The sequence below is a fragment of the Pan paniscus genome, chromosome 5 (assembly GCF_029289425.2).
Source record: "Pan paniscus chromosome 5, NHGRI_mPanPan1-v2.0_pri, whole genome shotgun sequence".
In the NCBI taxonomy this organism is placed as follows: Eukaryota; Metazoa; Chordata; class Mammalia; order Primates; family Hominidae; genus Pan; species Pan paniscus.
Window position 1 is genome coordinate 137,258,916 of NC_073254.2, and position 235,967 is coordinate 137,494,882.

Here is a 235,967-nt window from a genome sequence, read left to right on the forward strand (position 1 = left end):
TGGGTGCGCACACCGTGCGCCAGCCGAAGCAGGGCGAGGCATTGCCTCACTTGGGAAGCGCAAGGGGTCAGGGAGTTCCCTTTCCGAGTCAAAGAAAGGGGTGACAGACGGCACCTGGAAAATCGGGGCACTCCCACCCGAATACTGCGCTTTTCTGACGGGCTTAAAAAACGGCGCACCACGAGAGTATATCCCGCACCTGGCTCAGAGGGTCCTACGCCCACGGAGTCTCGCTGATTGCTAGCACAGCAGTCTGAGATCAATCTGCAAGGCGGCAGCGAGGCTGGGGGAGGGGCGCCTGCCATTGCCCAGGCTTGATTAGGTAAACAAAGCAGCCGGGAAGCTCCAACTGGGTGGAGCCCACCACAGCTCAAGGAGGCCTGCCTGCCTCTGTAGGCTCCACCTCTGGGGGCAGGGCACAGACAAACAAAAAGACAGCAGTAACCTCTGCAGACTTAAATGTCCCTGTCTGACAGCTTTGAAGAGAGCAGTGGTTCTCCCAGCACGCAGCTGGAGATCTGAGAACCGGCACACTGCCTCCTCAAGTGGCTCCCTGACCCCTGACCCCTGAGCAGTCTAACTGGGAGGCACCCCCCAGCAGGGGCACACTGACACCTCACACGGCAGGGTATTCCAACAGACCTGCAGCTGAGGGTCCTTTCTGTTAGAAGGAAAACTAACAAACAGAAAGGACATCCACACCAAAAACCCATCTGTACATCACCATCATCAAAGACCAAAAGTAGATAAAACCACAAAGATGGGGAAAAAACAGAACAGAAAAACTGGAAACTCTAAAAAGCAGAGTGCCTCTCCTCCTCCAAAGGAACACAGTTCCTCAACAGCAACGGAACAAAGCTGGATGGAGAATGACTTTGACGAGCTGAGAGAAGAAGGCTTCAGACGATCAAATTACTCTGAGCTACAGGAGGACATTCGAACCAAAGGCAAAGAAGTTGAAAACTTTGAAAAAAAATTAGAAGAATGTATAACTAGAGTAACCAATACAGAGAAGTGCTTAAAGGAGCTGATGGAGCTGAAAACCAAGGCTCGAGAACTACGTGAAGAATGCAGAAGCCTCAGGAGCCGATGCGATCAACTGGAAGAAAGGGTAGCAGCAATGGAAGATGAAAGGAATGAAATGAAGCGAGAAGGGAAGTTTAGAGAAAAAAGAATAAAAAGAAATGAGCAAAGCCTCCAAGAAATATGGGACTATGTGAAAAGACCAAATCTACGTCTGATTGGTGTACCTGAAAGTGATGGGGAGAATGGAACCAAGTTGGAAAACACTCTGCAGGATATTATCCAGGAGAACTTCTCCAATCTAGCAAGGCAGGCCAACGCTCAGATTCAGGAAATACAGAGAATGCCACAAAGATACTCCTCAAGAAGAGCAACTCCAAGACACATAATTGTCAGATTCTCCAAAGTTGAAATGAAGGAAAAAATGTTAAGGGCAGCCAGAGAGAAAGGTCAGGTTACCCTCAAAGGGAAGCCCATCAGACTAACAGCGGATCTCTCGGCAGAAACCCTACAAGCCAGAAGAGAGTGGGGGCCAATATTCAACATTCTTAAAGAAAAGAATTTTCAACCCAGAATTGCATATCCAGCCAAACTAAGCTTCATAAGCGAAGGAGAAATAAAATACTTTACAGACAAGCAAATGCTGAGAGATTTTGTCACCACCAGGCCTGCCCTAAAAGAGCTCCTGAAGGAAGCGCTAAACATGGAAAGGAACAACCGGTACCAGCCACTGCAAAATCATGCCAAAATGTAAAGACCATCGAGACTAGGAAGAAACTGCATCAACTAACGAGCAAAATAACCAGCTAACATCATAATGACAGGATCAAATTCACACATAACAATATTAACTTTAAATGTAAATGGACTAAATGCTCCAACTAAAAGACACAGACTGGCAAATTGGATAAAGAGTCAAGACCCATCAGTGTGCTGTATTCAGGAAACCCATCTCATGTGCAGAGACGCACATAGGCTCAAAATAAAAGGATGGAGGAAGATCTGCCAAGCCAATGGAAAACAAAAAAAGGCAGGGGTTGCAATCCTAGTCTCGGATAAAACAGACTTTAAACCAACAAAGATCAAAAGAGACAAAGAAGGCCATTACATAATGGTAAAGGGATCAATTCAACAAGAAGAGCTAACTATCCTAAATATATATGCACCCAATACAGGAGCACCCAGATTCATAAAGCAAGTCCTGAGTGACCTACAAAGAGACTTAGACTCCCACACATTAATAATAGGAGACTTTAACAGCCCACTGTCAACATTAGACAGATCAACGAGACAGAAAGTCAACAAGGATACCCAGGAATTGAACTCAGCTCTGCAGCAAGCGGACCTAATAGACATCTACAGAACTCTCCACCCCAAATTAACAGAATATACATTTTTTTCAGCACCACACCACACCCATTCCAAAATTGACCACATACTTGGAAGTAAAGCTTTCCTCAGCAAATGTAAAAGAACAGAAATTATAACAAACTATCTCTCAGACCACAGTGCAATCAAACTAGAACTCAGGATTAAGAATCTCACTCAAAACCGCTCAACTACATGGAAACTGAACAATCTGCTCCTGAATGACTACTGGGTACATAATGAAATGAAGGCAGAAATAAAGATGTTCTTTGAAACCAGTGAGAACAAAGACACAACCTACCAGAATCTCTGGGACACATTTAAAGCAGTGTGTAGAGGGAAATTTATAGCACTAAATGCCCACAAGAGAAAGCAGGAAAGATCCAGAATTGACACCCTAACATCACAATTAAAAGAACTAGAAAAGCAAGAGCAAACACATTCAAAAGCTAGCAGAAGGCAAGCAATAACTAAGATCAGAGCAGAACTGAAGGAAATAGAGACACAAAAAACCCTTCAAAAAATTAATCCAGGAGCTGGTTTTTTGAAAGGATCAACAAAATTGATAGACCGCTAGCAAGACTAATAAAGAAAAAAAGAGAGAAGAATCTAATAGATGCAATAAAAAATGATAAAGGGGATATCACCACTGATCCCACAGAAATACAAACTACCATCAGAGAATACTACAAACACCTCTACGCAAATAAACTAGAAAATCTAGAAGCAATGGATAAATTCCTTGACACATACACTCTCCCAAGACTAAACCAGGAAGAAGTTGAATCTCTGAATAGACCAATAACAGGTTCTGAAATTGTGGCAATAATCAATAGCTTACCAACCAAAAAGAGTCCAGGACCAGATGGATTCATAGCTGAATTCTACCAGAGGTACAAGGAGGAACTGGTACCATTCCTTCTGAAACTATTCCAATCAATAAAAAAAGAGGGAATCCTCCCTAACTCATTTTATGAGGCCAGCATCATTCTGATACCAAAGCCAGGCAGAGACACAACCAAAAAAGAGAATTTTAGACCAATATCCTTGATGAATATTGATGCAAAAATCCTCAATAAAATACTGGCAAAACAAATCCAGCAGCACATCAAAAAGCTTATCCACCATGATCAAGTGGGCTTCATCCCTGGGATGCAAGGCTGGTTCAATATACACAAATCAATAAATGTAATCCAGCATATAAACAGAGCCAAAGACAAAAACCACATGATTATCTCAATAGATGCAGAAAAAGCCTTTGACAAAATTCAACAACCCTTCATGCTAAAAACTCTCAATAAATTAGGTATTGATGGGACGTATTTCAAAATAATAAGAGCTATCTATGACAAACCCACAGCCAATATCATACTGAATGGGCAAAAACTGGAAGCATTCCCTTTGAAAACTGGCACAAAACAGGGATGCCCTCTCTCACCACTCCTATTCAACATAGTGTTGGAAGTTCTGGCCAGGGCAATTAGGCAGGAGAAGGAAATAAAGGGTATTCAATTAGGAAAAGAGGAAGTCAAATTGTCCCTGTTTGCAGACGACATGATTGTATATCTAGAAAACCCCATTGTCTCAGCCCAAAATCTCCTTAAGCTCATAAGCAACTTCAGCAAAGTCTCAGGATACAAAATCAATGTACAAAAATCACAAGCATTCTTATACACCAACAACAGACATACAGAGAGCCAAATCATGAGTGAACTCCCATTCACAATTGCTTCAAAGAGAATAAAATACCTAGGAATCCAACTTACAAGGGATGTGAAGGACCTCTTCAAGGAGAACTACAAACCACTGCTCAAGGAAATAAAAGAGGATACAAACAAATGGAAGAGCATTCCATGCTCATGGGTAGGAAGAATCAATATCGTGAAAATGGCCATACTGCCCAAGGTAATTTACAGATTCAATGCCATCCCCATCAAGCAACCAATGCCTTTCTTCACAGAATTGGAAAAAACTACTTTAAAGTTCATATGGAACCAAAAAAGAGCCTGCATCGCCAAGTCAATCCTAAGCCAAAAGAACAAAGCTGGAGGCATCACACTACCTGACTTCAAACTATACTACAAGGCTACAGTAACCAAAACAGCATGGTACTGGTACCAAAACAGAGATATAGATCAATGGAACAGAACAGAGCCCTCAGAAATAACGCCGCATATCTACAACTATCTGATCTTTGACAAACCTGAGAAAAACAAGCAATGGGGAAAGGATTCCCTATTTAATAAATGGTGCTGGGAAAACTGGCTAGCCATATGTAGAAAGCTGAAACTGGATCCCTTCCTTACACCTTATACAAAAATCAATTCAAGATAGATTAAAGACTTAAACGTTAGACCTAAAACCATAAAAACCCTAGAAGAAAACCTAGGCATTACCATTCAGCACATAGGCATGGGCAAGGACTTCATGTCTAAAACACCAAAAGCAATGGCAACAAAAGACAAAATTGACAAATGGGATCTAATTAAACTAAAGAGCTTCTGCACAGCAAAAGAAACGACCATCAGAGTGAACAGGCAACCTACAACATGGGAGAAAATTTTCGCAACCTACTCATCTGACAAAGGGCTAATATCCAGAATCTACAATGAACTCAAACAAATTTACAAGAAAAAAACAAACAACCCCATCAAAAAGTGGGCAAAGGACATGAGCAGACACTTCTCAAAAGAAGACATTTATGCAGCCAAAAAACACATGAAAAAATGCTCATCATCACTGGCCATCAGAGAAATGCAAATCAAAACCACAATGAGATACCATCTCACACCACTTAGAATGGCAATCATTAAAAAGTCAGGAAACAACAGGTGCTGGAGAGGATGTGGAGAAATAGGAACACTTTTACACTGTTGGTGGGACTGTAAACTAGTTCAACCATTGTGGAAGTCAGTGTGGCGATTCCTCAGGGATCTAGAACTAGAAATACCATTTGACCCAGCCATCCCATTACTGGGTATATACCCAAAGGACTATAAATCATGCTGCTATAAAGACACATGCACACGTATGTTTATTGCGGCACTATTCACAGTAGCAAAGACTTGGAACCAACCCAAATGTCCAACAATGATAGACCGGATTAAGAAAATGTGGCACATATACACCATGGAATACTATGCAGCCATAAAAAATGATGAGTTCCTGTCCTTTGTAGGGACATGGATGAAATCGGAAAACATCATTCTCAGTAAACTATCGCAAGAACAAAAAACCAAACACCGCATATTCTCACTCATAGGTAGGAATTGAACAATGAGATCACATGGACACAGGAAGGAGAACATCACACTCTGGGGACTGTTATGGGGTGGGGGGAGGGGGGAGGGATAGCATTGGGAGATATACCTAATGCTAGATGACGAGTTAGTGGGTGCAGTGCACCAGCATGGCACATGTATACATATGTAACTAACCTGCACAATGAGAACATGTACCCTAAAACTTAAAATATAATAAAAAAAAAGAGACCAGAAAAAAAAAAAAAGAATGTTACCTATTACCATTTCTATTCAACATTGTATTAGAGTTACCAGACAGTAGAGTAAAGACAAGAAAAAGAAACAAAAGGTTTAAGTATAGGAAGAAAGGAAGTTACAAAGAGATTGAAAGAAAGAAAATTGTCACCATTTACAGATATTATTGTTCACATGGAATATATAAAAAACTATATGTAAATTATTGGCCTTTAAAAGCAAGTTTAACAAAATGGCAGGTACAAAAAATAATGATATGCAATTTTGTCTTTCTTTACCAGCAACAGTAAATTAAAACACATAATTTCAAAAAGATAGTATTAACAAGAACAACAAAATATATAAAGTGCCTAGGAATACATTTTGAAAAACAATTTAAAAGACCTAAATGAATCAAGGGCTATTTCACATTCTTGCATTGAAAGACTCAACAGCAAAAATATGTCAGTTATTCCTAAAATGATATAGAGGATTTTTCGTAGAATGTAGCAAGATAATTAAAAATGTTTTATGATAATTCAATAATCCAAAAATAGCCAAGATATTCTAAGTATGAAGAACAAGGTTTGAAAACATATCCTACCACATATAAAGATCTATTATAAAGCTATACTAATTAAGACAGTATGGCATTGGTAAAGGAAGAAATAATCAATGTAATCAATAGAAGACAGAGTCAGGAAACAAAGCCATGCATATATAAAAACTTGGTTTTTCTCAGACAGTAAATCGCTGGGAAAAGAGTAAGCTAGTCAATAAATGCTGGGGTGATAGATTATATAGAAAAATATGAATCTCTACCTCACACTCTAATAAAAACCACTAGAAATTAATTTCTGGTAAGTTAGAGAAATAAATGTAAAAGGGAAAATTTTAAATGTTTAAAAGACAACATGTAACAATATTTTGTTATGATTTCAGGAAAGTGAAGAATTTAATAAGCAAAGCATGACAACAAAACAACAAAGGAATAAATGGTAATTTTTCAACATTAAAATTAAGAGCTTCTGTTCATCAAAAGAAACCATGAAAGAGTGGAAAGGTGAGTCAAAAATAAGAGGAGATATTTACAACACATATAACAAAAGATTAGTAACCAACATGTATGTAAAACTCCTATAAATCTATAAGAAAAAGATAAGCAACCAATTAGAAAAAAATGCGCAAAATAAATAACAGACATTTCACAGAAGCAGAAACATTAATGGCTTATTGTCATCAGGAATCAGGGAAATGAAAATAAGATTTCAATATACATATCACATATTGGCCAATTTAAAAATTGACAAGGCAGTGTGCTCGAAAAAAATACTTGGAAATAGGAATTTCGTCATCCTTTATCAGTAGAAATATAAATGAGTACAATCAGAAAAACACTGTGGTATTACTTAGTAAAGTTAAACCTGCATAAACCCTGTGACTAGCAGTTTCACTATCAGGTATATACTTTAGAGAACTTCTTGTACACATATGTACCAGGAGACATGTTCAAAGCTGCATTTTTTAATATCAAAAAGTTAAACAGCTCGAATGACCTTAACTATAGAATGAATAAACTATAATAATGCTATTGATATGGTTTGGCTCTGTGTCCCCACCCAAATCTCATCTTGTAGCTCCCATAATTCCCATGTGTTGTGGGAGGCCTGGTGGGAAATGACTGAATCAAGGGGGTGGGTCTTTCCCATGCTGTTCTCGTGACAATGAATAAGTCTCATGAGATCTGATGGTTTTAAAAACGGGAGTTTCCCAACATAAGCTTTCTCTTTGCCTGTGGCCATCCACATAAGATGTGACTTGCTCCTCCTTGCCTTCCACCATGATTGTGAGGCTTCCCAAGCCACATGGAACTCTGAGTTCTCCATTAAACCTCTTTCTTTTGTAAATTGCCCAGTCTCAGAGAAGTCTTTATCAGCAACATGAAAATGAACCAGTATTAGTATACAGTAAATTTTTGCAATAGATTATTAAACAGTAGTGAATAAATTGAGTACAATTTATATATCAACATAGATAAATGTCAAAAACCCAAATTTGAGTATAAGAAGCAGGTCACAGAACACCATATGCAGTATGAATCAATTTACATGTAATTAATAAAGACAAAACTACACAATATATTATTTAAGAATATTTATCACAAATGATAAAACTAGGAAAAATATGTAAGGAGATATTTATTTAAAAATTCAGCTAGGCACAGTGGCTCACACCTGTAATCTCAGCTGCTAAGGAGGCTGAAAAGGAGAGATTCCTTTAGCCCAGGGGTTTGAGACCAGCCTGGGCAACATAACAAGACCCTGCCCTCTAGATAGTGAGTAAGTTCTGTCCTCACGATAGTGAGTGAGTTCTCAGGAGATCTAGCCATTTAAAAGTGTGTGGCACCTCCCCCATCTCTCTCTCTTATTCTTGCTTTCGCCATGAGATGTTCCTGCTGCCTCTTCACCTTCTGCCATGATTGTAACATTCCTGAAGCCTCCCTAGAAGCTGAGCAGGGGTCAGCGCCACGCTTCCTATGAAGCCTGCAGAACCGTGAGTCAATTAAACCTCTTTCCTTATAAATTACCCAGTCTCGGGTATTTCTTTCTAGCAATACAAGAGCAGAGTAATACAAGGGGTACATATGATATTTTGATACAAGCATAAATATGTAATCATCAAATCAGGGTAATTGAGATATCCACCACCTCAAATATTTATCATTTCTTTGTATTAGGAGCATTCCAGTTCCACTCTCTTAATTATGTGGAAATATGCAATAAGCTATTCTTAACTATAGTCACCCTATTGTGTTACCAAACACTAGACCTTATTCCTTCTACACAACTGTATTTTTGTGCCTCTTAAGCATCTCCTCTTTATCCTCCCCCTCCACCACCCTTCCCAGCCTCTGGTAACTATCATTCTACTCTCTATCTCCATGAATTTCAATTTTTTTAAGCTTTCACGTGACAGTAAGAACATGGAATATATTTGGTTTTTGCTATTACAAATAATGCTTCAAATGAATTTCTTGTACTTATTTTCCTATACACATATGTGTGAAATTCTCTGGAGTATATACTACCTAGAAATGAAATTGCTGACTTGAAGAATATGTGAATCTTTATAGTAATACTACACATTGTCAAAGTTCTTTCAAATTTGGCTATAACAATTCACATTTCTATCAAGTGTTTGAAATTTTCCTTTGCTCCATATCTTTGCCAAGATTTGGTATTGTTCAACTTCATGTCATTTTTTTCCAATCCAGGGGTTGTAAAAGTTATCTTATTGGTTTCACTTTCATTACTCTGGTTACCACTATTAGTAAGATTAATCAGTGTTTTTGTATTTAATAATTATCTAGTTTTCTCTTCTGCAAATTAATGGTTCATATTCTTTACTATTTTTTCTAGTAGATTGTCTTTTTAATTTATTTGTAGGAATTCTTAGAAAGTCTGGATTGTAATTATTTGTTGGCAATATGCTTCACAAATATCTTCTCACAACATGACTTGTATTTTCATTTTTGTTGTGTATTTTATTAAACTGAAGTTTTAATTTTAACAAAGTCAAATTTACTAATTTTTTCCATTAATGCTCACCCTTTCTCTGATGTATTTTTTAAAGTATGTTCCTTACTTTGGGAGGCTGAGGCAGGCAGATCATGAGGTCAGGAGTTTGAGACCAGCCTGACCAACATAGTGAAACCCCCGTCTCTACTAAAAATACAAAAAAAGTTGGCCTGGTGTGGTGGCGGATGCCTGTAATCCCAGCTACTCAGGAGGCTTAGGCAGGAGAATTGCTTGAACTCAGGAGGCAGAGGTTGCAGTGAGCCAAGATCACTACACTGCACTCCACCCTGGGCGACAGAGCAAGACTGTCTCGGAAAAAAAAAAAGAAAAAAAAAGTATGTTCCTACAGCATGTTGATAAGGATATATCCTTTATTTTCTTCAACGTTTTAAGATTTGTATTAAAATTTGCATTAAAATAAATCTAATGAATATATTTTTTGCACATGTTGTAAGCATCAAATTTTATTTTTAAATATGGAAAAAGAATCATCCTAACACCATGTATTTGATAGCCTATCCTATTTCTGCTACTTTTAATATTACCTCTGCCTTTTCTTGTTTCTATATTTATATACACCTGTTTCTAGGCTGTATATTCTTATTTCATTGGTCTATAATATGAATGTCATTTTGTATAAATTACTATGACTTTATAAATGTCTCAATCTCTTTGACTCTATAAATATCTCAACCTCTAAGGCAATTAAGAAGAAGCACAAAGAAGATATTTCATGCTTCTTAATTGTCTTAATTATTCTTAAGCCTTTGCTCTACTAAAGAAATTTTAGAATCAGCTTGTCAAGTCTGATGAAAAACCTCTTGTTGGGATGTTGATTGAATGAAATTGGATTTTTAAATTATTGATGGAAAATTGCTATTTTTACAATATTAACTGTTTCCATCCATAATGTGATATCTGTTTACACTTATTCAGGTCATTTATGTGGCCCTATATAATATTTCATAATTTGCTTTCATAATCTTGAACATATTTTATTATATTTATTTCTACATACATTGTAGTATTTGATTAGGATCTTTTCCTATTACATTTTCTAATTTATTATTACTTAGGTATATTAAGGTTACTAATTTTTTAAGTTGATCTCTTGAGTCTAGCAATCTTGCTGATCTCTGTTGGTAGTTTTATTACTATATCTACAAATTCTTTTAAGGTTTCTAAGTATATAATCATACTGCTAACAAATAAGTATATTTGGCCTCTTCCTTTCAAATGCTCGTGCCCTTTTCTCCCCTTTTGTCTTGTTAGATTGGCTAGGACCAACAAAATAATGTTTGTGAGAAGTAACTATAGTAGACATCTTTATCTTGTTTTAGTCTTCAGTGGGAAAGCTTCTAAAATTTATCCATTATGTATGTTTATGCAGAGTTTTGATGACTACACTTAATCAAATTAAGGAAGTTTCCATCTATTTGGATTTTCTTTTTTTTAAATTATTTTACTTTAAGTTCCAGATATAAGTGCAGAATGTGTAGGTTTGTTACATAGGTATATGTAAACCTGTATAGGTATATGTGTATACCCATATACATATACCTATACAAACCTGTATAGGTATATGTGTGCATTAGTTATTTTAATTTTCACAGTGAATTAGGTGAAATTTTATTGAATGCTTTTTCTACATTCATTGAGATCATCATGTATTTTTTTCTCCCTTTATCTGCTAACGTGGTATGTTTCAATTGACAGAATTTCTGAACTTCAATTCTAGGATAAATCCCTCCTACCTGTATCTTTTTCTAAATTATACTGTGATATGGTTTGGCTCTGTGTCCCCACCCAAATCTCATCTCAAATTGTAATCCCCAAGTGTCGACACACCTGGCGGGAGCTGACTGGAATATGGGGACAGTTTCTCCTTTGCTGTTCCCATGATAGTGAGTGAATTCTTATGAGAGCTGATGTTTTAAAAGTGTGTGGCAGTTCTGCCCCCAACTCCTGCCGCCATGTTAAGACGTGCCTGGCTTCCTCTTCACCTTCTGCCATGATTGTATGTTTCCTGAGGCCTCCCCAGCCATGCAGAATTGTGAGTCAATTAAACCTTTTTTCTTTATAAATTACCCAGTCTCAGTAGTTCCTTATAGCAGTGTGGAAATGGACTAATATAGACTGAAATCTATTTAAGATTTTTTTCATCAATGTTTCCAACTGATCTGGTCAATAACCTCATTTTCTTATCATATCTTTGTCCAGTTTTGTTAGTAAGGCCATCTATTCTCTCAGACATTTTATTTAAAAAAGGATTTGGTAACATTTCTCTGTGGAACAATATGTATATGTTGTAGTTTGAATGAAATAATATGATTTTTAAATGCCTCATTATTTTGTATAAGATACTTCTAGTTGTCTACCCAATATCATTCTCCCTTCTCTCTTGTTGAGAGAACCCTGATTTGACATATATTTGTTTTGGGAGGTATCCTTACTTCCATTATTATTACTAAATAATAATAATGTCTTTTAGTATATAAGCAATTACTCCCTTATCTTCCCTGCTAACACTTTTCCATTTGCACCTGCCCCTCCCATCGCCACATGCACATGTCTCAATCCACTACCTGTTCTTATGTGTGTATTTCAGAGCTCCTGCTCTGCTATGGTAGCAGAGATAATGCAAATCCCAGTACAAAGTCAGAGGACCATCTAGCCCAGTTCTTGGTCATGAGTCTATGGCTTTTTCCTCCTGCTTGTTCAGGGCAAAAGCTTTAATAAAGATATAGTCAGGGAAGCAAGTCAACAGCAATCATTTCACTCTCCTTGTAGGCATGAGAGCCCCAGAAAAGCCTTTCAGTAAGTGAGCCCAGCTCAGGACTTTTAGTCTTATTCCCCTGTAGGAGCCCAAAGCCTTATGGCCATCTTCCAACCCAGAGCCCAGCAAGCCCATGGTACCAACTCTGCTTATCACTTTGTGTCTTTTTGTTATGGTTTGAATGTGTTCACGTATGTTGGAAACTTAATCCCCAAAGCAACAGTGTTGAGAGATGGGAACTCTCAAAGGTGATTAGGTCATGAGGGCTCTGCACCCCTCCCGCCATGTCGTACCTCCCACATGACATGGTGGGAGGCATCTCATGGTGAGAAAACATGTGAGAGCTGAGCTCATCCTTCATAAGGACATTTCTTCCATAACAGATTAATGACATTAATCTATTCATGAGTGCAGAGCCTCCGTGAATAGATTAATGCCATTATCAAAGGAGTAATGTCCTTATGAAGGAGGAGTTCAGCTCTCACAAGTTTTCTCACCATGTGATGCCTCTTGCTATGTCATGACAAAACAGGAAGGCCCTCACCAGATGTGTCCCCTCAACCTTGGACTTCCCAGCCTCCAGAACCATGAGCAAAATAAATTTCTGTTCATTGTAATTACTCGGTCTGTGTTACTCTGTTGTAACAGCCTAAAATTGGCTTTTGAATTTTTTGCCTCAAAATGTTTACCTAGTTTGGGGGTCTAGTCATGTTTTCTGGTTGTTTCTTTCTACATTTTATTTATTATTTCCATTTTATTTATTATTTCCATTTGCTTGAAACAAAATGGGTGAGTCTAATGGTAAATTTACTGTCAGCTCTGCAGGAAGTGATTTTCAAATATTCTTTAGAATAAACAAAGTAACAAAATTTCTAACTAAGCTAAGAACCCTAACAAAATATGTATTATTGCTCATTTTCTTCCAGAAATCTATTGTTGAAGCATTCACCTATCCTAGGCAGGAGGATTTGGGGGTCCTAATCACCAAAAAGGATATTGTAATTAATAATGCTAGTAATTTCCTCTATTAAATAGGCTATATATTACTGCACATTGAAATATACATTAACTATATAATAGGATGAACATGAGAAAGTTCTAGTTTTGAAGCCCCAACTTTACTAAATACAAGAATGGGTATCTTTTGTTCTTAGTCTCATGAAAGTTAGAAAGGTTGAACTTTTATTTCTCAAGGAGCAGATACTAGATATACATACCATGTTGACTCAAGCCCACAGGAAACACATGGACACTTTGGCTTCTGAAAATGGATACAAGAGATCTCAACTTCATTCTCTGAAGCTTGGAAGACATGGCTCATTTTTGAGTTACACTTCCCTGGAATTCTAAAGAATATCTGGCTATTACTGCCAGGTCTTTAATCATATGCCCCACAGAATTACTGGTTTTCCAGTAAAGTTTATAATATGCTATTCTTCAAGAAAGATCTCAGGTTGAAAATATCCCTCATGTCAGAAATGTTTGCAAACATTATATACTACTTTCAAATTTCAAGTTTCAGAGTCTGGTGCCATAAACATCTGTAGAGATCATCTAGTCCAGTTTCTTTATTGCACAGATGAATAAACAGAGGGCTAAAAGGGTGACTCCATTTCTCACCATGGGTCCAAACCCAGTGTCTTGATATCCAGTTCATCAGACTTTCCATGGTATTCTTCAGGCTCCTACATTCTTAAGAAAGTAGCTAAGATAATTTCATCGGGTTGAAGCTGTAGGGCTTTCCCAGAGAAGGTAGGGCAATGTCCCATGAAATGAGACCAGTAGGCCGAGTTCCCAAAACATGTGACCTTTAGAGCTCGGCATCCAGGGATCAGGTCTGCCACTTTGTGTGCCTCAAAGGTGGCAATCAGCACCAGGTTTCCCTCTTTTCATTCCGCTTTTAAAACCTGGGGGTTCTCTCCGGTTCTCCAGTTACTCGCCTACATAACTATTTGACAACATGTGCTTTGACATGTCTTCTTTTTAACACCTACTATTGGGAACTTCCTTTCTGCTGAGGTAATTCTCCGTAGCTTTGAGGTCTGCTACCCAAGGTAAAAAAGAGTATTTGTTTCTTTCTAACTTGTTGGTATGGTTGCCTCAATTTAGCACTTCGTTTTATTGCTTTTTAATTGTCAAATAAAAATTGTATATATTTATGTGTGTATACACAGTGGAATAACTAAGTCTAGCTAATTAACATATATATCAATCACCTCACATGCTTATGATTTTTTTAGAGGGTGAAAAAACTTAACATCCACTTCCTTAGCAATTTTTAAGTACAATTTATGAACTATAGTCACCATGATATACAATAGATTTCTTGAACTTATAACTCCTGTTTGTGGAATTTTGTGTCCTTCAACCAACATCTCTCAATCTCCCCACCCCCCATAGCACTTCACTTTAAATGCGCAAATACGGCCTCTTTTTCTAAAAGCAATAGTTGTTTCATAATGGAGCTATTATGTTATATTACTGGAAGGATGTTTTACCACATTCATTACCAAAAATAATAAAAGGCATTAATTGCCTGGTAATAGCCACTCCCTCATAGGCACAGGGGCAAAGTTATATAAATTGATACAGATTACAACTTTAATTTATTTTGCCACTGAATATCCCCAGAGAAAAAGAAAGCTCGGGGTAAAAATATGTAGTCATTTTGAAGCACTTCAGAATCACTGTGTTCTTAAAATATTTCCAAATACCAATAAACATGACTAAGGTCATGGCTATATTCTGAGAACATGTATGTTTGAAGAAAGAATTAGCTATGTTTAGGAGTATAGGCATTAATTTAATAAATGGGAAGAACTTTTCTTAGTGAAAGCCTACTCTGAGACCTGAATTGTTCAGTATTATTTCTTATATGGTCATATTTAGCTGTTTTGTTTTTTGAATTACCTGGACAACTGACAAATTTCCACTCTGATTCACTGTGACAATACACTGCATAGGTCATATAAAATGACTTTTTTTAAAATTTACATTGCAATGTTTTAAATTTGTTGGATAATGCTGTGAGTTTAATTATTTTAAAAATTAGTTGTCTCATGCTTCTCCTAAAGAAAGATGAAACAATAATACCACCTGGGGAGGTTTAATTTCATAGTCCACAACTGGACTTTCATCTTCAAATATGATGTGAAACATTTATAGTATAAAGTTAGGAACAAAAATTAAAAGTACTTCAATTTAACGACTACTATTCACACTTCCTTTCTGCTGAGGTAACTCTCCATAGCTTTGAGGTCTGCTTTCCAATGTAAAAAGGACCTTTGTTTCTTTCTAATGTGTTGGTATGGTTGCCTCCATTCAGCACTTCGTTTTATTATTTTTAAGTGCCAAATAAATAAAACAAACAATGACAGTGTAGCATTCCATGCTAAAAATTATTCCATGCATGCAAAGAAAAACTTCCTATGAGAATTTTTTAAAAGCTGTTTTAAGAGCTCTTGATACAAGTGACAGGACACCACACTCCACACTCAGATGGATATCTTCACCTTCAGTCTGTTATTGCTGTGGTCTCCTTTTAATCCCTTCAGCATCCTGCTGAAATCAAGTTTATAAACAGAAGTTTGAGAATGGATCAACACCAACACTGTCAAATATCTAAGTCAACAGTTTAAATCCTTTAAGTCTACTTCCACTTTCTGAATCTGTAAATTCCTCTATATCCCTATATCTTACAAAAGTAGTTTCACAAATATGTTAGTTGTGAGGCTTTCTCCAAACTGTGTGTCTTTAAAGAAAAGCAAATGATAGCATCAGAAATTATAAGCAATTAGAGCTACTTTTCCAGGCAAAGCAGAGATGAAAGGCAATTTCTTCCTATTAAGAAATAATTGATATGTGCTCTCAGACTTAGCTATGCATGTCCAAGTATATCTTATACAATGTAAATTTCCTTCTAATTTTTTCTCTTGTGAAAATATGACAAGGCAAAACATTTGACACACATCTATTTTAAGTGTCCCTTTTTTGCTATTTGTATGTTACCATTATTAAAGGATTGGGTCACATGAATTGAATTTGTATAATCTTATCTTTATATAACCATTTCATAGAGACTCATTAAAAAGAACTCATTTCTAAAAAGATGAATATGGTTTTAGTTATATTCCCCAGTCTTAGAAATGGGCACAAATGTTAACATGAATACAAGATAAACTAAATTCAAAAGATTGCAATTATTTCACCAAAGCTAAAGTTGACATGTACATAACATAAAAATAGGGTTTTAAATATGTAAAGAAGGAAAAGTTCAACATTCTTTTAATAATCATCTATATGTCAATAAAAGTAACTTTATCTATTCATTTGAACTGACTATAGAAGATTTTTACCTGGAAGCACTGTTAAGAGCTACTCAAAGTTTGTATAAAAATAACTGAACCATCTTTTTTTTTTTTCACTTATTTTTTTCACTAAGTCAAACTGTAATTCCTCCCCACTTAGCTTTTTAGTGAGGTTTCAGGATGCATGGATTTCTCTATTTCCCCCTTTTTTTCTTTAAAATTAAATCACCATTCAGTCCATTACTACAGTATTATTCCTAACTAACAGATCATGCCTGAAAACTCCAGCTTTTACAGAAATGTTTTAAACTAATATTGTTAACAGCTTGAATCCACAAAATCTTCTCAGCTACTCTCCCAAATCCAAACACAACTCCTGTCAGTAAAACATGAAAAAAATGAGTTTGTGGGGGAAAATCTATGAGGTTACCATTGTGTTTATCCCCTTTGGTTGGCAACATGAAATGCCAACTCATGATTTAAATAAACCACTGGCAACGAAGGGCCTGGCTGGCTGCAAGTCAGTTCTCCAAATCAGTTCTATTCATGTATCCTTGCTAAGCAGTGTCTTTGCGGTTTTCAGAATAAGACGACACAAGTGACAGATTCAGAGATAATGAAATCAGCTAGTTTATGAAAGTGAGAGGTAAACCTTTCTGAAGAGAAAACAGGTATTTCATTGAGTTGCTATCTTGAAACATTTACTTGTGCTAAAGTAATTTAATTTCACTTATTAACTTCAAGACTAAAGGTGTCTTTATTTTCACAGTATAGATACTGTTAGAATTGCAGAATAGAACTAGGATATTAAAAAGAAATTTTGGTGCAATTTACTTTCATATAGCTCTTTCCTAGCCGTTCAATAAATGGCCATTAATCGATCATAAAGTGAAATTCTTTTCAAAGAGAAGTTTTGATACTCCCTCTGCCCAGTTAAGGAGTTAAAAGCCAATTCCACGCAACTGGGAACAGTTTATCTCACTGGGGGCTTGGGGCCCAAATTCAGGGACATCTGTTCGTTTTTCAGTCTCTTCTTGAGGAAGAGGACTCCAGAGGGAAGGAAAGAGAATTTTCTCAACCTGTAGCCCATTCCCAAGGCTCTGAATCTAAATCTAACTTCTTCAACCTTGATAATGTGCTGGTGGTTTGAATGGCTGGGAGAGTAAAGGGGATCAAATTTAGCTGTGTTTTACTTTCCGCTTCAGCGTAGAAACAAGAGGCAATCTCATGCGATTGAGAAGTACCACCCTCCTGTAAATGACAACTTTTCAGACATAGAGAAAAGACGAAACATTCTCCAATCTTTGGGACGTGTTTTAAAACTCTGGGATGTTTGCTTTTCTTCCTTCACTGTGGATTTAGGGGGAATAAAATGGTTTCCTTCCTAAATTCTAGATTGATGCTCACTGACCCAATTCCTTGTGTTCCTTCGAACTCCTGTGCAGTCCATACCCTCGCTTAGCTTCAGTGAGATTTTTAAAATTGTTTCAAGTAAGAGGAGATTGAGCAATGTGAATGTAAAGCAGCCTTAGGCAACTAGAATAATGTTCTCTTCAATTTCTTCGTCTGAGATACGCAAAATCGTTCTTCCTGTAATCCTTTCCGAAAATAACTTTCTGTTGGGCCTTGTTGGACTTGGAGAGGTTGTCATGATTTTCTCTGGAAATTGCAAATAAATAAATAAAAAGGTCTTCTAGTACTATAGCCATAGTAAAATTTAAAAATGTCAAAGTGACCGGGTACTGGCAATAGGAGGTGGCCACTGGAAGGTGAGCAAGGACAAAAGCATGGTTTCCATGCATTGGTTGGACATGCTAGTGGAGCTTGCCTTCCGCCGCTTCCCACCCACCAACCCCCATTCTCCCTGCACAACACTGCCAAGCCCAGGCTGCTCGAAAAGGAGCCGGCTTCAGCCACCGATGTTCACGCCCAGAGATGCCCAAAGCGGAACCTCCGTGTCCAAGGAGGGACTGCGGGACTTGCGCGAAAGTGGGGGACCGGACCCTCCGGGGCCACACCCACCCGCCGCGTGGAGTCCCTGGTGCGATGGTTGCGTTGACACCTGTACTCCTGCGGGCCTGGGTGAAGCCGACCCAGCAGAAAGGGTGAGCAGCAGCGGCCAGCGAGACTGGGACCTGAACTCCCCATCTCCCGCACACAGAAGAGCGCACTGTGGCTCTTCGGATGAGGGTTTCCTCTCTTGCCCCAAAGAAAATGATGATAGGTGGTTGTACCTATCTTCAGAAACGCCTAGGGAGGGCACATTGGGGTGGAGGTGGGATGGATGTTCTGCTTCACCCTTGCGCCTGGATAATCAGAAGCTCCAGAAGCTGGCGGATTTCATCCAACAGGCAGCTTGGCCCCTGAAAAGAGGCTTGCATGGAAATGTACTAGAAGAGTGTCTTTATTTTAACTTTTTATTGATTACAAAACTTTACATAGATTACATTGTTGTTAATTAAGGAAATTGTCGAATCGCTCAAGATGGCTCACCAGTTACAAGCATTTGGAGACACGGAGCCATTTCCCATCTATAAATTGGGCAAAACCAAAAACTGCAACCCTAAAACAATTTGGCTTAAAATACTCACTTTTAAAACACAAATAGATCTTCAAGGGTTCATTTATTCAGTCTTACAGCCTGAGACTCTATAAAGACTTTCTGTTGTATTTAAGCTGGGGAATAACTAGGGTTTGAAATCCATGCTGCCTCTTTCTTGAGTCTAGACTCTTAATGCTCCCAACCTGTTCCCTTGGTCCCCCCAAGTCTGGCCCGCCTCTATTCCCGTAATGCCCCTTCCGCCACCTGACCCAGCCATGGACATAGCCTTGTCTCAATGCATTCCTAAACTTATAGAACTGAAGACTCCACTGTTACACCCCCTTTCCAGAGGGCTTGGTGGGGGGTAGGCTTGAGAAGGATGGGTAGGGTCGCAGGAAGGAGGGCGAAGCCAGCAGACCTCTCAGGGAGGGCCGGAGAGAGAAAGGGGTGAAGGTTTTATAGTTGGAGTGCATATACTTCCAGCTCTCCAAAATGAAACATACCATTGCAGCTGGTATTACCGGCTGAATAGGCAGCAAAAGACCTCTCTGCGTAGGGGTCCTAGTACGCTTCTTCTTAGCGCCAACGAGTCCTTGTCCCCAAAGTTGCCAAAACTTTAAAGGACCCCGGCCAAGGAGACCCCAGCATGAAAAGCCAGACATCCGAGGCCGGGTAAAGCCTCCTGGACTCCTCGAAAGCAGCTCACACCGGGAGCAGCCGGAAGCGGGCGCGATCTATGCGAAGCTAACGGGTTCCGGTGGAGAACATCAAAGAGAAAGGAGCAGGATCGAACTTTAGAGGGGCAGAAGGGCACGGCCCAAGAGAGCAGAATTGGGGTGTGGGACAGGCGGCGGGAGGACCAGGTTAGAGGGAGCGAAAGGAAGTGGATTAGAGGACAGCGGTTACAGGTTTCAGCCACTGCCATTTCCCCGCAGAGGTAGCTCTTCTGCGCCCTGGAGGGGTACCCGGACTCCCACATCCTGTCTGCCACGACCCGGACTCCCTAGGGGATTCCAAGGGACAGCACCGTCCTCCCCACACATCATCAGGAACCGAAAGCAGAGAATTTGCCCCACCTCGGCACTTCTGGAAGCACCCACTCAACTACAGTATGAGACAAGGGCTTTCCTAAGAGACCTTTCTCCAACTTTCTTTCTCTGCGTGTATGAGCCCGGATCCCTTCGTCCCCGCCTCCTTCTCTCTCTCTCTTTCTCTCTCTCTCCTATTTTGTCCTGGGAGATTCCTACTCGCGGTGCGAAGCCTTGGATCCGCTGGGAACCGCATAGTCTCCGGCACCCTTGGCCGCATGCTTGTCAGAGGGGGGCCCCGGGAAACACACTCGCTGCCCCTCCAACAAGCGTCCCTCGCTCCCCATTGGCCCCCCGGTCCCCGCCCCCCACCGCCCCCTCCCGCTCCGCAGCCCCCGAGTGGCGTCAGCACGCCCGCCGGGCGTGGGCTTTAAATGCCCACTAGCGGGAGCTCAGGCGCTTCTGCCCTGGAGCGCGGTCGGGAGTAAAATCGCAGGAGTGGGAGGGTAGCGAGCCAGCTGGATTCCGAGCCGCGGAGCGCGCTGGCTTCGCTCCGCCTGATGACTCCGGAGCGCGGGTCCAAGCGCCGCCCATGCAGCACCCCTGAGCTCCGGGGAAGGAGAGTTAATGAAAAAACACTTAACCGTCTCCGCTGCGGAGAGTCATGAGCTGTCTGGATGTTATGTACCAAGTCTATGGTCCTCCGCAGCCCTACTTCGCAGCTGCCTACACCCCCTACCACCAGGTACGTGTCTCCTCTGGGGACTTTGGGAAGGAGTGCGCGCCCCCCGCTTGCGGCGGCACGGCCTGTACGCCAAGGTCTGCTGCGCCTCCGCGCGTCTCGGGCGTCCGACCAGGACCGGCGCAGCCGGGATGCGGGGATTGCCGGAGCCGCCCCCAGTTGGTAGTGCAATTAGCTAACCCCTTTAGCTCGCCTGTTTGCTCTCGGGAAGCAGCTAAGCCCTGCTAATGTGAGCCTAGGTCTTCCCTGGAATAATCAGAGGAAGATGGCACGGGCTGGATTTTCTTCTTAGGGTCTGTCGGACTCCAGATTCTTCCAAGCCAGGTGCAGGTACCAGGAAATGCAGGCAAAGCTGACGCAGGAAAAACCAAACTTTGGTCCCAATGGTGAGAGTAACAACAAAACCAAAAGCAAAGGCCAGCCAGCCTCTTTCTGAGATGCAAGGGCCGGTGTTCTCATCCCTGCAAGTTTATCTCAGGAATAATTTCTTCCGTTTCAATTCTCTGGCGACCAGGGCAATTAATTCCAGATCCAGCGAATTCATTTCAAAGAGCACCGCGCAGTTTTATACTTTTTTCCTTTGCGAAGTTCTGGGAGCATTATCCGGAGTGCGACTGACCCGGCAGAGGCGAGCTTGATAGACAATTCTTTGCCTTTCTCCAGCCTGAGTAGGTGAATGAGGAAGCCCTGCTTCCAACAAACACTTTAAGAAGACCACTCAACCCGGGTTCTGCAAACTCTTCAAGTTCCATTTAATTCTGCCAGTTTCTCTTGTCTTCAGGCTGCGTCTGTTTGAACCATTTTCCTTCCATTTCCTCAGCTGAGGTAGCAGAAACTGAGGACAGTAGTGCAGGAAAAGAATGAAATCATACACCTGGGAGGCCGTAGGGGTCCCCTCCAGGTTGGAAAGTGAGAGCTTGGTCACCTGCTTTGGGGAAATTGAAATACACCCCAATGCCCCAGTGGATGATTTTGCTAATTTTGCCTGCAAATTTAAAATGTCTATTCGAAAATTTCCCGATGAATTAATGATGGACCGGATAGGGTTCACTTTTTGTTTTCTTACCTCCTCTTCTCTTTTAAACTTCACAACTTGCAGTTTGTTTTGCCTCAGTGTTAATTTTAAGAATCACCAGAGTTCCTCTTGTAGGGAAGGTGGCATTTAGGAAGTGGTGATATTGCTAAATCTTACATCGTTTTGTCCCCAATTATTTCAAACCTTTTGGCTCCAGCTTCTGAAATGTACTTCTTCCCAGGGTGGGACTATGGCAAGCAAAGAGGAGAGAGGTGGATTGGTTTTCTGACTGGCCCTTTCTTCTCCCAGACCCCGAACCAATCTATTGCATGAAGATCTCTGTTCATTTTTGTATGACTCGGGCCGCCTCTTCAAGGCCATCTCTGCCTGCAGAATGCTTTAACACTTCATTCAGTCCATTGCTCATTTCTAAGAAAATGTTCACAGAAGCTGCGCCTGCTTTTTAAAATCACTATGAGACATGCCGATTTACCCCACCTCACAGCCAGGATCTTAACTTTCTTCTGTCTGCTCCCTTTTATCATTTCCTCAATGTGTGTGGAGATGATGGGGGTGGACATACTCGTAATCCACTGGTCTTTCGTTATTAAAGAGAAGATCTGTTTAAAAACTGATGTAGGGGTAATAAAAAAAATCAACTTGCATTTATTAAAATGATCCGTATTTCCCCAGTCATGTTACCCCAGATTTTTACCCCACACAATTCATTACTAAATGTAATTATTTCAAACTTTCTGTGGCATTTCTTCCTTTACATTCCTGGTTGCTTTCCTTCACACATTCCTAGTTGCAGGGAGTGGATTTTGTAGGGGTAGGGGGTCCCCCCCCCCCATTTCATCAGGAGGATGTTTATCCTGTATCCTGTGCTTCTGCCCTGGATTCTCAGGCAAGGAACAGTCAGGCTCTATCTGGACTTGGGTGCCCTTTACCCTTGGAGTCTGATTTTAAAAATATATCTGCCCTGAGCCCAGCTATGAGGTCAAACTCAGCTCTAAACCTAGCTGCTTAGGTGTCTCCTGAAACCTTCACCCAGACATTTTAGGAGAAATTTTCTAGGAGTCAGAGGGACCAAGGACAGCAATCTTCCTTTAAGGAAGCCCGTCCTTGCTTGGGTGCAGGTTGGGAGGCGTGCTAACTATGTTGCCCCGCTATTGCTAGTTTTATGTTAACAGCACAAGGCTTAAGCCCATATGCCAGTTTCCCCATAAATACCTAGAGATTAGCATGAGGGAATCAGTCTGAACCGAATTTGCCATCGCTTTTGAAATTGATATCTCTGTTCTTTCTCTCTCTGAACAGAAACTAGCCTATTACTCCAAAATGCAGGAAGCGCAGGAGTGCAATGCCAGCCCCAGCAGCAGTGGCAGCGGCAGCTCCTCATTTTCCAGCCAAACCCCAGCCAGTATAAAAGAGGAAGAAGGCAGCCCAGAGAAAGAGCGCCCACCAGAGGCAGAGTACATCAACTCCCGCTGCGTCCTCTTCACTTATTTCCAGGGGGACATCAGCTCCGTGGTGGATGAACATTTCAGCAGGGCCCTGAGCCAACCCAGCAGCTACTCTCCTAGCTGTACCAGCAGCAAAGCACCAAGGAGCTCTGGGCCCTGGCGAGGTGAGTATAGGGCCCTGCTGGGAAGGACCCATAGGGGATCCTCTCAGCCTGGGGTTCACCTACAGGAGCCTAAAAACATGCAGCTGAAAAGAATATTAGGTGTCAGAGAAGGTGTGCAGAGGAGCATTTGGAAAGGGTAAGGAAAACTCAGGGGTAAAGGGCATGGATATAAGAAAAAACTCCTTGGAAAAAACACTATCCTTGGAATTGGAAGACCTAGGTTTGTGTGTTGGTTCCACCACTTCCTAGCAATATAACCTTGGGCAAGTCTCAACCTCTTTGAGGTCACTCTATTTACTGCTCTCTTAAAGTAGAATAACACTTACCCTCCTAACCCCAGAGAAGGCTGTAAGACTCCAACAAGAAAATGGATGCAAATATGCCGTCAAAAACGTGAGGTTTCCAGCACCCTCCCAAACCAGTGAGTGAAGGAGCTTCATCGCCAAGGACTTAAAGAGCACTTTCCCAATCTGCCAACATTTTCCCAGAGGAAACCGTTCTAGAGCTCCATGCAAGCAAAACCTGTTTGAGAATGTCTCCTAAAACCTACCTTTGCCTTTCACCAGGCTCCGATTACTTGAGAAATCTTGAAGCAGAAGCGTCTCAATAGCAAGTAAAATAACAAAGAAACAAAAATTTAGATACAGCCAGAACACCTCTAAGAGTTTTCCCAAAACACATCCCCTTTTTATTTTTCTACCTTCCCCCACAAAGCACTGCTTTTTTCTACCCTAGGACAATTATTTGTTGGACAACTCAACTAAATCTCCCTTCTATTCTGAAATCTCAACTTCCCTTTATTACCAACAAAACAAAGGTGGGGGAACCATTAAGTAAACTTGGCTCACTAAGCTGTATTTGATGTGTACTGAGAAAGGGGGACTTTGTTGTAAAAACAAAAACAAATTTTCATTTGTCTTTGGGAGGGAAATTACAACCTTCACCCCCTTTTTTCCCCCTTAAGAGACGCTGGCAGTTTGCATAAGGCTTGCCCTTAGACAAGATCCAAAAAACATTCATTTTAAATACAGAACATTCTTTTTATTCTCTGCCTAAATATGTTTAACAGGAAGACTCTTCACCACTTAGAATGCATTTTCAAATCATTTAAAATTCTCTAGTTTATCGTGCAGATGCCTTCCACAGAGGAGGTGTTCCATAAAGGTTCCATGAATTAAATATCTGTCTTTCTCTCCCTTCTTACTAATGGCAACAAATTTGATCTAAACGCTGTTCTCTTAAAATGCTGTCACGGGCTAGGAACCAACAGTGACACTGACAATAGTAATAATAATTATTATTATCCCTGGCGTCCTCGCTTTGATACAAAAGTTAATGAAAACTTAGGATAAAAGACCTGTCTATTCGTGTCCTTCTGTGCAAATAATAGAGCTGCCCTTTAATGCGACTAGTTTACTCTTTTGCTTGAGTTTTTGGAGAAAAATATTTGAAAGAAAGTTTCTAGAAAGAAAACTAACAATAGCAAGACTTCAAAATATGTCGATGGACTTTCAGTCTGTCAGAGACGTTAGGTGGTGGGGGGCACATTTTCTGGAGCAAGAAGGCTGAAACGCGAGAGGGGGTAGTGAGATCACTAGGCGGCCGACCAAGAGTGGGAAGAGGTATCGTTAGCTTGAGGAGAGGTTAAGGCTAGGAAAGGGAGACCGTGCTGCGCTGAGTCGCGGGAAGCTCCTTGAGCTTCAAGGACTTGAGTCGGGGAGGGAGTCTCTCCGCTCTTACTACTCTACCCGCCACTTGGTTTCCGCACTGAGGACTCGGCTGCGAAATGGGAGGAAGCAGGCCTCCTTCTCGTGGGTTCCCAGAAGCCCCCATTTTGCAGTTCCCCCACCTCGCTTTCACAGGTTGCAGCCCCCTTAGAAAAACGCCGCTGCAGAGGCGGGGGCTGCCCATCAGCCCCGGCCATGGCTAGCCAGCCCTGTGCCCGCCCGGCGCCTTCGTCTCTCGGGCGGGACGTGCAGGTCGGCGCTGAGTCCAGCCGCAGTGACACGCACCTCTTTTCCTTTCCTCCACTCCGCCTCCCCGGCCGGCCTACAGACTGCTCCTTCCCGATGAGCCAGCGCAGCTTCCCCGCCTCCTTCTGGAACAGCGCGTACCAGGCGCCAGTGCCCCCGCCGCTGGGCAGCCCTCTGGCCACCGCGCACTCGGAGCTGCCCTTCGCCGCCGCCGACCCCTACTCGCCCGCCGCGCTGCATGGCCACCTGCACCAGGGCGCCACGGAGCCCTGGCACCACGCGCACCCGCACCACGCGCACCCGCATCACCCCTACGCCCTGGGCAGCGCCCTCGGCGCCCAGGCCGCCCCCTACCCGCGCCCCGCCGCCGTGCACGAAGTCTACGCGCCGCACTTCGACCCGCGCTATGGGCCGCTGCTGATGCCAGCCGCCTCGGGGCGCCCGGCCCGCCTCGCAACCGCCCCGGCGCCCGCGCCCGGCAGTCCTCCCTGCGAGCTCTCCGGCAAAGGCGAGCCGGCGGGCGCCGCGTGGGCCGGGCCCGGGGGACCCTTCGCGAGCCCCTCGGGGGACGTGGCCCAGGGTCTGGGCCTCAGCGTGGACTCAGGTAAGCAGAGGAAGAAGTTTGGTCTCCGCGGAGCCGCTCGGCCCCGTACCCGACCCTGGGCTGTGCCTAGACCCCTTAATCCTCCTTGGAGACCTTGAATTCTGTGGCCCAAGGATCTGCATGCCACGGTCGTGTTTCCACTGATAGATGGCCCTGTGCCATGCGTGTAGGCGGGATGAGAAAGTAGGACCCTACCCTAACCTGGCTGGTAAATGTTACAGAGGACTTTTAAAATAATAATAATAATGATAATGATAATAATAATAAAATTTAGTGGAAAAGTTCTAGCTCTGCGCTGTTCAATACTGTAGCCGCTAGCCACTTGGGGCTACTGAGCACTTGGCACGTGGTGAGGCTGAATTAAGATGTGCTGTCAGTGTATAATACACACTGGATTTCCAAACCTTTGTGCAGAAAAAGAATGTAAGCTTCATCTCGTTAATACTTTTATATTGATTACATGTTGAAATATTTTCAACACATTGCATATCGATTATTAAAAGTTTCATGTTTCTTTTTACTTTTTTTCCAATTGTGGCTACTAGAATATTTAGAATTATGCTTATGGCTCCCATTGTATTTCTATTGGACAGCGCTGATCTAGAGTAGCTGCTGAGAGTACAATTTAAAATCTTCTGTGGCTTAGGGGATCTTGTCACCTAGTGATAGTTGTAAGGAAAGAAAAATGTGATCCTGGTATCAAGTTAATTGCCAAATAAAATAGATCTCTTAAAAATGTAAATCTTAAAGAATATTTTAAAATGACAATCCTAAGTCTTTGGCTTAAAGTATTTGCAACGTACAGTCTAATAAGGGCTTGCTTTTTTGCCTTCTTTTCTTATTTTTAGGGCAAATGAAAGAAATAGTTACATAATAAGTGCAATCACTGGCTTTATAGTCTGCCCACTGCCCCTTTCCTCAAGTGATTTGACTTTTCGGTTTGCTTTGCTTTTACTTTCAGTCACCGCCCCCCTCCCCACCCCGCCCCCAACTTTAGGTGAAGTCTGTGACTTTCACAATAAAACAGTGGTGTTTTGTCCTTCTTTCCTTAAATATCTTGTGCCTTCCCTCCCCCATTCCTTCTTTCTCCCTCCCTTTCTCTTCCTTCTCCTCCTCTTCTTCTTTTTTCTCCTCCTCCTCCTTCTCCTTCTTCTTCTCTCTCTCCCTCTCCCTCTCTTTCCCTCCCTCTCCACCTCCTCTCTCTTTTATCTTCTCTCTATTTTCAGGTTTGCAGCCTCAGGACAAAAGCAAGGATGTGTACTGGTTTTAGACCGCCCACCTTCTTCCCTGTAGGTCTCTGCATAGTGCAATTGATGGCACTCAGAGCTGAAATGGAGTGGGTTTGTAACAGCTTCTGATCTTGGTTTGCAGCTCGTCGTTATTCCCTCTGTGGTGCATCCCTCCTGAGCTGATCTGCTGACCCAGGGTTTCCCCTTCCCCTTCCCTTCTGACCAGCCTTGGAGGCTCAGCATCTGTGCCTCTCACTCCGTGGATGAGGACATGGGAGAAGGCAGAGACTTCAGACTTCTCAGTGTGTTGGGAAAACCAAAAACCACAACTACAGAAATTCATCTAAAAATAAGTCCTGCTGCTGAAAGAGCAAATCCAAAGACTGAGTTATGTTTAATGACTTTTGGCCGAATCACTGGAAATATCTGTGGTGAGATTGCTGAGTCAGGTGATATGATATCATAAGCTTTCTTGGAACGGGGGAAAGAAAATGAAACTTTTTGGTGTGAATATTTTTTATGCTGATGTGAATTATTTTGTTAGGTAGTGTGATTATAGCACTACTACTGTCAGATTTTAAATTGTATGTGTACTTGCATCTAAGACTGTGGTAGAGAAGTAAAGAGAAGTCAATTCCTTCTTCCTCACCTCTCAGCCTCCAGATCCCTTCCTCCCCATCCCTTCCCTACAATGCCCACTCCAGACACAAAGATACACTTTTTTCCTTTGGACTGTGAACATGGAAGCCTCAGCCTGAATGTGAGTGGCAAGTGGCTTATCTGGAGCCACCTGCCCAAGTCTTACTAAAATGCAGCTGTTGTTAGACAACTGTTGAAAACTCCAGAAATACATCACCAAAGGTGGCAGTTCTCAGTATTTGGCAGAACAATTGCAATTGCACTGGGTATATTATATATATATATGTATGCATATATATCATATTTTTTACAAGGAACATTTTATGATGAAAGAAGAAACCCTTCTCTGCCTTCTCTCCCACGAATTCTGTCCCTGTATCCTCTGGATGTAAAAAGCAAGGAGAGACCCCAACTGTCTCCATGGAGAAGAACTAGGAATCACCACAAGGGGAAGAAATGTACATGAAGTCTCCATTACCTCGAATTTTTTTCTCAGTCTCACTGGTTGTGATTTGGTCACTTTAGTGTTGGGACAGGGGAAAGGGTCTGTGCGTGGGCAAAGCTGAAGCTGATAAGGAAGAAGAGACGAACATTAAAGATGTCTATTTACTATAAGCTCACTGTGTTGTTTCATAAAAAGAAAATAAATAACTTAGTTTTTTTCTAGTAGAATAAAATAACACAGTAGTATGATTTGATGTCAGTAATATTACATATATATAGATAGATAGATAGATCTTTCTGTGTTTCCACCGTGTTTGCTGTGCTATGAATCTGTTAGCTGTTTCCATCTCACATCAACCTTGGAGAATGAGAAGTTAGGTACCCCTGTCTGTTTTACAGATGAGAAAATTGTGGCCTACAGAGGCCAAGGGCTTGCCTGTTAACATTCAGAAGTTAGAAGCAAAGATGGTACAAAAAGCACTACCTGGTACAGATTTATTATTTTCCAGAAAAGATTTATTGTTACATGTTTAATTCTAGACTCAAGACAGTAGAGTCATCAGTTAAAAGTGTTTTTGAAATATTGGCTATTTTATATTTTAATAAGCTAGGCTAAGAAACCAAATCTCTCACTAGGCAAAAAAGATTTTTAAGAAAGAAACTGGTAGTTTTTCCCCTTGTTTCCTCTTGATACCAAAGTTATTTCTGTTCTTTCACAAAAGTGCCCAGTAGAGAGATTTTGTGTGCTGCTCAGATTACCCTTGTACCTTGTTAACACATAAAAATATTAGTTCAAATCTTGATCTTCGTTATAACATGAGAGGCAAATATAATTTATCTTGGATAAGTCTCAAGAATTGGAAGCAGTTAAGGGATCTAACTCACAGCATGAGCTTGGCAGAGTTCCCCATACCCTCTTTCTGTCATTTGGCTACCTGTGAAGTACATATGATCATTCCAGGAATATGGTTTGCACTCTGATGGAAGGTACTCTATGATTATGTGCATCACATGTGATAACAATAATCATAATCATAACTAATGTTAATTGTTTATCACGTACTGGGCACTGATCTCTATAGATTAACTCATTTAAACCTCACAACAATTCTGTATGCTATTTATTATGATGTTCTCCTTCTTACCTATTAGAAAACTCAGGCACACAGAGGAGAAATTATTTGCCCAGTCATGAAGCTTGTCAGTGGCAGAGTCAGGCTGCAAACCCAGGTAGCCCCCGTGCAGGGCTGCACTGTTATTCGCTGCGTGACTGCTTGTCCAGTTCTGATTTGTCTCTTTGCTCTTCAACGTTGGGCTTATTTTCTCCACAATAGATGCATAAAGAAAGGAAAAAAGTCAGAGAAGCACAGATTGATGATGCTTTGGTAGAATTTACAGAAGCCCAAGTCTTAAAGGAACTGTCGTAGGACATTGTTCAAACTCCATCAAATGACACTACTTAGACCATTCAGTCAGGTACAGCTCTCTATTCTTCTCCAGGAGGGAATTATTATTGCTTCTCTTATTCACTTCAGTATTTAACAGCCTTCACCACTCTGAAATTCTTCACACCCAACCTAATCAAGCTGTGTAAGAGTTAGCCTGAGGTTTGGACATTGAAGCAATAACTAAAATTAACTTTGGACTTCTCTGTGGATTGTTTTAATCCATGTTCCACTGGCATGAATCCCTAGTATATTCAAGTGTAAATAAAATGCATTAAGTCCCAGTGTGCTTTTCAGAATTTGCTACTAAATACATGGCAGTGCATTCTCTGCTGGACATCTCCACATATTCCCCGCCGGAAGAGGTTGTTTACCTGTACCCCACCTGCGTTAACACTCACAAGATCTGTGATCAGAACCCACAGGGAACATTTTCCCACCTACAAGGTTCTGATTACTGAAACTTCTCTCCTAAGCTACATCTGACCTGAATATCAGGTTGCTGGTGAGGAGACTCATTCACTGGAATTGGCCTTTGGGGCGGTCCTGAACAGACCGTCCAGACTGCTGAGCCAGTCCAGGCTCCAGCGACCTGGCACGTATGACACGCGAACCACAGCATTTCCCTCCATTCCACACCTTCCTAAGGTAGAAATGCAAGATGACCTAGATCCATAATGATTTGGTTCTGTGTAATAAGAGCATCAAAGAGAACTTTGGAGAAATGGTAGCCCCAACTGACGTTCTTCAGGCTTACTTCAAGTCACACAAAATATGAACTCTCATACCTGTCTTGCTAATAGTAGTCAAACCATGCAGATTTGAAAAGGTTCTAGTAGTTGTAAAAAGGACATTCAAGGAAATGTGGGATGGCATGAGGAAAGGCAAACATGACATTTTTACATATGTTACACCTGGTCAGGGGGCTCAGAGAAAGGTTACATTCTCCTCTAATCACCCCCGTTGGCACTAGTGTCCTCTTTGCCCACGGCTTTCCCTTTGCACTTGGCCTAGGTTGAAGGAGAGGTGATGAAAAGGAAAGAGACGGCTCTCCACCACCAAGTAATCCTTTTGCCGATTGCACTCTGGCTGAGAATTCGGTCACCCAGCTACAGGGAATTCTATCTGTTCTATTCCTTCAGTGTAAAAAGAGTTGCCATCCCGTCTCATTTCCCCTTTGAAGTTCTATTTAAATGCATGGCAAATTCTAGCAATATCTTAAGATTGATTTGGGTCTGGATGGGAGATGGTGGGTGTTGAGACTCAGAAACCCTGACTGAACACTTCTCTTTTCACTCTTTCTGGGTAAGTACTGTATTTTCTGTGCCCTTCTGCATCTGGAAAAAGCAACTCTTTAGGTAACTTTAATTTTCATTTTGCTTAGAATCAAAAAGCCTGCATTTTTGTGCAGGCGTGCACATATTCTGTCAAAGTAAAGAAGCTCTTTTTTTAAGTACTTAGTGATCAATTACTTTGGAGTTGGAGGGGATAAAAAATAAATAGAACTTAAACAAACTGCTTTCATGTAAATGCTATGTGCATACATTGAATTTATTAATGTAATTCATTAGGATGTCATCTAAGCATGGAAGAAAAATGGAAAGATATGTGAAAATACTTTAAAAATAAATGAAACTGAAAAACCTAAGATCACTTTGTAAAATTGCCTTAACAGTTTGTTGACAATTCACCTGCAAATAGTTCACATTTTTATTGTGCTTGCCAAGCTGTTTTCTCTGTATATTTCATTTTTTCTTACTAGACTTTTAAGATTTATTATATATTCCTAAAATCTGGAGTAAAGGAATAAATATTAGACAGTATCATTATTACCATTGCTGTCTCTATGTAACTGAAATTGTGACATTTATACAAGCAGCAGGGTTAAGCAAACATAAATTTCACATTTCCTAAATACCAATTCTTGCGTATTGCCTATAAATATAAAACTCTAATAATACAAATATGGTATCTGCAAAATAGAATCTATCCACAAATATAACACACATGCACGCACGCGCGCGCGCGCACACACACACACACACACAGATGCAGACCTAGAGAGAAATCAGAGACATTATGCCCTCAGACAGGCACAGGCACAAATGATTATTCTCACTTGACAGACCAACTGTACTTCTCTTTCCTTGTATTTCACTCCAGCCCCAGAGGGCTGGATCAAGAAAGAGACACTTGATAGCTGCTGTTTCCGTGGTTGAAATATTTGTGAAGTTAACGCATAATCTGAAAGCAGAAGCTAATAAATTATAGGGTGCTAATTGGAGCTAGAATGGAGCTGTCAATCATGTTATCCTAAACACAGAGAGACCCTCATAACCTAAAAAGGCAATGCAGCCTCCAAAAACAGCTCCCATTTGTTTCCAGCCATGACCTCCAAATATCACGTCCAGGCAAGGAGTGGCCACTGACAAGTGTCGGCAGAGGTGATTCTGCTAATCCAAGTTGACTTTAAGAGACAGGCAAATTTTCTTTTCTAGGGAAAAGAGTAAGATATTTTGCCGAGGAATTAATTTTTAATCTTTAGAGAAATACATACATTATGTATGTGTATGTGTGTGTGTGTGTATATATATATACACACCTTATTAGAATGTATGTATATATATACACACACCTTATTAGAATGTGTGTGTATATATATATATATATATATATATATATATATATATATATACCTTACTAGAATAATTATTACTTTGGTAAAGCATGTGACCCTTCATTTGGAATTTTTCACTTTAAAATTACTGAGTTAACTCAGTAGGAGAAAAATCTGAAGTTCTCCACAACACAGTGTCAGATCTACCTCAAATTATAGTATTTCTGTGAGTTTCCGGTGTATTCTTGTGAAACTAAGTTCCTCTAAAACAAAAATGGAGACATCCAAATTTGCTCTGCCTTGCTGGAATTCAGTTATTTCACCTAGAAAAGCAGCAGCAGCATATTTCCTATTCCTTTGTTTTGTCCTTAGACTCAGTAAGCGCTACTTCTGCTTATCTCCAAGTGTTTCAAAATGGCTACAATGGCTTTGCTCAAACTATCCTCTCATAATTGTTTCCACTTTCTATCAAAAATGTATAAATGAATAAACATATTATGATTACATGTAAGAAATTTAGGTTAAAGGTAAACTAAACTTTCAACAATGAAATTAAAGAATTAAAACTTTTTTATTCCTAATCAATATTTGCATCACTCTAAACGATCTATAGGCAATTAAAAATTTTTACCAACGTGTATTTTTGGAGTACATACTTTAATCTCTACCGTATTTACAACTAGAAAAATATTCTGTTTATGTTATAATTTGGAAGCTTCTTTAGAATACTTCAAATAAAAATTCTTTTCACTCAGAAACAAAAATTAAGGATCTTAAAATTCTAAGCACACACTTGCTAGAAACAACAGTTATGATTGGGATCATTGATGGGAGTGTCCCAAACTCATTTCTTTTCCTGCTGGTTCTCAAACTATAGTGTTGCTCTTATTTTTGGCGACTACATTATTGGCCCTTTGGCAATGATGGTATTATCAAGAAATGGGATAAAAAAAATGAGTTATTGTTAAATTTATTTTTACCGGTACAACCCTATTTCATGTTTTCTTCTTCTAAGAGTATTTTACCCAATGTATAATCTGTTATGCCCAATGTATAAGTGATTGGATTTTTTCCCTCTAGTATCAAATGACTTTTTTCCCATTGTACCAGCTTTTTTATGGAATTTCCTGCTATCTTTAGAAGCACTGCCTAAAGGTGCTGTATTAGTAGTATTCCACCTTGCTTTGTGGAGTGTGAAATCCAGTTTTTACCTCAGGCAGTTTCTTCTCTACACTCAGAAACTGACAATAGGTCGCTGACAGACAGATATTGGTAAGAAACATAGAGAACAGGGCTTATGATGTTTGTTCTTCCTTGTTCAAATACTTCTTTTAAAAACATTATTCACTTATATTTTTTAAAGGGCATAAGAAATGATCTAGGGAAAAGGCCTACCTCCAGAGGGAAAACAACTATGAAGTTATATTCAATTGGAATTGCTGAGACGAAAAATTATTCACAATTTTTTACTTAACAGTTCCAAACTATTTAGTTAATAAATTAAAACAGTAACATCAGACACCATCATCTCACATTGAAACTTGGGATGTCTGATCATTTGATGTTTAAGGAATGGTGTCATTATAGATAAGACTGGAAATTTTATAAATTTATCATGGAATACTGCCATCTCTTATTTTTGCTTGAGATATAAAGTATTGAAACTAAAAAAGAAAAATAAACAATGTTTCACAGTCATAATATATACTCATGCTGCCAATTAATATAAGCTTTGGGTCTTACAATGTTTCACAGTCATAATATATACTCATGCTGCCAATTAATATAAGCTTTGGGTCTTAAGAGAATGAGGCAGAAAGTACAGGTACCACTGAATCTTCCTATGTCACAGAACAGCAACAAGGGCAACACATTAAATATTAAAATAAAATAAATTATACAATTTAACAGTATATATTTTTCACATCATAGAAGCTTCTGGCTACATTTTCTACTGTTATTTTAGGGTGCATATTTAGTTTTTCTTCTTTATCAGAGGAGGTTCTAATTTGAACTCCATTACACACCCTTTGTTCTCATTGTCCTTATTGTAAACAGAAAAACTCTACAAGTGACACTAAAAACGTTTTGCATGATAGCTTTTAGTGTACTGATCTATTTATTGTGCTTACCTATCCTGTGTCTACATATCGATTATCAGATGAACTTAGAGCTATCTTGTCTAAGTTTTCAGGAGGATATCAAGCTCACCATTGGGTAAGACCTCAGCCCACTGGTACACAAGAAGTTAACCAGAGTACCTAAACACAATTGTTCTGGTTGACTGTTCCCCTGAGCAGTCTGCAACATTTTCTCTTATATTCCACAGAAGGTCCTTGTGAATTCCTACCTCCCAGCAGGTCAGAAAACCTTCACCCTCATTGCCATCTTATTCAAATGCAATCTGTTCTTCAAGTCTAGATTAGTTCTGTCTCTTCTACAAAACCTTGTCTCCCCACCACACCGCAGTATGTGGTCTCACCCTTAGGGAACTCTTTCACCTAATGTCTGTGCCACTTATTTGGCATTTACGTAGCAATAACATTTCATGATACAAATTTAGGAGTTCTGAGATTGCAGTAGTCCTACAGAACATTCTGTTGACACTTACAGTATTCTTTAACCTTAGCTAGATATTAAGTACATTGAGCAGCTACCACCAATTATTATGAAAAAACACAGTGTATTAAAATATTTTATTATATTTAAACAAATTTTAAAATATAGGTTGATTTGAAGTTTAGAGTACAAGTTAGAAAAAGAATAACTGGCTGGAAGCCTGTTTCATTAAAGAAAATCCTCTTATTAAAAGTAGTGGAGAGAAATTCTATCACATTTCATAGGAGCCAATTAGTATCATATATCCTTTTCCTGCCCCTATATCCTGAGCCTCAATCTCTGTCTTCTGCTCAAAGGTATCATTTCGACAGTTCTCTTCATCCTGCATCATTTCTTTTCCCTCTCTATTGAATCGCTCCCGTTAATAAACCCAGGCTGCAATATTTCCTGTCTTTAAAAATGCACACAAACCCAAGACAAAACCTCCCTTGACCCATCTTCTTCCAGTTGCTGCCTCACCTCCCTGTTCCCTTTAAGTGGAAAAATGCCTTAAATGAGTCATCTTTGTTCTCTCCATTTACTTTTTAATTTTCTCCTGCACCTATTTTAATTTAGCTTCCCCTACACACAAACTTGCCAAGGGCAACCGTTAGCTCCATATGTTTAAACTTTAAGAGCAGTTATCATAAGTAGTCTTTTAAATTGTCCCATCAATAGGATGATACATCAGTTTGGATCCTCCGAGAAGCAAATGCCAAGACACATACCACGCACTTGAAGCCTTATTAATATATTCTAGCAAATATACTACATCTGGTATAGCAACTGTAGCTGAGGCCATTATTGGAGTTAACTTGTGGTATTCTACACTCATTCTCCAAGATCTATCCAGTTTTGGCAGGAGCCCTAGTGAATTAAATGGAGATACGATAGAAGCCATGAACCCTGAAACCTTTAGATCTTTAATAGTGGTACTAATCACTGTCATCCCCCTGAGATTTGTGTTGTTTTTGATTTACAATTTGTGCTGAGGGAGGAGAAGGAAAAGGGGGCCAGTTTTAAAGGTTTCCACTTGGCCTTCCACACTATGGTATCTTTTGCCACGCAGGCCAAAGATTCAGTGAGGTGGTTACGCCAATCACAAAGTATGTTGATCCCAATTACACATTTAAAGAGTAGGAAAATGACCACTGGGTGGGGCTGTGGACCGAGTGGACACATTGTAGGTTAGGTTTTAGCCAGAATGCAATTTAATACCTGCTCCCATAAGCCCCATTTTAACAGAGGGACTATGATAACGCATCAGGTTTCTGGATGCCCATATCAACTCAGACCCTGTATCCAAGTGTCTGAAATGTCTGGGAATTCCCCCTTCCTTCAGTGTACAGTCACTGGAGTAAGTGGCCATAGTTCCCAATGCAATATATGCCTGTGATGATGTTGCAGGGTCCTTCCACTGTCAGTCAATGAGTTGCAAATCCAAAAATTGGCTCAGGTCCGGGAATTGAGCAAGGATCATGATTTTTATCAGAAAGACCACGTTAGCCCCCTGTTTCTTCAATTTTGTTTTTATGATCATTAACTTTGGGTGTCACATTTTTGCCTTTGTGATAGTTAATTTTAGGTGTCAACTTAGCTGGATTAAGAGATACCCAGATAGTTGGTACCATATTATTTCTGTATATGTCTGAAAGGGTGTTTCTGAAAGAGATTGATATTTGAATCAGTGGACTAAGTAACAAACATCTTTCTGTATTGAATGTGGATGGGCATCATCCAGTTTGCTGGGTGCCTGGATAGAACAAAAAGGCAGAGGAAAAGCTAATTTGCTCTTACTCTTTCTGCTGCTGCTGGGACACCCATATTCTCCTTCCCTTGGCCACTAGAACTCCAGGTTCTCTGGCCTTCAGACTCAGGAACTTGCACCAGTTGCTCCCCTCAGGTTCTCAGGCTTTTGGCCTCAGAAAGAGCATTACACCATTGGCTCCCCTGGTTCTCAGGCCTTCAGACTTGGACTGAGTCAGGCTACTAAATTCCCTGGATTTCCAACTTGCAGGTGGCAAATCATGGGACTTCTCTGTCTCCATAATCATGAGAACCAATCCCCTTAATAAGTCCCCTGTCTATCTATCTATCTATCTATCTATCTATCTATCTACCTACCTACCTATCATCTCTATCTGTCATATATCTATCTATCATCTATTTATATATCCTATCAGTTTTGTTTCTCTTAAGAACCCTGATTAATAAAGCCTTCTACTGATTTTGGATGTTAAGGACTGGCTGTCTATTTATTTTGCCCTAGGGATACATGCTTTGATATGGTTTGGCTGTATCCCCCACCCAGATCGCATCTTGAATTGTAGTTCCCATAATCCCCATGTGTCATGGGAGGGACTTGGTGGGAAGTAATTGAGTCATGGGGATGGTTACCCTAATGCTGTTCTCGTGATAGTAAGTGAGTTCTCACGAGATCTGATGGTTTTATAAGGGGCTTTTCCCCTTTGCTCAGCACTTCTCCTTCCTGCCATTGTGTGAAGAAGGACATGTTTGTTTCCACTTCTGCCATGATTGTTAAGTTTCCTGAGACCTCCCCAGCTCTGCAGAACTGTGAGTCAATTAAACCTCTTTCCTTTATAAATTACCCAGTCTCAGGTATTTCTTCACAGCAGTGTGAGAAGGAACTAATACATGCTTTATTAACTATCTCCACAATATCTATGGTCAAGCCCCTTTGGCTTCCTCTCTGTCATTAGTGATAATGGTCCCTGGCTTCTGGTGGTCAAGTGCAGCCATCTGGCCTCTATTACTTTAGGCCCGCATTGTGACCATGGATGTTAACAAGCTCAGCTCTGGATCTGCCTCTCCTGCCAAAAGCTCTGCCTGCAGAGGAGACCATCACTGAGCTTCTTCGTGATGCTTGTGAGGCTCCTTTCATCAGCACATTCCTGATGACCTTGATGAATGCTGCATCCTCTGGTGGGTCTTCTGGCTTCACATTATATGTCCACTTCAGCATTTTCACTCCTCAGCCTTTTAATTCCTTACTCTACCTTTTGACAGGGAATCTCAGAAAGGGCCTTTGTTGTCTCCTGGCTTCTGAAGCCATCCCAGCCACAAATTTGCCTCATCTCCATTGGTCTTTTCCAGAATGTTAAATCTCATGTCCCAGGAAAATCTCACCCAGTGAATGAATTCTTGCTTACCCAGTCTTACCTTCCCATCCCCTTGACCTTCAGAATGCAATCCCAGCATTATCCGCCCCCCCACCCCTGCCAGTGCATGTTAGCTAATTCTTGGAGCTCCTATGGGATGTAATCTCTTTCCTTCCTTATCAGATCCAGCATATCCCTAGTCAAGTTATACTGGGATTTATCCAGCATAGTTATCAACCTGGCTGTCAGGAAAGATGAATGTGGTTCCTGAGGGCACATCAGTTGCCTGGTTGAGAAGAGGCCTCTGTCACATTTTCCTCTACAGAGAAAGTGCTGGCTCTTACTTTGGAGGGGTGGGCCACCTCTACAAGCTCTGAGGGATCAGAAGGGTCTGTTGAGCCAAAATCTTTGAGGTATTTATCTAAATACCTTTATTCTGTGTTTCAGGGCACCAGGTTTTCTCAACAGACCCACCTTGAATGAGCTCTTAAACATCTGAAGCTCTGCAGCACTATAGAATGCTGAGTTTGCTCCTCACCTGTATGTATATTTTTTATTTATTATGTCTCCTCCTCCAACTACAATGCTGGAATGTAACCTCCATCAAGGCAGAGACTTTGCTTTGTTTAATGCTCTATTTTTAGCACCTATAACAATATTTTCTGCATTTTAGGCACTCTATTTATTAAATGAGTAAATGAATGAATGTGAAGATCTACAAAGGAGGGGTAAACTCTAATAGATCCACCCTAAGTGATTTTATGCAGCCATCAGGAACACTCCCAAAATATTTTTAATAATTAGAGGTAAAGTTTATGTAATAATGTTAAGTGAAAAAAACTAGGAGAGGTACAACTACAACTATTCCAGCCATGAAAATAAGCTCCTATTGGGGAGAAAAAACTGGAAGGAAACATCCTAAATTATTCACAGTAGTGTTTGGGGAGTATATTTCGGCCCCTTAATTCTTCTGGTTGTATGTGAAGAAGCCCGAAAGAATCAGGATAGGTCATCTGATTCAGGCTCCCTGTAACCCTGACCAGCTGCCAAAAGGAAAGTTGGACAGGCTTCCTTTTACCAAGGAGTATCAAAGAGAAGTCAAGGACACCCTAACATCCATCCTACATTCACAGAGGCTATTCTGAGGGTAAAAGGTGGGTTTGGGATAGGGCAGAAACTGAGAATGATAAAAATAAATGTTTTTTTCCTTTAGCATATGTTCACTATTACTTCAAGGGTTTCAAGAAGAAGTTTGGTCCTCACTTATATCTGATATGAACTTCAAGGCAGTTCCCCAACTTCTATAATCTTTCTAGGTCTCAACTGATAACTCATTATTGAAAGAATCCTCATGAGTCCCCAGTGGCATTAGATCAATTTTCTGGTATCCCTGGTATGAGCCATAAGCAAGGACTTGTCCTGTAATAGGCTGGAAGAAGATGATAAGAAAATCAATTTATCAATCCATTAAAAACAAATACCTACTTTGGCATGGAGACTATATAAAGGAATAAAAGACACCATCCTATCTTCATAAAGCTTGCAATTTATTTGAGTAGGTAAAATGCATAGAAATAGAATGGAAAAAACTTGCAGTTACTGCCAATGAGATTTAAAGACAGTAAGGGCAAAAGTAATTCTGGGAAGGAACAGGGTTAGGGGCAGGCCTTTCCAAAGAGTTGGAATATGAGCTGGTTATAAAGGTTGAGTGAGATTTAGTAAGCAGAAAAGAATAGGCCAAGAGAGTCCAATAGGAAAGTGAAAGCCAACATAGCTAAGAAATGTAGAGTGCATCTGGGCCCAGAAACAGACTTTTTCTCAAGAACATTTGGAGTAAACCATTTTAATCAGAATTATATCAACATATTTATTTTATCTAGATAAATATTTCCTCAATTGGCAGTGTTAAACCATAAACAACATAGCATTTGCTTCCAACCCTATATTGCATTTCAACTTATTTAAATATTTTTCTTATGGATTATTTCTTTTCCTTGAACAATTTTAAATGAAGGTTAGATTCATTGATCAGCTTTTTCATATAAACTCTTTCCAGTTGTGGCTTCTGTCTTTGTGAGTTATTACTTCTCTCAAGTCTTCCTAGGTCACATTTGCAGATTTAAAAAAAATATCAGCAGGGTGCAGTGGCTCACGCCTGTAATCCCAGCACTTTTGGGAGGCCACGGCAGGCAGATCACCAGAGGCTGGCATTCTGAGACCAGCCTGATCAACATGGAGAAACCCCATCTCTACTAAGAATACAAAATTGCCAGGCGTGGCAGTGGGCGCCTGTAATCCCAGCTACTTGGGAGGCTGAGACAGGAGAGAATCGCTTGAACCTGGGAGGCGGAGGTAGCGGTGAGCCAAGATCACGCCATTGCACTTCAGCCTGGGCAACAAGAAAAAAACTCCGTCTCAAAAAAAAAAAAAAAAATCAATAAGATTTTGTTCTTATGCTAATTTTTTGTGAATAACATATTTAAATAAGAGCCATTTTTAGCCACTGTCAATTTTTTCCTTTTGATTATAAGATCTATTTTTTCTAGAATTAACTTCCAATTGTAGTACTACAATTTCAGAATTAACCAACTAACTATACTTTATCAAATTATTTTTATCTATAATCCATTTTACACATGACATTTTTAGCCACTATTTTATTTTGAATTAAATATTTCTACCACTATTATTCATCTTGAATTATAAAAAATACTGCTAATTTGCACTTATTTCTTAGCTGAAACATGAAAGTTTTGTAGGCTGTTCCCCTCAGATATCCTATACATTCTCTATTGCCCAAATTGTAATGCAAATGTACTATACTGCAAATCTAATTCTTCTATACACTTCTGATGTCTTTTTGTGTCTTCCAGAGTTAAAGGTCCATGCCACTGTCAAAGCAAAAACCTGACTGCAAGCAACAGAAACTGACTCTGGCTGGTTTAAAAGATAAGTGTTTATTAAAGGGATATGGGGATAACTCTCAGAACCTTGGAGAAGACTTGAGAGCAGACAGCAGAACGGGTCTAGCCTGGCTGCCCAAACTATCAGAGGCACCAGGCTCCAGACTAGCTCTGCTGACTCTCCTGGCCTTGGACTCTAGATGCCACCTCTAGCACCAGTGTCCCCTTTGTGCCAGGAGCCAGATTGATATGGGTTGGCTGTGTCCCCACCCAAATCTTATCTTGAATTGTAGCTGTCATAATCCCAATGTATGTGGGAGGGACCCAGTGGGAAGTAATTGAATCATGGTGGATTTTCTCGTGCTGTTCTTGTGATAGTGAGTAAGTCTCAGGAGATCTGCTGGTTTTATAAAGGGCAGTTCCCTTGCACATGCTCTCTTGCCTGCTGCCATGTAAGACATGCCTTTACTCCTCCTTCATCTTCCACCATGATTGTGAGGCCTCACCAGCCATGTGGAACTGTGATTCCATTAAATCTCTTTTTCTTTATAAATTACCCAGTCTCAGGTATTTCTTCATAGCAGTATGAAAATGGACTAACACACAGACTATTGCAGTTGGCACCATCACCAGAGAAGACTTCCCGTGGTCTCTGATTCTTTGCATCCCTAGGTCTCAATGAGAAGCCTGGCGCAGGTGGGTGGGTGGGTCTTAGTGGTGAGGGCTGGGTCACATGCCTGCCTTCTTGCTGCAAGAGACGCTGGGGGAGCGAATGGAACACAGTTCCCACCCAGATTATAAAGGCAGAGGAATTACCCAGCACAGGAAGGGGCTTCATATCATGGCATAACAAAAAGAATGGCAAATACCCGTTAGACGATGAGAAGGTCAGAGACAAAATATCGTGCCTTATTCAGCAGAATATCAGATATGGCAGAGTGACCACAAATCCTGGACCTTAACTTGGGAGCTGTTCACCATAGAACTAACACATTCACTTCTCTGTGTTCCTTGCCAATCATCTGTGCAGGCTCTCAGGTAGTAGGCAAATTAAAAGATTAACTAAACTATCCAAGGTGGAAGTGGATACATGATCTTCTTCCACAGCAGATTTTAGCAAATGCTATAATCAAAATGTTCTTCTCTATATCTAGCAAATTTCCTGAATATTGCAACTGAATAACACACAGAATGGCTTCACTGGTGTTGCTGTTAGAGCAATTGTGGCTTTAAGATTTAAATGGACAACTGCAAAATATATATATTGGTTTTAAGTTAAGGTGTTTCTCTGAAGAGCTTTTTTATATAATAGTTCTCATTTAGGTATTTATTTTTTCACATGGTTGTTAAAAACCACACAGCTTGAATTAACATTGTATAATCATTTATATTTAATTTTAAGCATAATTTGATACAAAATGTAATCTTAAGTATTTTATACATAAAATAGATATGGCAAATAGCAATCTTTATACTAGTTAATTTCCATAATAGCACACAAGTCAGAGTGATTTTATACAACTGAAGATTACAGAATGCAAAACTTCAGGACTTAAAAGATCTTCAGTCTTATTTTCAACATGACTGAATCTACTGTTGTAAGCCTCAAAACTACAAAATATTTTACAGTAGTGATTAAAGACAATATATATCGGCTAGGCATGGTGGCTCACACCTGTAATCCAGCACTTTGGGAGGCCAAGGCGGGTGGATCCCGAGGTCAGGAGTTCTAGACCAGCCTGGCCAATATGGTGAAACCTCATCTCTACTAAAAATACAAAAATTAGCCAGGCGTGGTGGCACATGCCTGTAATCCCAGCTACTTAGGAGGCTGAGGCACAAGAATTGCTTGAACCCAGGAGGTGGAGTTTGCAGTGCCGAGATCGTGCCATTGAACTCCAGCCTGGGCAACAGAGCAAGACTTCGTCTCAAAAAAAAAAAAAAAATTAAAAAAAGATAATATATATATCATTGCAGTAACAGCTTTCCAAGTGATTTCTCAAGTCACAGGTGCTGGTTTCTTCTGTATGTGTCAAATTATTTCTCATTTCCTTGGCCCCATTTGAGATTATCTGTAGTTCAGTTGACCCCCTGAGCCGATAGCCTCTTCTTCAGATCGCTGAACACACCTATTCTGTCTCTAAACATGTGGCCAAGATATTTTTATTACAGCCCAAACCGAAAGGTGGGTAAGAGCCTAAAGCACCTCAAGGGAGAAGGGAGAGCAGTGTTTCCCTTCCAGACTTCTGAGTCTTCCTAAGCTTTCCACATGCTTAGTGTTCATCTCATAATTCTACTGAAAGTCAGGCAGCTGGTATGGGGATTGCTACAACTGAAACCAAATGGCTCTCAGAACCAAGATTAGAAATCAGGAATGTTGCATTGTTTATTTGGAGTTATAGACCACCATGACATTTATCATTCTAGCAGAGTTTTCTTTCAGTAACTACTGAATGAGAGTGTTTATCTCAACTCTGTATTTCCCAAACAACGCTATTAATCAGACCCATCTCCATATCCACTGTGAGTGAGACAGGCATAGTTCAGGCCTTCAGTCTTGCCAGAAGGGCAGTAAGCCACTTGTTTTTCTTGGCAGAAATCTTTGTCTGCATGTGGTTCCTTCTCTTCTTTCCTCAGACCACAAGATTCAGATTCCTGGGAGCCTAGAGGACCCTCAGACTTTTCTTCACCTTGGCCACATTCTGTAGCAAGTACCATGTAGTTTAACCCTTCTCGGTTCTTCGTTTCCATTAAAGCAACTGGCATAAGGTCATCTGAATTCAAACAAATCACATCGCCATCTTCACCTGTGAAAAAAATATGAATGTTATTCTAGCATGTATTTAATTATTTATTTGTAATAATATACAAGCTATATCAGAATTATAGCAACACCAACTTTATACATTTGTTCAGCAAACATTTATGAGGACTACTAAGTGTTGGGAATACAAAGACAAATAAAACATGCTTCTTGTCCTTGAGGCTGCTGCAGTCTAGTAGGGAAGCAGATCATACAGATCTGCTATATATATGACATATATATATATATATATTCACCTATAGAAGGTGACATGCACTTTAATAAAGGAATATTTTTAAATGTAGTAGGAGCACAGGGGTGATTAACTCTGCCTTAACAAGCGGAGCAAGTCGTGGTCTTTGTGATAGGACTTAATTGGCCCTTAGAGGGCCCTTTTTGTCTAAAGTATGTACTTTTTTATACTTCCACAGCAACTGAAATATCTACTTTTAAAGATTGATTTTTCTAGATTTAGTAATTTTGCTAAATTAATTGCTTAATGTAATATTTACTGATGACTACTACATTCCAAGCCTGTGTTCTAGTTATTGATGGATATAGCAATGAATGAAAAACATTTCTACATTCAGCCCTGACACACACCCGGGTTTGATTTATTTGTAATGAACTTCAATTGAAATATGAGGAAAATACCATAATTTCAAAAGACTAAGGGAGGTACCAGTGTACCTATTTTTCCCAATAAAAATTTAATGGATATACCTATTTATTAAGTTTAACACCTGAACTACAAAGCTTATTTTATAAGACATATGAACTACATCCCTTCTCCCCATATCATTAGTATGCATCTCCTTTTTGCAGACCCTCCAAACTGCTGCAGAACAAGATAGCCAAGCTACAGGTTCACAGGCTCTTTGGTATCATCTAATTTTCCTCTTCATTGTTCAAACATCGTTATAGCATATTTCAAAACACATGAATAGTTAGATGTGTTGTAAAATTATCTCCCTAATAGAAAGAACTTTATCAGATGCCAAGTTTGGTTAGTACCTGGGTGTTGAACACCTGTGGAAGGTATTCAACACCTGTGGAAGGTATTCAACTGTTATGATTATTGCCAATATGCACTAATAGCCATTAAGATGCCCATAAGAATAACTTGGTATATGTAATAATAGCAATGGAAAATATTTTTAAATGTTAGGAAAAAATAAGATATTTAACTTTAAGTAGTACAGTAATCCAATAATTGGGGAAATTAGGATGCTCTTAATAGGCTTAAAGAAATCAGGCTAAAGGAAAGTTTAGAATTTCAACAAAAACTTAAATCTACAATATAGTCTACCCACTCATATCAGCTATTTCATTGTCATACATTTAATCCATGAATGAGCATATTGGAAAACTTCCTACTAAAACATGATTTTAATTTTTTAAACTTTTTTGCTTATTGAATTTTCTGAAAAATAATATTTTATATGAGGCAAATAAATTCTTTTTGCAAATTCTGTTGTTATGTGTCAAAGAAAAATCATTAGCTAACTACTTTATTGGTTTATAGTACTTGTAGCAATATTTAGTAACTTGACCCTGGCAAGCTTTCAGCAATTAGTACATCTTCTTGTTGCAAAAAGAGCTTACAAGAGACTGCGATAGTAGAGATAGGTTGTCTTATTTGTTTGCTTTTGTTTAAAAATTATTTAATAAGTAGTCTATGGGTCAGATCTTAAGGCAGATATCCTCAACAAAGATAGCATGCACTGGGCAACCTCTTTAAGAGAGAAATATTAAAATAAAGACTTCCAAGTAAGACGGGGTATTTACAGACTAGACATATGCCGGCTGACTGGCTATGTTTAGAACAGCAGAGGAGCATTTAGATTTGTTTCCTGTAGAACTCTCTGGGACTGATGAGGTGATGTTTACACAAATGTTTGGATGAAGTCACTGGGATATTTTTACTAGATGCCCAGATATGTTACTAATCTTCTCTCTCTATCCCCTTTCTACCCCATTAGGTCAGTAGGACCACAGGATAGGCATGGTATTATTGCTCCCTGTTTTTCTAAGCACCCCCACTTCTTTGCTTTAAAAAGTCCTTTCAATAGCTTTTCTTATCTACGTACATATCTCCAACAACAACAATGAAGACAGTCATTTTATTGCTTTGCTAAATATGCCCACCAGTCTGCAAAGCAGTAAGCTATTATTAAACACATTATTTTTTATTGAAAAAATAATTAAGTTTAGGTTTGCCTTGAAGGGTCTGTTGCACTATTTCTATCCTTTGCAGATATGCAAACTCCGCCTTTAATTCAGTTTTTTCTCTCTTCCCTGCCTCTCTTGCTCAGTCACAAACTCAATTATCAATTTAGTGATTTCCACATCTCTTTTCATTCCTTATCTTCAGGATTTACATTCATTGTAAATAACAGAACAGCAATTTCTCTTTTCCTAAAATTTTATTTCTGTCATGGCCCAGAAATGCTTGTTTCTTTCTAAATTGTAATAGTTTGATGATATTCCCTGTTAAATTCTTCCTGCATCATTACTTTGAATATTTGTCTGCTTCTCTATTGTTGGGAATATTATTTAGAATTTTAATTCTTTCTGCCAACAACTTGGTACCTAAATAGATTTGGTATAACCAGAAAAAAATGGTGTATATTTTCTAGCAGGTCATAAGTAATCATTGCTTTCATTATACCTAGCTGTGCAGTACACTATTGGTAACATAACTGGGGATATTGTGTGGGCCATTTCCCTACTACGGCCAGGGATTTGTGAAGGCTGAGAGGAAAGGCTCAACAATGGAGACAAACTCTAGCCCTATTTCAGCAGTATGATTATGAGCAAGTCACTAAACCTCAGTTTTCTCATCTGTAAAATGGTGATATAGTAATATCCGCTTCATAAGGCTGTTATAAAGATTTAATGAGTTAACCTACATAGCACAGTGAGTGGCACATGGAAAAGTACTAAAATAAAATTAGCTACTATTCTAATTAAAAGCCTTTCACAGAGGTATTTTACTCTTTATATTGAGTGTGAGCCTTGTTTCTTACCTATCTCTGCCTCATAGATGAACTATGCAATGCAAAATGGTGAAAAGATTTTCTCAAGGGTCCGTGGAGACTTCAAGTAGAACCTAAGGTGAAGCTAAGCTCTCAGGCCTGCTAACACCCATTATGGCAACCTCTGTGACATTTTTTTCTTTTCATTTCTTTTTTTTTTGAGATGGAGTCTCGCTCTGTCGCCCAGGCTGGAGTGCAGTGGCGCGATCTCGGCTTACTGCAAGCTCTGCCTCCCAGGTTCACGCCATTCTCCTACCTCAGCCTCTCTAGTAGTTGGGAATACAGGCGCCCACCACCATGCCCATCTAATTTTTTCTATTTTTTAGTAGAGACGCGGTTTCACCATGTTAGCCAGGATGGTCTCGATCTTCTGACCTCATGATCTGCCCGCCTTGGCCTCCCAAAGTGCTGGGATTACAGGTATGAGCCACAGCGCCCGGCCCTCTGTGACTTTTATAATGTATCTTTGCACATTAGAAGGAAAGGATTCCATGAGCAAAGAGTTGAATTTTAGAATACAAGTCAACTGCAAAATCTGTGCAACCCTCTGGATTGCTTTACCTCTCTGCAGCATTTGTTCACTCTTTCCTTTCTAAGCCTCTCTCCTCTGGATTTCCATAACAACACTCCCTATGGCTTTCCTCTTCCCTTTCTGGCTGCTCCTCCCCATGTCCACCATCTTTGTAAGCCCCTCCTATACCGGCTGCTCTCTGGGTTCCACCCACTTGTCACTCTCTTCTTATTTCATACACTCTACTTTAATGACCTAGTCTGCACCCTGGACTTCAACCATCTATATTTACAGGACAGACCTTTCAACTGAGTATGAACCCATATCTTGACTGTGTCCTGGACTTCTCCGCTTAGATATGCCAAGCCAACTCAAACCAAACATATGCAAAACTGTTCCTCTTCCTATGTTCCTCATCTCCAGGAATAGCGTTGATTTTTACCAACTTTCTCCTTTCTCTTTTTTACCCACTTAGTTGCCAAGTCCGATAGCATCTACCTCTATGGTAACTCCGGACTCTTTTTTGTTCTCTCTACACCTGTTACCATTCATTAATTCAGCTTTCGTTACTTTTCATTCCTTACTTTTGATTAGTGTGACCAATAACCCTCCAATTTTATCACTTGCCACATTCTCATGTATAATAAACAAAGTGCAGTTCTATGAATACCTCATTCTCTATTATTCCCTGCCTTTCTACATGCTGCTTCTTCTATCCTGAAATACATAGGATACCTCAGCTTCTTTTTTTCATACCTAAGCTTCTAAGTAGGTCTCAGCTTAGATGTAACCTCCTCCCGATGGTTTTTCTTGACTCTCCCTCTGCCATAGTGTAGACTTGGCATCCTTCCTCTGGACTCCCACAGAACATGGATTTCTTCTCAATAACAACATAGAATACTCATTTCCTGGATTCTGGCAGAAGATGTAATACAAAATCATCTTCTCACCAAATCCTTAAAAATAAGCTTATTTGTAAGAAAAAAATGCTGGAGAACCTACTACAGAATCTACAGCCCATGAATTCCTTTAGATTACCTAAATTTAGTATCTGAATCCAGATAGTATATATACAAACATACATAAATGAGCGTTTCTGTAAATGGCTATATATGCACATACAATATCTGCAAATATACAACCAAATTGTTAGCTCTGGCTAGTACTGGGGAGTGAGATAAGGATTAATTAGGAAACTTTTACTTTTTAGACTGCTTAAGTAATTTTATATTTTTTATAATAAACATAAATTACTTTTACAATAAAGATCTTTAAAATGTAGATACAATTATAAAATAATACAGCAAGAACAGTTACTGAGATTACTGGAAAAGTTACAAGAAAAATAGAAAGGAATCAGAAGTCATTTTTATGGTTGTAAAATAACATAAAAATTATTTTTAAACTTTTAAGAAGGTCATGATTGTGTTAATTAATAAAGTCTATAAAATTATAGTCACAAAGAATTTGAGCCTTATCTGTCAAAAAATTTGAGCCTTATTTGTTGCTTTCAATGATAAGAGCACGCTAATATCCCTGATGAACACAGATGCAAAAATTCTCAACAAAATACTGGCAAGCCAAACCCAAGAGCACATAAAAAAGATAGCACACTATGATCAAGTAAGATTTATCCCAGGTATGCAAGGATAGTTCAACAAATGTGTATATGTTGAAGACACATGATACATTACATCAACAGACTGAAAGACAAAAACCATATGATCATATCAGCAGAGGCAGAAAAGGCATTTGATAAGATTTAGCATTCTTTCATAATAAAAGCTCTCAAAAAATTAGGCATGGAAGGAACATATCTCAAAATAATAGAGGTTATATATGACAAATCCATAGCCAACATTGTACTAAATGGAGGAAAGTTGAAAACATTTTCTCTAATAACTAGAACAAGACAAGGATGGCCACTTTCACCACTCTTATTCAACACAGTACTGTAAGTCCTAGCCAGAGCAACCAGGCAGGGGAAAGAAAATAAAAAGGCATCTCATAAAAGGCATTCACAGATGATATTATCTTATATCTAGAAAAACCTAAAGATTCCACAAAATGTGTCTTCAACATATACACATATGTTGAACTATCCTTGCATCCCAGGGATAAATCTTACTTGATCATAGTATACTATCTTTTTCATGTGTTCTTGGATTTGGCTTGCCAGTATTTTGTTGAGAACTTTTGCATCTGTGTTCATCAGGGATATTAGCATGCTCTTATCATTGAAACTCTGAAATTTGATAAATAAATTCAGTAAAGTTTCAGGATACAAAATTAATGTACAAAAATTCAGTGCATTTCTATATACCAAAAATAATCTAGCTGATAATTAAATCAAGAAGGCAATGCCATTTACAAGAGCCACATAAAGAATGAAACACCTAGGAATATATTAACCAAGGAGATGAAAATTCTCTACAAGGGAAACTACAAAACACTGATGAAAGAAATTGTAGGAGGCACAAACAAATGGAAAAATATTCCATGCTCAAGGATTGGAAGAATCAATATTGTTAAAATGGCCATACTGCCCAAAGTTGTCTACAAATTCAATGCAATCCCTATCAAAATACCAATGACATTCTTCACAGAAATAGAAAAAAATCCGAAAATTTATATAGAACCACAAAAGACTTGGAATAGCCAAAGCTATCCTAAGCAAAAGGAACAAAACTCAAAGAATCACATTACTGGATTCAAATTATACTACAGACCTATAGTAACCAAAACAGCATAGTACTGGCATAAAAACTCACACATAGATCAAAGGTACATATACAGAATGGAATACATAAAAAAGAACAGAATAAAGAACACAGAAATAAATTCACACACCTACAGTGAATTCATGTTTTACAAAGATGCCAAGAACATCTACTGGGGAAAAGACAGTCTCTTCAATAAATGCTGCTGTGAAAACTGGATATCCATATGTAGAAGAATAAAACTAGACCCCTATCTCTCTACATATACAAAAATCAAATAAAAATGCATTGAAGATTTAAATCTAAGACTTCAAACCATGAAACTACTACAAGAAAATACTGGGGAAAATCTCCAGGACATTGGTTGGGGCAAAAATTTCTTGAGCAACACCCCACAAGCACAGGCAGTCAAAGCAAAAATGGACAAATGGGATCACATCAAATTTAAAAAGCTTCTTCACAGCAAAGGAAACAATCAACAAAGTGAAGGGACAATCCACAGAATGGAAGAAAATATTTGCAAACTACCCATCTGACAAGGGGTTAATAACCAGAATACATAGGGAGCTCAAATAACTCGATAGGAAAAAAGCTAATAGTCTGATCAAAAAATGGGCAAAAGATTTGAATAGACATTTCTAATAAAAAGAAATACAAATGGCAAACAGACATGTGGAAAAGTGCTCAACATATTGATCATCACAGAAATGCAAACCAAAACTACATTGAGATATCATCTCAGTCAAGTTAAAATGGCTTACATTGAAAAGACAGGCAAGACAAATGCTAGCAAGGATGTGGAGAAAGAGACTCCTCATACACTGTTGGTGGGAATGTAAATTAGTACAACCACTAAGAAGAACAGTTTGGAGGTTCCTCAAACAACTGAAAATAGATCTGCCATTTGATTCAGCAATCCCACTGCTGTACATATGCCCAAAAGAAAGGAAATCAGTACATCAAAGAGATATCTGCACTCCTATGTTTATTGCAGTACTGTTTACAATAGCTAAGATTTGGAAGCAACCTAAGTGTCCATCTGTAGATAAATGGATAGGCCAGGCTCAGTTGCTCACGCCTGTAATCCCAGCACTTTGGGAGGCAGAGGTAGGCAGATCACTTGAGGTCAGGAATTCTAGACCAGCCTGGCCAACATGGTGAAACCCAGTCTCTACTAAAAAAAATACAAAAATTAGCCAGGCGTGGTGGCACGTGCCTGTAGTCCCAGCTACTCGGAATGCCGAGGCATAAGAATCGCTTGAAACTGAAAGGGGGAGGTTGCAGTGAGCCGAGATCATGCCATTGCTTTCCGGTCTGAGGGACAGAGTGAGACTGTCTCAAAAAAAAAAAAAAATAGACAAATGGATAAAGAAAATGTGGTATATGCATATAGTACAGTGGAGTACTATTCAGCTATAAAAAGAATGAGATCCTGTCATTTCCAAGAATATGTATGGAACTGGAGATCATTATGTTAAGTGAAATAAGCCAGGCACAGAAAGATAAATATCTCATGTTCTCATTTATTTGTGAAATATAAAAATCAAAACGATTGAACCCATGGAGACAGAGAGTAGAAGGATGGTTACCAGAAACTGGGAAGGGTAGTAAGGGACAGGGTGGGGGAGTTGGGGATGGTTATTGGGTACAAAAAAGAGAAAGAATGAATAAGACTAAATATTTGATAGCACAATAGGGTAACTATAGTCAATAATAATTTAATTGTACATTTTAAAATAACTATAAGTAAAAAATTGGTTTGTAACACAAAGGATAAATGCTTGAGGGGTGGATACTCCATTCTCCATGATGTGATTATTACACATTACATGCCTGTATCAAAACATCTCATGTACCCTGTAAATATAGACATCTACTATGTGCCCACAAAAATTAAAAATAAATTTAAAAAATAATACTACAAGGCTATAGTAATCAAACAGTATGGTACTGGTATAAAAATAAACATACAGTTTAATGGAACAGAATCCAGAATCCAGAAATAAAGCCACATATTTATAGCCAACTGATCTTTTGCAAAGTCAACAAGAACACATACTGGGGAGAAAAACACCCCTTTCAATAAATGGTGCTGGGGAAATTGGATATATGCAGAAGAATGAAACTGGACCCTTACCCTCACCATATACAAAAATTAACTCAAAGATGGATTAAAGACTTACATGTAATAAATGAAACTGTGAAAATACTAGAAGAAAGCCTAAGGAAAACTCTTCTGGATATTGGTCTAGGCAAATAATTCACGACTTAGACACTGAAAGCACAGGCAACATGAACAAAAATAGACAAATGTGACTTAATTAAGCTAAAAAGCTTGTGCAGAAAAAGAAATAATCAGTGGAATAAACAGACAATCTGCAGAATGGGAGAAAATATTTGCAAAGTATTCACTCAACAGGGGTCTAATATCCAGAATATACAAGGAATTCAAACACTCAACAACAACAAACAAGCAAATAATCCCATTAAAAAGTGAGCAAAGGATGTGAATAGATGTTTTATCAAAAGAAGACATACAACTGACCAACAGGTATATGGAAAAATGCCCAAAATCCCTAATCATCGGCAAAATGCAAATTAAAATAATAATAAGATATCATCCTCCCCGAGTCAGAATGGCCATTACTAAAAAGTCAAAAATAATAGATGTTGGCGAGGATGCAGACAAAGAGGAACAGTTACATGCTGTTGGTGGGAATGTAAATTAATACAACTTTTACGGAAAACAGTATGGAGATTTCTCAAAAGGCTAAAAACATGATCTAGCAATCAATCCAGCAATTCCATTACTAGGTATCTATCCAAAGGAAAAGAAATCATTATATCAAAAACATACTTACACTCATATGTTTATCACAGTACTACTCATAATAGCAAAGGTATGGGATCAACCTAGTGTCTATCTATGGATGACTGGATAATGAAAATGTGTTATAGACAATGAAATACTATTCAGCCACTAAAAAGGAATGAAATCATGTATTTTGTAGCAACGTGGATGAAACTGGAGGCAATTATCTTAAATGAAACAAGACAAACACAGAAAGAAATATCACATGTTCTCACTCATCAGTAGGATTGAAACAATGTGTACACATAGACGTAGAGTATGAAATGATAGACAATGAAAACTTGAAAGGGTAAGGGTGTGGGAGAGTGAATAAGAAATTACTTAATGGGTACAAGGTACAATATTCAGGTGATAGATACCCTAAAAGCCCTGACTTCATTACCAAACAATCTTGTACTCCATAAATTTATTTTAAAAAAAAGAGGAGTGATATAGTTAAGAAAATGTGCTTTCAGTGCCAAGCAAGCAAAACCATGTTTTGCCTGTCTTTCAGATATGTCTATATTCAATTCAACCCAGTTACTGATGTTTTTCTATCTTAGGAACAAAAGATTTAATTTTACATATTGGCAAACCGCTCTGCATGATTGTTCCTCTAAAGTTTCCATATGTGAAGTTATGACAAATAAGAACCAGGCCATGCTGGAGCAGATTAAAATGGCTTGAGCAAAACATTATTATTAAATAGTGAACTGGTGACACCAATATTTCCTATGGATATAGATGTAGTCTTATGACAAGGACAACTTTCAATATCACCAGTTAAAGCTAGTTTACTACTAAACTTGGCAAACAAAATTAAAGAAACTGATTCTAGCTTCCAAGAGAAAGAAATACTCTCACCTCTTGTTTTCCTTTAAAGCAGACAAATGGAAGACATTAAATACAGGTGCTTACACTATGCCTTGCCCCCAGATCAGTAAGTGTTGAAATAATTTTTTTAATTATCAAAATTTTATTCAGAGAAATGTCTCATTAAGTAAATGCTTAGAAAATGACAAGGCCTTAATAGTACCTAGAATGGCTTAAGGGTATGTTTGCCTAATCCTATGTGATCTTCACATAGGCAAGTATATATGTAGAGCCCCCCAAAAGGATGGAGTTGCTGTGCCAGTTATAATTCCCAAGTGTTCTGCCATTGGCATTCTTAGAATCAGCTCTGTCCAGGATGATAGTGAGTAGAAACAATGTGAGACTATTAACAAGGTTTACTCTAATGAGGGTTATGACGCATGGCCAAGGTATGTGCAGCCCTTTCCAATCTGTCGCTTAGCAGTTTGTGTTGAAGAAGTTACATGATCAGAGTTTTATGCTCATATAATGGATCCAAAGTCACCCAAAATATGTAGTAAGATGCATAGACAAGTAGATGTCTGTCCATGGGCTTCTTGTTTTTATCTGCTATTAGTCAAGTGCATCACTCAAGGTGAAGGTCTCATGTGAGGGTGATCTCACTTCAACATCTGCCACCCACTGATCACCAGGGTTGATTCAGCTGATGTCTGGCTACGCGGGTGTCCCCTTTCTCCACTGTTCCACGTGTAGCCCTCCTCAAGTTGAAAACTTGGTTGAAGAGGATGACCTTCCCTGATAGGAAAGGACCATTCTTTAATAAAGGTGTGCAAGTAGCTCTGTAAGCTCTCAAGGTAAAGGTGTCTCCTGCACTGCCAGTCTTATAGTCAATCACTGCAAATAGCAAGAAGCCTAATTTCTGCGAGATTCTAAGTTGCGATCCATCTTGCCAGTTTCGTTTGTAAGCAAGGACGTCTGCATTTAAATAAACAAAGGGCCTTGCAAACTTTTAATAACAAGAAGTTCTAGATAAGCTGAAGGAGAAATATTTTAAATTCATTTTTCTGCAGCCAATTAGGCATACATAACAGTAAATGTGACTTTAGAAATGAATTAAGTGACTACTGTATTTTAAGTCTCTTTACATTTAAGTAAAAGGCTTAGTCTGTCCATTATAGTAGAATGGTTCCAGAATATTATTATCTTTTTTTTTTTTTTTTTTTTTTTTTGAGACGGAGTCTCACCCTGTCGCCCAGGCTGGAGTGCAGTGGCACGATCTCGGCCCACTGCAAGCTCCACCTCCCGGGTTCATGCCATTCTCCTGCCTCAGCCTCCCGAGTAGCTGGAACTACAGGCGCCCACCACCAGGACAGGCTTTTTTTTTTTTTTTTGTATTTTTTTTGTATTTTTAGTAGAGATGGGGCTTCACTGTGTTAGCCAGGATGCTCTCGATCTCCTGACCTCATGATCCGCCCGCCTCGGCCTCCCAAACTGCTGGGATTACAGGCGTGAGCCACTGCGCCTGGCACAGAATATTATTAACTTAATCACCAAATACTAAAGTCATAGAATCAGACTAGATCTTAGCAAGACCTGATCCACTACAATAATCATAGCAAAATTACTCATCAGAAGCAAAGGATTAGATATATACATAGCAACATGGACAGACCTTAAAAATACAGTGCTTAATGAAAACAGAAAGAAAAAATGCATTCATTCATTAAAAAAATACACATTTTGCAGGAAAACATACAAATGAAAAGATACACACTAAAGACGTTAGAATAGTTGCCTGACAGGGAGGGAGGAAGTTGAAGAGGAGAGGAATATGGGGATAAAATGGCTAAACAAACAAACAAGACAGGAGCCCTGCATAGGCCAATGATGATAATGTACCGTAAGCAAAGAGTCTATAATTAACTCTGTACTTGAGGTCCAAACTGGTGTGTGGGGGGAGAAGAGAAGGAGAACAGACCTTATGAAAATGTAGTCTAACATGTTAATTCTCCTCCTTACTGTCATAGATTATAAATCCAGGGGCCATAGCACTATCCTTTATTTTTTCAATTTAGTGCATAATACAAATAATTTTCAAAGAGGAATGCAATAAACACTTAATTATGATGACAAAGGTGCCAGTATATTATTCTTTTTGCCTACCCCAAAATGCTTTCTGTGTACATTCCATTTTAACTTTGTTCAGTTCACAGTGCAGAGAAAACTAGAAAATTCTGAAGAATCAAACTTACCTTCAAAGCTTTCATTTATGACTCCACTGTTGTTTGCTTCATCTCTGCACTGATAAATGCTATTTAAGAAAAAATTTCTGAATAACTGAAGTTGGTCCTGAATTCTATGAAAAGTAGGTCTTTGGTCAGGTTCTTGAGCCCAGCACTGGGTCATTAAATTCCACCTAAATATATGGGGAAAGATGGGAAAGTAAATAGCAATTGGATATAATTACTGATAACCCAGGTAGGGTCATTTTAGAAAGGAAAGAATCTGAGTTATTGCCAGTTTTCCTTAATTAATATAAGTGAATCAAAACAAAGGCTTTGATTTCTTATTTAAGAGTGGCTTTTAACATTACTACGTTTATTAGATAACACCTTTCTTTTGAAAAGCTGACATTATTTTAACAGTTATTATTCCAAATAAATAGATGGATAAGTAGATGGTGGGAAAATATCTACTCAACACTCAACTACTCAAGGTGAAGGTCTCCTGTGAGGGTGATCTGGCTTCAACATCTACCACCCATTGATCACCAGGGTTGATTCAGCTGATGTCTGGCTATACAGGTGTCCCTTTCCTCCAGTGTTCCATGTGTAACCCTCCTGAAGTTGAAAACTTGGTTGGAGAGGATGACCTTCCCTGATAGAAGAAGACCATTCTTTAATCAAGGGTGTTCAAGTAGCTCTCTAAGCTCTCAAGGTAAAGGTCTCACCTGCACTGTCAGTCTTATAGTCAATCATAATGTATCAACACATAAAGAAACTAATAGCTATAAAAATTGTTGAAGAGGCTGACATTTAAAAGATTTACTCCATTCCACACAGATATTTAGTGACAGAACTAGAAGCAGCAATCAGATTTGATGCCAGTGTTTTACTGTTCATTATAGTCAGGTTGAGTTCCCTAGACATTCGCAGCTGGTTGATTAAACATTATCTTTTCCTTAATGGTTGTCCAAGAAATATCTGTGCAGCACTCTTAAGTAGTATTCATTCATTCACTCAGCAAAGATGTTGGACACTTGTTTTATACCAGCAGTATATCAGGAGCTAGGGACATGGCCATGTGACTCTTGTCCTCATAGATGATATGTATAGCAATTATAAGAGAAAGGCAAAATTCATCACACCTCAACTCATATAAGCAGAAAAATTGTAAGTATTTTATATTGTTTATAATTAACTAGGTCTTTTTCAGAGTCCCTACCTAGCATAAGAAAAGAAACTTCATTTAGTACAATGTTGTTTATAACTTAGTCCCACTATTTTAAACAATCTTTTTAAGTAATATTCAGTCTTTTCTGGATAATAACCCAACCTCTCTTATTTTCAGGCCATCCCTCTGCCTTCCTTTCTAAGGTAGTGTCAGGATATATGTTGAGTACGAGGCTTATGTGACTTCTAGAGGCATGGTGAAGAATCCTTTGAACCCCACTGTGCCCTCCATATCTTTGATAGTCTCAGTGGCTAATCCAGAATTCAATAAGGAGTGACTTATCTGATCCAGCCTAGGCATCAGCCCCTATTGGCAATCTGTGAATTCTTTACCTATTTTTTGACGCTTCCCCACTACAGTGGTCCAACCTTGTCTATCTCTAGCTGTGGGATTCTTAGATGCTATCAAGCCCTGTAGATGCTCTCAAGGCCCAGGGAATCCATTCCTGTTTCTGCTGTAGGCCCACAGGGTGCTACTTGGCAGGATCTCTAGCTCTCAACAAAATGTTCACCCAATATAGGAAACAAAGGAAGTTTGGAAGCATAAGCTAGACCTTTCTGTCTGGACAAGTCATTCTACCTTCTTGACAATGCTGGGTCTCCCATGTCAAAGTGAGGGTCCTCCACTCAATGATCTCTTTGTAATTCTCCCAAACTAGGGGTGACTGAGCAGTTGGCTTTGGTGGTACCCATCTCTTCTAATTGAAGCCTACAGAGGAGGTTTCCAAACCCAGATATCCAGTATCTTCACCCTCCCGCCTCTATCAAGTTCTCTTCTTTCTTCACTTCCCCAGGGCTTGGAAGGAATGAGGGCTCTATTCACTGCCTTTTTTAATTTGACTATCCTTATATAAAATTGTATGTTTTTACACAGACAATTAAAATCTAGTACTTAAAACATTAACAGGGAGCTAAAGGACTTTAGATGCTCTCTATATTCCAAGCCTGGTTTTCAAGCCTACTGACTTATTATAAACAAGCACTTGCTCTCATTTTTTACTTTCTGGAGCTATATGGCAGATCAGGATCAGGGAGAGAGAACGGATAAAGAAACAGATTGGGAGGTACTTAAAATATTAGTACTACTATATGAACAAATATACAATCACAAATTATAAGTTCTTTGCAAAGTTATAAAGAAAACAAACACGAGTTCTAATAGACATGAAACAGTTTTGGAAAGTTGCTTACAGAAGGCCCCTCTGCAGAGGTGACATTTAAGCCAAAGAACTTTGTAAGAAAATAAGATACTAGTCATGGGAATAGGGTGTGGATGGGAGTCAGGGAACTACAAGTGGGGAAAGCATGTGTAAAGTCCTAAATTTGGAAAGAGCTTGGCACATTTTAGAACCTGAAAGAAAGCCAGTGTCACTGAAGTGTGGTCATTGAGGGGAAAGGATGAGATGAGATCAGAGGAGGGAAGCGAGATCATGCAGGTCTCACAGGGCAGGCAAGGAGTTGGATTTTACAACACTACAAGGGGAAGCTTTTCAAGATTTTTAAGCAGACATAATCTTTACATTTTTTAAGGATTACTCTAGCAGATATGTGGACTATAAATTATAAGGGGGCAGGTTGGAAACTATTAAAGAAGACTAGATGAGAGATAATGATGGTGTGGACTGAGGTAATGCCTGTGGAGCTAGAACAAGATTATAATCACTAGGTAACGATGGCCCAGAAATCATTAAAGGTATTGTATTTAAAATAGCTAGTATCCATTTGGGGAATTATAATGCAATCTCCATTCCATTATAATATGGCATACAAACTCCACTTCCATTTATTTCGTTTCCTAACAAGCACCTCAGGTCAGAGTTGGTACACCATATCAGAATAAATGGTATCAAGGAAAACCAATATTGGACTGTTTCAATGTATTGATCTGATGACTTCACATGTATTACAAGCAATTTACATAATGGGTATACAGTGCCAAGCGTGGCTCTATTTTTTAAAATTAGAATCATATCTGAGAAATAACCAAAAGACAACCTAATCTTTTACATAGTTCTCTATAACCTGTGCCATTTAGAAATGGGGATGATACAAAGATGTCAATGAAGGATCATTAGCCTTTGAAATGAGATATTATAATCGATGTCAGATCACAGAATTTAAAAAATAAAGTAGAGTTTTGATGATTAATCTAACAGTTGTCCTCAGAGTTGAGAGGAAAAAGTGAAGCATTTTATTTTTGAAAATAAAGCTGTGATTCAAAAATATTGCCAAGGCATAGATAGAATCTCTCAAGGTTGGTCATATTTCAGTTAGGAGGTTTTTACAGTTGTCCCTCCTTATCAGTTTTGCTTTCTATGGTTTCAGTTAGTTGAGGTTAACCATGGTCCAAAAATATTTAAAGGAAAATTCCAGAAATGAACAGTTCATAAGTTTTAAATTGTATGCCATTCTGAGTAGTGTAATGAAACATGAAACTATCCCTTTGTCCAGCATATCTATGCTGTATATGATACCTACCCATTAGCTGACTAGGTTGTCAGATCAAGAAAACATAGTGTATATAAGGTTGGGTATTGATATGATTTGGCCCTGTGTCCCCACCCAAATCTCATGTAGAATTGTATCACCAGTGTTGGAGGAGGGGCCTGGTGGGAGATGACTGAAACATGGGGGCAGATTTCCACCTTGCTGCTTTGGTGATAGAGTTCTTATGAGAACTGGTTGTTTAAAAGTGTAGCACCTCCTTGTTTCTTCCTCTTGCTCCCTCTCTTCCTCCTGTTCTGGCCATGGGAAAGACTGTGCCTGCTTCCCCTTCACCCTCTGCCATGATTGTAAGCTTCCTGAGGCCTCCTGAGCCGTGCTTCCTGTAGAGCCTGTGGAACCATGAGCCAATTAAACCTCTTTTCTTTATAAATTACCCAGGTTCTTTATAAATTACCCAGTTTCTTTATAAGTTACCAGTTCCTGATAGTAGTGTGAGAACGAACTAATACAGGTATTATTCTTGGCTTCAGGCATCCACTGGGGGCCTTGGAACATATCTTCCACAAAAAAGGGCTATTGCCATACTTACTTATAACCTGCTTTATTCTGCAAAAAAGTCAAGATACTTAGTGAGATTATTTAGAAGGAGAGAAAGAAAAAGAAGAAGGAAGAGGAGGCCCAGGAAGAGGAAGGTGGGGGAAAAAGAAACCATCCTTACAGCTGCCACTTAGCCACTTGCACATCACTCAGTCATTCTACCTCCAAAAGTTCAGCCTCTTGTTTAATCTATAAAATCCACTTAAGCAGAAATTAGAAATTCCTATTTTTTTCAATTATGGAGGCTTAAATTTACATTTAATCCAATCATTACTCTGTACTTAATTTTCTGATGACAAACACATTTGACCTGTTAATATATAAACCCTTTCTGTTCCACCATGTAGGGACAAATGAGGACTAAGAAAAGAGGAGCTATATAAGCAACAGTCATCTAAAAGTAAAGAATAAAACTTCGGTTCTCAAATAGCAATAAACTGGCAATGGAATGAAATGAAGAGGCTTTTAATAATCCTAAATGTATTTCTTATATCTTGTAAGTAAATTAACAATGAAAACTATAGTCTTGGCATAGAGGATCTTCCCTTACAAATATGTCCTTGTCACCATTCTATATCATGCAGTGTATACTCGCACCAAGTTATAGTTACAAATATTCAAACATATTACTCTAAACAAATTTGCAGGTCCTTCAAGTTTGTTAAAATTTACCTGGGCTGGTTGTTTTGGCTCCAGAAAAATACTCATTATACTTGAAGTATCTCATTTGGCTAAGTAGAGGTTCCAATTCCTCCACTCACCATACAAACTCTTTACAACTCTTCTCCTCGAGTTTTTTTTTTTTTTTTTTCAAAATAGCACAGGACTCATTAGCTATATCCAATGTTAGCCTCTATGCATATTAAAGACTTTGAATTCACAAAGCAATTGAACTTCAATACATGAAAACGTCATAGTATTTTTCAGTATTAAAGGGAAAAGTTTCTACAAGTATTTAAACAAAGTACATAAAATACAGACTTCAAGATTTTCCTTACTTATTATACCTAATCCTGGAGAGATCCAATTAGTATCTAGGTGTACATATTTTTTTAGGATGTAAAAATAACATGGTGAACCTCTGTGTTCTCCCATGGTTGCCTCCCACACCTGAGGGACTCTCCAGTAATTCCAGTTGCCACTGTGATATATCTGTTATAAAATCCCAGAAAGCTCTCACTTGAAGTAGATTGCCCTTTGATCCCATTTCTTCTCAGGAGTGGTGTGGTTGTTGTGCAAACTAAAAACTGAAGAGAATCCTGATGGCTGGGCTTTCTATCGTACATCTCAGGCTATGGAGAGAAGGGCAGGAATGCTCTGAACCTGGCATTCCATTAATAGCTGAGTACAGCATAGCTATCTATGGGCTCACCTGACCTGGAGTGCATCCAGGTGCTGAGTATTTATTTAAGCAGTAAATGGAAGGTGTAGCAGGGCTCAGTGCAGACTTTCAAACCCCTAAGCTGGGCCTGTGATCTCAGAAAACTGCTTCAAATAAATATCAGTTCCCTCTGTACTCTAAGGAGAGTAGTTAATCTTTATCATGACAACTTAAGGCCATGGCCAGATTGAATGGTATTGCTGAGATCTCCATTTCCTAGCCCAGCTTGTTTTCCTGGTTGGCAATGGATCTTTAACCCTTCCCAGGGCTTGTCAGAGTCCTGCAGCACTTGGAGGGCTTGATGCATGGCTTATTTTTATTAATGATGTTCAAATGAACTTCAAAACCACCAATGGAAAATTTTCATTTCAAATAAACTATATTTTTATTAAAACAATGGCAATCCAATCAATAAATTATTCAAGATAAAACTGTATAGAATATTATATTTTTCCACTCATAATCAGGAATACTTTTCTAGCACTGCTCCTTCCTCCTTCTAGTTGCATTTTTTATACCTTTAGATAGAGCAAAGTTCAACTTGTCTACATTTTTCTGCTCCACAATACAGCAATTTGTTATTAACCTCCCTGCCCCAAACAAAATAATCAAACACATCAGTCAAAACTGATAGTTTAGTGATCAATTTCAAAGCTGCCTATCCAAAAATATTGCATGATTGTGACGAGGCACGTTAACCCTTGGGGAGAGAGTGGCATAAGCCAGATAACATTCTAACAGCACAAGGAAAATTTTGTGCAACTGAAATTCTGGCAAAAATTTCTGAGTGTTTGACAGAGGTGTAAGAGATGCAAAACAGTGATTAGTTCGTAAATATTTAATTAAAATTTATTTTGTATTTAGGTATCCTGGGCTTTTTTCTTAAACCCTACATGAAAGGTTTTCAAATTTTGTATAATTTCTTATCCTTAATTTACATAATTTTTCCCCATTTCCCCCCAAAATGATTATGAATCATTTTTTATGCACTACTATCAAATTTGCTCAGATGTGTGTGTATCTGATCTCCCTGTAAACATCGCAGAGACTCCTAAGTTAAATCAGAAACAAGCGGTAATTCCAATCTTCTTCTAGCTGGAAGATTTAAATAATACAAAAACATTCACCAGTAGAACATCTAACCAAGGTGCCCAGCTCTTAATCATCTTTTGGCTCAAGTCTGAATAATCCTCTAAATAACACAGCATAGTCAAGGCAGTACAACCATGGTGTGCATCCGCATACTGCTAATTCCTTTTGCACTTGCCTGTACCACACAGTTTAGCACTTTATTACATGTTGGCTTGGCATCCAACTGCTCTCTGTGGATGTCTTTTCATTCAAAACACATTCTGAGATGCTGAAGAGCTGTGTCCCTGGTTTAAACACCTCTGTAATCCATACAATCCTTGGCATGCATGGTGCATATAGAGAGTTCATACTTATTTGCTCTTTTAGGAACTTCTTGGGTAAGACAATTCTTGGAAAAAGTTGTCAAGACTTAATATTTCTGCTGAGACTTTCCACAAGGAGGCAGATTAATACTCAGAATAAAAACCTTTTTCCTTATAATTTGACTAAAATTCACTCACTCTTCTGAGAAATCACTATTAGAATTCAATAATGGCCAGGATTCGCTAAAGTTACAATACTTAGTCATTTTTTTGTTATGTTCATAAACAGGTCACAACCTGTATAATTTTTAGTAATACTATTTCTTATTAGTCAATGTCAGCTATATCAACAAAGGGAATCCAACTTTTTAACAATATATTCCCATTTAGTATAATATTTTAATATGTAGATTAAGATACTAGTCAAATCATATCTCCCAAAATAAAAGGCATATGTGTGTGTATACTCTCTCTCTCCCACACACACACACACACACGGAGTGCTTTTATTAGAATTCACTTAACCAGAAGTATTTTACTTAACCAGAAGTATTTTACTCTCCAAAATTTTGTTTCTCAGTGAAATATCATGTGTATATACAATTAAAAAGAAGCCATAATATATTCACAAATTGACACAATGAATTGATATTTTATGTGGGGTATACAATATTTAAGTTCCAGTTCTTATTTTAACAATTTAACAAACTATATCAAGAGGCCTAAGATTGTATGTGCACATGTTTTTGTTTGGGGGATACATATGTTAACATAATTAACTTACAGATCATCAGGACAATTTCTTGGTGGCTCCAGTCTCCCTCCTGTTTGCACATAGTTTAAAACATCAAGGTTGGAATGAGCTGGATAAGGCTGATGACCAAGAGTTAAAATCTCCCAAATCAGAATTCCAAAAGACCTAAGAATAGTAGAGGGTTTGCTTTAATTATACTTATTACAAACACCAGGTTTACAGTAGTTTCTCCAACAACATTTTTCCTGGGGCTAGCAGGGTCTACTTTGTCAGTGTATTATTGGCCTCATAAAAGGCAAATGGCAGATATAAAAGCAGGCTGACAAGAAAAAGTACAACAAGACATTGCGTATGAGCAAATACTTCAAAGGTGATAGGAAGGCTTGGAGGAGGCACACATGTGCACACACAGAGACAGACTCATATGCATGCTCACATGCATGCACATATACACATATGCACACACAGAAACAGACACACATGCACATGCATGCACACACAGAAACACGTGCACACAGACACATACATGCATATATACATGTATACACACAACTCATACTCTGTTTCTCTCCCTGACTGAATCCCCACTGTAGGCCTCCATTATCTAAGAATTTCAGAGCATTGACATGCAGACACACCGAAGGGTGAGCACAAAAACATTTCAGCATTTTCCTCCCAAGTTTGCAGGGGATAAAGTGCCAGTAAACATTGAGAGGGAAGGCATGAATAAAAATTGGCAGCACTGAGAAATTTTATCTCATTCGTAATTTTGCCTAGGGCCAGCCCAACTTAAAAGTCATTGAACAAACTTTTACATTTTGAGCTGTTCTATTCAAAAGTTGGAGTCAACAAACAAAAATAAGGGGCATCATTCAAATAATAAAGGGATGTCCAAATCTCCCCAGTGTCCTAATCTTTTAGTGTCCTAATATTTTAGGATACTTTTAAATCCATGATTTAAAGTTTACTGATAAATTAATGACCAAACATTCCCAAATAGTAGGCATTTGGGCACACACTTGGACATTAATTCCTAAGTACCAATTCCTATTAGTCATAGGCTTTTACATCTTTGGAATGTAATAAAATATTTGAATGAAATGTATCTATTTCATAACAAAACTGATTCAGGGAGGAGCACAAACTGCTGAGACCCAGGAATCATCCCACCTTGACCACCAACTCTCACTTTAGCTTGAGGCAAATCACTTAATCTCTCTGGTCTTCTGTTTTCTCACATTAAAAAAGCAAGATTAGATGTCCTTTTAAAATCCCCTCTAATGTTTGATGATTCTGTCAGCATTGCTCTGTGTCCCATTAAACTTACCATACATCAGATTGAGTAGTGAAGATTCCATCCATCAAACTTTCTGGAGCCATCCACCGAACTGGGAGCAGGCCTTCCCCTCTCTTTCTATAGTAATCATTTTTATAGATGTCTCTGGCAAGTCCAAAGTCTCCAATCTTCACTATCCGTGGACTGGTATAGTCTTTCACGGAAACAAGGCAATTTCGAGCTGCCAGATCCCTGTGGCAGAAGTTATATTTAATAATAATAATAATAACAACAATAAAGTTCCAGAAATCAAAGTAGCCCTAGTAGGTCTGTAAAGAGAAACTTTTTTTTTTTTTTACTTTAAGTTCTGGATTACATGTGCTGAACATGAAGTTTGTTACATAGGTATACATGTGCCATGGTGGTTTGCTGCACCTATCAACCTGTCATCTAGATTTTAAACCCTGCCTGCATTAGGTATTTCTCCTAACACTCTCCCTTCCCTTGCCCCCAACCCCAGACAGGCCCTGGTGTATGATGTTCCCCTCCCTGTGTCCATGTGTTCTCACTGTTCAACTCCCACTTATGAGTGAGAACCTGCTTTGGTTTTCTGTTCCTGTGTTAGTTTGCTGAGGATAGTGGTTTCCAGCTTCATCCATGTTCCCGCAAAGGACATGAACTCATTCTTTTTTATGGCTGCATAGTATTCCATGGTGCATATGTGCCACATTTTCTTTACCCAGTCTATCATCGATGGGCATTTGCGTTGGTTCCAAGTCTTTGCTATTGAAAATAGTGATGCAATAAACATACGTGTGCATGTGTCTTTACAGTAGAATGATTTATAAGAGAGACTTTTAATAGAAATTATTGCTAGTTTGAAGGAATTAAAATGTTTAATTATCTTGTGTGCTTTACCTGCACTACAGGTGATTATTGTGCCAATATCCGTAATAACCCTGTATCCAGAAGAGAATTGTACCTGTGAATGAAATGCATCCGTTCCAAGTAGACACAGCCTTTTGAAATATCTACACACAGGTCTACAAGGTCAACCAAGGTGAGTAAAGGACCATAAAACTGTAAGAAATGAAAGAAAAATTACAGGTAGTTATCTAGTTTGCATGAAATATATACATATATGTGTGAATATAAGTGGATACATGTATATGCATATGCATGTATGTATCTGATGTTTTAAAGGGATTTTTAGTTATGATTATAAGAATTCAAACAAACAGGAAAACAAATTTATATGTTTCCTATGCAAATATACATAAAAAATGACAGCTATGTTTAGTAAGTAGACGCAATATAGAATCTTTATTGGAAAGACCTCCAGGTGTCAGGTCAGACAGATCGAGATGTGAAACCTAGTTCTGCTACTTACTAGTTGTGTGAACTTGCTTAAGTTACTTAACTCACTAAGCAAATTTCTCATGTGTAAAATGGGCAATAATACTGACCTTGCAAAATTCAAGTAAGTTACATATATGGCTGGTCGATAACAGGCACTTAATAAACAGTTGCTGCTCTCATAAGTAGTCAAAATGATCATTTAAGTGCTAGCTGGTTTAATTATTGACCCAATGGCACTCTGTCTTGCCAGTCATGATAATGGGCTTGTTTCTCATACGAGCCCCACGTAAATTGTTAGCAATACCCTATTTCAAAGTTTCAAATTACTCCTCTCATCTAAGAGAGAGAGTACAAACATACACTTGAGCATGTACTGGTTGCAATGATTTCTACATGAAAATAAGCCAGTTGAAGTTTTTATTAGTACCATATTGGGAAAATTCAAAGTTCCTGCCCTGAAGCTATATTACATTGTCTGTCCCTTTCCATTGTCCTGCAATTACCCTGGTTCAAGCTTTTGTCATCCCTAATTTGATGCATTCAAAAATTTCCCTTGTCTCCAGCCTCCTGTGCTTTTTCATTAGCTTGATTTGTTGTGACCCCCTTCCTGTAGAGTCCATTATGAATTCCTGAGCACAGCCTCCACAGCACCCCCAGGCTGCACCAGCCTTTCTACAAGTCTATTAATTTCCTACTGTTTCTCCTCTCTCAATCTGTGCTTCCGTTACGCTGGTCCGATTGCAGTTCCTTATACCTACTCTGCATTTCTCAGCCTCTCTTCTTTATTCCTGCTATCATTTTTTTCTCCTGGAATGTGCTCCTGTTTCTTGATTTCCATCGACAGCCTTAGCTGAGTATCTCAAATGATTCCAAACCTCCAAGTCCCTCAATTCCTTAAAAACAAATGCTCTTAAGTGGTGTTCTCCCTACCTCCCCTGAAACGTTTATCTCTTGCCCCCAAACTAGGAATAATCCTGATGTTCTGGGGCTCACTATTGCCATGGTTCTGCTCAGCCACACCTAGGGCTAATAACTAGGCTATGACCTTACTCCCAAATCAATATCCTCCAACCCTATTCGGGACCATTATCATGGCCCGTATCTGAGTCTCTGCTGGATGTCTTGAATGGTTCACTGATTCCTGTGTACATGGAACCCTGCTCTGCTCTTGACAAAACCTACTCTACCTGTGAAGACTTTCTCTAGGCCTAGGATCCTACTCCCTAATTTCAGTCTGGTGGCTAGTGCCCTGTTCCCTGCTGACAGATTTTCATAATGCTGCCTGCCTGCTTGGATCTCTGACTATTCTCTCCTTCTGATATCCCATGTATCAACCTGTTGGGATACCTCATCACTGCATGCTGGGTTTCCTTGATTCTAGATGCTACTCTGGACTACCACCTGTCATCTCTTGTTAAACCCTTCAGATATATTAAACTTTGATCTTAATCTATCCCTAGTCAAAGATTTTCATAACTCAGTGGGAAAGTATAGTTCAGCTACTGTTCTACCTCCTGCTTTGGTTGAGTCTGAATCAGAAGACCTCTTCCATGAAGCCCTCTCAGCTTTCCTCAGTTGGAAATCACTCCTTCCTCTGGGCTTCTGCAGTATATTCTCCACTGCACTCTAATGAGTCCACCTACTTCCTACTTTAAGTGGATTATTTAGGTATCTGTAGACTTGTGTCTGTAGACTTACAACCCTACCATGTAGCAAGTTCCTTGAGTGCAAGAACTACATCCTTCACTGTTGTATAGTAAACACCCAGGAAAAATTTGGTGAATTTTATGTTATCTGGAAGGCAGCACATTTACTACATATTTGTATTACTTTGACAGTTTTTTGTTTGTTTGTTTCACTTCTTTCTATCTTAATACAATCCTTTTAACAAAAGTTAAGGCCAGGTGTGGTATCTCATGCCTGTAATCCCAGGACTGTGGGAGGCCAAGGCAGGCAGATTACTTGAGGTCAGGAGTTCGAGACCAGCCTGGCCAACATGGTGAAACTTTGTCTCTACTACAAAAAATATACAAAAATTAGCTGGGCATGGTGGCATATGTCTGTAGTCCCAACTACTCAGGAGGCTGAGGCAAGAGAATTACTTGAACCTGGGAGGCAGAGGTTGCAGTGAGCCAAGATCACGCCACTGCACTTCAACCTGGGCCATAGAGAAAGACTCTGTCCAAAAAAAAAAAAAAAGTTAAAAGGAGACTTAGGAAGCTTTTGATTCAATATTCCATTTTGTAGATAAAGAAACTGAGTCCTCAAAGCAAAGGACTAGACTAAGCTTTCCGGGCCTAGCTGCAGTCAATTCTTAGGCATTCAACCCAATAAAATAGTCCTTGAATGCAGGGAGAGAGAGAAAAAGGCCTCTGCTGGTTCTTCTGAGATAGTGCCTCTGAGCACTCCATGTGGGGAGAGGCTGGCCTCAAAAGAACTCAGCAGGAGGGAGAGTAGCATTTGTGATGGCTCCCATAGGCCTCAGGCCTTCATTCTGCCTTCAGCACCTAACGATGTCTCTATGGTTGCAGCGAAGGAGACGAAGCCCTGGAAGCTGTTTTTGGCAGCCACCAGGAAAGGCTGCGGAACAGCTGAAGTGCATGTGAGAACCAATCTTTATAAGCATTAGGATCCTGGGTGACTCAAAACGATTTGGAAAAAGTAGATCCACTTTTTTTTTCAGTCCATCCTTTTTCATCCTCTCTTCACTTTTCATACCCCCAGCCCCACCACAAAACAAGACAAATCTACAAATAAAATTTATTGTTTAAGATGAGGGATTGAATGTGCGCATTTTTAGTTCCACTCTCTCCCCAAACCTTACTAACATGGCAGTATAGTGAAAATTTTCATAATTTCACAAGGGCAAATCAACTGTCATGAGAACTGACATGGCAGACAAAGCATTCTGGAAGAGGGAAAGCAGATGGAGGAGTGGTAATTTAGCAGAGCCAAGAGAGATGAAAGTTGACTGCCTACAGAAAGAAAAGGCAAGAATTGAGCTGTTTTTCACTATGGAAGCTCATAGTCTCCAGAATGGGAGGCAGCAGGTATCCCTGAATACAGGGACAAGAAGAAGGACTGAAAGCAAAAAGAACGTTTAGGTTATTTAAGGCCTAACTAAATCATACATTCTTCTACCACAGATGAAGGCTTTTGTCTATAGAAAACAAACAAATAAAAACAATAGAAACCTGAACCAGAACAACTCCAAGTTCAGAGATACTACCAGTCACACTGAGGCACTGTACTGAAATGGAGAGAATTAAAATTAAATGAGAGTCCACATACTGAGCCTTGAGACCTCCAGCCCCCTCTAAACGCTCTGAGTTGATGCATCAGGCATTTACTGTCCAGAGGAGAAACGAGCAATTTCCTCCCTGGTTAAACTGGCATATGTCAGGGAAAAGATTCAGTTACTGACACTGGAGGACCCCCAGTGGAAGAGCAGGGTCCCACCTAACACCAAAAAGAAGCTTCCTTGGACACATAGGTTCCCATCATTTTGTTAGGCCTCACGATTAAATATGAAACCAGCCAAGAATACTAAACATTTGAGAAAGATTCTCACATTGAATCAGATTCCAAAACAAAGAGGAACAAGGAAGCCAAGACAATGCAGGAAGCAAATTAACACTTTTTGAAAAGCATAATTAATACCCTAAAAGAAGATGAGTAAAATTTTGCATCTACGAACAAAACCAGAATATTATTTTAAAAAGCAGTCAAAATACAAGAACAAGTCTGTGAAAAATTAAAATATGTTAACAAAAATTTTTAATTCTACAAAAAGATTAGGGGACAAAGTTGAGGAAGTCTATCACAATAGAAGGCAAAATGACAAAAGCTAGAAAATAGGAGAGAGCAGCTAATAGAATGAGAAGATGAAACAAAGAAGTCCGTTATAACAGGATTTCTAGAACAAAGAAATATAGGGAATAAGGAATTCTATTCATTATCAAAGAGACAATGAAAAAAAATCCTGGAACTGAAGGGAATGATTAGTAAAGCAACTGTTACTTTACTATGAGTAAAGAGTACCACAGATAAAATTTTCCTCAAATTTTTGAAGGGGAGGAGGCAAAAAACAGACCACTGATAATAAGTTCCGGAAACAGAATGGCATAAGAATTCTTATTGGCAATTGTAGAAGCGAGGAAAGAAAGTTGTAGTGGCTTTATCTGTTAGATAAAGAGTTTTCAACCTAAAAGTCCAACCAAATTATCAACCAAGTGTGAGGGAAGAATAAAGGACGTTTACTCAAAAATTTAAAAAAAGCAGATTTTTGCTGCACATGCATACTTTCTCTTCTAAAACAAACAAAAAGTCATGAGATACATGGAAAAAGTCCCACATGGACAAGAGTTGAGGAAGATTCCCAGGTTGAATGTGAAGGAAACCCTAGAACAGCAGCTGTGTAGCTAGCCTAGAGCACAAGCATCCACACTGCTTCCAGGAAGGAAGTGTCCAAGAAAAAATTAAGTACTAGATTGTCTGATACTGTTAGCCATATTGAGAAAAGTGTTACAATTCAGTTGGGGAGTTTACGTATATAAAAACTAAAATGAAAACAAGAGATATTTATTAAACTAGCCTGAGGAAAAAAACTTACAATAATAACATTTGGATAATTCAGCTCCAAAAATAATAATAATAACTAAATAGTTCTAATAATGCAAACCTGGAAGGATGGTTTATCTGCAAAATTGTGATAATTGTCAGAGGATGAGGCAAGCAAAGTTTTCCTGTGTGTAGCGTGGTAAGGGATGGACAGGTATATTATGAGGAAGTCTAAGAGAGTTAAATCCTCATCTTCCATACTGGGCAATCAATTTACCCCAAATTGAAAAATCAACATGTGTCAGTATGAGCAGACTATTTAGGAACTTGGCGGTAAATACCACAAGATACATGCGGGCCTGAGAGGTAGGAATGAGGCAGTGCACAGGGCTCCTGTTTTTCACTATATGCTTTGTCACACATTTTAATTTTTTAGCCATATGATGTTTCTTTTGATATAAAAAATTTTTTAATCCACCAGATTTAAACTTTGCTGACTTGTCTTATCTTACGTGTTCTCATCTAAGGTATAAGGTAGATTCCTGCAGGTAGTCACCCCCAGTCCTGTCCGCCATTCCACAGTATTTCCAGGGTTCATAATGTGCTGTGCACTGCTCCAGGCACTGGGGATACAAGAGAAGAAGGACTGCGGCTGCGTTTCGCAGGCAGAGCTTGTTAGCATGGATGTAGGGAAAGAGAAAGCAAGGAACTAGATGGGTGGAGTAGGAGAGGACGTACGAAATCAAGAGCTCCGTTTGGGGCAAAATATGTTTGAGATACCTACTAAAATCCAAATAGATATGTCAACTAGAGAGGGACATACAAGTCTGGTACTCAGTAAAGACATCAAGACTGGAAATATAATTTGGGACAGACAGGCATATAGATTAAGTACAGAGATATGCCTTTCCAACTCCACGCTATCCCTGTGCTCCAGAAAAACATGATTCTGGCAATGAGGGTCATGTTCTCCCATTAAATACTAAAAACAGGCTCGGGCTCACATGACCGGAAAATGCCAGAATGTTAGCCCAGGGTTCTGATTGTCAAAATCTAATGTGAAGGAAACAGAATAATTCTTTCCATGTAAGTCTTCTAAGGTTTTACCACTGCAGCCTATTAAATTTAAAGAAAATTAATAGGGAATTATAGGGCATTTGCATTATGAAACCAATATTATGGATCCCAACTGCCTACCGTTGCCATCCGGGCTTTACGCAAATAAGTAAGAAGGTCTCCTCCCTCCATCAGTTCCAGGATAATGTATTGGGGTTCATTCAGCAGACAAACTCCAAGCTGCTTCAGAATGTTGGGATGATTAAATTTGCTGAAAGGTGGAAAGACACAGGCTGGATGATATGACAGAAGCAGGAGTCCTAGCCGAGGGTCTTTATGGAGTACAGCAATTCTTTATCAATAGTTTCCTTCAAAACCCCTGACTTAGTGTCTCTAACACTTCATTTTCCAACTCCTGGTCTTTGTGCTTACCTTAAAGAGGTAATATGGCAACCCCTAGTGGCCATGAGTATGGATAAAATAGGTTGGTTTTTAGAAGGAATAACATTTGTATTAAGCATATTTTGGAAAAGAAAGTAATTTTGACTAGTAGCGTCCTTGAAAAGATATTTGAAAACATTGGGTTTTGGGTCATTAGAGGTATGAAATATATCCTCTCCCTTTCAGGAAAACAACTCAGAAATGCGGGTTTGGCTACACAGTTTTCTCAAGACATCAAACCAAGTAAGTCCCAACCTAATAATTGGAACCCACAGCTTGAGACCCAATCAACCACTGCCTCAAGTCTTCCCATTAAGATGTGCTTGAGCAGTTTTTATGACCACAAACTCAAACTGATAGACAAGTTTACTAAGACAAAGGATATTTTCACTGACATTATAGCATTTGAGAGAACTCTCTCTTACTGGGTATACTTGACCATTATCACACATTTAGATGAATACAAGCATGTCAAAAGCCAAACAGCTTCAGAATTCACTTGCAAAACATGCTCCTTATTGAAGATAAAAGAAAGGAGAACCTTTTGCCTGAGGATTGCCTGTACCCAGGCTCAGAAGATTGGCCTCTATAGACTACTTACTCTGCAGACGTAGTTCCATTTAAACGTTTCAACCATGTTGTTTTAGTCATGATCCGTTATGTCATGTCATTTTGGGTGTTAAAAATAAGTCAAGCGGACTTAAAACTTCTTACCCATACCAGGAGAAAATTATTTCAGAGCTACCTCATCAGATGTGCCTCCTTCAGGAATTCAATCTTCTCCTGGTCTGTGGAACCCTTCTTCAAAGTCTATACAACATAAAAACAAGTCAGGAATCAGTATAGCAGACATTTCTGTGAGCTCAGTGGGTTAATGGAGATTGTTCTGTTTGTTCTGTAATATCTACCCTGAAAGCTGGAAACAGATCGTAGATAAAACATGTGCATGTATTCTACAAACCCTTCAAATGTTACCTCCTGTTATTGCTAGTAGAAGAATATGCAAAATAAAGGTCTAGTAATGTTTACACAATATTCCTCCAAAAGGTAGAAATTTTAAGAGACCAAGTTTTGTTGTTTAGGCCAATTTCTTAATTTTCAAAATTTTCTTTTCAATATGTTTTCTCCATCTCCTTGCTTTCGATTTATTTCTTGGAGGCCAGATTCCCAGTCCCAAGCAATTGATCAAAGCTAATCATGAAAATTGTATTCTGAAATTCTCCAGCCTCCCTTGGAAATTGGGGTGGTCATATAACTCGGTGATGGTCAATGGCATATAAGAGAAAAACTGCTGAGGCGGGAAGGGAGCTTTGAAGAAGACTTTGCCTTCCTGAACATGTACATCTCACACCATCTTTCCTCCTCTCCCTGGCCCAAATGAAGATGTGATGCTCGCTTCTTTGTCAGCCATCTTGGAACAATGAGGCAGCAAGCATGAACAACAGCCAAGAAAATTTCAGAGATACTGGCTCTGACCTGACACACTATCCTGAACCAAAGCCAGCAGTCATCTTGTTACATGAGAGAAATAAACATTTGTTTAAAACAGTCAAGGTGGGAGTAAATTAAAGAACTTTTAAATGACATCATTTAGAAGCAGAGAGAATTTTGCCAACTTTTCTAGTTGTATAGCTCACTCTCAAAGCAATAAATCTCTAATAAGCAGAGATCAGGATATTGCTCAATTACATAAAAGATTCATCCTCCCTTTATCAAAAGAAAGTTTTCGCAAAAATATGAGTATATCAAGTGCTTCCTTAAAAATACATTAAGTATACTATGATAAATAATCATGTAGTCAGAGACTGACAAACTACAGCCTGTGGGCCAAATCCAGCCTGTCACCTCTTTTTGTATAGCCTATGATCTGAAAATGGCTTTTCCATTTCTAAATGGTTGAAAAAGTCAAAAGAATACTACTATTTCATGACATATGAAAATAATATAAAATTCAAATTTCAGTGTTCATAAGTAAAGTTTATTGGTACACAGCCACACTCATTTATTTACATATTGTCTATGACAATACAATGGCAGAGTCTGTATGGCCAGCAAGCCTAAAATACTTACTATCTGCCCAGGTAAGAAAAAGTTTGCTGACCCTTGGTCTAGTACCTTAAGAATGTGTTTCACAACTCCAGTTCTCTCATGGCATGTTTGAAGAAAAATGATTGCCTGACAGGTCTTAGCTAATTAGTAGCCTTAGAGGTAATGCAAACCCTGGAGATTGTTGATTACAAACAATGTTCCTATGTAGGAAATGATTTTTTTAAATGTGATTTCTGTAGCTACGGATAGGCTTCGACATTCAACCAGTCCTCTTTTCAACAAAGAGCACTCAACTTTTATTATAATTATATCCAGGTCAGTCTTTGTAGATATGGTGATATAATGTGTCAAGGAGTTCGAAGATTGACATTACCTTCACTGCTACTTTGATTTCTCCACTTCCAGCTCCTAAGATGTCCACTGCTGTTCCTTCATACACTTCTCCAAAGGCTCCACTTCCCAGCAAGAGACGCAGAGTCAGTTTTTCCCGAGGGAAGGCAGGAAGATTTTCAATCTCCTCTTGGGTTGGAAGAGTACTGTAAAATAGCAACATTTTTGTCTCCCCACCCTCCACATATATAGGGTGTACAAGTTTGTGTTGGTATTGGTATTTGTGTTTGAGAGAGAAAGAAATATCTCATGGCTTTGCAGTATTGTGTGTTTTATGTGACATGGTGATGTGGAACTTTGGGTTCCTAATTACTTTACTTTACTATTCTACAACCTTTGACCCAGACAGAGCATGATGGTCCACTTCTAGGCACCTTAATTTTGATAAAAATATATATGTGTATGCATTGCCTCAACACTTTTATTGTAGCTTGTTGGGTCAAAGTTAGTAGGTATTAACTTCTTCAGATTGCCAATTTGTATAAAAAGCTACTGCAAATTAGTAATAAATGCATCTGGGTTTATAAGCTTTTCGTTAGCTATTTCACACATGTGACATCTTACGTAAAACAAAATTTACTATGATCAAAAAAATCAACCCCATCACCATAAGGTTAACTTTAAGAAGCCAAGTTTCTCACTTGGAATACTACAAGGGGGGAAAATGCTGCTATGTTAAAAATGCTTTCAATTTTTAATAGAGAATCTTGAGTAGCAGATATGCTGAGTATTTGCTCAAAGGAAAGTCACCTCTAAACAGCTGATTTAGATCACCTTTGTGTCTACTTCAAATCCTTTGTTTTTACACCTTGCATTATAAATTTCTGAAAGCAAGGCCTATGATCATTTAATTCCTTTTTGCATAGATCCTCATATAAGGAACCTTTGCATAAGACACTTGAATATTTTCCTTAATTATGATGACAACAAAAGTTCAAAACTCATCTATCTTAAGAAGGTTTTGTGGGCAATCATCATACAACTTCTGAAATGGAGTAAGATTGACTTAAGGCTGACCACGTACACAAGGCTCTCAAAACTCCTCTCCTCTCAAACACTGCCTCCAGGTCAACCAACCATGTTACCATCTATTCTCTTCAATGTAATATTTTTCTCCTTCTTTCATTTGTTTTTGAGCTACATGACAAAATACTGGAAACTAAGGGATTTTTCTGTATTTTTCTTAAAACCACATAATTTGCCATCCATCCCAGGTCACATTTGAGAGTGGAAGAGGAAGTTGTTAATAATTATGCCAGAAAAACTGGTATAAACCATGACTGTCCTGGGCAATGCGGAATTCATAGGCACTCTCGTTACTGTTGCCCACCCTTTGCCTAGGTGCTCCATAATGATGGCCAAAGCTACGTACTGTATTGCATAGCAGGCATTAGCCAGGCCTACTCCGGCTGCCAGACCTCGCAGCTCAGCCAACTCTTTGTCTTCGTTTATAAGCACTGTCACCCCTTCCTTGGCACTTTTTTGATTCTTTAATCTTCTATGCCAGACTATAAAGGAAAAAATGACATAATTTACAAAATAAAATATTGCTTCTTTTTTCCTTTAGGAAATGTTAACAGTGCATTTGAAGTGTTTTTGTGCAAGAACACTATCAGTAGAATAGTTATAGAAGTTTTCATAATTTGATTTTAAAATATCTTATAAAAAACTAATTAAATCCAGGTAAAAAGCCATATATAAGTACACAAATCATACTACACCATTTTTAATCTCACTTCTTAAAATTTAATGTATTTCTTACTGTTGTTATAAACAAATTAAAGTATCTTAATATTAAAACTTATTTGTCAAAATCACCCATAAACGAGTCAAAATAAACCAAAACAAACATAAATATTAGTGAAACAAATTCATTTTTGAGTTCAGTCACATCCAGGTTATACTCCTCAGTAGAAAAGAAAATGCTTTCAGTATAATGGCAATTTTTTTTTTTTTTTGCAGAATACAAGAGTGTTCATCATTGTTGTTCATATACACATACTCGAATATGTAGAAAAAGTATTGGAACGAAGCTTACCAAATGTTAGCAGTGGTCTGCCCTAGTTGTAGAATCATGAGTAATTTGTACTGTCTTCCTTATATAATAAGCAGTATTAGTTTTATAATAATAAAATTTTTTTAATATTAAAATACAATTATGTCAATAGGATTGTCATCTGTACTGGACTATTGGCTCAGAAGTTGAAAACAGCAAACATGCTTTGAGAGATGATCATTAAAATCTGAACTTAATTTCACAGTAGCTTCTATGTTCAAGAAGTTAGAGTTTTATTCACATGAAATTCAATTTGAAGGGCTACACAGTGAAAGGTCACAAGTACCTTTTGCTAAATTAATTTTTCCAACTTGAAATGTTCTCACCACCTCGCTTCACTTTTAAAGGCCCAATGTAAGCCCACATCCTCAATGATGCCTTCTGAAACCTCAGCAACCTCTACTAATCTTTCATATCTGAACTTGAAAGACTAATTGCGCCTCTCTGTGAGTGCTTATCCTATGCACTGTCTTACTTATTTCATCTATTTTTGTCTTTTGTTATTATTTAACACATATCTTGCTATTTGTCTTCTCACACAGGCATGTCTTACCTCCCTCATTAAATGGCAAGCTCCTGAGGTCAGCAGTTGTATTTTACAGGTTTACATTTTCCTCTACTCCCAGCAGAAGGCTAATGTTATGCATTAGATATGACTGCTCAGAAGCAAAGGCTGTCAACACTCATTTTAAAAATTGTCTAATTTTATGTTTATAACTGATGAGTGCCCTCAGCACAATACAAATTTTAAAATAATTGTGACTGTTTTGTTATTTTCATTACTCAATCTTTTCTCATGCACACACACGCTCTTACTAGTAAAACCACATGCACTGCTGCTAAAAGCAAAGAACCGAATTAGCTTAGCTAGACTCAAAAATTCGTGAATTTCAAACAGAATAAAGACCTTTAAGTCCTGAGAAAGTCAGATATCCATAGGATGTCTTGGAAGCACAATAGGTTGTCTGAAATTATCTCATGTTCATCCACTAGAGTTATGGGTTTAAACAATGGTGATGTACAAGAAAGCAAGCAAAGGTCAGCTGAAGGATTCTTCATGTAATTCTCCTTCCCAGTAGGAAAGCAGACAAGCAGTCAAGCCTATATGCCAACTGCCAAATATACTGCAGTCATATGCGTAAGTCTGAAGGGGCTGGCTTAGTGGCACAAACATCAGCTGTGCAATACTTAGACTCTCTGGAACCACAGGTTAAAATCCTGGCAGGGTCGGCTGAAATTTTTAGCTTTCCAAGTTTGCTGAAGGAGTTTCACATATTGTCTGGGTGGAATCTTTGAAAAAAAAACCTCAAATCGAGCTTCAAAGTGCTCTCATAAAGATTGTGACTCCAATCACTTTGCAGAAAGAATAAAGACTTAGAACACAGTAAAGTGTTGGCTTTCTTTATCCTGAGAGTTCAACTTTATGTTTGTGACTTTTCCATCAACTTTCCCTTGTAACTTACCCCTACTTGTGAACAAAACAAGCCACAACTTTCTTAATATGTGTTTGAGTGTTCTTTTCTGGTAAGAATCATGCCCTTCTTTTAATGATTCAGTGTGTTGGGGACTCTCAATATTAGCAACAGATAGGGGTCCATATATCTTATAAGCAAACTCGGACAGTTTGGGGAATGAAAGAAAGTGCTATTATTATTTGTGCTGAAACAGAAATAAACAAGAATGTATGATCACTGTGATAACTCTAAAAGTCCAATCAGTACTTGACCATTCCTTTTGAGGTTTTTACTGCATTTTATCATCCTTAAAGTAAATCTTCTTAGAAAAAAAATAGCTTTCTATCTACCTAACCTAATTTTTCTGCTTTCCTGGTCATTTATAAATGAGCAGGGATTTGAAATAAGCAGATCAGATGTCTGAAAGCAAGAGTCGATCCCACAAGCCAGAAATGGATCTTCTGCAAAAGAGGCCCTACTCATTCCAAACCAGCCTGTCTGCTTAGAAACCAAAACTATCCCAATCAAAGATTGTCACTGGCCTCCCATTAATTCTATACTTTTTTCTGTACCCAGGGTTATTTTTCTTTTATTTATTTTAAACCATAAGCCACAAAACATTTGTATGCAGCCAATCAGAAATAAATACTGTTTTAAAGAAACCTAAAAGTTGGTGCCCTTGCAAGTAGTTTTATCTAAAGTATAACATGAAATGTACATGTATATTTTCCATAAAATAGTTATGCCTAGATCAGAAAACAATTCACAGAAGTTAGTGGTTATAAATGTATAGCCAAAGGTAACAATGTAAACTTTATTAACTTAATCAGGCAATATTTCATGTGGGAGATTAGATCAACTAAGAGATAAATCAATCAGGTATGATTAAGTAAACAGTTTGTTGCCTATTTTTAAAATTCTATTATACTTACCAAAGGTCAGTGGGATTGTAACAACCAGAAATATTCCAACTATAATAGTAAGTATGAAACTTGTTTCTGGTATCCAAAAATCATCTAATAATATAAACCAGAAAAAGAAATTAATTCATAGATAAAAGCTAAGTTGCCCCAGCTCTACCTAAGCACACAGAGTAATATAGCAGAGCTAGCTACTACTGGATTTTTGCAAGCCAGTTGTTAGACCGTTGGTAGCTTGAAAGCATCCATACAGAAAGTGTTTATGCCATATGAAATCAAAATCAAGGTGTTTTTGCTTTTTTTTGCAGAAAGCAACAAACCACTGGAATATACCCACTCAATCTTCTATTTTAAAATGACTTAGGAAACCATATATATATCTTTTTAATAAATTTAGGACCAAGAAATCTCAGTCTTTGGATACTAAATAGTTGGCATTATTATTTTGTATAATATCTTCATACATATTTAATTTCATGGATATTAAACTGAGGAATAAACATGGTAATTTCTCTTAGGTAGTTTCAGTTGTGTAGAGGAAACAAACACGTAGGCCAGAGTCTGGCAAACTATGGCATGAGGACCAAATCTGGCTATAGCCTGATTTTGTACCCCCTATTAGCTATGAATAAGTTTTACATTTGTAAAGTGTTATTTTTAAAAAGAAGGAGAAGGAAAAAGAGAAGAAGAGAAAAAGAAGAAAAGAAGAACATGCTACAGAGATCACATGTAGCCTGCAAAGTCTAACATATTTACTATTTGGTTCTTTTCAGAAAAAGTTTGCTGAGCTGGGTAGCAAACTTTTGTACACAACTAACTAGATAACTAACTATAATATAAATAATAATGTAAGTTTTATATAGCATGTGAGTGTATAAAATGCAATAATTCATTTGACTAAGGAGCATCAGGTAAGCATTATGATGAGTTCATTTAAGTCTTGAAGGATGAGAAGAATTTCAATTGGCAGAAAATAAATAATAGGAAATCACAGCTAAGGGGCACAGGGTAGGTGGTGGGGACCTGTATTCTAGGCTGAGGCAAACACAGGGCCAAAGACCAAGTGACATAAAAACTTTTTACTGGTCTGATATGGCTACAGTACAGACATAAATATTGGAAAAGATAAACCACAATTGGAGGATAAATTACAGAAGACCTCACATGCCACAAAGAAGTTTGTAGCTGATTCTGAAAGCAGTAAATGGAGAGCCATTGTGGGTATTTCAGAGAGGGGTTAAGTAATCCAGCCTGTGCTTCAACTAAATTAACTGTCAGCAGTATGTGTAAGCCAAGGGCACAGGCAAGAAATGATACCTTAAATTAGGAAAGCCAAGGTGGAAAGAGGAAGATGAGAACTCATCAGAGAAAAATCAAGATGGTAAAATCAACAGGACCTGATTACTGAGTAGAGGGAAAAATCACATATGGCACTGAGATTTCCTGCCTATGTGATTAGAAAGACAATATATCATAAACTAAAATAAAATACACAGTGGAAGAGGTAGATATTGGGGAAGAAACAAAGGTCTTAGGCCTGTTATGTATAATGTAGGAGTGGTCATAAGGCTGGTATAATGTGAACAGAATTATAAGGCTGGATAGAACAGATTGTGAACAGCCTTGGAAGCCTAATTAGGAGCATGGAATTGATGTGGTAGGAATTAAGGGGGTGGCTGATTATTATTGGGGAGAAAAATGACATGATGATAATGATGTTTTAGAAAGATCACATCACATGAATGGAATAGTTCAATAGTTTGGATAATAAGATATATATATATAGTCACCATTATCTATTGCTAATGTTAAGAATGTACTGATATTTATTACTGAACCTTTAGGTAATAAGCTAGTGTGTAGACAGACATGGTAACTTACCTCCAACTAATATAATATTCTCACTGATTCCACTATATTCACCAAACCCTAGATTATTTGCAGCTACTACTCTGAACTGAAATATTCCTTTCAGGTTTTTGGACTTCCATGTGCAAACACTACTGCAGGATCCATTAAATGTCATCTTCCACCTTAAATTCTGGTTCTGTAAATTATTTGAAGTGCTCTTTCTGCAAAAAATAATAAATACAGAAAATATACATGACAATATACCTGTTATTTCTAGTTGTTCATAGATCTTCTTAGTGACTGAACGCCAGAGAGTGTCCTTTGGCACAATTTACCCTTGACCTCATTCCTCTCCCATAATCTGGCAATGCAGATGCTAACAGCATGGTTTTATAGTGATCCTAGTGAGGCATGGAGCCACTTAACTCAGCCCACCAAGAAAACTGTGAGTAATCAGTGGTGAAGAGACAGCTGAGTACCTTTTTCCTATACTAATAGCATGGGTAAACTTTCTCCAGAATTCCAAACCTATAAGACAATTATTCCATGATTTTTAACTGGGAAGTTTCCATTTTCTCAATTTTCAGTCTTTTACATTATTTGTAGTTTACTTACGCCATATTTCAATAAAATACAGAATACAAAATTGATAAGGAAAGTGTGACAGTTCAGCTACCAAAGTTATCATTATATCTGAGATTCTGAGGCTCGTTGCTTCCTTTTGTATTGACCTACATTCCACCTCAAAGTCAATCCAATTGTTCTTCATTTGAAACATGGAAAGAGCACAAGGGCCGGGCTCAAAAGACATAACTGGAATGACTTTTTACAGAATCATCAAAGGCAAGCTCAAGGTCTTCCATTTATGTCTTCTCTAACAATGAAGAATATTTCAGGTCTGAAACTTTTCAGACCGCAATAGTTTTAGGACTTGGTGCCAATCCACAGTAAGCTTAGGGATATGTGGGAGAATCTGGTTCTATTCCTGCTAATTGACTCATCCTTCTGAAGACCAACAGAGAGTGAAGGCTGGCCCTCATAAGAGGCAGGGAAAGGGTAAGAACATCGGGAGCAGCAGGGCAGCAGAGTTGGTCACAGCTGTTCCCGGGAGCTGAGGGTCCCTTTAAGGACCATCCTGAGCAAAGCATTAGGACAGAGTGTTTTTACACATTTTGTGAAGTCTCACCTTTAGCATTGGCCATTTCACTGTTTAACCAAACAACTGTGATCCAAAAGAAAGAGGCCCTTGAGAATTTGTGAAGTGGCTCTACACAATGGCCATTGAGAAAAGAAAGAAGAATTCTGATGTTGGTTGAGCACCTTCTATTTACAACATGCTGTACTGGGGCTTTACATAACGTTGTTTTAATTCACTGAGTCCACAACAGCTTAAAGAGATGAGATAGATATTATCATCTCCATTTTACAGATGAGGAAACTTAAGTTCAAAAAAGGAAAAGAACAAGCATTTAAACATGGTTTGTGTACTGGATTGAGTCATGTCCTCCCAAAATGCATACCCACTCAGAATATTTTAATGTGACCTTGTTTAGAAATAAGATCTTGACAAATGTAATCAAGTTAAGATGAGGTCATAGTAGTTTAGGGTGGACCCTAATCCAATGACTGGCACTTGCATAAGAAGAGGGAAATTTGGACACAGAGAACACCTTGTGATGCAGGAGGTGATGATGACAGTGATGCATCTACGAGCCAAGGAATACCAAGGACTGCCAGTAAACGCCACAAGCTAAGAGGCAAAGACGGATTCTGCCCTAGAACCATCAGAACAAGCAGTCCCGCTGATACGTTGGTTTCAGACTTCTAACCTCTAGAGCCGTAAGAATAAATGTCTACTGTTTCAAGCCACCCAGTTGGTGGTCCTTTATTGTGGCAACCCTCGGAAACTAATAAGGCTTGTTCAACTCCCAAGTTCATGCACTTTGCACTTCCACTACCCCATCAGTGAGTACACAGAGTCTAACTAGAGTGTCCTGACTGAAGGACTTATTTTGAGACACTGAAGTTACGACAATCATTCAGTCATCTTGTAGTCCATGTCCTGACAGTGGAGACCTGGAGCAAGGAGTATGCAAAGTATTTAGATGGAGTCATTTTAGTAGCACTTAAGGTGTTACTCAGGGTAACACACAAAAGAGGTCCTAGCAAAAACCTGATGTGTGACCTGATTGCTGAACATCATTACAGTCACAAACCACCAAGACAGTTCTGCAGGTTAGAATGTATTTCACTCTGCATGAAAAGCAGCAACAGAAACTTCAAGGAGGTTTCAATTAGAAATAAGGGCCAAGGGAATTCTCTAGTATGAACAGGAACATTTTTTAAGGTTATGGGAATGCCAGAGCCAGATGAAGCAAAAATAGATCTAAAGATCAAGTTGCCAGGACTATAATTATGGAAGTGACTTTTGTCCTTGGAACTTCTTAAAAGATGGTTTCATAGTCCTGTGAGAGGAGTGTCTTTGGAATTTGGAATTCTCCCCTCAAGTTGGCATGAAATCAGTCCTTCTAAGCCAGTTATGGTTCACGTGCTCCCCGTACTGGCCAGATCTGAGGCTGTTCATCAGTGGCTGGTTTTCATCGATGGTGTGTTTTCAGTCCCTGGGAACACACTGCAAACTGTAATCTTCCCAATGAATACAGAATCCTGTGTGACCTCTACACTTCAGACCATTTCAGAACCTGACCTAATTTTACAGTATGAGAAATATCTACTTCATCACCAATTCTCACTAGAGAGTATTCACCTTGCTAAAGCAAATTATCATCAGGAATTTACATGCCATCATCATTTAACATTAAACATCAGCTAAGCTTTTTAAACAAAACTGATATTAAGTTAATACTGGTTGCATGAGCCTATGATCAAACAATTTCCATAAAGTGTCAATGAGCAGTTAGAGATTTCTGAGAATGACGTGATCTGTTTATAATTAGCATGCCAAGACCAACGTCTAGGAATTGAGCAAAGAACGTAATGATGCATGTGAGTCCTTTAACTAAAGATCTTTGTTTATATATAAATACATTTGCATAAATAGTGTTACTTTTGATTACTTTATAATTATCTTCTTAGTTCTTTGTCATTTACAAGTACTTTGCAAACACACATACCTTATCTCAAGGATATAGTATGTAATTCTACATCCATTATCTTCAGCTTTCTCCCACTGTATTGAATTTTTACTCCCTTCTAGTAATTTGGGAATGCCTGGTTTATTTGGGACTCCAGCTTTGGGGAAAAAAAGAAAATATTGATTGATATGTTTGAAGTATTAATCTTCTGCACTGAAATCTTTCTACAGAATATACTAAGAGGAAAGACAAATAACATTAAAGAAATATTCAGAGGAGGGGCCAAGATGGCCGACTAGAAGCAACTGCGTTCAGAGGTTCCTATTGAAAAAAACCATAATAAGTGTGTGAATCCTTCATCGGCAAGGTATCTAGATTCGCTCATCAAAATTGGCTAGAAGGCTGGCGTGACCCACAGAGAGAAGCAAGAGCAGTGAGCCCACCTGAGAACCACACGGGGAAGGGGAACCCCCTCCCCTCCAGCCAAGGGGAGCGGCGAGCGAGCAGGCTACCCAGCCAGGGAAATTGCTTTTCCAAAGAACTGTGCAACTCATGGATTGGAAGATCCCACTCTCGATCCCATGCCACCAAGGCCTAGCATCCCAACCCTAGAATGTGCAGATTCTTATGGCCTCTCAGCTGGAATCTGCTTAAGCTTACTGAACTCCCTGGGGGAGGAGTGACCAGCACAGCCTTCTGCTGCCTGCTGTCTAAGCCCTTTGAGCTCCTTGAGGGAGGGGCAGCAGCCAGCACTGGGACTCCCAATTGCCTAACACGCTAATCTCCCTGGGCGGCGGGGGGAAATGCAGCATCCATTTCTATAGCTCCAGGCTGTACTTTTCCCCTGCGGGAGCCAGCAAGGCTGGACAGCTTGGTCCCAAGACTTGTCGCCACAACCCAACACACCAGCTGTGGTAGTCAGCGGCCAGAGTGCCTCTTCATGTCTAACCTTCACCCATCCTTCCTCAGTGGGTGGGGCTTCCCTGCAGAATCTCCAGTAACTGCAGCCAGAGGCTCAGGGACAGAATTCAGATCTCCCTGGGCCTGAGCCCCTAGGGGGAGTGGTGGCTGCAGTCTCTGCGGACCAACAGACTTAGCCTCTCCTCCTGGTAGTTCTGAGGAATCTGGGAAGCCCAGACAAGTGGGCTTTCCCACAGCAAAACACACCCTCTCCACCAGGGGACAAAGTGCTTCGTTAAATGGGTCCTCCTCCTGGTGCCACCCAACTGGGTGAGACCCTCCAACAGGGATTGTCAAGACACCCTATACAGGAGCGATCCTACTGGCATCAGGTTGGTGCCCCTTGAAGTCAGAGGTCCCAGAAGAAGGAGCAGACACCCATTTTTGCTGCTCTCCAGCCTCCTTGAGTTACATATCCAGGCGTGGGAGCAAATCAGATGAATAAGGCCTAAAGTGAACCCCAGCAAACTGCAGCAGCCCTACAGAAGAGGGAAGTGACTATTGAAAGAAAAACAAACAAGCAGAAAGTGACAACAACAGCATCATCATCAACAACAACAACAAGGGCCCCCACAAAAAACCCATACAAGGGTCAGCAGCCTCAAAGACCACAACTAGACAAACTCACGAAGGTGAGAAAGAACCAATGAAAAAAATGCTGAAAACCCAAAAGGCCAGAGTGCCTCTTCTCCTCTAAATGATCACAATGTCTCCATTAAGGGTGCAGAACTGGGCAGAGGATCAGATGGATGAACTGACAGAAGTAGGCTTCACAAGATGGGTAGAAAAAACTATGATGAGCTAAAGGAGTATGTTCTAACCCAATGCGAAGAAGCTAAGAACCTTGATAAAAAGTTGGAGGAATTGCTAACTAGAATAATCAGTTTAGAGAGGAACATAAACGGCCTGATGGGGCTGAAAAACACAGCACAAGAACTTCGTGAAGCATACACAAGTGTCAACAGCTGAATCGACCAAGTGGAAGAGAAGATATCAGAGTTTGAAGACTACCTTATTGAAATAAGACATGCTGACAAGAAGAGAGAAAAAAGAATGAAAAGGAATGAATAAAGCCTCCAAGAAATATGAGACTTCATAAAAAGACTGAACCTATGATAGCTTGGAGTACCAGGAGGAGATGGGGAAAATGGAAACACGTGGGAAAACACCCTTCGGGATATTATCCAGGAGAACTTCCCCAACCTAGCAAGACAGGCCAACATGCAAATTCAGCAAACACAGAGAACACCATTAAGATACTCCACGAGAAGATCAACCCCAAGACACATAATCATCAGATTCTCCAAGGTTGAAATCAAGTAAAAACTGTTAAGGGCAGCCAGAGAGAAAGGCCAGGTTACCTACAAAGGGACGCCCATCAGACTAACAGTGGACCTCTCAACATAAACCCTACAAACCAGAAGAGATTGGGGGCCAACATCAACATTCTTAAAGAAAAGAATTTTCAACCCAGAATTTCATATCCAGCCAAACTAAGCTTCATAAGTGAAGGAGAAATAAAATCCTTTCCAGACAAGCAAATGCTGAGGGATTTTGTTACCACCAGGCCTGCCCTGCAACAGCTCCTGAAATAAGCACTAAATATGGAAAGGAAAAACTGGTACCAGCCATTGCAAAAACACACCAAAGTATAAAGATCAATGACACTATGAAGAAACTGCATCAACTAGCATGCAAAATAACCAAATAGCATCATGGTGACAGGATCAAACTCACATAACAATACCTACCTTAAATGTAAAGGGGCTAAATGCCCCAATTAAAAGATACAGACTGGCAAATTGGATAAGGAGTCAAGACCCATTGGTGTGTTGTATTCAGGAGATCCATCTTACATGCAAAGACACACACAGGCTCAAAATAAAGGGATTGAGGAAAATTTACCAAGCATATGGAAAGCAAAAAAAAAAAAAAAAAAAAAAAAAAGGAGGGTTGCAATCCTAGTCTCTGACAAAACAGACTTTAAACCAACAAAGATCAAAATAGACAAAGAAGGGCATTATATAATGGTAAAGGGAACAATTCAACAAGAAGAGTTAACTATTCTGAATATATATGCACCCAATACAAGAGCACCCAGACTCACAAAGCAAGTTCTTAGAGACCTACAAAGAGACTTAGACTGCCATGCAATAGTAGTGGGAAACTTCAACACCCCACTGCCAGTATTAGACAGATCAACAAGACAGAAAATTAACAAGGATATTCAGGACTTGAACTTAGCTCTGGATCAAGTGGACCTAGTAGATGTCTACAGAACTTTCTAGCCCAAATCAACAGAATATACGTTCTTCTGAGTGCCACATGGTACTTATTCTAAAATCTACCACATAATTGGAAGTAAAACACTCCTCAGCAAATGCAAAAGAGCTGAAATCATAACAGTCTCTCAGACCACAGAGCAATCAAATTAGAACCCAGGATTAAGAAACTCACTCAAAACCACACAATTTCCTGGAAATTGAACAACTTGCTCCTGAATGGCTCCTGGGTAAATAATGAAATTAAGGCAGAAATAAATAAGTTCTTTGAAACAAATGAGAACAGAGACAATGTACCAGAATCTCTGGGACACAACTAAAGCAGTGTTAAGAGGAAAATTCATAGCACTAAATGCCCACATTAGAAAGCCAGAAAGATCTCAAATCGTCACCCTAACATCACAATTAAAAGAGCTAGAGAGGCAAGAGCAAACTAATCCAAAAGCTGGCAGAAGACAAGAAATAACTAAGATCAGAGAAGAACTGAAGGAGACAAAGACACAAAAAGCCCTCCAAAAAAAATCAACACATCCAGGAGCCGTTTTTTTAAAAAAATAAAATAAATAACAAAATAGACCGCTAGCTAGACAAATAAAGAAGGAGACAGAGAAGAATCAAATAGACACAAAAAAAATGATAAAGGGGATATCACCACTGACCCCACAGAAATACAAAATACCACCAGACAATACTATAAACTCTTCTATGCAAATAAACTACAAAATCTAGAAGAAATGGATACATTCCTGGATGCATACACCAAGACTAAACCAGGAAGAAGTTGAATCCCTGACTAGACCAGTAGCAAGCTCTGGAATGGAGGCAGTAATTAATAGCCTACCAACCAAAAAAAGCCCAGGACCAGATGGATTCACAGCTGAATTCTACCAGAAATACAAAGAGGAGCTGGTACCATTCCTTCTGAAACTGTTCCAAACAATGGAAAAGGAGGAATTCCTTCCTAACTCATTTTATGAAGCCAGCATCATCCTGATACCAAAACTGGGAAGAGACACAACAACAAACTTCGGGCCAATATACCTGATGAACATTGATGTAAAAATCCTCAATAAAATACTGGCAAACTGAATCCAGTGGCACATCAAAAAACATATCCACCACGAACAAGTCGGCTTCATCCCTGGGATGCAAGGCTGATTCAACATATGCAAATCAATAAATGTAATCCATCACATAAACAGAACCAAAGACAAAAATCACACGATTATCTGAATAGATGCAGAAAAGGCCTTTGATAAAATTCAACATCAACATCCCTTTATGTTAAAAACTCTCAATAAACTAGGTTTTGATGGAACATATCTCTAAATAATAAGAACTATTTATGACAAACCTACAGCCAATATCATATTGAATGAGCAAAACCTGGAAGAATTCCCTTTGAAAACCAGTACAAGACAAGGGTGTCCACTCTCACCACTCCTATTCAACATAGTATTGGAAGTTCTGGTCAGGGCAATCAGGCAAGAGGAAGAAATAAAGGGTATTCAAATAGGAAGAGAGGAAGTCAAGTTGTCTCTGTTTGCAGATGACATGATTTTGTATTTAGAAAACCCCATCATCTCAGCCCAAAAACTTCTTGAACTGATAAGCAACTTCAGCAAAGTCTCAAGATAAAAAATCAATGTGCAAAAATCACAAGCATTCCTTTACACCAACAATAGGCAAGCAGAGAGCCAAATCATGAATGAACTCCCATTCACAATAGCTACAAAGAGAATAAAATACCTACGAATACAGCTAACAAGGGATGTGAAGGACCTCTTCAAGGAAAACTACAAACCATTGCTCAAGGAAATAAGAAAGGACACAAATAAATGGAAAAACATTCCATCCCCATGGACAGGAATAATGAGTATCATGAAAATGGCCATTCTGCCCAGAGTAATTTATAGATTCAATGCTATTCTCATCTAACTACCGTTGACATTCTTCATAGAATTAGAAAAAGTTATTTTAAATTTCACATAGAATCAAAGAAGACCCCATGTAGCCAAGACAATCCTAAGCAAAAAGAACAAACTTGGAGGCATCATGCTACCTGACTTCAAACTATATTACAAAGCTACAGTAACACAGCATGGTACTGGTACCAAAACAAATATATAGACCAATGGAGCAGAACAGAGACCTCAGAAATTACACCACACATCTACAACCATCTGATCTTTGACAAACCTAACAAAAACAAGCAATGAGGAAAGGATCTCCTATTTAGTAAATGGTGCTGGGAAAACTGGCTAGCCATATGCAGAAAACTGAAACTGGGCCCATTCCTTAACCTTATACAAAATTTAACTCAAGATGGATTAAACACTTAAATGTAAAAACCAAAACCATAAAAACCCTAGAAGAAAACCTAGGCAATACCATTCAGGACATAGGCATGGGCAAAGACTTCATGACTAAAACACCAAAAGCAATGGCAACAAAAGCCAAAATGGACAAATGGGATCTAACTAAACTAAAGAGCTTCTGCACAGCAAAAGAAACTATCATCAGAGTGAACAGACAACCTACAGAATGGGAGAAAAACTTTGCAATCTATCCATCTGACAAAGGGCTAATATCCAGAATGTACAAGGAACTTAAACATATTTACAAGAAAAAGACAGACAACCCCATCAAAAAGTGGACAAAAGATATGAACAGACACTTCTCAAAAAGGACATTTATGCAGCCAATAAACGTATGAAAAAAGCTCAACATCACTGATCATCAGAGGAGTACAAATCAAAACTACAATGAGATACCATCTCACGCCAGTCAGAATGGCAACTATTAAAAAGTCAGGAAACAATAGATGCTGATGAGGATGTGGAGAAATAGGAATACTTTTACACTGTTGGTGGGAAAGTAAATTATTTCAACCATTGTGGAAGACAGTATGGCGATTCCTCAAGGATCTAGAACCAGAAATAACATTTGACCCAGTAATCTCATTATTGAGTACATACCCAAAGGAATATAAATCACTCTACTATAAAGACACATGCACACGTATGTTTACTGCAGCACTATTTACAATAACAAAGACATGGAACCAAGCCAATCCATCAATGACAAACCAGATAAAGAAAATGTGGTACATATACACCATGGAATACTATGCAGCCATAAGAAGGAATGAGATCATGTCCTTTGCAGGGACATGGATGAAGCTGGAAGTCATCCTCAGCAACCTAACACAGGAACAGAGAACAAAACAGCACATGTTCTCACTCATAAGTGGGAGTTGAACATTGAGAACACATGGATACAGAGAGGGGAACAGCACACACCAGGGCCTGTTGAGGGATAGGAGCTGAGGGGAGGGAACTTAGAGGACAGGTCAATAGGTGCAGCAAACCACCATGGCACATGTATACCTATGTAACAACCCTGCACGTTCTGCACATGTATCTTATTTTTTAAGAAGAAATTTTTAAAAAAGAAATATTCAGAAATATTCTGATATGATTACATATTTTTAAATGAGCATTTGAAGTTTTTATTAGTGATGGATTTGATGAATTGGTGATAAGATTAACAATATATCTCAACTTGAAACAAAATAAGTGATAAATGAAAATAAAGAAAACTATCATAAGTTTTGGAGCATTTTCCCTCCATTCTTTTTTTTAAATTTTTTTATTTTTAGTTCTGGGGTACATGTGCAGGACGTGAAGGTTTGTTACATGGGTAAACATGTCCCATGGTGGTTTACTACACCTAGCAAACCATCACCTAGGTATTAAGCCCAGCATGCATTAGCTATTTTTCCTAATACTCTCTCTCCCCCCACCCCTCCCCCTGACAGGCCCCAGTGTGTGTTGTTCCCCTCCTTGTGTCCATGCGTTCTCATTGTTCAGCTCCCACTTGTAAGTGAGAACACACAGTGTTTGGTTTTCTGTTCCTGAATTAGTTTGCTGAGGTTAATAGCTTCCAGCTTCATCCATATCCCTGCAAAAAAACATTATCTCATTCCTTTTTATGGCTGCATAGTATGCCATGGTGTATATGTACCACATTTGCTTCAACCAGTCTAATGTTGATGGGCATTTGGGTTGATTCCAAATGATTCATTATTGTGAATAGTGCTACAGTGAACATACGTGTGCATGTATCTTTGTAATAGAATGATTTATATTCCTTTGGATATGTAACTAGTAATGTAATTTCTAGGTCAAATGGTATTTTTGGTTCTAGATCTTTGTTCCTTCCATTCTTATAGAGCTCATCTCAGAGTTAAGGTATATCTTTCAGAACACTAGTTAATTTTTAATGAACTTCTTATATTTTTCATCCTAGTATCTCGAATATAGTAGCCAATAAATATTTTTTGAACATTCAGTAACACTATTTTCATATAGTTATCACCACAAAATTGTCATAGCTAGACATCAAATAAGGATACTGAAAGAAGAAGTAATTTTGCCCAGTTCAGGATCCAGCCAGACCCAGCCAGTATTATTTCATTACTGCCTGCAAGGTCTCCTATATTTTCTCAATTTCTTCATTCAAGTTCTAGAAATAATAATGTACTGCTTTTAAAGAACAATTTCATATATCTCTAGGATTAGTGAAATAAGTGATAAGAAAAGAACTGAAACACAGAGTTTTCTGAGTATTGAGTATGTTAGTACTCACCTTTTGTCTTAAAGCTTTCTGGAAGTGAGGTGCTATTTTCTCCCGTCTTATAAACCACCACTACTCTGACATTATATGAAGTATAAGGTTGTAGATTTGTGATATTACAGACATAAGCAGGACCTTGGCTGCATGAAGTTTTAACATGGTAAAACTCATTGTATTTCCACTAGAAAAAGAAGTCTCGATTAATATTTTTGTTTCTCTAAGAAAATATTCTTAAAACACAAAAATGTATAGGCTTATAGCAAGTGATTAAAATTTAAGCATTCTTTTCTATTAAAGAATAAGAACTTCTTTATGAATGATCCCAAACATTACCCCACTGCCTATAGTCGTTTTGCTTTTTATGACAAGATATAACTGATTTACATGACTGTTCATGGGAGAAGCTCAAAGTGGGACATACACCTCTGACTATATGTCAACGAGGAAGATTCAGAGCTATGACTTCTTGTTATCCCAAAGGGTAGATACCTACATTTAATCAGGATGGCTAAGAATGCAAATCCATAGCTGTGGGACAATGATGGATCAAAACAATGGTAATTTCAAATCCCAGGGATTTGTTAATTACATAGCAATAATATTTTTACATGTTTTGATTACATATTTTGATAAAGAAGTCCACAGTGACTTACAAACTAAGACTTTTTTTTCCTCCTAACACCCTCTTCAGACATGTAAACAGAATTCTTTATTTTTATATACTGGAAGCCTACATAGCCAAAAGAAGAAAAATTTTGCCCACTATTATGAAGCTACTAAGTAGCAAGGCTAGAAGCTAAATACAGAAAATCTTGTTTTCATTCCACTTTAGATATTGGGCCTCTAATTGCAGCTATCTGAAATTTCTTGCTCTGTGACATTGCTTTCTAAAAATCTGTATATTTGGATCCTTAGTATCATTATTTGAAAATGATAATTTCTTAACATACAAATAGGAAAAGACAAAAAGATATGGCAATTTGTCAGGGGTTCTTGGTGTATTTTCCCTGTAGAGTTTCATAAAAAGGTCAGTTTCCATAAATAAACTTAATTTATATCTTCTTTTTCACTTAACACTCATGAGGTCACATCATTTCATTAAATGGATACTTTATATTAGTTTTCTATTCAGTAAGGAATGATTGTCTTTAGCATTTTCAGTCAGTAGACCACTATGTACAATAAGAAAGGGGAATAAGGGAATGGAAGGAATGAAAACTTAAAAAAATAGAACTGCTGATGTCAGGGACATTGCCTGCACTAAACTCATAAATGTATCAATCCTGCTGAGACATTTAGCTTAATAGCTTAACGAAACGGGTGCATTGAATCCATAATATTTACTGTGAACCTCAGAGAGAGAGAAATTAACTCCTGGCCAAAAAAAAAAAAAAAAAAAGTCTTAACTCTTTTTGGTTCTGTCTCCTTCATTATCTGGTGGAGAAATTACCTATAGTGAATAGTCTAGGTAACCCAACATTCCAAACCATCAAGAAATTATCAGAGCTCCTTGAAATGTCAGGAGATGTTTGACCAAGGTTACCTACCGCTGGAAAACGGTAGAGTGTTGGCATCACCACAGCAATGAATGTCTGGGCAGACCACCAACTTGGAGAGGTGCCACAGGATATCCCAGTAAATCACAAGGGTGTCAGGACTTTCCATTTGTCAGAAGCCAACAAGTGCAGGGGTGAAGGCTACCATAGAGGGATTTTCAAATTATGTGGGTGGGAATGAGGGGGAGTGTGAGCTAAGATGTCTGAGAGTTTGGAACTTCAAAAACTTATGGTTCTGCTAGGGATTTGCCTGAACAGCTGAGAAAAACACAATTTTAATGGGCTTCCATGAAAAAAATTACCAAACAAAATTATTTGTTTCCTCCCCATTTTAAATATGTTCTTCTTCTATACACTGTTGTGAGTTTCTTATATTATATAGAATTTAAGATCTAGATCAAGCTTGTCCAACTTTCAGCTTGTGGGCCACATGTGGCCCAGGACGACTTTGAATGTAGCCCAACCCAAATTCGTAAACTTTCTTTAAACATTATGAATTTTTTTTAGGGAATTTTGTTTAGCTCATCAGCTATCGTTAATGTTAGTATATTTTACATGTGGCCCAAGACAGTTCTTTCAGTATGGCCCAGGGAAGACAAAAGATTGGACACCCCTGATCTAGATAGAAACTTCATCTTGTGCTCTAGTTCCCTCATTTTTCAGATAAGGAAATTTTGACAGAAATGACAGAGACAAAGTTTATCATTTTCTTCCTGTTTCCTTTCTAAAACATTACTAATTAAAGAGACAAATACTCTCTTTTATTGCCCACTCCTCAGAGTTTCAGTATGCAGTTACGGTATTATTCCCAGCTGTCCTGTCATTGTGAGATAGGCTCAAGTTGTTCAAAAGAGACAGCACTTTCTGACTATATAGCACTCATCAACCCTTGCAGAACCACAGACTTTTACTGTACTCATAGTTAGTATTTGTAGATGGCCACTCATGTACAAATGACTCTATCTTGTATTTGCAGCTTCATGATTTTCTAAATGGTCTGCCTGGAACCTGTGTTGAGCAAATGTGAAAACAGAGGAAGTTTAGAAACAAAAAGCACTGCATGAAAGTCATGAGGATTCAACCAGGAGATCTCTGTCTGCTGTCCTTCTCCCCAAACTTGAAAGAGTGGGATGGATGACTTAATGACTCCTATTCCTTCCACGGACAGCACCCTAATAGGACTGCTGTAGGGAGAAGTCAGCCCTGGGGTTTTTCTCTGCCTGGTGACATCTGGCATCTGTCTAGATCTCCATTTCTGGTCAATAAAATGAGAGGCTAGGGTGTCAATTATCTCTGAAGTCTTTTCCCATTTCATTTCTTTGATAATCTTGGAAATGAACTTTACATCCTTCCTCTTGGTTTTAGACTGAACTGCATTAAGTTTACTAAAATAGATGTCATTTTAAAAGGCACTCCTCCAATTTCTCCAATTTAACTGCATTTTTATAAGGTGGCAATTTTTTAAATAGACAACAAATCATCAGAAACATGCTCAACAGAAAAAGTCCAATGAAACTATGGTCTTTGAGTTTATCAACTCAATATTCAGTGTTGTTCCACAGTTTTCATAGTTTTTATCTATAAAGTATAAGATCACAAAAATACCTTACATAATAATTTTTAAACATCCTGGGGAATAACTGCATTTTAAGAAGTAGTGAGGCCATGATTATACTGATTTGCTTTTGAGTTACCACTGAACAAAACATTTCTAATTAATCTTTAAAAACGCATACACATACATAGGCCCAGAAATATACAAACATGCACATGCAAATATATAATAGTTAAAATAACAAATAGCAATTATAAAAAATTAATAATCGATTTTAAGTTTATCACCATAAAAGTCAATGTAGGCTTTCCCTATCAATGAATTAATCAGGTTAATTGATGCCTTAAAATTCAGTGGGTGCTTCCTTATTGGTTAAAGCGTGAAAAGTTTTGGATGAGGAATCATTTAAAGTTTGCAAGCCAACAACAAAACTACTTTAGAATAAGCTGGTTTTATGGTTTACTTCTCTCTTGTTACTGCACAGCCCTTAAAATGATGAAAGAACATTTCTAAACAAAGTTTTGGTTTGTTCTTTCTTCAGTTCTTTTTCATTTTTTTTTCATGGAAAACACCAAGTTACTAGGGACTTTAAACCAGAGAACCATGCTAACATCTAAACTAAGTAAAATGTTATAAAATTAGTACACTATAACTTATACCCTTTTACATAAAGCCTTTTAAAAGCAAATTAATCTCCCTGAGAAGTCTTCCCACCAGAAATTAGTCTGGATAACTCACTGCTTCTGCATGCCAAACATAAATCAATGAAAGTTGTCAAATATATTGTTTATTTATACATGAGCATGTTCTAGATGCACGAAAAAGCCCTTTCCAATTTATTCTATATCATAAAATAAAGACTTGCATTAAAAGTCTACCTTCTGTAGCTCAACCCAAAATCTGATGAGGTTAACATTCAATGGAGCCTTCCAATTAAATTGCAAACTAGTGTTCTCTGGAACCAAGGAATAAGGTTTCTCTGGTGTGTTAAACATTTCCACAGTGACAGGATGACTCTCTGTACACCACATTTCCTCAGAGTGGCAGGCAAGAACCTTTTGGTAAAAAAGAACAATTGCTTAACCTTTTGAGAGCCTTGCACTTGAGAATGACAATAAAGAGTGCCTAGTAAACTCACTGTACCTTTAACACATAAATATTTCCACCAGACAGTCTAGTAACAAGGAGAGTGAGCCTTCCATTTGGAAATTCACTTTGTCTTAGAGGAGTTTCAGGAATTAGGGCCAGGTGTGAGATTGCCAACTGATAGCGGACTGATTCTTTAGGTCCATTTGGCTTGTGAGATTCTCTCCAAGATATAATGAGGCTGGTGTCTGACCGCACAGTTGTATTAATGAGCTGCACTGCCTCTGGTACTGAAATAAATAGCAAGGAATGATAAAGGATGCTGCAATAGCACTGAAAGATGGAAAGAAGTAATGGAGTTTGGGTTGAAGAGTAATCATATGGTATGAGCAGAATAAATAACACATGTCCAGAAAGAAAGTCAGCCTCTTCTATAATCATAGGTTAACAGGCTGCCTAAAAGGCTCCCACTTATTTTTGCCCAGTGACCAAATCATTCTCTGACTCCAGCTCAAGGATATGGCCAACGGGGAATAACCCAATTTGGGTGAGTTTTGTGAATATCATCAGAGACATCTGAAATAAAGGTCATCACCTCATAATAATCATCACCTCATCAGCTCTTAGAAAACCTTTTCAGACCTATTTTCTTTAAGGCTATACTGTTGCATAACTTTACAGCTCAGGCCTCAGTAAAATTCACATAGAAAAAAGCTTGGTTTTTCTATAGCTCACCACATGTACAGAAACCTATGAGTATCTGGAAAAAGTGACACTGTGTGGTGAGACCAAATAATGTGTTTCTTGGTCAAACAATATTGATTTCAATGTTTTACCTCCTAGTTGCTTTCTATTTTGATAGAATATTATTAGTCAGCTTCAGCGGTTAGAGTAAGGGTCAGGTCAAAGTTTTCTACAAACACATTTTTCTTATTAAACTTAAAAAAGCTTACTAAAATTACTTCGCATTCAGATTTTAAAAAATAAACATCGACATACACAGCACATATATCACAATATTCTGCTTGAGAAACCCACAACAAGCCCATAACTTACCTCCATTTTTAGTTTTTCCCCAAATCTTTTTTCCTGGTGGTAAATGTTCCAAAGGATCTGAATAATAATTTTTTACAGCTATCTGTATCATGTATGTTGAAAATGGTTGTAAATCTTCAATAAGAGCTATACTGTCCTGAAATTCCTGTAATTGATTTTTTAAAAATCAACATCTTATTCTTAACATTTTATACAAATTGGTAGAAATTATTTAATCAGAGAACAAAGTTAAAGGCCCAAAAAAGTTAATTTATTTTAAATTCTGGATTATTAATGGTAATACCACTGTCCAATCTACCCAGACCTGAGTTGTTCAATGTTTCCAAGAATAAATACCAAATGATTGGTAGCCTTCAGTTGGTTTTGTGGCATAAATTGTTTCACATGGGAAGTTAAATTCCTAGAAGAGGACACTATTTCATTAACATTGTATTAGAAATTCAGCAAGATGGTAGAAAACATGTGACACATATGTGAATACAATAAAATATTTTTATAGTATCTAATCACTCTTAGAAATAAAGTTTAAGAGAGTAAAAAGAGTTTCCTTAGACCAATGGTTCTCAACTTTGTTTATACTTTGCTATCATCTGGGAAGTTTTAAGAAACTACTATGCCTGGATTCTATTGCCAGAGACTCTGATTGAGTTATCTGGGGTGAAGCCTAGATGCAGAGTGTTTTTTTTTTTTTTTTTAAAGCTTCGATGTGCCACCAATGTTGAGAACCACTGTCTTAGACCACTGTTAGTCAATGAGAAGACAATAAGATAGATTAAATTTAATAACAGACGTGACCAGTGCTGCCAAGTCCAATCTTGGCCAGCCAAATGATCTATCTGAAATTACTTATTTTAGAAATGTGTAAAAAGGGTTAATTAGACAAAATTAAGGAAGGAATGAAAAATCACATACACTTTATGGGAAAACATATAGTGTTTAACGTCCAACAGTTAGTCAATTTCACCTTTTGAACAGGCTAAATAAAGCCAAGCACAAAGCAAAATATTGGATATATGTGATTCCATCACTAAGACAACTGAAATACTAATGAATACATTTCATCATTTCAATGATTGAATGAATAGTGCCAATTCATTCAAGAAATAGTTAGTGAATGCCTACACAGTGCCACTAACTGTGCTAGGTGCTAGGCATACAATGATGACTAAAAACAGTATCTGCATAGCAGTATATTTCTCTGCACATAGGAAACAAAAGACAAAATATAATGTACAATTTTTATATTAGATAAATGCTGTGGAGAAGAGGTATAAGGCAATGTTCTTTCCGTCCAGTTCATTTCTTACTCCTCAATCTTCAGTCTGCTCCATAGGCGGCAAAAATAATTCTCTATCATTCTCTCTGAGGATAATTAGATAATCAGGGAGGGGAATAAACCCAATTCTTTCTGGACACTCAGAAAACTGTTACCATGGCAATCCATCAATGGGCAAGAGTTGATATACTTCCTTGAAGCTTAACTTACTCCCAGTCAAGAAAACTAGAACACAATATGTTTTGATGAATCATTAGCTGTAAAAAAGTTGCGTACTAGTCCATTTCAGAACATATAGGAAATACTTTACTATGGCTCATAATTTTATATCAAAAAAGAACATCTTGTGAAAAGACAAAGACCACTAGTTCCAATCTTACCAGAATTCTATATTTCAAGTCAGAGCTGTTTTTCCTGTCATTAACTTCTGCATAATAAACCAGGTATGTTGGAGTAGGGCTGGTGATGCCATACCATGTGAGGTTTGTCTTGGCCAGAGGTAATCTGATTGTGAGGCTAGTGTTAGTGGCATTAAGTATAGTTGGTTCCACAGTGTCTGAAGCTGGAGACAGAAACGCTTTATCTAAAATAAGAAGAAACCAAAAGATTAAATATCTATACATATATATATGAGAGGAAAAGCAGATTTTTAACAAGAATAATATCAAAGCTTAGAAAGAAATTTGTAGAGCATACATAACTTTTGCTTGAAAACATAAATATGAAAATGATTTGAAATAATATTCTCTTTGAAGAAACAAAAATGGCTGCAGCTTGATACCGTGTGTAGTATGTGTAGTATGTACTGCTACAGTCTACCCAATGTCCTCTCCTTTTCTTCAAGTTCATATATATCTGATATTGTTCAGGGCAGCATGCTGGGAGGAAAACCTGTTTCTGAAGTTTGATTGCAGCCCAGACAATCATGTGACACGGTCTGGTTAGTCAGATGTGCTTATCACTGTGGCGCACCTCTGTCCTTCACCCTCCCCCAACCCAGGAGGCGGACACTATGCAAGAGGGGCGGCAGCCATCTTGTGAGAATTGAATAAAGGACTCACTAAGGATGTTTGGGGAAAGATCAAGTCCAGGTGATTGATGGCATTGTGGAGCTCCCTGGCCACCGCTTACAACCAAACAACTTGCACGCTGCACAACTCCAGGGAGCCCCAGTCACAGAGACTACAATGGAAATGGTCTGTTCTAGACCAGTGCAGTAGCGCAACCATACCGCAGGCTTAAGCCTCGAAAAATCGCAGATCTGTCACTTGCAGCTGAACACAACTTCTTGACCTATTCACTCACAGTCTTTATGTAAAACATCACCTAAAAATGTAGCATAATTACATAATATGCAAATAACTCCAAATATGATTTTAATATGAAATCTAACAATCTTACACCAGTTAGCCAACTCTTTAACTCATTGTGCGTGACACTGTGCAATCTGGCTCCTGCCCGCATATCCAATCTCTGCTATGCAAAGCCATCCTTCACTCTAACCACAGTACACTATCTACACACTGCAGGACTTCTACCCCTCCAACCCTTCACATAGGTAGTCTCTTCAGGTTGGAATGATCTTCCCCATCTGCCTAACCTTACTTAAGCCTCAATTCATGCATCATTTTTCCTGGGAAGCCCTTTCTGCCTTCCTATTCCAGGTGAAGGACATCTCCTCTCTGTCCTCACTCCACTTCACGTGTTCTTCTACCAGTGCACTAGCCACATGTGATTTTGGTTTTGGTTTTCTTTTGCTGCTTTCTTTTCTTCATCTAGCACTAGAATGTAAGTATCTTTGGCTGAGACTGTGCTTGAATTATCTTTGTTCCACCAGAGCCCCAGGAGGGTGCCTGACATATATTAGGTATTTAGTATGTGTTGTCGATCCTTATGAATTCATATTAGCCACATATAAAATACAACCTTTGCATTCAGCAAGTAAGAAAATTAGGGGGTAAATGTCTAAGTGACAAATAACTTGATGAAGCCAGCTCCTTCACTCTTGCTAACTTTTTTGTCTTGGGAAGGTTACTCCAGCTCTTCTGTAAACAGAGACAATGGCCTGCTTTACAGATATTTATATATCACTCTATCCCTAGCACATGGTAAGAACATTAAATAAATGTTAGCTATTACTATCATCATTACTGAGACTAAAATGAAAAGTTAGAGAAAATAATGCTGGTCTGGTCTGGGAATTCCAAATATGAATTCCAAAATGCAGGAAAAAATGTTTAAAATTAGAAGTACATCGAAAATCTCCAACAACAGTGTCAAGGGCACTGTGAACCTAAGTTTGAAGACATTTGGAAAGTATGGGGGTTTAGAGATGGATAACCTTACTAAAGTTACAAGATGAACCACTCTCCAGTTCAACCAATATTTATCCAATATATTCAGTTTGTACTGATTTCTGATCTGAACAGAGAATGGGATACACATGTGAGCAATCAGAGCAATTATCTAATTCAAAAGTCACTGGTAATTTTGTCATTCTTTTATTTAATTGATATAATATGACATGTTGAAGTGTCAGAAACATTATTCAGGACAGAAAGACAGGTTTTTCCCTTACATTTTTTTTTTATCCCATACATTTTGAAGATAATTGAATGCCTTCAGAAAAAAAGGACCAAGATAACTTGTAATTGCTTAAAATTTCCAGCAGATGGAGGTAAAGTATTCTTAATAATGTACCTAGAAACTAGCAATATAAAATAGACTCCATTTTTTAAAGAAAATAATGAGTATTAATCATACTCTTAATGAGTTCCAGTTTAAAAAAAAAACTCATGCCACTCTTAGGACTTCATTTTGGAGCGTGTTTGTGTATGTGGCTGGGAGGAGGATATGTGTGTGTGTCGTTCAACTTCAGATACTGCATGGAGTTCTTTTTTTTTTTTGGTAAGACTTTATTTTTTAGTGCAGTTTTAGATTCACAGCAAAATTGAGAGGAATGTACCAAGATTTCCCAGATACTCCTTTTCTCCACACATGCATAACTTTCCCCCATTATCAATACCCCTACCAAAGTAGTACATTTGTTACAATCAATGAGCCTACAATGACATCATTATTACCCAAAGTCTATAGTTTACATTAGAGTTCAGCTTTGTATTGTACATTTTACGGGTTTGGACAAATGTGTAATGAGCTGTATCCACCATTATAGTATCACATAGAATAGTTCCACTGCCTTCAAAGTCCTCTCTGCTCTGTCTATTCGCCACTTCTTCCCCCAGCCTTCTCGCAACTAGTGATCTTATTACTGTCTACATAGTTTTTTACTTTCCCAGAATGTCATATAGTTGATATCAGCCTTCCCCAACTTTGTTCTTCTCCTTCAATACTGTGATACCTACCTATTCTAGGTCTTTTGCCTCTCCATATAAACTTTAGAATCAGTTTGTTAATATCTACAAAATAACTTTAGCTGGGATTTTCATTAGGATTTTATTGAATCTATAGATAAGTTGAGAAGAAATGACATCTTGACAATATTGAGTCTTCCTATCTATGAACATGGAATATCTTTATACTTATTTAGCACTTTGATTTCTTTCATCAGGGTTTTATAGTTTTTCTCATATAGATTTTTGTGCATATGCTGTTAGATTTATACCTAAGTATTTCATTTTCTGTGGGTGTTAATGTAAATGATACTGTGTGTTTAATTTCTAATTCCACTTGTCCATTGCTGGTATACATGAAAGTGATTGACTTTTGTATATTAACCTCGTGTCCTGCAAACTTGCTATAATCACTTATGAGTTCCAGGAGTCTTTTTGTCAATTCTTTCAGATTTTCTACATAGATGATCATGTCATCTGTGAACAAAGACAGCGTTATTTCTTCATTCCCAATCAGTATACCTTTTCTTGTATTGTATACCTTTTCTTGTATTGTTGCATGCTGTGACTTCCACTGCAATGTTGAAAAGAAATTGGGAGAGGGAACATCCTTACCTTGTTTCTGATTTAGTGAGAAAGCCTCTAATTTCTCACTATTAAGTAATGATGTTAACAACAAGTTTTTTTATACATGTTCTTTCTCAAGGAAGTTACCCCTATTCTTAGTTTGCTAAGGATTTTTCATCCTGAATCGGTGTTGAATTTTGTCAAAAGCATTTTCTGCATCTATCAATGTGACCACCTGATTTTTCCTCTTTAGTCTGTTGATATAGTGGACTACATTAATTGATTTTCAAATGTTGACTCAAACTTGCATAGCTGGGATAAATCCCACTTGACTGTGATACAAAACTATTTTAATATATTGCTCGATTTGATTTGCTAATATTTTGTTCAGGACTTTTGCAATTCTTGCAATATTCAAGAGAGACACTGGTCTAAAATTTTCTTTTCTTGTAATATGTTTGTCTAGTTTTGGTTTTAGGGTAATTCTGGCCTAGAATAAACTCATTCATTGGCCTAATTGGAAGTAGTCCCTCTGGTTCAATTTTCTGAAAGACATTGTAGAGATGGTATAATTTTCCCATAAATGTTTGATAGAATGCATCATTGAATCCATCTGGCCCAGGTGCTTTCTATTTCAGAAGGCTATTAATTATTGATTCCACTTATTTAATAGATGTGGACATATTCAGATTGTCTATTTCTTCTTCTGTGAGTTTTGGCATATTGTGTCTTTAAAAGAATTGGTCCATTTCATCTAGGTTATTAAATTTGTGAGCATAGAGTTGTTAATAGTATTCCTTGATTATCCTTTTAATCTCCATGGGTTCTACAGAGATGTCCCCGCCTTCATTTCTACTATTAGCAATTTGCATCCACTCTCTTTTTTTCTTAGCCTGGCTAGAGGCTTATCAATTTTATTTATCTTTTCAAAGAACCAGTTTTTGGCTTCATTGATTTTTCTCTATTGATTTCCTGTTTCAATTTCATTGATTTCTACTATACTTCCTTTTTATTTTTTCTTTTGTTTTAGTTTTGTTTCTTATTATTATTTGGGACTTAATTTACTCTTCTTTTTCTAGTTTCCTAAAGTAAAAGCTTAAATAATTTTAGATCTATTTTTTAATACATGCAGTCAGTGCTGTAAACTTCCCTCTAAGCACTGATTTTACTGATTCCTGTAAGTTTTGATGTTTTGTTTTCATTTTTAGTTCAAAATATTTTTAATTTGAGATTTCTTCTTTTACCCATTTGTTATTTAGAAATACGTTGTTTAATCTCCAAGTGTTCTGAGATTTTCCAGCTATCTTTCAGTTATTGAGTTCTAGTTAAATGGCATTGTAGTCTGAGGACAGATATTGTATGATTTCTATTCTTTTAAGTTTGTTGAAGTGTATTTTATGGTCTGTCTTGGTGAATGTTCCATGTGAGCTTGAGAAGAATGTTTATTCTGCTGTTGTTGGAAAAATTATTAATAGTAGATAGATGTCCATTACAGTCAATTAATTGATGGTGTTATTGAGTTCATCAGTATATCCTTAGTGATTTTTTTTTCTGCTGGATTTGCCCATTTCTGATAGATGTTGTGAAGTCTTCAATGGTGATAGTGGCTTCATCTGTTTCTTGCAGTTCTATTAGTTGTTGCCTCATGTATTTTGATGCTCTGTTGTTAGAGATATATGCATTAAGGATTATTACATCTTCTTGGAGAACTGATCCCTTTATCATTATGTAATGTCCCTCTTTATCCCTTATAACTTTCCTTGCTCTGAGGTCTGCTCTGTCTGAAATTGTTTCTTCTTTCATTTGATTAGCGATAGCATGATATACTATCTCCATCCCTTTACTTTTGATCTATATGACGTGTCTTTATATTTAAAGTGGGTTTCTTATAGACAATGTATAGTTGAGTCTGTTTGTTGATCCACTCAAACAACCTCTGTCTTTTAGTTGGTGTATTTAGACCACTGATGTTCAAAGTGACTACTAATATAGTTAAATTAAGATCTACCATATTTGTTATTATTTTTCATTTGTTGCCCTTGTTCTTTGTTCCTACTTTTGTCTTCCACTTTTTTTCTGACTTCTGTGGTTTTATTTGAGCATTCTAAATGATTCTATTTTCTCTCCTTTCTTGGAATCAGTTATACTTTTCTAAAAACATTTTTCAGTGATTTGCCCTTGAGTTTGCAATGTATATTTACAACTAATCCAAGTCCACCTTCAAACAACACTATACCACTTCACAGGTTTGCAGTACCTTATAATAACAAAATACTCCCAAGTCCTCTTTTCTATCCCTTGTGTCACTGCTGTGATTCATTTTGCTTAATATAAATATAAATATACACATATATATATGCACACATACGTACATAAGTGGATATAATTGAATATGTTATTGCTATTACTATTTTGAACAAACTATTATCCATTAGGTCAATTAAGAAAAAGAAAAACTTTTACTTTACTTTCATTTATTTATTCTCTAATGCTCTTCCTTTCTTTATGTAGATCTGCATTTCTGACCTATATCATTTTTCTTCTTTCTAAAGAACTTCTTTTAACATTTCTTCCAAAGCAGGTCTACTGGTAACAAATTCTCTCAGTTTTTGTCTGAGAATGTCTTTATTGCTCCTTCTCTTTTGAAGGATAATTTCACAGCGTATGGAATTCTAGGTTAGTGTTTTTTTCTCTCAACATTTTAAATATTTTACTTTTCTCTCTTCTTGCTTATATAGTTTCTGAGGAGAAGTTGGATATAATTCTTATCTTTGTTCCTCTATAGGTTAAGTATTTTTTCCTCTGGCTTCTTACAGAATTTTTTTTCTTTATCTTTGGTTTTCTGCAGTTTGAATATGATAGGCCTAGTGTAGATTTTGGCATTTATCCTTCTTGGTATTCTTTGAGCTTCCCATACCTGTAGTTTGGTATCTGACATTAATCTGGGGAAATTATCAGTCATTATTTTTCAAATATTTCTTCCAAATATTTCTTCTGTTCCTTTCTCTCTTCTTTTTCTAGTATTCATATTATAACTATCTTACACCTTGTGTAGTTTCCCCACAGTTCTTGAATATTCTGTTTCGTTTTTTTTCCTTTTTTTTTTTACCTTTATAGTTTTGCAGGTTTCTATTGAGATATTTTCAAGCTCAGAGATTCCTTCCTCAGCCACATCCAGTCTACTATTAAGCCCATCAAACATTCCTCATATGTTACAGTGTTTTTATCTCTAACATCTCTTTTTTTTTCCTCAAATATCCATATCTTTGCTCACATTGACCATCTGTTCTTGTATACTGACTACTTTATCCATTAGAGCCTCTAGCATATTAATCATAGTTGTTTTAAATTCTCAGTCTGATAATTCTAACATCCCTGCCATATTTAAATCTGATTGTGATAGTTCCTCTATCTCTTCAATCTGTGTTTTATGCCTTTTAGTATGCCTTGTAATTTTTTCTTGATAGCTGAATATGCTGTACTGGGTGAAAGCAACCGCTGTAAATGGGCCTTTAGTAATGTGGTGATAAGGTGTAGGGGAAGGGGAGGCATTTTATAGTCTTAGATTAGATCTCAGTTAACTTCAAGTGGGTTTTTGCTTTGCTTTTCGACTGTGAACTTCACAGGTTCTTTTCAGTCCCCCCACCCCACTTAGGTGGGACACGACGGCTGGAGTGGGCTGGGGTTGGGCACTTCTCTTTGCCCAGGTCAATTAAGCTCTGATAAAACCCGAGCAGGTCCAGCTGTGATTAGTGTATCTTGAATGCAGACCTTGTTAAGAAGAACAGAATGCTCTGGTGCCTTTCAAAATTTTTCCTTTTCCCTTCTCTCTGTGGGAAGCACAAGGAGATTTTCTAAGAAAAAAACCAGTTAAAGCTCCTGGAGGTAAAACTTATAAAATGAAGCCCCCCTATGACAGGATGCCCCTCGAGTTTCTAACTCTCAGAGTTACCCACACTGAGCCTCAAGCAATTCATCAATTACAGTTTGGATTTTTCTACCACTAACACTGCTTTCTAAAAAGATTTCAGCTCATGGGTTTTTGCTCTGGTAAATTGTAATTCTCTGTATTTACCAATCTGTCTTTCCAACTGGGGACAGCAGTTTGCTCTGTGACCTCACTTCTCTTGTGGATCCAAGAAGAGCTGTTAAGTTTTCAGTTTGCTCAGACTTTTACTTGTTTTTGGGTGGAGTGGCAATTTCTAAGCTTCTGGGCCAGAAACCAGAAGCCACATGAACTTTTAAAATCTCTTAAATTTCTCAAAGTGAAAAATAAATTATTTTACAAAAATACAAAGTAGGCTTTATTTATAAATTTTAACATTTTTCAATTTACATATTTTATAACTGAAAACATTTAAACAAAGAGAGTTTATGTCATTCATATCTGTCCCTCTCCAGAGGAGAGTTATAGTTAATTTAGAATGATATTTGCACCTTAGTGGCAAAGACAGCTTTGACAAAATACCAATGAGGCCATGCAATTCTGTTTTTGTTTTTGTTTTCAGACGAGTCTCGTTCAGTCGCCCAGGCTGGAGTGCAGTGGCGCAATCTGGGCTCACTGCAAGCTCTGCCTCCCAGGTTCAATCCATTCTCCTGCCTCAGCCTCCCGAGTAGCTGGGACTACAGGCACCTGCCACTACGCCGGGCTAATTTTTTTGGCAATACTGTTTTTGTTTTTGTTTGTATGGTTTTTAGATTTCAACAATGTTTTATTATGACTGTCAGTAGAAAATATATAGTCAGTTCTGCTATAACATGATACATGCCTTTCTAGGAATCACTGCACTGTACAAATCACACAATAAAATTCACAGTTTATGGGAAAAGTAGGATGAGGGGCATAACACTAAAAACTTCATCAGTGACATTTTTTTAAAAAAGATAAAAACTTAATAAAAATGGTAGCACAGGCTTACTCATGTTAAATGGTACTACATATTATAATAGTATATATTAATACTTAATGATTTGATATCTAATACTGCATACTGCATAGTAACAGAAGTATGACCTGTTACCTTGAAAACAAGGTTGTATGCAATGCTTTTTGACACCACTGGGAGGCCTAAAATATCAGCAAAGGAGAAATAAGAGAAAGAAGAGAAATTATGGGACTGAGAAGAGAAAGAGGCCAGGCAGAGAGAACAACAGGACGCAGGTTTCCCATGTCTAAAGTTGCCCACCACACCCTGAGCTGTGTTTACACATAGAAGTAATTTGTGATCCAGGGCAAACAGCAATCACAGTGCACACAGAAGACTGGCAGAGTTTGGAGCAAGGATGAGAGCACAACAAAGGGGCTAAAGGGACAGCCTTGGAGAAGGAGATATTATGAGATTTTTCTGACCCTAAATTGGGAGAACAAGCTGATTACGAATGTGACTTTATTACCTGGAAAAGGCTGCATAACTGAACTGTAAGCCAAGATATGCCTACTCCTTAGGGCCTTCACCTGGGAAACGATGGCCCCATTTCCTTTCTTTGCTTGATAAATCTGTGTGCTGTCCTTTGCTGTGATGATCCAGTATATAAAATCTTCATCCACAGTTAAGCTAACAAGGGTTTTTCCTGCTGTTAAAAACATAAGGAATATAAAGAACAAAATTAATATCTTACATTTTTTACTCTAAACAATGTATGAAATCTTTTCTATATTATAATTGCTAAATTTTGAATCTATTATTTCAACATTAAAAAATACCTTTGTTTTATGTCATTTGACTAAGGGTTTTAGAGATGTTCTCTCATTTTAGCACCATATCAAGCCTATCAGGTAACTACTATTATTACTAATCTCATTTTGTGGAAAGGCAAACTGAAGTTTAAAGGAGTTAAATAATCTGCTCAAGGCCACCAAAGGGCAGACCCAGGATTTAAAACCCACCTATGTGACTCAAAATCAAATAATGCCAACCTGAGGGAAGTATTAAATGATAGGCATAGGGCTCAGTGCGTTTCTCAATATTTTTATCAGTGGTTTGGAATGAATGCATAGTAAACATATTTATCAACTTTGCAGATAATAAATGATTATCACCGTCACTAGAAGGTTCAGTTACAGCCTTGAAATTCAAAAATATCATAACAGAATCAGGAAATTGATTCAAATTTGATAGGAACAAATGTAAAATCCTAAATTTAAGTTTCATATCAATTCTGTAAATGAACAAATGAAAGGGATCTGGCTTAATAATAATGAATGTGGAAAAGACTATGGTCTTTCAATGGCAGGCATCCTAAAGATCTGATTCCACTTTTGGCTACAACAAAAAGAAGACCTTCATAGTTAGAGTCTCCCTTCACTGACAAGAACACATTGAGAGTGCAGTGTCTTTATGGGGGCAATATTTAAGAGAATATTAACTAGCTGGAATGAAATCACGGGAGGGCGACTAGGACAAAGATTTAGATGCCACATTTCCTGGGGAGCAATTGAAGATACTTGAATTTTTCCTCCAAAGAAAATGCTTGATTCCAGCATGGTGGCTCACGCCTGTAATCCCAGCACTTTGGGAGGTCAAGGCAGGCAGATTGCTTGAGCCCAGGAGTTCAAGACTAGACTGGGCAGCATAGCACTACCCTGTCTCTACAAAAAATATACTAAAATTAGTGAGGCATGGTAGTGTGCACCTGTAGTCCCAGCTACTTGGGAGACTGAGGCAAGATGATCACCTGAGCCTGGAAGATGGAGGCTGCAGTGAACCATGATTGCACCACTGCACTCCAGCCTGGGCAACAGAGTGAGAACCTGTCTCAAAAAAAAAAAAAAAAAAAGTGCTTACAATGAGCTACAACAGTTATCTCTACATAGTTGAATGGCTATCGTGTGGAAAGTGATTAAATTATTCTTTGTAAATTTAGAGGTAAGAACTAAGACTAATGAACAGGAGAAATGAAGAGAAGACTGGCTAAATATAGGAAAAAAACTAATATTCATAATTGTCCAAAAGCTTAAACAGACTTCCTTATAAAGTAGCAGGGTTTTTTAAAGAAATAGTTGTTTAAGCATGACTATTTTTAAAGAAAAAATTTCTTGCAACATCATAACATCTAAATGATCCCTAAAATCTTTCTAATTTTCTAATTTTAGGATTTTAATTACAGGTTTATGAAAAACTGACCAGTTTTATACATATGTAATGGTCTACTAGGTAATTCTTGTGTCTTGTGTATCAAATATTAAAGAAAAAAATTATTCTGACACTTGTTAAAATGGTAAGAAAGACTTTAGTCAAGATAAGTGCAATAGCGCACTAGGAAAGACAAATATTGCAACATAGCAAAGACAGTTGGGGTTTTTATAGCCAAGAAACTGAGTGAGGAAGTCATTGGGTGGAAAAATACAGGGACAGCATCCAGGATAGAGCAATCCTTATTAAATTAGCCTAATGGGATTCTTGCTAAAGGCAGGCCAAGAGCCTAAACAGGATTCTTACTTAAATCAGACCAATGTCCATCAAGGGTGGGAGATGAAGAACTTGATCAGGTATCAGTGGTAGGGGGTTCTCCTAAACTGACTTTGTAGGATTCTTGCTAAAACTGAACTCAGCAAGGATGGACACATGAAGACCAAGGTTGAGGCCTAGTCAAGAAGAGGACTCAGAGGAGCATAACCACATTTTGATCAAAGTAAAGGTCTTTGTCACAGGTTTAACAGAAACAATTAATATAACTAAGGAGGAATCATTCAAAACATTACCTCTATCATTAAATCTATTTAATGATAGGAATTGTTTCTAAAAGGCCTTGTTTCTAAAAGGCCTCTAAACATAGGAATTGCTTCTAAAAGGCCTTGGTTGACATGTCAACAAAACCTATATACAATTATAACACATACACACATATTTGCAATTTCAAAACTTTACTGTATAATCCAGCAGTGACCAATAGATTTCAGTGATGATGGAAACGTTTTATACCTACATTGTCCAATACAGTGGCCATTAGCTATTTGTGGCTTTTGAGCACTTGAAGTTTAGCTAGTGTGACTGCGAGATTAAAATGTTTAATTTTATTTAATTTTAGTTGGTTTTTTTTTTTGAGACAGTCTTACTCTGTCACCCAGGCTGGAGTACAGTGGCACCACCTTGGCTCACTGCAACCTCCACCTCCTGGGTTCAAGTGAGTCTTCCTGCCTCAGCCTCCTGAGTAGCTGGGATTACAGGCATGCACCACTGTGCCCAGCTAATTTTTGTATTTTTAGTAGAAACAGGGCTTCACCATGTTGGCCAGGCTGGTCTTGAACTCCTGACCTCAAGTGATCTACCCACCTCGGCCTTCCAAAGTGCTGGGATTACAGCCATGAGCCACTGCACCTGGCCTTAATTTCAATTAATTTAAACTTAAATAACCACATGTGGCTAGTGATTACCACACTGGGCAATGAAGAGTAATTTTAAGAGTATATGGGATATTTAGAGTATATATTTTTTTCTGTTGAATTACTCCTAATTAGGAGACTTCCAAATTGTACTCGACTTTTGAATATTTATTCTACAAGCATTTGAATTTCAACAAATAGACTCAGGTATTGACCAATTCATGTTGAAAGTGGAATCTATGGGATCATCAAAGTGGAAATAATTTAGGATAGCGGGAAGATCATGCATGTTGTAGTTAGACCCAGTTTCAACTCCTTCTAACTAACTGTGGCCCTTGGGAAAAGTTACCTTACTTTTCTCAGCCTCAGTTTCCTCATCTGTAAAATGAGGATATTAGTACCTACTGCATTGAGGTATTATGAAGATTAAATAAAATAATGCATTTAGTACACGCTAAGAATATACAGTTAAGCTCATTAAATTGTAGCTCTATTGTTAATTACAATTTTTTAAAACACAGATTTAGAAAATTATGTGAATGCCTACATACAATTTTCCTGGAAACAACTTGATTTGAATTCTGCAAGAACACTTGGCATGGTACAGAGCAAATATCGTGTGTATATTTGAGTATATGCAGAATGCAAGCCCTCTGTAAATGCAGTTGAAGGGGCTGCTCTTATGAACAAATATCTGTGCACATACATCAGCATCTTACCGAGCATAGCAGGTACTGTGATAACTCTCCAACACTGACAGCCTTCCAGATCCATTGCCCAGATCTCTTGTGCTTTGGCAAAGTATATCAATGGTTTCTCTAGGTTAGAGGTATCAATAGCCATTGCTCCACTTAACTCAAATTCAGTCACATTACAAGAACATTGATTCCTTTTGTTTTGTTGGTTTGTAGCTGTGGGTTGCAGAATTCGGTGCAAGGTGTGATTGATAATACTGTAGTAGAACATCTGGTAGCCAAAATTGGAAACTTCTGTCCAATACAAGCGACTATAGAGGAAAAAAAGTCCCCCCAACTTAATGAGTAAAATACATCATTTCAAATATTGGTTTCTAATGCAGAGCAACTATTCCTAATGACTGTGAGGGACAAATGGAGCCTTTGGAGAGAACATGGTCAAGTTTTCAATAACCTTTTTCTGAGATGGAAGAAGTCACAAGAAGTCTAACTTGTAGCATTTCCAATGATTTCTCAATAGATGTGTTTACAACTAAAGTCTTGGAATATAATGACCTTAGGTGCTATATTAAAAGGCCCACTTAATAACTGAAATATAAAATATATTTGCTAATTTTCATCAATGTCCATCTCTATTCCCCTCCTCTCATGTTTGTTTCTGCTTCTTAATACTAGTTAATGATCTAGTTTCCAAATAGCCTATCCCCATGCTTATGGCCCAAACAGAAATCCATCTTTCCAGCCTGCGAAATTGCTACTTAGGTGCTAAAAGGAAACTTTAAAGCTCACCTTATGAGGATATTAGTTAAACTAAGATGGATGAGCACAGAATAACTTTTACTGTGCAAGGCATGCTGCCCATCTGTTCCTGCTCACCTCTTGCCACTGTCTCAATCCACTTCTTGTCCTTGCCAACTGATGATGTTATTGCATTCACTAGTATAAAAATCTGCTATTGTTTCCTTTTAGGTAATTAGCCTAACTTTGTTAGTCAAATTGTCAGTATGCATTAAGTTTACATATTTGTAGTTGTGCCTCCTAATTTACGTGAAGAACTACTTACTATAATATAGTGGGCCAAGAGCCCTAAGCATCTTATTTTTCCATAATTGTCTTCTACTATTAAACCAAAGACATTACATTAAATATGTCTGTATCTATTTCATCACAATATAAAAAAATACTTGCATTTACATACCTTAAAAGAGGATATACAGAAAAAGAAATTATTGTTGAATTCCTATTGTGAATCTTCACCTCTCTGGGATATTTCACCTTGTGTTCAAGATCAACATCAAATATTTGCATTCCATTTTGTGATTCTTTCAGTGCAAAGTAGAGGTGCCTTGAAATCCAGTCAATTGTAATAACTGTGATATCAAAAACCAGTGAATCTTGGAAAAGCTTAACAACAGGTAGAGAACACAGACAAGAAGAGAGTGGTTATTTTTTTATTTGAAGACTTTTCTATATTCACCCATATCATTTGTTTACTGCACTTCTCATTTGTAATCCCAAACCTCAGCAATCTGGACGGTATACCATTGTAACATGGGCACTGTTCTCACATTTTTCCTAAATGATTTTAACTATCATGGCTTTAACTGCAATCTACAAACCAGTGCTACAAATTTATATCTGCAGACAAGATCTTTAATGAGTCACTGATTCAAATATCAAACTGCCTACTGAACATTTCCATATGAATTATCCCAGAAAACAGACTTCATCACCCACCCCAAAACCTCTTTTTTTCCTGCATTTTATATTTTTATGGATTTCCAACACCACCCAAGGAGCTAATCCTGACAAATATGGTCCTCCTTGACTTCTTCTCATTACTACCCATAGTAAACTAGTCCCTTTTTTTTTTTTGGAGATGGAGTCTGGCGGTAACCCAGGCTGGAGTGCAGTGGCATGATCTCGGTTCACTGAAACCTTCGCCTCCTGGGTTCAAACGATTCTCCTGCCTCAGCCTCCCAAGTGGCTGAGACTACAGGTGCACACCACCACGTCCAGCTAATTTTTATATTTTTAGTAGAGACAGGGTTTCAAAATGTTGGCCAGGCTGGTATCGAATTCCCGACATCCAGTGATCCACCTGCCCTGGCCTCCTACAGTGTTGGGATTACAGGTGTGAATCACTGTGCCCAGCTTGAACTAGTCCCATTTTAAATGTCCAGTTTGTCATCTCCTTTCTCACCTCATGCTCATCCCCTCACTCAGGCCCATAACATTTTCTACCTGGATTTCTGTGACAGCCTCCTAATTGTCTCAGACTTAACCCTCTCTAAGTCACTATTCACACTGCTAACAGACAGGCCTTTCTAAAACACAACTTGACCATGTTAATGACCCACTAAATATCTTTACTGGCTTGCTGTTGGCTTCTAGAATGACACCTGTCTCCTTAGCACAGGAAAAGAGGCCCATTATGCTCAGGCTCCCACCTCTCCAGATTTCCCACCTTCCTTTCACTTCACTCTCATCCAAACACTCTATGGCTCTTTGTTTTCCTGTCTTTGTACCCCCTCAGCCTTCACCTGTCTCATCTTTGTTTCCAAGATGTTTTTCCATTCTACCACCACCAAGCCAACCTAGACTACGTGTTCATTCTCTGTGATTCCACCACATCCTGCTCTCAGCGCAACAGTTATCCTAGTCTGTCTTCACTATCAGTTAACATTTAGTGAATGCCTACCACATGCCAGGCATTGTGCTAAGTGCATTACATGGATTATCTCATTTAATCTTCATGAGAACCCTATGATGAGGTATTACTTAACCACAGAGGTTAAATAACTTGCCAGTGGTCACAAATCTAGTAAGTAGTAGAGCCCAAATTGTATTCTAGGTAGTCAAATTCCAAAACTCACCTTCTTAATCACTAGGCAATACTGCCTTCCTAGTGTTGGACTAATACTAGACTGGGTTTATTAAGAGCAAAGCCTATAAACTTTCACCCATAATATCCCAGGCTCTAACACAGCATCCTAAACCCAATAACTATTTGCTAACTGAGTGTTGAATAACATTTGCCCAAAATGTAGTCTGTATTCATTTGTGGCTAAATAATTATACAATATCTGTCCTTTTCATTCTAATCTTAATGACTAAACCGTTTTCCAGTCATTTTAACTACAGAGTAGTGTCATATGCAAATACTTCACTTCCTTTATTTCAGAAGAATTACATAGTGAAATACCTCAGAGCTAGAACGATTGTGCAAGTGCAGAAGAAAGAGTGAGTCCCCTTCAGCATAATATCCCATCTCATTATCAGCTGTGTAGCAAACGGCACTGATAACTCTTTCTGCTGAAAACGTCCACACAACTTGATTTTGATCCATATCTAAAAAAACTATCTTGTTACCAAGAAGAGTTATGAGGTGAGGAAATGGGTTGATTTCTGAAAGCAAAAAAACATGTAGATAATATGCATGAGAAAACTGACTTTAGCTTAGCAAAGTCTCTTGATTTAATATCCGGCAGTTTTGAAGTCCATGGGCTCCCTTTGGTTCCTCTAATAGATCTGTCTCAGTGATAACCTTGTAGGCTCTCTACCCCTAGGTTTATTTAAACATATTTTGGTGATGCGTTGGGGTCAAAAACATGTTTTTGACCTAAACTTTAGCTCAGAGACAGTGTTCATATCCCTAAAGATACCAATGGGAAACACACACACACACACACACACACACACACACACACGCCTCTAAATTATTATTTGCACAGATTTTAGAAAACAAATACCTGATGTTGTAGACTTTACAACGTCAGCAAATGGTCCTGGCCCCTTAGATGTAAAGGCCCTAACCTAAAGAAAAGGAAACAAAAATTGCATTCAATAGTGTTCTCCGTGGCAACAATTAAGTTCTGAGACTGAGAGATTACTAAATGTTTCATTTCACACTCCTGATACACAATATTAATAGTTTCAAATAGTTATTGACATTAATATACAGCAATATAAATCACCAAGAGAAAAAATATTGCTCTATATTTATGTTGATAGATTTTTTTATCTAGAAAAGTGCAAGAATTGGAACAAATCTCTCTTGCTAAAAAATGAATTTCTAAAAATGTCTGGGGATTTAATGTACAGCATGGATGGTGATGAATGTCTAATTAATTCAATTGTGATAATTACACAATGTATACATTTATTAAGTCATGTTGTACAGCTTGAATATATATATGTCAATTGAATATTTTTAAATAAAGTAAGGTCATTATTTTCAAAATTAAGTTACATAGAACATTTAACAGAAATAAAACTGTACAAATTATGATAAACTTCCATTTTTCTTGAATTCAACAACTAGAAGCTTCAAAAAACTAAACTTCCAGACTTTTTAGAAAGAGTAACTTTTAAAAATAATTAAATCTTACATTTGAAAATGATTGTGCATTTCAAACCAGTTTCACATACATTGTCTCTTTTGATCTTCACAACTACTAAGAGTAGAAACTGGACCAGGATACTAATAAAGGTAAGTAACTCATGCACAATGACGTATGTAGAAACTGGCATCAGAACCAAGCCTTCTGAGGTCTGCATACATTTTTTCCCATTGGGCCATGCCACATTCTAACAGTAAAGTTTATTTTTATTTTTTGGATATTTTCTATTATGTAATAAATTATTTCCATTTCCAAACCTTACATATGTACAGTAGCCTGCAAAGAAAATTGACATCTATAATGGTGGACTCAAAATATAAAGCCCCAAGTACCTTGTCAACAAAACATTGTATTATTTTTATTATACTTTTAGTATTAAACATATTTTACTATATTTTATATATTACTATCTGTATGATTTATAATGGTGCATATATATATAGTAATGTTTACTTTTGTATAAAACTGTGTTAAATGAAACTCATACATATCCATGCATATCACTTTGCATGGTTCCATGGTGACCAAAATTTGAAACTATATATCTGTATACATATTTATATTATATATTCTACATAAATACTATATATTCTATATATAGACACACTTAACCAGAATATTATTTTACCAAAACACTCCTAATTTTTACCAAATAGGAACGTGTACTATCTTTAACTTCATGTATAACTTATTTGATTAGTATACGTAGACAACAAATTATCAAAATAATTATTAAATTAGAATTTTATGAAAAGAAAAACAAATCCCTACACAACTCAAATCTCCAAAACACTCCCCAAGATGTTATTTTCCCCAAAAAGAAATGGTGGAAAGCATTACAGCACAGTGCTTTCCAGCCACGCAGCTTTGGTAATTGACTGATACTCTCAACGACTTAACTTTTTCTTTATAGTATGAGGATCAAATGAGATAATGAATACAAAAGTACCTACAGTGGTGCAAGGCCTATAGTGATTTTATTGAAAAATAATGGTTTATCAAAATAACACATGTACCCCAAATGTATGTACAACTATAATATATATCAATAAAAAATGTAAAACAAATCAGTAATGTGTAACATACAAAAATTAAAATCATGATACAGCTTCAAAAGAAAAGCAAAAAGAAAAAGAATGACTTACTCTGAATTTGCAAAGTTCCCTGAATGTGAGAAAGTTGTGAAAGTGTCCTTTACCCAAGCAATCCCTTCTTGCCTCTCTACTTTTGCTGCCCACTTGACCTCTTTGATCACAGTATACCTAAATTATTGACAGGGTGGCAGAATTCTTAACCTAGTCCTTTAATTATTCTTCTGTTTGAACTTTTTTTTTTTTTTACTGCAGTCGTCTTTAATGGAATAAAAACGAATTCCTGCATATTAATCCTCAAAAGGTCCACTTTCCATTTCTTTAACAGTTTAGTTTAGTCACTCTTATCTGAATTATCTCCATTAATTTTCTCACATAATTTTAAAAAACTATAGCGGCCAATCAAAATCTAGGTATGTGTGCCATTTACACTGTAACATATCCCAGAAACATAGTCTTTCCCTCTCCCCACAATGCCGCTATTAAGACTCTCATATCTTCTGTTTTCTCTCTCATACCTGGAAGGCAATAAAGCATCTGGGACTCATGCCTTCAACTTGAAAAGACATCACTGAGGGAGTGACATTGACAGCAATCCAGTCTTCACATGTTTTGTTTGTAATACTTTGATTGGATATATTGTAGAAAATTTCAAATTTTGTTAACACCCCATTTTCATGCTTAGGTTTGTTCCACCTAAATTCCACCACAACTTCATTCTTGTTGCAGCATTTTCCACTTGGTAATATAAATATTCTGGGGTTCTCTGGTGCTGATGGAACTGAAAAGTAGAGGCACAGGTAGAGCAGAAAAGAATATAAGAATATAAAGAATATAAGACTTTTACCACTTATAATGAGATTGTAAACAACTTAACAATATTTCTCATTCCAGGCAGTTGCAGTATATTTATTACATTCTTAAAGATCTTCAGGAGAGAATATTCCATAGATTTCTTCAGGAACCCATCCTGATAATTTCAGCACATCTGACTGACAGACAAGACTTCCTTATGTTCAACTCAAATCCTTCCTACTACCACTCAAGCACACCTTTCTTGTCTGTGCCTTGTGTAGATGGAAGGTGTCTGGTTCTCCCCGTAAAATGCAACATTCACTTTTATCCTGACAGAGTGATTTCAGTGAAGGTGAAAATGTCATCATCAGGATGGATGGCAGTAAGTCCCACCAGCCTTCAGCCAGTTCAGGTTGTAAAACACAGCATAAATCAGAGACCTAGGCCCTGTCACTCTGAAGTTCCTAGAAAGCAGAAAGTTTAGGGGAGGCTGATCGTACCCCAAGAGTAAGGTTTGGGAGTATTCATTTATTCTAGAGCCAAACCAAGCAATTCAGTATCTCTCAGTCCTTTAATCAAGAGAAATGTCTCTGCCTGATTTCTAAGTCATTCTTTCTGGATGGCCCTCTCCTGTCTTAGGACTCCTCCACAAGGTCTTCATTCCCTCCCTCATTCCAATCACATTGCTATTTAATGTTTAACACTCATACTATTATTCAATCTCCAGGCCTTCTTACATTAGGCTTCTCTTCTCACATGGGATACCTCTTCTTGCTCCATCTTTCAGAGTGCACTAAAGTTTCCATTTCCCAAAGGCACCTTCTCTCTTAAAAATGCCTGAGGCAGCTTGATATACGTGAAGGTTTCATAGGCTTGTCTACTCACTCTATGCCACTGCTGCTCAGGTATAACTCTCTAGTATCTATTATCATTTGCTGTGCATGTTTTTATCTCCCTCCTGTTTTATGAACTCCATCAGAGAAAGCATCTCTTCTTATCCTTGTTAAATCCTCCCATATCCTCCCATATCTAGTATAGAACTGGCACACAGTAAGTGGTTAATAAATATTGGTCAATTTGGATAATTTCCTGGCTATATTGTAAATTTCCTGAAGGCAACGGCCAAATCTTGTCATCCTTTCTTATTCTCCAATATCCAACAGAGTGCTGTTGACTCTTGCTCCCACTGGATCCCCTGATGGATGCAGTCAAGTCCATTTCCACAGGACAATTCAACCAAGCTGATATCCCAAGGAAATCTCAAGCAGAACATTCCTGGATCCAATGCTAACTGCTCCGGAACCTGCCCAGGCCCCACTATGTTCCTGTTGTGTGATTCGTAGATGGATATTGTTGAAATAATCTTAATAGTAAAAAATGCAATGGAGAATGGATATCTATATTTATTAAGCTCTTACCACCTGCCAAATCCTGTATTAGCTTTACATAAATTACTATCATTTACCAACATTTGTAAAAGTGACTGAATGGAGATTTGATGAAACTGTAGTGAAAAGTCCAGATTAAGTCCCAGCCCAGCCACTTAGTAACTATTTTATTTGGGCAACTACTAGGCTTTCATTTTCTTTCTTGCATAATCAAGATAATAAGACTTTCCTACCCAACTCAGAGCTCTGTGAGGATCAAATGAAATGATGTTTCTGACACATGATAGGTATGTAGTAAATAGTTAATAAAGGAGTGATACATAAAAATGTGTTTTGTACACTTTAAGGTGATACACACATGTAATGATATGGCTAGTATCCTTTTTAAAATATCTTTTCCCCAAAACATTAAATTTAGATATCAGTTATTCACCTACAGAAGATTCTGAGTTCCCATCTATGAGAACAGTCTGCCTTCCAAGAAAACTGTCTCTGCCCTTAAATGCCCATTTTCCTTATAAAGGATTTTGCAAATTACCTGAAATATGCATCTGCATCTTCTACATCACTACAATCAAATGAAATGGCTGTTAAGAAATCTTTGAAATATTCTTTTGGAATAAATTATGCATATTTATGTTAATGGAGCTATTCTAATCTCCAAAAAGTCATTGAAAGGGTATTGAATCTAAACACATCTATAAAACTGAAAGTTATTTTTAAATATCAACTATCCATTCCAGATCATGAAAAGTGAGATTCTGCTTTTTTAAGAAAAAAGACAGATTTTAACCCCTGTACCTGTTTCAGGTGCTCGAAGTGACAGAGATGTTTTGGGGCCCTTTCCCCAGTAGGTATAAGGAGTGACAGAAAGATTAAATAAGGCATAAGGTTCCAGTCCTTCCACAGTAAATACAGGTAAAGAGTGTTGTTCACTAGCCAAGAACTAAAATATAAACAGAAAACATTATTTTCTCAGGGAGAGAATTATAAAATCTTTCATTCCTTATTATCTAAAATCTCCAAACTTTAGTTCACATGTAAAATCAAAATTTGCAATTTTGGAAGTGCTAATTTTGGCAAGTTCTGTGTTGTGCCACACAGACCAGTTAAAGTGTATCCAGCACAGCAGTTAGCACCAAGCAGTCACAGACTGGCTGCAAACAAGTCTTCTGGGGAATAATCTTAATGACCAAATGCTATGGGAATGACAAAGAAGATGGGCTTGGCTAAGTCAAGATGATACAGGTCAGTGTGGGCAGGGCTGACACAGATGGTACAGTCTGTTTGGGAAATGAAAGTTACTAGAACCAACACCATACCTTAGAATGAGCACTAAATTCTACACTGTAGAAAACTACACCCCAGTCTACCGCAGGGGGACCATTCCACAGGATTTGAAAACTTGAAGCATTTCCTTCAATCCTAAATGAAGACTCTTGAACAGAATCTGGAATAACCTTAGGGGTAAAGGAAAAGTTCCCTACAGGATGAAAGAAAAAAAAGAAATAGGAGAAAAAATTGGGGATTATTGACCAATATAGAAATCATAGAAAATCAATAGCAATTACTAATAATTAGAACTGAAACAAAATTTTTCTTTTCTTTAACATATCCTGAAAAAAATCATCTTTTTCTGACTTTTTCAGGCTGTAAATTTGGGTTAAGATTAAACTCACTGCAAGCAAACCAATTGAAATTACTGAAACCTTACTCCTCTTAAAACTTAATTTTTAAGAAAAAAAAAATATCCCAACCTAAACATTTATTTAACTGAAGGTATAATGGAGTAGGGTAAGCAGGAATGAAATACTGTACCTGGCAGAGGCTTAAGGGATGTCTGAATAATTGTGAACTGATTAAATCTGGCTGGTTCCAAAACAGAGACACTGGTTTTCTGACCTATTTCCTGAGTTGTGATAATCCTAAAGCCATTGATCCAGAACAGCCGACCACTATAGTACATCAGTGCATTCTGGGAAATTTCAGAAGTACTCCAGGCTGCAAATTCTGTGATGGTGGTATCCCCAGTGCTGCTAAAACATAACACCAATTAGTGTGTGTTTCTGGAGTGATGGAAGGGCTGGTCCATGCAAGTACTCATGAGAATATATGTTTGTGAGTATCTGTACGCATTTGTGTACATTAAAATAAAGAAAATACTTTCTAACAATTATTGTCTAACAGAGTCTCACTCTGTTGCCCAGGCTGGAGTGCAGTGGCATGATCACAGTTCGCTGCAACCTCTGCCTTCCAGCTTCAAGATATTCTCCTGTCTCACCCTCCCAAGTAGCTGGGATTATACGCACACACCACTAAGCCTGGCTAATTTTTTGTATTTTTAGTTGAGTCAGGGTTTCACATGTTGGCCAGGCTGGTCTTGAACTTCTGACCTCAAGTGATCTGACTGCCTCGGCTTCCCAAAGTGCTGGGATCACAGGCATGAGCACCGTGCTCTCTGGGGGCTTTTCTTATTAATGTGATATTGCAATATCAAGAGTGTTTAGATAGGTTGCAGCTTTTTAAAAAATGCTTGTGATTTTGGTAATACTCTACAACAAAGGCACAACCTGGATTCTCATTACTTCATTAGTTCAGAAATTACATCTTTGGTTTATTCTATGTGCTCCTACAACTCTTGCATTAGCATAAGAAAGACATGAGGCAAGGTTCTTACAGGACCTGGAAATAAGGTAATCATCCAGAAATGAAACCCGTAAAAACCAATGCCTGAAGTATAAATTTGCCATCTGTAGATGTGAAGCAGAAGGGCTTTGGGACCAATCAATGCAATAAATTAGCCTATAGATGTGAAGTTAGCCTGCGGATGTGAAACAGAAGGGCTTTGGGACCAGCCAATGCAATAAATCATGATGGAGACAGCAAGTTAGGATTCAGGTACATGTTCCTTTAAAAAGGAAAGCCTATTGCATTGAGGGATTTGAAAAAAAGACACACCCAAAGAGCAAGAATTTCCAAGCATTTATCCAGAATTGACAGGAATGACAGCTCTTAAATGTGGTAGCCATGAGGACTCCAGTACCTAGGCACACAGAATAACTCTGTTATGAGCAGAGTTCATCACTGCTCTGACACTGGCCTGTGTGGGCACCCTTCTAGTCTATCCAACAACCCTCACTCAGATTCCTTGTTCTTAAAGCAACCACCTCACATCTAACCCAGTTCACGTGATGCCAAGAAGGCATGGCCTGCATGCCCACATGACTATTCTCATTTCTGAATGAGACTAGGCCCCACTGGGAATTAATGAATTTGCAATGTAGGGGATTCTTCAGAAACAGACAGAACTGCATGGAACCCCAGCTCAGCCAATTATTAAATGTTTGACTTCAGGCAAATAATTTAACCTCTCATTGAACCATCTATTAAATGTGGGTATAACACTAATAAATCTGCATCTGGGTGAAGCTGATCTCATTTCATCATGGTTTTCTCAAGAAATAAAAAGATCGATTTAAAAAAATCAATTCCATGACCCCACCACCCCAAAATGAACAGCCAGGCATAACAAGATAAACAGGGAAAATCAATCCCGAAGGCATGGTCTGTTGAATTTTTTCTCCCCATTGAACCATGCCTTCCTCCTACTCTTGGTTAGTCATCTGATTTACCTGCCATTTATTATCCTAGCCTGCTGGGTCCTTCACTTTATACTATTCACAACTGTATGTTATTTCAATGTGTATCAGTTTCTATAGTTTGATCAAAATGCTCCTTTTCAGACTAGGAAATTCAAGTAAAAAACTTTAAATTGTGTTTAGAGGTTTTTCTCCCCTCAATGGAAGGAAATTTTGCAATTATTTTTGCTTGAAAAATCTGCTTGGTTGTTTCTAAAGTTGTAACAGTTGTTTAGTACTCAAAAAAAGAACTATCTCAGTTATCCTCAGCATTTTGGAGTGATAGTTTGATTTTTTTTTTAGTGATTTCTATAAATCATTTTAAAGCATTCACTTTTCTCTTTAGAAAAATATAAATAAAGTTTTGTTTTGAGAATTTCACAGTACCTCAAATAGGTTTACTCTTGTATAAACTAAAGGGAATGGATGTACATAGGAGAGGGAAGAGTAGTTTGAGGGGCAATTCAATTACAATTCTCAAGTTCGGAATATGATGAGTGACAGCAATCAGTTTATCTCATCTCTACTACAGAATAGAGCCGTACTGCTCAGTACAGCAGCAACTAGCTACATGTGACTACGGAGCCCTTGAAATGTGGTTAGTATGACCAAGGAACCAAAAGTTTAATGTTATTTAGTTTTAATTAACTTGTGGTAAATTTTAAAACTAATATTTGATTCATATATTATGAATCACGTATAATATATTAAAATATTTTTGAGTATTTTAGAAGAAGTATGTAAATCAACTATTTTGCCTGTAAATTTTATGAAATCTAAATACAGATCAAATATTTTCTATGAAAACTTAGTTTGCAAATTAAGATATGCTATAAATGTAAAATACAAACAGGACGTCCAAGAATTAATGTGAAAAAAAGAATATAAAATAACTTTATAATTTTTATTCAGATTGCATGTTGAAGTGACATTTTGATATGTTATCAAAATATTAAAATGTACTATTAAAGTTACGTTTACTTGTTTTTACTTTTTTTTAATGAGCCAACTAGAATATTTATAATTACATATGTGACTTGCATTATATTTGTATTGGACAAAGCTGATCTAAACTAAAGGGAAGGAATTTTGATTATATGTTAGAAAATACTTTCTCCTTATAAGATGACTCTGGAATCCCAATCTCTATATATAAAACTTCTTTTTTTCCTGATAGGATTAAAAGGCAAGACTTACTTGGAGGGCAAAAGTGCCTGCCCTTTGTTATCTCACTGGGAGCTGCTATGCTGCACTGTACATACATACAAGAAAACATTACTAAACTTGAAATGAGGAAATACATTTTTTAAGAAGGAACTTTCTTCCTCTACTTTATATTGAATCTGTGGATGCTTGAGGAGCTAGACTCTTAAAGAAACCAGCTCTCCCTGGCTAACATGGTGAAACATCGTCTCTACTAAAAAATACAAAAAATTAGCCGGGCGTGTTGGCGGGCGCCTGTAGTCCCAGCTACTCAGGAGGCTGAGGCAGGAGAATGGCATGAACCCGGGAGGCGGAGCTTGCAGTGAGCCGAGATCGCGCCACTGCACCAGCCTGGGAGACAGAGCGAGACTCCATCTCAAAAAAAAAAAGAAACCAGCTCTCTGGCATATACAGACACAGAGAATGCAGAGAATGGACTATGATCCTTCAGGACACTATTGCTTTGAAAATTGTCTATGTCTCACTTTAGACAGCTTGTTTTGGCAATCAGATTGTCAGTACCTTAAGTTCCTAAGGAAAGGAATAATCAGTTTTCTCTGATTCACAGGTAGGAAACTAGCCAGAGCTGTGTGCCATACTTGATATGAAGTAATCGATCAATCAGATTTGTTGTGTTTATGTGCTTATAGGCATTATGTGTGTGTGTGTATATATATGGATATATACATAAATATCTACATGCATCCACGTGCATATACATATATATACACATCCATATATATCTATATGTACATGCATATACACATATGTATATACATATATGTACATACGGATGTGTATATGGATATGAATGTATGTGGATATATATGGATATATACATATGAATGCATATGGATGTATGTGTATAAATCTATATCTATAGATAGATAAATATACACATACATACACTCCTTTTTCAGGGTCTCCATGACTTGGAGTTTTTCTACTTACCAAAAAGAGTAATTTTTATTCTAAAAATATTGTCAGCATTGTCTTCATAAAATAGTTATTGAACTTTATGAGACTTTTTTGGAATTTTGATGAAAGATATGAATCCTCAATTTCAGAGCACTGACACATCCTAAAGCCTTCTATGAACCCTCTGGGGACCCAAGAACCTAATACCAGAAATCTTTCCTTTAGAGTATATGATATTTTGCTTTACTTTAATCACTTCCTGACCATTCCTCTGATTAACAATGTGATATTAGGAAAATGTATGAACATCTCTGGACCTCAGTGTCCTCATCTATGAAATAAAATGATCTCTAAATTCTCCCTCTAAATTTTGGGTTCTAATGACTTTATATCCTATATTTTAATTTTAGATGTGTAACTTCTCCCTTAAAAACTATTAGTTAAATATTTTTAAATTATTGGCTATTTAAACAAGTAGAAGTAAAACATATGACACCAAGAACACTAAGAGTAGGATGGTAAAAATTAGACATATATAAAGTTTTTAAATAATTTATGAAGTGAAGGATATATTTGGATATTGACTTGATAAGTTGAAGATGTATCATGTAAAAAAATGCATATTTTAATTTCTAATGCAACCTAAAAAACATAAATAGACATACTTAAAATGTCATTAGAGGAGATAAAATGGAATACTAAAAATTATTTTATTCACCCACAAAAATGGCAAAGAAGTAGAAACAGAGGAACAAGGAGCTGAGACACAAATGGAAGTCACATGTCAAGACAGTAGACTTAAATCCAAACATAATGATAATTATATTAAGTGTAAATGAACCAAATGCCTTAATTAAAATGCATAAGTTGTTAGATTGTGTAAAAAAGCAAAATCCTGTATGTTGTTTACAAGAAAGACACTTTAAATGTAAAGACTCAGATCAGTTCCCAAAATAGTGAATAGGAGTCAAGGACTAACTTGCAGCTCCCATTCAGATGGACAGAGCAGCATGTGGAGACTCACATCATGAACTTTTGCTCCAAGAACTACCACAGGAACATACCAGGAAAGCCAGGAGAATCCACAGACGCTTTGAAGGAAGAGGCTTGCTGCTGTAGGCTTTGTGAGATAGCCAAAAAACTGAGTGCCCAAAGTGTGATATGGGGAGTGTCCACCCCTGAATACACATCCTCTGTGGAAAACCTGAAGGTCCAGATCATGGGAGAAGGATTTGACCTCACATGGAGCTGAGGCAAATTTACAGCCAAGCAAAATATAGGGGTAGAGAAAGCAGCAGGAAGAACCCTGTGAGCACTTGCAGTCCCCAGGGAAGCCATTCCTGACTTTGTCTTGCAGAGATCCTTGGGGAGGGCTGCCAGTGTAACTGGAGAAAGACCATAGGAAGAAGAAAAGTTCCAGCTGAACTTTGTAAAAATTTAAACCGAATACAAAGTTTCCTGGACAGAACCTGGGAAAGGGGGCAAATAGGGAGTGCAGATATGAACACAGAAACCATGACAGGTGGGAGGTATAAAACCTGAAAGCCCTACTTGCTTTTTCAGCAGGGAGGCTTGTAACCTGCGGCAAGTTCTTAGCCCTACTCACTGGCTGCATGGGAGACACGGTGGGAGTGAGACTGGCCTTTCAGGCTGTGTGGGAGTTGGGCGAGGCCGGTCACTGCTGGCTTTTCCCCACTTCCTGGTGGCCTGTATAACGCAGTAAAGTCAGCCATAATACCCCTAGGAACATAACTCCATCAGCCTGAGAACTACACCCCCATCCCCTACAGCAGCCACACACAGCAAGCTCCGCCCAAGGAGTATCAGAGCTCAGACATGCCTAACCCTGCCCCAACTGAGGGTCTTTCTCTACCCATCCTGGTAGCTGAAGACAAAGGACATACTCTCTTGGGGGTTCTATAGCCCCCAAACTTCAGCATCCTTTATGATTAAAACCTCAGCAACACAGGCATAGAAGGGGCATATCTTAATATAATAAAAGCCATCTATGACAAACGCATGGCCAACATTACACCGAATAGGGAAAAGCTGAAAGCATTCCCTCTGAGAACTGGAACAAGACAAGGATGCCCAGTCTCACCAGTCCTGTTCAACATAGTACTGGAAGTCCTAGCCAGAGCAATCAGACAACAAAAAGAAATAAAGGGCAAACAAATCAGTAAAGAGGAAGTCATACTATCACTGTTTGCTGATGACATGATCATATATCTAGAAAACCCTAAATACTTCTCCATAAAGCTCCTAATACTGACAAATGAATTCAGTAAAGTTTCAGAATACAAAATTAATGTACACAAATCAGTAGCACTGTGTCCAGAACTGGTGGGTTCTTGGTCTGACTGACTTCAAGAATGAAACCACGGACCCTCGCGGTGAGTGTTACAGTTCTTAAAGGTGGTGTGTCAAGAGTTTGTTCCTTCTGATGTTCGGACATGTTTGGAGTTTCTTCCTTCTGGTGGGTTCGTGGTCTCGCTGGCTTCAGGAGTGAAGCTGCAGACCTTCGTGGTGAGTGTTACAGCTCTTAAGGCGGCGCGTCCGGAGTTGCTCATTCCTCTCGCTGGGTTCGTGGCCTCGCTGCCCTCAGGAGTGAAGCTGTAGACCTTCAGGGTGAGTGTTACAGCTCATAAAAGCAGTGTGGACCCAAAATGTAAGCAGCAGCCAGACTTACTGCAAAGAGCAAAAGAACAAAGCTTCCACACTGTGGAAAGGGATCCATGCGGGTTGCCACAGCCGCCTTGGGCAGCCTGCTTTTATTCCCTTATCTGGCCCCACCCACATCCTGCTGATTGGCCCATTTTACAGAGAGCTGATTGGTCCATTTTACAGAGAGCTGATTGGTCCGTTTTGATAGGGTACTGATTGGTGTGTTTACAATCCCTGAGCTAGACACAGAGTGCTGATTGGTGTATTTGCAATCCTTTAGCTAGACATAAAAGTTCTCCAAGTCCCTACCAGATTAGCTAGATACAGAGTGCTGATTGGTGCATCCATGAACCCTGAGCTAGACACAGAGTGCTGATTGGTGCATATACAATCTTCCAGCTAGACATAAAAGTTCTCCAAGTCTCCATCCGACTCAGGAGCCCAGCTGGCTTTGCCTGGTGGATCCTGTGCCAGGGCCGTGGGTGGAGCTGCCCGCCAGTCCCACACCATGTGCCTGCACTCCTCAGCCCTTGGGTGGTCAATGGGATCGGGCGCCACGGAGCAGGGGGCAGCACCCATTGGGGAGGCTCAGGCTGCGAAGAAGCCCACTGTGGGGGGACTTGGGCATGGCAGGATGCAGGTCCCAAGCCCTGCCCCGCAGGGAGGCACTGAGGCCCGGCGAGAATTCGAGCGCTTGGCGCAGGCAGGCCAGCACTGCTGGGGGACCTGGTGCCCCCCTCCACAGCTGCTGGCCTGGATGCTAAGCCCCTCACTGCCCGGGGCCAGTGGCACTGGCCGGCCACTCTGAGTGCGGGGCCCGCCAAGCCCGCACCCACCCAGAACTCGTGCTGGCCCGCGAGCACCACACGTAGCCCTGGTTCCCACCTGCGCCTCTCCCTCCACACCTCTGCACAAGCAGAGGGAGCTGGCTCCAGCCTCGGCCAGCCCAGAGAGGGGCTCCCACAGTGCAGCGGCAGGCTGAAGGGCTCCTCAAGCATGGCCAGAGTGGACATCGAGGCCAAACAGGTGCTGAGAGCGAGCGAGGGCTGCTAGCACGTTGTCACCTCTCAGCACGGCTATATACCAACAGTGACCAAGCTGAGAATCAAATCAATAATTCAACCCCTTTTACAATAGCTGCAAAAATATACTCACAAATGTACCTAAGAAGAGAAAAGACTTCTACAAAACTACACAATACTGCTGAAAGAAATCATAGATGATACAAACAAATGGAAACACATCCCATGCTCATGGATGGGTAGAATCAATATTGTGAAAATGACCATACTGCCAAAAGCAATCTACAAATTCAATGTAATTCCCATTGAAATACCAGCATCATTCTTCACAGAACAAGAGAGAACAATCCTAAAATGCATGTGGAACCAAAAAAGAGCCCACAGAGCCAAAGCAAGGCTAAGCAAAAAGAACAAATCTGGAGGCATCACATTACCTGACTTCAAACTGTACTATAAGGCTATAGTCACCAAAACAGTATGGTACTTGTATAAAAATAGACACACATATCAAAGTAACAAAATAGAGAACCTGGAAATAAAGCCAACTGATCTTCGACAAAGCAAACAAAAACTAAAGTAGGGAAAGGATACCCTATTCAACAAATGGTGCTGGGATAATTGGAAAGCCACATGTAGAAGAATGAAACTGGATCCTCATCTCTTGCCTTATACAAAAATCAACTCAAGATGGATCAAAGACTTAAATCTAAGACCTAAAACCTTAACAATTCTAGAAGATAACATCAAAGAAACCCTTCTAGACATTGGCTTAGGCAAAGACTTCATGACAAAGAAACCCTTCTAGACATTGGCTTAGGCAAAGACTTCATGACAAAGAACCCAAAATCAAATGCAACAAAAACAAAGATAAATAGATGGAATTTAATTAAACTAAAAAGCTTCTGCACAGCAAAATAATCAGCAGAGTAAACAGACAACCCAGAGAGTGGGAGAAAATATTCACAAACTATGTATTTGACAAAGGACTAATATCCAGAAACTACAAGGAACTCACACAAATCAACAAGAAAAAAACAAACCATCTCAAATAATAGATGTTGGCATGGATGTGGTGAAGAGGGAACACTCTTACACTGCTGATGGGAATGTAAACTAGTACAACCACTATGGAAAACAGTGTGAAAATTCCTTCAAGAACTAAAAGTAGATCTACCATTTGATCCAGCAGTCCCACTATTGGGTATCCACCCAAGGAAAAGAAGTCATTATATGAAAAAGATACATGCACATGCATGTTTATAGCAGCACAATTCGTGATTGCAAAAATATGGAACCAGTCCAAACGCCCATCAATTATTGAATAAAGAAAATGTGGTGTATATATAATGGAATACTACTCAGCCATAAAAAAGAACAAAATAATGGCATTCATAGCAACCTGGATGGAATTGGAGACCATTATTCTAAGTGAAGTAACCAGGAATGGAAAACCAAAAAGTACATTTTCACTCATAAGTGGGAGCTAAGCTATGAGGATGCAAAGGCATAAGAATGATGCAATGAACTTTGGGGATTTGGAGTAAAGGGTGGGAGGAGGGTGAGGGATAAAAGACTACACACTGGGTACAGTGTACACCACTCAGGTGATGGGTTTACCAAAATTTCAGAATTCACCACTAAAGAACTTATCCATGTAACCAAATACCACCTGCTCCCCAAAAACCTATTGAATTAAATAAAATTTTTTAAAAAAGAAAACCTACCTATTGGGTAATATGCTTGTTACCTGGGTAACAATCTGTACCCCAAACCCCCAGGACACATTATCTATAGAACCTACCTGCACATGTATCCCTTAAACTAAAATAAAAAATTTAAAACCAACAATAAAACAATACAATAAATGTAAATACTCAACACAGTTTAAAAGTAAATAAATGGAAATAGCTGTACTATGCAAACACTAAGCAAAAGAAAGCTGATGTGGCCATAGTAATATCAGACAAAGGAATCTTTAAGATGAAGAATATTAGCATAGATGAATAGGAGTATTTTATAATGATAAAAAGGCAATATAATTAAGTATATAGATAATCAATATACTAAACATAAAGCACCCAAATACATTAACCAAAAAGAACAATAGGCAAATCTACAATCATAGTTGGAGACATACCAAAATTTGTTGAATACAACTAATATAGACCTTGAAAGAAACTCATAGTTTTAAATGCCAGTGAGTGGAATGATACAAAAACAATGACCTTTCTTTTCAATCTAAAAAGCTAGAAAAAGAACAGAAAATTATGCCTAAAATAAATAGAAAAGGGAAAATAATAAAAATAAGATTAGAAGTTAATGAGATCAAAAATGGACAATCAGAAAAAAATCAATAATGCCAGAAACAGATTATTTGAAAAGATAAATAAATCTCATAAACTTTTAGCAGGAGTGATCAAGAAAAAAATGTACCAATAGCAGAAGTATAAAAGGATATCACGACAGACCCTACAGACATTAAAATGATATTAAGAGGATATTATAAAATTTGAAAACTCATGCAAAATGACAAATTCTTGAAAGCATGAATTACCAAACTGGCTCAAGAAAAAATAAAAATAAATAGCCTTATATCCTTAAAAGATACTGAATTTGTAATCAAATAATTTTCCACAAAGAAAACTCCAGCTCCAGATGAATTAGCTTGTGGACTTTATCAAAACTAAAGAAGAATTAACAGCAATTCTATACAAATGCTTTCAGAAAATTGAGGAGAGAATGCTTCCTAAGTCATTTTTGAGACTACTATAACTCTTACTAAAGTATTCTAGAAGAAATCTACTAGGACATATAAATTAACTTAAAAATGTATAAGATACAAAGTCATATACAAAAAGCAATTGTATTTTCCCACACTAGTAATGAACATTTAGAAAATGGAATTTAAAAAAATAATATATATAAAGCATCAAAAAAATTAGATACCTAGGCATTAACCTAATAAAAGATATGTTAGACATCTACACTAAAAACTATAAAACACTGCTGAGAGAAATTAAAGAAAACCTAAAAAAATTGAGAGATACACCATTTTCATTGATTGGAAGATTCAAAATTTTAAGATACTCATTCTCCCTAAACTGAAAAGAGATTCAAAATTCCAGCAGGATTTATTCTAGAAATTAGTGAGATGATTTTAAAATCCATTTGGAAAGGCAAAAGATCAAGTATAGCCAAAATAAAAATATTGGAAAAGCAAAGCAAAGTAGAAGGACCGAATTTGCCTGTCTTCAAGTTTTTCTCTGAATTTACCGTTATCAAGACAATGTAGTACTGGCAAAAAGAGTAGACAAATATATCAAAGGAACAGAACAGAGAGTCCAGAAATAGACCTACACATACACAGTCAAATTATTATTATTATTATTATTATTTTGACAGTTTCACTCTTGTTGCCCAGGCTGGAGTGCAATGGCACGATCTCAGCTCACTGTAACCTCTGCCTCCCCGGTTCAATTGATTCTCATGACTCAGCCTTCTGAGTAGCTGGGATTACAGGCGCCCATCACCACGCTCAGCTAGTTTTTGTATTTTTAGTAGAGACGGAGTTTCACCATGTTGGTCAGGCTGGTCTCGAACTCCTGACCTTAGGCTATCCACCCATGTCAGCCTCCCAAAGTGCTGGGATTACAGGCGTGAGCCACCATGCCCGGCCCAAATTATTTTCAATAAAGGTCCCAAAGCAACTAAATAAAGAAAGAGAAAATCTCTTCAGCAAATGGCGCTAGAACAACTGGATATCCCTATAGAAAGGAAAAAAAGAAAACTTTAACTCATATCTCACACCATACCCCAAAATAAATTTAAGATGAATTATAGATCTAATCATGAAAGCTAAAACGATAAAGCTTCTAGAAAAAATAAAGTATAAAATCTTCACAACTTTGGGATAGGCTAAGATTTCTTGTAGGAAACACAGAAAGCACAGAATATAGAAAATGCATAAATTGGACTTAATTGAAATGAAATTCTTCTCATCAAAGCACACCACCAAGAAAATAAGCAGATAAACTAAACACTGAGACAAAATATTCACAACACATATTTTGACAAAGTGCTTATATACAGAACAACCCAATAATGAAAAGACAACTCATTTAAAAATGAGAAAAATACTTGAACAGGCATATCATAAAAGAAGATATATAAATGGCCGATAACAAATGAAAAAGTGATCAAAATTGATACTCATCAGGGAAGTGCTGGTTAAAATCACAATATTTACTGCTCCCCACACCAAAGAATGGTGAATATAAAAAAGATTGTCAAAGCCAACTGTTGAGAGGATACGGAAGAACCACAATTTTCATACATTTTTTATGGGAATGTAAAATGGCACAAACATTTTGAAAAACTGTTTGGCAATTACTTAAGAATATAAACATCTATCTACCCTATCACCCAGCAATTCTACTCCTAGGTATTTATCCAAGTATACATCCACAAAAAGCCTTGTATACAAATATTCAGTTTTATGCATAATAACCATAATCAGGAAGCAATTAAAATGTCCATCAAGACATGCATAGAATGGATACACAGACAGTGGTATCTTCACACAATGGAATACTACTCAGTAATAAAAAGGAAAAACTAGTACACATAACAACATGAATATATTGAAAAGATTGTATGCCAAGTAAAAGAAGCCAGATACAAAAAGTACATATTTCTGGAGGGGTGCAGATTGATTGGCAAGGGGCACAGAAATTTTTTGTGATGATGGATATGTTCTGTGTCTCAAAATGCATTTGTCTAAACTGATGTAATGGAACACTTAAGATCTGAATATTTCACGTTACGTATATTTTACCTAATTTTTTTAAATAAAAGTGTAAAACTTATTTTTAAAATATCTGACAATGCTAACATGGAAGATGTAGAGATACCAACAAGATCAGGACAGGGGGATAAGTTTGAGGACACAGATCAAGGAGATAATTCATGTGGTCCCTTTCACTCTCTAGTTTTCATTTAAGACATCACAGGAAGAGTTCTGCCTTCACTCCATAATGTATACTCTATTTTGTGAAGAAGCAGAAAAGCTTATCCATACACTTCCTGGGCTCTTAAGCAGCATTCTCCTGAGTGTCTATACTGTACTCTCTTCATACCCCATCACAGCACTTACCATATTCTACTGTAACTAGTTATTTACAAACCTCTTTACCCTACAAGCCCAATGCCTGCAACATAGTGGATAACCAGAAAATGTTTATTGAAGGAATAAATGAATTTCCATGCATTATCATTTATGACTGACAAGTTTTCTTCTCAATCAATTGCCTTTGAGGGACTCTACTTACCTGTGTCCCCGAAGAACAGCTGTGTACAGGTGAATACATTGACTGTCTTGAACCAACCAATACAGGAGCCCATCACTGAGGTCTAAAGTTAGAGCAATTACCTAAATAGAAAGTAAGGTAAGAAAATAAACCAAATACATGTTTGAAGCATAACTTTGTGGACAGGTCACACTTAAGCTATAGATTTCTCTTTAACATCCTCTTTGGAATAATAAATTCAGTAATTTTTACTTTTTTCTGACTATACAACTTATATGATTATGCTTATTACTATGTTATTTGGATATAAACACTGGTGTCCTAAAATTTTACAAAAAGGCAAGGAGTGTATTATTCACTTTTAGATACTTAGCTCCAGTAATTATCAAAGTATGATTCTCAGACCTGCAGCAACAGCATCACCTGGAAACTTGGAACAAATATAAATTATCAGTCACACTCCAGAGTTACTGAATCTGAAATGTTGAGCCTGTGTCAAGCTTGCCTAAAGGTAGTGCTAACTCTGGCCTCTTTAGCAACATGAGCTAGTGAATTTTGTTGTTGTTTAAACCTGTTGTTATCAAACATAGCTGCATATTAGAATGATCTGTGGAGTTTTTTAAAAATCTCAATTCCCAGGCTGCACTCTATTAATTATGATCTCTGGGGATGGAACCTAGGCTCCAGTATGCTTTAAAACTTCTCAGGTGATTCCAACGTGCCACCAATGATTTAAACCATTTTGAATTGTATTTTCTATTAATTGCAACCCAAAACATTCTCATACACTTTAAAAAGATCATACACAAAGGATGTTTATGTGTTAAAATTGAATAGTAATGTGTATATAAAGCCCTATTTCCAGATGACATATGAGAACCACTTCTTACTACTCTTTGCTTTCTTGCTGCAATGTATATCTTAAGTTTACCTCCAGTCATCTAGATGAGGCCTGATGGCACAGAATCCATGAGATATGGCATAGAATCCATGAGATAGATAGAAGTTACTATCCAAAGATCCTGTTTTTGCTTTCTTTGGCTTTACAAATATTTTTCAAATAAGCTAAGATTGCCAGTAGCCTGATTTCGGAGCAGTGCAATCTCCCTGTAACATACCTAGAGGCTGTGAGGTATAACCAATAGAATTAAAGTTGACGACTACATCTTCAGCAAGATACAGCAGCATTTAAACAAATATGATGAGCCAGTGAAAGATGTGAAAAGACTACAATAAGGTATCCAAGAGCGAAAAATTCTTCCTGAAGAGTTACCCTGCTACAAAGAAAGAGTTATAAGGTACATGACGACAAAAACCCTTCGGTTGTCATACAAATCACAGCCTTCTATCTTCAGGAAAATTCAACCAACTTATTCTCCAGAAGGTAAAAATGTATTCTGGCAATTCTCAGCCTTTTAGGAGTTGAATCATGTCCTTGCTCCATGCTGAGAGAGATCTATTGATTTTTTTTTTTCAGTTAAAGAGAAATCAGGTTAACCTTGTTTGGTTATTTACAATGAGATACACTAGAGTTTCTACATTACAAATTAAGTCTATTTTATCTATTTTAAAAAGGAGATTCTACAATTTTTTGCTGGAATACAACAAACTATTCAAACTCTAAGTAAAATTCAGGTGTTGAGTCATCATCCCATTCCTCCACAGCAGTCAGCAGCTTCATATTTAAACAGTCAGAGGGTACTCCATACCTTTTATATAAACCTCTCTGATCTAAACTAAAACCCTTATGCTAAATTTTAATTCTGTGGTAAAATGTACCATATGCGTGAGTTGAGCTCATCAGATGTGGCAAAAGGTATCTTTTTACCTTAGAAGAATCTCTTACTTTGTTCATTCTTTTTTTATCACACAAGTAATTGGGCCTTTCTATAAATAATTGCCTGACTGTATTTCATTATGTCGGCTGATTGCAAAATATATTATTACTGCATAATAAATCTGTACATGACATCAATGAACAAGAGAGAGATGAAGAGCTTTGCTGGATGCAAAATGCATTGCCTTCAAAACATCCACTGTCACTAAGGGAGTCAGATAGATTAGACATCAAACCATGGAACAAGAACACAGATTTGCAAAAGCAACAACAGCACTTGACAACCTGGGAGAGGATTTGCAGAGGAGTGTTTTTTTTTTTTTTTTTGGTTAATTTCCATTCTTTTGCTTTTATTATATATATATTTTTAACTTCAATAGCTTTTTGGGGTACAGGTAGTTTTTGGTCACATGGATGAATTGTACAGCTGTAAAGGCTGAGATTTCAGTGCACCAGTCACCTGAGTAGTGTAAAAATGTACCCAATATGTAGGGTTTTTTTATCTCCCACCTGACTTCCACCCTCCCTCCTTCTGAGTCTCCAAAGTCTATTATATTACTCTGTATGCTTTTGCATACCCATGGCTTAGCTCCCACTTATAAGTGAGAACATATAGTATTTGGTTTGCCATTCCTGAGTTACTTTACTTAGAATAATGGCCTCCAGCTCCATCCAAGTTGCTGCAAAAGACATTATTTCCTTCTTTTTTTTATGGCTGAGTGGTATTCTATGGTGTATTTATACCACATTTTCTTTATCCATCCACTAATCAGTTGATGGGCACTTAGGTTGGTTCCCTATCTTTGCAATTGCAAATTGTGCTGCCATAAACATATGTGTGCAGGTGTCTTTTTGATATAATAACTTCTTTTCCTTTGGGGAGATACCCAGTAGTGGGATTGCTGGATCGAATGATAGAAATACTATTAGTTCTTTAAGAAATCTCTGCACTGTTTTCCATAGAGGTTGTACTAATTTACATCCCCATCTGCAGTGTATAAGCGTTTGGAGGGGGGATTTAAAGAGGGGTAAGAAGGATGAATTTCCCCCAAACATGCTGAGATGACTCACTCATTTATGGGGAAGTCCCCAAGGTCACACCAGAGCTTTATCCTGGCTAGTGAGAGTACTCAAACAACCATATCAGAACACTGGGAAGATTACTGACAAAGTCCCTGAGGTGGAGAAGAAGTTACTCTTGAGATAATATTATCAATATGTTTTTACAAAAATGAAAATGTTTTTCCCTAACAATTATATTTTTTGAAAAAAAAAATGCTTTCTTTGTATTCAGACTCAAGTGACTCCAAAATAGAATTAAGAGACCTTTTTATTATTTGACAAGAATGATTATCTTTGGATATGGTACATAAATTTCCATCTCTTTTAAATGTCTGTGTTATAATCCATGTAATGCAAATCAGGTCTCTTTAAATATCCTAGGAATTATGGCCCATATATGTTATTGGAATTGGAGATCAAGTGACTCAACTATTAGTTCATATATATACATACATTTTTTAAATCATCTGGTATTCTGTATTATGTATATTTTATCTCTGCAGAAAAAATGACTTAAAATAAGAAAATCTTAAGGGATATATTAGGTAGAAATGGTGTGAATAATTTATTTATTCTTAATGCATTTCTGCAATTTTCAAGTTTTTCACAGTTGAAATATGTCACTATTATGATCAGAAAAAATTAAAATTTAGAAACTTAGATGGATACCTAGTGGGTAGCTAAACAGAGTCAACAAAAATAGTTATTGCTTGTAAAAGCTGAGGAAGTAAAAGTAACATTTGCTTTAGAAACATTCCTGTATTTGCAGGTTGAGTAATAATAATATGAGCTTAACTACGGAGCATTTACTTTGTACCTGGAACTATTCCCACTCCTCATGAATACTCTCATATAATCTTTATTTAAAAAAAACTTAGGAGGTAGAATAATAGTTAACAGTCCCATTTTTCAGATAAGGAAAGAAACATGGAGAAGTGAAATCATTTGCCTAGTTTTTAGAAACAGTTTTAAAAACAGTCAGTGCCCAAAACTGATTGAAAATAGTAAAATGCCTAGTCACCACCTGATTCAAAGCTTCTAAAATATTCAACAGAAGTCCTTAAGACTATAAAAACAGTTATAAATTAAAATACTTTTAAGTTGGGTTCACTCAAAATAAAGTAAACAAAAAAATCTCCATAGTGCATTTGAACTTACATAATCACTTATCACCATCAAATAAGGCTTTCAATTGTGACCATCAAATAAGGCTTTTTTTTTCAAATAACAGAAAACTTGGTTAAACCAAGATCTTACCAAAACACTATTTCCTTTAGGAGTCTGCTTTAAGTACTCACAATAAGCGAGAGAAAGTATTAACATAAATATAGAGCTATTTAGTATTACTAAATGATCAGATCTTTTAATTTGTCACCTTTTTCCCAGAAAACCAAGGCTGTGTCTGTAGTACAAGGGAACTTTCCCCATTTAGTCTGGTGCTTTCCACTGAATAGAGTGTGGTCCAGTAGAGATATCCACCAACTGAATCCACCACCATGTCATTCACCAATAGCTTCACGTGGGTAACAATGTCTGTGTGTCCCGTCAACACAGACTGCCTTTGTATCTAAAAAACATAATTGTATGGCCAGTTAATGGCTTTCAAGTGACATTATTATTTCTTAATAGTTTATTGCAATCATTAATAAATTGCTTGATTAATCCATTCATTCATTCAACCACAAATAGTGATTGGCACTATGTGCTGGGTAGTGTAATAAGCCTTGGAAACACAGCAACAAGCAAACAGTCATGGCACCTGCCCTCATGGGGCTTATCTGTTTTCATGCCTCCAAAGAGAAGGGAAATAAATTTACCTTGCATAAAAATAACTGCTTTTCCTAATTATACATCCAGACAATGTGAACACTGCTGGATAGGAATATATTTGATTAGACTCCCGAAAAAAGATGTTTATGTCCCTATAAATGATGACATCTCTCCTTGCTCCTCTCTATCAGTGTAGTTCCCTAATATTTCATGATTATCAATAATGTGCCAGGCACTGTACTTTTTTATCTTTAAAATATAAACTCCTGTAATCCTCACATTAAGCTTATGAAGGATTTCTATTCCCTATTTTTTCACAGGTAAAGTGGATTAAAGTTAAACAATTTGTCCTGGAGTTAAACACTTTAATAAGAGATAGAGAAAATACTTAAAACTGGTTTTTATGTCCACTCTTCCATTTCCTTTTTCAAAACTATTTTTAAACTAACCCATTTGAGGGAGTGTTTTCTGACTAACCCCACTCAATTTCATTCTGCTTGCACATCTTTGGCACTTATGAATTCAGATTGTACCATATTGCTTTGTCTCTAAATACATTGCTTCATATGCTTCTTTATTTTATATATGTATTTTATCTCATCAGAAGAGCAGGGACAACTGATGATGGCTGCACATCAATGGACACACTAAAAAAAATCTCTGAATGCTACACAATAAAAGAATGAATTTTGTGTTATGTGAATTATATCACAACAAAGTTGTTTTTAAAATAGCAGGGACATGTCGGCTATTTGTTTTATATTCCCTACTTTGCCTTCTTTCAAGGACTTCAACGCATTGGTAGTAGATAAATGATTGCTGGACAAATAAATGAATGGACAGCAAGTACTTTCCTGATTAAAAATGATTTCAATACCTTATTTCTTGATCTGTCAGGCCAATGTTCTTGTCATTAGCCATCATCTTTCTCTTCAAAATATATCACTCCACAGGTGTGCTGGATGTCTTTATTTTGCCTCTAGGTCTAATCCCCACCCTTCTCCACCCTACTCTGTGCCCCCATAGGCCAACATCTACGGACTTTATCTGCTAGGCTGAAGGGTTGTTGTCTGGCTTCTGGGGAGGTTCAGCCAATGGAAGCACTGGCAGATCAGACGGCAGGAGGAAGGAGGGGTTGGGGTTCTTATTCCTTTAGCTGGCTCCTTGCCAGACCATACATCTTGATAGTGGCCAGCTTCTGTGCCTAAAGTCACAGTCCATATCAGCTCCTCTCCTACAGCTACAGCCCTCACCAGGTTCTTCCACTTCTTCCCCTTGCCTCTTCACACCTAGACTTATGTCTTCGCACACTTGTAAACCGTGAGGATGCCTCAACATCATTTGTTCATTTTCCCTAGCCCTGTGCACACCTTTGAAAATAGTCTCTTCACTTAGTTGCCTTGAATCATGCTTTTGGAGCATGCCATGTTCCTGCCAAGAACCAACGCTCAGGTGAGCATTTTCATGTATTTATTTAAACTATTATTGGGGAAAAAATAACGAATTCAACAAATAGTGATAACAAATTTAATTTACAAAAAAACATATTTTAAAAGTGAGATGAGGCCGGGAGCGGTGGCTCATGCCTGTAATCCCAGCACTTTGGGAGGCCGAGGCAGGTAGATCTCTTGAGGTCAGGAGTTCGAGACCAGCCTGGCCAACATGGTGAAACCCCATCTCCACTGAAAATGCAAGAAGTAGCCAGGCATGGTGGCATATGCCTGTAATTCCAGCTACTCGGGAGGCGGAGGCCAAGATGGCGCCACTGCACTCCAGCCTGGGCAGCAGGGTGAAATTGTGTATCAATAAAAGAAAAAAAAAACGTTTAAGTGACTTGGTTTAAAGATAAACATTAAATAAATAATAGCATAAGTGGTGCACAGGTATTTAAAAAAAAAAAAAAGAAATTGGTGTGCAAGTCGCTGAAGTGGATAAGTATCATTCTAGAGCATCCAGAATGCCATGCTTTAACTCACCACATATGTCTTTCCAGCCCAGTAGAGAAAGTGACCCAGCCACTCAAAAGCTAAAGCCCCTGCTCCTGCAATGCTGGGTAGGTGATAATTCTCTGAGATATCCGTCCCATTCAGCAGCCACACAAAAACGTCTCCTTTTGTGTCACTGTAGTAGAGGCTGTTGTTATACCAATCCATGTCTCAAAATAAAGTGAATGATTAGCAGTTATTTTTCATACATACCAACAAAAACATAATGAGCCAACAAATCACATCTGCACCTCAACATAATTTTAAAGAACACACTGACACATATTCACTAGAACTTGATCTGTCAAGAATATTTAAATAATGTTTCCCAAACTCTTAACCCCTGAAACCAGGGAGAACAGTGGATACACATCGAGCATCTCCTCTTTGCCAAACATTGTCCCAGGCAGTTTACAGATCTCATTTAGTTCCTAAAACAAAATTATGAAGTAGGAATTATTCTCATTTTTGAGATGGTAAACCTGAGACAAGGTAAGATCATGTGTTCTGCCTGAGGGCTCACAGATACATCAAGAGGAAGCCCAGACTCAGCCAATGCCAAAGTGGCATTCTCTCCATTGGTGCCACATTACCTACATTTGGCTCCTATGTTGGTCAGAAATGCTGTTGTACTTTTAATGGCCAAATAAATCAATAAACAATTAGATAACTATGGAAGATGTCATCTTCAGGCAAGATCACTGTTATAACACCCTAGAATGAAGACTTTTCTTCCTTCTAACGCCTTCCAGGCAAATTACCCATTCATTACTTAATAATCCTCTTCGTCAACCAATTATTCCTTATACCTTATTTAGAACTCTATGCAGCAGTTTCTGCTCCTGTCTTATAGCAAATGCATAGTAAATTATTTAAGTATAACTGTCTTAGTGGAACAAGATAGGCTGTTAATGTGAGATGGCATTGGTAGATTAATACATCAGCATTATATCAAAGCCTTCCTGGTGGGCATAAAACTAGAAACAACCTCACATTTTGTGACTTAATAAATAGTGTTCCTATATAAGAACTGACATTTTCTTAACAGAATCACTGGCAGTAGAGTTCAGTCAATATTTTTTCCTTTCACTATTGACCAAATACCAAAATACCCTATTCTTTTGATTTATTGAATGATGTGGGAAGTCTTATGAGTAGAAATCTGTCATTCAAGTGAACAGAGGACTTGGGGTTTACCTGACACATTTCCTATATCAGAGGATAAGAACTCTCCTGGGCCAAAGCTATTTAATGGTTTACTCCAAAGCCCATCTTCTTTCACAGCCATGATAAATGGTGGTTCACTAGCTGTTTAGTAAAAAAGAAATTAAAAGAAACATCAGAGAAAGCAAACTCTTTAAAGGTATCTTATATACTTATATCTATGCCTTATATCTTATGAGTTTCTATATAAAGTAAAAGAATGTCAACACTTTGAAAAGTTCTATAAAAGGATATGAGTAATTGTTATCTGTGTAACAAGAATGATCCCATTAAACATACTTTCTGATTTTCACATAAATTTTTGAAATGTGAAGAAAAACGCACGGTGAGATTGCCTCTATAACGGTGTCTTGATCATTGCAGAATTTTTTTTGAGGGGGCTTTGACTACTGTTTGTCATGGTCTCATTCAGAGCATCCAGAAGAGACTGTGTTAACAATAGTAATATGAATGGTATAGTCATCCTTCCATTTCTTTTCAGCCAAGAGGATGGAATTCAGCATACTTCACAGCCCCTCAACTTCTCTCAGCAAGACCCTCAGAGTTCAGAAATGCCACTGCTTAATATACCATAAGAAAGAAGAAACCCGTAAAGAATCAATTATAGTGTTTCCTTAAAAAATATCTTGGAAAGTTTAAAATGGCAGGTTAGAAACACTAGTTAAATATCACACAGTGCTTTATTTGCTTTCCTAATCTCAGGAAATAAATATGTACTCAATATGTGTTTACTCAAACACATACTCAAGAGGTCAATACACCCTCATTCTCATTTCTTTAAACCCAAGGCAAGGAAATTTAAAGGACACTCAGCTAGTCCTCTTTTTGTGAGAGTCACTCCCTAAATCCAGAACATTTTCTCACCTGGCACCAGGGTAGTACCCACTGAGGGCTCTGACCAGGGGCCTGGCCTCTTTGGAGAACTTGCTCTCACAGAAACCTTGTATTTCATAGCACTCTGCAGCTCAGGTACATTCAGCATGGTTCCACTTATGTTCAAGAAAATATGAGTGACTTCAGGAGGGTCTTGGGTGGATACTTTCACCTCATAGGTCCAGTTCTGCCAGGCAGAAGGGCCTAATTCAAAGAGTTCAATAATATCACTGGTCAGGATGACATCTGCAAGGGCAAACCAAGGATTCTCCATAAATTCACCTACAGCCTCATCTCAAATGGGAGAGCAATTGGGCAGTAATATCCGCTACCCCAATAATCACCAGGGATCATTTGTTGATGAGGCTAGGACAGTGTTCATTCCTCATGCCGCTCATTTGGCTGCATTGAAGGAGACAGCATTCCCAACAAATAGGACTGTCCTTCAGTCAAAGCTATATGCTTGCTGCATATAATTGTCAGAGGGGTTCTCTACAACACTAACAGATATAATCAGGCTCTTAATAAAAAATGCTTAATGATGAACCTTTAATGTAATTACCACTGTTTGTATAGTACCTTCCTCCAAGAAGCCCAATCGATAAAAAAAAATACCTATTCATTTTCAGCCATCTTTGAGATATGCAGCAAACAGACATAATTAACTTTGTTCTAAAGCAAAAACAGCCAATGTTTTCTAAATACTTAGTATCGTCTAGGGGATCAGGGATTGGCAAACTCCACTGACAGGCCAAACCTGGCCCACTGTTTCTGTAAATAAAGTTGTAATGGAACACAGCCACATTTATTCATTTACATATTATCTATGACTGTCTTCACACTACAACGACAGAATTGAGTAGCTGACAGGGACCATCTGACCCACAAAGTAAATAAAAATATTTACTATCTGGTCTTTCCTTTACAGAAAAAGTTTGCTGACCTCTGCACTAGATACTGTTCTAAGTGCTCTACTAATGTGTTTTAATTTTATCTGTACAACAGTTCCATTAAATGATATAATAAATATTCCCTGTTTCCAGGTGTGGAAACTGAGGCACAGAGTGGTTTAGTAACTTGCCCAGGGTCATTCTATTAACAAATGGCAAGTATTTGAATCCATGCAGGCTGACTCCAGAGCCCACCTGCTTACCCACCCACATACTACCTCTCTCCAGAGATGGAGATTCGAGTTCAGAGTTTTAGGGAATTGCTGAAATTCATGCAAGCTTTCAACAGCACAAAAAATCTCAACCCAAGTATTCTATCTCCCTGGCTATTTGTTCTGACTAGAATGTCAATGTCTGGATCTTAGCAGACACTCAATAAATGTTCAAATTATTCTATTGGGATATACATGAGAAGTATAGAGATTCTCCTAATGTAAAACTAATAAATGCAGAACAAATGTATAAACTTTTTTTTTTTAGCTAAGTAGCTGCTTCTGGTTGATGACTGAATAGCCAAATGGGGCTCTCAAAATTGAATCAAAACGCCAAGCAGTTCAAACCTTCCTCTTATTCCAGCAAGGGCAGTAACCACCCTGGGGACAGAGCACTCACTGGCTCCTATGGCAAGGGCAGGAGGCTTCCATTGAACAAGAGCCTGGTGAGAGCCAAACAGCACCGAAAGCTCCTGCGGGCGGCCTGGCAGAGGGTGCAGCTGGGAGGATGAGCCAAAGATGACCAAGTTACCAAACCCAAATTCTTCTATGTGACTCAGGTCACATCCCACGATGAACTCATTAAAAGACAAAGCATCCTGTCGGAAAATGACCTTGCCATCTGTGACAAGAAAGTCATTGTTTTCACAAGCAAAACTTTTCACATCAGCAAAGGGGATGCGAGGTAGGATGAGATGGGAAGCAGAGCCATCCAGAAATGTTGACGTGAAGACTTGGGCAGTGTCATTGAAGTAAATGATTCGCTTGGCTTGTGGTTTGATTGCAAAGTCCTTTAACGTGCAACTCTCCACAATACGCACAGCTTCTGCACACCGGCCAGATGGTACAGGAAGGTCTGCTCTATAAATGCCATCTCTCAGGAGGTAAAAGACATACCTGACACAGGAACAAAAGAAACCTCATGAGATTCAGTCCAAAGGTTGATGAGTAACCTCCTCAGCTAATTGCTTCATTCTGTTGCACAATCAGAACTATGTATCTCTGATGTTGCTAAGTACAGGATTTTCCAAGGTGCAAAAAGGTAATTTCCTAAGATATACTCTATTCGTTTAAGTTACAAGTTGGAACATTAGAAAATTTCAGCCTCACTTGTAATGCTTAGTCTCTTAATTATTATAAGTGACTTTTTAAGGAATCAAAAAATTCAAAAACAGGAAGGGTCTTTTATTTTTTTGAGACAAGGTCTTACTCTGTCACCCAGGCTGGAGTTCAGTGACACAATCACAGCTCACTGCAGCCTCAACCTCCTGGGTTCAGGTGATCCTCCCACACCTCAGTATCCCATGTAGCTGGGACCACAGGCTTGCCACCGTGCTCGGCTAATTTTTGTATTTTTTGCGGAGACAGGGTATCACCGTGTTGCCCAAGCTAGTCCTGAACTCCTGGGCTCAAGTGATCTGCACACCTTGGCTTCCCAAAGTGCTGGGATTACAGGCATTAGCCACCAGCCCTGGCCAGGAAGGGTCTTTCAAAATTTTAAAGGAAAACATACTATATAGAAATCACATGGCTAAATATGGTATTTACTATCAAACATTTTTCTCCAAAAAACACACATCCTTAAGTCTAATTTTATCAGTAAATTTTCTCATGCATTCTGAGTGATAAATGGAAGAAAGTAAAACATTTAAACCATTTTTAATTGTACAGTTATCATTTTGCTATAACTAGCATGGCTACTTTGCATTTGCAGTGGACTAATTTTTTTTAATCTACAATTGATGCAGGCAATAGAGCTACCATTTTATAAACCACAAAGAAATACCCCACACATGACTGAAGCAGGAAAATCCAGCAATCAGGAGAAAGAAGCCAACGGAAGAATTAGAGAAGCACATCTAATTTAAAGTCAAACCTCACAGTAACGAGGCAGGTTATTTTAATAATGAAAAAGAAAACATACTGCCAAAATATTTCATTGACAATGAAATATGTAAATAAACTTTTAACTAAAATATAAAACCATTAATGTGGATGTAGCTAATTTACAATTCGTGATTATGGAGAAAGGTGCTAACAGAAGTATACTTTGATAAATTCTTATCCCAACCCCAAGGACTGGCAGCATTCCAACCTCTCATCAAAACTGTCAAATCATTTTCCTTGTCCTTATTTAGTTCTGCTCTAATTCCCCTTGATGACTATTCCAAATCTTGATCAATTTTCTGAAAACTCCTATGCTAGAATAATATCCTGAGATATAAGCTCCATTTTGAGATATGTAGCTATGTTCTTTTCCCTGAGGACGGATTGTAGCAGGCAAAAAGCAAAAACAGCTTGGCTCTTAATTTTCTGCTTTTGTTTCCCAAATTCAAAATTGTTAATGGAATTTGGAGGAATTTCAGAGTAGGTAAAAGGAAAACTATCTGTGGTAAATATTACAATTATTATATTGAAGCAGGGAGGAAGAGAAAGAAAAATAGAAAGAAGGTGAAGAGATCTGGTGCATGGGAAGAGGAGGACAGAGTGAGGAGGAGAAGCTGGGGTGGAAGAAGATGGAGAAGTGGTGGTAGGAAGAAAAGCAGAGGTTTTACAGTAAGTCTGAACTCAATGAGGAGACAATTCGCAGTGCAAAAAGAACAGCATAGAGGAAAATATTTCTAATACCAGGACAATACACTGTTTCACATATCTGATGTCCTTTAGGACTACTATACACAAACTATTGCTGAAAGTTACATGCTGATTTTTATAGAAATTCTCCTATCATGGTATAGAGAGATGGTTAGAAGACAGGCCCTGGAGCTAGAAGTCCTGGAGCAAGATTTCTTGCTCCAGGGCCTGTCTGGTTCCACTGGTTCCATCGCAAAACAGCTGTATAATCTTAGACAATTACTGAATCAACCCGTGTTTCCCTTTCCTTATCTATAAAACTGGAATAATAAAAGTACTTATTTCATAGGGTTGAATACAAATTAAATGAATTATTGGACATAATACACTTAGAAACACACATTCGGTATAAATACTAATTATCATTATCATTTCTAGTCACATTGCAAAATCTAAGCACAAATCCATTTTATCCTAATGGAAAAAAAGAGCCACTGAAGACCTCAGTGATCGCAGTTGAATGATCGATTAGTGGGTAAAGTTCATTATCGTCAGAATGAGTCATTTTGTGTAAGTGTCAACAACAAAGTTACATTTCATAGGACCGTAGACCTTTACACATGAAAACAGTAAGATCCAGAGAATCCTTGTCCTACGTCACAAAGCGTTAAATATTCCATAATTCAGTAATTCATTCAAACCTAGAAGTTAAAATAAATCTTTAGTAAATTGTGAATGAATAGGAATAGAAAGCTTGATTTTAAAATCTACAATGAACAATCTTTTTTAAAAGAAAGTTTTGTTTGTGAAAAACATGTTATGAGCTGTATTTTTTTTTTCATTCAAAATGAAAGCAACTTTATTTCTACAGGAAAGAAAAAAGTTTAATCTTACAAACATGGGCTTTGCCTACTGGTTACTAATCTGTTATTATCTGGTCATATCTGAGAAATAATAACTCCAAAATAACTTTCTATGTGTTTATCCTTCATATTCATATATATCTGGAGTTCACAAAATACATGCACAATAAATACCTCATTTTGTCTTCAAAATAACACAACTGGGTAAGTATTATTACCTTCCCTATATGGATTGACAAATCAATGGTCATAGACATGATATTACTTGCTTGAGGTACTACTCCAATTTAACAGCAAGACTGCGGTACAATGTGTCCATTTCATTTGGGGGTAGGAGGCAGAGTTATCAATCAGCTCCTGTCTCCTATGGTGGAAGCTAGCAGCTTTCTTATTAAAGAACTTTTGATAGATGTGAGAACCAAACCAGAGGAATGAACTACAGTTGAATGGCTCAGCAAAAGGAACAGGTGGAATGAAGGGGCTTTATCACAGGTAGTGTTGAGGGGGAAAGTGAGACTCATTCCCATGATAAAGAAGTGGCAAATCCAGGACTAGAACCCAACCCCTGACTCCCAGACACGAGGTCTTTCCCATATTCCCATATTTGGCTGTGAAGGAGAGAGAAATAACTATAAGAGTTGATTTATGTTTGAAAAAAAATTCCCTCCTGGCTCTACAGAATGAAAACTTTGCCTGAATTTAATTAAATTCACCTAAAGTAAGATGCACAGATAGGTTCATCTGGTACTACAATGTTTCATTAGCAAGCAAGTTTCTCAAAGATTATTTATTGCCAATGGAAGAGAATTCATCTTTACAAGGCTAACACATACCCATTGTATGAATCAGCCACAATTTTTTGAGGTGCACTAATAGAGGGTGGAGTAATTTCCTCGATGTTTGAGCAGTTCTCTAAATCACAGACACATACCTAAAAAAATAAAAAATATACCGGTAGGATTAGCATCTGTCTATACAGCATTAAATTCAGCCAACAAGTATCCCTGAGTATCTGTTCTGTTGGAATTGTACTAGGCACTGAGCACTGTCCAAGACAAATGAGCAAAAAAAAAGCCCTTAAACGGCAGTTTTATATCCTATATCCTAATGAATTTATACATTATTGACATCAATGCAATACAAGTGCCTATTTTCCTGGCTTGTAGAGGCATTCGACTATTTTTAACATTTAAGCGATATCTAGGTTTATGCGCTTTCAACCACAGCAATGGCTGTTGCTTACTGTGATAAGCCTGTACCTTCCAAAGAAGTAGAATTTGAAACATGTCAAGACTATGTCTTCATCAGCTCAAAATAGTCCTTATGCACCACCACCACCACCAACAACAACAAAAAATGGTCTTCCGAAAAGTACAGTACTACTGTGTTTTTGGAGAACTACTAAATTTCCCTCTGGTTATGATATAATTTTAAATGCTTGCAGCTAACTTTGATCATGACTGGCAGTCTTACCTAACAATAACACAGGTACCACCACTATCTTACAGAAGATGAATTATTTTTAATATAAACTCATGACTCTAAAAAAGTACAAATAAAGGTGATTTAATGCTATGTCAGGACTAGTACTAGGTAAAGGCTACACCCTCCTATAGGCCAGATCTATGATTCATTGATAACCTAGTATCTAAGGCATAGTAAATACTTGAGTATTTATTGAATAAGGCAATTGTGTTTAGTATTAAATATACCAAGATATGCATATCAGTATCACTGTCTATCACTATTCCTCTTTAACTTCTCAGACTAACCAGTTCATCCATGATGAAATACATTCTTTGATAAAGCCAATCTATGGAGATAGAAGAAATTAATCCTGAACCTCTGTAAAAAATTCTCAGGTCAGATACATCAGACATGTTGGCAGCCTTCTTCGCCCATATGAGAGTTCCTTCAGAGAAATAAACAATTTGCTGGTGGACATCAACAGATATTCCTAGAAGAGCCATGCAAGTGCACATACATTATTATATAACAACCAGGACAAAAAAAACTTGTATGAATGAGAATTTATTTATTTAATGCTTAATAAATTAAAAGAGAAGTATTTTATTTTAAAAGAAAATATTCTTCTAAATTATTCTAATATATTAGGATATTAAGAGAATATGTTCCAGAAATATTCAAAAATTTTCTTTTATTCTAGAAGTACTTCTTTTAGAATCTTCTTTTCACACTAAGGAATCATTTATCCTTATCATACTGACCTGTAATATTATGGTATATAGCATCCAACCGAAGGCAATGTGCTTCATCTACTAAATGTTTTAAAGATCTCTTTCTTAGAGAAGTTTTTCTGGATAAAAAGAGCCACTGTTCCTCTTGTTGAACTGAAAAAAACAACACAATTTGCAGACAGGTAGACCAACCACAGGTACACTAACAGACACAAAAAAAGATCAGTACTACCCTTCAAAGCAAGGGGACTAGTGCTTGAAAGAGGCTGGTCAAATTTTCTCTAATGGCACTGGAGAATTGCATCTATGGTATAACTCACATTATTCTATGATTGGAGGTAGGAAGTACAGTAACAATCAAATAGGATTTATGTTCATATGCCCCTAAATAACCCAGAAATGGCATCACATGATGTATCACTATTCTCAACAACCTTGCCCCAGCTCAGCTTATTATTTTCAGCCATGAGAATTGGCTCGGTGGAGGTGGTCCACCCCAGGCCAGAGTGGGTTATGCATAACACACACATATTGTCAGACACTGGTTGTCTCTGTGTTGTCTTCAGTATCTTTCCCTTTGGGGCAGAAGAAAGGTCCTTAGAGGAATGACATTGGAAGGCTGCAGAACTCTGCTTGATATCCTGTTCAAGTGGAGACTGACACAAGGTGCATGGGTGAACATTTTTAGGGTATTTAATGAATGTTATGCAATAATCACGGTAACAACAACCTTAACCCTGCTCTATATTTAACTCACCCTTTGGACGTGCTTCTTACATAACAAAAATACCTCTCCTTTCCTAGAGTCTAGGAACAGCCAAAAAAACAAAGGCTGATGATGGATGACATTCAATACCCATTGGCACAGGCATGTACAGATTAGAGTAAGGGGCAGTCAAGTCAGCAAATAGGGTTCTAGTAAAAATAGAAAACAGGTTCCCAGAATTGTGAATCTTTGGATGTTCTCAAAAATCTTTTATTAGTTTCCCCTCAAATTTCCAGTACTTCTTAGAAAGCATTTTCATTTGTTATTTTGCTCACACATATATCATACAGTAAGTATTCAGTCACTTGAGGTAATCAATAAAACACCAAAGCCAAAAAGAAAGGGTGCTTACAAAATAATAAAAGATACTTTGGCAGACTGAATACTTATATAGTAAAATGTAAATTATTAAAGTCCAGATATATTTAAAAACAAAGATACTGGAAAAACAATGTCTGATATATATTAAATAATTATATATAATCTAAAATAGGGATTAGGGCAGAAAAGTTATATGTATCCCTTAAGTGTGTAAATGTGAGTCAGAAACACTAGTGATTTCAACTGAAACCAAAGATTTGAGGCCATTTTTTTAAAACCCTAAATTTTTTATTCTGATTTTCAATTCCCAAATTCTAATATCTAACCACTTACTTTAATTCATCAAATACTTAGGTTCATTTAAAATGGAAAACTTAACAAGTACCCAAAAGACAATAATCATTTGGGCAGAAGAGGTGGGTCTTGAGGTCTACCAGGTGACCCAGGGCTTCTGGCTCTGAAACCACCCTTGCCACCCTCATTCCTGTGTAGCTAAAGGAAGAAGCCTGAGCCATACCTGCTGAAGATGAAGTGGTAATACTAGATTCTGCTCCTGGACCCTCACCAACTTCATTTACTGCTGAAATAGAAAACCTATTCCAAAAACAATTTGGAGAGACGTGTTTCACATGGCATGGTGTGAACATGAGATAAAAATAGAAGGAGCAATAACATTTCTATTTAAAGGATGATGTGGCAATGCATGAGTCTAGTTACGTGGTGCCACTGCTCAGCACCGAAATGACCATCAATCACATCCTTGTTTGCATTCCCCTAGAACAGTTCAGGGTCATAGAGGTCAAAAGCTGAACTCTGCTATCTGCATGACCCCCATTCTTCTCTGAATTTAAAGAGGCTCTAGTAAATGATAGAAAAGCTAACAATAATAAAATAATTACCCTAATGGTTAATAAAAATACCTAAACAGAACTCTACCTCCTTACTTTTTTCATATTGGATTAAATGAAAATTTGACATTCATGGTGTTTATGATGTCTTCATTAGCCATATTTATAAGTATCCTCTGAATATAATAGAAATACTTGAGAATGTTTTTGCTTAGGACACTATAATCTAATAGGCATATAAGCCTGAGGAAAACCACAATGACTTCAACCCAACACCATGGAGTCAGTGGCGCTTCTCAAAGTACATTTAAACTATTTGATACCCATATTTCTTAAATAATTATCATGCCTGCAGCCATGCTGGTTACATTTTCCTCTGTATCACTTAATTCTTACCTGTAGATAGTATTTGGTAAAGTGGAGTAAAACTGGAAACTGGTTCTCTGTGTCCCTGCGTCTAATTTTTGATTTTTGCTGATCAGCCTTAAGTTATAACCCAAAATAGGTCCACCTGGGAATTGAGGTGGATCCCAGCTGACTTCCACAGTGTCGGGACTTGAGCTCTCAATATTCCTAATCAAAGGTGCAGTTTCAGGAACTGGAAGAGATAATGGTGACATTGTGAGCAGAAAAATGTGCAAGCATGATGTTTTTAAAATAAGATGGAAAAAAGTCTTATTTTTTTTTTGAAAACTTAATGGAAACGAAATAATTTTATTAATACTCAAAATATGTGATAGAGGAAAGGTGGTAAGATGTCTAAACCAGTTCGCTCCTTTCCCAAGAGGCCCTTTCAAATGTTACTTTCCTCACTTCTAATTAATGAAATAAAATTAAATATAGTGTATACGAATACAATAATGGCCCTTTTAAAAAAAGTCATCAGGAATCTCTAGAGACTTAAATGAGTTGAAACATGGGATGGAACCAGTTTAGGAAGAAGAGGAGAGTCTGACTAAAACTGGGGTCAATGATCGACAAGTTTAAAAAAAAGTCCATCCTGGGGCCTTTTCATTCATTTGAGTGGGGCAGCCTTGCTGGTTCCAGCTGGAGATGTGGGTTCAGACAAGCTGGAATTCGAACAGTTGGCTTCACTTTTGTTGGCATCAGCTCTAATGACCCAGACTACACTTTCCTTACCCCAGCTCTCAGGTCCTGGAAATCCAGGCTGACTGAGCTTCAGCACCCCTGCCCTGGCAAAGGATTAAAGGAGCATGTATGAAACAACTAAGCGTTCACACACAGTCCCCAGCAGCTACTTAAGTGGAAAAAGAAAGGACAACAAATGATCTGACAGCCTAGCTTCCATCTGTGTCTCCACCTGCTTTTCAAACCAAACCCCTAAAACCAGACTCTTTCTCTCCTCTTTCCATAGAAAGACACAATTAGAAGTTACTTTGCTCTTGAGTAGATTTCTCTCCCTCTGAACACTTTTGGCAAATGCTCTGCATCACCACTGACTTTTAAAAGCCCTTTTAATTGCTCTTTCAGCCTTTCTCTGATGCAATTCATCTCTAACTCTCAGACTAATTTTCAGCAAACACAAGCATCATTGCATCACTCCTCGGCTCCATGTAGTCAGTCACCATGATAAACAGGGAAGAAATAAATTTCTCCCACTGAATTATAATATAATTAGAATGTCAAAATTTAAGTCATTAGGGTCAATGCCCAAATGTGATCTTCCACCATTGAAGCAAGTTAAATGTCACCTACATGGCAAGATGCGATCATTGTCCAGGTCTTCCCCACCGAAAAAAAAACAACAACACAAAAATCATCCCTGAAATGCTGGTATCCCTTGTCTGACAATCATTCCTTTGTTAAGAAATTATTTTCTGAAAGGACCCAGTTAAAAGGCAATAGCACCATTTAGGCCGGGTGCAGTGGTTTACACCTGTAATCCTAGCACTTTGGAAGGCCAACGTGGACCAATCGCTTGAGGCCAGGAGTTCGAGATCAGCCTGGCCTACATGGCAAAAACCCATCTCTACTAAAATTACAAAAATTAGCCAGGCATGGTGGCGCATGCCTGTAATCCCAGCTACCTGGGAGGCTGAGGCACAAGAATCACTTGAACCCAGGAGGCAGAAGTTGCAGTGAGCCGAAATTGTGCCACTGCACTCCAACCTGGGTGACAGAGTGAGACCTTGTCTTAAAAAAAAAAAAAAAAAAAAACTCGCGGTGACTCACACTTGTAATCCCAGCACTTTAGGAGGCCGAGGCGGGCAGATCACGAGGTCAGGAGATTGAGACCATCCTGGCTAACATGGTGAAACCCCATCTCTACTAAAAATACAAAAAGTAACCAGGCATGGTGGCATGCACCTGTAGTCCCAGCTACTCAGGAGGCTGAGGCAGGAGAATCGCTTGAACCCAGGAGGTGGAGGTTGCAGTGAGCTGAGATCGTGCTACTGTACTCCAGCCTGGGCAACAGCGAGACTCTGTCTAAAAAAAAAAAAAAAAGGGCAATAGCACCATCTAAAATCATGTCATTCCCACAGCTAAAAGAGAATAGGGTTATGAGGCAATTAACACAATACAGATAAGTTTCTAAGTTTTGATGTAGCTAGAAAAGTGAGAATCAGAAACATGAGATGCTATCCATAAGAAGGACACCCATGTAGGGTCTAGAAGACACAGAGGGTATGTGAGCTTGCTTATCCAGGAGAAAGGCCCAGAAATGAACAGCAAAATTTGTTTTCATTATTTTGATTTGCCCAGCCAATGTCCCTGCACGGTATTTCTGTAGCACCGGAAAATGTCCCAGCACTGTTGGATAACATATGGCATTGCTTGGAACAAGGAAGAATTCATTCTCCTCTGATCTGGAAAATTTCGAACATGGTCCTAGGCCAGTGTTTGGTCTGAGGCGCTAAGCAAGAATAGTCAGAATAATCAGCTGAGGTGGCCACACAAACCCTGAGATCTGACAAGCAAGGAGAGAGCAACCATCAGGGAAGGGGGAAAATGCCCCAACCCACTTCATCAGCTGCTCGGCTCTGCTTAGGTCCAAGGCCTAGTTCAGCCTGAGGCTCTCTGCACATAGGCACATCTCCAGAGCTGAGGGTTAGGGCATCCAGCCTGGAGCATGTCTTCCTGGGTTGCCTCAGCTAACTCTGAGGGTGAGGGCACCAGACAACTCTCCCTCAGTGTCTGCCCCAGCATTCGCCTTCCTCTATGGCTTCTAGGCTTGAATGTTTTTCCTGGTGTGGAAGTCACATCTTCAAAATAATAAGTCAGGGAATACCCCAATATATGTTCTGTTTTTAAAAAGCTGTTTTGATAAAATCTTAAAATAATATAGTAACCTCCCAGCCGGTCTCTACCTCTGTACTTTCAAATCTCTCTCATTCTCTCAATCTATTCTATATGCAGTTGCCAAAATTCTTTTTTTGAGAAGCAAGTGAAGCAATTACTGTTGCGCTTTAAAACCTTCCATAGCTCCTAACTGCATTCTAAATAAAGTACAAACTCCTTACCTAGGACATTTAAGATTCTTGGTAATCTGGACCTAGTCTGCCTTCCCAGTGTTATTCTCACTATTTTTCTTCCTGTATTCTATGCTTCCAGCAGATGGAATACTGACTGATTTCCCTCCATGCCTTAGAATCCAATCTTGGTGACCCTGGTCACATAGACACCTGGACCTGCCCTTTTCTCTCCTCACCTCATGTCTAACTCAACAAATGAGAATTCCTCCAAAGAGATTTCTTTCATATTTCATTTCAGAAATAAATACTTCCCTCCTCTAAACTTCCATGGGAATTTGTCAGTACCTTTTCCATGTGTTTAATAAAGCTTTACCTTATTATGAGGTTAGTTAGGCATGTGCTTTATCTCTTCTACAAGGGAGTAAGCTTCTTAAAGTATCCATGCATTTATAGATATCCCATGAATATATTGTGAACAAGAGAACAATAACATTTATTTAGAGCTAGAATTGCTCTAAGGATATATTAGTATTCAGAGGACAGCAGCTCAGATAAAGTTATATTCTGATAGGGCAACATTCTGTATAAAGGGTGGGAAAATGAGGAAGCAGGAATCTAGCAGATAAGAAGCTTTTTGTTGCTTTCCAGAGATAATGTCACTGTTTCATACTCAATCACCTTCATTTATGAAACACTTTCATCACTTGGCTTTGAGACACCACAAGCTCCTGAGTCTCTCCTTCTCCATGTCCTTTGCTGTCCCTCCTCTTCTTCCCGGCCACCAAATATTAAGGGCCCTTGGGCTGACACCTTGACCTTCTCCTTTTTTCAACCACATTCACTTTTAGCATATTGCCTCCAGGCCCACGGCTTGAATCACATCTCCGTGGTGATAACTCCTAAATTGGTAGTTTGGATACCTTCGACTTACCTCCTCAGTTCCAAATCCTTCCATTTAATTGCTTCCTCAGCAACTCCACTTGGATATCTAATAGACATCTCAAATTTTGCTTGGCCGAAACAGAACTGACGATTTTATCTAGGAAAGCCACTCCTCCTTTACCCTTGTCCCTGTCTCAGTAAATGATGACATTCAGGTGTTCAGACTGAAAGTCTAAGTTAGCAACTTTGATTTTCCCATCTTCCTTGCCAAATCCATTCAGCCACCCCAACAGCTCAATCTTCAAAATATATGACAAACCTTTCCCTGTTTTCCCATCACCATCCTAGTCAGAGCCATCACCAAATCAAGCCTGACTTGCTTGGCCTCCTAACAGCTCCCCAGCTTCCCTGGCCCTCCTTCTACCCTCCCAGTCTATTAATACTCCATGCATCAGCCATACTGAAAGTTTTAAAATTTGAACAAGTCCCTCCCCTCCTTAGAACACTCCAAAGACATTCTGTCCCACTTAGAATAAAATCTGTACTCCTTATCAGGGTCAGTATGGCCCTATGCAACCAAGCCTCTGGCTATGTGTCACATCGCACTTCCTACTTTAAAATCTATCATCATACAATTTGGCCCTTATCAGAAATAATATTGACATTCCTGCAGCCATCTTCTGGCCGTTTTTGTTTTATCTTTTATTGGTTCAGAATTCAGACTAAGAAGAAGGATGCTATTCATTGGGTCTTCCCATAACCCAGAAAATACTTTTACTTAATTACTTATCGGACTGTCTTCCCTAGCTGGAATGCAAGCTCCATAAGGGTTAGGATTTTATCATCTTTAGTTCCTAGAACAATGTCTGGTATATAATAGTCCTTGATAAATACTTGAATGAATGAAAAAAGTGCGCAATCTTCCTTTCAATTATATTAAAAATATAATACAAAAAATAACAAAGTTTTCAGTAAAAAAAAAAACAAAAAAACAGGAGGTGAATTTTTTTACCGATGTTATTTTTCCACAGCCAAAGAAGTTTACAACCTAGGCAATAAAAAGACTAAAATTACATCAAGAAATAAAAATAGAATCCAAACATATCTATACACCACTACCACCCCTGGGCCTCTCACCTGGGTCACCGCATGGCTTCCTACCAGTTCTTCCTGCTTCCTCCCACACCCCAGAGTTCATTCTCCATACAGCAGCCAGTTTTCCTTTTAATGTATAAGGCAGTTCGCATCAGATCATGTCACTCCTCTCCTCAAAACCTTACAGTGACTCTCCTTCCAGAATAAAAGCCACATTCCTTACCAAGATCCCTGAGGTAGACTGGGATCTGGCCCCCATCTCTCTGACCTTAGCTGTTACTCCTCTGCCTCCTTCACTCTTGTTCAGCCACGTGGGCCTTCTAGTTGCTCCTCGATCAGGCCACAGATGTTCTTGCCTTAGGTCTTCCACACGGACCATCCCTCTGCCTGAAACTCTCTATGTGAGATAGCTGCCTGGTTGACTTCCTTGCCTCCTTTAAGTCTTTGCTGAAACTTTACCCCACCAGCTCACCAAGGCTCATTCTGGCCACCTTATTTCATACTGCCACTGGCCTCTCCTTCCCTCTTCACTCTTCATTTCCAATCCCCTAAATGACAAACCCTGCTCAAAATATTCCTCTTACTATAGCACACAGCACCATCCCACTTACAATATACTTTATTTATTTCTTATGTTTATTGCAGAATATTTCTCTTCCAACAACATGTGAGCCCCAGCTGGGCGAGGTGGCTCACGCCTATAATCCCAGCACTTTGGGAGGCCAAGGCGGGCAGATCACTTGAGGTCAGGAATACAAGACCAGCCTGGCCAGCATGGTGAAACCCCATCTCCACTAAAAATACAAAAAATTAGCCAGGCATGGTAGTGCATGCCTGAGTCCCAGCTGCTTGGAAGGCTGAGGCAGGGGAATCACTTGAACCCAGGAGGTGGAGGTTGCAGTGAGCCAAGATCACACCACTGCATTCCAGCCTGGGCAACAGAGCAAGACTCTGTCTCCAAAAAAAAAAAAAAAGAAAAGAAAAGAAAAGAAAAAAGAAAGTGAGCTCCACAAGAGCAGGGGTCATTGTCTCTTTTGATCATAAAGGTATTGTGAGTACCTGGAATACTACCTGGCACATAGTTATGTACCCAGTTGTTGAATGGATCGATTAATAGGAAGGAATAGATTTATTTCATTGTTTAAAATAAAAACAAACTAAATCAAAGCTTTGGAATAATGTCCTTTCATAAGAAATGTGTGCACACCATACCTCCATGAGGATGAGTCCTGTAACTGGGACTTGGAGGGGAGTAGAGCTGCAGCTGCGCTGTGAAGATCCAAACCACTCGGAAAATGTACTCAGTGAAGGGGTGCAGGGGCTTGACCACATAGGACAGTCTGGACACAGTCTAGATCAAGGAGTGATCAATAATCAGCATTATAGAATCAGCACCCCACATTGGGACTCAAAAGCATAGATTAATTTGTAGAAGATGGATGGCTCAACAGAGAAGATGAAATGAGAGGCCTGGAGCTTAGAGCTAAGCCATTCAGATATCAGCGTGCAGAATTCACTCAGAAATTCTCCCCTTCAAAATAGCAAAATTATGGATTCAATTATTTGGCATTTACCTCAAGGACTTGAATTTTTCTATGTTAGTACACATAGTATCTTGGGACTATTTTTTTTTTCTAAACTTTCTCATGCTTCCCTAAAAGACACAGTCCTGAATGACCACCATAGACAGTACTTCTAAATTGCAACAACCCCCATGAGAATCTTTCTTCTGCCCTCCATCCTAGCTAGACTCAGCTGTGATGGGCAGATAATGACTAATGAGGTGAATGGTTACGTGATGCTGTACTGAAGGAATAGTATATATATCCAACATTATATTTTCCTTATAAAATAAATATTTTCCCTATAAAATAAGCCTTAATGTTAAGGCTTAGCATTAGCATGTTACAGAGCAGCTGAGATTAAAGTTCATCTGAACCCAACTACCCATCTTACAGCTGAATCTTTTCTAGAAGGCCTTTACGCTTATAAGTAATAATTTGGCACTTTTAAAAATTGGGGGCAGGGCGCGGTGGCTCATGCCTGTAATCCCAGCACTTTGGGAGGCCGAGGCGGGCGGATCACGAGGTCAGGAGATGAGACCATCCTGGCTAACACGGTGAAACCGTGTCTCTACTGAAAATAAAAAAAATTAGCCAGGCGCGATGGCGGGTGCCTGTGGGCGGCTGAGGCAGGAGAATGGCGTGAACCCAAGAGGCGGAGCTTGCAGTAAGCCGAGATTGCGCCACTGCACTCCAGCCTGGGCGACAGAGCGAGACTCCGTCTCAAAAAAAAAAAAAAAATTGGGAAGGGGTCTGGGTTGAGGTACAAAGGCAGCCTTTCATACCTTAGTATAAGTCCAGCTTCCCAGAAGTTGTGCATATTTCCACTGAATGATGTATTTTACTCCAGAGAAGTTTGCAGATTTCCATCGTAATGTCATATTGTGGCTTCCAATGGAAGAAGCAAAGGGAGCAGTTGGAAGGTCTGCATTTTCTGGGGAAAAAACAAGATTTCACTCACCACGCACTCCTGTCCATCAGCGCAAGACAGTGTGTGCCTCTCTTATCTAGGGCTCTCCGTATTCTCTTGCTAAAACTGCATCTTGCCACAATAACTCACTTGAATAATCAATGGTATGCATATTCAGTTTATTTTAAAAAATCAATCAGTCAGTCTGTCAGTCTTTTTTCCACAGAATTTATTGTTATCTTTGAACACAGTATTTTTTTGTTCAGGTTTTGCTTTTACAGGCAGATGACACAGAGGGTTCTGAGCTGTCCAGTTTTCTCTTACAATACCACTCTCTTACAGGCGCGGGGAGCCAATGCTCAGAGCATGTCTGTGGCACAACAGAACCATCCATTATCCTGGGATGTGTACCCCAATATATTTCTGAAATTTTATACTCTAATTCTACTATTGCTGTGCATCTTAACAAGAAATTATTTTTTATATGTACAGAGCAATTGCCTTTACTCCAAAGGACACTATGATTGGCTGTTTCACATTATAAAATATTTCAGGACGTCTAAACATTAGACGTATTACAATTGGCAGCAATTTCTCAGGTGCTGCTTGCCAGGCATGGTACTAAGGGCTAGATTTCTGAATGGTATGTCACTGGGATGAAATGATTTTACTCTACTTTTTATATTTTTCCAAAATTGTGATGAATTTAATGCTTCTGCTTTCTTTTATAGAAACAAAATCAGCACTCTGGTTGAGAAAGCATGGTAAATTTGGTAGGGAGCTTAAAATGGTTAATTACAAACTCCTGGGACCTTACTCTGGTTAAGAGAAAATTGACGCAATTCTCATCATTACCAACACCAGACACGGACCAAATAAAGTCTATACTCCGTAATCCAGAAAAATCAAGGCCATTGTCATCCGAGGACCTAGCCCACAAAGAGGCCTAGCACAACCCTTCTCTGCTGATTCTTCTTTTTATAGTTCATTGTTGACTATTATAACTGAATAAGCAAAGCACAGCTCCATTTTCCTTCCCTTTCTTGTTGTGAGACTCTCAATAGCAGGAATTAGGTATGCTGTGGACACCTTGAAGGGGAGTCCAATGATGGAGTTGTCAGCAGAGTGAGGAAAAATAACCAGGAGGCATCAGAAATGACGAAAGTTGAGAACTGGGCAGATGTGATCAGTTATATAAGTACAAGTAAATGTAAATATCATAGCTAAACATAGACATATTTCAAAGCCATGGTGATACATATGAAAAAAAAAAGGTAAAGTAGGTTTATGCTAAAATATCAAGGCAAAGAGAGAGCCAAATGAAAAAGGGAAGCTAGACTGAGCTCCATCCTATTTTCAGTACATGGCACAGTGGGTAAGAAAAGGCTCTGTTACCAGGCAGCTGGGTTATAATTTCAGAGATATCCCTTACCAGCTATGTGGCCTCAAGCAAGTATATAAACTTTGTGCCTCAATTTTCTCACCTGTAAAATGAGGTTAATAATAGTATGTATAACTCTGAGGACAAAAGGAGCTAATACATATTAATTAATGAGAAAAGTGGCCAACTCATAAATGCCTAATAAAAAATAGCTATTTTTGGCCAGGCATGGTGGCTCATGCCTAGCTACTCAGGAGGCTGAGGCAGGAGGACTGCTTGAACTCAGGAGTTTGAGGTTACAGTGAGCTGTGATTGTGCCCCTGTACTCCAGCCTGGGTGACAGAGTGAGACTCTGTCTCTCTCTCTCTCTCTCTCTCATATATATATATATACACACACACATATACATGCATACATATTTTGTATATGCAAATATATATGTTTATTTATTTATTTATTATGTTATTAGCTATTTATTTAATATGTTATTAGCTATTATCATTTTCCATCATGTGAAAAGAGATATGGGAGGTATCTAAAATGAATATAGCATACTCACCAATAAATGACCTAGAAATCAGATGTGTTAAAGACAAATAAGGTCTTAGGATCATGGATGAAAGGATTCATTATAACAGACTATAGATATGGTCTTTAAGTACAAATGTCTTTATTTAGACTTGGTACATCTCATTTGTTAGTGGTACATAGACATTGATCCATAGCCAATGAGAAAATAAAAATAAAGCATTGATTACACTTGTATTCTAACAGAATTGTATAATTAAGTTGGCAATATAATTTTAGAATATAATAAAGGAATGTAAATAAAAGATTCCACACTTCCTCAGTTCTGGTGTCCTTAGTTTCTCAGAAATTTTTTTATGGTTCCCTGAACCAAAAGAATTCTCTAACAGTTTGACTTTTTAAGTAGTATAACTTAATAAGTATGTGTTAATAGTCAATTTGGTATCTAACAATTTGGTAGATATTTGAAACAAATAAGAAATTGAAAGATAAAACTGTATATTTATTTCATCTTTAAATAAAAGTAATTGCATACTAATGGGGCCTGTGTACCTGTTGGGCACTGCACAACTCCTCCAATCTTATGATCAGATTGGGTATCACCATCCAACAGATTTCACATATCTCTGTGTTTACCTTGAGTGTTTAAAATACTCCATGGCTCCTCATGAGATTGCTGTAATGGCCTGGAGCACATCAGTGCACAGCTTGGAAACCATAAAATATACATTTTATCCACAGCTAATTCCCGTGACACAGAAAAAAAAAAAATGTAATATCACTACCTCTCCACAGAAACGTCTAGGGTGTCTTTTGTGGGACACTAAAGGGCAGAAGCAAATCAGAACAGCAAGATAAGTTTCCCCTTCCGATTTCCATCAGCCACTGAGAGCAAGGAACAAGCCACTGAGTCAAGAACTACAACATATGGAAGAGCCAAGCATCCTTCAGACTTAAGGGAACTGTCTACAGCTCGGTGGGAGGATGCCCTAGGGAATTCTGGAAATGATATCTGCTGACATCCAAGCCATGACTTATCAAAGCGCTGGCCTTTTAGAAACTACTGGAGAGTTAACACACTAAGGCAAAGCTACTTTGACATGCCCAACCTACGCTGAAATCAGGCAGAGGGAGCTGATAAACACCCAAGCCCCCTACTTGCTCAAAATCTAACACTGAGAAGCATACCTTCTGTACCTTTTACAAATTTCTAGAGCCTTTTGGGGAGTCATACACACAGTACGCACTCTATAGGATAACTTTTAGCTGAATAATGAAAGGTACATTCAATACAATATGCCTATACTTTCCAGTCATTAAAACATACTGCCCAAAGTAATTTACAGATTCAATGCCATCCCCATCAAGCTACCAATGACTTTCTTCACAGAATTAGAAAAACTACTTTAAAGTTCACATGGAACCAAAAAAATGCCCACATTGCCAAGTCAATCCTAAGCCAAAAGAACAAAGCTGGAGGCATCACGCTACCTGACTTCACATTATACTACAATGCTACAGTAACCAAAACAGCATGGTACTGGTACCAAAACAGAAATATAGACCAATGAAGAGAACAGAGCCCTCAGAAATAATGCCACATATCTACAACTACCTGATCTTTGACAAACCTACAAAAACAAGAAATGGGGAAAGGATTCCCTATTTAATAAATGGTGCTGGGAATACTGGCTAGCCATATGTAGAAAGCTGAAACTGGATCCCTTCCTTACACCTTATACAAAAATTAATTCAAGATGGATTAAAGACTTAAACGTTAGACCTAAAACCATAAAAACGCTAGAAGAAAACCTAGGCAATACCATTCAGGACATAGGCATGGGCAAGGACTTCATGTCTAAAACTCCAAAAGCAATGGCAACAAAAGCCAAAATTGACAAATGGGATCTAATTAAACTAAAGAGCTTCTGCACAGCAAAAGAAACTACCATCAGAGTGAACAGGCAACCTACAGAATGGGAGAAAATTTTTGCAATCTACTTATCTGACAAAGGGCTAATATCCAGAATCTACAATGAACTCAAACAAATTTACAAGAAAAAAACAAACAACCCCATCAAAAAGTGGGTGAAGGATACGAACAGGCACTTCTCAAAAGAAGACATTTATGCAGCCAAAAAACACATGAAAAAATGCTCATCATCACTGGCCATCAGAGAAATGCAAATCAAAACCACAATGAGATACCATCTCACACCAGTTAGAATGGCGTTCATTAAAAAGTCAGGACACAACAGGTGCTGGAGAGGATATGGAGAAATAGGAACACTTTTACACTGTTGGTGGGACTGTAAACTAGTTCAACCATTGTGGAAGTCAGTGTGGCGATTCCTTAGGGATCTAGAACTAGAAATATCATTTGACCCAGCCATCCCATTACTGGGTATATACCCAAAGGATTATAAATCATGCTGCTATAAAGACACATGCACACGTATGTTTATTGCAGCACTATTCACAACAGCAAAGACTTGGAACCAACCCAAATGTCCAACAATGATAGACTGGATTAAGAAAATGTGGCACACATACACCATGGAATACTGTGCAGCCATAAAAAATGATGAGTTCCTGTCCTTTGTAGGGACATGGATGAAGCTGGAAACCATCATTCTCAGCAAACTATCGCAAGGACAAAAAACCAAACACTGCATGTTCTCACTCATAGGTGGTAATTGAACAATGAGAACACATGGACACAGGAAGGGGAACATTACACACTGGGGCCTGTTGTGGGGTGGGGGGAGGGTGGAGGGATAGCATTAGGAGATACACCTAATGTTAAATGATGAGTTAATGGGTGCAGCACACCAACATGGCACATGTATACGTATGTAACAAACCTGCACAATGAGAACATGTACCCTAAAACTTAAAGTATAATAAAATAAATAAATAAATAAATAAGAGAGAAAAAAAAAACAGTGGCATTCTCTGACATCAAGTCTGCTCAGGATGTACATTTGTCTGTCATTAAGAGAGAAGTGAGTGTACCTACTGAACTTGAGGACAAAATCTGGTCCTAAACATTAGTCATGTACTGTTTACTCTGTTTTGTTCTGAAAGAAGAATCTTGCTGAATTTTATCAGAATGGCCTATACGTTTGAAATTATTGAATTCTCTAAACAGATATTTTTGATCATATTGAGATGCAGAAATCAAGATGTTTTGAGAGGTGTTTCGTTATCTTTACATAAGTACAAGTCACTAGAGTGGTGCAGCCTATTTTTTAAAAGTCGTGTGTGTCCTCTTACCCAGTACTTCCTCTTCATATGCACCTTCCGCGCTGCTACAGCCAACCTCACACGACTCCCGCTGTGGAAGACAGGGAGCATGACAGTCAGGGCAGCCTTGATACTGGTTTTGCTGATAAGCTTCAACTAAATTTTAAAATCCGAATGCCTAATATGCAAGTATATCTTTGACCAATATACGAGTAAATCTTTGAAATTGGAGTGCCTAATACGCAAGTACATCTTTATGTCAACTATTTCCCCTGCAGTAAAATTCCCACTTGCTAGACTGGCATTTCCCAAACTTTTGACCATGCTCCATAGCAAAAAATAATTTAACAAAACAACTTAGTACACACATACATGTTGAAAAAAAGATTCCTGAAATGATCCTTACTTTTCCCTCCATTTTTAGAAGTTTTATTGAAATATATTCACCTGCCATAAACTCACTTATTTAAAGTACACAGTTCAGTGCTGTTAGAATATTCAGAGTTGTGCAATAATCACCACAATCTAATTTTAGAACATTTTCGTTGTCCCCAAAAGAAACCCCTTGTCTCTGATGTGCTCTTATATGTACAATGATATTCTATTCTATTGTTTCATTTTGTTTAATGTGACTCTTGGTTGGCTGAATTGATTTGACGACCCTCTAATGTGTCACATCGTATGGTTTGAAAAAACACTGAGCTTAGCAGTACAATTATCTGCTTGCCATTTTGGTCAATGTTTTAATGAGCTTAAAATCTAAAACTTTAGAGTAAAATGATGCTTAGGGATTACCTATTTATTTTATATATCCCGGTCTTCCTTGGAAAATTAAAAGTTGACTATAAATTTGTAGAGTAGTTGAATATTTCAATGAATATCTTTATACCAATGCTGAGTTTTAAAATCTATGAAAACTTAATGATATTTACATTTTATCTCATTAATGAAAAATACAGTACATAATTTGATGACTGAAACACAAATTTCCTGCAACTCTTAACAGATGCATTAACATCAGCTACAAAACACACGCACACATACTTGCAGAAAAGGCGCATATTGTAAAACTACAACACAATCATGATCAATCTTCCTGTTGTCTTTCAATTTGTAACTATAATACCTAGGACAACATGCTATTGTTTCTCATGGTAATAGCGGAAAGCAGGCACAATACATTTGCCCTAAAAAGAAGAGCTATAACTTGCAAACATGAACAGTTCAATGATTGATCTGCATACTAAAAGGAAGGGTGCCTGATAAGCCCAGGTTTGCTTAGGTAAGGATTAATTTAAATACCTCAGTTTGGGTTTGGAATTATTTAATTTCAAGATTTAGTATACGTTTCGCATCCTGTTTACATATTTTAGTGAAGCCTTCAACATATTTATTAACTGCAGAGAATAAACAAACCAATTTACAGCAAAATTATTATATAACATGAGGGGTTTTTTTCCAAAAAAGAAAACTGAGGAGAAGAGACGAGATGTATTTGGAAATACAGATTATTTTGAAATATAGGTAGTCTTGACAATCGGAGAAATTGTGGTCCTGTTTTTTCTGATATTTTCAGGGGAAATCGATAATAAAATTCCCATCCTTCTGGGAGTTTAAAAGTTATCTCAAGTGGAGGCAAAGCTAACAACTATGTTTCCTTCTCTCAATCTCTCTCTCTCTCTCTCTCTCTCTCTTTCTCTCTCTCCCTCCCTCCCTCCCACTCCCTCCATCCCCCCACTCCTTTCACCTCCCTTCACCCCGCCCTGAACCATGGTGGCAATTCAACATTGGACTTCAAATAAAGTTATCCAGTGTTTCTCAAGCTTGAGTTGCCTAGAGAGAATCTAAAGATGGTTGGATTTAAGGAATTTACAGAATCTGAGCCTGAAGCCTCTGGATGGGACATTCATGTGCAATATTCCACGTTACTGAGCTGCCATTCCCACAGTGGAGGCCAAGTATACTCTTCCAGGGGCTACATCAGCTTGCTCTCTCCATTCCCCCACATTCCCATCTTCCTCATCGTAGTCAGTCCATCTTTATTGTCCCTCTGGCTCCATCCTTGGTTTCCCAGACTGGCACACAGGCTGCCAGTGCCCTTTCCAGCTTCTGTAACACTAGGAAGCCTCGCCCACTGCCCTCCATATGAACTGAGGCATTGTTCCCTTAAAAATTATTCATTCATTCATTCAAGAATATTTGAACAATTGGTCTTTTTCATGCCAAGCATGGTTTTGGGATCTAAGAATATGACAGTAAGCAAGAAAGTTAAACTCCCTGCCTTACAGGACTTCCCTTAGAAGGAGGTAGATAATAACTGAGTGACAAATTTTTAAAAAGAAAAAATAATTCTGATAATGAAAATTGCTAGGACGAAAATAAGTCAAAGGCACAGGTATAACTAGGCAGAGAAGGAGACTTTATTAGGGTGATCCAAGCCAAGACTTCAGTCATTAGGAGGAGCTGGGCTTGCAGAGATCTGGGCAAAAGCAGAAGCAACAGCACGATGAAAACTTTGAGGCAGGAATGTGTCTTCTATGTCAAGAAAGAGGGAAAGGTCAGTGTGGCCAGCACAGAGACCAAGGGGAGAGTGTGAGATGAAGTCAAGACAGGCAGGCAGTGGAGCTGGTAGACCTTTGTATTTTGTAATTTTTTTCCAAAGAGCAGTAAAAAGCCATTGAAATGTTTCAGGTACAATAAGATCAATTGGCTATAATAAGATCTATTTTGACTATTTTATATTACATATATAAATATATATGTATATATATTCTTTTGTTTCATTCTATATATAGCTATATAGCCAAAGGCCAAGATGCAATGATAAGATCTAATTTGTGTTTTAATTATCAGGGACAAGCCATCTCACTAGCCATCGTCATTTTCCAAGTTCTATTTCACTGAGCTATCACTTTCAAGATTATTCTTTCCAAGAAATATGAATTGCAAAAATGACAAGCTTCCTACGTTCAAACATCAATGAGTAAGGAGTTTGATTTCCTAAAGGTGTGGATAACTGAGGTGATAGATAGATAGATAGGTACATAGATAGATAGACAGATAGATAGATAGATAGATAGATAGATAGATAGATAGATAGATATACACATAGCATGTATTCCTGTTCAGTTCTACTTTATTTAAAGTGAAACATTTTAAAGTGTAAAATAGCAAAGTATAAAGAGAAAGAATAGTTATACAAGTTATAGCACTGAGAGGAAAGATTTACACTATATAATCACAGAAAACTGAGCAGCATAATGATTAACAAAGAATTAGCACATTACAGATCTAATCCTGGGCTGCTTCGATGCTTTAAAGGCTCTCTCTCCCTGATTTTCCTGACACTGGTACATTTATCCTAGGGACTATTCTTTGGGGGTAATTTTGCTTTCATCACATAAAAGGATTTGCAGGCAATTTTTTTTTCTATCTCAATGAGGAGAGACCTTTGTCTCTTTACATATGGGTGACTTTTCTCCTCTGTTTTCTGTCTCTCTTCTTAGCCAACCCTCACCTCCACCCATTCCCAAGAAAAATTGCTCAGATGCAATTTTTATAACCAACCAGTAACAACTGAGAAAACATGCCAATTTAATTTTTTGTTTGTATTTTTGCTCTCTATTAAGAGGGAATTTTTACTGTTTTACTAATGAAGGATAATGTATACTCCTTCCTCAGGCTTCTGGTTACCAGTTTCAAGGATATTTAAAAAAGAATACAACATAGGTTTTAAAGTTTTTTTTCTTTAGGGGACAGTCGTGCTATGTTTCCCAGGATGCTCTCAAACTCCTGACCTCCAGCAATCCTCCTACTTGAACCTCCGAAGTAGCTGGGACTACAGGTGCGCACCACCATACCCAGCCAACATAGGTTTTAAACTGATAAATAATGTAGCTTCTTCATATCATCTATTGTCAAATAACCTTATTTTGAAGGGATGAAATACAGGACAGGTAAGTTCAGCTGAAGACTAAGTAGGAAACATCAAAACGTCAAGGTCTCTTTGAAAGAGAGAAAATCAAGTGTAGCAGAGGTTGCTTAGAGCACCATAAGGACACCTGGGCAGGGCAGTGTGAGACATTACTTACCACTGGGAGAAGGGGTGGGTAGAAGCTGTCTTGCAAAATGTTGGCAAAGGATTTTGTTGCACAAGAAAGAAAATTACGGCCAGGCTTGGTGGCTCATGCCTGTAATCCCAGCACTTCGGGAGGCTGAGGTGGGTGGATCACTTGAAATCAGGAGTTCGAGATCAGCCTGGCCAACATGGCAAAACCCCATCTCTACTAAAAATACAAAGTTAGCCAGGCATGGTGGCACATGCCTGTAGCCCCAGCTACTCAGAAAGTTGAGGCAGGAGAATCACTTAAACCTGGGAGGCAGAGGTTGCAGTCAGCTGAGATTGCACCACTGCACTCCACCCTGGGTGACAGAGTGAGACTGTGAGAAGAAAGAAAGAAAAGAAAGAGAGAGAAAGAGAGGGAGAAAGAGAGGAAGAAAGCAAGAAAGCAAGAAAGTAAGCAAGCAAGCAAGAAAGTTGCAATTAAAGGATTCTCTTTTCATGTCCTATATTTAATGATAGAGCACTATACATTGTGGGGAAGAAAATGGAATCAGCAGAGATATCTCTGAATGTGCCTCTTCCTTCTCTCCCCTCCATTACCCCAACTCCAACTCTGCCCAGGGTCCAGGGATTATAACCTCCCAAACCAGATTAGAGTAATACATATGCATATGGTGAATGTGTGTGTATGCACATAGGAACATATATGTTATATACATGCACATAGATACATAAAACAGTAAATATTTGTGCCAAAATGGAATTTTACAGTCATCTGTATACTCAGAGTAATAACACTTTGAGGAAGAATGTCTCAGAGCACTGAGAATACTTTAGGTTTCTTCACCCCTATTTTAAAAGCTTTTTAGAGACCAGAGATGAAGACATGTGGCTTGATTACATCTTTTTTGTGATTGCCAACTCACCTCACAAACGGTGGCATAAGTATCATTCTGCATAGAAAAAAAAAAGACTACTTAAAATCTTGAAAGTTGTAAATAATTTTAGTGACACTGAGCTGTACAATCATTTCAAATTAATTTATTGCCCCACCATTGATAAACAACCAAAAAAACAACAGAAACAAGGGAGCCCAGAGCAGGACCCCCTGTCTAGGCAGGACACTGTATAAGCAGCTCTAAAAATTAAGCTGGAAAAATGGGAGAATATGATGTCCACCAGAAAAATCTCAGCGGGCTGAGGTAATCTGTGGCGGACCAAGTTAAGAGAGTGAAGGAGTATTTGCAAATGCCAAAGGTAAATAGAACAGGAAATGAAAACCACCAATAGCTCTTGCTAGCAAAGGACAGCAGATTCCTCTGCCCATGCTGGCCCCTGCAGCAGCCACACAGCCTCCTGGATTGTTTCCCAGCAACAAATGGTGCTTCCCATTCATTCCTTCAGCAAATGTTGACTGAGCAGCTGCTATATGCCCTGCACTGTATTCAGTGCAAGAGATAACAATCTAAAAAAGACAGACAGCATCCTGCCCCAACACAGCTTACATGTTGGGATAAAAGATACTAAACACACAACTAGACAAATTATTTGTTTGAGTTGCAATTTCTGAGAAATATTTACTAGCCACTAAGTCCAGATAGCACATGCTGTACCTTTTGGTAACTTCCATTCTGTGAGGCACTCAGTCACAAATGGGAGAGTGGGCATAGGTAACTGCTATAATAGAACTTTGCAAGGACACACTATATAAGTAAAACTATGAATATACTCTAAAAACTATGTATATAAAAAGAGGTTAATGCATTATTTAAATCTCAATGTTATAATTTAACTCATTAATAGAAAATGACATTAGGATTCCCCAGCATTACCACAATTCTTATTGATTTAACCCCTGACCTGAACAACCTAAACAAGGGAACCCACTTTTAAAAGGCAAAATTCTTAATCATGTGATCAGAGTAGTTATAACACAACAGGCTCTATCTTTAGGAGAAAGATTCTGTTATTATCCTAAAATGGATGAAGAATGTAAAGTACCAAGGGGTTAAGTACCTTAAGTTACACATTGAGTGGCAAAAGCCAGGCTACATAATAAAATGAAAAATAAAGTATCTGGGGATGTATTTCCTACATAAAGGGGAGTAAACCAGGTGTTTACGGCCCTGAGTTAGACACCTACTATATTTCCTGCATAGAAATTTTGAACATGACCTACGGCCCTGGTATCCAAAATGTGGTCTGGGAACCACCAGCATTGCAACACCTGGGAGCTTGTTACAAGTGCAGAATCTCAGGCTCCACCCAAGACCTATTGAATCAGAATCAGCATTTTAATAAGATCCCAGATAATTGCACATTAAAATTTGAGAAGCATAGGCCTAGGAAATTTAACAAATACCGGACATTCTACTAAAAAACATTTATAGTTTTGGAGTGATTGAACATCCCTGGGTTCTGTTATTGGCAATAACCTTCCGTGACCTCTAGTCACATTAAAAATGTTAATCTCAATCTCTTTTCCATTACTATGTATTATCCAGGCTATTGGTTTTTTAGTTTTGTTTTGTTTTGTCTTAGGGTCAAGCAAACTAGTTGAAAGCCAATGGAAATGCAAATGGGAATCCTCTTACACAAATTTCCTCTTGAAAGAAACATCAGTATCAAAATAGAAACCTAATTAATACTTACACACTTTAAAGCACAGTTTTTCTGATCTACAGAGTTCCAAAAGTGACATCCTTGGATACACTGCAAGAGACAATAACAGACAATGGTGAGTGATTGAAGAAATGTGACTTTTTCTTGTCACCTGAAAGTACAATGTAGTAACAAAAGGCATCACTCTGTGTTTTAGAAATAGAAACCTACCAAGAAACCTGAGGCCTCCAAAGGATCCAGGATTTTGGGATTCCAAACAGAGCTGTCCTATCTACAGGTAGAACAAGGCTTGTGGCTCACTGCAGGGCAGCAGAGTTGCTGAGTGGAGTTAAGCCTGGCATGTGCAGGCCTAGAAGCCAGAGAACAGCCAACCTTCAGGGAAGACACCGTACACTGGGTAGTTGTCAAAGGTAAAGCCCAGGACAATGTGGCATTGGTATATCCTGGGTCCCTAAGATGTCCTCACATATCAAGCAAAACTCAAAACTGGTGATTCAACCAGATGGTAGCATGTCAAAACCTAAATAGGTAGACAGTTTGGGGAGTCGGCTGCCTACTAGCACCTTTCACCCCACAGCTGCCCTGAAAACCCTGAGTTGCCCTGACCTGCTATCAGACAGATTTGATATATTTCTTCTTACCTTACTTAATTCATCTGTACCTGTCTTGACCATTCCTTCCACAGGCCACGGTGGCACCTGGATTCCTTTTTCTTACTTCCTGCTCAGTCTCCTTTGCCATCTCTTTTTGCCTCTCTCCACCCCTTTGGTGTTTGTGTTCCATCTTCAGCTTTTTCTCCTCTCACTCTTCTAGTTCTCCCGGAGCGAGTTCATCCCCTACCTCAGCTTCAAGTGATCTGGATGTTGATATCCCCCAAACTTCTAACTGCAGCTGAGTCTCCTTCCTGAGCTCCAGACCCAGATATCCACTGGCTCATTAGATGTCTCCATTTAAGTTCCTACAAGCACTTCAGATCCATCATGTGGAATTCAATTCCTTACTTTCCATCCTCAAATTTGCTCTTTCTCCTGTGTTTCCCATTAACGCGTTACATTCTCCTGAGTTGTCCAAGCCTGGAACCAGGGTGTTTTCTTCTCTCACCCCACTCTCCCCTCTCATGGAAAACCCATCACGAAGCCCTATTGACTTATCTGGTCATTAACTAAAATCCATCTGAGTTAATCACTCACTGCCTCAATTTTCTGTTTTGCCATTTACCACTTGCCAAAAACCTCAGGGAGGACCCCTCTTGTTCCCACATTTGGAGTGATCTTTTTGAAACAAAACCTGGTTACACTCTTATCTAAAACTCTGTATGTCTTTCCATCATCTTGTGAGTTAAGACCAACTTAGCAAGCATGGCAGACAAGGCCCTTCGTAATGTGGCTCCATGTAACTTGGCAATTGGTATGTAACTTGGCAATGGGTCTTCCACCTCCCTACCCTCTATACATGTACCCCAATTTCCAAGCAAGCTGAAATACTCAGTTTCCTTAACAACTTAGGCTACTTCACACCTTTGTGTCTTGACAAAAAGGGCCTTCTCTGATCGATAGGCTTTTTCCCCTCTAGTCCATCTGGAAAACTCTTCCTCTTTCTAGTTTTAGTTTGAAGTCCTTGCAGGCAAGTGAGGTGCCTTTTACTCTTGTGTATTCTCTTTTCACTCCTTACACACACCACAATTCTGGTTCTGATGACGCTGTCTGGCCATAATTTTATGCATATGTCTGTCTCTCTGGTTTTAAGTATGCATCTCAAAAAGGTTGAGAGTCCTTTTAAACAGAGACCCTATTTTTTTCATTGTTAAGTTTCTAGTTCCTGGCACAGTGCCTTGTGCATGCTTACACCTTAAGTCACTAAACACTTGTTAAACAAATGAATACATGTGCAGAACAGTAATAAAACCATAAAATGTCATTGTTAGAATATTGGAGACGATCTCAAATAACACATAATAAAACTAAATCTCAGAAAAATTAAGTAATTTGTCCAAAGCCACACAATTACATAGAGACAAAATCATGCACTTGGATTGGTCCTGTGCTATTTCCACTTCAACACACTTCATTTTTAGATAAATTCAGATTTCTCATTATTTTCAATTTGTCTTCTTCCAGCAAGGATAAATAAGATTTTACTTAGCAATTCTTACTGTGATAAAATCTGATCATTGTCCCTTCATTATCAACACAAACATTGTAATATTCCTGACAACTGAAGAAATTACTTACCGGTTCACTCAGATTATGTGGTGTGCCAAGGTCAAGCTGCTGGCCCTGAAATGAAGAAGGAGGTAGTAAACACCAGCCATCAGTACTGGGTTCCGTGTAACTAACACACCTTTTAAAAAAGCTTCCTGAAATAACGTTGCCTCCTCCGCATTTTGTAACTCTAAAGTAAAGAGCCAAATGTTTTAGAGGCATTAAATTCATCACTACCAGACAAAATGCTGGTGCAAATTATAGATATAATGTCTTAAGAACTTTGCAGGTACTACAAAGGTGGGAGTAAGAATGTGGCTATAGGGAGAGAGTCTCATGCAGAATTAAATAATCCTGTGGCATTGGTCAGTTAATCAAGTCAAAGGACTCCTAGGTGAGTGATGAACTGTGTTCAGACTTTTCCTTTTTAAAATTAAGAGCAGGGAGAAAATGCAAATTGGTATGTAGTAAAACATAAGATTACTCTTTTATGGCTCACATACAGATTTTAAGAACTTTTTTATACTGGAGGAAAATAAAAGAAATAGGAACTAAGGACAGACATCTATAAATTGCTCGTTATCTCTCTGGTCATAATTTGAATAGAGTCCTTCATAAACAAGACAGTTTACAAAGGATGGCAATCAGATAATCCGGGCCATCAGATAATCAGATAAGTACCCACATAGTGTTCTGTGCTTGGTAGAGAGAAGAGAGCAGCATTCTATCACTGAGCTCACTGAGCATGCTCCTCCTTTCTATCCATTTGGCTCTTCACTCCATCCTCAGCACCTGGAACACTGCCTGCTAGAAACAGGTGTTCAATAAATACTGATGTGCTAAAGGAGTAAATCCATTAATTCAAAGTGGTTTCCCACGTAAGGATGTTCCAAAAGTCCCTTGAAAACATTATCCAATGGCTTAATATTGTGTGGGTTGACTTGAAAAGTAATCAGACTCAAGAACCAAAGAACAAATGTTGCCTATTTTTTTCTTTAATTTGAAGCATGAGTGAGGATTCCTTTAAACTCCACCGGTTATATTTGTAGGAAAAGAAGAAGGATGATTATTGGCTTTTGTTTTTAGATAATAAACATTTAGATAGTAAGAATTCTATCTGTTAGATGAATTTTGCAACCGAGTGCTTAATAGTACTTTCCCTAACCGGTTATATTTGTAGGAAAAGAAGAAGGATGATTATTGGATTTTGTTTTTAGATAATAAAGATTTAGATAGTAAGAATTCTATCTGTTAGATGAATTTTGCAACCGAGTGCTTAATAGTACTGTGTTTTCATGATTTTGTTCAAAAGTTGGTTGAATCGCAAGCAAATAAAAATCAGGTGAGAGATAATGAGTTGAAAATTGAATCTTTTCCTACCCCTTCAAAAATGCATGTTAACTCATAAAAGCAAAAGGGTGGATGCTGGGTAGACTTTGTGTTCCATTTTAAACAGTAGGAGAGCAGAGATATTTCTTGATGATCACAGTCACATTGTAACGGTAGTGAGTCCTCATGGCTCTTCTCAGTAGTAAATTTAACGGGCTGAGTGAAATGACCATCAAATGGTCTTGGGCAGGGTAGCCTCACAGTCAGGTCTAAGGGTTTCTAATGAGGCAGATTTTGTCAACACTCTTCCCTAATCTCCACTCATTCCCCATTCTTCTCCTCACAAGTACAATAGCTAACATTTATTGAATTATTGCTATGTTTCAGGCACTCTTATAGGTGTTTTACACTAAATCTCATTGAATCATCTCAGCAACCCTATAAGGTAGCTGCTATAATTAACCTCATTTTACAGCTGGGGCACAGGGAAGTTTAGTAAATTACCTGGATTAGGATTTGAAGGGGGCAGAGTGATTGATTCCAGAACCTGTGCTCTTAACCGGATGCCTTCCATAATCTCCACCAAAATCACATTTTTCATTTTGAACATTAGGATCCCCGCTGGTTTGCCTTAGCTCCAACTACTCCAATTATCTGCTTCCAATAGTCAAATTCAGTCCCAGATCTCAAACTTTCTTAACCTAATACCCACTTCTTGACATAAGCTTTTCTATTCTGCCCACCTCAGCCAGAACTAATCTCATTCTTTACTTCCTACCCTAATAAATGTTGTGGGGTGGGGGGAGGGGGGAGGGATAGTATTAGGAGATATACCTAATGCTAAATGACGAGTTAATGGGTGCAGCACACCAACATGGCACATGTATACATATGTAACAAACCTGCACGTTGTGCACATGTACCCTAAAACTTAAAGTATAATAATAATAAAATTTTAAATAATAATAATAATAAATGGAACAGAGCAGAATGATCTGTATTTTAATTCCACATGATATTTGCTCCCAATGTGATATTCTCAAAGTTACCTGTGCCATCTAAACTTAGTGGTCATATCCGGGACATAAGTAGGATAATACTTAATTCATAAGCTTCTGTGAAGATTCAATTAAATGCAATAATTATTATAGTGCAGTGCAGGCACTTAGAAATGTATTAGTAGTATTATGTCCCAACTTGCTGTTAACAGCCTTTTGCATACATATCTTTGGTTAGTTAAACAATAATATCCTCAGATAAATTTGATGTATAAGATTAGAGGTATATTTTCTCTTTCAATTTTGAGATTTAATAATGCATTCTTTTCTAGAAATTTATCCATTTACATCCAACCAACAATTCATGAAAATAGAAGTTTACCTGTACTTTTTCCAACTATAAATGTTTTTATCTTTGCCAATTTGATAGAAGAAAAATTGATAATTTATTTTTATTCTGCAATTCTGTGGTTGCTGTGAGGTTGAATATCTATCACATGCTTTTTAGCCATTTTTATAATATATATTATATATTATATTGGAATATATGAATTGGAATACATATTATATTGGAATTATATATATTATATTGGAATATATATATATATAGGAAATATATATATATTTCCAATACCTTTTGGGGTACAAGTGGTTTTTGGTTACATGGATAAATTATATAGTGGTGAAGTCTGAGATCTTAGTGCACCTGTCACCCAAGTAGTATACATTGTACCCAACATGTAGTTTTTCATCCCTCACTCCTCTCCTTCCCTCCCCCTTCTGAGTCTCCAAAGTCCATTATACCACTCTGCATGCTTTTGTGTACCCATAGCTTAGCTACCACTTATAAGTGAGAACATACGGTATTTGGTTTTCTATTCCTGGCCAAATAATGGCCTCCATAGAATAATGGCCTCCAGCTCCATCCAAGTTGCTGCAAAGACATTATTTCATTCCTTTTTATGGCTGAGTAGTATTCCATGGTGTATATATATCACATTTTTTTATCCACTCATCAGTTGATGGACACTTATACTTCTTTTTTGAAGTGGCTGTTTATATTCTAAATTCATCTTACATGCTTTTATGTGTATCAGGGATTTTTTCTTTAAAAACATTATTTATCATGTGTAATACTTTTTTTCCACTTTTTGGCTTTGCAGTTATTGTATTCTGTTGTCATAACAGTTTAAGTTTCTAAGTAGTCAAATTTATTGATAATTTCTTTTTAGGGAGTCTAAATTTTTTAATTAGGCTTCTTAAGGCATTTCTACTTCAAGATTACAGAAACAGTCACCCCAATTTCTTCTAATATTTTTATGAAGTAAACACTTGCTTTTTTTTGTTTATTTGTCTGTTTGTATTTAAGTAAACCTTTCTGTTTTTGTTTCTTAGAAACAGAGTCACCCAGGCTGGAGCACAGTGGTGTGATCACAGCTGACAGCATCCTCGACCTCCCTGCTCAATCAATCCTCCCACCTCAGCCTCCTAAGTAGCTGGGACTACAGGTGCATGCCACCACGCCTAGCTAATTTTTGTATTTGTTGTAGAGACAGGAGTCTCACCATGTTGCCCAGGCTGGTCTCAAACTCCTGGGCTGAAGGGATCTGTCCGCCTCAGCCTCCCATAGTGCTGGAATTACAGGCATGAGCCATCGCACTTAACCAAAAGTCATACCTTTTTACAAAATATATCCTGAAATTTATTTGAATCTGTCAGTTATGTAGGAATTTTTTATGCTACATGGATAGCAACTCATTGGTTTGAATTGTCATCTTTATCATATTTCACATTCTTTATGTACATGGTTTTATTTCTTGATTGTATTCTGTTTTACTCACAGGTTTATTCCTGTAGCAATAAAAACTATGCTAATTTGTAAATATTTTATAAAATTTCTGAATTATGATCTTATTATATTATTTTGTTTTAATGTTATATATTGATATACAAGACAATTTTTCATGTCTGTACATTAATTTTTTTAAAATCTTCCAAATCCTATTATTTCTAATAGTCTTTCAGTTGATTTTCAGTTTATTTCTTTGGAACTTAAGATACAAATCAAAAATAAATGTATTGTCATCACCCTCTAATATTATAAAAGCACATCATGTTTGTAACAGCCTTTAACTGTCTAGTGATAGAAACCTTGATATCTCAGTGTTTGATAACTTACTTTAGGGCATTGATTACATAATTTACTTCTTTTGTATTCCGAATTGCATCCACCACAGAGCTGAATATACATAGATACCTAGGAAAATTTACTGAATGGAATCCATTCAATAAATTGATATTGAATGAAATTTATTGAATGGAATTGATACTCCTGAGCCCTTCTCAATGTTAGTTCCTCAGTTGTTGTGACTTGTTAATTCAAAAAAAAAGGGGGTTTGTGATGTAATTCAGGAATGGAAAACCAAACATCGTATGTTCTCACTGATAAGTGGGAGCAAAACTATGAGAATGCAAAGGCATAAAAATGATACAATGGGCTTTGGGGACTTAGGGGAAAGAGTGGGAGCAGGGTGAGGGATAAAAGACTACAAATATGGTGTAGTGTATACATGGCTGATGGGTGCACCAAAATCTCACAGATCACCACTAAAGAATTTACTTATGTAACCAAATAGCACCTGTTCCCCCAATAACTTATGGAAACATTAAAAAAGGGTTTTGTTGCTAAAGATGGGAAAATTATGATTAAACAAAGCTTTTAACATGTTATTGTGCCCTGTGAATCTACAAAAAGAGGGCATAGCAAAATACACTTCCACAAATGATTCAACCATGAATTCTTTTTTCTTTCTCATAAAGGATCTCACAATACTAGTGTTCTGAAGAGCATTAATTGTTTGTTGTTTTCTGCAGCACATGGCTTCTAGAATTCAAAAAAACTTTTCAGTTAATACTTTCAACTAGTACATGCAGATCTCTGTTAACCTAAGCTAAAAGTAATGTAAAATACCAATGCTCAAGCATAGAACTCTGCTTCGTGCAATTTGGCCCACAATTCTAACATTTTATTTTTGGACAAGACATTCTTGTGGTGGTTTTTTTTTTTAAGAAAACATTTCTCAATATCAAGAATCACCCAATAAAATTATAGATGACCTTCAGAGTAAATGCCCATGTTTTTAAAAATGATACAGAAAATATAATAAATTTGAGCACTTTGTATATCCTCTCCTGTGAACCATGGTTACATTCAATTGTACGTTCACTTCACTTTTGTCCCTCCAGGCCTTATGTGGGAACATGTAGTACTTTCACTGGTCAAATTGGCAGGCCGTGTCTCTCTTGCTGTTGCCGCACATCAGCTGTGCCATTCTCTGTAGGTGGTGAACGGAAGGCAACTCAACAAAGGAACAAACTGTCTATTCCTACTGCCAAACCCTGAAAGCAAGGAGCCCACACAAAAAGATAAGAATAAATAAAATGACAGTAAAATAAAATGGAGACTGCAATATTGGAAACAACTAAAATCAGTTTCAGTAGCAGGGAAATTAACAAATAAATTATGGTGGTACATTCATATAATGGAATACTCTAAAGATAATAAAGATTCTGTTTCTAAAAAAATTTCAGGGTCTAGGGGAAAACTCACAATAAAATGTAATGAAAAAGCTGGTTGCATAGCTGGGTGTAAATTATAGATATATATGTATACATATATATATATGAGGAAAAATACTAAAAGAAAATTCAATCAAAAGATTACTAGGGCTAGAATTAGAAGTTTTTTATTCTTCTGTAGTTCTCTATGTTATAAATATTTTATTTAAAATGTATACTCTTATTATAATTAGAAAAAAGTTAAAATCTTTTTTAGAACATTTAGTTTTCCATTTAGTAGTCAAAACATTTAGTAGTTCCATTCTTCCATTTTTAAGTTTGGGTTACAAATATAAAAAACTAAAGCATGCAATTCTATATTAAAGGCAATGAAGTCTTTGGCAAAGATTTATATAAAATACTAAACTTTTTAAAAAATGCTACTAACCATGGTAAACCTAAGTAGTGTTTTGAACTACAGTTTAAATCAAAAGTGTATAAGCGCAAGTTTCTTTTTTAATCTGCCACTTAATTCTATCTCCAATACTTTAGAATAATATAATGAATACTATATTTAGTACTTGCATTATGTTTAAAAGTATGGCTATAGATAGGGTCATATGCAAACTATCATGATATTTTATTTGTCTTTAGACAGGAAGAGTGCATTTTCTCTGTCTATAGAGTACTTGGTTTTTAAAGTTAATTCAGTGACTGTTTTAAGCACAACTAAATTACAACTGAAAAGAGATGGTACAATAGTTAGAGAAGGGATGACACCCAGAAATGAGAATGAAAGCATGAATTTCCATATAAAAAAACTCACTAACTAAAATAATAAATGCACAAACAAATAAATAAATGTACAAATAATTATTGCTTTAAAATATAATATTATTTTACATGGCATCTGTATCTGCTTCCTTTTTCATCCCGCTCCCTACACAGCTGGAATTAGCAGGCATTATCCTGTGGCCAAACCGATTTCAGGTTTCAAGACAACTACTAATGACTTTGTAATAAATAAGTTTAAATAGAAAGTTTTTAAGTGTGCAAAATTGGCAAAATTGATTCCATTTAAACCTCCTTTACCCAGTCCTCTAGCCCAAAATATATATGACCATGTACCCTAAAGAAATAAAATAGCCTGCTTTATCTTCTGCAATTATAAGGGCTCCTAACTTATTTAAGAAAAAATAATCTATCTTGCCTTGTTGCCACCACTTCTCATAAGAAAACTCCTCATAAAGAGAAAACAATTCTATCAGTTACAACAAGCTGAATTCTACATATTCCAGTTCCTGCAAAGACAAATATTAGATTGTGAGACTTACCAGATTAGTTACACACGACTTTAGGCAGCTATTTAAAACCGTACACTGCACCACAGAAATCCATAGGCAGCCAAGAGTTGCAAAATTGACAAGTTTTGGAATAAGACAGTAAATGTTCTTCATCACTTCACCAATGGCAGATTTTTAGATGGCCGGTCTAATTTTCTCCATTTTGCTATATGAATTATTTGGGCTTCATCACTTCAGTTGGAGGAGTAGCTGATGGATTTTGTTTTGTTTGTTTTGCTATATTAGGATATACTTGCCTTTTGAAATAATACTTAGCCTTTTTCATTTAGACCTTTGAATGCTTGAAAGCTTGTAACAGTTCCATAAGAGCTATTTCATAACAGCTTCCTTTTACTCCCATAAAGAAAGTCACCCACTGACTAAAGGTTAGCTCTTAGAAGAGCACTTCACATGGAAATTAAAGAAAACGAATTGTATTTCAGCAAGGGTGTGACACATGCAGTCTGAAACTGGAACATTTCAGTGGGTCGTCCACCACCTTACTTCTCCGAGCTCTTTTCAGCTCTGCAGGGAATTGGGTTTTGACCACGTATGCTTTAGCAAACAGTAGCACTATTATAATAAAGAATTATTGAAAAAATAGAGGCACCCAAATCAAGCAATGCAACTGAGAGAGAAAACAGAACTCAGAAGCCAAATACATATTTTTAAATTTAAGAGCAAACAAAGCTGAAATTAATAGACAAATACCCTGGGAGAGAGTTAAAAACAAGGAAGTTGGTTAGAGTACTCTCAGAACTTTACTACATATTAACTAAAATACTGCCTTATCAGTTCTATCGAGACAGCTGAAACTAGTTACCAGAAACCTAAGATATGTTCAAGTGTCTGTCTTAAGAAGGAAACATTGTGCAAGCTTCCTTCCTGCCTGCCTTCCTTCCTCTCTCTCTCTTTCTTTCTTTCTTTGAGACTGAATTTCTGTCTGTCGCCCAGGCTACAGTGCAGTGGCATGATCCCGGCTCACTGCAACCTCCGCCTCCCAGGTTCAAGCGATTCTTCTGCCTCAGCCTCCCGAGTAGCTGAGACTACAGGCGCCCGCCACCATGCCCAGCTAATTTTTGTATTTTTAGTAGAGACGGGGTTTCACCATGTTGCCCAGAATGGTCTCGATCTCTTGACCTCGTGATCCGCCCACCTTGGCCAACAAAAGTGCTAGGATTACAGGCGTGAGCCACAGCGGTACAACAGGCCAACCTCCTTGTTTTCTTAAATAAATTATACTAAATATAACTTAACCTTTTCTTAATGATACAAGGTTCTCCCTATGAGTAACACATGCATGAGGTTTTGTTTTGAGCTGAATGGCTTTTGATTGGATTTGTGTTTGTTTTTTAATTTTTGTGGGTACATAGTAGGTGTATGTATTTATGGGGTACAGGAGATGTTTTGAAACAGACATGCCATGTGAAATGAGCATATCATGAAGAATGGGGTGTCCATCCCCTCAAGCATTTATCCACTGAGTTGCAAACAATCCAAGTACACTCTAAGTCATTTTAATATGCACAGTTATTATTGACTGAAGTCACCCTGTTGTGCTATCCAGTAGTAGGTCTTATTTATTCTTTCTACATTTTTTGTACCCATTAACTGTCCCCATCTCCCATCCCCCACCCCACCCACCACTACCCTTCCCAGCCTCTGGCAACCATCCTTATACTCTCTTTGTCCATGAATTCAATTGTTTTGATTTCTAGATCCCATAAATAAGTGAAAATATGCAATGCTTGCCTTTCTGTGCCTAGCTCAATTCACTTAACGTAATAATCTCCAGTTCCATCCATGTTGTTGGAGGTGACTGAATATGGCTGAATAGTTCTCCATTGTGTATATGTACCACATTTTCTTTACCCATTCATCTGTTGATGCATACTTAGGTTGCTTCCAAATCTTAGCTATTGTAAACAGTGCTGCAATAAACATTCACATGCAGATATTTCTTTGATATACTGATTTTCTTTCTTTTAGGCATATACCCAGCAGTAGAATTCTAGATCATATGGTAGCTCAATTTTTAGTTTTTTGAGGAACTTCCAAACTGTTCTCCATAGTGGTTGTATTGATTTACATTCTCATCAAAAATATACAAGGGTTTCCTTTTCTCCACATTGCCACCAGCATTTGTTATAGCCTGTCTTTTGGACATAAGCCATGTTAACTGGGTAAGATGATATCCCATTGTAGTTTTGATTTGCATTTTTCTGATGATTAATGATGTTAAACACCTTTTCATATGCCTGTTTGTCATTCGTATGTCTTTTGAGAAATGTCTATTCAAATCTTTTGCCTATCCTTTGATTGGATTATTTGATTTTTTTCCTATAGAGTTGTTTGAGCTCTTTATTTATTCTGGTTATTAATCCCTTGTCTGGTGGGTAGTTTGCAAATATTTTCTCCCATTCTGTGGGTTTTCTCTTTACTTTGTTAATTGTATCCTTTGCTGTACAGAAGATTTTTAACTTGATGTGATCCCATTTGTCCATTTTTGCTTTGGTTGCCTGTGCTTGTTGGGTATTGCTCAAGAAATTTTTACCCCAACCAATGTCCTGGAGATTTCCCCTATGTTTTTTGTAGCAGTTTCATGGTTTGAGGTCTTGGATTTAAGTCTTTAGTCCATTTTGATTTGAATTTTGTATACGGAGAGAGATAGGGGTCTAGTTTTATTCCTTTATAGATGGATATCCAGTTTTCCCCACACCATTTATTGAAGAGACTGTCTTTTCCCCAGTGTATGTTCTTGGCATCTTTGTCAAAAATGAGTTTACTGTAGGTGTGTGGATTTGTTTCTGGGTTCCCTAGTCTGTTTCACTGATCTGTGTGTCTATTTTTATGCCAGTAGCATGCTGTTTTGGTTACTATAGCTCTGTAGTATAATTTGAAGTCAGGTAATGTAATTCCTCCAGTTTTGTTCTTTTGCTTAGGATAGCTTTGGCTATTCTTGGTCTCTTGTGGTTCAATATAAATCTTAGGATTGTTTTTTTCTATTCTGTGAAGAATGTCATTAGTATTTTGATAGGGATTGCATTGAATCTGTAGATTGCTTTGGGGAGTATGGACATTTTAACAATATTGACTTTTCCAATTAATGAACATGGAATGTTTTTCCATTTTTTGTGTGTCCTAATCAATGTCTTTAATCAGTGTTTTATAGTTTTCATTACACAGATCTTTCACTTCTTTGGTTAATTCCTAGATACTTAATTTTATTTGTAGCTATTGTAAATGGAATTACTTTCTTGATTTCTTTTTCAGATTGTTCACTCTTGACATACAGAAATGCTACTACTGAATTACTAAATTCGTTTATCAGTTCTACTAGTTTTCCTGTGGAGTCTCCAGGTTTCTCAGAATGTAAGATATGTCATCTGCAAACAAGGATAATTTGACTTCCTCCTTTACAATTTGGACGCCCTTAATATCTTTCTCTTGTCTGATTGCTCTAGCTGGGATGTCCAGTACTGTGTTGAATAACGGTGGTGAAGTGGGTATCTTTGTCATGTTCCAGACCTTAGAGGAAAGGCTTTCAGTTTTTCCCCATTCAGTATAATACTAGCTGTGGGTAGGTTATATATGGCTTTTATTATGTTCAGGTATGTTCCTTCTGTCCTCGGTTTTTTTTTTTTTTAGGGTTTTTATCATAAAGGGATGTTGAATTTTACCAAATGCTTTTTCAGCATCAATTAAAATGATCATATGCTTTTGATCCTTCATTCTTTTGATATGATGTAGCACACTGATTGATTTGTATAAGTTGAATCATCCTTCCATCCCAGGGATAAATCCCACTTGGTCATGATGAATGATCTTTCTAATGTATTGTTTAATTCAATTTGCTAGTATTTAGTTGTGGACTTTTGCATCAATATGTATCAAAGATTGGCCTGTAGTTTTCTTTTTTGGTGTATCTTTATCTGGTTTCACTATCAGGGAAGTACTGGCCTCATAGAATGAGTTTGGAAGTATTCCCTCCTTCTCTGTTTTTCAGAATAAGTTGAGTAGGATTGGTATTAGTTTTTCTTTAAATGTTTGCTAGAATTCAGCAGGGAAGCTATTAGGTCTCAGGCTTTTCTTTACTGGGAGACTTTTATTACAGCTTCAATCTCATTACTTGTTATTGGTCTGCTCAGGTTTTGGATTTCTTCCTGGTTCAATCTTGGCAGGTTATATGTATCTAGGAACTTGTCCATTGCTTCTATATGTTTCCATTTATTAGCATATAGTTGCTCAGAGTAGCCACTAATGATCCTTTGAATACCGCAGATATCAGTTATAATGTCTCCTTTTTCATTTCTGATTTTATTTATTTTTATCTTCTTTCTTTTTTTCTTAAACTGGCTAAAGGTTTGTCCATTTTGTTTAACTTTTCAAAAAAAAAAACTTTGTTTCTTTTTTTTTGTTTTTTCCATTTTGTTCTGCTCTGATCTTTATTATTTCTTTTCTTCTACTAATTCTGGATTTTGTTTGCTCTTGCTTTTCTAGTTCTTTAAAATGCATCATTAGATTGTCATTTGAAGTTTTTCCTCTTTTTTTTGATGTAGATACTTAGAGCTATAAAATTCTATCTTACTATTGCTTTTGCTGTATCCCATAGATTTTGGTATATTGTGTTTTCATTATCATTTGTTTCAAGAAATTTTTCAATTTCCTTCTTAATTTCTTCATTGGCTCACTGATCGTTCAGGAGCATATTGTTTAAATTCTATGTATTTGAATAGTTTCCAAAATTTCTCTTGTTATTAATTTCTAGTTTTATTTTTGTCAGAGAAGATGCTTGATATTATCTCAATTTTTTTTAATGTTTTAAGGTTCGTTTTGTGACCTAACATATGGCCTATCCTTAAGAACGATTCATGTGCTGAGGAAAATAATGTGTATTCTGGCTGGGCGCGGTGGCTCATGCCTGTAATCCCAGCACTTTGGGAGCCTGAGGCGGGTGGATCACGAGGTCAGGAGATCGAGACCATCCCGGCTAACATGGTGAAACCCCATCTCTACTAAAAATACAAAAACTTAGCTGGGCATGGTGGTGGGTGACTGTAGTCCCAGCTACTCGGGAGGCTGAGGCAGGAGAATGGTGTGAACCCGGGAGGCGGAGCTTGCAGTGAGCTGAGATTGCGCCACTGCACTCCAGCCTGGACGACACAGTGAGACTCTGTCTCAAAAAAAAAAAAAAAGTGTATTCTGCAGCCCTTGGATGAAATGTTCTGTAAATATCTATTAGATCCATTTGATCTATATTGCAGATTAAGTCTGATGTTTCTTTGTTGATTTTCTGTCTGAATGATCTGTCCAATGCTGAAAGTGAGGTGTGGAAGTCTCCAGCTATTATTGTGTTAGAGTCTCTCTCTCTCCTTAGCTCTAATAATATTTCTTTTATATATGTGGGTGCTCCAGTGTTGGGTGAATATATATTTAAAATTGTTGTATCCTCTTGCTGAGCCGACCCCCTTTATCATTATATAGTGACCTACTTCTCTTATTGCTTTCGTCTTGAATTCTATTTTGTCTGATATAAGTATAGCTACTCCTGCACTTGGCATGGAATATTTTTTTACAATCCTTTATTTTCCATCTCTGTGTATCTTTATAGGTGAAGTGTGTTTCTTGTAGACAGAAGATCAACTGTTTTTTTTTTTTTTTTCATCCATTCAGCCAGTCTATGTCTTTTGATTGGAGAGTTTAGCCCATTGACATTTAAGGTTATTATGGACAAGTAAGGACTTACACCTGTCATTTTGTTTTTTTCGTATTGTTTTTTGGTCTTCTTTCTTTCATTCTTGTCTTCCTCTAGTGAAGATTATTTTCTCTGGTGATATGATTTAGTTTCTTGCTTTTTATTTTTTTGTGCATTCATTGTATGTTTTTTAATGTGAAGTTACCATGACGCATGCAAATATGATTTTAAAACTCATTATTCAGGCATATAAACCAGCCAGAGTGGCAGTGGCAGAGGCAAGACCACCATAGCACCAGGAGTAGCAACTCAGAGAAAGCACAGAGCAACACTGACTGCAGTGACCTGGTGACAGCATGAGAGGTACTAGGTTTTAAAAAATTTGTATCATGCTTGAGTATAAATTAGTCATTCTTGGCTCAGGAGCTGTTGGAAATTCTGCTTTGACTGTACAATTTGTACAAAGAATTTTGTTGAAAAACATGGTCCTACAATAAAAGATATTACAGAAAGCAAGTGGAAATAGATGCACAACTCTGTATGCTTGACATATTGGATACTGCAGGAACAGAACAATTTACAGCAATAAAGGGTTTGTACGTAAAAAATGGACAAGGCTTGGTATTAGCATATACCATCCCAGCACAGTCCACATTTTATGATTTACAAGATCTGAGAGAACAGATTCTTTAAGTTAAAGACACTGATATTGTCCCAGTGATTGTTGGTAATAAGTGTGACTTGGAAGATAAAAGAGTTGTAGGGAAGGAACAAGGTCAAAATCTAGCAAGACAATGGAACAACTGTGCATTCTTAGAATCTTCTGCAAAATAAAAAATAAATCTTAATAAGGCCAGGCATGGTGGCTCATGCCCGTAATCTCAGCATTTTGGGAGGCCGAGGAGGGTGGATCACCTTAGGTCAGGAGTTTGAGACCAGCCAGGCCAACATGATGAAACCCTGTTTCTACTAAAAATAAAAAATTAGCCAGGCGTGGTGGCACATGCCTGTAATCCTAGCTACTCTGGAGGCTGAGGCAGGAGCATCACTTGAACCCAGGAGGCAGAGGTTGCAGTGAGCTGAGATCACGCCATTGTTTTCCAGCCTGGGCAAAAAGAGTGAAACTCTGTCTCAAAAAAAAAAAAAAAAGTTAATGAGACTTTTATGACCTAGTGTGGCAATTAACAGAAAAACTCCAGTGCCTGGGAAGGCTTGCAAAAAGTCATCATGTCAGCTGCTTTAATATACTAAATGCACTGTAGCTCTGAGCCAGGTCTGAAGAATGTTGCCCAATTCAACAGTGCCTGAGCAATTCCAACTTTGTTAAACCTACCAAAGGCTTAAGTGGACTCTCCTGTGGTGATACCCTTTAAGAGAGAGATGAAAGATACCATATCAGTTTGCACATTCTAATAACTTCCCAGTATCACAAGAGAGATTTTTACTTATCTAATAGTCCTAGAGTATGCAGCTGGTAAAACCAGAGGCTACATCCAGTATTACTGCTAAGAGACATTCTTCATCCACCGATGTTGTACATGTATGAAAATGGTGTACTGTATACTTGAACAAGCCCCATGCTTTGTATTGGAGAGTACAATAATGCAAATTGTAAAAGCACCACTATTTCAGCATAATAAAAGAAAGTCCAAAGAGATCCTATACAGACTACTCCAGATACTTTTGTTTTGTTGGTACTTGTAGCTTATCATAATTTTTTTAAAAAAATTCAAGATCATTATCATTGTACAAAATATGCATTTTGATTAACACAGCTAGATAGTTTTTTTAAATTTTTTAAAGAGAAACTATGAAGCAGTGATCTTGTCTTTAAAATATAATAGTCCTTTCAGTATAATATCTTATTTTGAAGATGTTGCCTTTAATATCTGTTGGGAAAGAAATGTCCAGACTTTTCAAATCTCTTATTATATTTTTCCTTTTTCGTTTAAATAGGAAAAATGTTTATAGTTGTGTGTACAGTAAGAGTCTACAACAAGAAGTGGATATTTTCAAACAATTTTTTTTTTTTTTTTGAGACGGAGTCTCACTCTGTTGCCCAGGCTGGAGTGCAATGGTACGATCTCGGCTCACCACAACCTCCACCTCCAGGGTTCAAGCAATTCTCCTGCCTCAGCCTCCCGAGTAGCTGGGATTACAGGCTTGTGCCACCACACCCGGCTAATTTTGTATTTTTAGTAGAGACAGGGTTTCTCCATTTTGGCCAGGCTGATCTTGAACTCCCAACCTCAGGTGATCCGCCCACCTTGGCCTCCCAAAGTGCTAGGATTACAGTCGTGAGCCACTGCGCCTGGCCAGCTTACACATTTTTATGCATGAGCATGCAAGACAAAGATTGCCTGTATAGTAAGCCAACATTGGGGTAGAGGGTCATAGTTTACATGCAACTGGTGGTCTCCTCAAGGGAGAAAGGAAAAGATTTACTGACTACTTAGTCATTATGGTTGAATTTTGTACCATAAGCATTAGAGATTCAAAAATAAATTGAAAAATAACAATTTTTAAAATATTCTGCACGATTTGAAACATAAGACTTAAAAAGCCTCCTAATTTATCTCAAGTTAGAATAAGATATTCTAAATAAATCACAAAAGTTCAGACCAAGCAAGCTCCTCTGAAGTGTCTGAACAAAATTTTAGGTGAAAGTATTAAAATGTTGTCCTAACAAACAAGACTGAAACTTCTGCACAATCCTTTATAATAAATCAAATTTTCCATAGGATCAATTCTACAATTAAGAGATTACATTCTGAAACAATGGCCTTTTTCATAAACTGCATCAGTGACGTAGCTTTGTGAAAGAGAAAATTGTTAAAATGGTTCCCATCATCTAATTCTAATCTTGCTTCCTTGGGATGAGCACTACAACTTGTTAGCAACAGAATCAATTTTATGTCATCAGATACATTATGAATTCTGAAATTATATGCATTGAAAATATAAAGTGTATATCCTCAGACTCAGTTGTATGCAAGAAATATCATATGACCCAAGGGAAGTTAGATTGTACAGTCATAAAAAAGAGCCCCGAATATGGACCCACTGACTATTTACCATTAGGCTAGAGAAGAGCCATGTCAACATTCAAGAACTAAGAATTTTACATGCAAGAAAATTCTTACTCAAGCACACACTTCTGCCATCATTTCTCTCTTTTTTTAATTGACACAATTTATAGGGTACATAGTGATGTTTCTTACACATAATGTGTAGTGATCAGATCAGGGTAATTAACATATTCATCATCTCAAACATTTATCATTTCTTTGTGTTGGGAACATTCAAAATCCTCCTTCTAGCTATTTGAAACTATGTAATATATTGTTGCTAACTATAGTCATCTTACAATGGTATAGAACACTAGAACTTATTCCTCCTATCTAGCTGTAATTTAGTATTCTCTAACAAATCTCTCTCTACCCCTCTGTTCTCCATACCCTTCCCACTCTCTCATATCTTTCTTTCTTTCTACTTTTTACTTCTATTACATCAACTTTTTTTAACTCACTTCCACATTTAAGTGAGAACATACAGTGTGTAGCTTTCTGTTCCTGGCTTATTTCACTTAACCTAATGTCCTCTAATTCCATCCATGTTGCTGCAAATGACAGAATTTCATTCTTTTTATGGTGGAATAGTACTCCATTGTGTATATATGCCACATTTACTTTACCTATTTATCTGTTGTTGGATACCTAGGTTAATTTCATATCTTGGCTATTGTGAATAGTGCTGCAATAAACATGTGGGTGAAGATGTCTCTTTAATATACTGATGATCTTCCTTTGGATAAATGCCCAATAGTGAGATTGCTGGATCATATGGTAGTAGTTCCATTTATAGTTTTTTTTAAGAACCTCCAAGCTGTTTTCCATGGTGACTTTACTAGTTTACGTTCCCACCAATTGTGTATAAGAGTTCTCTTCTCTCCACATCCTCGCCAGCCATTGTTATTTTTTGTTTTTTTGATAATAGCCATCCTATCTGGAGTGACATGATATCTCAATGTGGTTTTTATTTGCATTTCCCTAATGATTAATGATATTGAGCATTTTTTCATATATTTGTTGGCCATTTGTATGTCTTCGGTGAAATGTCTTCTCAGATCACTTGCCCATTTTCTAAATCAAATTGTTTGATTTTTTGCTGTGGAGATGTTTGAGTTTCTTGTATATTCTGAATATTAATTCCCTATCAGATGAATAGTCTGCAAATGTTTTCTCCCATTCTGTAGGTTATTTTTTCACTTGTTGATTGTTTTCTTTGCTGTGCAGAAAGTTTTTAGTTTGATATAACCCCATTTGTTTGCTTTTGTTGCTTATGCTTTTGGGCTCTTATTCACAGAGTGTTTTTTTAAAACCAATGTCCTGAAGTATTTCTCCTACATTTTATTTTAGTAATTTTATAGTTTGGGGTCTTACATTTAGGTCTTTGATTCATTCTGAGTTGATTTTTGTGTAGAGTGAGAGGCGTATGTCTAGTTTTATTCTTCTACATATGAATATCTAGTTTTCATACATATATGTATGTACTTTCATACATACATATATGTACTTCATACATATATGTATGTACTTTCATACATATATATATGTACTTCATACATATATGAAGTAATTTTGGGGATCTCTATTTTGTTCCACTGGTCTATGTGTCTGTTTTTATGCCAGTACAATGCTGTTTTGGTTACTAGAGCTTTGTAGTATATTTTGAATTCTGGTGGTGTGAGGCCTTCAGCTTTGTTCTTTTGCTTAGGATTTCCTTAGCTATTTGGGGGTCTTTTGTGGTGCCATACAAGTTTTAGGTTTGTTTTTCCTAATTTCTATAAAAAATGACATTGATATTTTTATATGGATTGTATTGAATGCAGATTACTTTGGATAGTATGGTCATTTTAACAATATTCTTCCAATCCATGAGCGTGGGATGTCTTTTTATTTGTGTATCTTCTTCAATGTCTTTCATCAGTGTTTTGTAGTTTTCCTTGTAAAGGTATTTCACCTCATTGGTTAAATTTGTTGCTAGGTATTCTTTTGTAGCTATTGTAAATGAGATTGGCTTCTTGATTTCCTTTTCAGCTGGTTCTTTGTTAATGTATAGAAATGTTACCAATTTTTGTATATTGATTTTGTATCCTGCCACTTTACCAAATGTGTTTATCCGTTCCAAGAGTTTTGTGGTAGTGTTTAGGTTTTACTATGTATAAGATCATGTCATCTACAAACAGGGACAATTTGACTTCCTCCTTTCCAATTTGGATGCCCTTTATTTCCTTCTCTTGCCCAATTGCTCTGGCTTGCCATCATGTCTTACTGCAGTATCAGGCCCACTACAAGCCTGGTCATGGTCTACCATAGGTTGAACCTTGAAATCGGCCAAAACACAGATACACTGTACATCACCAGAGCAATAAGTATTTCTCTCATGGAATATTTTGTGATATTAATCAATGATATCACAAGATATCCCACCTGATATTGTCCTCATTTAAGTTCCTTACACCCAGTGTATCTCATCTTTATGCCTTGGGGAAGAGGTGATGCCATAGAGTGCAAAGAACAAAAATATTAAATAATTAGTATTTGAGTTTTAAAAGCCAATGTTCTGGCCTAGAATAACAGAATCTGAAAACAGATAATAAGTTTAGTTTTTGGTCTGCAATTTGTTAATGCTATATAATTTTTAAATTAAAAAGTTATTTTAGGCTAGGAACTTGGTTGTTGAAATGCAAAAGTGGGCTATTTGACATTCTTGTTCTCTGCATTCCATCCCTGAGGCTTGAAGATGACAATGGGATCAGTCACAGCATGGCTTTTGCATGACATGATGAAAAATAAAATCACATTGTAAAAGGCAAAATTTAGGGTCTTTTTTTTTTTTACTGTCCTCAAATATTTACTTCTGAGTGCTCAGGGGATGTTTTTATCATCGTCATTGTTGTTATTATTATTCAGAACATTTTTCCCTGCCACTTTCAAGTCTGGAGCTTTTTCAGAAGCCTAAAGTTCTAAAAGGCTGGATTTTAAGTGGTTGCTCTTTCTTTGAATGAGTATATTTAATAGTCATTAAAAATCAGTCTCTGGGAGGTTGAGGTAGGAGGATCACTTGAGCCTGGGAGGTGAAGAGTGCAGTGAGCACTCCAGCTTAGGTGACACAGTGAGAACTTGTTTAAAAAAAAAAAAAATCAGTTTCATGAAGAATTTTTAATGACTTGAGGAAATTAATGCTATGATATTAAGTAGAAAGAAGTGCAGTCATAAGCCACCTAATGACGTTCCAGTCAATGACGGACCAGATATATGGAGGTGGTCCCATTGGCTGTAATAGAGGTGAAAAGTTCTTATTGCCTAGTGACGTCGTAGCTGTCATAACATCGTAGTGCAAAGTATTACTCATGTGTCTGTGGTTATACTGGTGTAAATAAACCTACTGCACTGCTAGTTGTATAGAAGTATTACATATACAATTATGTAGAGTACATAATACTTGATAATGATAAAGAACTGTGTACTGGTTTATGTGTTTACTAAACTATACTTTATTATTTTAGAGTATGCTCCTTCTACTTATTAAAAAAAAAAAGGTTAACTATAAAACGGCTTTAGGTAGGTCCTTAGGCAGAAGGTATTCCAGAAGAAGGCCTTGTTAAAAGACATGGCTGCTTCATTTGTGTTATTACCACTGAAAACTTTTCAATGGGACAAGATCTGGAGGTGGAAGACAGAGATATTGATGATCCTGATTCCATGTAAGCCTAGGCTAATGCGTTTGTGTTCTAGTTTTTAACAAGAAAGTTTTAAAAGTAAAAAATAAAAATTAAAAAAATTAAATAGAAGAAACCTAATAGAATAAGGATATAAATAAAGAAAATATTTTTGGACAACTGTACAATGTGTGTGTTTTATGCTGTGTTATTACAAGAGTCAAAACTTTTTTTAAGTTTTTATGGTAAGCTAAGGTTAATTTATTATTGAAGAAAGAAAAATATTTTTATAAACAGTGCAGCTGAAGTATACAGTGTTTATAAAGTCTATAGTAGTGTACAAGAACATCCTTTGCCTTCATATTCACTCACCACTCACTCACTGAATTACCTAGATCCACTTTCAGTCCTGCAAGCTCCATTCATGGTAAGTGCCCTGTACATGTGTACCCTTTTTTATCTTGTACGCCATATATTACTGTACCTTTTCTATGTTTAAATATATTTAGATGCACAAATACTTATCATCATGTTACAATTGCCTACATCATCCAATATAGTAACATGCTATACAGGTTTGTGGCCTAGAAGCAATATGCTATACCATGTAGCCTAGGCATGTAGTTGGCTACCATATAGCCTAGGCATGTAGTTGGCTATACCATCTAAGTTTGTGAAGGTACACTCTATGATGTTCACACAAAATTGCCTAACAATGCATTTCTTAGAATGTACTTCATCATTAAGTGATGAATAACTGTATATAAAACCATATATTTTTATGATAATGATCTCATCTATGTAAAATAAAATAGAAAAAATTGATAGAAATATACCAAAATATTTTTCTCTGAGTGGTTTAAAAAATGAAAACTTCTGTGTCTTCACACATTTCCCTAGTTTATATATTTTCTGCAAGACAAATGCTACAATAAGAGCAGTAGTTTTATTACTTCCTGTATCATGTTTACAGATTTGTTTATACAAATTTCATGAAATCTTTTGTCTGTTCCCCTGATTCCCAGCATGCATAGACCCCAGCTTCTCTCAAGCGACACCTCCAACAGGTAGCTCATCTGTGCCCCCAGGTTTGGGCTCTCATTGCCGCCATGGGTCAGAATTTAAGGCACCTTCACTCCATAGATGAAGATTGTATTGGATCAATTTTGCTCAATTTCTCATTTTAGCCTTGTGACTCATTTCCAACTGCTGAGTCTCTGGCCAGAGTCAGGGTTCCATAAACTTCTGTTAGACACATCCAAATTTGTATCTTCACAAATAATCTGCATCCTGATGACTGGTTCTCATTCATTGGCTACTAGCTGAATTTTCTGCATCAGAACCGCTAGTCTCCAAGAATATTACTTGTGCCTCATGCACTGATATCCCTATGGTTTATCTCGACCCTGCTATCCATAGATTCAGTGCAACCTACCATTGCTCCTTCTAGAGATCCATTGCCTCCTTAACTCTTCATCTTAACAAAAGCATTGCCTTTTATTTAATTATCCCAAGTATTTGCATTTTTGAGCCTTTTAAATTTAATAGTAGACTAAAAGACATTGTGTGTCTTAATGGAAGCTATTTCTAGAAATTGAGCCCAGATACTGGATGACCCTCTAAACATTTTACCTAAAGGTAGCCCTGAAGTGAAAACTGCTTTAGTGGTAAAGGTAAGAGATTTTCCAAAGCAAAGCCAGGCTTTTCTTTATCTCCCAGGCTCCAGAGATACAGGAGCCAAAGTCGAAATAGGGTTTTCACTGTTTTTCTTCCTCGTGAATACCCCCAACCATGTTCTCTATGCAGTTTCTCCACTCCCAGTATACTGAGGCCCATGAATCCTACAGGATACCATTGCAGCACCAGTCACTGTGCAGACTACCCACCTCCACTACCATCCCCTTCTCAGGCCAGAATCACTGCTGTTTCAAACTCTCACTCTAGACATGACTATATGGACAGAAAAATGAAAAGCAACTGGCAAGGAACATCTGATGGACAGAGATAGCAAGGAGATTATTGATGAGGCTCATGGAGGCAGAGAACCTCAATGAGAGATGGGACTGGGTCAAGGGGGTGGGGACAGAAGCTTTTACCCATGAGAACCAAGTCTTAGGAGAAAAGAAGGAAACCCTACTAAATACATCATTTATGGTTGTTTACCATTTATGACTAATTAGTCTGAGCACAAAATCAATTCTGAATACCAACTTCAGACTAAAAAACTATCCTTCCAAGTTACCTTAAAGTTCATCTAGGAGGCCGGGTGCAGTGGCTCACGCCTGTAATCCCAGCACTTTGGGAGACCGAGGTGGGCAGATCACGAAGTCAGGAGATCAAGACCATCCTGGCTAACACGGTGAAACCCCGTCTCTACTAAAAATACAAAAAATTAGCCAGGCGTGGTGGCGGGCACCTGTAGTCCCAGCTACTCGGGAGGCTGAGGCAGGAGAATGGCGTGAACCTGGGAGGCGGAACTTGGAGTGAGCTGAGATCACGCCACTGCACTCCAGCCTGGGTGACAGAGCAAGACTCCATCTCAAAAAAAAAAAAAGTTCATCTAGGAACAAGAAGAATGAGAATCTTTCAGGTTTCTTTGCTTCAAAAATTATTGCACTGTTAAAGTGAGGTTCTTGACAAATCAAGAAATGGTTCTTGAACTTTAACATGTATGGAGAGTTTATCAGGTGGTAGAACATGTTGTTAGATACTTTGATGCACTTTATTTCTCTTATCCCCTACATCAGGCCTGTAACACTAAAGCCCTCACCTTTTCTATTGTTAAAAAAATGTAAAAAAAAAAAAAAAAAAACAAGGCAAATTAAATTTAACAGAGTTTATTTAAGCAAAGAATGATTCATGAATCAGGCAGCATTCAGAACCAGGAGAGGTTCAGAGAGTTCCACCCAGCAGCATGAACAATAAGCTTTTATAGGCTGAACACTGAAGAAAGTATATAAATCATCTGATTGACTACAGCTAGACAGTGCCTTATTTGGGCATGGTGTGATGAGTCTTTTGACTTATTGGAGCATGGTCTGATCAGTTGCAGCCTATGATTGGGTGAAGCTCAACTGTTTGTTACAAAAGTGTGCTCCTAAATTAAGTGTTTATTTATTTAAGTACTAAGTTATATTGCAGTGTATTACATAAAAACTTAAAGAATGGAGATATCCTCAGGGCAATGGCCTCCTACTTATTTAATCTGACACCATCTCCTAGAAATTACACAGTAATTACGCCATGGACTCCCATATTAGTCAATGTCCAACCCTGATGTCACCACTTATAAGCTAAGTGACCACAGGAGTTACTTAAGTTCTGTCTGCCTCAATTTTCTCATCTGTAAATGGAGGTAATAACTGATTCAACCTCAAAATGTTGGTACCCGCCACATGGGAAATTCCTAATAAATTACCTCACATGTTTTAAAATTTTGTAATTTTAGAAGTTCATGTTGTTCAAGTTAGAGGGTAAATTAGTCATAATGATTTGTCACATAAAGATTCAACAGTTATTTATTGCCTGCTATTTGCCAAAGACTGCAAGGCACTGTGAAGACAACAGTGAACTAAACAGATAAAAATCCCTGTCCTCATCTGGGTAGGGCTGGGGGAGGACAGGGCAGACATAAGCAAGTAAAACATGTAAGTTACTATTTGGTGAAAAGTATTAAAGAGAAAAAAGGACAGGCTTGTAGGGATTGAGGGCTAGGTGTGCAGGCTGCTATTTTAAATATAATAACATTACTTACCCTCACACAATTTTGTTAATTATTAGTGAGATATTAAGTTTATGATTTTAATTAAAACCATGAATTAGTCTTTCCTAAGTCAACGAGGTTATCTGCTCACAAATTAAAAACATCTACACAAATTTTTGTAGCTATTTATATTTAATGAAAAAGTTTATCAGCATTTCTCACATACTTTCAATGAGAGCACTCTGACCACTTAAAGATCACAAGTAAGCATAAAGTGTCTCATTTTAGAAGTTCTATCGTAATGATAGAAGTACTATTTAAACTCATAGAAGATGAAGGAGTAGGAAACCATGCCTTCAGACTTAGCAAAGATCCTCATTTCTTTCTTCAATCAGCTAGTCTGCATTTGCAAATATTGCAACATACATTTCAGACAAAGTTTTCAATTGTACCCTTTGATACAAAATTTCACAATGCAAAATGGTTGCAAAATTCCTCCAACATATAACAATACAATATTTACTTTACTCTCAAAGACTTGGCTTCGAAAGCAGGTTAGTGCAAACCACAGGCACCAGAACATTAATAGGAAAGAGTCTAGAGAGTGGACCTCAGTGCAGATCTGCAGTATCATCAAGAAAGCAGGCTTGTGTGCCCATTGCCTGCCTAGTGAGTGGGAAGTAAACTGCTTTGGGAGCTTCTTTCAAGATTCCTATTTAAAAGGTCATTATTAAGGAAAAGAGAGTCTGCAGTAGGAATTTTGAAGATATGCTATTGTATTAGTATGTTTTCATGCTGCTGATAAAGACATACCTGAAACCTGGAAGAAAAAGAGGTTTAATGGACTTACAGTTCCACGTGGCTGGGGAGGCCTCACAATCATGGCGGAAGGAAGGAGGACCAAGTCACATCTTACAGGGATGGCAGCAGGCAAAAAGAGAGTTTGGGCAGGGAAACTCCCCCTTTTCAAAACCATCAGATCTCATGAGACTTATGTGCTATCATGAGAACAGCATGGGAAAGACCCGCCCCCATGATTCAATTACCTCCCACCAGGTGCCTCCCACAACACATGGGAATTCAAGATGAGATTTGGCTGTGCGGACACAGACAAACCATATCAGCTATTTAAATTTTTACATAATGTATCAAAGTTTAATTCCCTTGTTTTGAAATATACATGTAATTCAAAATGGTTCTGATTGTTTCTGCCTTTGACACAGAATCATAGCCATTTTGAAACAGACATGAGGCATGTTCTCTTAACTTAAACTTAATGAGTATTTACTACTCACTGGAGAATGGTTTATAAGCATTCCATTCTCTTAAGACTCAATAAAATAATTGTTAGCATATCCATTTACGGTTGAGAAAACTGAAGCACAAAGAGGTTTAAAAAGTTTCTCAGGTACACACAGATAGGAGGTAGCAGAATTGGAAATGAAACCTAAGTTTATGTGACCCTAAAGTTCATAACCTTAACCTTAATATTAAGCTGCCATTAGCCAGATGATGTTTTAAATGAGTCATTAGTATTCTTTTCTTTTTAGGAGGCTGGAATATCTCATTCGAACGGTCCTGCTCCTTTTAAGGAGGAAATTTATTTTATGTATAACTATGACTTCGAAGTTTAGAATAACCCCTACCACCACAAAAAATAAAAACAAAAACCAATGATCAAACACAGAGGAGAAACAATCCCTGAACTACAGGAAATTGCATTCTAAGGGTTGCTATAACTAAACATCTCTCGGTTTTGGAATGTGAATAAAGCTTTCAGGGGTAATGGCAATATTTTAAGTCTATTATTATCCATCGTAATAATAACACTTCTTAAATAAATATTTAATAATAGGCTTAGATTCCTAGAGTCACTGGCACATCTCTTGTTCTCTTCCTATAATCTAGTTTCTAATCTTTCTCTTCAATTTTTAACCTTCTACAGCTGCACTGTCCAGTAGGGTAGCCACTAGTCACATGTGGCAACTAAGCATTTGACAGGTTGCTAGTATGAATTGGGACACCCTGTAAGTGTAAGCTATCTCAATTGTTAATATTGATTACATGTTTAATGATATTTTGATACATTGGGTTAAATAAAATGTTTTTAATTTTATTTAATTTACATTGTATTAGGTTATTCCCAGAATACATGAGATCTACTGCCTATATTTCAAAGGAGTTACTAAAACAGAGATCTAAGACAGAGTAGGTCTTGGTTAGTATGCTAAGCTTTGGTTTTTGGGGAACTAAAATTGTCCCTATGAGCTCGAACTGGGGCTTTCTTATTTACCTAAAAACATATCATTAGGTCAATCAGTTTAATCAGGCTATTCTTTCCTGATCACTAGAATTCTGAAAAGTTAATCCTAACTAAATCACTTTAATATGTGTGAAAAACTAGACTTCAGTTGTCCTTTCTAATCATGAAGACCACTATGTTGACAGGATTATTGAGCACTGTGTCTTTGAATCTTCTCCCTGGGAGAACCCTGACAGTAGAAGAGCATTAAGAGTTAAGTGGAGGTGATGCCCATCTCCGGATGCGGGCTTTGAGTTTTGAGCTTTGAGCTTTGCAGGAGCTCAAATTTTCTTCGTATCTCCAGTTTTGGTTTTAAATTCATGCAAACTTAGGATTTTACTCTATAACATTTTTAATATAAAAATCAATTACAAATTAACACTGGATCCACCAACTTTCAGACTTCTTTAAGTGAGCTCAGGTTTGTGTTAAGATATTTTCAGTTTGTTATTTTAATTCTTAGTCAAGAACTTCTCAATTGATATACCATAACAGAAGCAAGAAGAATATAAAATGTTAACAACAAAAGATGAAGCCTAACACCTTGGACGTTCTGGATGTTCCAAAAATGTTCATGGATGATGAATATAACTATCAAATGAGTAAAGTTTTAATGTCAAAAATATCCCCAAAAAAGTCTATCTATTTTTCTGGGAGCTTATTTCACTAACAAATGCAGGATGTGTCCCAATTAAACCTCAGGAGCACATGGCCTTTATTTACCAGTAAAGTTTGTCCCAGATATTAAACGGTCTTGCTCAACTACAGTTTACTGTCCACAGCCAAGACAGCTATATGTTCCCATAGCATATGTAGTGCAGATGACACAGCTAGTGTAGGCATTTTTGTGCTTTTCTAGTTGCTTTTATATCTGCCCTGAATTCTTACTGTAATATTCACTCCAAAACCCTTGCTCAATTGATTTCAAGAGGATTTCTCAATAGCTGGTATACCCCAAGCCACTTACTTCAAGTTACAAGAAAACTATGTTCTCATCCTAACCCCACCTGCCTCCTAAACCTCTACTTCTGTCTCTTCCTCTGGGAACTGAATAGGCAGGGATTCCCAGGGAAACAAGAGAGCCTGGAAATGGGTCTCAAGAGACCCAGCTGTGAGAGCTGTATTAAGATAGCTGGCCTGTGGTCCCCAGGACAAGCACTGGCCTCATCAGGAGTAAATACTCTTATCTAGAAGGACAGGTACACATTTTTTTGCTCTCTCAAGACTTGAGTTGCTGGACACCAACTCAAACTCTGGACACTTCATTCTCTTCGGATCTTACTGCAACACTTGGAAATTTCAACATGGCAGTCTACCAGATCTAATTCTATACCAACACATTGTGTAAAGATCAGTTCTTCCCCTTCTTAAAACATTTTGGTGGCTAACGCATGTAATCCCAGCACTTTGGGAGGCTGAGGCAGGCAGATCACGAGGTCAGGAGATCGAGACCATCCTGGCTAACATGGTGAAACCCCGTCTCTACTAAAAATACAAAAAATTAGCCGGGCGTGGTGGTGGGCGCCTGTAGTCCCAGCTACTCGGGAGGCTGAGGCAGGAGAACGGCCTGAACCCGGGAGGCGGAGCTTGCAGTGAGCCGAGATGGCGCCACTGCACTCCAGCCTGGGCGACAGAGCGAGACTCCGCCTCAAAAAAAAAAAAAAAAAAAAAAAAATGTTGGTGCCTTTCCATTTTCCTTAGAACAATGTCTGAAATCCCTAAAGTTGATGTGGTGTACAAGGACTTCCTCAGCCTACCTGGGCACCCTCTCCCTCTCTGACCTTCTTCTCTTACATCACCCTCCAACCAGCCAGACTCCTTCTGGTCCTTCCCTCCCCCATGAGCCTTTCCCATAAATCTCCACTGCCTGGAAAGCCCACCCCCTTCCCCAGCAGATTCATCCCACCCATCCCTCACATCACTTCCCCAGGGGCACCTTTTCCAACCCCAAAGACTAAGTTGTTTCTTCATTGTATGGTCTCAGGGCTCCTTGCATGCTCTTTTTGCCTACAGTTGCCACAGTTATAATTATTTTATTGTCTTATATAACTTTTTGATTATTTAGTTAAAGGATTTATTTCACCCTAGATTGTAAATCCCCTGAGATTAGAGAAGGTTTCACTGCTGATTCCTTGAACAACAATTTTGGCTGATAGGTTCAACCATGTGAAATGGCCGATAGACCAACATCTTGACCTTAAAAAAAGTCAATTTTAGGCTGTGTGCAATGGCTCATGCCTGTAATCCCAGCACTTTTGGAGGCAGAGGCAGGTGGATAACTTAAGCTCAGGAATTCGAGACCAGCCTGGGCAACATAGCAAGACCCTGTCTCTAGAAAAAACAGAAAACATTAGCAAGGCATGGTGGTGCATGCCTGTGGTCCTAGCTACTTGGGAGGCTGAAACAGGAGGATTACTTGAGCCCAGGAAGTCAAGACTACAGTGAGCCGTGATCATCCCACTGTACTCCAGCCCGGGTGGCAGAGTGAGAGACCCTGTCTCAAAAAAAAAAAAAAAAAAAGTCAATTTTATATGATCCAATTCAATAACCATTCAATACATATTTATCAAATAAATACATTAATAAACCATACACTGTGGTTTTAGGTGGTGTGTGTGTGTATGTGTGTGTGTGTGTGTGTGTGTGTATAATCAGCTACTAATGTAAATTTTTACTTTTAAAAGAAACTCCTTAAATTCTGCTAACTTTTTAAATGTATTTCATTGGGTTTCATAGATATTTCTCAAAGTTAAATACAACAACAAATTCCAAAAATGGTCCCTACTAGAAATACAAGTTTGGCAATTTCCCTCAGCTCCTTTGATCTTAGGTTAATTTTCTATTCTCCTGAGTTTTCTTCATTCTTCTGTGAAATTAAATTCAGCCACCTGTCGAGCTCTCTGGATCCCTTGCAGGTGAGTTCTGCATGACTTCCTTCTGACCTGTGGAAGGAGGAACAAGGAATATTTCCAAATTTTGCACTGCCACCCCCTTCCCTCCCTGAGCGTTAGGCTAGACAGTAGTGACCAGAAGCCCTTCTTGATTCTCTCCTCCTGAAATTGATTCAGCCATTTAAGACTATGACTGTTCTCCCACACAGAAATTCCTCTCCAGAAATGCTTGGCCCAAACTCCCCTAACATTTGTAACTTTGTATAACTCTTTTCGTTCAAGTGCAACAAAAAATGAGTGGTACGGTGATGCCAGTTTTGAGGTATCATAGTTAAGCCATGCTAAGTCACTTTAAAAACATTCCATTTTATTCCTCCCACAAAGTCACCCCCTCAGAGACTCTGGATGAGGGGAATACTTAGGGAGGAAAACATCCAGAAGAACAGAAAAAGGCAGTGATGTGGGACTTGAAAAATACTGCACAGAATTCTGTCTTCACCCCAAAGGCTGATTGTTATAAATTAAACAGTTTGCCCACCTCAAGCAAGCATTCAACAGGCACATCCTATGTGCCAGTCCTGTGATAACCAGCACCTTAGAGGCACTGGCATCCTGGCTTATGAAGCCCAAGGAAGGTAAAGAAGAGATGATTTTCCAGGCATGGTGGCTCACGCCTGTAATCGCAGCACTTTGGGAGGCTAAGGCAGCAGGATCACTTGAGCCCAGTAGTTCAAAGCCAGCCTGGCCAACATGCAAAACCTCATCTGAACAGAATATTTAAAAAACTAGTCTGTCATGGTGGGTGCATGCTTGTAGTCCTAGCTACTTGGGAAGCTTAGGTGGGAGGAACGTTTGAGTCCAAGAGGTTGAGACTGCAGTGAGCCATGATCGCACCACTGGGTGACAGAGGGAGACCATGTATCAAAAAAATAAAAATAAAAAATTTAAACAAGAAGAGATGATTTCATGATACAGAGAAAAATAGGAATGATCTAAAAGAAAGCAACTGAAATGGCTTGCTGCTAAAACTTAAAGCCTTTGCTAAATGCCCATGCTTTGGAGCACTAGAGAATGCCTGCTTTAAATATAGGACAAGAGAGGTGTTGTGCATCATGAAATAAAATGATGCCTAATGGCTAACTGGAAGAAAACAAAGATGAAGGAAGAACAAGTGGTCTAAGAAGAAAGGAGCAAGTCCTTCAGAAAGAAGGTTCTTGAAAACATCACATCCTGTCCCTCATCCCACCTCAGGAGCTGCTTGCGATCCAGGACGCCTGAAACCCTGACTTTCCAGGGAGATTAGGGTAGAAAGCTCTCCCAGTAACAATCTGCTGATTTGAATTTCTGATGAATAGCAGCTCTGTGGAATTTATCAACATAGCCAGACCAGAGCCACTCTCCAAGGGACAAAAAGCCAACATCGCCTGAGAGGAGAAGCTTTCTCTCCTTCACCCAGACTCAGCACTTGGTCTGTACCTGGCAAAAATAGGAAACAACAGCAACAATAGGAAAAGGAGAGTGTGCACGCACAACAGTCACAGTAATCCTGCCTCGGAAGGCCAACCAGATCGCTCAAGATCCCCACTCCTTTAATCCTTAATGCTCAATTCAGTGAGCACAATTATGAAATCCATTTTACAGATGAGGAAACTGAAGCTTGATTGATTGAGCCAGAGGTAAAACCCAGATATGTCTGACACTACATCTCCAAATCTCTATATAGCCAAACATTGCATCTGAAATTCATGGCTTCCTTATTCTCTTAAATCATTTCCAAGTTAATTGATTCTATAGTCTATAGACCTGAAAGTAATTAATCATGGAAATGTTGAGGAATAAACTAGTTTTTCATATACTGCCTTTCTACTCATCATCCCTTTTGCTGACAGTCTGCTGCAATGAAAACATGAGACCAAGGATCTATTTACTTTATTTTTAAACAGCTTTATTGTGATATAATTCATATACCATACAGTTCACCTATTTAAAGTGTGCTATTCAGAGGCTTTTAGTATATTTACAGAGTTGTGCAACCAGCACTGCTATCGAATTCCAGAGCATTTTCATCACCCAAAGAAAGAAACCCCGAGCCATTAACAGTCGCTCCTCATTCCCCCTCCCCACAGTCCCTGGTAACCACTAATCTACTTTCTGTCTTTACTGCCAACTCTGGACACTTCATATAAATGAATCATACAATATGTGGTCTTTTGTGTCTGGCTTCTTTACTTAGCACAATGTCTTCAGGGTTTATCTAGGTTGTAGCATGTGTCAGTACTTCATTACATTTTATTTCTGAATAATACTCTATTATATGAATATGCCACATTTTCTTCACCCACTTAGCAGTTGACAAACATTTGGATTGTTCTCACTTTTTGACTATAATAAATAATATTCCTAATAACATTGGATCCATTTACTTTTAATTCATCAGACTTTCCTTTTACCCTAAGGGTTACTGTGAGCTCCCATAAGTCTGTAACAAATTGCTAGAAGCAAAAAAGGCTAAAATCCCTGGGCAAAAGAGCCATATGTGTGTCATATGTAGAAACTCTGCCCAGTTTACCAACAATTTCCCATTTTTAGCCTTAAAGTCCTGGGAAAACTTTGTCCCAGGAAAAACGGAACAGTTGATCATCCTAGACTGGAATTTAGCTCAGAAGACAATTCTAGAAAATCTATTTCCTGGGATGTTTTTTGGTTTCTGTTAAAGTTATAGTTATATTTAAAGAAACTGACTTATGCAGTAACCATCATTTTCCATACTTTCATTTAACAGGAAACAATTATTTTTAATTTTTAGTGAACAATGCCTAACATTTTCATATATACTCATTTTAGAGTTACAATCGATGAGGCTATTTGCCTTGCATATTTTTTAAGTGGAATACTAGTTACATATTCAAAGGCCTTGTTGGGGCCGGGCACAGTGCCTCACACCTGTAATTCCAACATTTGGGAGGCTGGGGTGGGTGGATCGCTTGAGCCCAAGAATTTCAGACCAGTCCAGCCAACACGGCAAAACCCCCATCTCTACAAAAAATACAAAAATTAGCTGGGGTTGTGGCACGGGCCTGTAGCCCCAGCTTCTTGGAAGGCTGAGATGACAGGATCACTTGAGCCCAGAAGGCGGAGTTTGCACTAAGCAGAGATGGCACCATTTCACTCCAGCCTGGGTGACAGAAGCAAGACCCTGTCTCAAAGAAAGAAAGAAAAAAAATGAAAAAAAGCCTTGCTAGAAGCTGAAAAACTTATGTCCACAGGGTGGTGGTGTAACACTCTACAAACTCGGAATTGAAGTAAAAGCTAAATTAACCAAACTTCATCTTTTATTTGAACTATGCGATTTTATGGGAAAATGGGTAAGACCAACCAACTACTTGTGAAACCAGTGGCTTTATTTTATATTGATAAACAGCCACTTATGGCTAACTATTGATATATCTGAACCACAGGGTAAAGACAAGAAATACAAATTGGATGCCTTTTTTGGAGCTTGTTTTTAAAAATGCTTTTGACAGAATTATAGAATTATAGAAACCTTAGAAATCACACAACTCAGTATTTTCAGACATTTTCTCACCAAAAAAAAAAAAAAAAACCACAGGTCACCTTTTCTACTGCTATATATGCCTGTGACATTTAATAGAATGCAACTTCACCTCTTTCCCTTCACTTAAGAAAGAATATTGAAATTCACATGAGTGACTTTAAGGGGCATTATAAGGGTAATCTCAAATCTTTATTTTTAAATTAATTACTCCCTGGCTTCAATCCTTGATTTTTAGAAATAAATTACTTCTATATGGTTTACGGTCAATCCCAACACATGAGTGTGTGAAAGTCCTTAAAGTGAGGAAGTATGATCATAGCACAACCTCTCATCAAATGCTGGACCCACTCCGACAGCATCCTTAACAGATATCTACCCTCAGGGAAATGGACACGAAAACAATGACCTTTAATGTGCATTGGCTCCATTACCATAAACCCAGTGTTGGCAAGCCTGACATTTATTGTGCATATTTTTTTCTTCTAGATTCTTTTTTCCTTTCTTCTAGACTCCTTTTTCCCTCCTGGGGAAATGTATATCTTTTCTAGCAAACAGCAACAGACTTGGAATTTAGAAGTTATTTTAGTTTGTTCATGTGATTAAAGGTAAGGGAAAATGTATGCACCAGCCACTTACATGATTAAAAAACAACACTGAAATATCTGAGAAAAACAGCTTCTCTGTTATGGTTTGTAACTGGCACCCCAGGCCAGCTTTCACCTTCTGTTAATAATGAGGCACTATAGGCTCAACAGCTGAGCAAAGATAATTTAGCAAAAGAAAGATAAACACAAACTAAATTTGAACTCAGTGATATATATTTGTATTTTCTAACCTTTCTGTGTCAAATCATGATGTCCATGAAATAAAAAGCAATTTGATCTCTCAGGGCTATTTCTGCTGTTATCTGTTTTCTTCTAGGAGTCTTCAGTTCAATCTTAGTAGTGTTTCTTTCAGCCACGTTGATTCAGACATTTATGATGGCATTGCTGATATCCGAACATGTAGGCAATGAAAATCTAATCTAGGAGAGACTAAGATAGCACATGTTTAAATTATCTACCCTGTTCTATGAACTTTTGTTTTGACAATCTAAATGCCTACTTCTGTGACTCTTCTAAACAAAACTACTGGATAATAACAATTAGATTGATCTGAGTTGTTTTCGTTTGTTTTTAATGTTAACAAGTGCCCTCCAGGACTGCAATACTTTTGCTGCAGAGGATCTTTGAGGCATAAAATATATACCTAGGAGTGTGAAAACTCCTGTATTAGTCTGAGTTAAATAATCCTTTCTCTAAATAGTATTGCCTGATATGTGTGAAGTGATCCTTTGCTAATTAGTTAATATAATTACTCTCTTTTCCCACAAGGCCAGGGACTTCCCACTTGGAGAGTTTCTCAATAGATCCTGAAGTTTACATAACAACATCCTGTTTGGTAGAATAGGCAATACAAGCACTCTTCTGAGATGAACGATGCTTTTGAAAACTAAATCTTCAATGTTTCTTTTTGGGATGGTTGCTCAACTTTGTAACAGATTTCAAAGGCCCATGAAGGCAACTTGTCTGTTGTTGGTTGCTCCGGCACGCAAAACCAGCTTTCTGAGCTCATTAAGGTTTGTCCATAGGAACTTCCCCTGGAGCTGCCTATGCTGACTTCTGAAAATCTGAGTTACTATTTTTGAGGTCCTGAAGTTCAAACTAGAACTACCTGAGGGTGGTAATCATAATAGCTTCCACTTACTGAACTCCTTACTACCAAAGCTAGCTGTCTAATCCTTGCAACACCACAAAGTGGTTTTTATCCACAGGTGCAAATGAAGAAACAAACTGGAAAGCTCAGTGACCTACTCAGTGCAGAGCAAGGTTTGAACCTGGGCCTGATACTTACCTTGACCTTTTTCCACTGAACCATGCTGCTGTCCTGGGGCTCTTTACACAAGGGAGGACAGAGGCTTGTATGGGAAATACCTGTATAGCTAACCCAAGAAGCAGTAAGGCAGTGACGTGGGTCCTAATGCAAGTTAGAAAGCTGGACAGCTGTGGCCCCTGCCCTAGAACTACTGAGACAGAACACTTGACCTCCATCAAAGTGTCATCAGTGGTTTTTATTATAGATATCTCTGACTCTTATCCTTCCCTAAACTTGCCTCATTTCAAGGCTTTTTCTGCTTTACTCATTTTTATGTTGTTTGGAATTTCCATATATCTATTACCTTTGTAATTTTTAAGGCAATGAAGATACTTTTTTTTTTTTTTGAGACAGTCTCACTCTGTCACCCAGGCTGGAGTGCAGTGATGCCATCTCAGCTCACTGCAAACTCCACCTCCCAGGCTCAAGTGATCCTTCTGTCTCAGCCTCCTGAGTAGCTGGGACCACAGGTGCGTGCTGCCACACCTGGCTGATTTTTGGTGCTTTTTTTTTTTCTGTAGAGACAGGGATTTGCCATGTTGCCCAGGCTGGTCTTGAACTTCTGAGCTTAAGCAATCCTCCTGCCTTGACCTCCCAAAGTGCTGGGATTGCAGGCATGAACCACCTGTGCCTGGCAGCAGATACAGTTTTAAAGTGTTGCAAAAATGTTGTCCAAAACTAACATTATAGAGGTATTTGATAGTTTTAAGTGTAGTGTGTGATACAAAGTACTGAGATAATTTATAATTATAATAATTATTATTATTATCTGAGACAGAGTCTCAATCTGTCACCCAGACTGGAGTGGGATGGTATAATCATGGCTCACTTCAGCCTTGACCTCATGGGCTCATGCAATCCTCCAGCCTCAGCCTCCCAAGTAACTGAGACTACAGGTGTATGCCACCACACCCGGCTACATTTTTTATTTGTTGTAGAGACAGGGGTCTCACTATGTTGCCCAGGCTGCCCTTGAACTCCCGAGCTCAAGCAATCCTCCCAACCCGGCCTCCCAAAATGCTGGAATTATAGGCATGAGCCACCACGCCCAGCAATGAGAGAAATTATGAAATTGAATCACGGCTTTCTGAGCAGTTTGAAGTGAAGATGGGAATCAGCACATTGTGGTCCAAATATCCCTCCCACCATCACCTGTCTTACCTGTAATAGACATTGTTAGGTTTCCTAACAATGATTGAAGCAGGTGTGGTGAACAAAGGACTGCTGGTTACACATGCTCTGGCAGCAAGTGTCTGTGCCTCACCCACCCCAGCCCCCTCCTTGAGCCTAACACTAAAGTGATTTAGTTATATAGAGGATGACACTCAAGTCTGTTGCACGCATTAGTTAAAACTAAGAACAGATAAAAGTTCAATAACTCATTTTTTAGGACTCTAAAATGGTCCCATGTCAAAACAACTGTCAAATTATCATATATTCCTGCCACTCACTATGTGACTTTGGGCAAGTCACTTAACATCTCTGCTATCATTTCCTCATCCAAAAATGAAAGGGTTGGAATGGATAATCGTGCATTCTCTTCTAGAATTAACATTCTAGAATTTTAATGTGTACTTTCAAAATTTCCATGTGTCCTCAGGTTGATTGAGAGAATCAGCCCCAGAATGATCGCCAGCATAAAACAATCTATGGTAAGGCCAGCTCTGTACAGCTACCACTCCACACCATCTCTCACTGCCCACTCCTGTTTTCTCACCCCACATTGCAGCAGTTTCCTTCTCTTCTGTCCACCCTTCCTCAATTCCAGCACTCCTTCCTGTACTAGAATCAACTAGACCAAATATTTAGATATAGATTTATCTTGGCTTACCAACATTGACTGATTTTACATTAGAACAAAATATCATTAACCATCGTGCAAACACAATGGTTGCACGAAATAAGGAAAAGCCTTGTGTACTTCTGAAAATATGTTTTTACCTCACTGAAATACCTGTAGGCTGGGCATGGTGGCTTACACCTGTAATCCCAGCACTTTGGGAGGCCGAGGTGGGAGGTTCACTTGCATCCAGAAATTTGAGACCAGCCTGGGCAACATAGTGAGACCTTGTCTCTACAAAACATCAAAAATTTGCCTGGGTGCGATGGCTCACACCTGTAATCCCAACACTTTGAGAGGCCAAGGCAGGTGGATTGCTTGATCCCAGGAGTTCAAGACCAGCCTGGGCAACATGAAGAAACCCTGTCTCTACAAAATATACAAAAAATTAGCTGGGTGTGGTGGTGCATGCCAGCAGTCCCAGGTCACCCGAGCCCAGGAGGTGGGGGCTGCAGTGAGCTATGATTACACCACTGCATGCCCGAATGGGCAACAGAGTGATACCTTGTTTCGAAAAATAAAAGGAAGAAAGAAATACCTGTAAAAGTGACGTTAGAACTGTACTACACTGTAGAATTACAAAGGCTTTCAAGTATAATATTTTAATATTCCTGATGAGTTTGAGAAGTAGGTTTCATTATCTCTCTGTGACAGATGAGGAATCCAACACTGAAAAAAATAATTTGATCAAGAACTCACAGTTAATAACTATGTATGCAAATCTATTAAATTGAGATCCTCCAGGGTAAGGCCATGAAATACAAATTTCTATCTCTAATTTTAATTTCCAAGATAATTTACTTTGGCTTGTATAAATCAACTTTATGACTTTTTTCTTGAGAAATATTACCCCAAAATATCCACTCCAAGAATTATAACTAGGCTGTTGATGTTTACCTTCTTGGAGATGCCATTGGTGTTTTATGTAATGTTTTGTTTTGTTTTAAAATCCTCTTACATGCCATACCAGAGAAGGTGTTTAAAAAGTATTTTTTAAAAGAAGGCGTGGGTAGAAAGATGGATGGATGGATGGATGGACGGATGGATGGATGGATGGACAGTTGGATGCACAAATTAAACATCAAATGAATGAATGAACTTGGAATCATTTGTCTTTTCAATTATTGATGAGAAAATATTGCAACATTTTTATTAGAGCCACTTTTTGTTTCCATTTATTTAGTAAGCACTTTTATGCATTTATTTAGTATTTGCTCACTTTAATCAAGCATTGATAATTGAAAATATAAAACTGAAAATTACTCCTCTACTTACGTTCATCCAACCCCATTTGATGTACTTAAAAGCATCAAATGACAAATTGTTAAGCTTTTTATTTATTTAACACCAAAAAAACTTGACAATAACCATCTCCAAAGTACTCAATCTGTCAGAGGCAGAGTTCAAACTACTATTGCCCATACTAGTTGACTTTTTTCCTACAAAGAAGAAAAGTAGAAAAGCAATTTATTCTACAATTATTAAAAGTTAAATATATAGATATTGCAAAAGCAAGTTTTCACTGGGTGTATAAAAATTTTGGGTAAAGATGGATTGAGCCTGGAAGACTGTGGGAACCAGGAAAAACAGGCCTAACCAGCTCTTCTGGTACAAAAGAATTGAATTTAAAATGAGTCAGGTTTAACACTGTAAAATGATTCCTCAAAGTCCCTATTATAACTTTACATATATAAAACCACATTTTATCTGCGTTTAAAAACTTTATCTGTATGATGGTCAATGTAGTCACAGTATAATAATTATATTTGAATAGCAACATTCCTGTGCCAAAAATCAAAGCTCAGTTTTGGAAGTTCTGGAGGGATATACACAAAATATAACAGTGGTTATCTGAGGAGGGTCAGGAAAGGGAATTAAGAAGACACAAATCTAACTCTGTCCTATACTTTTTAAATGTTTACCTTTATACAATAATCACATATTGCATTTTAAGCATAAAAATATCTAAGTTTTTTATGTTCGGTTTCTGGAGCATGTGATAAATAATTCCCAGCAGATTTCTACTCTGCATTGTAAAGATATCTTCTCATATTTATATTGATTCCTTCTAATTCAGTGTGCATGAAGATCTAAGCATTTGAGTGAATATAACGACTCCAGAGATCAAATGTGTATTTCTAACACATTGGGAGATGTGTGTTCTAATGATCTAAGAAACATTACTGCCAGCCAGAGTTTTCAAACACACTCACAGTTTCCTCAAACTAGAACAAAAGAAATTAAAAAGTTAAAGTCATTATTATCATTCTAAGATGGAAAGAAGTTTTGCAAACATGGCCATATATGTAATATAAATTTATTACAGATTACTATTTAACTATGTTTCACCTGATCAAAGTCTACCATTGCATAATATAGAACAAACATATTGCAAATCCACAGCATTCTATAAAGCAAGAGAGCATCTAGGATAATGGTTTAAATTGAAGATACTTCTTTGTTTAACACATTTATATGTTTAACTGGATTTAGAAAAGAGCTTAGAAGTACAAAGCATCCATAATAATAAACTAGGCTTTATTATTTAGATCACTACATAGAGGAATAAGGTGTACATTTTTAGAAGAGTATCAAAAGTAGACTTTATAAATATATAATTATTTTAAGATAGTAATATCAAACCATATCTCATTTATCAAATAAGACTGAGGGATGAGGTGTTGCACATTAGCTATTTTTCAAATAGCTGAAGTTAGCCATTTCAGATGACTTTTTTAAATGACAATCTATTGAAAATGGATTAGATATTTTCTTACCTAATGAGCAGAATATGGAGCAGAAATTTGCTTTGTCCTGAGGCTACAGATGTCGGTTGTTGTACTGGACAATGCTCTCCTCAATGGCTAAGGTTTCTAAGTGCTGTTTGACCCTCTTGCTACCTCCTGCCCATTGTTCCCCGTATGTCTGCAGTCCTCTTTTCATTTTTCCTTCTAGAATACCCCACCCTAGTAACATAGTAATAATTGAAAATGTCCAGCGAAAGCCTGATAAGCAAGCTTGTTTAATCTGTGAATTTAATTTTACACACAAACCTGAGTCAACAGATTCTGATAGGAAGCTCCGATAACAACTACACTCCTCTCCAGTGGTGAGAATAGTACGTTTACTCCTTAGCTCAATTCGCTGCTTTTTATTAAGTCCAGGCTGTACCTTGATCCAGGTGGATAAGATGATAGAAAAATTGGCTGGCAAATCATCATAATAACAAAGTTCAAGTTACTTGCGTGCCTTTGAAAGCTGTAGTATCCAAGAGGGGCTCCCAATTAATAGCACCCCTCTTACCTACCCAGTGATGAGCAATTTGAGTAAGAAAGTAAGAATGGAAGTCATTACTAATTAAGTTCAGCTGGAAGTGTAGAACCCAAATGGGCCTACTGGCTAAACCACAGAATTAACATTTGCCCACTCAATCCTAGGAGGCCCAAACCTAAGCGAGTCCTCACAACGGAGGCTGCTCCCAAAAGAAAGACAAAGAGCTGAGCTATGCATGTTTCAGGTGTCTTTCTAAATTTACCAATACCTCTTTTTTTTTTTCCAGTGGACAGGGAAATGTTATTTACTAAATCAGTAAATGAATGTTTGTGTGAATGAATAAATTTGATTCTTCCTGGATGATGAGTGGGAAATTTAAAAAATGTGGAACACGTCACAAATTTGCGTGTCATCCTTGTGCTGGGCCATGCTAATCTTCTCTGTATCATTTCAATTTTAGCATATGCGCTGCTGCAGAAGTGAGCACTAAATTTACCAGTGCCTCTTGGCTGCTGTTTGCATTCAATCTACTCAGCTTTCAATTACATATAACCAGCCTTCCTTTACTTCTTCATCTCTTCCTCCTTTAATTACCTCAGGTGCAAGCTAATCATACTCATTTCAAGGCACGGCATCATCAAGGTCCATACCCAGCCCCTTTTTGTTTATTTACATATATACTATTTATCTACCATCCCTGCTCTCTTTCCAGCTACAGGCAACAGTTGTAATGTGGTTTATATGCTTTCTTGAATTTGTGTGCAACCTTGTAAAAAAAAGTATTGTTGTTTGTGTATGTTAAACCCTTCTATAAAATTACATACAATGGTTCCAATCTGCATCTTACTTTTCTTACTCTATACCATGTTTTAAAGACCTGTTTGTGCTGTTACATGTACATCTAGTTCATTGCTTCTAAATGTGATATTGTGCTCCATGGTGTGCATCCACCACGTTTTACTTGCTCATTCCAAGTGATGGACATCCTAACTCCTCTACTTCCTCATTGATGTCCTGTTATGATCTCGGCAGGGTAGTAGAGCTTTGGGTACCTAATTTGGTTGAAGACTGCAAAATCACTGTCCATAAGCTATACTAGCCTACATTCCCTCCAGCAGTGCAGAAGGTTGCCTGTGACCCAACACCACCACCAAATGTTGTATTATCCAACTATTTTTGCCACTCTCGTCACTGTAAATTGGTATCTCATTGCACTGAAAATTCGCATTTCTCTTGTTACTAAGAAATTTTGACAGCTCTTTATACACTCGTTAGGCATTTGGATTTCTGTGAATGATTGTCATATTTATTTTTCTCATTTTAAGTAACATTCTCTGTATTTTTCTGAGGAATTTGTGGATACAAACATGTTGCAAACATTGGTGTGTGTTTAGGAGTTACAAATATCTTCTCCCAATCTTTCCATCCTTCTATAAATTTTGTCCATTGCATCCTTTGCAAAATAGAAACCTTTAATTTTTTTGCAAGAAAATTCTGAAATGATATTGCCTTATGGTTGCATTTTTCTTCTCTCTGATACCAAAATGAGCCTATATTCCTTCCTATGACAGTTTAGGATAGGCTATTCAAGTTTATTTTTGCCCCTCACAATCAAGTTACATGATGAGTTTATCTATGAACTCATTAATAAAAGATTCATATAACCTACATATCTACATACAAATAATACCTTTTTGCTTTAGATGAAAAAAAAGGTTGGTTTGTTTTAGTATCAAGGTTGTGTGGGCAAACAGACTTGGTAACTGTACAGAATAGGAGGTGAACAAGAATCTCCTCCCCTAACTTCTTCAGTGGATATGAACCAAATTACTCTAAGCAGTAGATTAATAAATGGGAGAAGACAAAATGGGCTGTCCAGACCTGTCTAGAAACCCACAAATCAAGCCGAGCCTAAATCAGGCCTGAGCCCAAATCTCAAGGGCAAAGACTCAAACTAATTTATCATCTTTAGATTGACATGGAAATTGCAAGGCCTTTCATTGTAGTCTTGCCTTGTGGTCCTCCAGCACAGTGTGTATCATCAACAACCTTTAAAAAAAATTTTAACTTTTAAATTTGAGATAATTTTAGATTCACATGCAGTTGTGAGAAATTATGTAGAAAGATCTAGCGTACACTCTTTACCCAATTTTTCCTACTGATACCATCAACAAACAATTGTGCAATATCACTACCAGGATATTGATGTTGATACAGTTAAGACACAACCATTTCCATCACTACTAGCATCCCTTTTGTTGCCCTCTTACAGCCACACCACTTCACCACTGCTGCCCCCTACCCCTTACCACCTGGCAACCACAAATGTACTCTCCATTTCTACAACTCTGTCATTTCAAAAGTGTTATATAAACAGAATCATATAGCACATGATGTTTCATTATTGGCTTTTTTCACTCAGCACAATATGGAATGAATCTGGCAATTTACTCAAGCTGATGTATGTATCAATAGCTTCTTGCTTTTTTTGCTGAGCAGTATTCCATGATATGCATGTGGCACTGTTTAACCACTCATTCATTCATTGAAAGACATCTGAATTGTTTCCAGAATTTGGATATTATGAATAAAGCTGCTATAAACATTTGCATACAGGTTTTTATGTGAATATAAGTATTCCTTTCTCTGTGATAAACACTCATGAGTGTGATTGCCGGTTTGTATAGAGTTGCATGTTTAGTATTTTAAGAAACTGCCAAATTATTTTCCAGAGTGGCTGTACCATTTTATAATCCCACCAGGAATGAATGAGTATCAGTTTCTCTATGTCTTCACCAGTATTTGGTGTTGTCACCATTTTATTTTAGCCATTATGATAAGTATTACTGATAACATATAGTCTTAACTTGCACTTCCCTAAGCTATAATGATGTTCAGCATCTTTACATGTGCTTGTTTACCATCCATATATCCTCTTATGTCATATGTTTCTTCATGTCTTCTTCCCATTTTCTAATGGGATTGCTTGGTTTTTTACTGTTGAATATTGAGAGTTCATTATATGCTCAGGTACCAGTCCTTTGTCAGATATGTGGTTGGAAAATATGTTTTCCATGCTGTAACATGGTTTTTTATCCTCCTAGGCTTTTTTTTTTTTTTTTTTTGCAGAGCAAATTTTTAAAATTTTTACGTAGTTCCATTTATCAACTTTTCCTTTTATGGATTGTGCATTTTAAGTACCAAGTCTAGGAATTTCTACCTAGCCCTAGACACTGAAGATTTTCTCCCATGTTTTTTCTAAAATTTCATAGTTTTAACACTGAAGATATAATCCATTTTGAGTTAATTTTTGGATAAATTGTGTTTGTTAAGGTTCTTGTTTGTTTTTGTTTTTGTTTTGCTCACAATACATGCACCAACATAGACCATATCCTGGGCCATAAAACAAACTTCAATCACTTTAAATAATTGAAGTCATACAGAATGTGTTTTCTGACCACCATGAAATCAAACTAAAAATCAATAGCAGAAATATCTCAAGAACTTAGAAAAAGAGGAGCAAACTAAAACTAAAGCAAATAGAAAGAAGAAAAGAATAAAGATAAGAACAGAAGTCAATGAAATTAAAAACAGAAGGCCAGGTGTGGTGGCCCATGCCTGTAATCCCAGCACTTCGGGAGGCCGAGGCAGGTGGATCATCTAAGGTCAGGAGTTCAAGACCAGCCTGGCCAACATGGCGAAACCTCGTCTCTACTAAAAGTACAAAAATTAGCTGGGTGTGGTGGTGGGCGCCTGTAATCCCAGTTACTCAGGAGACTGAGGCAGGAGAATCCCTTGAACTGAGGAGGTAGAGGTTGCAGTGAGCCGAGATCACACCACTGCACTCCAGCCTGGGTGACAAATGTGAGACTCCATCTCAAAAAAGGAAAAAAAAAATTAAAGACAGAAAAACAATGGAAAAAATAGGTAAAATAGATTTGGATCTTTGAGAAAATCAACAAAATTGACAAACCTTCAGCAAGACTGACAGAAAGAATAGAGAGAATATATAGATTACCAGCATCAGTATATAAAACAAGGGATATCATTACAGATTTTGCAGACCTCAACAGGAAAATGATGAAATACATTACTATAAACAACTCTACACACATAAATTTGACAACTTAGATGTAGTGAACCACTTCCTTGGAAAACAAGAATTACTACAATTTACCCAATGTGAAAGAGATAAGTTAAATAGCCCTTTAGCTATTAAGAAAATTGAATTTATAATTTTAAAGCTTTCAAAAAGAAGTCAGTAGGCCCAGAAGGTTTCACGGGAGAATGCTACCAAATATTTAAAGAAGAGGTAACATCAATTATACACAACCTTTGGAGAAAAGGAGGGAACACTTTCCAATTCATCTTATAAAGCTAATTTTTCTCTCATACCAAAACAGACAATATAAAACAAAACAGAAGAAACAACTTTCAGGCCAATATTTCTCATAACTATATGCACAAAAATCCTTAACAAAATATTAGCAAATAGAATTCAGCAATATATAAAAAATGTACACCATAACTATGTTTATTCCAGGGATGCAAGGCTGGTTCAATATTTGAAAATTAATCAATATAATTCACCATATCAACAGACTTAAGAAAAACAAAATTTACATGGTCATATTATTTGATGCAGGACACACATTTGACAAAATTCAGCAGCCACTAACGAAAAAAACTTTCAGAAAAATAGATATAAAAGGGAACATAAAAGGGAACATTCTCAACTTGATAAAAAAAATCCACAAAAAAATCTATAGCTAACATTATACCTAATGGTGAAAGCATGATGCTTTTTTCCTAAGATTGGATACAAGATTAGGATGTGTTCTCCTCTTACTGTTCTTATTCAACAGAGTGCTGGAAGTTCTAGTCAGTTCAGTAATGCAAAAACAAAAACAAAGCAGGCAAGGAAAAAAATAACCAAAACAAGCAAAAGAAAAGAAAAGAAAAGCATATGAAAAGGAAGAAATAAAAAATAAGACTGTCTCTATTTGTAGATGACATAGTTGATTATGTAGAAAATTCCAATGAACCAACCAAAAATTTCCTAGGCCACATAAGTGAGCACTTGAAAACAAATATGTGTTCTGCTGTTAGTTGGTGAAGTGTTCTATAAATGTTAAATAGATGCTGTTCATTGATGGTGTTGAGTTCTTTTATGTAATTTCTGACTTTTTGTACAGTTTTTCTATCAATTGCTGAAAGACAGGTGTTGAAATCTCTAATTAAAATTATGTATTTGTCTATTTCTTCTTTCAGTTCTATCAGTTTTTGCCTCACATATCTTATGGCTCTGTTGTTGATATCCACATATTTTGGATTGCTACATCTTCCTGTTGGACTGACCTTTTTATCATTTATATATGTATAATGTCTTTATCCCTGATAATTTTCTTTGCTCTAAAGTCACTTTATTAGATAATATGGCCACTCTTGCTTCTCATTGATTAATGTTTGCATGATATACTTTTTCCATCCTTTTGTCTTCAACCTGCCCATATCATTATATTTGAGGGGAGTTTCTTGTAAACAGCATATACTTAGGTCATGGGGTGACTTAAGTTTGCCATTATATTTTTTCTTTTCTATTTGTTCTTTCTGTTTTACATTTCTCTATTTTCTTTTCCCTGACTTTCCATGCATTACTTAAACATTTTCTAGAATTTCATTTGGATTTATCTATAATGTTTTTGAGTGTATCTCTCTATACCTTTTATTCAAGATATGGAGAGAGAGAGATCTTAATCATAATCTACTGATGCCGTTATTTTTCCTGTTCAAGTGAAGTATAAAAATGTTACCTCCTTTTACATCCTTTTACTTATTTCATTTATAATAAGATAGTCTTATACAGTATATTTCTTCCACATACATTTTTAAACACATCAGGATGTCTGAAATAATAATAATATGATAACACTATATTTTTGCTGTACCTTTTTAATGTTCAGATATGTTTAGATACACAAATACTTACCATTGTGTTACAATTGCTTACAGTATTCAGTGCAGTAACATTTTGTACAGGTTTGTAGCCCAGGAGCATGTACCATGTAGCCTAGGTGTGTAGTAGGCTATACCATCTAGGTTTGTGTAAGTACACTCTATAATTTTATTAGTTCATTTTCACACTGCTGTAAAGAACTACCTAAGACTGGATAATTTATGAAGGAAAGAGGTTTAATTGACTTATACTTCCACATGACTGGGGAGACCTCAGGAAACTTCCTATCATGGCAGAAGGCAAAGGGGAAGCAGGCGCTTTCTTCACAGGGTGCCAGGAGTAAGAGAGAGCATGGGTGGGGAACTGCCAAACACTGTTAAACCATCAGATCTGAGAACGAACTCACTATCATGAAAACAGCATAGAGGAAAACACCCCCATGAGTCAATCACCTCCCACCAGGTCCCTCCCTTGACATGTGGGGATTACAATTTAAGATGAGATTCGGGTGGGGACACAGAGCCAAACCATATCAAAAATGCTCAAACAATGACGAAGTCACCTAACAATGCATTTCCCCATCATTAAGTGACACATGGCTGAATTATGTTATGAGACCCAGGAATTTATTTATACTTTCTCTTTTAGCTGGCTTTCTCTCTGATGCATCTCCAGCAGAAGAGTGATGTACGGCCTCATGGAGCTCTCAGGTGGAGGTAGAAGTCCAGGTTCCCCACTTGGCCTTCTTGACATTTGAGGTGGGGTGACATTTGTGGAGTCAGTGGAGACAATGTGGAGGGGATGTTGGGATGCTTTGTTACAGCCTCAAGAGGGTGAAAGTCTAGGTGCCCCACTTTGCTGGTGTGAGTGACAGTAGGGCCACCTTTTGACTGTGGTGTTTGAATAGATTAGAGCAGTTACTATCTAAAAGTTTTCCCTCATGCTGTGCTGACCCTTTTCTGATCCTTTGACTAGAGAGGACTGGCTTTTGTTGGTTTTTATTTTATCATTTTTGTTTTGTCTGTGCCTGCTGGTGTTTGCCGGTTGCAGGCTTATTCAGTTCTAAGTCTGGTGTATGTAAAGGAAAAAGGAAACCCAGGTGACTCACCACTGTGTCACTTCTCAGGTCCCAATATCTCTAGGCAGTCTGCCTTCTCTCTTCCTTCTAAAGTCTTATGTTTGTACTATATATAATATTCTGCATTTTTAGTTATACTTAGAGGAAGGAATAAGGAAAAGTGTGGCTACTCCATCTTCCCAGAAGCTGAAGTCTAATAGCTTCTTTTTATATAACACATTTTTAGAACACAGCACATTGTACATTTCTAGAGCAGATTTCCCACAGAGCGAATTAAGAGGGTTATGGGATTTCTGTGATATGTGAACATACAGAAGAACAAGGGAGAAATAGGCTTTGCCATCATGAAAGACAGGAAGGCAGAAAGGAAACAGTTGTCTCTAAAATAATAATCTAGTCACTCTTGTGCACTAGCAGAAGAGAGCCAGTGACCTAGTATAGTGTGCAGAAGTACCTGGCTGAGACTCCAACAAAAGCTTCAATTCCTCAGCCTGTCATTCCCAGTGTTGTGCTTTTATTCTGTGAGCATTGAAGCTTTCTTTTAATACCTCAGTCAGACATGCATGAGAAGCATAACAGGGCACTTGCTATCTCACATGATCAGATTTTTTAACCCCAAACCAAACTGTTTAGTTTGCTTGGCTCTGGAAACCCCCAACCCTGATTCTACTTGTGGCCTAGTCGTGACAATTTTCTTGGTCTCAACAATTCCCAACATTGTGCCATTTTGTCTTTGGCAGTTCCCTGTTACGTTCTAATTGGAGATCAGGCAGATTAGCCTCCTTCCAAGGAAAAGCAAGACGCTCTTAGTCTCCCAGGGAGGGTCTTGTGACTCCAGAAAACCTAAGCTTATGCTCTGAATCCCAGTTACACTCAATAACTAGAGAAGAAAACTTAAGAATATAGGTACAAAGATGTCATGGGTCCCAGGCCCCAAATCTGATGAACAGTACTTAATTCCAAGTCCCATTGTTAATAAGGAAGAATATCAAATGTGTCCCAGCACTCAGGGGAAGTCTTTGGAATAAAGCCAACTGGGTTCACCTTCAAGGAGGGACAGAAAACCTTGGCTGAGGAAATGAGGCAGGATTGATATTCTTAGTTTTCAATAGCTCCTCTCAAAAAATAAATCTTTAGTAAGATGTGATCAGTTACCATCTCAAAAAGATCTCTGAGCTGCAACAAGAGAGCAAAGCTTTGTAAAAATGGATCATAGAATAAGCATGGAGGACCCTTTAAAACTGCAAAGAGGAACAGTGTGGAAAGGAGGTGGAGGAGAAACTGTTTAGCTCATATTTTAACCACAGTCTGCCAAATTTGTCTCCTTAAAGATCTCATTTGGTAAGTTTGAGAAGGCAGTAAAGAGCAGGGTGCCAAGACAGGGAGGAAGTGGTGGCACACACTTGTGGTCTAGCTACTCAGGAGGCTGAGGTGGGAGGATTACTTGAGCCCAGATTGAGGCTGCAGTGAGCCATGATTGCACCACTGCACTCCAGCCTAGGTGAGACAGCAAGAGCCTGTCTCAAAAAATAAAGAAATAAATAAAGACAGGGGCAAGGAGAGGGGAAAAGGAAAGTGCCTGGGATCAGACTGCTTGACTTCCAACAGGAGTTCTGCTAACCAAGTGTCAGGGCTTCTGGATTCTTTATAACCTGTCTCTCAATCTCCTAATTCTATGTTCTCTATCCAAATAGAAGTTCTATTAACTAAGAGAATAGTTGTCTGAATAAAGACTTTGGAATTAAACCTCATAAAGGATTCCCTATTTACTTAGAAATCTCTGCTAAGAAAGATTATTCAACTTCTTGATCTCAAGATTTTTATCTCTCTTGTTTTTCTCTGAATTTTGATCATTTTCATTTGGTCTGGAGTCATGAAAATGTTTAAATCACATGACACAACATTAAGATTTTCAGAGAAAATGGAAAAAAAAGATCTCTTTGAAAGGCAAAGCCTCTATGCTCTCAAACTTGCTGAAAATTCAATCCTTCATGTATTTAACTAAATAAGGACCTTTTCTCAGGATACAAATTGTAAATGTAGGAGATAAAAGACTATAGAAAAGTGTATGATAGGTTTTTCTAATTAGTAAAATTTACTTTTAGAGCAATTTTAGATTCACAGCAAAACTGAGTGGAAAGTACAGAATTCCTGTACACTCCCTTTCCCCCACACACTAACAACCCCCGCATTAGCAACATCCGCCATCAGAGTGACTTTTGAATGGATACTCTCATTTGTCCCATGCTTCATACCTTTCCTCTCTGTGGGCACTGCAAAGTGTTCATGGGTGTCCTATTCTTGCCCCATCCATGTCAGATACCTGTATTTGAGAACTCTCAGATCTCAGGTCTGAACATCTGAGAGTCACAGTGGGAGGCCAGGGGATGGGAACCACATTTTTATTGTTTCTATTACTTTTTAAGCTTCCAGTAATACTTTCCAGACATGCCAAGAGATTGCCTCCACTTCCTTGGAGTCTCACAGCATCCTGACGGCCACGCAGGAGGTGTTCTGGGTCATCCATGCCTCCTTCTTGTAGAGATGAGTGAACTGAGGCTGAAAGATGGGGAGGGGTTTGCACCAGGTCATGGAGTTGTGGAACCAGGGCTAGAACCCAGTTTTCTTTGACTGCCTGTCCAGCACCTTCTCACTGTGTCATATATCACATAAGCATAGCAGTTGAGGGCAGGAACAGGGCTGTGCTAAGGGCTCTTCAGTTCTCCTACTCCCTCCTCTCAGCCTCCCCTGTTCTGACCATATTGGTTTTAATTTCTCAGAGGTTTTAATCTCTCAGTTCAGCCTAAAGGCTGAAGGTCAGTATCAGGTTCAGTATTGGAAGACCCTCCAGCCCTCTACCCAACCAATGGTATCCTCTGCCTCCTGCTGTCTGATCTCTGTTAACTACTTGCTCTCCAGGGTCCCTCTCCAGCTCTTCCTACTTTGGTTCCTGGCTCAGATGGAGGGGCCCAGAACAAAAAGGGTGAGGCACTGGAGCCTATTAGCTGAGCCTCCTGAGACTCAGCTTCTGGGTCTGATCCCAACACCCAGGTCAATAGTTTGTGGCTATTATGAGTGAAGTGGAGAGTTCTCCATCTTTATCTTGTGGGCTCTGAATGATGGTTGTACTGTTATAGATGTGCATGACTCCAGAATTTTCCCAGAGTACAAGGACCCTAGCTCTGCCTGACACATGGATGATGAGCCTCCACATTCCCCTCCTCTCCACATTACCCAGGTGAATGCCTCAAGGCACAGTGGAATCCCAGCCTCTGAGCAAGAAATAGAAACTCTGAAGACAGTAAAGCCTGGAACTCTTCTCCGGCTTGCTTTATCAAGCACTGCACACTTGTCTGTCCCTTCAGTTTCAATTTCTTTTTTTTTTCCACTTATCGGTTTATTATAAAGGACATTGCAGAGGATGCAGATGAAGAGACACATAGGGTGAGTTACGGAGGAAAGAGTGCAGAATTTCCATGCCCTCCCTGGGCATGCCGCCCTTCAGGAACCTCCACATGTTCAGCTATCCAGAAGCTCACTGAACTTTCTCTTCTTGGGTTTTTATGGAAGCTTCATGACGTCAGCATTCCTTCCCCCAGGGTATAGGGTGGACCCTCTCATGGGAGGGTCTTAAGACCCACAATCAGAAAAGTAGGGGGACATTAGAGGAAAAGGAGGGCAGGAAAAGGTCAGAGGCCTGCCCCTGAGGCCTGACAAACCCAACATTATAACAAAAGATTGCAACAAGGACGATGGGAGTTGTGAGTCAGGAACTGTGGATAAAAACCAATACATATCACAACACCACAGCCTCCCCACACTGATTTTGTGTTTTTTGTTTTTTTGTTTTAATTTCAATAGTTTTTGGGGAACAGGTTGTGTTTAGTTGCATAGATAAGTTATTTGGTGGTGATTTCTGAGATTTTGGTGTATCCATCACCAGAGCAGTGTACACTGTACCCAATGTGTAGTCTTTTATTCCTCATCCCCCTCCCACCCTTCCCCCGAGTCTCCAAAGTCCAATTTATCATTCTTATGCCTTTATGTCCTCATAGCTTAGTTCCCACTTATAAGGGAGAACATACAATGTTTGGTTTTCCATTCCTGAGTTACTTCACTTAGAATAATGGTCTCCAACTCCATCCAGGCTGCTGTGAATGCCATTATTTAGTTCCTTTTCATGGTTGAGTAGTATTCCATGGTGTATATATACCACATTTTCTTTATCCACTCGTTGGTCAACGGTCATTTGGGCTGGTTCCATATTTTTGCGACTGCAAATTGTGCTGCCATAAACATGTGTGTGAAATATATACTACACACAATCATTAATAATTAATCCAGTTCTTCAGATTGTATGAATGTCTCCCAGGATGAGGCCACTCAGGTTTGCAGGCTTCCTCTCAATCGTGTCAGCTTCCAAAAGCAAAAGTGGCCATGGTAAATATAAAGCTTCACTCTTTCAGGCATCTGGGAAAATTGAGCTAAGAGACAATATCACCTCTTGCTCTGAGACTATTTTGCCTTGTTAATATAAAATTAAATTTTCCTCAGTGGCCCATTTATTCATGTCTTTACTCTCAGCTACGATTTCTCCTTCTCTCCAGTAACACCCAAACTTTTTGCCTTTGGAAGGGACACTAGAATCACCACTGTGCTGGTGTAGATTATAGGGAGCAATACAAATCTGTCAAGTAGCTCCTCCTCAGTTCATTCCCATTCAGACAGGGTAAGGTTACATAGGAGCAGAACTAGTAAGCTATTTACCACCAGGCAATATAGCTGCATTCACTCCTAACCCCAATATTTCTAGAGGGAGTGAAGGCACAACCTACCCCCATTACGCCCTTAGGAATTTTGACATAAAGTTTAAAAACATAGTTACAGTTTTTTGCTTATAAACCAACACTGCTGTGGCAACTTGCAGTTGCAGCCCTGGTCTTAGGACCTCAGCATCAGGTAGAGGGGAAAAACTAATTTTTTTTCGAGGTGACAAGGAAGAAAGAAAAAATTATAGTCACTATACCAATGTACTCCTCCCTTGGCAAGAATTGCAACATCATACCAGCATCGTCCCCACTTCCTCTTACCCAGGTCAACCAGAAAAACAGAGAAAAAAAATCTAGCAGCCACACTCTAGTCCCATTCATGTTGAGTACGAGCACCCACTTGTGAAGGTGTGTAAGCCAGCCCTTCATGCTTTTATTTCCCCTTGTTTTACACAATCAATGTTTCAAGTGCCCATTCTACTTTTCTATCAAACTATCACTCCAACATGGATAACTGTCTGCTCATTGTTAGACTTTATGGGCTGTACAGTGAGTTCCTCAGTCTGAAGATATGATAGCCATCCAGACAGTCAAGCAATATCTTCTGTTCTGGTTCTTTTTATGGCACTCTGAGCATTTTCATCTTTCATTGAATAAAACTTACTCCAGAGTCAGTGTCTATTCCTGTCAAGACTCATCTGTAGCACCACAAGGCTACCAGCATCAGTCTTACTTGCCCACCATGTTCAGGGCCTTCCCACCAGAGAATGTGCCTCATAGCCATCAGCAGTCTCTGTCACTCTTGCTGAGAAACAGAATAGTTCTTCCTGGCATTTTGTGCCCGAGAGGGTGCAAAAGGAACATGAATAGATTCAGCCCATCTCTGCACTGCTGTAGTACCCACTCATTTCATGGACCCAGGTAGCCACCTCAAGGGAAAACATGGGGATATCTGCTTGTCGATTCCAGTCACCTTCTGAACCCGAAAGTTCGTTCTTCTTATGGGCATTGACTCGTTCTACATTAATGCACCCCTCACATCTCCATAGGGCTTGCTCCATAAGGGCATCCTTTTAATAGGCCAGGTTTCCATTGCCCTCTTCCATGAGTATGGCCAAGCTATTGGTAACTGCCAATGAGTCAGTAAAAACTCAAATTCAGGGGCTTCTACCACGTTCAATTTGTCCATCACTGTTAGAAAAGCAGCATGCAATTTAGCCCACCAAGCAGATCTGTTTCTACTTTTTTGTCAAAGTAGCGACCTTTCAGACAGGATGGTGTCCATTTACCTTTGAATTACCATTCGCAAACCAAGCAGCTCTTCGTTGGTCAACTGAGAGCGGTTTATTGGGCACTGTAGAATCCAGCAGATTTTTACACACTTTCAGAGTCAGTCTTAGGGGAAAAGAAATTCCCTGCTGGAGGGTATCTCCTTCTTGCATTCCCTAAGTAGCAAGATCCTCCACAAATCATTTCCATTTTATTATGGAACTCCTCTGGGCACTGCCATCCCCATTAGAATGTTTCTCTGACATCACTCAAGATGGTACGGGTATTTCAGGTGCCATAGGGTAGCTTCAGCTAACGTTTCATAGCAAGGCAGTAAATGCTTCTCATGTGGAAATTCTCTGGTCCAGTCTCTCAGTAGGTGTTGCTGGGAAGAGCTCAGAGGCTTTTGCCATAAGCTCCAGGAAATGCTCCACAGAGGGTTATCGAGTGGAGAATTTGTCCCCACCAGCACTCTACGTTCTGCTATGCATTGTGAGCCCTTGGGCAATCCCACTGTTTCCCATTAAACAGACCTTATGGTGGCTTTTACCCAGTCCACCAGGCTGGCTATTCTCTCAGGAATAACCTCCTGTGTGTCTGCACCACATATTCATCTGCAATTGTTCAATGGTGGTCTGATCCCAGCCCAGCCACATGGGCTGCTTGAAGGGCAGATTTACATGCCTTTCGTTTTATGGTACCTGGTATGGGAAACATTCCCCAATCAGATACAATGTTCATTCCCACAACACAATCAGGTAAAAGAGATGCAACCACTTCCCATGAAGTGTATTCAAATATACCAACTTTCTTTCTTTCTTTCTTTCTTTTTTTTTTTTTTTTTTTTTTTGAGATGGAGTCTTGCTCTGTCGCCCAGGCTGGAGTGCAGTGGCACGATCTAGGCTCACTGCAAGTTCCGCCTCCCGGGTTCATGCCATTCCCCTGCCTCAGCCTCTAGAGTAGCTGGGACTACAGGCGCCTGCCACCACGCCTGGCTAATTTTTTGTATTTTTAGTAGAGACAGGGTTTCACCGTGTTAGCCAGGATGGTCTCGATCTCCTGACCTCGTGATCCGCCTGCCTCGGCCTCCCAAAGTGCTGGGATTACAGGCTTGAGCCACCACGCCCGGCCGACTCATATATACCAACTTTCATAATCCTGTCAACCCTTACATTTTTATATCCTAGTTTCAGGAACATCTCTTCTCCATGCCCAGACCAATTTACCCTCTCTTGTGCAAAAGGCTTTGAGTCCTAAGCTAACGGGGACTCAAAGGGCTGAGCCAAAGGACCCTGGCCCTTTTGTCCATCTTTCTTGATTGGTGGGCCTGACTATTGCCCTAGGCAGTTTCAAATCAGATTTTTCATTATAATCTCTGTCTTCCAGCTTTTAAAATTTCTCCAAACTGGGAGAAATACACCAAGGTGGTTTGGGGCCCTTTAAAGATGGTGGACAAGATGGGGGTCCCTTTGGTCCACCCAACTTTCAATGTGTTCTAAGTCCTTTGTTCTAACCCATCAATTTCCATTTTATTCATTTCATTTCTGAATAACCATCTAGAGATCTTTATCCTGCTAGGATGAGTCCCATGACTCTCCCTTTCTTTTTCTTCTTAGTTTTACCCCATCACTACTTTCTTTATTCACCTTATTTCTTAATAACTGTTTAAAAATTTCCACCTTCCTGGATGAGTTTTTGACTCTCCTTTTTGCCTTTCCCAATTCTCTTGTTAATTAACTTAGTGTTTTTCTTAGCATCTGTAAGACTTGGCAAGCTGAGGCAGCAAATTTGACAAGGCTTCTTGAACTGTTGTTCAGTTCTGCAGGACTCACATCACATGGAGTACCCATGTAGAAGGGGCCCCCTTAACCACAGCATTTACCATGACTTGGGTAACAGACATATTCAGCAGGTGAATATTCCCATCATCATAAAGCCAGTCCCACATGGCTTGCATACAAAGCATATCAGCTGCTTCATCTGGGGTGTTCTACTTGGAATTTTCAGGTGGTGTTGGAAAACCCCTCCCTCAGATTAAACAGACCTAAGGTGGCTTTTATCCTGTCCACCAGGCTGGCTGTTCTCTCAAGAATAACCTGCTGTGTGTCTGCATCATATATTCATCTGCAATTGTTTAATGGTGAGCTGTGGGTCTGGCATTAACCCAAACACACTCTTCCACTCTGCAGCATTTAAAACCGAAAATACTGCCCCTACGTTAGTCACTCTCATAATCCATTTTATTATAGCAAAGATTCCACAGGAAGCTAATGTTACCAATCTACAAAACAATTCCTTCATACTGTGTCCTCTGGTTTCAATAGTTACTTGGTTTTGCCCTTCTCTCACATTGACTGCCTTCTTGGTAACCACAGGTCTTAGAGGTACTTTCTGCTGTTCCTGCATAATTCTGCCCTTGGGGGGCATCTTTGAGGCTGGTGGCCTAAGCCCAGATTGAAATCCAACACAGCATTCTCTTTTAATTTCATTTTAGCTGTTACAGATAACAATAACCAAGAGATTGAAGATTTCACTTTTTCATTATTAGTTTGTATTTCCTTATACATCTAGTGAACCAACTCCTGGGAAGTTGGACCATCTCTAAATTCCACTGCTAACTTTTACCTTTAGCAACTGATCTCAACACTTTGCAGCTTCATACCATTTTTACCAGAAAGGGGCCTGGATCCAGACCCCAAGAGAGGGTTCTTGGATCTCGCACAAGAAAGAAATCAAGGCGAATCCATAAAGTGAAAGCGAGTTTATTAGAGAAGCAAATAAATAAAAGAATGGCTACTCGATTGGCAGAGCAGTGGCATGGGCCTCTCAACTAAAGATACTTATAGTTGTTTCTTGATTATATGCTAAAAAAGAGGTAGATTATTCATGAGTTTTCTGGGAAAGGAATGGGCAATCCCTGGAACTGAGAGTTTCTCCTCCTTTTAAACCGTATAGGGAAACTTCCTGATGTTGCTGTGGCATTTGTAAGCTGTCATGGCACTGGCGGGAGTGTCTTTTGGCATGCTATTGTATTATAACTAGTGAAAAATGGTGTAATAAGCAGTGAGGACAACCAGAGATCACTTTCATTGCTATCTTGGTTTTGGTGGGTTTTGGCTGGCTTCTTTACAACAACCCATTTTATCAGCAAGGTCTTTGTGACTTGTATCTTGTGCTGACCTCCTATGTCATTCTGTGACTAAGAATGCCTAACCTCCTGGGAATGCAGCCCAGTAGGTCTCAGTCTTTTTTTACCAGCCTCTATACAATATGGAGTTGCTGTGGTTCAAACACCTCTGACATATTTCTCCCCTCCCTTTTACAAGAGAACCCTTAATCCTAAGAGTTATGGAGAGATGAAGATTCATTTTCTGTAACTTCTTCAGGCTGAATGGGGCAATGATATTCCTGTCTAATTATTAGGGTCTCTTGTATTCAGGGTAGAGAGGAACTCAGTCAGAAAGCATCAGTATGTCAAGGGGCTCTCATAACTCTTGAGCTCTGGCAGAAAGTAATATCAGGAAAATTAATGTGTTCAATTTAAGAGAACATTGATTAAGCTTATCCTGCATTCCTACATATAGAGTACAATAACAATATATTCCACAAGAGTAAAGCTAAATAAGTAATACTATCCCAAGTAAACTAAATAAGAAGGCTTTCCATGAACTGGGCAATTGTTGAAACCAAGCTAATATGGAGTCACTAGATGATTCCAATACCTGCCCAGAATTAGAATACTAATCCAGATTTTTACATTACCCATCTGTCTTGTTTCTTCTGAGCAGCAGCCAGAGATCACTTGTTGGTTCACAAGAATAAGCGGGGTTAGTCTGAATTGCAGGGAAAAAAGAAACCTCAAAAACAACTGATGAGACTAGAATCTAATAACGGCATACCACAGTTTTTGGAACATAATTTTTCTCTCTCCAGTCTCCCATTTTTACTAAAGACAAATCATGGTAAGACCGATATGCTTTTTTCTCACTCATAGGTGGGAATTGATCAATGAGAACGCTTGGACACAGGGTGGGGAACATCACACACCGGGGCCTGTTGTGGCGCAGGGGGAGGGAGGAGGGATAGCATTAGGAGATATACCTAATGTAAATGACGAGTTAATGGGTGCAGCACACCAATATGGCACATGTATAAATATGTAACGAACCTGCACGTTGTGCACATGTACCCTAGAACTTAAAGTATAAAAAAAAAGACCTATATGCTTTATTATGCTTGGCCTGATTATCTGTATACAGTACAGCAAAAATAATTATTTTTCACATAGGCGTTTTCAATTGGCTTTGATGGAACTCTGTTTCATAAGGAATCTCAGAAAAGACTTTTTTTTTTAAAGCTAAGCCCAGCCATGGGTTTGTACCCTCAAATACCTATGAGTTGGGTAACTTCCTCTCCTCTTGAGGTCCCAAGATAACCTGGGGTTCCTGGGCCCGTCGGAAAGTGACATTCTTTACCTATCACACGTCAGGAACCCTGTACAGGGACTGTGTAGACAAGGTATGAGACCAGTTTTCCCAAGGGACTTTTATTGGCTCTGTAAGTCAAGTTACACTCCTTAAAGGAAAACACATAATTCCAGTTAAAGCCTTGGTAAAATAACGAGTTTCTCCAATTGCATCCTGTTGCAAAAGAAAACATTCTTATTGCACTTATGCAAATAATTATATTTCCATAAGTTAAGGATATTCACAAATAGTCTTCAAATTCTGGAAAAATCAGGTAGAGAGAAACAAATATGCTCCAAATTTTGTTCATGGGAATATACTTTATTCAATTGCTAAAAGCTGCCAATAGCTCAAAAGTTCTCTTGACTCTGAAAAACAAAACCAAGGATCTACAATATTTTAAGCAAAAAGTTAAAAAAAAAATACTTCAGCCTTCTACATGTTCAGTCCATGAATATTCATGAACATTCCAGCTCTCCATGAAAGTTCTGGAAGTTTTTCCTCTATTCTAATGTCACAGTCTCCAAAGTTATCAGAAACCTGCATTCAAGAGCACCTGTCAAAGTCCTATAGCTGACTATAAACTATCTTTTGAAGAGAATCCAAACAAGACAATAACTGTCTGTGGATGACAAAAAGTCCTAGGACAGCCATTATTAAAACCACAACTGACTAGAAATTTTGGTTACTTCTGTGGCATAAAATAGTTTTATGTAACAATGATAATTATTAATAACATAGACTAAGTCATATCAGAATTATAGGAGTTTCCCATAATTTTGGAACACATAGCAGTAACATATTTATACAATACAACTCAAAGAAAGCCAAACACCATTTCATATTTAACAATGCTTCCTTTATGATTTTTATACCAAATAAGCCAAATGTCATTTTTGGACAGTGACCCCCTAATATCTAAAAGATTAATTACATGAGAAAAAGTCACAATTTACAATTTGATTTTGGAAAGTTTCTCAAATATCAAATCCTAGGTTACCAAAAGTCACTCATTTAGCCAAAATGGGAGCTCAAAAAAAAAAATTTTTTTTTGAGTTGGAGTTTCACTCTTGTTGCCCAGGCTGGAGTGCAGTGGCACGATCTCGGCTCACTGCAACCTCCGCCTCCCAGGTTCAAGCGATTCTCCTGCCTCAGCCTCTTGAGTAGCTGGGATTACAGGTGTCTGCCACCATGCCTGGCTAATTTTTGTATTTTTAGTAGAGACAGGTTTCACCATGTTGGCCAGGTTGGTCTTGAACTCCTGATGTCAGGTGATCTGCCTGCCTCGGCCTCCCAAAGTGCTGGGATTACAGGCCTGAGCCACTGCGCCGGGCCACAAAAATTTTTAAAAGACAAAAACGTTTACTCATCAATAGAGGGAAAACTTAGCTTTCCAAACAATCTGTCTCTTTCCTTTCTTTTTTTCTACAGTTTATTCAAAAGGGTAGACAAAAAACTTTCTTTTTTTAAAATATTACATGAAAATCTTGTTCAAGAGAGAGAGCCAAATTTACCCTTGCCTTAGTGCACTATTGATGTCAAACCTAATTCTTAATAAAACCTTATAAACAAATCTATCCAATCTTAATCATTATGACCATAACACTAAGATTCTTATAAACCTTTTCTAATCCTTTACAATTTTTGTGACAGAGCAGACTAGTGTTGTAAGAAAAAACCTGTTGTGCTTTTATTCCAATGTTCAATTTATGAAAAAACTAAATAATACTCCTTTAACTTTTAGCTAATATGTTCATATACAGAATTTCTTTTACAAGATTAATTTTTCACAAACATTCCACAACTTGCCCAAACCTTCAGCTTTTTCCTATCTAACTTAAAACAATCCTTTAACCTTTTAATCTAGGCAAAAAATCCACATTCCCATGGTTTCTTATATAATCTTTACCAAAAACACATTTCACTTTCCTTACACAACTTGCATGTAAAACTGTTTTTATTTCCCAAAGATTACTTAAGTTATGTGAACTAAAAGGCATTACACTTCTTACTTTTCTGGCGAAATGTTTGGTTTAAGCACTCATTATTTTTTAAGCCAATTAATTAGAGCTCTTGTATATATAAACATCACATGCACAACACATATAAATAGAAGAAGATCTACTAGTTGTAAGATTTTTCATTTGCCCGTGTTTCTTAATTGAATTACTGGCTTCAGGGTGGAACAGGGACAGGAAAACAGGCAGTTTCTACAGCCTAATAAGCAGGCACAGCTGGAAGGCAAAACAGATTCCCCTAAAATTAAGGGTCCCATTTTATACTAGATCCTGGATCCCCAAAACGAGAAACACTACGGAAAAAGACAGTACAATGATTTTACTGTGCATTTCATTGCAAAGCAATCTAAAGCCAATCAGCCCATTCTGTGATTAGCCCATACCTCATAGGAGTCTTATCTCTGGGTGTGTGGGGGCTGGGGAGACACATCTGCATACCTTCCAGGTGGCCAAGAGCATACTTCTCCAATCCAAACACCAAAGAGTCAAGTATTCGCCCATAACTGCCATTAGCCTTTCCTAAAAGTATATTTCCTACCTAGTTATTATACACAAAGTAGTTTTTGATACCCAAGAGTCAAAACATCAGATAACACAATGTAATGCAAAACAGAACAGAGCCTAAGATTTTGAGAGAGATCTATCCACTTTCAATTACTGAGTTCTCTGAGGAAAACAGAGGTTTTTCCCAGTGCCGGGTCTGTGGCATCTCCTCTGTTTTTCCCAAGGAGTCCCAGGCTGTTAGAACTTGAATATCCACTTTTAATTAAGTGGACTTTTCACCATAGCACTCTTTTTTTTTTTTAAGTCCTTTTAAATCTCTTACTACCACCTTTAGCCATGCCAAACTGCCAATATTTCTGGCTTTTGAACTTTACCAAAAATAATCTCACAGGTGAAACCCATAAGCCTTAACTATTAAGCTACAACATTGGGAAGTTTCCATTGCACTTCCCAGAAGGAGTCTAGAGCAACCAATTTTGAGTTTGCAAAGGCATAAATTTTGGGAATAACTATGACATGAACCCCCAAATTCCTGTTCCCTGGATGGCAGAGACCAAGAGAAAGTACTGCCACATGGTTACAAGGTCAAGCTCCCAAGGACATTTTTCAACATGTGGTCTCTGGGCAAGATGAAGGAGTGAACAGTTAACCTAACAGAAAAGTTAGAAAAGAGAAAGAAGAGAAAGAGAAACACAATTAGGAAACAGCTGTCCTGGGGTTGTCATAAGAACCAACTCAGATCAAGTATATGAAACTTCTTCAAAAACTATTTCTTGAAATGACACAAATGTATCGCATGTAGTACAGAGGCAACTAGAATTTAAAAATAAGGCTGGCCCTGGAAAGTGATACCGTAAATTAGTGAATAATGAATCAAACACAATGATGGAATAAGGGAGAAAGCCTGGATAGGAGAGGCCTGCTTGCCTCAATAGCATGCCTAAAGAAGGAATCGTAGGACAATGGTAAGTTTTATCAGAAATGAAAATTAGAGAAAGGCCACTTTGGGAGGAAAGTGTTGAATGTGCCCTGCTGAGCTCTGCCACAGGGAGGGAGGGGTCTGACCTTTGTAGCCTAGCTGTTTAGTGCTTGTGGCAAAAATATCCACATGGGGGTGACAAAGACTCTCTGTGACCAAACAGTCAAGCTCCCCTGAGCCTTCTTTTTATCTAGGCATTGTCCTTGAACCCTGTCTTTGGCCTGCCTAGTCCAGCTTTAGCAAGAATTCTGCTAAGTTAGTTCAGAGAGAATACCCCACCCTCTGTATCGGATCAAGTTTCTCCTCCCTTATCTTTGACATATAAGTCCTTGACCTGCATTCAGCAAGAATCCCATTAAGCCAGTTTACAAGAATCCCCTCTACCCCGATGTCTCCTCCTAGTGATTTTTCATCACGGACTCCCTCACCCTGCCCACTGGATTCACTGAATCCCTGAATTCAAAGTTGAGCCTGATTGCTCCTCTATTGCCGTAATCTTGACACCTATTACAATGCAAATCTGAACAAGTTTCTACACTTTCCCTGCTTCCCACTACCCCCCAGAACCCTGAGATCCTGCTTCTGCCTCCCACTCTGTATTCAGGCTCAAGTTCACTGATAATGTAGGCTCAATCTTTTTTTTTTTTTTTTGAGGAAGAGTCTCGCTCCTGGGTTCAAGTGATTCTCCTGCCTCAATCTCTTGAGTAGCTGGGATTACAGGCACCCACCACCATGCCTGGCTAATTTTTGTATTTTTAGTAGAGATGGGGTTTCTCCATGCTGGCCAGGCTGGTCTCAAACTCCTGACCTCAGGTGATCCACCCACCTTGGCCTTCCAAAGTGCTGGGATTACAGGCGTGAGCCACTGTGCCTGGCCAGGTTCAATCTTCATAAGCACCCTGTGATCTCTGTTTCTGAGCTTTTAAAATAATATCTTTTCCTTGTCTGACAAACATTGTTTTCCTTCTAATTAATATCTTCACCTCTCCCAGGCCCTGCCAGACTTTTAAAATCCAGGTTATATGCCCTTCTTCTGTGATTCCATGGTACCCTGTACCTCTGCTATCCCTGTGCCTATCAATCTATATAATTCATTTTGTCTGTATAATTAACTTTCCCAAATTTTTATTATTAGATCATAAATCAGGAAGAGAAGGTATTTATTTTTATTGTACTGCTGTCACGTTGTTTCACGTATGGAAAATGTCTAAAACATTGGGAATTACAATTGAACTTGAGATTTGGGTGGGGACACAGATTGAAACCATATCAGACATCTATAAGGGCTTCAATTTTATAGCTGATAGTTTTCTTCATAGAGTCACAGGCAGGGTTACTAAATGTTAAGGATAAATTGAATTAGGTCATTGAACTGGACTACAATCTATTTTGAAGCTGTCTGTTTAGAATCATGCTAGGTTTGCAGTTCTGTTTAAATTCTGTCTTACCTAAGCAAGACAGAACACATAATTTATAATATAAAATAAGGCAGCTCCTGACCAGCTGTTATGTATTTTTACAGAAGAGCTGGCAAATGTAAGCATAAATTGCAGTAAGATATGCAAAATAAGGACTGGATGGCAAGTGGGGGGATGGGTTAGAAGTGCAATAGCCTATGAGAGACACTTCCCTAGAGATATTTCCCATCTTAGTATGTGAAATGTTTATAGGTAGATCCTAATAAGTATAATTTTTTCTTAATGGAACTTGGTTCTTAGATTCCATCATGTATCATTTTAAAAAATCAAAATGGAATCGTCTCAAGATTAAAACAAGTATATTAATTCAACAAGGCTTATTTCATTGTATAGAAAAATATACTATAGTTCCAGCTACTCAGAAGGCTGCGGCAGGAGGACTGGGACCAGGAGCTGGAGGCTGTAGTGCACTGTGATCAGGCCTGTGAATAGACACTGCACTCCAGCTGGGCAACATGGTAAGGCCCTTTCTCTAAAAATGATACATACATATACATATACATGTATACACACACACACCCCAGTATATATATTTTATAATCTGTTGTATTTTCACGTTTTTCTTTTATTATGACTTTCTTAACTAGAGATTTTACATTTCAAGGAAGGAATGGCATGATGAAATCAATAGGATCTGGCTGGTCTTCCTGTTTCTTCATTGTTACCAGATCCTAAATCTTTCCCCTTATCTGGCTCAGGATTCAGATGTACAGCAGATAATTCCATTCCCATCAAGGTACTGACTGAGGTAAAAAAAAAAAAAAAAAAAAAAGTCACCCCTGAAAGCCCACCTGCCTCACATTATGAATTCCTCACTGTT

The 235,967-nt window shown here is 38.1% G+C and overlaps 2 protein-coding genes, 1 non-coding gene and 1 pseudogene across 5 annotated transcripts; 2 read left to right on the plus strand and 2 right to left on the minus strand.

Annotated features, from left to right (window-relative positions):
• Positions 1-20,556: 20,556 nt before the first annotated feature.
• Positions 20,557-28,850, plus strand: VGLL2 (vestigial like family member 2). Its single transcript, XM_024929266.5, has 4 exons — positions 20,557-20,843; positions 23,176-23,485; positions 25,541-26,062; positions 27,434-28,850. The coding sequence occupies exons 1-4, from the start codon at positions 20,763-20,765 to the stop codon at positions 27,472-27,474; spliced, it is 954 nt and encodes a 317-aa protein (XP_024785034.2). The 5' UTR covers positions 20,557-20,762; the 3' UTR covers positions 27,475-28,850.
• A 13,541-nt stretch (positions 28,851-42,391) lies between these two features.
• On the minus strand, positions 42,392-181,135 carry ROS1 (ROS proto-oncogene 1, receptor tyrosine kinase). 3 transcript variants are annotated; one of them, XM_034962754.3, is made up of 44 exons: positions 180,724-181,135; positions 173,535-173,579; positions 171,334-171,393; positions 169,608-169,634; positions 164,649-164,709; positions 159,339-159,487; positions 158,204-158,342; positions 151,977-152,178; positions 151,250-151,326; positions 149,676-149,798; positions 149,220-149,404; positions 148,281-148,378; positions 144,411-144,907; positions 142,840-143,052; positions 141,949-142,059; positions 140,743-140,921; positions 138,372-138,563; positions 134,119-134,219; positions 121,165-121,379; positions 120,669-120,829; positions 120,148-120,292; positions 117,682-117,944; positions 115,422-115,485; positions 114,875-115,077; positions 112,868-113,073; positions 111,694-111,980; positions 108,046-108,225; positions 99,112-99,314; positions 97,456-97,600; positions 96,457-96,689; positions 96,192-96,368; positions 92,215-92,383; positions 84,362-84,479; positions 81,258-81,448; positions 79,389-79,472; positions 76,319-76,454; positions 74,930-75,092; positions 73,253-73,317; positions 72,208-72,337; positions 66,074-66,171; positions 65,143-65,343; positions 63,846-63,980; positions 56,045-56,208; positions 42,392-43,863 (listed from the first exon to the last, which is right to left on the minus strand). In XM_034962754.3, the coding sequence occupies exons 1-44, from the start codon at positions 180,844-180,846 to the stop codon at positions 43,553-43,555; spliced, it is 7,029 nt and encodes a 2,342-aa protein (XP_034818645.3). In that variant the 5' UTR covers positions 180,847-181,135; the 3' UTR covers positions 42,392-43,552. The 3 variants fall into 3 exon arrangements, with proteins under 3 accessions (XP_034818645.3, XP_034818644.3, XP_063461505.1); XM_034962753.3 differs by having other exon boundaries at positions 121,165-121,382; XM_063605435.1 differs by lacking the exon at positions 169,608-169,634 and having other exon boundaries at positions 142,840-143,094.
• A 2,130-nt stretch (positions 181,136-183,265) lies between these two features.
• On the plus strand, positions 183,266-188,026 carry LOC106634911 (ras-related protein Rap-1b-like; annotated as a pseudogene).
• A 24,982-nt stretch (positions 188,027-213,008) lies between these two features.
• LOC112440160 (U6 spliceosomal RNA) lies at positions 213,009-213,117 on the minus strand. Its single transcript, XR_003028348.1, has one exon. It is a non-coding gene; the product is annotated as a U6 spliceosomal RNA (small nuclear RNA).
• Positions 213,118-235,967: the final 22,850 nt, after the last annotated feature.

Bases quoted from the DNA above. Each gene is read 5' to 3' on its own strand.
- ROS1 (XM_063605435.1), bottom strand. From the start codon at position 180,846: ATGAAGAACATTTACTGTCTTATTCCAAAACTTGTCAATTTTGCAACT. The intron at 120,830-121,164 runs GTACAGTATTTC...TTCATCCTGTAG, and splicing joins ATCCCTTAAGCCTCTGCCAG to GGAACTTTTCCTTTACCCCT. The intron at 117,945-120,147 runs GTACAGGGGTTA...TCTACTTTTCAG, and splicing joins ACTTCGAGCACCTGAAACAG to TTCCATCAGCACCAGAGAAC.
- VGLL2 (XM_024929266.5), top strand. From the start codon at position 20,763: ATGAGCTGTCTGGATGTTATGTACCAAGTCTATGGTCCTCCGCAGCCC. The intron at 20,844-23,175 runs GTACGTGTCTCC...CTCTCTGAACAG, and splicing joins CCTACACCCCCTACCACCAG to AAACTAGCCTATTACTCCAA. The intron at 23,486-25,540 runs GTGAGTATAGGG...GCCGGCCTACAG, and splicing joins GAGCTCTGGGCCCTGGCGAG to ACTGCTCCTTCCCGATGAGC.